This window comes from Pteronotus mesoamericanus, unplaced genomic scaffold, assembly GCF_021234165.1.
Source record: "Pteronotus mesoamericanus isolate MK-2021 breed Mesoamerican mustached bat unplaced genomic scaffold, CSHL_Meso_final scaffold_31, whole genome shotgun sequence".
Taxonomy (NCBI): Eukaryota; Metazoa; Chordata; class Mammalia; order Chiroptera; family Mormoopidae; genus Pteronotus; species Pteronotus mesoamericanus.
Genome location: NW_026555312.1, coordinates 26066160 through 26313732, shown reverse-complemented (window position 1 = coordinate 26313732; position 247573 = coordinate 26066160). Strand labels below are relative to the sequence as shown.

Sequence of the window (247573 nt, the reverse complement as noted above, 5' to 3'; positions counted from 1 at the left end):
ATGCTTATGATTTTATAATAAAAGATTTTGTAATAAAAAAAGGGGGGGGGCGTTATTTGTGCCAGAATCGATATAATTTACAACTGCCTCAGAGGTGACCCAGTGCCCGCAAGCCATCTCCACTCCCACTCCAGATCTACTTCTCTTCCATGGCTTTCTCACACCACTCAGCTGCTGTACACCAAAATTTGAGTGTCATCCTTGATGTCCCTTCTTCATCTCCTACAAGTATCAACACGGATAAATCTTATAAATACAATCTTTAGTGAAAAGGAAATTGAAGCACATACTCTTAAAACTTTCCACTTGCAGCAGCTCCTCCCTAGCCTCATAATATCAGTGTTTACCATGGATGATTCTAAACACAGTTGAAAATGGCTAAGAACTTTGAACAATTCCTACTGGAATGGCCAGACCTTCAACTTAATGGAGGACTGCTGAAAAGCTTAATACCCTCTCAGTCCATCCATGTTGTCGCCAACCAAAGACACAACTTGTTTTAACCAGCTAGCTGGATTTAGGGATCCATTTCTATCACGTGCAGGCTTCAAACCTTAAATTATATCCTGCATGATCATCCCCCTGCCCTTTAAAGAAACTGAACTACAGGAAATTAAGTAAATTTCCTACAGTCCTAGTCCTTGGCAGAGTTGTTAGTTGAAATAAAGTCTGTCATACATCCTTAACTCTACATGATGCTTCCCCTTAGTGTCATTCCTCAACCGAAATGCAGTTCTGCGTGTTCAGTCCATCATAAAATATAAAATAGGGTCTCCGAATTATTACCAAAGGAACCGTGTAATATAATTCTCCCTTTTTCACAATCTGCCCAATTTGAATATTTATATTCACCTTGCCATATAACTTATTCCATCTCCCACCCATCATACATTTTTAAAAAATCATAAATAAAGGAACTGGTTTCTGCTCTATTGTGATTAGTTCCACACATGACTTGTGTTCAGTAATGTTTCTAATGGCATTAACTTATTTAGGGAGCTCAGCACCTTTTCCCCACCCATGCCCCCCTCCCTTTTGGCAACCATCCACTTGTTCTCTATATATATGGGTCCGTTTCGTTTATTCGTCTTATTTTTAGAATCCATATGAGTGAAATCATACAGTATTTGTCTTTCTCTGTCTAGCTTATTTCACTTAGCTTAATCCCTTCTAGGTCCATCCATGTTGTCACAAATGACAAAATTTTTATTATTTTTATTACTGAGTAATATTCCATTGTATATATACATCTTCTTTATCCATTCATCTATCAATGGACATCTATGTTGTTTACATAGCTTGGCTATTGTAAATAACACTGCAGTAAACATAGGGCTGATTAGTGTTTCTGTTTACTTCAGATACCCAGAAGTGGTATTGTTGGGTCATATGGCAGCTCTATTTTTAATTTTTAAAGGAATCTCCATACCATTTTGCATAGTGTCTACACCAATTTACAATCCACCAACAGTGCATGAGGGTTCCATTTTGTCCACATCGTTGCCAGCACTTGCTGATTTTTTGATGATAGCCATTCTGACAGGTGTGATGTTGAGCATCTTTTCATGTCTGCTGGTCATCTATATGTCCTCTTCGAAGAAGTGTCTCTTACTCAGGACCTCTGCACATTTTTTTATTGAATTGGGGTTTGGGTGTTTTTTTTTTGGGGGGGGGTGTTAATTTGTATGAATTCCTTACATAGTTTAGATTTTAACCCCTTATTAGATATACATCATTTGTATCTTCTCCCATTCAATAAGTTGACTTTCCATTTTTTTGATGCCTTCATTATGCAAAAACCTTTTAGTGTGATATAAGCTCTTAATTAGGACCCCACTGAATTACAACCCTGAACCACAAACGTGTAAATAGGGTGTGACCAAGAGTGTGTGTGGAAATCAGTTCCATTTTCAATTTCTAGATTTTTAGGAGCACTTTAAAGCTTTGTTTGAAGAACAGTATCATCCATTCCATAAACTTTTCTCTAAGAAATTAGTGAAATTATGAAAAAATGCCTAGTTTTTTCTATCCTGTATGTTACATGCTTCTAAGACTTCAGATTAGAGCTGTAATAATATGAGCAAAAACATAATGTGCTTATTATATGCCAGGCACTGTTCAAAGTGCTTTACATAAATGAGCTCAATCTCTATACCAACCCTATGAACAAAGACTATTATTATTTCCTGCTTTTACACATTGAGGAAATTAAAGGAGAAAGAGGTAAATTGGTATGTTAGTACATGGCAGAGCTGCCCTAACTCCTTTAGTCTCTTCTCAATATGGTGACCAAAGCAGTCCTGTTAAAAGACCACCTTTGTCACTGCCTCAATTCAAGTCCCTTCAGTGGGGCTCCCTTATCTCCTGCAAAGCCCTATACACCCACCTCCTTGCCTTCTGCCTCTATTCCTCTGCCCTTTGCTCATGCTACTTCAGCCTCCTTGTTCTCACCTCCCAGCACTGAGCACTCACAGGTGCTACTTCCGTCTTCCAGGAACCCTCTCCCAGATGCCTACTCTCTAAGGGCCTTTAAGTCTCTATTCAAATGTCACCTCAACCAGGCCTTCCTAAATCATCTTATTTAAAATTGCAACTCATCTGCATTTCCCTCCACAGCTTGTTTCCCCATGCCACTTACCTAATATGCTGTATAACTTGCTAAATGTACAGTCATTTCTCCACTCTAGCATGTAAATTCCCTGAGAGGATATTTATGCAGCACTTAGAACAGTGTCTGGCACATAATGGGTGAGTAGCTAAAGAGATGAGTAGATGTAGAGTGGGAAGAGAGAGAGGCTAGTCTGCAGAGGAAAGAATGAAAACACAGGGAGTGTGGAGACAAGAGGGAGAGGTTGCCACAGCTACACCCTGCACCTTTCTGGGTTCTGGTTCTCTTCCTGCCTCAGGTTGTCAGACACCCATGTTCTTGTCATAGATCCACCTTCTCTGGATAGCCATAGTTATTTTCTGTTTTTTGCAGCTAAGTCTTTCTTAACTGAGATAGCAAGATAGTAGTACCCTGTTCCCTTTGCTAGAAATTCCTTTTTATTCTTGTCCAAAAATGCAAATCTTATCTTTTCCTAAAGTCATCAAGCGGCCCAGACCATCCCAGGCTACTAATGCATGCAGTAAGCAATTTACTGAAGCTTTTGTCCTCTGGGCAGGGATCAACCACGTTTTTCCTTTCAGTCCCCAGAGTCTGGGATAGTGCCTGGCATGGTGTGAGCACTCAGTAGATGGCTACTGAGTACACAAATGGGGGGGATAGAAGTGGCATATGGGGCATTCTAAGTATTGAGGACTGAATTTGTAATGAGAATACATAAGTATCACAGTAGATAATTCAGTACCTAGGATGGTTAAAACTATATGCAAACTATACATTCCTAAGAGGAAAAAGGAAACAAAAGCAACCTGCTTCTTTCCAGATGAATTACATATTTTAGTATGAACTATTAGCATGTGGGAAATGCAATGGCCTCCAAGTACACTACCAGGCAAGATCGCCAGAGGTCACAGAGCAGAAGGGCTCACAGACCATAATTAAAATGCTTGAATCACATCTTTAAGTAAATTTAAAACAATGGGAGAAGAGAGGGAAAGAGATCGGACAAATAGTCACCATAGAACAGGCTCTAAACCAGGTGGAAGAACCATGCTACCTAATCTTTCATCACACCAATATTCATGACCCCCTCTCCTGTCCACATTAGTCTTCTTCCTGATAGTCCTGAAGACCAAAGGTTTGAGCATAGAGAGCTGCAGGCAGAGGGAGCCCCCACCAGCATCCAAACTATGACACACATTTGCTCAGCAGAGGTAGGCACAAGCCTAGTCAATAGCTGCACTTTGCCTGCTGGCCTAAGGAAGAGCAAGGTGTTTTATTGCATAATCATGTACAGTCAAACCTTGATTCTCAAACATTTCCCATTCTGAACAATTCAGTTCTCCACCGAGTTATTCATGGAAAAAACGTCTTGGTTGTGGAACAAAACTTCGGTTCTCAACTTGACAACCCTTTTATGCTGATGCTGCAGTTCACGTGTTGGAAATATTTAGTGCTCAGATGTCTCATGTATGTTTGACCTATGAATACTGGGTATCTCAGACCTCCTCTTCCTTTCTGTAACACATGTTCTATTTACTATAAATACTTATCTTAATCCATGTTATGAATTCTGCCTGTGTTTCACAAACTCTGTTTACTAACTTATGAATTTTGCCTATGTTTAACAAACTGTTACTAACTTCTTATGCCTTTTATCTTAAAAGCTTTCCTCTGGTTTACAAATACAATAATCTTTTCTAATAGAATCAAATATTCTCAAAAGCAAATGTGCACTTCAACTCTATTTCTTTTCAATGCTACATAAAAACCCCTGATGCCTTTGTTGTAGCCCAAGTTAGATAGTGCAATCTGAGCCTCCTAATTAGATCATCAAACACTCTTATTCAGGAGCAAAACAGAATTCCTAGTAAAGGCATTAAAGTGAGGAGAAACAAATACATTTGGTGACTGGGCTTTGCACATTCTGGTGGCTTGAGGTAGAAGGTGATGTGTAAAAGAAAACAGGTTTCATTAGACCAACCATGAGCCGCACAGCTGAAGACGTGAGAGGGGAATGGCAACGGGGCTATCATAAGACAGTGTCAGAAGGAACCAAAATAAGTTTATAAATGAGTTGCATTAAAAACATGTGATGGGGAAATATTTGCAAATGATATCTGGTAAGATTTTCATATCTGAAAGAACTCCTGCAACTCAACAATAAAAGGCAAACGACTTAGTTAAAATATGGACAAAAGACTTAAACAGACATTTCTCCGAAGATGATATACAGATGGCCAATAAGCACATAAAAAGATGCTTAACATCATTAGTCATTAGGAAAATGCAAATCAAAAGCACAATGACATGTTACTTCATATCTATTAGGGTGGCTTAATAATAAGAAAAGAACAACGGTTGGTGAAGATGTGGAGACTGAAATCCTTGTGCCTTGCATGTGGAAATGTAGAATAGTGTAGCCACTGTAGAAAACAGTTTGCCAGTTCCTCAAAAAGTTAAAGATACGATTACCAGATGACCCCGCAATTCCACACCTAGCTATGTACCCAGAATTTAAAACAGTGGCACAGACAGAGATTTGTATGCCATTGTTCATTATTCACAATAGCCCAAAGGGGAAAACCCAAATGGCCATCAACAGATGAAAGGATCAACAGATATGCTATATACATGCAGCAGAATACTATTTAGCCATAAAAAGGAATAAATTCTCACACAGGCTGCAACATAAACGAACACTGAAGACATACTGAGTGAAATAAGCCACATACAAAAGGACATGACTGTATAGTTCCATTTACATGAAATGTTCAGAATAGGCAAATCCATAGAAATAGAAAGTAGACTAGAAGTTACCAGGGGCTAGGGGGAGAAGTGAATGGGGAGTTATTGCTTAACGGGTGATGGAAATACTGATGACAGTTATATATTGATCATTAATGCCACTGAATTGTACACTTAAAAATGGTTTACATGGCCAATGTTAAGTTCTATATACTTAACCACAATTTAAAGAGGAAAAATTGTCCCGTTTATGAAAACTAAGACTGAGAAAATACCACATATTGAAGGAGTCTAAAGAAACAAGACAACTAAATGCAACATAGTATCCTGGACTGGTCCTGGCACAGAGAAAGGGCATGGATGGAATTAACTGTTGAAATCCAAACACTGCAGTTTAGTTAATAGTATTGCAGCAATATTTATTTATTAGTTTTGATGAGTGTATTGTGGTTATGTAAGATGTTAACAGTAAAGGAGGCTGGGTGAGGGGTCTATGATCTTTTGCAACTTGTCTGTGAACCTCAAATTATTCCAAAATAAAGTTAAAAAAAAGGGGGGGGGGCCGGGCTTGAGTGGTGAACCTTAAAGCCTCTGCCAACCCTGGCAGCCTGATCCTGGTCCATAAAGTCACTTTTACTTATTCTTTAAAGCTCTGCATGGGTGCTGAGGTTTTTTACAAACCAAAAGCTACAAGTCACAGTATGTGAGGAAAGGGCAGGAGATTGAGTACTAAAAAGTCTTTTCTCTCCTCTTAATGTGTCCTGCGTCCCCTACTCTCTCCTCATCTTCCCTTTCTCTAATGTTTGGAATCAAGGCTGGTGAAGAAATGGAAAGGAGACTTGTTCTTTAGGCTTTAACATCATCATCGAGCCTAGAATCCCCTCCTATTTTTCGACCAATCTCACATACTTTTATTACTAGCACCTCGTTTCTAGCATGACCCCCCTCTTTGACACCATGGGTGTAATGGTGGCTGAGAGCACCAAGATTCTGGAAATCTGGACCCAAAGGATCTCCTAAATAAACTGAAATCAGATGGAAGGTACAACTACTTTGCAACACGAAAGAGGTTGAGGCTCCAAACTGCAATGAAATCCCATAAATGTTACCATCCTGAATTGCTACAAAAATCATGACACCAGATTCCAGTTTACATGGTATGTTAACATACCTAAAAACCCACAAGTTTTAGATACATATAGATATATCTATAGATATATATATAGATGTAGATATATCTACATATATCTCTCTACTCTTAAAGTCAGGCTCGCCTTTTATAACCGTACCAAACTCACTTACAGATCTCATCTTTTATTTCTTCTGCCACCTCTCCCCACTTTGAAATCTCAGACAACGTTGTCCAAATGACAAAAAATGCCCCTATTACTAAGATGATAATGGCAGTAATAGCTGGGTTTTATTGAATACTGACAGTATGCTAAGCACTGTTCCAAAGGTTTTAAATATATTGATCCATTTGATTTTCATAATAATCCTATGAAGCAGGGAAAGATTGCCATCTTCATACAGATAGGAAAACTGAGGCACACAGAAGTAGGGAGAAGAGCCAAGGTTTGAACCCAGGCTACCTAGTTTCAGGCTTCCAGCCCTCCTTAGGCAACTCTCTCTGTATCCCTTTTCCTGTATCGGAGATTAGACATAAGAATAGTATTACAAAGCAACTCCCCAGTTCTCAAAAGAAGTATTTCCTAAATAAAACACTTTCTAAATGAAAGAAGAAAAAACAAAGAATTCCACCCATAATATCCCCATATCTCAAACCTATTTTACAACAGTCAGCTTTTTTTTTTAAAGGTCAGCAATTGGCAAAATATGTAAGTGAAATTTTGAAGCATAAGGAGACTTCGTAAATCAAGAAACAAGCTAACTTAGGCTGGTAAGCTAAAATACGGAAGTACCTACATTCTATGGGAATAGGTATTTTAACAACACAGGTTCATAGATCAATGTCAACCTAAAGGGAGAGGATGCTGCGCTAACACTGACATTGACTAGTTTCATTAACTTGTCAAATTGAATTACAAATTTGTGGATAGTGCTGGGAAGTACAAATGGGAATAGGCTGATATGCTGGGATGTCAAGTTCTGAGGTCAGAAGGGATAGAGGGCTCAAAGTTACTTAGGTGTCTAGCGATGGAGGCTGGTCTGACATGCTGGTCTCCAAACTCCCTTTCCTACACTTACTGAAAACACTGGGGAACTAAACAGTCACCCTTTTAGTTATATCCTCCTAATCAATCATCTTCACTTTGGATGAGATGAGCTAAAATAAGGTAACTAGAATTATTCATAAGTAATCATGTCCAATGCTGTCATGTAAAAGCAAAGGCAACAGTAAGATATTTTGAAAGAACTTCAGGATTCCACATTTTTAAAGAACACAAACACAATATACAATCTAAGTATTTAAGGTCTTACCCTAGGCTTAAGGAAAATAAGGTGTAGAGACTAAAAATGACAGTTTCATCATTTCCATTAAATGCTACCATTGATAACAGCTGATGGTAATGTTATCATATGCATTATACTCAATCCTATTGTAATATGCATTTTCTAGACATTGAAATTAAATATATGGAAGCTTCATCAAGTAACTTATTTATAATAAGCTGATCTCACATTATTATTCTAGAGGGAATGGCATAAGGGGTATTATTTGTATCCATTTTCAATCTAAATACTCTATTCAGGGAATGTCCATTTCTGGGAACATGGAATAGACACAATTTCCCCTACCTTTCCTGAGGACCCTGCATATGATATATAGATCACATATAATATTCAGAAAGGTGGAGATAAGGCAAAGCAACTAAGGACCTCAGAACCAGAGGAACATCATTGTGGTGAATTCCCTAAATTGTTTCAGGGCTGAAGAAACTGGCAGCTCAGAAATGCCAATGATGCAAGGTGGGGGAGGGGGAAGCCCCATCAAAATCCAGTTCTTTCTAGCCAAAGTAGCACAAAACAGGTAGCCTTGCAGGCCATAAAATTTTTAGGCAACCACCACTCTACTCAGCTAAACACCACAGACAAAAAACTGTGGCCCCACCCCTACTGATGCCAGCAAAGGCCTAGTTGGAGCGTCATTCACCCTCAAGAGCCGGTAAGGTAGCCAGTCCTCCTGCTGGGTGGTGTCAGGAAGGACCAGGTAGGGAGCTTGCTTCCATCCCCACTGGCTGGTAACAAGCCCCCTCTCCACCAGTGTCAGTGGCAATCCTGCTGAGATGCAGGGCTTCCGCCTTCTCCCAGCAGTAATAAGCTTTCCTAAACCTACACAGGAATACTTACAGTGGCCTTAGTCATAATTTCTAAAAAACTGGAAACCACCAGATGCCCTTTAACATATAACTGTAGTATAACATCATAACTTAGAATATGCAATAACCTGAATCAATCTTCTAGTTATGCTGAGTGAAAAAAACCATCCCCCCAAAATGTATAATCTATTATAATTTCATCAGTATTAGAGATGAAGAACAGATAAACAATTGTGAAGAGTTAAGGAGGTAGGCGTAGCTATAAAAGTACAGGAGGGTAGCAGCTATAAAGAGCAACATGAGGGATCCTTGTGGTGATAGAAATGTTCTGCATCTTGATTGTATCATTTCTATATCCCAGATACAATTATTTTACTTAATTTACAAAATGTTACCATTGCAGTAAACTGCATGTGAACTTATAATTACCTAAAAATAAAGTTAAATTTAAAAAGAAATCCACTATTCCTTTTAAAAGAGTCCTTGCTAATGCAAAAAGACAAGGAAATAAACATATACAAGTTGGAAAGACTAAATTGTCTTTGTTCACAGACAACATGATTGAAAGAATTGGGAAAAAACAACAACAACCCTAGCACTACGGAATTACAGCAAGGTTGCAGGATATAAAGTTAATACACAAAAATAATTGCTTTCCTATACACCAATAATGAACATGTGGATTCTGAAATTAAAAACACAATACCATTTACATTAACAAACTTCAAAATAAAATACTTAAGGTATCTAACCAAATTTGTTAAGGTCTATATCAGGAAAACTACAAAACACTGATGAATGAAATCAAAGAACTAAATAGATACGTGTATTCCACATTCCTGGATAGGAAGACTCAACACTGTTTAGTTCTTATTAAAATACTTTTAAAAAAATATCAGTTCTTACCAAGTTGATCTATAGATTCAATGCAATCCCAATCAAAATCCCAAGTTATTTCATGTGTATCAACAATCTGATTGTAGTTTACATGAAGAGGCAAAAGACCCAGAATAAAAAACAACACTAAAGAACAAAGTTGGAGAACTGATGCTGCCTGACATCAAGACTTACAATAAAACTATAATAATCAAGATAGCGTAGTTTTGGCAAAATAGACAAATAGAACAATGGAGCAGAACAGAGACATAAAGAGACCACAAATATAGTTGACTGTTGACAAAGGCAACACAATGAAGCAATGAATGACAAATGATGCAAAAAACAAGCGAAAGAAAAACCCTATACACAAAACCTTTCACAAAAATTGACTCAAAATAAATTATAACTCTCAATGTAAAATGCAAAACTCCAAAAATTCCTATAAGGTAACACAGGAGAAAACCCAGATGACCTTGAGTGTGTGTTTTTTTTTTTTTTAGGTACACCAAAGATACGATCCATGAAAGAAGTAACTGATAAGCCCGAGTTCATTAAAGTTAAAAACTTCTGCTCTGCGAGATAGTACCATGAGAAGATAAGCCACAGATGAGGAGAAAATATTTGCAAGGCACATCTGATAGAGGATCATTACCCTCAATGTACAAATAACTTTTAAAACTCAGTGGAGAACAATCAGATTAAAAAATGGCCAAAGACCTCTAAACACCTCTAGCAAAGATGATACAAAGATGGCAAGTAGGCATATGAAAAGATGTGCCACATCATGTGTCATTGGGGAATTGCAAATTAAAACGAGATACTGCTACTACACACCGATTAGATTGGCCAATATCTAGAACACTGAAAACACCCAACACCAGTGAGAATGTGGAGCAACAGCCAGTTTTTGCTGATGGGAATGAAAAATGGTACCGCCACTTTGGAAGACAGTTTGGCAGTTTCTTACAAAAACTAAACATACTCTTACCGTACAGTCCAGCAACGACGTTCGTTACTATTTACCCAAATAAGTTGAAAACATGTCCACCCAAAAACCTGCACAGGAATGTAGCAACTGCCAGAGAACTTGGAAGCAAGATATCCTCCAGTAGGTGATATGGTAAACTGTGGTGCTTATATAGGACAGAATACTATTAAGCACTAAAAAGAAAAGAGCTGCCCTGGCTGGTGTAGCCTGTGGACTGAGCATCAGCCTGAGAAACCAAAGATTGCTGGTTCAGTTCCTGGTCAGGGCACAAGCCTTGGTTGCAGGCCAGGTTCCCTGTTTGGGGCATGAAAGGCAACTGATCCATGTTTTTCTCGCATCTACTATTTCTCTCCCTCCTTTGTCCCTCCCCATTCTCTAAAAAGAAATAAAATCTTCAAAAAAATTTAAAAAAAACAAAAAACAAATGAGCTATCAAACAATAAAAAGATACGGAGGAAACTTAAATGCAAGAGGCCCATCTAAAAATGCTACAATACGGTATGGTTCTAATTATACTACATTATGGAAAAGGCAAACTATGAAGACAAATAGATCAGTAATTGTCAGATATGGAAATGAATAGGCAAAAACAGTTGTTTTAGGGCAGTGAAAACACTCCGTAAATTTTAATAAATGTCATTATTTGTCCAAACCCATAGAAAGTACACCAAAAGTAGCCCCCTGCCCTTGTTGGTGTGGCCCAGTTGGCTGGAGCATGGTTCCTGCAACCAAGAGGTTGCAGGTCGATTCCCAGTTGGGGCACATGCGTAAGTTGCAGGTTTCACCCTCAGCCTGGGCCCATACAATCTCCGGTCTGATCGCGTAGGGGAGGCAACCAATCAATGCCTCGCTCTCACATCGCTATTTCCCTTTCTCCCTTTCTCCCTTTCAGAAGGCAGTAAAAGGGTGCCCTCAGGTGAGGACTGAAAAAAAAAAGTGATTCGCAAGTTAAACTTGATTATGATGTGTCGATGTAGGTTCACCCTTGGTAAAAAAATGTACCATTCTTGTGAGCGATGCTGATAGTGGCAGGGGCTACAGGGGCACCAGAAAAATCTGTTCAATCTTCTCAATTTTATAACCCCAGAACTACTCTTAAGAAAATAATCTTGAAAGCAAACAAACAAACAAAAAAACCCCCTATCTTCATCTTAGTTTACAGGCCTGAAATAAGTTAACAAAGAGGTACATTGAAATGTCAGACAGACAATTTGGTTCATTTCCTGAAGGACTTCCTCCTCTAAAAAGAGTGGCATTTCCAGAGTCCAAGTGTCAGATATCTGATTTTGCCAAGTCAGGAGGGATTCAACATTTGCCCAGCTAAGTAGAATCTATAAATCCTCTATTAATGCATGTTTTTGAAACATCCAATATCTATGAGGAAAGAAGGTAAATGATGATGAAAATATAATCAACATGCTGAAATTTAAAAGTACCTGTTAGTCACATGAATTTTTTATGGCTTGAAATGGGCAAAAAAAGAAATGTCACTTTTCCTGCCCTTAAACTCTCTTATTTACCTCTGGTAAAAATGTATTCAAGATTGTTGTGATTTTGTATTAAACTACATTATTTTGAGAGAGAACTTTATTTGCTTTATACAACAGTAAAAACTCTATTACACATTAACATAATATATATCATGATATATATTGCCTACTAAAAAGTTTTGCCACTGTTTAAAAAAAAAGAACAAAAAACTGAAAGTGACTTGGTGATTTTTTAAGTTGTACATTTTCTCCCAAAGAGGAAATTCCTAGCTTTTACTTGGAGGAAAAAATTAGATACATTTGAAAAGAATGATTCCATCTAAAAAGTTTTTCTCTTAGGAGAAATCTGAATTCACTGCATTTATTCATACTTTCTTCTTTTTTCTCTTCTTTTCCAATGTTTCTACCATTTTTCTCTTCTTGGTTGACACCAGGCCACTTCCTTTTGTTGGCTTCTTACTGACACCAGTTAAACCACATTTCTTCACGCTAGGTTTTGACTGCCTTTTTTCTTCCTGCACTGCATCACCAGATTCCCTTTTGCTGCTTTTTGACTTTTCTTCTTTATTTACTAAAACACAAGACAATGCATGTAAGATTGTTTCTCCCCACTGAAAAAGAATCGCAGGATGACAATAAAGTAAAGTTATCTGGGTCTCCTTCACTTCAACACTTCAAGAAGTAACCAATTATTCAATTTTTTTAAATGACCAATTTCATTTACCTAGAGAAGGCTCTGCAGCTGGAGGAAGGCTTTCTTTCGGGTCTGTCATGCTGTCTAGCCACACTCCAAGGCACGTCAGCCTGGCGTTAGTATTTACTTCACAAAGTAAAGATGGGGGAACTTTCTAAAACAAACAAGAAAAATTCATAACATAGGAGAATTTTAAATAATTATTCTTGTTTTTCTATAATCAATACCTTAAAGCACTGTACTTTCTTGAGAATAAAATATGCTATTTAGATCTATTATCTTGATTCATAGTCGATTTGGCTATGTCCTTCACAGAGCCAATTTCTGACTACTTAGAAATTTTAAATTTGCTAAGGAAAGGGACCATGTCTTGTTCATTTCTAGGTGTTAACAAAGAACCATGCACAAAGTGAGCACTTAACAAACCATATTCACAGAATAATAAATAAGAATGTCTAGGAGCAGGAGACCATCGAAAGGAATTTTCCAATTATCTGCTCCAAAACTACTACTGGTTCCATAACTAATCAGGAATTCCCAATTTTTTTCTCATAATGCCAGTATTTTATCTAACAAAATATTACAGAAAATATCAATATACAAAAAAGAAAAAAGGAGCACTTCTCTGAAAAATCTGGAGTTCTGGGATTCTAACAGCTCAGGCTCACCAATGCCAACCCAAGTCAGATCCGTGGAACCCTAACTTTAAAATCATGAATATCAATCACACCTGAAAGACATTTAAAAAGCTTGTTTCATGATCTCTGACTATTACTCTTAAGAAAAAATTCCATCTCAATTAACTCAAGGCAATACTAACAGTAGTAAGAACTGCATTACAGTGTATTTACACTGTGCGAAGACACTGACCTTGTCCTGTTTAAGCTTCCACATTTTGATGAAACCATCACTTGATGCTGTAACAATAACATGATGCTCTGGAATTTCAAAACTGAACATGTCTTTTACCCTAGAATAGAAATATTAACACCATAAATGATCTTTTCTTCAAATAGTACAGCACTGTTAATAAGCTTCTATGCACACAGGCTCTTGATTTTTCAGTAACTGTGCTTCACTTCCAATGAGTCAGTGAGTCATTTTTCAGGGCCTAAATTCTAAGATAAAACTGACTCTTAACTGTATCTTTTACAAGTTGAAAAGATAATGACAATATTATAATCAAGTTATCACAAAAGAAATAAAGATACTTAAAACAACGCCCCCCACCTGAAGAAAACACAAGTTCAGTATGGAGAGACTAATAAGACAAAGACATGAATCAAGACTTTCTCCTATACATCCATTCCTCTCATTCCAGTGCCACCAACCCTAGTCTAAGCTACTATCATTTTTGCTCTGAATTATGAAGTAGCCTAACTGGCCTCTCTGCTTCCATTTTTGCCCCCTAACAATTTTTTTAAACATTAGTCAAATCATGTTACTCCCAGGCTTAAAGTTCTACGAAGCAAGGGTTTGCACTGGAGTAACACGGGAATGGAGGAAGTGATTGGGAATATTAAAGAACCAAGGCTGACCGTAAGTTGACAATTGCTGAAGCTGAGTGGTGGATCTATAGGGTCTGCTTCCTTAAACTGGTCTACCTGCCCTTAATTTTTTCCATAATAAGAAATTAACACAACAGAATCTACAAGGGCACTTAACATCAAGTCAAAACTTTTCACCATGATCTACAAGGCCATGCACCATTTGGCTCCCTTTAATCTATTAACACAGGTCTTCTGTTCCTGAAATGCACCCAGCACTTTTCTCACTCAGAACCAGTGTGCCTGAAGTTCTCTTCTTTTTAAAAAATAGTTGCTTTATCTCTGAGATCCCACTTCCCCTTCCCTGATCACGTTAAACAGGCCTGTATAGCGACTGCAGTATTCCGAGTGTTTACAAAGAGAGATTTCTTAAAACCTATTATTTAGAAAATAAGAGCGAAGACTTACTTAAGAGGTAGAGCATGCAACTAAAACACACTCAAGTATAACTCTTTACATTTTCACCTTTTTCAAAATTATAGTGGAAAAAAGCAGGGACAGTGCCAGACAGAACTGGGTTTGAATCCCAGCTCCATTGGCTAACGGTGGGGTAATCTTGGCAAAGCCACTTAACTATTTATTCTGAGATTCAGGGTCTACTCCTAGAAATGGTGAGCCATATGAGGGAACAGAGACTGGCACAAAACAGAAGTCTGTAATGCCCTGTATTTCTTCTGAAGGAAAAACAAATAAGGTATAAAGGGGAAAAAAGCAGACAAGGGGAATAAAGTAAAAAGGCAAGAGTGGTCAGAGGCAAAGCTCAAGGCTGTTTAATTTTTTTTTTTCCTGTACAAATATGGTTCATTTCAGACCCCCAAGACTAATGAAATTATTGAAAATGTATTTTGTGCACATGACTCGTCCTGACTTGACCACTTTTGCATTTACTAAGGCCAAGACATTTTCACCATCCTCTTAAGACTCTAGATATCATATATATGCAGATGTCTACCTCTGCAATTGTTCATGAAAAACATACATCCTGCCGTATGAAACTATCCCATATAACATTTATTGAGACTGTACCCATACACACAATAAATTAGCAAAAAAAAAATACCTATTTTCATGAGCTTTAAATTCACAGAGACACATTAATGAATCAGTATCAAAAAACCTTATAACTTCTTCATCTCCAGCCACTGCAAGGACAGACTCCTAAGAGAGAAAGAATGAGTAATCCAGAATGTCAAACAATTCCTACCATCATACATACACTAAACTTGCATCACTGATGTCTGATCACTTACAGAAAGAAACGTAACAGAAGATACTCTCTTTTCATTTGTGATGGTGCCACTAACAGATGCTGTGTCAAGATGATAGACATCTATTTTATTTAGTAAGACAACTACATATTTCTCTCCTTTGGGGGACCATTCCACTATGTGAGCATCTGTGAGTTAAAAAACAAAAACTTTCATAAATTTAAAAAATCAGAATAGGAAATCTTTATAATGCACATTTTCACATCCATTATCCTACTGAATACTCAACAATGAACTTATGATACCTATTTTGCAAGTTCAATTTTAGACAATAAACTGGGTTCAAAGAATCATTAAAGGTTATAGAGCTTGTAAGTGGTACAGCCACAAAAATCCCAATCTAAAATAAAAGAATGTAACCCAAATCATTTGCTCTCAGAGATAACCACCATCATGCAGGCAAATAAATGTGTATATGCATGTACATGAGTGTGTATGAGTGTGTGTGTGTGTGAGTGTGTGTATGTGTGTGTATTCATATTCTATCAAGTGGTCATAAAATACATTCCAAACAAAAATACTCACTTTGTTTTATATTTTTTATGAATGCCGATCTTCCTTCCACAAGATTCCATGTTCTATAAAACAAGAAGCTCATTTATGTTATAGTCACTGACTTTTACTAGGCTTAAAGGCAAGCACAAAGAAGACTTACTCAGATGTCAACTTACTAAATACATGGCTATTCAGAAGAACTGCCATCTTTCCTATACAACAGCTGAAATATTTATTCTCAAGATTAACTTGTTAAAGGGGTATTCCCTCGTCCTTTTAATATATTTAATATATTTTCAAAAGGTTTCACCTTCTAAAACACTTCACAGATCACAATGATGGAAATCTAATGTGCATGTTTCCATATAGAGCTTGTCATTTTTTCCTTACCATTATAAAAAGGTTCACTAACTTTCAACCTTTCCTGGAATCACAGTATTTGTGGGGGTGGCAGGGGGGTGAGGTGGGGGGGTTCCTGTTGTACTTGAAGAATAGACCACAACTAAGGAAAAATGCTGTTGAGCATTAATGACGTACCTTAATGTCTTATCTGTACCCACAGACAGAGCCAACTTGCCAGATGGGTGAATAGAAAGAAAGGTCACGTGTCCTCTAAAAGGAAATCAACAGTTAGCCTCCAACTTGACTGGCACCTGGAGACTGCCAACAAGAAAGGGCAGGACTCACTTGTGAGCCTTAATTGACTTCAGGCACTCCCATTTCTTTGCATCCCAGACACAAATGAGTCCATCTTCTGCCCCACTAATTAAGTGCCTGTTGCCGTGGAATTTTAGGCAAGTTATTGTGCCTGTGGAAAAACAAAATAGGCTAAATTAATATTCAAAAGTACTATTCTGAATGCAAACACCATTTCTGATTTGAAGGCTATCCTGTGGTAAGTAAAACATTCAACGTAAGTATTACTGAATTAAACCTTATCACTTTAAGGGGAAAAAATTAACTTTTTAATATAGTAGTTTTAAGCTTATACAAATATTTTCAGCAGTTTCTCTAGTTTTACATATAGATTTGAACTGACCAGTTTACTTTCTTGCTCTACATTCCTGTTATCATAAACTTGTAATCATTTGTAATAAATATGTAATCATAAAAGAGCTGGTAAGACTAAGAAGTCAAAACTAAACAGCTAGCAGCTAACCCGGGGTAACAAGCAGAGAGGTACAACTATACGGCTTCTACTTTCCAAACAGTTAGTTACCCAATCATCCACATTCTAGAGCTGTTTTTTGGGGCTGTTTTTTTTTTTTTTTTTTGAATCCTCAAGGAAGATAAGTTTATTGATTTTAGAGAGAGGAAGAGAGAGGGAAACATCAATGATCAATGTGGGAGAAATATCGATCAGTTGCCTCTTGCACATGCCCTGAGTGGAGATCAAACCCACAACCTGGGTATGTGTCCTGACTGGGGATCTAACTCACAACCTTTTGGTGCATGGGACAATGTTCCAACCAACTTAGCCTCCAGACCAGGGCCCAGAGCTATTTTTAATTCAACTTCTACACAGTTCTCATTCACTGTCCTAAGAACTTAAAATGTTAAACTTCTTCACTATGCCCTCTCTTCTTCCCATAGTCGAAACATTAAAAGGTTGATGGGAGGTGAGTTGATGGAAAAACCCAACATTCCTCGAGCTCCCAAAAGCAGTTCATGCCATTACACATTTACCTTCAAGTAAAATTCTCTATGCTTTGAGGCTGTGTCATCCAGCTTATCTTCCCTGTAGCTCAGGGGTCAGAAAAACACTGCCTGCAGGCCAAATCTGGCTGGTGGATTCTTTTTGTAAATGCAGTTTTATTTGAACAGAGCCTTACTCATTCAATTACAAGATAACCATGGCTGCTTTGACACTACAATGGCAGAATGAATAAATCCTAGCAGAGACCATATGCCCATAAAGCCTAAATATGTATTTACAATACTATTTTGTCATTTATGGAATAAGGCTGTGAACCCCTGGGTCACTAGTGTTCATCTATACACCTCCTGGTCAATCCTTTACATTGCTCTTTACATTGAAAGAGCCAAAGAGCTTTTATGAGTAATTCTGTACCATGCTCCCCACCCCGCCCCTGCTTTCTATACTAAGACTATATGGGCTTATGTACCACTTTTCCTTCAAAGTGGGAGGCTTTAGCTATCTTTGCTCATGTTTTCCTGTTTCCCTACTGTCCCATTTCTTACTCTGGATGTTTTGCTTTCCCACTTCTTCCGCTCCTTCTGCCAATGACTCCATCAGCTCCCTGGAAAAGAGCTTATCTAGCCAACTGACAGAAAACGAGAATTTATGAGGAATAAAGGAAATCGAGGGCCCTACTTCATTCACTTCCCCCCATCCAAACTCTTACTGTAAGTCTTCTTCTTATTGTTGAACACCTGTAAAAATGGGTTTGTTTTGTTTATACCAGTTTTGTTTAAATTATTTCCTCCAAGCCTTAGAAAGAGAGAAGCCTTCCTCGTACAAACCAGGCTTAGAAGAGAGAGAGAAGAAATATATGTTATACCAACGCAAAGCCTAGCTTCTGTCAAAAAACAAGACACTTGTCAAAGTAGCTAAGGACCATCTAAGGACAGATACTGATCACTCCTAATTTACTGCTAGAAAACGATGCTTGGGATGAAACTTCTGAAATATATGAAGACAGGATAGGAAAAAAGGCTACCTGTCTTATGTGCCTTCAACTGCAGGAAGCCAACTTCCTTGGCTGAGTTTCCCTAAACTAAGTACATATCTAACTGATTATACTTATTTGAGTTCTTCCTTTCCAATTTTCCCTTTTCTTGAATACATGTTAAACCCCTCATTCTTCATCTCCTGGGAAACTCCAATGAAAATAGCATATACTATTCAATACTGAGGAAAAAAAACAAAACTACATGTTCAGTCTATTTCTTGATCCTGCCACTATATGGGGCAATATACCATCTGTGTGGAAAACCCAACCATGACTTGAGAATCACTATTTCTTGACTTCCTCAAGTCTAGTGACTTTCGCCTTCTCTGTATTTTGGTTCCTCACACCCACAGTGTGGATACTGTTACCACCCAGAGCTGTTCCACATCAGAACTTTTCAACTCTTAACAATCTACTCTCTGACCCCCAACCTCGTATCTTTCCAGATCTTTCATGCCTACCATCACTCACACTCCACCTGCAACACCTGCTTTCTTATTTCAGAGATCCACAGACCCTTAACAACCCATTTTCTCTAAGCTGAAAACCTAGTCACCAAAATCCCTAATTTCCCTGTAATTTAATCCTTCTGCACAAATCCAGTTTCCTTGCTCTGCAGAAATGTCTATAGTTTACTGCAAACCAATGTTACTAAATCCATAGCCTCCAAATTCAATTGGGTGGCTCTCATCAGTCCTTTTGCTTATTCTGAGTGAGCATCTCTTCCATATCCTAACTGCCAGCACCTTCCTCAAACCTGAATCAATTTCCCTCCCATTCAATCCCTAATCTTCTTCTCTTAAGGGTCACCAGGATCTGTCCCCATCTACTTCTCCTGCCACCCCAACCTTCATTTTAACCTTCCCGTAACACTGACCTGCTTACAGTTCCCTATGCATGCCACTGATTTAAAAACATGGGCTGTAAATCTAGGTTCAAGTTCTCGTTCTACTCTTGTGACCTTGGGCAAGTCATGTATCTCTGAACTAAAGCTTCTCTTCTATAAACTGAAAATACATGTACACCTTTTGGCACTGCTGGTACATGATACCCCTTCAGTAAAGTTAGCTGTTCATATGCTGTCTGCTCTCTCTGCAATACCCTCTCCCTCTTTGCAAACTTCACTTGGCTAACAGCTGGTATTTCTTTTTCTTTCTTTTTTTCCAACTTTAAAGATTTTATTTATTCGTTTTTAGAGAGAGAGGAAGGGAGGGAGAAAGAGAGGGAGAGAAACATCAATGTGTGGTTGTCTCTTGTGCATCTCCTTTGGGGGACCTGGCCCGCAACCCAGGCATGTGCCCTGAGGGAAACTGAACAGGCGACCCTTAGGTCTGTTGGTCGGCACCCAGTCCAATGAGCCACACCAGCCAGGGCTGGTATTTCTCTTCAAGGTAATTCGGATGTCATTTTAAGTAAGGTTTCACTGAAAATTCATTTCTTCCCCTTTCCCTCTAGATTGAGTTTAGTGCTTCCCTTGTCTTACAATACAGACTGTGAACACCTTAAGGACAAAGAACTACATTTTTTTCCTCACTTCTGTATTTCCTAGCATAGAACCTGCTTAATGAATTATGCAACTAAAGTCCAATTATAAAGTAGTAATATCTCATCATTATTATCTGAGAGGATATAATTTCTTACCATTGTGATGCACCAGAGCTCCATGGTCTACCTTCTTTTTCATATCATAAATATGAATTGTTTCATCTTTGCTCCCAGTGACTACAAAACGACCATTTACAGCCACCGCTGACAAGGAGGCCGTGTGGGCATGATGAGTGAAGTCAGCCACAGGAGTCCATTTCTCCTGAAGAGTAAATCACATAGTCAATGTCATAATCATGTCATAGTTCTCTAGGAACCGGTAAGTGGTTCCATGATCCATGGAACCTAATACTGGATCTACCAAATGGAGAAAACTATCCAGTGACAGAATAAAACAAAGAACCAGATAATTGAATAAGGAAGGTGAAGCAAGAAGATGGGACTGTGATGTTGAGTATCATGAGTCCAAATCAATCATTCAGATTTGACTACAGGGCCTTTTAGGTTCCCATCCAAATCGTTAACTCCTTATTACATTTACTTATATGTGACTTGCATACTGTTCACTTATTCAAATATCCAATTTTTATTTGAATTTATTCACTCAAAAACTAAGTGACTACTATGTGCCTAGCATCACTTTACAGTTGATATACAGCAGTGAACACAAGAAATGAAAGTCCTTTTTCTTATGGAACTGCCATTTCTGTGGGAGAGGCAAATGAATAGCGCAGCACATACAGATAACTATAATGACAAGTCCTATAAAAAACACACACAACAGGATTAATATTATGTTTCAATTAGTATCAACATAAGCCCTAGAGATGTGACTAATGATGAAGTTTCACGAACTCTACACTCACTGACAGGTAACTTTTGGATTGGATAAGTGTGATTGGTTGAGTGCAAAGAATGGATGCACACACACCTCTTAATTTGAAGGACATACATCAAAAAGTATTAGTAAAACAAACAAACCAAAGGGGGGGAAAACCCACCAAATTTCTCCGAACACCCTTATAAAAGTGTTATTGCAAATTAATTTTTAAATGACTACATCAAAAGACAGTCCTTCCATCAATAAAAACCCAGGGAACCTCTTTTGAGTAAAGACACAACATTCCTGAGTGGGCTACCTTGGCTATAAATTCAAAGAATAACCTTTGTGCATATTACAGAAGGAATGTTGGTTATCTGGGCTACTGCCTGTCTAGGTGTAGAAGCAGTACTGGGTAATGGTTAAGTTTCAAGTGTCAGAGATACCCAGGGATAAGTCCCAGGTCTGCCAAATTATTAGTTGTGTGGCCCTGAGCAGGTCACTTAACATATCTCAATGTCAGGTTCCTCATCTCTAACATGAGTATAACTGTATCTGCCTCAGAGGACTGCTGTGAGGCTACATGTGTCTGGAGCATGGTAAGCAACTTTATTACAAAGAGAACACAAGCAGTAGCATCACCTTTAAATACTCAAAACATGTCACCTTTCAACCAAAGGCAGAATAATAAGCAGAGAAAATAAACAGAAGCAATTAATCAAAACACACTACTAATTTTCTGGTTAATTCAAGACTGGCACCTTGACTTCTTCATTAAGAAATATTCAATGTGCCCTGGCTGGTGTGGCTCAGTGGATTCAGCACCAGCTATAAACCAAAGGGTCACTGGTTCGATTCCCAGTCAGGGTTGCAGGCCAGGCACGCAAAAGGTAACTACACATTGTTGTTTCTCTCCAATATCTTTCTCCCTCCCCCTCTCTCTAAAAATAAAACTAAATCTTAAAAAAAAAAACAACCAAATAACTGCTCTTAAAAACTCAATTAAAATAGGTTTCTAAAATATACCTAGGACTGCTTAGGTGAATAAAAAATAGTCCTAGCACCTGGCTGATGTCGCTCCGTGGTTTGAGGGCTCAACGGCAAACCAAAGGGGTCGCCGGCTGACGATTCCCAGGCAGAGCACAAGCCTGGGTCCCCGGCCAGGGCCCCAGCAGGAGGCGCGCGAGAGGCAACCACACATTGACGTTTCTTTTTCTCGCTCCCTTCCCCTCTCTCTAAAAATAAATACAATCTTTAAAAAATAAAATGTCCTGGACTACAAAATCTTATTTCTAGTCCTGGGTACCTGTTTGACTACTGGCAATTTACTTGTTCACTCATACATCTCATAAAATACTTATATTTTGTTATAATTTCTCTCCATACATTTGTCTTCCAGTCCTCGCTCCCTTATGCCGAGAAGGTATCTACTGCAGGATCCAGAGCCTTGGCTTCTTTGCACCTTCACTGGTAGTAACGGCCCCACAGTAAGGATCCAATGATGAGCTGATGTCATCCCAATCCACCTCTAATACTCTGTAAAGCTCCAGGCCAGGAATTGAGTGAAAGAGCGAACATCTAAACTGGTTGTCAACTTATGGGGCCGACCCTTAAATACATCTACGACTCATTGGCCCATCCGCAGAAGCGCCATCTTTCTTTGTGCACCGTGGTCAAAAATGTTTACCGCAACAGACAAGTGTTACCTCGTTTTATGAAATGCCTGCCCCATGTTTTAAAAAACTACCTATATGTAAGTCTCCTGAGTTTGATTTGTCAATTAATAGCTAAGAAATCAGATAGTGTATTCACCTCTGGTTTTGTCTTTACCCGGGCCCTGCAGAAGCCAAATCTGACCTTCCCCCGCCCGCAGCTCCGGTGGTCCCTTGGCCCGTCATCTCTTACCTCGTGGTCGCCGCTTGCCTTGCGCTCCGGGCGTACAGCGAACCCAAAAAGGACCTGCTCGTAGCAACCAGCGACCAGCTCCATTCAGTAGAACACGTGCCTCTTCAGAGAGCCGCGCTCACTGTAAGGGGCGGAGACTAAAACGGATACAAGAGTAAGGAGGTCCTTGTCTCTGTCGGCGCTCAAATAGACGTCAGGATTGCAGGACTGCCTAGGAGCCTGCAGCAGCAGAAACGGTTTCTACGCTTGAAAACCACGCAAAACTTCCAAGCGGAGAATAAGGAAGGACACCACATGAAGAGGTTCTCATTGCTGTGGAAAAAAAAATGGGGATAAACAGGCATATTCTAGGAAGCCTTGAGCTCGGGGCGTCTAAGAGGAGTGGGCTGGACTTCCTCGCGAAAGCCCCTCATTTTCATGACGTCTAAGGAAGGGGCAGGCTAGCTTCCGGTAGGGGCAGGCTAGCTTCCGGCAGGGGCGGGGCTCCTGGCCGCGTTGTGGTGGTAGTTTGTCTGAATGGTCCTGTGCTGTGGGCTGTAACGCCGGGTATAGCGGTTAGCTTTCCTTCATGTGCGGCAAGCGCTGGAATGAACCTGTTTTTCTCACAGTGTCTGGTAGCAGGGCCATGAGGGCGTGGGATTTGGGGTTCGCGGTTACCAGAGCTGGCCACCCTGAAAGTTCAGTCGTTTCCCGCCTTCCCAGGCCAGGTAATCCCTGAACACCTTTCCTGCCAGCTTGGTTCGTTTGTCTAACCCTGGGATTCAGTTGGCCAGCGTTGCTGCATATCGTGGGGTGGCAGGAGGACGCTTTGCCTGAGGGATCTAAAGACATACTGCGTGAGGAAGAAAGGTCCAGTTATCCTTGGTGAGCTTTCCAGAAGAAAATCTCATTTTCACCACCTGCCCAGCAAACATTAATAAAAGCAAAATGGCTTTAATTTACATTTGAGATTTTCATGAGGCTTGGCTATTCAAGGATGTGTCAAAATCACGTCTTCGCACAAACTCCAACAGAGTATTGCAATGTGCAATTCATCTCATAAATGCTACAGAAGGTCGATTTGACAAGCAGGAGGTAGAAGCATACGTCAGTGTCGATTCTTCAAACCCCGTTTAGTGGTAATTCTGTTGCACACCCTTTTGTTTCCAAGAACGTTTGTTCTCTGGTGTTCTGAATTGTCGGTACGTTATTTGTGTTTAACAAATACGTTTTGTTGTATTTGATGCGGGGTCTTACACAAATGATTTCACTTTGTTTGCTTTGGTGTCGTAGCACAAGGAAGACCTTGTATTCTGCGCGCTTAGGTGACTACACACGTAAACACTCCCCATGGACTGGAATGTTGTAGTTAATTCCCAGTCTCTGCAAAACCAGCGTAGTCATTCACTGTTTTATAATAACTCCTTTGCTTTGTGCTAGTTATCTTACTGTGTTACAAAAAGTCAAGTTATTTTACGATTTAAATTATTTCCTATTTACTGTTTCTTAGCTATTATCTCCAAAGAACCATTAAGGTCAGAGGAATGTGAATTGCTTGAGTGGGTGTCCCTTGGGCATGGGACAAAGAATGAGTAAGCAGGACATTTCTTTGAAGTCTCGTATATTATCTTTAGAAGCAAGGAAAATATGACCAGCAACACTGAAAGGAAAAAGAAATCAACAGAGACAAGAGGGAAGGGGGGTGGGCAGGGAAAGGGAAGGGAAGGGGAAAGTCAAGGAACATATAGTAAGGACTCATGGACAAAACCAAAGGGGAAGAGCTGAGGGAGGGAAGGTGGGAGGGGGCAAGGGAAAGAGGTGGGGGGAAGGCAGAGACAAATGTATTTAAAAAGTAAATAAATTAATTAAAAAAAAAAAGAAAAGAAAAGAAAAAAGAAAAAAAAAAAAAATAAAAAAAAAAGACCTTTTTGCATTTTACTCCGTGACTTGTTTAATGTGAAAGTAATATTCTCTCATCCAAAAAGGAAAAAGAAAAAAACCCAACTTCGAATAAAACTATTCCAAAATATTATGTTTTGTATAATCTGTTGTTTCTGGAATGCCCCTCGTGCCCTGCCTCATTACCCCAGGGAAACCTCAGCTGCTGTTTGCAAAGAGTTAGTACTCATTTAATATTTTTAAAATCAAAAATTTAACATATCACTATTAACAGAATAATTACTGTTTCAGCATCTGCTACCCTATTGTCACACTTTTACCTGCTTAAGTACTGGACATATTTTAGAGAAGAAACTTGGGGCTGGAAAAAGTCTTTTGCTCCAACCTTTTAGAATATAGTTAGTTCTAGAATGGAAACCATAGTGTAAGCAACATAAACATAATTCAAATTGGTTTACTTTTTTTATTTTTTATTTTTTTAACTGTCAGAAATTAGTGGAACCAATTACACAACTCAGATGACCTTAGCATTTACTTCAGGTGTTTCTACTCCTAGGAAGTTAATGAACCCCTAAAATTATATACACAATTGTGTATGTACATTTTTGGAGGAGAGTATTGATAAAATTGTTACATTTTCAAAAAGATTAGGGCCTTCTTAAGGTTAAAATACACTAGTAGGGCCTAAGGGTATAAATGCTGAAATAGGTCCAGAAAAGGAACTCTCAAAACCACACAAGTAACAGAACTAGTGCTGCTGCTGCTTTTTCTATTTCCTTGGACTTGAAAATTGCCTATAACAGAACAGTGGTTTTTCATTGTCTAAGGAAAAAAATAAACAAAATTATATACCTGTTCAACTGGATTCAAACTGAACATACTTCCTGCTCCCTTTTCCAAACAGGATATAAGAAGCTATTTAATCTCATTCTTGTAAAAACTGCAGTTGCTAAGAAACAACCACTGTTCAGAGTTTATTAACACTAAAACTACGGTTTTTAGTTTTGCTTTAGATTACTGATTGAAAGCTTATGTTTAAGTCATGCATTTATTCTTTCAGTAGATATTTATTGAATGACTTTGTTAAAGAAAAAAGCAGCCACTTTTGTGGTTTTTTTGTTTTTTGCAGGAGGACAGTGGTTAGTGGTGGTGGTCAAGTGGATATACTAGGCTAAAAGCAGGATGCACTGGAGAAAAGTTGGCGCTATTAGAAGTATCACGTGAGTCTAATATTCCTGCCCAATTATTCTCCTTTTCAGTGTAACAGGTAGCAAGTCTCTTAAATCTTAGGATTATAGAGGTTGCATGTGCTTATATTCCCAGAGGACTTTGGTCTTCTTTACACAGAGACCAGGGAAGCAGAGAGTGACCTACTTCCCCTGGTCGCTGGCCAGTGGTCTACCCTGATATAAATTTGCTTCACCTGCTTCATGGGACTAATCCAGGTGAAATAGGAGGTTTGCATTTGAAGCTTTTAGAAAGCAAAACAATATTTGTGAACTCTTTCTAGCCTCTCCCATCTATAAACCCTTGAATGTTTATCTTCATCTCTGGAGCCTTGTTCATGTCCTCTGTGCCTCAGCTCTTGCCATCTTCCCAGGTGACCCCCACCCCAAGGTGATTTTAACATGCTACATTGGCCCCTCTTCCTCAGCCTCCTTACCACCTTATTATCAATGATCAACTCCCACACTCCTTTCCTACTACAACTTCATCTCTTACCCATTCATAGCCTGAATTTTGATTCTTTTTACAAAAAAAAAGGTCCAAAAATAAGAAAAGGGAAAAAAACTCCAATATTAAAGTTTTTACAAAAAGAAAATCCTTAACCTATGTTTTGTTTTATGTCTAAGCTGTTATAGTAGTTAAGAATTCTGTTTAACTTCGTATAACTTAAAGCAATAGTGGCTTAAACAAGACTTTCATTTCTTAAAAGAAATCTGGACGTAGGCCAGTCTGGTGCTGGTACAGGGAGGTAGTCCATAGTTATTGGGACCCAGGCCCATTCTCTTATGTCCGATCCTGTATTTTTATGCATGATGTATTCCTTGATATTATCTCATAAGCCAAGATAGGTGCAGAGTTATTTTGGCTCAGCCATTATATCTATAATTTCTGCGCTAGGCTTGGGGAAAGGGTGGAGGACAGAAAGGCCTTCCAGCTAAGCAAACTCTCTGCACAGCTTTACTCAATCTCCTTATAATAGTTCTTACTGACATCTTATTAGCCAGATTTTGACCACCTGGCCACATCTCCTTGTGAGCGGGAAGCTAGGAAATGTAGGCTTTTAAGAGAGGCCTGTTACTGCCCCTGAATTAATTCAGGGCTCTGTTATTAAGGAAGAAAAGGAAACAATTTTGGGTGCCACCTAGCAACAATGTGTGTCAGAGCTGCTAGTCAATGACATCTCCCTTGAAGATATGGAGAAATCCACTAGAATATAAGCTCCACTATGTCACAAATGCCTGTCCCCCTGCCTTGTGTCTAACAGGAGCTCCGTAAATAATGGGTAAATGATTTAAACTCATCATGACCATTACTTTTCTTATTGCAGGTACATATAGAATACATCAAGCATTTGAATAGTGGAATAGTTCATTAATAGTGGAATAGCTGTTAACAAGCGTTAGGGAAATTGCCAAACCCTAACTGTTCCTTTTTACTCTAAAAAATTACCTTAAATTTTGATTCTTCATGTAGCCTTTCTACTTAAAATGAATGGGAGCTGGCTAGAAAGGCGGAATGAGGCTCCATTCCAAATCTATTGAATCAGAACCTACATTTTAAACATGCACAGGCAACGTAAATATGCACTGAAGTTTGGGAAGCTTATTGTGCTCTTTAGAAAAGAAATACTGAACCACAGATTTTTTTTTTCTTTTTTTTTTCCTGTACGCGAATTAAGGGGGCAGGGGACGTGTGTGTGTGTTTGATATATGAGTTCTTCCCACCAGCAGGTTGAGATGATTTCAACCTGTAGGAGATATTTAAAAAACAAAAAAGAGACCATGAGGTGGCCAGTTCTATTTACAAGTAACTGAACTGAGGAGGGAAGCATCAAATTTTGGTATTTGTCTTACATCAAAAGTGACTCTCTTCCATAGGTGGGTTGGAGACTTCCGTGTCCTTCTCAGTTGCCCACCACATACTCCCCTCCCTCCCCTTGGTTTCTGGCCAGCTTCCCTAGGCCTTACTCTTCAAAGCCAGGTGGTTTGTTGAATCCGGTGCTGAAGTTCCCCAGGTGACTCCCATGCACTCCTGCCCCCACCCAGGTCTTAACCCCATTAACCTGAAAGTCAAGCAGTTAATTGCCAAGCAGGAATTGCCACTCTCTGAGGCAGCTGTGAGAGTTATTTGTCAGGTTGAGAGGTTTTATTTAGCCCATGAGCTGGAATTTGACTCAGGAGTAAGAACTGTGGATTCCTCATCTTGTTTTATCAAGTTTCTGGATAAATGGCTGGACAGCAGAGTTTTGCAGGTTTTGACATAGCTCAACAAAATAATTATTACTGGTACTGGCAAAGGTGAGTTGTTTTTTCCTGCTCCAAATGAAAATGAAGGCCATTCGTGTTCTATTTCTTATATAATTTTTAGCAATTTACAAACTGTTGCTTTGAAAATTGGTGTTCTTAAACATTTAAAGCAGACATCATACTTACTTTTAACTTCTAGGGAAGGAGGAAGAGCCCTGTGGTTTTGAATGATTCTGCTGCCTTGGTTAATGATGTCATTCCTGTTGTCTCCCTTCCCTCTGCCTAGAGTGAAGCCGGAGTTTCAGCCTCGCCAGGGTTACCCCTTTAGCAGCTGGTATGAGCAACAGCACAGCTGTTGTCCTGTTTCTGGCTACAGCTGTGGTTGTGCAGTGACTGGAAACGAACCCAACCTTTCTGCGTGTGGGACCTCCGGACACCCAACTGAAACTTTAGTTATGCCTGAGGTATCACTCTCTAAAATGAGTCATGTATTGTTCATGTGTTAACATGAAAACATCTTTTTCCTACTTTCACACCTCCCCATCATTCAGATTCTCACAGTGATGGCTTTTGCTCCCTGTTTTAATACCAGAGAGTAGCAACTGATGATCTAAGATATTTTGACTTTCAAATGACCCTAAGTCCTCACTATTTTCTAAAAACAAAATAGGCTGATGAAGTCCTGTGCCTAACTTCTTGTTACTAAATTTTAGATTATCATCTTTCAGTAGATTTTACTCTTAAACAGTTAAAATAAGACAGGAGGGGGGGTTTTTTTGTATTGTTCTGATACAACAGTAAATATTAACACACTTTTAAAAAGATACTTTACTATTCTGATTACTAAAATAACCTATTTCTGAAACCACACAAAAATGTACTGGAGTGAAGGAAACCCTCCTCCTCCCTCTTTCCTCCCCTCTTAGAAGAAAACACTAAGCTCATCTTCTCCTCTGGATTTTTCCCTTGTACTCTTGCTAAATTATTGTGATTGGGCTTTGTTTATTTGGGGAGTTGGGAGCAGCCTGGGCAAGTATGGACTGTGTAGTATATACTTGTTTGCTTCTTGCTTCTGCGTATAGGTTGCATCAGGAGTGCTTTTTTTAAAAGCTGCCTGTTTGGCTATGCTGTGATTTAGCTCATCCCTATTGACTGTCATTTTAAATGTTCTCAGTGCCTTAACAAACTCCCTTTTACTTATCTTCAGGCATTTGAGTGTTTTTTTGGCTAAGAAAAATTTCTGAAAGTGGGAGATCTGGATTAAAGGATACAACATTTAAACTTTTGAAAAGCAACTTACCAAAAAGCCTGCCTGGGTTTACACTTTCCACTGCTCCTGTAGGTGTGCTTGCTTCTTTATTTTTTGTTGTTGCTGTTGTTGTTGTTGTTCAGTGTGATTAGCGAATTGGACAAGTGAGGAAGTCTATTACTGAGGGCAAAAACCTTCTGCCCTCAATACCTTTTGACTTAGTTGATACTTTTGTCTATCTTCTGTTGTATTGTGCCCCTTTTTCTTGATTGCGTAAGATATTTACATATGATGGAAATTAGCCTGTTGCAGTCAGTGTTACAGATTTTTGTCCGCAGTTTATTTCTTAATGTACACAGTGACATTCTTTGTGATGGCCATGGCTTTTACACCAGAGTTGAATTTAGCAGTTAAACACTGTTTTAAAACTTTCATTTGCTTGATTTCTGTTCTTTTTTCTTTTTCTTTTCTTTTTTTTTTTTTGCCCAACCTTTCTAATTTTTTAAGTCTGTTTCAGGTGTGCCTCTTAGAGAAAATGTATTGTTAGACTGCTCACCTTTTTTTCCTTTTAAACACAATTTGGGTTTTACCCTTTTAGCAGATGCTTGTTGCATCTTCTAAAAACAAAACAAAACAAAACAAAAAACCAAAACACTTTTTTCTACATTGTCAGGTTTTAGTACTTTTTTTTTCCCCTTTTACCCCTTTTTGGAGGGAGGGGAAGTAGTCTACCTGACTTCTAGGTAATTTAAAGTTACCTTTATATCTTTAAATAGAGAAGTATAGGTTTGAGTATATCAACAACTCCAGAAATGAAACCATTCCTTTTTCTCTCCATTCATGAAAAAATAAAAATTTAATACGCCTCTTTCTCTCTCTGCCACTCCTTCCCTCCTTTCTTCTCCCCATTTTTGTTGGCACATTTTGTTTTTTTAATATTTCACCCTCTAGTCAAATTATTACTATAACAAGCAGTTTTTCATTCAAGAATTTTAAATATATTCTTTTTGGTTACCATGCTTGGGCCACCTGCCTGCTCTCTTGGTAGGAGTTCCTGGTTATGAAGCTGATTGCAAAATTCAAGATGGTAAAGCTCTTCATTGAGTTTTTTCACTCGTACATCCTCACTTGAGCCCTTCCCTAATAAAACGTGCCCTTTGTGAGGTGTGATAGTTTTATTGCCCACTTCCCCCATTGAAGCACACCCGTGTCCCTAGCCCTTGTCTCCCCAAGTTAAGGAGTTAGCCTCTCCATTTTGACCTTATGTCTTGCTTAAGATTACAGGAAGTAGATATCTTCAAAATGATTCTCGGGTCTTTGGAGGTTCATCAGCACAACCTGCTCAAACTACCCCTAACAGACAGAAACCATTTATAGTTGTCCCTTTCTTTAAGGACAACCAGCAGCACACACTGCCCAGGTGAACCTCAGGCTAGAGAGAATGCTCTGCCTCCAGATAGGTTTTGCTCCACGCACCCTCGTAATTTAGGATCCACATTTACCAGATCACACATTGAAAAGGTGAAAATGTGAGATTACTTGAATATTATATTAAAAGAAAGGTCTCATTTAAGTACAAACTCTGGCTTCTTCGCCATTTCTATTTAGAAAAAAATACATCAGTGGTATGATTAAATTTCTGGTACCTATATAATTTATTTTCCAAAACAAGACCTATTTCAGAGTTAAAGGGGGACATACTTTCAGATAGATTGAAGAGCTAGTGGATCTTTGGCTTTCAATATAATCTCATTCTTATCAGCAAGGGAAGCTTAATTAAGGTCATTGGTGCTATGAGCTAACTCAGCCCTTCCTGGATTGGGTGGCTCTTTGAAACAGCTGTACGACCTTAACAAAGACAGGTCTCCAACAGGTGCTTATAAAGAGAAGAGTTAAAAACTTACCACCAGTAGAGCCAACAGAGTCTGGATTAACCAGCCAAAATTTATTTTGGCAGTGCTTCTAGACTTTAGTTCTCATTATGTCAGAGGATGGTTAATTGGTTTGCTTTTCTGTAGCCTCTACGTTTCCTTACACACCTCTTATTCTGGTCCTTAGCTGAGCCATAAAGTCGGGGATGTGATTAAAAGGCCATGAGGGGGATGTGCTTGTGGAGACTGCAGATTGTCATCTGGAAGGAAGGGCAGAGCTCCAAGTAGAGAGTTTGGCATCTAGTACATGGGCTATGGAGTCTGGATGCAGGGTCCCTAGGGTCTGGTTCCTATCCCAGGCTCTAGGATGCAAGTTAGTTCTCAGAAGCTTCAGAGAGCCCAAAAGTCTTTGTCAGGTTTGCTGCTCCTTTGTGAGTTTTCTTCTGTTGACTCAGTTCACTCATTTTATAATTGTAAAATTATATCATTTAAAGATTCTTCTAATCCAAGTTCAAAAATAAATTTGACCTAAAGGGAGTTTAGTGTTTTAGATATTATTTTTGAGAACTAGCTTTCTCTAAGAAAGCATGTGTGATAGTAAACCCTTAAAATTATTTTGTCTTAAATTATTGATTTTCTTTGTAGGAAACCACAGCTCTGGTGGAAAACCAAGATGAAGACCTACTAGAAGGTAACATAAACCTTGTGTTGCTAAAACACAAGTAGTTAAAAACAAAACTAACCCAATTTCCAGGTTCCTCGTTCACTCAACTGACTAGAAACTGAGAGATCCTACTGGAAAATACCAACATAGTTGTCTAAGTGTTTTTCTTTAGTAATTCATCTAGTTTTTGCAAATTGCTTCTTTGAGAACAAGTCTTTCTCAAGGACTGGGAAAAGGGGGCATTTCCAGAAAAATAAGACAATAAGTTGGTTTTTTTAAGATCTGTTTCCTCCGTAAGTTTAGACTTGGGGATTAATTATGCTTTAATTTTAATTTTTAAGGAAGAAAGCATGCGGCAATCACTGTGGCCTTGGCTTCCTAGCTTCCCTCAGGGTTATTGGTTCCTGAAGAACTCAACAGGTCCCCTCTGTAGTGTCAGGTGTTTCTTCATGTAGTTCTTGATTTGTTTTGAAAAGACCAAAATGTATCTGCCCAGAGAAGAGCCCTGTTTCTGAATGTGTCTTATTTGAGGAAGAGAAAAAAACATTTGGCTTCTTTTATTTTTTTTTAAGTTACGGGAAAGAGAAATGCAGAGAACTCTTTTGCCTGTTTCTTATCAACTGTCTGTCTTACCAATGCCCATCTGGCTTCTTCCCTTACCCCCACCCTAACCACATAAGACAAACCCACCCACTGCCTTTTTGATTTTATCAAAGGTGGGAACATCCATCTTTATAGTCTCAGTACCAGTACAAAGTCTGCATGTGGGTTGGTGTTCAATGTTTAAATAGAATTAAATTGATATTTAAAATAAATCTTTAAATGCTATGGGGCAGTTCTAGTTTTTAGTACTTTGAAATATGAATAGTGGGTGCCATTCCAGCTCTCAGGGGGATTTCAGTCTGGTTACCGTGTGAGGCTGTCCTAGCTTTTACCAGTTCTCTAGATGGTCTATAAAAATGACAGAGGGAGGCGTATCATAAGATTGTGCTGTCTGGATCCAGCCTGCCAGGGTGCAGATCTCTTTTATAAGCTCTGTATTCCAGGCAAATTAACCTGCAATGCACTGGCATCCTCACCTGACAAATGGGACTTAAAACCTACCTCATACAAACTGTGAGGACAATACTTTTAAAGTGCTTTTAATGGTTTTAACAGGTCTGGGACAGAATAACCTCTCAAATGTTAGCTATTCATTGACCTGGGCAACTCTGTCCAGTAGAAATGTAATGTGAAACACAAATCCACCCACATAGGTGGCTTTAAATTTTCTAGTAGCCAAATTTAAAAAAAGAGGGGGGGCAAAATTAATTTAAGTATTTTAAACTTAATCTTATATATTCAAAATATTATATCAACATGGAATCAATATAAAAATGTAATGAGATTACAAAATTTTTAATACCAATTTTTCAAAATGCAGTGTATATTTACATCACATCTCAACTAGACTTAGCCACACTTCGAGTGCTCAATAGCCACATGTGACTAGTGGCCACTGTATTGGACAGCATAGATCAAGAGAGCCCACAGCTTTAGGAAAGATGTAATTCATCTGTCTTTTATAGGCTACTATTATTCCAATGGCCAACCTCACTGGAAGGGCCTAGATCATTAATCTGTGATTCCTAGTTGACGTCCGTTTTCTAGGCCACAGGTTACAGGACAGAGATGTTCATAAGCATGTGGTCCTGACATCTCTCCCCCAGCCAGGGACATGCAGAGTCAGAAGCTTTTTAGCCAACTGCCCATGCCAATAACAGAAAGGACTCTGCAGCATGACTTTAGGAAAGAAAAATCCAGAAAGGTCAGGGAAAACTAGAATTATCTCATTTTATGATTCCTAGCTCTCAAAGGAAAGATAGTTCAAAAGGGATGAGAAGCTCTAAAGAACATAAATCAGACAACACAGTCACAAATGACTTGAAGAAAAAGAAGAAGTAGCTCATGAAGCTTATATGATAGGCGGGGGCTATTTCATGATCTTTGTTCTAAAATGATAAATACGGAAGGACATTGTATTAGTAAGTGGGCTGCTATAACAAAATACCACAGACTGGGGAGCTTGAACAACAGAAATTTATATCTTGTAGTTCTGGACAGTGAAAAGTCCAATATTAGGTGCTAGCTGACTCACTTTCTGGTGAGGGCTCTCTTCCTGGTTTATGGATGGCCACCTTCTTATTTCCTCAGGGAGTGAGGGAAGAGAGATCTCAAGCTTTGATGTCCTTTGTATAAAGGGCACTAATCCCATGGAGCTAGGGCCCTACCCTCATGATCTCATCTCACCCTAATTATCTCCCAAAAACCCCATCTCCAAATATCAAATCAAAAGTTAGGGTTTCAACATATGAATTTTGGGAGGGTGTGGGGAACACAAACTGTTTGTAACAGGCATATAAATAAATACATGAGCACGTGAGTATTAGGAAGCAAATTATGGCCCTAAATGAGCTAAGGCTTGCAAAACTTATGAAGGAAAACAGAAAGGATTTCTTCAGTTACATTCAATATAAGGAGAAAAAATAGAATACATTTAAAAAGTCAGTGATCTTAGAAACCTGTTAATTTGAATATCTAGGTCTGATGTTTTTGTGATAACGTAACACTACCTTCTCATCACAGGGTTCCAGATTTTAGAGACGGAAGGTCAGGTTCCTCTTTTTCTCTAAATTACCAGTAGTTGCTGTATATAAGTTATTCACATATCAATCTGTTAACTAAGCAGGTAAAGTAGCATGGTTATTTTTTCAAAGCCCTGTCAGGCACTTGGTCCTGGCTTACTGTTTGGCACTATATCCACCCAAGTGCTCATGCCAGAAACTCAGGAGTCATCTTTTACTCTCCCCCACCCCCCGCCACCTTTTTCCCTTACCCTAAATTGACTCCATCTCTAAATAGTGTCTGTTGATTCCATCCACTTTCTCCTCATTTGCCATCCAGATGCTCGTTGAGTCTGGTAGTACTACTTATTTTTTAGGTTCAATTTCTTTTTTCAAGTCTTTTTTTTTTTTTTAAAGATTTTATTTACTTTTAGAGAGAGGGGAAGGGAGGGAGAAAGAGAAGGAGAGAAACATCAACGCGTGGCTGGGGACCCAGCCTGCAACCCAGGCATGTGCCCCAGCTGAGAACTGAACTGGAGGCCCTGTGGCTCTCAGTCCCACACTCAATCCCCTGAGCCACACCAGCCGGGGCTCTGTTTTCAAGTCTTATTGAAAGGAAATACAATGTAAAAGTTTTAACATTAATTGTCTGCAACATTTCCTGCTAATGTTTTTTAAAAGCTGTAAGCCATTTCTAATATATACCCCGTCAAATTCTACTTTTTACATGCATTATTGGTTTCTACAGATCCCAATCTTCATTTGAATATCGAGGAATTAAACAAAGAGTTTATGGTGAAAAGTGAAGAACTCTACGACTCTCTCATGAATTGCCACTGGCAGCCCCTGGATACAGTTCACTCTAAAATCCCAGATGAGACTCCGCAGAAGCCAGATGTTCATTAAGCTACCCAATGATCATATTAATTGTATTCTGTTTTGTTTTTGTTTTTCAAAAATATTCTCCCAGGGATATACGGGGTTCTGTATGTAAACACAAATATCCAGAACTTAAATATGATTGAAATGATAGAACATATTGTAAATAAATGTTATCAGCACACCCATTTCCGAAAGTGTGTTATCTTAAATAAGTGCCAGAGGAGGTCATGGTAGAACAAGCTGCACTGTAAGACATTTGAAAGTAGATATAATATGAAATGGGTCTGACCTGACCTGACTGTGGCCTTGCCTATTCTGATGTGATTTGTGATTTGCTAATTTCCTCTAATGTTAAATGCTCATGGAGAGAAATCCTATCCATAGAGATGCAAGGTTTCTTGCCTGCATCTTGTATAGGAAATGTAGATTAGAACTTGATGTTTGATCTCCATTTCCTGACCCACAAGCTCTCTCATGGCAGAACTGGACAGTAGAAAACATTGGAGACTCGCTTACCTCATTTGAACAGAAAAATTCCTAAGCATGGAAAAAGTTTGCTATCTTCCTTTTAAGAATGGAATTGGGCCTCCATAAAAGCCAGCTCTGAAACTTCAATGCATGTTTTGACTGTGCCCCTTGTAAAAGTATGCTTTCTTTTTTATTCTGAAGATGAACATGGTCCTGTTTATTGCTTTGTCAGAGATGGATATTAATTAAGAGCCCTGGGACTCATCTGGGTGACTTGAAGACCTAAAGACTTGTTGCTTAAAGGGTAATCAGACCCTTTACTGCTCTGAGAGCGGTTAAAACACACTAATCCTTGTCCCAAATAGATTCAAAGAGCCAAATCCAACATGGAGAGTCAGGTGGCTGCAGCCCCTCTTGCAGGAGCTTCCTATGCCTCATAGCATAGGACAGGGTTTCTCAACCTTGGCACTACTGAAATTTTTTATCAGACACTTCTTTGTTGTGGGGGATGTCTGTGCATTGTCCTGACCTCTACCACTGCATGCCAGTAGCACTCCACACTCCAGTCGTGACAACCAGTAGGTCTCTAGACTATGCCAAATGTCCCCTGGTAACAAAATTGCCTCCAGCTGAGAATCACTGGTCTAGGGCAGAGGTTCTCATCAGAATTGCCTAGAAGGAGTGTTAAAACACATTTTCCTGGGTATTACCATCAGAATTTGACTCAATAGGTCTGGGTGCAACCTGAAGATTTTCAATTCTAAAAAGTTCCTAGGTAATGCTGATGCTACTGGTGCCGATATGACACTTTGAGAACCACTGTCATTGGGACATTGCCAACTGGTTCAGTTTAGCTCTACAGAGTAAGGAGGGTGAGGTTCTCCTTTCATGTTCTCCACCCCAACACAAGGTGTACAAGTCCCTACTTTCCTCTAGAGCCTTCGTCTGTTTAGTATGAAGTCTCCTCCTAAAGCTATGTGTTTTGGAGACCAGCACCATGTTTGACCCCAGGAAATGGCTCTTATATCATCTGAGCAATGTGTAGTGGTCCCATTTCTCTTGACAGTGATTTGTTTATATGCAGACATGACAAAATTCTGGCTAATGAGATGTGAGGAGCTTTCCTCACTTTTAAATGGAGAAACAAAAGATAGCTGCCTTCTCTTTGAACATAAGATTTAGGTGTGATTCCTGGCACTGTTGCAGCCATATTGTGACCATTAGGGGAACAACCTGAAGGCACTGTAGATCCACTGGGAATGACAGTGAAGGAAGATGCCAAGAACCGGATCCATGACATTTGGCATTCAAATAGCACTGAGCCTTTGAATTAGCCAACCCCGGAATCTCTACATCTGGATTCATCATGCAGTACAATAATATATTCCCTTACTCTTTTCCCACTCTAAATTTTTGTTATTGTAGAAAAACATCCTCACAGATACAGCTAGCATGTGCCAAAACTTGGTGTCCTGGAATCAAAAGGAGACCAGTTATTGTGTCTAGAGCTGTGCTATCTAATATGGCAGCCCCATGTGGCTATTGGTATTTAAATTTAATTAGTGAAAACTAAAACTTGAGTTCCTCTGCTTCAGTACCTACATTTCAAATGTTCAAGGGATACTGTATGAGGCAGTACAGATTACAAAACATTTTTATCACTGCACAAAGATTTATTGTGTAACACTGGTCTGGCAGATAAGGGGAAGAGGTCTGACACAAAATTACAGCAGTGTTTTCTCAACCATTTTTTATTACAGCCCCCTTCAGGAGCCCTTCTAGACATTTTTTCCCTAATCATTTGCCCCATGAAATTTTACTTTCATAGGTATTATAGGAGGTATCCAGCCATATAATATGAAAAATAGAGACATGTATTGAAGAAGATACAAGTTACAAGAAACATTGTACTTAGAACAGTGATGCCTCAGTTTCCTTCCAAGTAGGCACCTTGGGACGTCACACAGTTCTCCCAGTCACCATCAGCTGCCCCATGGTATTTTCCTGAATGTCACTGGTGGTCAGAAATCTCCATTTCAAAGGTGATTTTACTTTTGGGAAAAGCCAGAAGTCACAGGGTGCCAATTCTGGGCTGTAAGGGGACCTGGGTGATTTGATGTTTCACCAAAAAAGATCTCTGCACAAGGCATAATGCATGAGTGGGTGCATTATGGTGATGAAGCAGCCAATCACCAGTGGCCCACAGCTGCAGCCTCTGAATCATCTGAATAGTTTCTGCGGAGGAATGTTCAAGCTTAAGTCAAAATTTGATTCAGATTCATTGATCTACTTGCTCAGTCATTTTGAATGCCATGGCCACACAGTACACATGCTCACTCAATGGCACCTACCACTCCCACTAACTAGTACAGTGAAGTCATCATTGTTCACACATGTGCATTCAAGTCCACTCTCCTTGGCTGCCAGGTCACCCCAATGTTGCACAAACCTTTCTCGTTATATTAACAGCAGCTGGACTTTTTCTGGACAGACCTTTTATATACTTTATGTCTGTGCTTTATACAATGAAAAGAGTAAGTATTTTTTATTCCCCTCCTCCACTCAAGAACAAATTTTTACCTCTTTGGGGTGATCTTGTCCCCTATTTTGAGAATGCATGGGTTATCATGTTAGCCATGAGTAAAGTCAGGCAGAGATTTTAAGTCACCATAATGAATTTGAATTTTATTAAAATTGTATTGGAAAGCAACTAAAGGATTTTAAGGAGGAGACTCACGAGGTCTGTTTTATGTCTTAAGAATATCACTTGGGCCCTGACCAGTGTGGCTCAGTTTGTTGGGCATCATTCCACAGGGCTAAAGGCCACCAGTTCAATTCCTAGCCAGGGCACATGCCAGGGTTGCTGGTTTGGTCGTGGTTGGGAAACGTATGAGAGGCAACTAATTGATGTTTCTTGCTCACATCAATGTTTCTCTCCCTCTCTTTTTTCCTCCATTCCCCTCTCTCTAAAAATAAATAAAATCTTTTTAAAAAATAATATCACTTGGGCTTCTTTATTGGACCTAGATTGGAGGGAGATAGGAGCAGAGGTCGGGGTCACAGTCAGGAAACTTGCAGCTGCCCTGTAAGAGAGACTGGAGGTTTATCCTAGGGTGGTAGGTGTGTATTTGGAGAGAGATGGCAAAATCTGAGGTACTTTCTGAAGATGAAGTGGCAGCTCTTGTTGATAGTAGTGAGGGAGAAGGGACTAGTCAAGAGTCACTCCTCAGATTTTGGCTTGAGTGTTTACATGGAAAGTGGTTCCATTTATTAAAATGGAGAAAACTGGGAGAATAATAGAGTGAGAGAGGGTGGTCATTTTCAAAACTTCAGTTATGACTATTTCAGAATTGAGATACCTGTTAAACATTAGGTGGGAATTGCTTGAAACTTTTGAAATGACTCTATTGCACCAGTATCCTTTTTTTAATTGTTGATACTATAGAGATCTCTCCCATTTTCTCCGCTTTGTTCCCTTCCATCCTCAGCCTTCACCACATTGTTGCCACGGGCCAAACCAACTGAGCCACACTTGTCAGGGCCCAGGTGATATTCTAAAGACATAAAAAAGACCTCAGGAGGCCCCTTCTTAAAATCCTTTGGTTGCTTCCCAATATAATTTTAATAAAATCCAAATTCCTACGGTGACCTAAAGGTCCCTGCCCTCACCACATTTTTGTCTGTGTCCATGGGCTATGCATATAAGCATGTATGTTCCCTGGCTGATCTCTTCCAGTCCTCCCCATGCTGCTTCCCTCTGAGATCTGTCAGTCTGTTCCATGTATCCATGCCTCTGGCCATATTTTGTTTGTCAGCTTATTTTGTTAATTCATCCCCACATATAAGTGATTTCATTTGTTTTTCTCTGACTGGCTTATTTTGCTTACATAATAATCTCCAGGTCCAACCATGCTGTCACAAAGGGTAAGATCTCCTTTTGAATGGATGTGTAGTATTCCATCGTATAAATGCACCACCTTTGCTTGAAGCTTGCAGAAGTAAGGAATCTATTCCTTTCTGCCTTTTCAGCCAAATGTGGACCATTACTGAGATGCCGGTATTGGTGATTAAGGCCACTGAAGCCTGAAAGATGAGAGGCCATGTGAAGGAAAACTGAGGTGCACCTGCAAAGAGCCAGCACCATTTGACAGGCATGAGAGTGAGGCCCTATTGGAACTGTCCATGTCTATGACCCCATGAGTGATCCCAGAGGAGACCTGCAGAGAAGCCACCCAGTGGATCCCAGCTTGATTTGGCAGTAAAAGGAACAGGGTGCAGACACATACTAGCAGGGCAAAATTTTGACTTTAGTGAAGCAAATATTTAAGAAATGGCCATGAATACATGTGTTTTGCATATTTGTTGTAAAGAAACAATTTATATTTATGTCAATCTTGTGCATAAATAAAAAATATGATTTTAAAGTGTGTCTAAAATTTAGACTCTAAATGAGGCTAGAACAGAGATGGGTTGAATAATAACTACTTTTGGCTTTTTAGGCCATACTGTCTTAGTCCCACCTACTTATCTCTGTCATTGTTGTGCAAAAGCAGCCACAGACTATAAATAAATGAATGAGCTAGACTGTGTTCCAGTCAAACTTTACTTATAAGAATGGGGGCAGGCCAGATTTAGGTCATGGGTCATAGTTTGTCCACCCCTATTCTAGAAGAACTCCTTTTAAATGTTTTAAGTAAAACTTTTAAGTGGTACAAAAGCATTACCAAAGTTTAATTGGCAAGGTTAATATATTATTTCTCAATAATATATTAAAAAAATGGGTCTTATAATCAGTGGTATTTAGATTCAATAAACTACAGTGTATTGATATATACATGTTCAAAGAATATGGTATCACACAATCTGACCTGATGGGAACAAATAGCCAGAATTTAGCAGGTGAACATACTTTGAAGTTTTGGGAAGCACTGTAATTGAAACTCAGTTTCGTAGGGCAATATATAACATGACATGCAAAACTTTATGAAACTTGATTAACGAGATCTAGATTTTAGAATAAGATAATTCAGTGAAGGATAAAATGAAAGCATCAGCATAAATTCAGGTTTAAAAGGCTCCTGCTCTGTTGCTGGAATAGCCCACACAGCCTGTGACATCGTTCTGCTTATCATTATTAGTTCTGTGAATGGTAAAGAACCAGCTTAGGCATGAAGGTTGTCTTTACAATTTTTCATTACCTAGTGGGATGAGGTAACTTGGAAGATAGCAAATGCTGAACTGTGGGGCATAGGGAGCAAGAATGTCTGATGTCTCTGATTGTTGGAGAGTGATGATTCTTTCAGAGTTTTCTGGATTAGCCACGATGGGGAAGAACAGTCTAGTGTGAGCTGAGAATCTCCCTCTCGTGGCAGTGACCAGAGTGGCAAAGTGAGTATGAAAAGCTATGGTTATAGCCATTTGGAACATATTACAGCTGCAATAAGGATGAGGTGCTCCAAGTTTCTAAAAAACAAATTAAGAAATAAACACATATGCTTACATAATGTTAACCTTATTTATAAATAACATGGGTTGGTGTAGATAGGGAGAGACCTCTACTAAAGGTCTGGGTCATCGTCAGCGATATTATCAGTCACTGTTGTGGTCCTACAAAGCCCTTAGACTATTTCCTTCTCTTTAGAGTTAATGGTAAGTGACCCAGTTGATTGTTATAAACCCCCATTAGGCCCATTTGTGGGGCACTGGGCTTTGTAGTTCTGTTTGTGATTACCTTGTTCAGGGAGATGAGCATCCAATAGCTAACGAGGTAAGAAAGCAAAAGGCCTTATACTCGTCACTGATTGATGACCACAGTTTGGGAAAATGTCTTAATTTCTGGTACTGCTACATAGTGCTGTATTAAGAAAGAGAAAACCATTGGGCCAATGGAATGGAATCCCCAGGGTCTGACATGGTAGCTTTAGGATTGTGTGTGGACCAATAGTCAATAGATCCTTTCTTCAGATTGATTAACCCACAGGGACATGGGGGCTGAAGGATTAGGCTGTTCCTTGTGATGAAAGAGGGAGGAAATGATGAGGGTTGACCCCCGCCTCCTTGGACCTGTGGTAGTGTACACCGATTGTCATAGGATGCTTTGAGACTTGATGGTATGCCTCAGCTTCGCCTGAAAGAATTTCAATTGGGGATCCAGCAGCAGAGTCCAAAGGCCATCAGGAGTCCTATAGGTATTGTGATGTGACCTGTCTTGGAAACCAGGTGGGGGAAGTAGGGGAAGAAATGATGTGTGGCTGGCATCATTATTTCCTTTATCGCCTATACTTCCATTGAACAGGCTTTTGCCTCCAGAGTCTGGATGTTGTATAGTAGGCACTTGGTTTTGTCTGTCCAGCCTACATTTTCTAGACAATGCTTTTCTGAGTCTTATCTTGAGATTCTAGTGAGGCCTTTTCTATCCTTCCTGGCCCTTCCTTTCTGGTTACAGTTGATGACTGGTCTAGGAGTGGGCTCCAACCCAGCCTAAGCCATAGTATCTGCCTCAGCTGATTGGTAGGAATGATGTCATGATCGAAGTTGAACCTATCAATTCTCTTCTGGAGTTTCTGAAGAAACACAGTCTTCTGGCGGGGAAGCTGGGAGAGGACCTAGGAGCAGCCGTAGCAATGTTTCCTGCTGTGTGGTAAAGTAATTAATGAGAGCAGCAGATAGAAATGCTAGAGGGAGAAAGTCACATGGTGTTTTATTCTCTAGTGTTTCATTTTATGTACTCCTGTTCTTTTCAGGAATCATTGAGCTTCTGATACAATTCTCTTTTTGGTTCAATTTTCCTCATTGGAACTCAGAGTGTCCTAATTTAATCAAGTTCTTCATTTGGCCATCCCATGTGGACAAATTAGAAAGTGATGTTCTCCATTTTCATTCCTCTAGTGAACCCACTCCTAGGCTGCATGTTCTTCTACCTGTGCATTTTTCTCAGAGCTTGCTCATCCATTCCCATTCCATTCTACTCTGTGCATTCTGTGCAAGTAGCCCACATTTATTTTTTGAGCACGGGCCTTTCTTTTGAGCTCTGCATTGCGTATCTTACTGTTTACTTGAGTATTCATCTTGGCTATCAAATAAGCATTCCAAAATTACCATGTTTGTAATGAATCACTCTTAGTTTCTTATCTATGTCAATAAATGTCATATTTTATCAACCAATTGTAAGTGCTTGGATATCCCCCTACCCTTAATATGGAGGGCCTTGGATGTCAGAGAGGGGTGATGGATAACTTTATTGCTATTATTGGAGGGTAAGTTTTGCTTTTGACTCTGGGGATAGGTGGAGATGGGGGCTGTAGGGTGACAGAAGCTGATTCCCCTCCAGTGGCTGCCTCACAGGTGCCAGAGCAGAGCACCTTTACAGCAGAATTTTAAAAAATTGTGTGTGCTAAAATAGATATAACATAAAATTTATCATTTTAATACTTTTAAGATTACAGTGTGGTGACATTAAGGACATTCACATTGCTGTGCAATTATTACTACCATCCACCCACAGAACTCTTTTAATCTCACAAAACTTATACTTTTTGCCCATTAAACAATAACTCCCCATTTTCTTCTCCTAGCCTCTGGCAACCACTGTTCTACTTTCTGTCTCCATGGATTTGCCTATTCTGGGTATTTCATATCAATGGAATTATACAAATCACACTATAAGTGACCTTTGGTCTACCTCAAATTTCTCTACCTGTCTCCAAATACACAGCTACCACCCTAGGATAAACCTCCAGCTTCTCTTCCAGGGCAGCTGCAATTTTTCTTACTGCATTTCCCACCTCTGCTCCTATCTCACGTAAAGCTATGCTGACCAAATAGTTGTCTTAGAGCTGGTCAGAGGTCTGGGTAATCACTGAGTGACCAGTAACCCCTGTGATTACCCCTGGGTGGGACCTGAAGTTTTCAATTCCAAAAGGCTCCTAGGTAATGCTGCAGCTAGTGGTGGTCCTGACACCTCTCCTCTGACCAGGAAAATGCAGAGTTAAGAGCCTTTTAGAAAACAATGGCCCATAACAGTTCAGGAGAAAATACAAACATCTAATTTTATGACCAGAAGCTCTCAAAGGAAAGATGATTCAAAAGGATGGGAAGCTCTAAAGACTAAGAACCAGACAACACAGCCACAAATGACTCCAGTGAAGAAAAGTGGGAAGCAGCTCATGAACTTACATAATGCACAGGATCTATTTGATAATCTTGATTCTAAAATGGTAGCTATAGAAGGACACAAAAATAAAAACAAATATAATGAATAAAGTGCAGCATAGAGAATATAGTCAATAATATTGTGCTAACTATGTAATGTATCAGGTGGGTAGTGATGCATTTATTGGGGTGTTCACTTCATAAGTTTGGTAAATGTCTGATCACTATGTTGTAAGTGAAACTAAAACAATATTGTATGTCAACTGTAACTGAAGAAATAAGAGATAAAAATAAAAGAAACAAAATGAATAGTGTAAACCCATGTGAGTATTAGGACGAAAATTATGGTCCTGAAATAGCTTAGGCCTGCAGAAATTTGAAGGAAACAGAAAGGACTTCTTCAGTTATGTTCAGTACAAAGAAAGAAAGGAATAGATTAAGTTTTAAAAGCTAATTACCTCAGAAAATCCAAAACAGCCTTTAAAAAGAAGAACCAAATTGGAGGACTCAACATTTCATGATTTCAAACTTTACTACAAAGCAACAATAATAAAGACTGTTTGGTGCTAGGACAGGGATAGATCTGGATCAATAGAAAAAATTACCAGTCTATCAAATTACAATTTGTTGGAGAAAGAATAATCTTTTCAACAAATGATACTGGAACAATTGAATATCTACATGGAAAAGAATGAACTCAGACCCCTACCTCACATCACTGAAAACAATTAAGTCATGTTCTAATGAAATTTCATAACTTCAAAGTCAAATATAAAATCTTGAAAAAATTTAAAAGATTTTATTTATTTATTTTAGAGATAGGGGAAGGTAGGGAGTAAGAGGTGGAAAGAAACATTGATGTGTGAGCTAAGCATCCATCTATTGTCTCTTGCACGCACCCCAATCAGGAACCAGGCCCACAACCCAGTCACATGTCCTGATCAGTAATCAGAACCAACCACCTTTGGTTTTGCAGGATGACACTCAACCAACTGAGCCATGCCAGCCAGGTCCCTAAAACTTTATACAGAAAAAAAGAGAGACTAGGTTATCTATAAAGGAAAAAGATCTTGGTAACAGATTCCTCATTAGTGACACTTGATACAAAAAGTGGTCAAAGCAAAGTTCTAAGGGAAATTATTTTAAATTCAGAATTATCTTTCCAATTAATCTATCATTCAAGAGGGAAATCAAATACAAGAAAACAAATAGTTTATACCACTTTCAGAACATGTATTAAATAATTACTCAAAGATGTACTCCAACTCAATAAAATATTAATCTGAGAGATTAGTGGAATACAAGGAGAAAATAGCAAACAGAATTAAGTTAAACTCATAGTTAATTCTTAAGTATTTGTCAACTTCATTGCTTTAAGGCTCATGATAATGTGAAGAAAATTTCCCTTAAAAATAGAGGTAGAGGCCCTGGCCTGATAGCTCAGTTGGTTAGAGCATCATTTGGATATGCCAAGGTTGCAGGTTTGATCTCTGGTCAGGGCACATACAAAAATCAAACAATGAGTACATAAATAAGTGGAACAAAAAAATTTTTGTTTCCTCTGTCTCCTTCTCTGTTTCAAAATCATTAAATAAAAATAGAGGTAGAGATATTCTATTCTCCCTTCTGCCCTAATTTCTATCTAAGACAGAAAAGATCTCTCTTAGAAAAGATATATTTTTAGACACAATTTGCAGCACTTGAAAACTAAGAATGATATCAGAAGCTCCTTTGTAAGACAGAGAGCATATGGGATGGCATTGAGTAAACCGAAGTGCAAAACTTATGAAAAGGATGTGTTCTGGTTAGCGTAGAAAGGGTTTTGGGATTATATTAAGCGCAGAAGCAGAAGGAAGGCTTGGGAGAAAGAAGATGGAGCAAATTTCAGTAATTGGTTGGACAACTAAATTATGAAAAACCTGCTTAATCAGTCCTCTTTTTCATCCTCCACTTATGTTAAGAAACAGGAAGGAGAGACATTTGTCCCAGATTGGAGCAATGAGTGTAGAGTCAGAGCAAGGGTCAGCAATTCATGGTCCACAGGCTGAGTCAGCCTGTGACCTATTTTGTATTGCCTGCAAGCTAACTATGGTTTTTGCATTTTACTTTTTTTTACACTTTACATCTGTACTTTTACATTTAAAGCATTACACAAGAAAAACAAATAATATATAACAGAGACTCTACATGGCCTGCAAAACCTAAAATATTTACTATTGGGCCCTTTCTAGAAAAAGTTTGCCCTTGGGGTAAATAGCTGGGAATGAGAAGTTGTGCAATATCTGAGTGGCTGGCTGGTGACACTCAGGAGGAATGAGAGAAAAGACATAAGTGAAAGGGCACAATGGCCTCTAGCTGAAAGCATACTCTGCCCTTTCCCCAAAATCACATACTATGATGAATATAACTAGTGTCCACAGACAGGAGGACATGGAATCTTGAACATAAAGAAGCAGACATACCAACAAATATCAACAACAACTGAAGAAAACTAAATCATGAAAGAAATCCCAAATTCAATAAACAGAAGCACTAACACCTAAGAAAACAATGAATAAACAAAGGCAACTAAAATAGAATTATAGAGACATCCAATTTTTGGTACTTATACTTGCAAATTAGTACTTGGATCAGTTTAAAAAGTTCTGTTAAGAGTGCTGCTGTGATTTTTGCATGGAATTTATAAATTAATTTGGGATAATTGCCATCCTTAAAATATAGAGTCTTTTGATTCATTGAATTGGGATAGCATTCCATTTTAAAGTCTTTTATAAAATTTGTTAATTTATCTGTTAAGGTCTTATATATCATTTGTTAAATTTATCCTTAGTTATTTATGGTTTTTTAATAACTATACTTTGCTGGTATATATGAACACCATTTACTTCTATATAATGATCTTATATCTAGCAATCTGTTAACCTTGTTTACTGATTCAAGAAGCTTTCCTATATATTGTTAGCTTATTTTTTATCTAGACAAACACACTGTCTGAAAAAATGACAAATTAATTACTTTTTTGGTTCCCATACCTTTCTTCTTTTTCTTGCCTTATTTATCTGGCTACAATTTCCTCTAAAATAACAATGGTAGTGGATATCCTTGTTAAAGAAAATGCTTCTGAGATTCCACACTCCACTAATGTGTTTGCAGTAGGTTTTGGATAGGTAGTTATAAATTGAGCTTATTTGTGAATTTTCTCAGTTAGCCTATCTCTTTTGCTTCTTTGGAATGAAACCAGGTCCACAGATATTCTTGCTGCCAGTCCACGCACCTTGATCTCATTGGTATACAAAAGACGAGAACTGTTGGTTCTGAGAGTGTCCCTCACCTTGGATAAATATACTTTGCTGGCTCATTCTGAGGTTTGTAGAAATACACACATGGCCTGTCTGCCTCTTCCCACATGTACCACTGTTTGATTTTTGCTACTTTGGAAGCTCTTCCACATATTTTGTGGATTAGTGTCCATTCCTTTATTTAATTGCAGTTAGCGTTTATAGTTCCCATTCTCCTGGCCTTCAGATATTATCCTGGAAGGGGAATACCAACATTTTATCGACATATTCCAATAAAAATCATAGCAGGATCCTCGTACTTTGCAGGTGTAAAGACTAAAACTAGTCAAGAAAATTTTGACCATAATAAGAAAAATCATTGTGTTAGTATTAGAAAAATAGACTGATGGAAAATAATAGAGTTTAGAAACTTAGAATGAAAAGAAAATAGCACTAAAAATCAGCACTATGCAATAAATTAGATTGGAAGTATTGGCTACCCAAATAGGTAAAGATAATATTAGATTTATTACTTATACCTCACAAATAATGTCCAGATATATTAAAGTGGTAAGTGTGAAAATCAAAAACAGGAAAATTGTCTATAGAAAATATGGGAGACTATTTTTATGGTCTCAGGATAGGTAAGGATTTCTGAAAGAAAGGTTAAAATGTGCAGACCAGTTCAGTATTAGCTTGATTAGAGTAAAGGAAAGGGGTGGGGTAAGAGGCACAGGTGAAGAGGGAGGGACAGCCGTTGGGCAGATCATGCAGCAGCCTCCGGGCTTTAACCTGAGGGACTTTTTGGCAAAGCAGCAGTGCTGGAAGCTGGGAACTATTCTTATGAGATTAGTGTTTTCAAATATTACCCTAGCTGCAAAATGGATTTCAGGGGGACAGGAGGAGATATTAGGAGACCATGTAGGAAGAAATTGCAGGAGAGCAAATGATGAAGGTGGCTTGGATTAGAATGACTGTGAAGTAAATGATGAGCAGATGATGGTTTCAAGGAACAAGTAGGGTATATAATCAGCAAGGCCTTGTGATCGATCAATTTGTATGGCGAAGAGGAATCAGGGTCATCCTGGGGAGTGTTAATTTTAAGGTACTACTGAGACATCCAAGAGGAGATGTAACAAGCTGGATATATATGTTTGAAACTTTAAAAATGTGTTTTGGTTGAAGATTAAAAATTTGGGATTTTCTGTGTATAAATGGTAATTAAAGCCACGAGTGTAGAGAAGATCACTGAGTGTAAGGTACAGACGATGGCCCTGGGCTGGCCATATGTTTTTGTACAACCTACAAGCTAAGAATTATTTTTACATGTTTAAATAATTGGAGAAAATAGTTCAAAAGAAGAATAATATTTTTGACATATGAAGATTATGTGAAATTTAAATTTCACATCTGTAAGTAGAATTTTATTGAAACATGGCTACATCTATTTATTGACAACTTTCAAGCTATGATGGCAGAGTTTAGCAGTTGTGATGGAAACCCAGAGATTGTATGGTCTACAATGCCTAAATTATTTATTCTGTAACCATTTACAGAAACGTTGCTGACCTCTGACTTAGACAAAGAGAGTAGAATAAGAAGTGATGAAGACCTCAGGCCACCTTCCATTAAATGTCCACATCAGTGGTTTATTAGAAAATAATGAACTGACAAAAGAAACTAAGAAATTTTCAGAGAGTAGGACAAAAAGGGTGTGATTGCACTTGATTCAAGGGTGATCACTTGATTTATCATTGGTGCCCTTGGGATATCACTTTGAAAGAAAGAGTGAAGGAAGCAGTGGCAGAATCCAGATGGGGCAGGCTGAAGGGAGAGTGGTCTGAGAGCAGCTGGAGGCAGTGACTGCTGACAGCTCTTCCAGGAACTTTGGCTGGATAAGGGGAGAGGTCCCCACTATGCTTGGAAGAACATGCAGGCTAAAGCAAGTTCTTATTTTCCGTTTTATTTATTTTTATTTTTCTTAAGATGGGAGAACTTGAGTATATTTAAATGCAGAATGAAAGAAGCCATTAAAATGTGATAGGTTGAAGACTTAGAAGAGAAAAAATCATCATTAGTGCAAGTTTCCTGAGAAGTTTCCTCTTTGCCTGTCTCAAATGTCACCTCCAGTTTATTTTCTCTCAGCCTACAATTTTTTAACCATCTCCTACCTCACCCTTGTTTCTTGTAGTCCAATGTCCCATTTGTCCTTCAGATCTTTTGCCCTTGCCTTAAGAAGGCTTTTTTTGAGTCATTCTACCCCCCTACTCAATCTAAATTTGACACCAACTGCCTGAATGAATAAAATCCAGAGCACAGAGAGTGGAAAGCATCTTGGATGGAATGGTTTCTTCTCCACTGTTGCAGGAAAAAAAGAATGTGTGTAAACTCAGACAGGAAACTGAAGGAATTTCCAGTCCATTGCTTTTATTTACTCTGTTAATTTGGAGGCAAGACTATGTGTAGAAAGTGAGGTTGTCCAGGGAGCCTGGAGATTTGAAAAGAATGGAGAAAGTTTGAAATAGCCATTGCAGACAGTGGAAATGTGCTGACTATTAAAACATCACAGTAAGAGGCTGGATGGTTTTGAGGCCCCACCTGAGTTCACAGAAATAGTGTTTAAAAATACTGTGATAGGGTTCTGCCTGGTTTTGCAGTTTCTACAGTAACATTCAGCAGCCTAAGTGTAGGAATAAAGATGATGGATATCTGAATCCATTCCAGGTCTAGGGGTTTCTAAATAGGTGTAACCAAAAGGCAAAGGGTCCAAAAACTTAAAATGTTGACAAAAGAGAGGTTAAAATGAGGTAGCAATGTCGCAAGGGAAATGAAGGTAAGAAATGGTTGGAGAAGGGGAAATTGGAGAGAGTAAAAAGAATGTACAAAACAAGTGCAGTAGTAGTGGTTAATCAGACAAGCTGCAAAGAGATAAAGAGTGGTTAGATTGAGTTATTGTTCTTTTAAGGTACTGGGAGAATGGAAAGAATTGAGGGACAGTTCTAAAAGTTTCCTTTCACATGACAGCATCCTTACAATAGAAAAAAATGTCAGATTATCTTAGAAATGGAAAATTTTACTATGAGCTGGGCATGTTAGAAGGGCACAGACAAGCTGCCCTATGTGCCATTTTGGCATGTGAATTATTTTGAGCTGAAGGCAATTGTAGCAGTTCAGAATGAGTCACCCCAAGATGTTCCCCTGTGGTATGCAGATTGTTTTGAGCTAAAGGGAACTAAGACGCTGTGGGCGCAAGATAAATGTTTGACCCCTCACCCTCAACAACCTAGAAGAATTTGAATTAGGGGCCTTGCTCATAATAACAGATTATGAGAGATTACCTACCTATATGGCAGGGCAAACTACTGATTATTGAGGATGTGCTCTCTCTGCAATTACCTTCTGAAGCCCCAAGGTGTCTTACCTCATCCCTAGCTCAGAATGTCTTATATGAGTAATACTTCATTTTCCCTTTCTGTCTCTAAACCTCTCATGTATGTGGTGTCTCTGACTCTCTCATGTATGCAGACTCCCATACATATGTATGTAATTAAATTAAGTATTTTCTTTTGTTAACCTGTCTCGTATATGTTTGGATATTAAGGGTAGCCAGAAGAAATTTGATAGTAGAGAAAAGTTTTTTTCTCACCCACAAGACCCTGAAGGCTCAAGAGAAACTTCTACCTCTTCCTAAAAGAATTTACATAAAGTACCTTGCTAGTAGGTCATGGCCAACATTAAATTACTGAACATCTCTTTTTATCATCCTGTGAATGACCTTCCTCCCCTCAGAAGCCCTAGGGCACCTCATCTTTAGCTCAGAATGTTATATTGTCCCCATTTTTTCCTTTTTGTCTCTGAATCTTTGAAGTATGTGGGGTCTCTGACTCCTATACATATTTAATTAAATTTGGTCATTTTCTCTTGTTAATCTGTCTCATGCTGATTTCATTATTAGACCAGCTGGAAGAACCTAGAAGGGTAGAAGGAATTTTCTTCTTCCTCCACAGTGCCAAATGACCTGGTTTGTTTCTTCATGCCCACTGCTCATTGCCTGTGTGACAATGCCTGCAGCTGTAAAAGAAAAATCGTAATTGGCCCTATTGCATAGGCACTAAGTGCTGTGCCTGGAACATACTAAGAATTCAATAAATGTTCATTATTGGTATTTTTGCTGATGTTATTACCTAGATCAAAATCATTATCCCAGGTCCCTTCAATGTAGCAACAATCTTGGGCCTCACAAGACTCTTCTGTATATATCCAAAATCAGATTTTGAGCGATTCTAGTTTCTTTCTAAATAAGATCATGAACTCTGTGGAATCATACAGACCTCATAATTAAGAGACTGACATTTAGCTTTTTAATTGTAGTATAAATGCCTGACATTAAGCTTTTGATTGCCAGAGTATCCATTTCAGAAGACATTCATCTTTTTTTTTTAAATCCTTACCTGAGGGTATGTTTATTTATTTTAGAGAGAGGAAGGGAGATAGAGAAAGAAACATCAATGTGGGAGTGAAACATCAATTGGTTGCCTCCCATATGTACCCTGACCAGGGATGGAACCCACAACCTTTTGGCATATGGACAATGCCCCTTCCAACCAAGCCACCTTGCCAGGGCAGAAGACTATCATCATGAATGAACATATGGCCAACTGAATCACATAGCTACTAGCAAAACAACGAGATAAGGAATCAGGCCACCCCCATACATGAGGTTCCTATTTTCAGAAAGCCCTGTGTATTACATATTACATACAAAATACTCACTTCAACTTGGGATGATTGAGGTATACAATATACAGATGATATATTCTAGCACTGTACATCTGAAACCTATATAAATTTATTAACCAATGTCACCCCAATAAACTCAATAGAAATAAAATTAAAAGATACTTCAGGTGAAAAAACACAGACAGGCTGAAAGTAAAGGGATGGAAAAAGATTTTTCACACATACAAAAATGGGGTAGCAATACTTATACCAGAAAAAATAGACTTTAATACAAAGGTTATAACAAGAGACAACAAAGGACCCAGCAATTCCACTTCTGTCCTTAGATAATTCTGTTTACTTGCAGTCTATTCAGATATCTCCATTATGGAACAGTCTCTGGCTGAGGCAGTGTGGTGTGAATGGAGATGTGGGATCTCATACAAGAAATGTCCCTTGCTTAAAACTAACTTGAGTGTGACAATCAATGGAAAGGCAAAAATGCAGGATGTGTCAGAACATTCTGCCCTGAACAAAGACAGATGAATAAAGAAGGGAGAGCATTTTGGGAGTGTATGAGTGGAGTCTCCTGGAGATATGCCCAGGGACTATAAAAAGAAGTATATCTGTCTGAAGTTACTTATTAATTTTAGTATCACTAAAAGGGAAGCAATCAGACTTGGTATGTATCTTTTTCTTTTTTTTTAAGTTTGGTGGTATTCTATGATTTTGTCCCCCCTCTATTTTCTTTTTTAAGTTATGTGTCTCAGTTTGGTTTGTTTGTTTGCTTGTTTATTTTATTGTTCAAGTACAGTTATCTCTATTTTCCCACCACCACTTTCCCCTGCCCTACCCACCCCCACCTCCAAATACAAATCTGAATGCTTTCTAAAGGTGGGGCTCTTGGTGTACATGATATGCTCATACTACTTAAAGAGGACAGCTGCAGCTTTCTACACCAATAAAGGGTGACCCTGAAGGAAAGTTGTGAAGGGAAATCCTCCAATAGGCAGAACTTGGAGTACACTCTGAGTTCATCTTGTTTGGAGGGAGAGAAGTCAGAAGTATGGGTCTACATCCATTATGTGAACAGTTGTACAATAAGGCTTGATATTAGAGACTTGGAAGAAATAGGTTTGGAAGATTGGTGACAAGGAAGTCCTTGGAGGAGAGGTATGTGGAAGGATCTCTTAAGGTGGGTATAGACTCTGGAGATATTTGAGTTGTGTGTAAAAGCTTGCCAAACAGCATATACTACAAAGGATGCTCTTAATTACCAGGTAAAGCAAATGGCACATTTTGTGTATATCAGCCAGCTACTTTCCCTGATTACCCCAGTGGTTCCTTGATGGGCCCATGAACAAAATGGCTGTGGTTGCAGGGATGGAAGCTATGAATAGACTCAACAATATAGACTTTCTATTGCCAAAGCTGACCTGGCCAAAGTTACTGTTGAATGTCTAATCAGCTAAGAGCAGGGAATAACACAGAGCCCTGAAATGGTGCTATTCTCCAAGGGGACCAGCCAGCCAGCCAGTGTCAGACTGATTACATTGGAACTCTTTCATCATTGAAGGAGTAGAGATTTCCCCTCACTGGAAATAGATACATATTTTGAGTATGAAATATGGATCTGCCTTCTCTGCCCATAATGCTTGTGCTAGCATCACAATCTGTGGGCTCATAAGATGACTTATCTATCATCATGCAATTTTGTACAAAGATTGGTAACTCATTTTGATCTTTCAGATCAAAGAATTCATTTCATAGCAAAGGAAGTTCAGCAATTGGGTCATTGTTCATAGAATTAACTGGTCTTACCACATAGCTCATCCAGTAGAAGTAGCTGGCCTAATTGAAATTTGTCATGGCTTTCTGAACTCAGTTCCAGCTGCAACTGAGAGACAAAACGCTGAAAGAGTAGGGTTCTCTAGTACAGGATGCCATGTATACTTTGACTCAGAGGCCATTATGTGGTCCTGTCTTCTCCATAGCCAAATTATGTGGGTCTGGGAATCAATGACTGATTCCCACAGAATTTTTACTTTCTATTCTGAGAACTTTGAATTCTGCTGATTTGTACATTTTGATTTCCAAGGGAAAATGTTCCCTCCAGGGGATAAAACAATGGTTCCATTGAATTCAAAGATGAGATTTCCATATCACCATATATGTCTTCCTATGCCACTGAACTAACAGGGAGAAAAAAAATGTCACCCTAATTAAAAGTGTCACTGTTGTGACTAGAATGATCGCAGTTTTCAGGGGGAAATTTCATAGGATTACCCAGCTGGAGCAAAGTGGACTCTCTCTGGAACCTAGGAATTCTGGGAACTTTATAGTATTTCCATGCCCAATAGTAAAGGTTAATGGAAAACTGCAGCTACCAGAAAGAGGCAAAAGCTTTAAGGACTTGTATCATTCAAAAATGAAGGTTTGGATCACCCTACCAGGAAAGAATCTTGACCAGCTAAAGTTCTGGCTGAGAGCAAGGGAAAGAGGGAGTGGGAAGTAGAAGAAGAAAGACATAAATATAATGTACAACCTTATAAGCAATTATAAAACTGCGATCTGTATTTGAGAATGTAAAATGGTATAGCTACTGTGGAAAACAATATGGAGTTTCCCCCCAAAAATTAAAAACAGAATTACCACATAATTCAGCAATTCCATTTATATTTATATTTATATATACAAAAGAATTGAAAAGAGGATCTCAAAGAGATATTTTCACACTCATATTCATTGCAGAATTATGCATAATAGCCAAGAGGTATAAGCAACCCCAAGTAAGATAATACGTATGTGTATATAATGAAATATTATTCCATCTTTTAAAAGGAGATCTTGTTGCATGCTACAACATGGATAAAACTTAAGGACATTATGCTAAGTGAAATAAAGTAGCTGCAAAAGGACAATTTCAACTTTCCAAAGTAGAGATGATACAGATAACATGTGAGCGAACAGAATAAATAGTAAAATTAAATATTAATGTTAAAAACATACATGCAACTAAAACTCTAAAAAACTTTATTACACAAGTCTTCAAGGAAGAAAGCAAAATTATAATTGCACAGAAAATAACAATAATGAAAGTCTTATTTATCAGAAACTACGGATATAGCTAAAGCAGTAACCAGAAGAAATTATAGTTTTAAAAAAATAAATGAAAAGAGTAACCAATTCAAGAAATAAGAGAACATCCAAACAAATTTCCTACAGCAAAATACAAGATTAATAATAATAACTTTTAGTTAATTGAAAAAAAGAATAGTAGAACCTATAAGTAAATCTAAGAGAAAAAGAAAAAGAAGAAAAGCACAGACACACAAAACAAGAATTAAGTAGGAAATAACCATGGATACATAGGGAATCTGAAAGACTTTTAAAAAATAAATGCTCTTGTTAAATTTTTATCAAATGAATTTGAAAATTTGGATGGAATTGAAAAATTTTCAGGACAATATAATTTATCAAAACTAACTTCAGAAGGAACAAAAAATCTAAATAGACATTACTGTGGACAAAATAGAGGAAGAAAGTTACCCCCCTTCACTAACAAACAAGTACAAAATCACCAAACATATACCTATGACATTTCTTAATAAAGTTAGGAAAAAGATAAACCTTTAAGTTATAAATAATATTACTTTACATTATTCTGGAGGTAGTTGTTTACAAATTAAATAAGAAAGAAATTAACATTAGAATTAGAGATTTGGTCAATTTATTACTTATTTGCAGATTATGATTGAATAAATGGTAAATCCAAGAGGATCAACTAAAAACTGTTAAAAATGAGTGAGAAAATTTAGTAATGTGGCTGGATTAAAAAAATAATATACAACACTTAACAGTCTTCATAAGTTAAACAATATAACTGTAGATACTATCTTATTTACAATAACTGCTAAAACAGTAGAATATCTAGGATAAAAGTTTAAAAATCTTTTTCCTTTGGAAAATTTCAAACACATAAAATAATGAATCCTCATATATCCCTCAACCAGGGTCAACAATGATAAAAAGACAGCCAATCATGATTCACTTTCCCACTTACTCTAAGATTATCTTGAAGCAAATGTGTGATGTAATATTATTTAATTCTTAAATATTTCAGGAATTATCTTTAAAAGGTAAGAACATGGATTCTATGGTATATAAGATCTAACAAAGAAGTAGAAAGAGAATTCCTAGGATAAGAGCTTGATGACAGGCTTTAGGGGAGAAATATCTAGATTAGAATGGAAAAAGGAGCTGGGAAGAAGTTCAACATTGAAAAACAATGATAGTTATTTGACAGATTATTTTAAGCTGTAAACATAATAATTCTTTTTTAAAAATTGACTGATTCCTTTTTTTTCCCTTTAGATTTTATTTATTTATTTTTAGAAAGGGAAAGAAAAGGAGAGAAACATCAATGTGTGGTTACTCCTTGCACACCCCCTACTGGGGACCTGGCCCGCAACCTGCATGTGTCCTAGACTGGGAATTGAACTGGCAACCCTTTGGTTTGAAGGCCAGTGTTCAATCCAGTGAGCTATGCCAGCCAGGGCATACTATTTTAAAAATGCTTAAACTAATACATACACACATGAGGGGGAAACCAAAAAACCCTGGAATTTACTTATAAAAAATTGTGTATTTTTCTCTTCCATGTTTAAACTTCAATCATCTTCAAAGTATTCTCCATTTGATGCAATACACCTACAGAGACTTTTTTTTCTTCTGCTCAAAATAGCCTTTGAACTTGTTGATCTTGATGTCTTTTAGTATCTCTGCCATTTTTTGTTTCACCTCATCCACATCAACAGGTTTCTATGATCTTTTCATGTGGGGACACAAAAAAAGTAAGTCACTTGGGGCAAGACTGGGTGAATGGGGAGAGTGGGGTACAGGAGTCATGCTGTTTTGGGATGCTGTTTTTTGGCCAAAAACTGCTGAACAATCACTGCAAGTGTGGGTAGGTGCACTTGTAAGTCATCCATCATGAAACAGGCAAGTATGTTCAAAGAGTCTTCAAAATAAATTCTATGAATCCATACACAGCCTCTGACAACAATGCCAGCTAGTACACCAATACAGATGGGTCCATAGAACATTCACCTAGTGAGGGAAGCCTGTACTATAAGGGGCCCGCCCTCCAGAAGATAATTCCAGGTTTTTTGGGGGTGTGTGTGTGTGTGTGTGTGTGTGTGTGTGTATCTATATATATATTCTGAAAAAACCCCTAAGGCAATTGTTAACATCAGGGAAAATAATGTTTAAGAGAAGGTAAATGTAATTATAGTAGAACACTTGTCACCTGTAAATTTAGCTTCATAGTTACAATAATATAAATGTTGACTTTTGATTTAAAATCTTAATATTAAAAGATGAGTGAAGTGTGTGGTTAAAGGATGAAAACCTAGTTCTCAACAATTATAATGGGATGTTGATATTTAATGTTAAAATCTGACATGTCAAGAAATGGTTGTATGGATATTAACATTATTTACATAGAGATAACAAAAAGAAAAACAACTAAAAATATGATAGTAGTTGCCTTTGGTAATTGGGGCTGCATGTGGGGAAAGGCATGGCTCTCATTTCTTCATTATAATAAGCCTTTTAATAATATTACTAATATTTGACTTTGAAACCATAAGGATATATTGCCTTGATGTAAAAATAAATATTAATAATAAAAGAAATAAGAAAGGAAACCACACTCATCTGGAATCTTAAGTGTAATCCAGAAAAGTTTGTCGGTAATGTACATATCTTAGGACCAGTGGGGTAACTCAATAGCAATTTTATTTAAAAAGAACAAAATGGACAAGTTCACTTGTAAGGGCGACATAAGCTGAAATAAAATGGATTTTGAGTCGATTTGGTGGTGGACTTTTTTAAACATCTTTTTAGGACAGAAGTGTGTGCTTTGGTTCTCCACTATCTATAGGCATATTTGATTGTTTAGCTGATTTCAAATTGGACATTAGGTGAGAAGTAATATTTCCCCCATCCAGTGTGTTCAAATACTGCACTGTCCCATTTTCATGGGTAAGTCATGACCACACATGTCAATGACATATTTCCACTGAACACCTAAAACTAGAAGATCTCTCAAATAGGCCAGGCCAGCCCAGAGCCCAGATATTCCCCCATGAGTAATATACTGAGACTTTGAGGATATAAAAGTTTTTGGAATACAGTTCAGCAATTGCCCCATGGCTGATGTCAGATGGGTATGAGACTTACTGGTGTGACCACTTTATCAGGTACATAAATGTATAATTACTATGTTGTACACCTGAAACTAATGTAATATTATATGTCAACTGAAACTGAAAAATAAATTCTAAAAAATTGCCCCAGGACAATTTCAAGCTCACCTGTGGCCTTCTTATCGATGTGAATACAGTAGACATTTTGAGGCATGTAAATACCTTGGAAGAGTCATTCACACACATTAAAATTGTGATTAATGGTCATTACATACACCACAGGGAAGGCATCTTCTTCTCTAGACAAAGAAATTCTGATATAGTGGCTCTTCATCACACAGTAAGGGCAGGGGTATATTCCAAACATTGTGGGTAATGCACTTAGCAACATATGCACTGTCTTCTCATTTACGGCTGCTTTATAGGCTTGTATTCGGGGAAGAGTTTGATCTTCACCATCTATGTCCTCCCTTTGACCACTGTTTGTTTGCTGTACTAGCATGTTGTACAGTTATGCTGTGGCCATACTTTGAGCAGTAATGATACAAAGATAACATCTCCAAAACTTTTTGATTTTGACACCTTGGGGTGGAGGTGGAGTGAAGGAATCTTTTTTTCATTTTCGGGTTTAAAAAAAAAAATCAACTTCTGGAACATTTCATTTCTCCAGAAGTCTCTAAATTTGGCCACTCTATCAGTTGCACTCACTTTTCTAGTTCCAATTTGCCTTTCTCTCCTGTATCTTTTGTATTTTGATTGTAGGCCGTTCCTTGGTTGAACATCACTTTGTGATATTTCCATCATCTTCTCTGTGCATATTCTGATCTCTTTGGTCAGCACATCTTCATACAGGCTGAGTTACCAAGGCCACCCAGTATGACATACTTTCCTTTCTATCTCAGTCTGGCTCTAAATGGAGGAGATAGAGTAGAGGGTTAATTTTCATTTTCTGTTTCTATTGCTGAATCAGCCAATGTGTCATAATTGTGTTCAGTTACATACTTTTCTGTATCCTCCTCTCCTTCTTAGCTAACTTCTCCCTGAGTATGCCAATCTGGATGCAGTCTAGAAATTTTCTACCTACTTTATCACTTCCAACCATCTAAGTGAATGGATCCTTCCATCTTTCATGTTTCTATCCTTTCAAGTTAGAGTACACCATTAGGCAGGGCCTAGTCTTAAGAGTTTTATCTAAAACACTCAGCATAATACCAGACACATTTGGGCATTCAGTAGGTTCTTCTAATGAAAATCAAATGGGTTGACTCATTCTCCTCATTCATTTAGCTTTGAAGGGTTCCTGGCAACTTTGGAGGGCAAAATCTCCCCATAACCTGCTGTGGATTTCAGAGTATTGAGCACTAAGGTGTCTTTTTGTAGGGTTTTTGTCTTTTTTTTTAAATTTACGGAGCCTATTCTTAAAGAAAAAGGAATTCAGGGAGAAAGAGAGGAATAGAAAAATCGATGTGAGAGAGAAATGCCAATTAGTTGCCTTTTGCTGTGCCCATATGAGGGACCAGCCTGCAACCCAGACTTGTGCCCTGAAGGGAAATTGAAACAGGGACCTTTCCCTTTGCAGGATAAGAGCCAACTATTTGAGCCACACCTTTCAGGGTGAGGAGCACTAAGTTTTAACATTATAATTAATTCCTCATACATATTAATAATTTTGAATATCCACACATTTTCACATGATTGCATTCACAGGTAGATTTATATATCTTCATTTATTATACATTAGTGAATTCTGTAGATAACTGAAGCACATTTCCAACTCTCCTTTATTAAAACTTTTTTAAAAAAGTAGTATGTTCTTTGTCTTCTTCTTTTTTTTTAAATTTATTTACTTTTTAAATACAATTGTCTCTGCCTTCCCCCAACCACTTTCCCTTGCCCCCTCCCTCCTTCCCTCCCTCAGCTCTTCCCCTTTGGTTTTGTCCATGAGTCCTTGCTATATGTTCCTTGACTTTCCCCTTCCCTTCCCTTTCCCTGCCCCCCCCTTCCCTCTTGTCTCTGTTGATTTCTTTTCCTTTCAGTGTTGCTGGTCATATTTTCCTTGCATCTTTGTATTGTTGGTTAGGTTCCGCTTATAGGTGAGATCATATGGTATTTGTCTTTCGCCCCCTGGCTTATTTCGCTTAACATGATGCTCTCCAGTTCCATCCATGCTGTCGCGAAGTTTAGTAGTTCTTTTTTTCTTTCTGCTGCGTAGTATTCCATTGTGTATATGTACCATAACTTTTTGATCCAGTCATCTACTGATGGGCATATTCTTTGTCTTCTTTAATAAATTTAATATAATATATGCTTCCTGATGACCCCCCAGAATTACTTTAGAAATATTATTTTTATATTATTATAAGTTTTGCTCTCTACTTATCCTTTTAATTTGCAGCCATTTTTATCTCCTTTGCTTCCTGATCCTTCCATGATAGTAACTATGGAAATGACAACAACATCAAATACACTGAGATATTTCTAGGAGCCAGAAACTGTGTAAATGAGCCAGACACTGTACATGGGCAAACAAGGTCACAGTTAAGCTTGGATGACTTCAGGGCTTCAATACCAGTTGCTTTGGACTCTGACTTTTGTCCTTCAGCCCAGGGTTTAGCAAACAATGGCTCACAGGTTGCCCACCGATTTTGTACATAAAATTTTATTGAAACAGAGTCACAAATCACTTGTTTATAGATTATATGACTGATTTTTTAAAAAACCATTGTGAATATCTTGATTCTTTTTTAAAAATTATATTTTATTGATTATGCTATTATAGTTGCCCCAAATTTTCTCCCTTTACCCTCCTCAGACCAGCACTCCCATTCCCTCAGGCAATCCCCACACCATTGTTCATGTTCACGGGTCATAAGTATAAGTTAATCAGCTACTCATTTCCTGAAGTGTACTTTACATCCCCATGGCTATTCTGTAACTACATATTTGTGCTGCTTAATCCCCTCACCTCCTCCCCCATTCCCTTACACCTCCTCTCCCATCTGGCAATCATCAAAATGTTCTCCAAATCCATGATTCTGTATCTGTTCTTCTTGTTTGCTTAGTTTGGTTTTTAGATTCAATTGTTCATAGATATGTATTTATTACCATTTTATTGTTTATAGTTTTGACCTTTTTCTTAGATAAGTCACTTTAACATTTCATATAATAATGGTTTGGTGATGACGAACTCCTTTAGTTTTTTCTTATCTGGGAAGCTCTTTATCTGCCCTTCAATTCTAAATTATAGCTTTTCTTGATAGAGCAATCTTGGATGTAGGGTCCTGCTTTTCATTATTTTGAATATTGCTTGCAAATCCCTTCTAACCTGCAAAGTTGTTTTTGAGGAATCAGCTGAAAGTCTTATGGGACTTCCTTGTAGACAACTAACTGCTTTTCTTGACACTTTTAAGATTCTCTCTTTATGTTTAACCTTTGGCATTTTAATATCATGTGTCTTAGAGTGGGCCTCTTGCATTCATCTTGTTTGGAACTCTCTGTGCTTCCTGGACTTGCATGTCTATTTCCTTCACAAAATTAGAAAGGTTTCCTTTCATGAGTTCTTCAAATAGATTTCTAATTTCTTGCTTTCTCTTCTTCTGGCAACCCTATGATGTGAATGTTGTTGGAACACTTGAAGTTGTCCGAGAGGTTGCTTACACTATTCTCATCTTTTTGGGTTCTTTTTTCTTCTTGTTCTGATTGCTTGTTTTTTGCTTCCTTATATTCTAAAACATTGATTTAATTATCTTTTCATTCACTTTACTGTTATTTCCCTGCAAATTGTTCTTTATTTCAATTAGTGAATCCTTCATTTCTCACTGGATCTTTTTTACCCTGTTGAGGTCCTAAGTTCCTTGAACATCCTTATAACCAGTATTTTGAACTTTGCCTCTGATGGATTGTTTATCTCCCTTTTGTTTAGTCATTTTTTCTGGAGTTTAGATCTGCTCTTTCATTTGGGATATGTTTCTTTGTCTCCTTGTTTTGACAGCTTCCCTGTGTTTGTTTCTATGTACTAGGTAAGGCTTCTGTGACTCTGTGACTTGGTAGTATGACCTAGTGTAGTAGGTGTCCTGTAGGGTCCAGTGCCACAGCCTCCCAATCACCCAGGCTGGGTACTTGAGGTGCGCCCTTCATGTGTGCTGAATACAGCCTCCTCTTGTAGTTGAGCCTTGACTGCTGCTGACAGATCAATGGGAGGGATTTACCTAGGCCAGTCAGTGGCAAAGACTGGCTGTGATCACTGATCACCAGTGTCCACCCTCAATGGAGGATCAGGTGTGCAGGGACAGTGTGGTGGTGCTCCAACATGATCTATAGCTGTCCACTAGTTGCACACACTCTGGAGTTTTCTAGGTGGTGCCGGCCAAGGTCAGCCCCACCTATGTTTTGCCCAGGGCCACCCTGTCTGGACTATAAAGCAATCTGAAATGGCTACTACTTGTGCTGGGCTTGGCCTCAGACAAAGCCAAGGTTTGAGTCTAGGCTGACTGCTGCTAGTGCCAGTCCTGGGTTCACTTAGTAAGAGGTGTGATGTTTGGGGGCTCACTGACACCAACTATTGCTTGTTTGAAAGGATTTAAGAAGTTTAAAGCATGAGCCAAGACCAGCCATTCATATGGAAGAGCCACTGTTAATGGCTATAAATTGGGTGGGAGAGAGTCTCAAGGGATCCCCAGAGTGGGGAAGAAGTGTTAGCTAGTTTGATGCAGTGTCATATATGGCCCCTGCCTCCCAGTTCTGTGGCTCTGTCTGGGGAGGATTCAGGGAATGGTTAATGGCCTCTGTATGCCTTTCTGTCCCCCAGCTCTGACCTTAATGCCAGACATTTCAGTTCCTCCCTGTATGCCACTGGTGCCTTTCAAGCTGCCACCCTGGAGCTGGAGCTCAGAGGGAGTGAGTCTGAGTAAGTCTGTGGGTTCTTTAAGAGGAACTGCATGGGACTCCAGAAGTTTCTTCCACTGACTCAGTCCCTGCTGGTTTTTGTAGCCCAAAGTTATGGAGACTTATCTACCAGACACTGGATCCCTGGGCTAGGGGGCCCGGTATGGGGCTGGGACTCCTTGCTCACAAGATATCCCTCCCAAATTTTTATCCACAACACACGGATGTGGGACCAGCCTTTTCCGCATCTCCACTCCTCCCACCAGTCTGGATGTGATTTCTTTAATTCTGTAGTTGTCAGATTACCCTTTACCTTGATTCCTCATGATTCTGAGTGATGATTGTTCTATAATTTAGTTGTAATTCTGATATGGTTTTGTGAGGAGGCGAGCCATGTTTATCTACACCACCATCTTGACCAGAAGTTCTGCTCTTTTTCCTTATTGACTCTTAAAGCTTTTTTTTTTGTTTCAACCAGAGAATTCGGATCACTGACTACTTTAACACCCCCATTGATATTCTTTTTTATTGTTGGCAAAATTTTTTATTGTGTTTAAAAAATCCACGTAACAAAATTTACCATCTTAATCATTTTCAAGTGTATAGTTCAGTAATGTTAAGTATATTTACATTGTTGTGAAAAAGATATCCAGAACTTTTTTTTTTTTTTTTTTTTTTTTTTTTTTTTTTTTTTTTTTTTTTTTTTTTTTTTTTTTTTTTTTTTTCTTGTCTCTTTTTTTAATCTTACAAGTCTGAAACTCTGTACTCTTTATATAACAAATAACTTTTTTTCTCTCCTCCATCCCCTGGTAGCCACAATTCTACTTTATATCTCTATGAATTTGCCGACTTTTAATGTGTTATATACTGGAATTATATAGTATTTGTCTTTTTGTTACTGACTTATTTATCATAATGCCCTTGTTTCATCTATGTTGTAGGATGTGCCTGAATTTCCTCCCTTTTTAAGGCTGAATAATATTCCATTATGTGTGTGTGTGTGTGTGTGTGTGTGTGTGTATAATTTTGTTTTTTCAGTTATCTGCCAGTGGACATTTGGATTCCTTCTGTCTGTTTGGCTAGGCTATGATGAATAGTGCTGCTATTATCATGAGTGTGCACATATTTCTACTATAACTGCTTTTGCACTACAATGGCAGAGTTGATGAATTATGTCAGAAGATCCAGAAACTATATGTCCTTTAACTGTAAATGTTTATCTCACCTTTTAAGGAAAAATTTTTCAAACTCTACCCTAGCCCAATCAGACTGCCAAAGGTGCTGATCAGCCTCTCAGCTGTTTTTCCCAGGATGGAAATCTCTGGGTTTCTGTTTCTCTGTTATCTTGGCTTAGTAATTCCTCACAGTCTTGCTAGATCTTTGATGCTGTTAGGGAGGACATTTTTATATTTCATTCAGCTTTCCTAATTGTTTCAAGCATGAGTTGTTCTGAATTGTCAAAGGTAAAAATCAGGTCTAGTATCTTTTAATAAATTTATTTTATATTTAAATCAGACAGAATCAGTTTCTGTTGATTGCTGTTAAGAACCTTGCATAATAATTTTTTTTCTACTTGAAGATAAAGAAATGATTCCACTGAGAAAATACCCAGATATTTGGGATATTTTATGTTTCTGGGAAAATCAGTGAAAAGAAAGATCATGATTTTGGCTAAATTGTTAAGCACTGAGTATGAAGGATCAATTAGATTTGTCTGCACTCAAAGGAAAGAGAGAGAAGTATGCTGGGTACTTTGCTTCTGCTACTGCCTTATCCAGGGGTACAGGTTATTAGGAGCTTTGTTCCACTTTACATTGCTGCGCCATGAAAATGAGAGTTCCTTCAGGAATGATGACTTCAGTCATACTACTGGAAGATTAACTGACTGAGGTTTGAAGTGTATGTGTTTGTTTGGTTAGCTGGTTAGTTTTTTGGTAACTTTTCATGTTGATATATTATCATATTTATAGAAAAAATGAAATAATACTACAAGGAATTCCTTTACACCATTGACCCAGATCCACTAATTATTTGCAAAATCTCATTTGCTTCATCATTCTGTGTGAATACCTTTTTTGAACCATTTGAGAGTATGTTGCACACATCAGTAAACAGTTTGGTACTCTTAAGTACAAAGAAAATTTTTTATATAATCAGAAATTTAACATTGACATAGTATTGTTCTCTAATCCATAGTCTATAGACTACTTTTCCCTCTTGTTCCAGTAATGTCCTTTATAGTTTTTCTTTATACCTCCAGTTTAGAATATAATCTAGGGTCATGTATACATTGATTGTCATTTTTCATTGATCTCCTTTAATCTAAAACAATCCTGCAGTCTTTCTAGATTTTGGTATCTTTGAAGAATTCAGTCCAGTTATTTCGTTGATCAGTTTTGATTTGTCTGATGGTTTCCCATGACTACTAATTCAGTTTATGCAGTTTTGATAAGAACACTGTTAAAGTGATGTTATCTTCTCAGTGCTTCTCATCAGGAGGCACGTGGGTCAGTTTGTCCCAGTGATAGTGTTGTAACTTTGATCACTTGATTAGGAAATATCACTATTTTTTTTCACTGTAAAGTTACAACTTTATGTTTATAATTAATATGTCATTGATGAAAAAATATCTTGAAACCATGTAAATATCCTGTTCACCCACTAGTTTTAGCAACCATTAATGATTTCCTAACTCTGCAGAGAGGCTTTGCCTGCAGCATAGTCCGAAGGAGCCCCTCTGCCTCCACAGATGTTGACCTCTATCACCTAACCTTGTGTTATTTTCTTCACAGCATTAAATCACTACCTAAAGTTATCTTGTTTGTTGGTATATTTTTGTAATTTTTCTAATTCTTCAACTAGAATATAAAAGATCTACCAGCCCTAATACATAGCTATACACCCAGAATATGAACTTGGCACTGTTTATTTGTTAAATTTATAAATGAATGAATGAATAGAGTGTTTCTGCTCAAAAATCTGTTGAAAACACAACATGTTTTTACCCCATTTTATATTTGTGGAAGATTTTCAAATGGCACCTGCCCAGATTCCCACCATTTGTTAGAAAAGTTTCTTGAACCCGTATCCAGATAGGAAATTTCCGTGTATGGTAATGATCACAACATCAGTATTTTAGTAAATGTTTTACATTTTCAAATATTTCTCTACCAATCTATTGTGGATTTAAGTAATTCTGTTGCTTTTTGTAACTGTTATCCCAAAGGAGTATCAAGCTATTACTGTGGTTACTCTTTAAATTATTCTTCTTTCACTGGGTCATCTCTGATACTGTCGTACAATTGGAAAACCTATTCAAGCACTTCCATTTGAGTCATCTGTGAAAACCATCATGTGAATGCTAATCATGAAGTTACCATGCCTCACCTGCTCAGAGGTATGAGGAAGGGAACCAGCAAAGGTGTTGAGCACTATAGTTTAAATGTGTAGACATGGCAGTAATCAGTGTTTTTCCTCCTAGCTCTTCATGATCCATTAAATCTATTTAGTAAAGTTATGAGAAAATGAATCTTAATTAGAGTTTTTCCAACCAGTAATCTGTAAGGTGCAAGACACATTTTAACTGCCATACATCTGCTTTTCTTTCACAATTTCCTTAGGGATACAACTATGAATTTGTTCTTCTCTCACATCCCTTTCTTTAATCTCATTTCCATATACTGAAATTGAGAATGTACAGAATTTTCCTTTTCATAGCACAGTTTTCATCAGGAAGTGTCACTTGAGACCAGTCCCTTTCTATCACTCAGTCTGATGTGATTGCACATGTTATTGTGACTCTTCTTACCCATCTGGTCTGGCTGGTGCAAAGGTCAGAGACAGCTGACCCAACTCTCAACACACAGCCAGCACAGAACTAAAAACAAAACAAAACTGGTCTTGATTATTGAACTTTGGTTGTCTAAGGTATTAACATTAGGAGAAGCAGGGTAAAACGTCTTCATGAGCTCTCTGTACTGTTTTTGTAATATTTCTCTAAGTTGAAAGTTATTTCAAAATAAAGTTTCTTTACAAAGCCCTCCAGAACCTTATATTTTTGCCTTATGGACAGGTGATGACCTGAATTTCACTAATAATTCAATTTAACTGAAATAAATAACCTGAAGCTCATAAATAATTCACTTTAATCTTGCACTAACTTTTCCAGCTATTTCTCCTAATATCCTCAGTTCCTGATCACATAATGCCCAAGATTCATTTCTACAGTTTGACATTTGATGCTGACGATCAGTTTCTGAACTTTGTCTTTTTTTCTTAAGATCCCCTTAGTTTTACATTATTCAGTCCACCCATCTAATACTGCCCCAAGGATCCTTCCCAAGATGTAGGTCAGGTTTCCTAGGGTCACAATAGAACTAGGCAAAGTTTATATCCAGACAGTCACCATGGATGCCCACCACTTTCAAAGTTTGTTAGTGTTCCTCATGGAAAAATGAGCATGGTCACCTTCACCTTCTACTTCCTTTCTATCAGATATATCACTCTTAGCCCTTTTCCCATGGTCAGAACTTAGCCCTTGGAGAAGGTTAACCTCCAATGTCTTTCCCATTGTCTTCACCACTTAATCCTTAAATCATCCTGACCAGAAGAGGGTGTCATTACAATTGGGATGTTCCAGCTCAGGTATTAGTCTTCCAAACTCTCAACTGTTTACCTAGTGTGATCAAATGGATACCTGCTCCAGTTTCCCACTGGAAACTTGACATAGATTGCTATACTACATTCTTAATGTTTGAAAAGGTTAGTATTGAGTTTTTCCTGTCCCCTCTGAAGTAGCATGTGAAAAGGAAAAAATTAAAAACTCAAGTCACCCATAATTCCTTGAAGTACCAAAAAAATAAATAAATAAAAGAGATAGCAACAGGGATATATAAACATAATATTTATTTTCTCATATTCTGATTCTTAATTTGATAAAAGGTACTATCAGAAACCGACATTAAACTTCCAACATCATGCACTAGAGTCAAACATGCTTTTATATGTTGGGAACAACTCAATAGTAGCTGCTATCGCTGCTACCATTTGAAATAGTATTGCATGGGAGACCCAAGATAGCAGAAGAGTAAGTGAAGGCTGCACTAACCTCTTCCCAGGATCATTCTGGCTTTACAACTAAATAATAGGAAAATCGTCCTGAATAACCAACTGAACACAAGCTGGAAAAAAGCCTTATAACTAGGGACAGACAGAAGAAACAACATCACCACAAAGAGATTGGTAGGGAGTGTGGAGAAGGTGTGAGAGGGCTGATAGGGCTCCCATGGGCAGCAGCTGAAGTCCTAGAGGGATATTTCAGCAGCTGTGGGGTACCCCCAGAGAAGTGTGGGCCTATACTCCAAGATGGACTCCCCAGCCTACAGCACTAAAACCAGGAAAGGAACCCAAATAACATCCTATGAAGCTGTGAAAAGCAACAAGGTTTCTGTCTGCCACAGAGAGACAGCTAGTGAAGCAGAGAACCTCTTAAAAGATCAACACCCACTTTTCCATTTGCAGCCTCATCCCCTGTACTCTGGCAGAGGGAAGGCAAAATGGACTGGAGACACTTGAGATGAGTCTGCGGTTGGTGGCTCTGGGGAGAGAGCTGAAGGGTCAACTGTCAGGATCACTATGCTGAGTTATTCCCCATAATGCAGAGGCCACCATTCTCAGGCAGAGCTCTCCCCTCCAAGTAGAATCATCCTGAGGGGAAGCAAAAGCTCTGCCCATGGGAGCTTAAGCTTTGTTGCTGAAGAGAACAGCTGGAAGACATTCACATTTAACCTTACAGAAAACCTGTAGGTAGAGGTGGACCATACCGACCTATGCATCATGGGAATACCAGAAGGAGAAGAGAGTGAGCAAGGAATTTAGAACCTGTTTGAAGAAATAATGTCAGAAACTTTCCCAATCTGGTGAAGAAAAAAGACACACAAGTACAGAAAGGTTAGAGAGTCCCAGGCAAGTTGGACCCAAAGAGGCCTGCTCCAAGACACAATGTAATTAAAATTATAAGGCTTAAATACAAGGAGTAATCCTAAAAGCCACAAGAGAAAAGAAGGTAGTTACATACAAGGGAGCACCAATTAGACTGTCATTGATTTCACAACAGAAACATTTCAGGCCAGAAGGGAGTGGTGTAAAATATTCAAGGTGATGAAAAACGAGGACTTACAACCAAGGACAATTTACCCATCAAGACTATCATTTAAAATGAAGAGGAAATAGGGAGCTTCCCAGATAAGAAAAAGCTAAAGTAATTTGTTAACACTCAACCAGTACTGCAGAAAATGTTAAAGGGCTTGCTTTAAGAAGAAGAAGAAGAAAAAGAGAAAGAAAAAAAAGAGGAAAAGAGTCTAACAGTAAAAAGGCACTAAATCATCTATCAACAATCACTTAAAATGTAAATGGCTTAAATGCTCTGGCAAAAGACATAAGGTAGCTGAATGAATAAGAAAACAAGACCCATATATATGCTGCCCCCAAGAGACACACCTCAGATCAAAAGATGCGCACAGGCTAAAGGTAAAGGAATGGAAAAAGATATTTTGTGTAAATTGAAAGGAAAAAGAAACTGGTGTAGCAATACTTACATAGAAAAAAATAGACTTTAAAACAAAGTCTACTGTAAAAGACAAAGAAGGACACTACATGATAAAAGGAACGATCCAACAAGATGATATAATGCTAGTAAACATTTACACATCCATTATAGGAGCTCCTAAATATGTAAAGCAAATATTGATGGAAATAAAGGGAGAGATCCACAGAAATGCAGTCATAGTTGGTGATTTTAACCCCCACTGCTTTCAATGGATAGATCTTCCAGACAGAATATCAATAAGGAGACAGGCCTTAAATGACACAGTAAATCAAATATATTTAATTGATATCTTTGGAGCATTTCAGTCGAAAGCAGCAGAATATACATATTTTTCAAGTGCACATGGAAGATTTTCTAGGAGAGACTACATGTTAGGACACAAAACAAGTCTTAATAAATTCAAGAAGATTGAAATTATATCAAACATCTCTGACCACAATGCTATGAAACTAGAAATCAATCACAGAAAGAACACTGAAAAATACACAAAGATGTGGAAGCTAAATAACATGTTATTAAGCAATGAATGGGTCAACAATGAGGTCCAGGAAGTCAAAAATTCCTTGAAACAAATAAAAAGGAGAACACAACAATCCAAAATCTGTGGGGCACAGGGAAAACAATCTTAACTTTACACTTCAGGGAACTTGACAAGAACAACAAACAAAGCCCAAAGTGAGTAGAAAGAAGGAAATAATAAAGATCAGAGCAGAAATAAATGAAATAGAGTCTAAAAAATGATACAAAAGATCAATGAATCCAAGAGCCGATTCTGTGAAAAGATAAACAAGATCGACAAACCTTTAACCAGACTCACCAAAAACAAAACAAAACAAAACACAGGACCCAAACAAATAAAATCACAAAGAGGTGAAATAACAACCAACACCCAAGAAACAGGAAGAATTCTAAGAAAATAATATGAACAACTATATGCCAACCAACAGGACAAGCTGGGTGAAATTGGAAAAATACCTAGAAACATACAATCTTCCAAAACTAAATCAGGAAGAATCAGAGAATCTGAATGGACAGATTACGTCCAGTGAAATTGAGGCAGTAATCAAAAAACTCCCAACAAGCAAAAGCCCTGGATTGGATAACTTCACAGATGAATTTTACCAAACATTCTAGGAAGCACTAACACCTCCCCTTCTCAAATTATTTCATAAAATTCAAGAGGAGGGGAAGCTTCCAAGCTTCTTGTCATTTTACAAGGCCAGCATTATCCTAATTCCAAAACCAGATGGAGACACTACCAGAAAGAAAATTATATGTCAGTATCCCTGATGAACATAGATGTTAAAATACTCAACAAAATATTAGCAAACAGAATACAGCAATGCATCAAAAAGATCATACAAAATGATCAAGTGGGATTTATTTTGGGAATGCAAGGTTGGTACAATGTTCACAAATCAATAAATGTGATTCACCACATGAACAAAAGGAAGTATAAAAGCCACATGATCATATCAATAGATGCAGAAAAAGAATTTGATAAAATGCAGCACCTGTTAATGATAAAAAAAAAACCTCTTAGCAAAGGGGGAATAAAGGGAACATATCTCAGCATAATAAAAGACATCTATGACAAACCCACTGCCAGCATCTTACTCAACAGGCAAAAACAACAAGCATTCTCCTTAAGATCAGGAACAAGACAGGAATATTGTTTTCACCTCTGTTATTCAACTGGAAGTCCTATCCAGAGCAATTAGACAAGAAGAAGACGAAAGATATCCAAGTGGGAAAGGAAGAAGTTAAACTGTTTTTATTTGCGGATGACATGATACTGTACATACAGAACTCCAAAGATTCCACCAAGAAACTACTAGAACTGATAAATGACTTCAGCAAAGTAGCAGGGTACAAAATTAATATCAAGAAATCAATTGCATTTTTATATGCCAATAATGGACTCACAGAAAGGGAAATTAAGAAAACAATGCCTTTCACAATTGCTTCAACAAGAATACAATACCTAGGAATAAACCTAACCAAGGAAATAAAAAACCTGTACTTTGAAAATTATAAGACACTGAAGAAACAAATTGAAAGAGATACAAATCAATGGAAGCACATGCCATGTTCATGGATAGGAAGAATTAACATCAATTAAAATGTCCATACTACTCAAAGCAATGTATAGATTCATTGCAATTCCTATCAAGATATAAATGATATGATTCAAGACGGCTGAGGAGTGAATGGAAGTCACACTACCTCCTTCCAGGTCCAATCTGGAATTACAATTAAATTTTGGAGAAATCACACAGAACAAACAAATGAACAATGGTAAGAGAGAAGCCTTACCTTATAACCTCTGACAGACAGCAGAATGGGCTCCAGCACAGCCTGACTCGTAAGGAGTGCAAGGGATACTCAAGAAGGTGGGCTGGGCACCAACAGGCAGCAGCACCAGAGGGATAATTAAGGTGCTGGTTGGATCCCTCTGCGAAGAGTGGGGTCTAAACCCTAAGGTGGGATCCCCCGGATAGAGCACTAAAACCCAGAAAGTACACAGATAACAACCAGCAGCAAAAAGCAGCAGGGTTGACCTCTTCCAGAGACTGACAGCTGGAGATGCAAAGAGTCATTTAAAGGCCAAAGTACAAATTTTCATTTACAGCCATTTACCCAAGACTGTGGCAAAGTTGGGGACAGAGTGGGTTATAGATGCCTGAGGAGAGACTGGGGATGGAAGCTTGGGGAGAGAACTGAGAGTAGTTGCCAGGATCCCAGTGCTGAGTCACCCACCCTGTTCTGCAGCAGCCATTCTTCTCAGATAGACTGCTCCCTTCTGAGCAGTAGCAGCCTGAAGAGACGCAACCACCCTGCCCCCAGGAGGGACTCAGCACTGCCCTGTGGTGCTTAAGCCTGACTGCTTAGTGCAAAGTGACTAAATTAACAACTGTAAGAGACAGCCAAGGACAGCAGATCCCTGGAAGTCTTGGGTTACCTAAGGTCACACTGGGTCAACATCTAACATCACCAGAGGCAGATCCAGAAAGAAAAAACAGTGCACCTGCACAACAGCCTACAAGAGATGGTGGGCAGAGTGACCCTCTGTCAACCAGCTAGAGGGAAACTATGGTTATAAGGAAGCTCAATGAGCCCAGTGAGAATTACCATAAACTACAGGGAAACTACCAGGAACTCACTGTAAACTATATCAGCATAAAAAAGGACATAGAAACTATCAACAAGAACAAAGAGGAAATGAATACAATTTCTGAATTGAAGAACACAGTAAATGGAATCAAAAGCAGACTAGAAGAAGCAGAGGATCAAATCAGAGAGCTGGATGACAAGGTAGAAAAAAACTCCCAGAAAGAGCAAGAAAAGGACTAAAAAACAATGAAGATTGGTTAAGGAAACTGCAGGACAATATGAAGCATAACAATATCCATATAATAGGGATATCACAAGGTGCATTATAATTAAAATGGCAAAATTCAAAGACAAAGAGAGAATCATAAAGGCAGCAAGGGAGACACAGGAAGTAACATACAAGGGAGCTCCGATAAGGCTAGCAGCTGACTTCTCAACAGAAACACTGCAAGCCAGAAGGGAGTGGCAAGAAATATGCCAAGTCATGGAAAGCAAAGGCCTGCAACCAAGACTGCTCTACCCAGCAAGGCTCTTAATTAAAATGGAAGGTGAAATAAGGAGTTTCCCAGACAAGAAAAAAGCTGAAGGAATACACCTCCACCAAACCAGCATTGCAAGATATGCTAAAGGGACTACTTTAAGAAGATGAAAAAACAGAGTGAGAGAGAGAGGAGCACAGGTACAAAGAGGGCAAAATGGCAATGAATAAGTACCTATTTATAATAACCTTAACTGTAAAGGGATTAAATGCTCCAATCAAAAGACATGGGGTAGCTGAATGGATAAGAAAACATGACCCTCACATATGCTGCCTGTAAGAAACCCACTTCAGAACAAAAGACCTATGCAGACTGAAAGTGGAGTGTTGGAAAAAATGTTCCAAGCAAAGGGACAGGGAAAAAAAAACTAGGGTAGCAACACTTATATCAGACAAAACAGACTTCAAAACAAAGGCCATAAAAAGAGTCACAGAAGGGCACTTCATAATACTTAAGGGAAGACTTCATCAAGGAGGCATTAATGTTGTAAACATACATGCACCCAACATAGGAGCACCCAAATATACAAAAATTTTGGAGAACTTCAAGAAAGATATAGAAAGCAGCACAATTATAGTAGGGGATTTTAACATCTCACTGTCAACACTGGATAGACTTTCCAAATAAAATATCAACAAGGATATTGTGGAACTGAATTATGCATTACATCAAGTGGACTTAACAGATTTTATATATATTACCTTTCATCCCAAAGAAGCAAAATACACATTCTTTTCAAATGCACATGAATCATTTTCAAATGACTAGGATACAAAACAAGCCTCAACAAATTCAAAAAAGTTGTAATCTTATCAAGCATTTTCTTTCACCTTAAGGGTTTAAAACTAGAAACAAACCTCAAGGAAAAAACTCAAAAACATTCAAACGCATAGAGACTGAACAGCATGCTATTAAACAATTAATGGGTAAATAACAAGCTCAAAGAAGAAATCAAAATGTTTCTGGAAACAAATGAAAATGAACACACAACAGTCCAAAACCTATGGGACACAGCAAAGGCAGTCCTCAGAGGGAAGTTCAGGGCAATACAGGCTTACCTAAAAAAGATAGACACATTTCAAATAAACAACCTGATCCCACATCTTCAACAACTGGAGATACAACAACAAATAAATCCCAGAGCAAGTAGATGGAAGGAAATAGTCAAGATCAGAGCAGAATTAAATAACATAGAGACTAAAAAAAAAAAAAAAAAGAAAAAAATTCAAAGGATCAATAAATTTAGGATCTTGTTCTTTGAAAAGATAAAAAAAAATCAACAAGGCTTTAAGCAGACTCATCAAGAAAAAAGGGAGAGGACTCAAATAAATAAAATTGGAAACAAAAGAGGTGAAATTACAGCTGATAGTACAGAAATACAAAGGATTGTAAAAAATTACTATGAACAATTATATGCCAAGAAATTAAAACATGGGTGAAATGGACAAATTGCTAGAAAAATATAAACTTCCAAAACTGAATCAAGAATGAAGCAGAAAGCTTGAACAGACTGATTGTAACAACTGGTGAAATTAAAGCAGTAATGGAAAAATTTCTGGCACACAAAAACCCTAGACTGGATGGTATCCCAGGAGAATATTACAAAACATTTAAGGAAGAGCTAACCCCTGTCCTTCTCAGACTTTTCCAAAACACCCAAGAAGGGGAAGACTCCCAAACTCTTTTTATGAGGCCAGCATCATCCTAATGCCAAAACCAGATAAAGACACAACAAGGAAAGGAAGCTATAGGCCAATATTGCTGATGAACATAGATGCTAAAATCCTTTAAAAATATTGGCAAACTGCATCCAGCAATATATTAAAAAGATAATCTACCATGATCAAGTGAGATTCATCCCTGGGATGCAAAGGCAGTTCAATATTCACAAATCAATAAATGTAATACATCACATAAACAAGGAATGACAAAAATCACATGTTCATATCAATAGATGTGGAAAACACATTTGATAAGGTACAGCACCCATTTATGATAAAAACAATGAGCAAAGTGGGAATAGAGGGAACATATCTGAACATAATAAAGGCCATATACAAGAAATCTACAGCCAACATCATACTCAACAGGCAAAAACTAAAAGCTTTCCCACTAAGATGAGGAACAAGACAAGGATGTCCGCTTTCACCACTTCCATTCAACATCGTTTTGGAAGTCCTAACCACAGCAATTGAATGAGAAAAAGAAATAAAATGCATCCAAATTGGAAAAGAGGAAGTAAAATTTTCACTGTTTGCAGATGATATGATAGTGTACATAGAAAACCCTATAGATTCCACCAAAAACTGACTTGATGTAATAAATGAATTTGGCAAAACAGTGAGATGCAAAGTCAATATTCAGATATCAAAGGCATTTTTGTACACCACCAACAAAATATCAGCAACAGAGATCAGGAAAGAAATCCTTTTCTATAGCAAGAAGAAAAATAATGTACCTTGGAATAAACTTAACCAAGGAGGTAAAAGACCTGCACTCAGAAAACTACCCAACAATGAAGAAAGAAATTAAGGAAGACACAAATAAATAGAAGCATATACTGTGTTCATGGATTGGAAGAATTAACATCATCAAAATGTTCATACTACCCAAAACAATTTATAGATTCAATGCAATCCCTATTAAAATACCAATGACATATTTCACAGATATAGAACAATCATTTCAAAACTTTACATGGCACCATAAGTGACCCCGAATAGCTGTAGCAATTTTGAGAAAGAAGAACAAAGTTAGAGGGATCACAATACCTGATATCAAACTATACTACAAGGTCACTGTAATCAAAACCATCTGGTACTGGCATAAGAACAGATACATAGATCAATGGAGCAGAATAGAGAGCCCAGAAATAAACCCATGTCTCTATGGTCAATTACTATTCGACAAAGGGGACAAAAGCATACAATGGAGTAAAAATAGCCTCTTCAACAAATGGTGTTGGGAGATCTGGATGGCTACATACAAAAAAATGAAATTTGACTACCAGCTTACACCATACACAAAAATAAATTCAGGATGGATACAAGACTTAAGTTTAAGTTGCAACACCATAAAAGTCCTAGAGGAGAACATAGATAGGAAAATCTCAGATATGTATACAGCAATATTTCAACAATATGTCCCCTAGAGTAAGGGACACAAAGAAAAGAAGAAACAAATGGGACTTCATCAAAATAAGAAGCTTCTGCATGGCTAACAAAAACATCAGCAAAATGAAAAGGGAACCATATGGGAAAATATATTTGCCAATGACACCTTGGAAAAGGGATCTCCAAAATATATAAAGAATTCACACAACTCCATTCTATTAAGAAAAACAACCCATTTAAATAATGGGCAAAGAACCTGAACAGACACTACTCCATTGAGGATATACACAGGGCCCAGAGACACATGAAAGGTTGCTCAGCATCACTAGCCATCAGAGAGATGCAATTTAAAACCACAATGAGAATCTACCTCACACCATTCAGGATGGCCATCATTAAAAAATCAACAAACAGCAAGTGTGGGCGAGGTTGTGGAGAAAAAGGAACCCTAGTGCACTGTTCATGGGAATTCAGACTGGGGCAGCCACTGTGGAAAACAGTATGGAATGTCCTCAAATTATAAAAATGGAACTGCCTTTTGAACCAGCAATTCCACTGCTGAGACTATACCCTAAGAATCCCAAAACACCCATTCAAAACAACCTATGCACCCAATGTTCATAGCAGCACAATTTACAATAGCCAAGTGTTGGGAGCAACCTAAGGGCCCACAGTAAATGAATGGATAAAAAACTATGGTACATTTACACAATGGAACACTATGCAGCAGAAAGAAAGAAGGAGCTCCTATCCTTCATGACAGCATGGACGGAACTGGAGAGCATTATGCTAAGTGAATAAGCCAGGCAGTGAAAGACAAATACCACATGATCTCACCTATAAGTGGAACCTAATCCACAAAAGAAACAGGCAAGCAAAATATAACCAGCGGTATTGAAATAAAGAACAAACTGACAGTAACCAGAGGGGCAGGGGGACGAGGATAACAGTTGAAAGAAGGGGGAGGGTTGTCAAAGAACATGTAAAAAGGACCCATGGCCAAAGGCAAAAGGGGATAGGATTGAGGGTTGCAGGTGGGGGTGGGTGGGACAGGGGAAATTATTGGGGAAAAGATGGAGAAAACTGTGCTTGAACAACAATAAAAAAAAAGATTCCAATGATACATTTTACAGAACTAGAACAAATATTTCAAAAATTTAGATGGAAGCACAAAAGGCCCTGCATAGACACAGCTATCCTAAGAAAGAAGAACAAAGTTGGAGGCATCATGCTACCTAATATCAAACTATGCTATAAGGCCACAGTAATCAAAACATCATGGTACTGGCATAAAAACAGACATAGATCAATGGAACAGAATAGAAAGTTCAGAAGTAAACCCACACCTTTGTAGTCAATTAATACTCAACAGAGGGAGCCCACACATACAAGGGGCTAAAAATAGTTTATTCAATAGATGGTGGTGGAAAAATTGTACAAATACATGCAGAAAAATAAAACTAGGCCACTTTATTACACCACACACAAGAGTAAATTCAAAATGGATTAAAGACTTAAATTTTAGACCCCAAAACTTAAAAATCCTAGAAGAAAACATAGGCAGAAAAATCTTGGACATAGCTCACTAATATTTTATCAGATATAGCTCCACAGGCAAGGAAAACAAAAGGAAAAATAAGGAAATGGCAGTATATGAAACTAAAAAGTTTTTGTCCAGCAAAAGAAATAACAAAATAATAAGACACCCCACAGAATGGGAAAATATATTTGCCAATAGCTCTGATAAGGGGTTAATATCCAAAATTTATAAAGAATTATACAACTCAACACCAAAAAAAACAAAAAAAAACAAAAACAAAAAACAAACAACCCACATAAATAATGGGCAAAGGATCTGATAGACACTTCACCAAAGAGGACAAACAAATGACTGATAGACATATGAAAAGATGCTTAACATCACTAATCACCTGAGAAATGCAAATTAAAACCATAATATGATTACACCTCACACCTGTCAGAATGGCCATCATTCATATGTCAACAAACAACAAGTGCTGGTGAGTATGTGGAAAAAGGTGAACCTTTTTGCACTGTTGGTGGGAATACAGATTGGTGCAGGCACTGTGGAAAGTAGCATGGAGATAGCTCAAAAAAATTAAAAAGGGATCTGCCCTTCAGCACAGCAATCCCACTTATGGGAATATATCTAAAGGAACCCAAAACACTAATTCAAAAGAACATGAGCATTCCTATGTTCATTGCAGCATTATTTACAATTGCCAAGATATGGAAACAGCCCAAGTGCACATCAGCAGATAAGTGGATAAAACAGCTATGGAACATTTACACAACGGAATACTACTTGGACATAAAAAAGAAGAAAATTTTAACATTTGCAACTATATGAATGGACCTGGACGACATTATGCTAAGTGAAATAAGCCAGTCAGAGGAAGGCAAATACCATATGATTTCACATATGAGTGGAATCTAATGAACAAAGTGAACTAACATGCAAAATAGAGATAGACTCAGAAAGCAGGACTTAAGATTGGTGGGGGGGAGGGGCAGAGGAATTGAGCAAAAAGGACTCATGAACATGGACAACAGCGTGGTGATTGCAGGGGGCTAGAAGGGTACAAGGAGACTGAATGGTAATGGAAAAATATACAATAAAAATAAAATAGTATTGCAAATTTATGTCAATGTATGAAAGCAAGAAAATAAATAAGATAACAATATTGAGAACAAAAATGCAAAACTGTTCTTTATAGATAAGTACCAGAAATGGTGAGATGTAACACATTGAGAAACATTTAGAAATTGTGAGAAAGTTTAATGAAATCCACATACAGGATCAAAATAAATTTTTTTCATTATCTATACATAGCAAAATAGAAAAAAAAAACCCTCTAAACACCCCATTTCCAGTAAGTACAAAGAAATCTATAAAATAGATGACAATAAACATGACATGACATGTTTAAGACTTACATAAGAAAAACTGTATTAGTGAAGGACATAAAAGAGGACCTGGATAATAGATATATATTGACAGCTCATTATTGTTAAGGTTTAATTACCACAAAATTAATCAATATGAATTCTGTGCAAATCCCATCAACATCCCAGCATGATATTTCAAAGAATTGAATGAGCTATTTCTAACATTTATTTAAAATTAAATGAGCAAAATTAGCCAAGAAAATATTTTAAAAAACCAAAACAAAACAGTAAGAGATTCTTCATCTTGTCACATATCAGAGATCTATAGTAATTTTTAAAATATGGTTTTGGCACAGGAATAGATCAAAAGATCAATTGTACAGAATACTTCAGAAAAAGACTCATAAATATATGTGAATTTATAACATGATTGTGTTGGCATTTAAAATCAAGAAGGTATACCTGGTTGATGCGGCTCAGTGGACTGAGCGCTGGTCTGAGAACCAAAGGGTTGCCTGTTCAATTCCCAGTCAGGGCACATGGCTGGGTTGTGGGCTGCATCCCCAGTAGGGGGCGCATGGGAGGCAACCACACATTGATGTTTCTCTTTCTCCCTCCCTTCCCCTCTCTCTAAAAATATATAAATAAAACCTTTAAAAAAATTAAATCAGTAAGGTAAAGATGGTGTTGGGATAATTGTCTTTCCTTAACAGAGTTAAACATTTAGAGCTCTACCTGAAGTCATATGACAAAATAAGTTCTAGACGGTGTGAATGCTAAAAACTATGAAAACCAAAGAAGAAAATACAAGGGGAGACCCTGAAACAAAAATCTATTTATAAAAAATTGTGTATTTATTCTTATATGTTTAAACTTCAGTCACCTTCAAAGTACTCTTCATTTGATGCAATACACATATCAAGACTTTTTTCCACTGCTCAAAATAGTTTTTGAACTCATCAATTTTGATGTCTTTTAGTGCTCCTGCAGTTTTTTGTTTCACCTCTTCCACATCAGCAAAACATTTTCCTTTGAGGTTTTGTTTTTCATCTGTGGAAACAAACATAAAAATGTCCCTTGGGGTGATATTGCTTGAATAGGGAGGGTGGTGCATAGAGATCATGCTGTTTTTGATCAAAAATTTCTTAATACTCAGTGCAGTATGGGCAGGTACAAATTACCCGTCATGAAATGGGCAAATGCGTTTAAAGAATCTTCAAAAAAATTAACTGAAGCTGAAGGTAGCCTCTCCCAACAATGCCAGCTGGTACTCTGATACAAATGGGTTTCTAGAACACTCATCTAGTGGGGGAAGCCTGTACTATAAGGACCTCCTTCCCTCACCTCCAGGCACCACATTACGTTTAGTCATTATATCTCCAAAGGCTTCTGTGGACTCTTTCTCAGGCTTTCCTTGATTGTGATGACATTGACTATATTGAGAGTACTAGTTGGGTGTTTTGTAAAATGCCTCCAAATTGATTTTGTATGATATTTTCCTCATGATTAGCTTGGGTTTTGTGGTTGGAGAAGGAAGATCATAGAGGTTAAGTGCCATTTTCATCACATCATGTCAAGAGTACATACCAAACTGTCAATATGATTTACCACAGTTGATGATGACCTTGATTACCTGTCAATTACAATTGACATACAATATTATATTCATTTCAGGTGTACAACCCTGTGATGAGACATTGTATAATTTACTAAGAAATCACACTGATAAATCTAGTGCCCACCTGGTACCATATATGAGTATTACAGTATTATTGACTACAATATCTGTGCTGTACTTTACATCCCCGTGACCATTCTGTAACTGCCAATTTGTATTTCTTAATCCCTTCCTGTTTCCCCCATCCCCCAACCCACTCCCATTTGGACACTGTCAAAATGTTCTCTGTATCTATGAGCTTGTTTCTGTTATGTTTGTTCATTTATTCTGTTTTTTAGATTCTGCATATAAGTGAAATTATATGGCATTTGCCTTCCTCTGTCTAACTTACTTCACTCAGCACAATACTCTAGGTCCAGCCACGTTGTTTTTAATGGCAAGATTTCATTATTTTTTATGGTTGAGTCATATTCCATTGTGTATATGAACTACTTCTTCTTTATCCATTCACCTATTGATGAACACTTAAGTTGCTTCCATATTTTAGCTATTGTAAATAATGCCCCAATGAATATATGGATGTATATGTCTTTTTAATTTAGTGTTTTGAGTTTCTTCAGATAAATATTCAGAAGAGGGATTGCTGGGTTCTTTTGTTTTCTCTTGTTAAAGCCTTTGTTTTAAAGTGTATTTTGTCTAGTATAAGTATTGCTACCACAGGATTTTCTTTGTTTATTTCTGTTTTCATGAAATATCTTTTCCATCCCTTTACTTTCAGTCTGTGTGTATCTTTTGATCTGAAGTGAATCCCTCCTCCCTTTTTTTTAAGACTTTACATATTTACTTTTAGAGAAGGGAAAGGAGGGAGGAAGAGAGGGCGAGAAACACCAATGTATGGTTGCTTCTTGAGTGCCCCTTATTGGGGACTTGGTCCTCAACCCAGGTATGTGCCCTGGTTGGGAATTAAACCTGTGACTCTTTGGTTCACAGGCAGGTGCTAATCCACTGAGCCATACCAGGAAGGGCTGAAGTGAATCTCTTGACAGTCTATGTAAGGGTCTTGTTTTGTTATCCATTCAGTCACTGTATGTCTTTTGATTGGAGCATTTAACCTATTTTGTATTTAAAGTAATTTTTGATAAGTATGTATTTATTCCCCATTTATTATTCATATTTTTTGGTCTTTTTTATTTCTTCATCTTAAAGAAGATCCCATAACACTTCTTGTAATACAGGTTTGGTGATGATGAACTCTTTTAGCTTTCTGCTGTCTATGAAGCTCTTTATCTGTCCTTTGATTTTAAATGATAGACTTGCTGAATAGAGTAATCTTGATTGTAGGTCCTTGCTATTCATAACTGCATATTCTTGCCAATGCCTTCTGACCTGCAAAGTTGCTGTTTAGAAATCAGCTGACAGCCTTATAGGAGCTTCCATGTAGATAACTAACTGCTTTTGTCTTGTTGCTCTTAAGAGTCTCTCTTTGTCTTTAACTACTGGCATTTTAATTACAGTGTGTCTTGATGTGGGCCTCTTTGGGTTAATTTTGTTTGGGACTCTCTGAGCTTCCTGGACTTGTATGTCTATTTCCTTCACTTGGTTAGGGAAGTTTTGTGTCATTATTTTTTTCAAGCAGGTTTTCAATTCCTTGCTCTCTCTTCTCCCTCTGGCACCCCCATGATGCAAATGTTGGTAGGTTTTAAGTTGCACCAGAGGTTCCTTATACTATCCTCATTTTTTAAATTCTCTTTCTTTCTTTCTTTCTTTCTTTCTTTTTTTTTTTTTTTTTTTTTTTGCTATTCTGATTGGTTGTTTTCTGTTTCTATACCTTCCAAATCTTTGACTTGTTCCTCTGCTTCATCTACTCTATTGTTGATTTCCTATAATGTATTCATTTTTTTACTGTTTTTTTAAGAAGTTTTTTTTAACCTCAGTTTTTATGTTTTCTATCTCTTTGTTGAAGTTCTCACTAAATTCATCTCTTCTTTAAATTCAATGAGCATCCTTGAATTCTGCATCTGGTAGACTGTTTGTCTATATTCTGTTTAGTTCTTTTTTGGGGGAGTTGTTTTCTATCCTTAATTTGGAGCATGTTTATCTCTTCATGCTTCCCTGTGTTAGTTTCTATGATTTAGGTAGAACTCTCATGTCTCCAAAGCTTGGTAGAGTGGAATTACATAGTAGGTGTCCTGTAGGGTCCAGGGGCACAGTCTCTCCAGTGACCTGAACCAGGTGCTCTAGGTGCACCCCCTATATGGGCTATCTACACCCTCCTGTTGTAGTTGAGCCTTGATTGCTGTTGGGACCTCAGTGGGAGGGATATACCCCCAGTCCCATAAGCTGTGAGGACTGGCTGCAACTGCCATGGAGGATCAGCTGTGCAGGGGCTGACCTTACAGAGCAGGACTTACATCAACAGGGTTCTGAGGCTTTCTGAGTCTGCCCACTGAGTGTGTTGCTTGTGAAATTGGTTGGCTGGTGCTTTGATGTGGTTTAAAGTTTTCCAGTTGGTGCACTGACCCTGGGGCCTACTGGGAAATGCAGGCCAAGGTCAGCCACTGTGCCCTGCCAAGTGTGAACTACAAAGTGAACTCAAGATGACTGCTAGTTGTTCTGGGCTTGGAGGTTCCCAGGAGAAGCCAAGCTGTGAACCAATGTTACCTGCCGTTAATGCCAGGCCTGGGGCCACTTATCAAGAGGTATGGGGCACACTGAGGCCAGATACTCCTTGCTTGAGAGATTTTAGGAAAGTTCAAAGCATGAGCCAAAGGCCAGTTATATGGATACATCTTAGGTGGGCTCAAAAATTGGGTGGGGCAGGGTCTTAGAGAATTACCAGAGTGAGATGAACATTGTTAGCCAGGTTGTTGAAGACTCAGATATGGTGCCTACCTTCTAACTCTGTGGAGGGAGAGCTCAGAAAAGGAACAATGACTTCTGCCAGCACTTTTATCTGGGAGAAAGCTGCTGCCTCCAGCTCTCATCCTGATTTCAGACAATTTAGTTCCTCCCCATTTGTCTCTGGTGCCTTTCGAGCTGATGCACCAGTGCTGCATCTCAGAAAGAGTGAGGCTAAGTAAAGCTGTGTGTGGGCTCTTTAAGAGGAATGCCTGGGCCCTGGCTTGTGTGACTCAGTTGGTTGGAGCATTCTCCCATAATCAAAAGGTTGCAGGTTCAATTTGATTCCTGGTTAGGGCATATATGTACGCTGTGCCCTGGATGCGTACAATCCCTGCTCTGGGCCTGTATGTGGGCAACAAATCGATGTTTCTCACATTGATATTTCTCTCTCTCTCTCTCTCTAAAAAAAAGAAAGAAAGAAAGAAAAATGCCTGGGATTCCAGAAGCCCTCCATTTCACTCAGCCACAATCCCCACTGGTTTTCATAGCCGGAAGTTATTGCGACTTCTTCTGTCACTGGCATTCTGGGCTTCAGGACCTGATGTGCTGGATGCCTTCCTCCTCAGGTGAGATATCCATAGTTGAGATATCCCTCATGATTTTTATTTGCCACAGGTGGGTGTGGGACCAGCCCAATCCACTTCTCTACCCTTCCTACCAGTCTCGATGTGGCTTCTTCTTTAAATACCTAATACTGTAGTAGGACTTCCATTCAGCTAGATTTTAAATGATAGTTGTTCTGTAGTTTAGTTGTTTTTGATGTGGTTGTGGGAGGATTTGAGTACTGCATTTACCTACACTTCCATATTGACCAGAACCCTTAAAAGTTTATTTTTAAAGGGCCCAGAAAAGCAAGTTACAAAAAGATATCATTTCTATTATATATCTACATAATCAGCTTATTTTTAAAAAGCCAGTACCTTGTATGTAGTTCCACTGTGTACCCAAGAATCTATATAAAACTGATATACAAGGTCTGTCCAGAAGGTATCCAGCCATGTACTATAAAAAATAGAGACATTTATTGAAGAAGATACAAGAAACATTATACACAGGACAATGATGCCCCAGTCCTCTTCAAAGAAGGTACTTTGAGGCCTCACACAGTTCTCCCAATCACCACCAGCTGCCCCGTTGTATTTTCCTCAGTCTTGTCAATGGTCTGAAATCTCTTCCATTTCAAAGGTGATTTTAGTCTTGGGAAAACTCAGAAATCACAGGGCATCAAATCTGGGCTGTGCTGAGTCACCGAGGTGATGTGATGTTTCACAAAAGAACTCTGCATGAAATGTGATGCATGAGCAGGCACATCATCATGATGAAGGTGCCAGTCACCAGTTGCCCATAGCTGCAGTCTCTCAATCATCCAAATAGTTTCCATGGAGGAATATTCAAACTTAATGCAAAATTTGATGCAAATTTGTTGCTCTGCTTGCTCTGTCATTTTGAATGCAATGGCCACACAGTTCACATGCTCACTTAATGGCATCTACTGCCCCCACTGACTAGTAGAGTGAAGCTACTGTTTATGCATACACATTTGAGTCTATTCTCCTTGGCTGCCAGGTTACATTGATGTCACACGAACCACTCTCATTATATTAACAATGGCGGGACTTTTTCTGGGCAGACTTCATATACGTATAGCACTGTGCTGTAAAAGAGCCACTCACATGTGGCTATTTAAATTTAATTAATTAGAGCTACCATTAAATAAAATTAAAAATAAGTAACATTTTCTCATTCATACTACTCACATTACAAGTACCCAATAGCTAATGTGACTGGTTACCATTTTGGACAGAACAGATACAGAACATTTTCATCATTGCAGAAATTCTATTGGACAGCACTGCTGTAATTCTATTGGACAGCACGTGCCACTGCATTCAAAAGGACTTAGGAATATACACCAAATAAGTGGCTACCTCTAGAAAAAGTAGTTCATTTTTTTCTATAGTCTTCTGTATTGTTTCTACTTTTATGAATATATATTCTTTTTAAAGTATATTTTATTGATTTTGCTATTACAGTTGTCTCATGTTTTTCCCTTCTATCTCCCTACACCCTGCACACCCTCTCCCTCCAGCATTCGCACCCCCCGCCCTTAGTTCATGTCCATGGGTCGTACATATAAGTTCTTTGGCTTCTCCATTTCCCATAATATTCTCAACCTCCCCCTGTCTATTTTGTGCCTACCAAATATGCTTCTTATTCCCTGAACCCTTTTCCTCCATTCTTCCCCTTCTCCTCCCCAATGATAACCTTCCATGTGATCTCCATTTCTGCAATTCTGTTCCTGTTCTAGTTGTTTGCTTAGTTTTTATTTTTTAGGTTCAGTTGTTGACAGTTGTGAATTTGTTGTCATTTTACTGTTCATAGATTTGATCCTCTTTTTCTTAACTAAGTCCCTTTAACATTTCATTTAATAAAGGCTTGGTGATGATGAATTCCTTTAACTTGACCTTATTTGAGAAGCACTTTATCTGTCCTTCCATTCTAAATGATAGCTTTGCTGAATAGAGAAATCTTGGTTGTATGTCCTTGCCTTTCATGACTTTGAATACTTCTTTCCATCCCCTTTTGCCTGTAAGGTTTCTTTGGAGAAATCATCTAGTAGTCTTATGAGAACTCCTTTGCAGATAATGGCCTCCTTTTCTCTTGTTTCTTTTAAAATTCTCTCCTTGTCTTTAATCTTGGGTAACTTAATTATGATGTGCCTCAGTGTGTGCCTCCATGGGTCCAACTTCTTGGGACTTCTGAGCTTCCTGGATTTCCTGGAAGTTCATTTCCTTGGCCAGATTCAGAAAGTTGTCCTTCATTATTTTTTCAAATAAATTTTCAATTTCTTGCTCTTCCTCTTCTCTTTCTGGCACCCCTATGATTGGATGTTGGAACATCTAACATTATCCCGGAGATTCCTAAGCCTCTCCTCATTGTTTTGAATTCTTGTTTCTTCATTCTGTTCTGGTTGAATGTTTATCTCTTCCTTCTGCTCCAAATCATTGATTTGAGTCCCAGTTTCCTTCCCTTCAGTGTTGGTTCCCTGTATGTTTTCCTTTATTTCACTTTGTATAGCCTTCATTTCTTCCTTATTTTGAGACCATAATCATTTCTATGAGTATCCTGATTACCAGTGTTTTGAACTCTCCATCTGATAAGTTGGCTATCTCCTCATCGGTTGGTTCTTTTTCTGGAGTGTTGATCTGTTCTTTCATTTGAGCCATATTTATTTGTCTCAGCTCACCTGTTACATTTTAAGGGGTAGAGCCTTAGGTATTCGCTAGGGAGGGACAACCCACTTCACTGCATTGTGATGCTGTGTGGGGGGGAGGGGTCAGAGAGGGAACAATGCCACTTGCTAGCTTGCTGAGTTCTCACCTCACTTTCCTTCACTTCCCTCACATCCCACAAGCACATTGTGCCCTGTCAGGTGCTAATTCCTGGGTGGGTGGGTGGGTGGGCTTGCGTACATTCCAGGATCCTGTGGGCCTCTCCAAGAAACTCTTCTGTGAGGCTGGGAGTTTCCCCTGCTGCTGCAACCCCCACAGATTTTTATAGCCAGTGGTTTTGAGGCTTTATTTCCCCGTGCTGGAACCCTGGATTGTGCTGTCTCACTCCCCCTGTTGTTCCTCCTGGCTTAACCGCATGTGAATGTGGGACTGCCTGGTCTGCCAGCAGCCTTGTTGCAAGTCCTCTCAGCCCCGACTTCCTGTCTCTGCCCCTCCTACCAGTCTGGATGAATGTTTCTTCTTTAACTCATTGGTTGTCAGACTTCCATAAGGTTTGATTTTCCTGGTAGTTCTGGTTGTTTTTTGTTTTTAAATTGCTTGTTATCCTTCTTTTGGTTGTGTGAGGAAGTGATGCATATCTACCTAAGCCTCCATCTTGGCCAGAACTCCATATATTCTTTTTTTATCCTCATCTTTGGACATTTTTTCACTGCTTTTAAAGAGAGAGGAAGAAAAAAAGAGAGTGAGAAACACTGATGTGAAAGGGAAACATCGATTGGTGGCCTTCCATACCTGCCCCTGCCGAGGATTGCCTGGAGATTGAACCTGTAACCTAGCTATGTGCCCTGACCGGGAATCAAACCTACAATGTTTCAGTTTATGGGACAATGCTCCAACCTAGGACTACCAGCCAGGGATGAGTATATATGTTTATATTTTAAATATTTTTGTAGTTTGAAATGTTTTTCACTTTAGTTTTAATATTTGTTTTAAAAAATGATGTATAAGATGTCCTTTAAGTGAGTTATTTTCCTTAATATTTCTATCATTTTCCATTTGTCTGGTAGAGGTAATATTTGTTTAGCAAACTTTAGCACTAAAAGGCTTCTCAAAAACTTTGGCATTTGATAATCAAGTAATTATGATAATAGTAACATGAGTCTTTTTTCCTAAAGTGTATATTGATTTTTTTTTAAATGAATAAAGCAGGTATATATGGAAAGATAACTTATTCCTGCCTCAGACTTTAAAATAGTTGTACCCAATAAAAATGAAATTGATTTTCCATTATATTCTCTTCCTTAACATTCTTGTCCATATTTTAAAAAGATTTTATTTATTTTAGAGAGAGGGGAAGGGAAAAAGAAAGAGAGGGAGAAAAACATTGATGTAGGAGAGCAACATCAATCAGTTGCATCTTGTACATGCCCAGACTGGGGACTGAACATGCAACCCAGGCATGTGCCCTGACCAGGAATTGAACCACTGGCCTTTTGCTTTACAAAACAACACCCAAGCAACTGAGCCACACCAGTCAGGTCTTTCCTATCATTCTCAAAACTCTTCCCAACACTGCAAAAAGGGAACATTTAATTACTTTTCAGAGAATGGACATTTTTTCAGACAGGTATTTTTGTCTGTATAAGTATGCTTATTTATGCATTTTTAAATGCTAGGAGAATTACCTGGTTAAACATGTTCTGTGGTGGATATTAACCAACCATCAAATAAAAACACACAACAGCCTCAAAGTTGGAAAACAATATATTAATTTATTTCCAAGGAAACAACATGGAACATCATTGAAAACAAACATGGATTCAGTAGTTTTTGAGCATCTCCATGGGGAGGAGAAACCCAGTAGCCCAACACTATACTCTTCCAACATTAAAGTACTAAAGACACAGGAGAGATGACCAACAACAAACATGTAAACATCTATTCCAAAAGATTTCTCATTCTATGTGCGAAAGATCCAGTGTAAAACATTTCTTCTTTTCAGGTGATGTCATTTGGAGAAGTTGAAAAATGACTCTGCCATTAATTCTCGCTGTGTTTCCTCCCCTCAGCCTTTTACCTCCCAATACGGTTCCATTGTTTTAAGCTGCAGGAGCAAAGAAGGCTTTATTTCAAAGTCATTCCCTTTAAATATGATTAATTTTCAACAGGTGCAATTATAGAATAAAGAAAAAATTGTGTTAATTAAATGCATCATTAGTTGTAGTAACAGCTTTTCATCAGAATAAATATCAAGGAACTCAATAGATCAGAATAGAAAAGTAGACGTCATATTTTTCTGAGGTGACAGGACCTTTTCTCAATTTTAACACTAAGATCATTCTTAAAACCTACCTTCTCTCGTATAGTAAATGTGGCTATATTTTACCTTCTCTAATATTTCACCTCAGGAAATGGACTAAGACCAATAGTAGAATCTCAGTTGTCAGAAAGGAACTTGGTTATTAGTGTTTAGCAACAACTCCTCTAAGCCTCACTTACCTCATTTGCAAAATGGGGATAATAATGAGGACCTCATGAGAGGGTTGTGAGGTTTGAATAGTGGGCTAGCAAAATGCCTTGAACACAATAGGCTTTTTAGCTTCTGTCTCCTCCTTCCTTTCTTTTGAATGATCTCTGATTTAAACCTCAATTTGTAATTACTGATATCACAATCTACAATCATGCATATGAATACATTAAAGTACAATCATTATCTAAGGTTCTCTACAGCAGTCTTTCCAATGTTAACATTATTACCAAGATTTTTAGAGTGAAAAAGCTTCCATCTTAATTTTCCTGCTTTGTCTCAGCACATGTTTGGTACATAATAAACATTCAAGAAATATTTATTGACTGCATGCTGAACAAATTGGATGAGTGAATGGACAAGGGATAAATGGCACAGATGCTCACCCACAAATGAAAGCTCTTAAACTTCTTGGCGTTCTTTTCAGCACCAGGCATTGCAAAGCCACTTAGAGAATGATATGGATAAAATTTGGTCTCCATTTTGCAAGTAAGATAACTTTGGTGAGGGTGGAGGGTGGTGATGAAGAGTAAAGTGATTCATTTTGAGGTATGAGACTTGAGGCTAGATCCACACAATACCACCTCTCTTCTAGGAGTATCTTCATTCTGTGAGAACTTTTCGGTGTTCTCAATGAAAAAGGATGGAAGAGGGATCAGGGCATGTTCTGAAATAATCAGATATGTTCTGTTCCCCTGGGACCTTTTACGGAAGCTGCTGTCTTAAAACACATCCTGCCTCCTGTTATGACTTTATATTCTATACAGAACTTCAGACAAGTAAACTGAAAAATGCTAGTTTTAAAACTCAGGAACAGGATCTGGTTCTCAGCCCTAGTAGCTCAAATTTTAGAGGAGATAAATGAGTTACCCTGAAAGCTGCTTGTATGTCTATGTGCAGTTGAGCAAAGAGTTGTGTCCATTAATATGTGGCTATAGATCTGTTATAAAAGATTGCCTCTTCAGAGAAACCATTTTCCTAAGTCATATTACCTACAATCCTGCTTTTGATTAGAACATTTATATATAATGACTATCTGATGCAAAGATATGATGACACTTACATTGATCCTTGAGCAGAACAACAAACTGACATAGAGGTGAGCATCTAGAAACAGCCAGAGTGGCCAAAGTGCCAGGATAGCTCCATGCAGCCATTGTGTTAATGTATTTCACAGTGTCCAGTGGATATTGTAATATATAATAGTATGGCCAGATCCTGAAGCCATAACCTCAGTCCTGAAAATGTTAACCATGGCAAAGTCCTCTCACAAAGGCTCTTCCTCCCAATTGCCATTTCCCTTTGATTATAAGTTTCAGTAGATCAAAAATACCAGCTGGGTTGTATTGCGGTTTCACTCTGATTTAGGGTTCTTTCTCGAAGTCTCAGTTCTAGGCATTCCACAGTAAGGGGGTATGTAGTGAGCTCAAACTTGTTAGCAAAAAGGCTTGGTGAATTAATCAACCACTTTAAGTCTCCATTTCCATAGATACAAATGCCATGAACGTAGTGGCCTGCAAAGGAGAGAACAAGAAACAGTCAAAACATGCTTGCTTTCAAAAGTCAGCAGTAGTGAACTTGCAGTGATAGAGTTAGTGCCTGACTACTGAGTACCTAAAACTGGGCCAAGTGCTATGAGATTCTAATGAAACACAATTGTGTCAACCTGGTGTACAAAGAAGTTCAACTCTTTATAGGAGAACAGAAGGTACAAATACATATTTGAAGAAAATGAGAGTTAACACAAAGCAATAACATATGCGGCATCATGAGGCAATCCATGTATTATCAAATTAAGACTTAGGAATGAGAAGTTCCAGAAGTCTACAGATGTCTTTATGTGCTACACTGGTCAGGCCACTTCCTGGAGCTTGGCCTAGTCTCTCCAAGTGCCTAGATGAGTAATAAACCCAACCAATACATGTCAAGACTGTATTCCTTAATCCTCTCTAAGTCTTCCCCATCAAAATACACAGCAATTCTATTCTGTGGTGCTTTGAGCACTTCTCCCCTCTCTCATATCCCTCTCTCTCAGAAATTCTGTCAGCTCAACTTTCAAAACATTAATGGAATTTGACTACTTTTCACCACCTCTACTACTACCATCTTGTTCCAAGTCACCTCAATCTTCCTGTTTTGAGATGCTGCAATAATAACTGCTTTCCATGCCTCCACCTCTGTCTGTTAGTATATCCTCGGCGTATCAGCCACAATGATGGCTTTAAATGTAAGCAGACAATGTCTCCTCTGCTTAAATGGCTTCTCCTTTCATGGGTAATAAAAGCCAAAATCTTAGCAATGGCATAAGACAACTCAGAGTCTAGCCCCTTGTAACCTGGACTTACCTCCACCACTTGCTCAATCACCTATAACCCTTAATAACCCCTGCTTACTCCTTATGGACATACTGGACTCCTTACTGTTCCCAAGCACACCAGGCATGTTCTATTTGAGAATCCTGAAAAAAGTATGGCAGAGGAGAGAATGGGAGTCATGCTGACCTCCTCCTCCCAAGACCAAACTGGAGTTGCGACTAAATAGTGGAGTGATCACCTGGAAAACAATGGAACTATAGTGGGAGAGGAGCCTTGGCAGCATGGACAGACAGTGCATTCAACTCTCACACATCCCAACGGGTGAGAAGTGCGGCGGAGGCTCGAGAGGGTGGGCTGGGTGCCCATGGGCACTAGCACCAGAGGGACATTGAAATGGCCAGTTAGCTCCCCCCGAGAAGAACGGGGTCTGAATCATAAACAGGGACCTCTAAACTACAGCAGCTAAAACCAGGAAAATACAGACAAAACGCAACCCTGAAAAGCTTAGGGGCGCTCTCTGCCAGAGATAGGTGGCTGGGGATGCAAAGAGACATTTAAAGGGCCAATGCAAAAATTGCAGTGGCAGCCACCCTCCTTGATCTCGGGGTAGAGGCGGCAGCAGGGTGGGCTGGTGCCTGGGAAAAGATTGGTGAGGAAAACTTTGTGAAGAGAACTGAGACGGCAGCCGGTGGAGCCCTGGTGATAATGCACCTCCCACTCTGCAGCTACCACCTCGCTCAGGCATAAGAGAATCAATTAACCTGCCTTTTGTGCGGTCCACACACAGCTTATGCTCCTGTGAGCTGGGGGCCTAAGTGCAGACTGGCTGGGAGAGCCTTGAGGAGAGACTGCAGACGGACGCATTGGGGAAAGAATGGGAGGAGGAACCGGGGAGTGCCCATTCCCTCCCCATTCTGTAGTCTCCATTCTGTGCAGTCAGGGCGCTCCCCCAAAGAGGGAGAAATGGGGTGTGCAGGAGCCAGACTGCCCGCGATTGCAACGCCGTCTGCACAGGTGGTGGATCCTTGGCCGAAGGGGTCACAGAACTGCACAGAGACCCCTGGGGAGGGACTGGAGAGAGAGGTGTTGGGGAAAGAACGGGAGGAAGAACTGGGGAGTCCCAACTCCTCCTTTCCCTAGTCTCCATTGTGCGGGAAGAGGCCACACCCCCAAAGAGCCAAAAGCCGAAAAGCACACAATAGCCCAAAACCACCCAGTGCAGGCGCGCACACTTGCGCTGAGTGGCCGGTGAGGTTTGGCGGGTGTATGTGTGGACCCGGGGGTGCTGGCAAGGCCTCCCACAGGTTGGCACTGATGGGGCCTGTGAGGGATTGTGCAGATCGGCGAGGGCAGGCGTAAATCAACCTGCACAGCCCGCATGTGCAGAGCAGTCTACAGAAATAGTGGATCCCGGGCTGAAGGGGTCACAAAGCTGCCCAGAGTCCCTGGAGGAGAGACTGGAGACAGGATACCCGGAGAGTCCTGGAGCTGACTTCCTCCCATTTCCGTAGTCCCCATTTGGCGACAGCAGGCAACGCATCCAAAGAGCCAAAAGTGGGGAAAGCACACAATAGAAGACCCTAAACAGACCAGTGCCGGGGTCCCCGCCGGCCTGGGGGGCCAGATGAGTACATGAGGTCGTGAAGACGCCCCCTGGGCTGGGGCAAGCGCACGTGACCCCAGGCGGATGGGGGATCCTGCCAGCCGCGGAGCGCAATCAAGGAGCCAGCAGAAGAGTGCACAGTGACCCACAGAAACAGTGGATCCCTGGCCAAAGGGGTCACACAGCTGCCCCAAGCAGGAGTCAGACACAGAGAGTAGACCCCTGGAAGGCTCAAACAAATGCCTCAAGGCCATATAGGGTCAACAACTGACATCATCAGAGGTAGGCCCAGAAAGAAAAGTAAAGGAAATCAATCAATCAGTAAAAGACCTGCCTACTACCATAGAAGTTTAATCCACAAAGTCAGGAAATCTAGACAGCCCAATTGAAGCAGAAGCAAAAATAAATAAATGAATTACTTAACAGACTCTCACAAAATGGGAAGAAAAAAAGTTCCCCCCAAATGAGTGGAAAAGGGAACTCCCCACAGAGAGAGATAAATGAAATAGAGGCAAGGGAACTAGCAGATAGAATTCAAAACAATGGTTCTAAGGAAGCTCAATGAGCTCAGCCAGCTCAAAGATAACTATGAGAAACTGCAGAGAAACTAGCAGGATCTTACAGCAAACTATATCAGCCTGGAAAAGGACATAGAAACTATCAAGAAGATGCAAGAGGATATGAGGAATACCATTTCTGAATTGAAGAGCACAGTAGAAGGAATCCAAAGCAGGCTGGATGAAGCCGAGGATCAAATCAGTGAGATGGAGGATAAGGTAGAAAAAAGCTCCCAGAAAGAACAAGAAATGGAAAAAAGACTCAAAAAGAATGAAGAGGCATTTAGGGAAATGCAGGACAACCTGAAACATAATAATATCCGCATAATAGGAATACCAGAAGGAGAAGAGGAGCAAGGGATAGAGAACATCCTTGAAAAAGTAATGATGGAAAATTTCCCTAATTTGAGGAGAGAAAGGGTCTCATGGATCCAGGAGGCACAGAAGACCCCACTCAAGAGGGACTCAAGGAGGTCCACTCCAAGACACATCATCATTAAATTGGCAGCTATCAAAGACAAAGAGAGAATCCTCAAGGCAGCAAGGGAGAAGGAGAAAGTAACATACAAGAGGGCCCCGATATACCTAGGAGCTGACTTCTCAACAGAAACACTACAAGCCAGAAGGGAATGGCAACAAATATTCCAAGCCATGAAAAGCTACAACAAAGGCTGCTCTACCCAGCAAGGCTCTCAATTAAAATAGAAGGGGAAATACGGAGTTTCCCAGACAAAAGAAGGCTAAAAGAATACATTACTACCAAACCAGCACTCCAAGATATGCTAAGGACACTGGTTTAAGCAGATGAAGGAAAAGAATGAGAGAGAGAGGAACACAGGTACAAAGAGAAAAGATGAGTAAGTTTCTATCAGTAATATCTCTCAGTGTAAATGGACTAAATGCCCCAATCAAAAGACACAGCGTAGCTGAATGGATAAGAAAACATGACCCACACATATGCTGCCTACAAGAGACCCACCTCAGAGCAAAAGACCTACACAGATTGAAAGTAAATGGATGGAAAAAAATATTCCAAGCAAATGGGCAAGAGAAAAAGGCCGGGGTTGCCATACTTGTATCAGACAAAGTAGATTTCAAAACAAAGGCCATAAAATAAGACCCAGAGAGGCACTTTATAATACTTAAAGGAAGAATCTATAAAGAAGACATAAACATTGTAAACTTATATGCTCCCAATAGAGGAGCCCCCAAGTATATGAGGAAATTGTTGGATGACTTCAAAAAAGATATAGACAGCAACACACTGATAACAGGGGATTTCAACACCCCACTGTCAGAAATGGACAGATCTTCCAAACAAAATATTAATAAACATATTGTGCAGCTGAATGACACACTGAATCAAAGAGACTTAACTGACATATATAGAACCTTACATCCCAAAGAAGAAAAATACACATTCTTTTCAAATGCTCATGGAAGTTTTTCAAAGATAGACCACATGATAGGACACAAAGAAAACCTTAGCAAACTCAGGAAAATTGAAATAACACCAAACTTTTTCTCAGACCCCAAGGCCTTGAAACTCGAAATCAACCTCAAAGAGAAACTTCAAAAACTTGCAAACTCATGGAGACTGAATAGTACACTGTTAAACAATGAATGGGTCAATAATGAGATAAGAGAAAATATTAAAAATATTTCTGGAAACAAATGAAAATGAACAGACAAAAGTCCAAAACCTATGGGACACAGCAAAGGCGGTCCTGAGAGGGAACTTCATAGCAATACAGGCTTACCTAAAAAACAGAGAAACATTTCAAATAAAAGACCTAACACTACAACTTCGAGAACTGGAGAAACAACAACAAATAAATCCCAGAGCAAGTAGAAGGAAGGAAATAGTCAAGATTAGAGCAGAACTGAATGACATAGAGACGAAAAGAACAATTCAGAGGATCAACCAATCGAGAAGCTGGTTCTTTGAAAAGATAAATAAAATTGACAAGCCTTTCAGCAGCCTCATCAAGACAAAAAGGGAGAGGACCCAAATAAGTAATATCAGAAATGAAAGAGGAGAAATAACAACTGATACCAGAGAAATGCAAATGATCATCAGAAACTACTATCAATAATTATATGCCAATAAATTTGAAAATCTTGATGAAATGGACAAATTTTTAGAAAAGTATAATCTTCCAACACTGAAGGAGGAAGAAACAGAGAGCTTGAACAGACCGATAACAGCTGGGGAAATTGAAGCAGTAATCAAGAAACTCCCGGCACACAAAAGCGCTGGGTCAGACAGTTTCACAGGAGAATTTTACAAAACATTTAAGGAAGAGCTAACCCCTGTCCTTCTCAGACTATTCCAAAAAATGCAAGGGGAGGGAAGACTTCCAGAATCTTTTTATGAGGCCAGCATCACCCTAATCCTAAAACCAGATAAAGACCCTACAAAGAAAGAAAACTACAGACCAATTTCGCTGATGAACATAGATGCTAAAATCCTCAACAAAATATTGGCAAACTGCATCTAGCAATATATTTAAAAGATTATCCACCACGATCAAGTGGGATTCATCCCAGGGATGCAGAGATGGTTCAATATACACAAGTCAATAAACGTAATACATCACATAAATAAAAGAAAAGACAAAAACTACTTGATCACTCAATAGACGCAGGAAAAGCATTCGATAAGGTACAACACCCATTTATGATCAAAACACTCAGCTAAATGGGAATAAATGGGGCATTCCTCAATGTAATAAAGGCCATATATGAAAAACCTACAGCCAACATCATACTCAAAGGGCATAAACTAAAAGCTTTCCCACTAAGATCGGGAAGATGACAAGGATGTCCGCTCTCACTGCTTCTTTTCAACATCGTGAAAAAGAAATAAAAGGTATCCAGATAGGACAGGAGGAAGTAAAGCTATTACTGTTTGCAGATGGCATGATAGTGTACATAGAGAACCCTGTAGACTCTACCAAAAAACTCAACCTAATAAGTGAATTTGGCAAAACAGCAGGATACAAAGTCAACATTCAGGTATCAAAGGCATTTTTGTACACCAGCAATGAAATAGAAGAAGAAATCAGAAAAAAAATACCATTCGATATAGCAAGAAGAAAAATAAAGTACCTAGGAATAAATTTAACCAAAGAGGTAAAAGACCTGTATGCATAAAACTATACAACATTGAAGAAAGAAATTAAGGAAGACACAAATAAATGGAAGCATATATCATGCTCATGGATTGGAAGAATTAATATCATCAAAATGTCCATACTACCCAAAGCAATTTATAGATTCAATGCAATCCCTATTAAGATATCAGTGATGTATTTCACAGAAATAGAACTGACATTTCAAAAATTTATATGGAACCATAAATGACCCCAAATAGCCACAGCAATTTTGAGAAAGAAAAAGAAAGTAGGAGGGATCACAATACCGGACATCAAACTCTACTACAAAGCCACTATACTCAAAACAATCTGGTACTGGCACAAGAACAGACCCATAGACCAGTGGAACAGAATATAAAGCCCAGAAATAAGCCCAGGTCTGTATGGGCATCTAATATTTGACAAGGGGGACAGAAGCATAAAATGGAGCAATAATAGCCTCTACAACAAATGGTGTTGGGAGAGCTGGACGGCTACATGCAAAAAATTAAAACTGGACCATCTGCTGACACCATACACAAAAATAAACTCAAGATGGATAAAAGACTTACATATAAGTCCCAACACCATAAAAGTCCTAGAGGAGAGCATTGGCAGGAAACTCTCAGATATCCCACGCAGCAATTTTTTCACTGATATGTCTCCTAAAGCAAGGGACATAAAGGAAAGAATAAACAAGTGGGACCTCATCAAAATAAGAAGCTTCTGCACAGCAAAAGAAAACATCAGCAAAATGAACAGGGAATCAACCATATGGCAAAATATATTCTCTAATGATAGATCAGATAGAGGTTTGATCTCCAAAATATAGAAAGAACTCACTTGACTCCACTCCAAGATGACAAACGACCCAATCAAAAAATGGGCAAAGGACCTGGGCAGATGCTTTTCCAAGGAGGAGATACAGAGGGCCCAGATACATTTGAAAGGATGCTCGGCATCACTAGCCATCAGAGAAATGCAGATCAAAACCACCATGAGGTAGCACCTCACACCGGTCAGAATGGCCATCATAAACAGATCAACAAACAACAGGTGCTGGCGAGGCTGTGGAGAAAAGGGAACCCTAGTACACTGTTGGTGGGAATGCAGACTGGTGCAGCCACTGTGGAAAACATTTTGGAATTTCCTCAAAAAGCTGAACATGGAACTGCCTTTTGATATAGTGATTGCCCTGCTGGGACTATACCCTAAGAATCCCAAAACACCCATTCAAAACAACCTATACACCCAATGTTCATAGCAGCACAATTTACAATAGCCAAGTGTTGGAAGCAACCTAAATGCCCATCAGTAGATGACTGGATCCAAAGTTATGGTACATATACACAATGGAATACTATGCAGCAGAAAGATAAAAAGAACTACTAAACTTCACAACAGCATGGATGGAACTGGAGAGCATTATCATAAGTGAAATAAGCCAGGGGGCGAAAGACAAATACCATATGATCTCACCTATAAGCGGAACCTCACCAACAATACAAAGATGCAAGGAAAATAAGACCAGCAACACTGAAAGGAAAAGAAACCAACAGAGACAAGAGGGAAGGAGGGAGGGGTGCGGGCGGCGGGGGGCGGGTAAAGGAAGGGAAGGGGAAAGTCAAGGAACATATAGCAAGGACTCATGGACAGAACCAAAGGAGAAGAGTTGAGGGAGGGAGCGAGGGAGGGAGGGGGCAAGGGAAAGTGGTGGGGGGTAGGCAGAGACAAATGTATTTGAAAAAATAAATTAATTAATTGAAAAAAGGAGAAAAAAAACTGAACAATAAAAGAATAAACTCTGTGTTTAGAGTAAAAAAAAAAGAGAGAGAGAGAATCCCTGCACCACCCCCTCTCCCCAGACATCCATAAAGCTCCCTCTCGCACCAGCCCAGATCTCTGCTTCGAGGCTATCTTCTCAGTGAGGCTCTTTTTGACCTCCATTCCTCCTTCCCTGATTCATTTTTATTTTTGCACTTTATATATAATCAGTGCCATGAAAAAAAATACTATTTTGTTTATTGTTTTCCTTAACAGAAAACTTTTATTGTCTTTCTCTCTAGATGAGAATATAAGTTCTAGAAGTGCTGGAATTTGAGACCAGGTTGTTCACTTCTGTGTCCCATACATCTGGGATAGAACCTGGTAAATATTAGGTGTTAAAGTCATAATTTCTGAATAAAAGGATTGAGAAGAATGGGTAGAATTAGCAAGCATCAGGTGATTTCAATGCCTCTGAAAAAATTGTCAGGAGAGGAATTTTCTGCCAGAATAGGGAATTTTGGGGGGAATAGGTTAGACACAAGAATGGTAGGAAGTTGAAATTCTTTTTCAGAGGATTCTTGGCATAGAGGAGAACTACTATGGATGACAGACTTAAAACAGACTAAAGACTTGGGCCTTTTTTATCCCATAGTTATGAAGACTCAAAAGATTTTTGGAAAAAAAAAACCATAAAATTCTATAAAAGACTAAGAAAAGATTTTTGAATAGAAGAACGAAATGATGAAATTTATTTTAGCAAGGTTAATTTTGTAGACCTTTGCAGGGTACATTAGAAATCAATCAAGAGACTACAGTAATAACTTAATGTAAACCAGAAAGGTCATTCACAGTTAATGGTTGCCATGGGTGGGAAAGAAAGGATATTAGAGACAGAATACAGAAGGACTGACAGGTGTTGATGATTAATTCAGTGCAGCAGGGAGGAAGTACAATAGAGAGTGAAGTCACTGGGGAAAGAAGCCAGAGTAGTGAGAAGTTAAAGAATAACTGGGTGAGAAGTTTAAGAATAACTTGGTGGTGAGAGGAACTGAATGCAAAGGCAGCATACCCATGCTTAAGAAAATGCAAGTGAATGGGAGAGAGTATTTCAGTTTGTATCAGGCAGGGGGTGCACAGACAACTTGGTCTTCAGGATAGAGGCAATACTTGCAGAGAGAAAGAAAAGAATCAGAAGAGAGGACGACACAGAATGAAAGAGAGCAAGAGGATAATTTAAGGGGATCCACACATAACTGAGACCACAGATGCTGACCTCAGTTGTGAGGATGGGTGACTTTTCCTCTTGAATCAGGAAAGAACAATGAAAGAGTATGTCCAAAATACTCTAAGACGGAGTAAAAGGATGACCTGAAAAAGTAATTGATAAGGAGATTTTGATAAAATGTCTTAAAAGTTCTTCCCAGAGCTGAAATTTTCATTTTTTGATAGTGGGAAGGCTGTTTTAGCATAAGATTGAGAGCCTGAAGGTGAACAGGAAAGCTAAAATGGTACATGTGGGAAGGGAACCAGGAAAATAACGAGGTAAATAAAAGAATAAGTAGGCAGCCAGGAGCATATAGCTGAAGTTAAATGGCAGGTCCCCTAACCATTCTCTAGCAATGTTCTGTTCTGGGAAACACCAGTGGCAAAAAGCAGGTGATGGTAATGATTAAGGGTGGGAATCAGCCTTGCAGAGCCAAATGGCAAGGGAACCTAAAATGTTAGTGAAAACAGCATGGGTTGGCTGGCAGAGTACACAAACTGGACAAGGAGTCCTTGGAGAGAAACTAGTAAAAGGGAAAAGCTGGAAAAGTTGAACCTCTGGAAATCCTAATTTTAAAAAAGCAAACACATTTAAAACAACAAAAACAACATATTTTAGGTGTGGGGATATAGCAATGAACACTTTGGTTGAAAATGCTAGCCTTCTTGGAGCTTTTATTCTGTTCTGGGGAAAAAGTAAATACATATAGCATGTAAACTGGTGAAGGAAATTAGTACAGTCACAAAGAGATCATAATCAGAGATGAGAGCTCTAAGTTCAAGACCACAGAACTAGAATGGTGGCCTATGATTCTAAGTGCTAAGAGGGCTTATAAACTATGCACACACACAAATTTGGCACAAATCCTATTACTCGCTGCCAAGGGCAAAAGATCCATATTGTATTACTGACTTGTTGATTTCACATGCATTGTTCCACTTCTTTGGATTGTGCCTTTTTCTTTTTCCTTTATAAAGGTTGGTGGGCCAAATCATTTTTATGCTCTGAATATGGTAAGACTTTCAGGGGTTCATTGGCATAACAGGTACCAAAAGAAGAAAAAGGAGGCATTTGTCTGAGAGGGGCTTGGGCTACCCAAGCTTTCCAATGTAGGTTCCTGACTAGGGGCTACGCTCATGGCCCCGCCTGCCACATGATCCATAAAGGTTCCTACAAAAATGCGAGCCTGACTATACTATACCTTCTCTACTGGGATGGGGCCTGGATAAAGGTGATGACAAGGAGACTGAGGTAAGGCTCAGCTTGCAGGGTGGGCATGGCTACTGTGCAATGGGAATGGGAACTTCTGTGGTGGGGAGGGCTCGAGCTACAAAGGAATGTGACATGGGTCCCTGTTGTGGGTGTTGAAGTCCTCAAGTGTTGCAACTGGAGAGGTGAAGCAGGTCAGAAGATAACTGCAGTGGTCCTTCAGGGAGGATGATAGGGGTTATAGAAGGATTTGGAGTATAGAAGGATTTGGAGAAGGCAACATATCCCAAATAGTGGGAGTCTGACAGATGGTGATGGTCCATCTTCTAAGAGCAAAGCAACCTCCTCCTCATTCTCCTCCTTCCAGTAGACAGGCAAGCCATGATAAGAATGAAGGCAGATGGCGTGAACTGTCCCCGGGAGAAAATGTGGGCTAATTAAGGGAAAGATATGAATGTCCTAAGGAATGGATTGAAATTTCTGTACAGTGACATGAGGACATTGCCATCCACAGTGTGAGGGAACTCACAAGAATGAGGTTGAGTGCAATGGAGAAGCATAGAAAAGCAGTAATCTACAATTAGATGTAGATAAGATGGACAAGTGAAGCTATGATTGAATAGAAGAGTGGAAGAAGCAAAGCTTTGTTTCTGGAGGGAAAAAATGTTAAACTTTCATATTCTCTCATCCATTCATTCACTTAATCACTCACTCACTGAATAAATATTAATTGTGTGCTATTACGGACTGAATTGTGTCTCCTCCCACAAATTCATATGTTGAAGTCCTAACCCCCAGTACCTCAGGCTGTGACTATATTTCAAGAGGTAATTAAGTTATCCTTACTAGAAGAGGTTAGGACACAGACACACACAGAGGGAAGACCATGTGAGGACACAGGGAGAAGACAGCCATCTATCAGCCAAGGAGAAAGGCCTCTGAACAAACCAAACCTGATGACACCTTGATCTTGGACTTCCAGCTTCCAGGACAGTTAGGAAATAAATTTCTTTTGTGTAAGCCACCTGGTCTGTGGTTATGCATAAAATGAATTTGCTGTGTTAGCCTAGCAAAAAAATACACATGCCCACTATGTACCAGAAAGTAGTTTGAATGAAATGTATACAGGACTGATAAAAACCCTTTTTCATAAAATTCTATAGAAATGAAACTACTTAGGATTTCAAGTTCTTGTCCATTGGAAGAAAAATCTCTCATTAGTATCATCTGCCATCATGCGGGAGCTGCAGCAAGCACCTCCGAACTGGAAGCCTGCCTGTGCAGGGAGCAGAGGCTGACACGACAGGTGGGGATCCAGCCCGCTCCGTGGTGACAGCATGACATCACTATTCACCCTGACCACTTTCCCCCCTGACTCCTGCACTCAGAAAGAATGAAAAGAGAAATAAACAATAATAAGAGAGCATAATCCAACAAGAAGGAAGTACCATTATAGTATGAACCTACTTGGAGAAGGTCTGTGAAATGCCTAAATTTACTTTTCAAGGACTGTGTCTTAAAGCCTCTAGCTACTCTCCTAATAATCCACAGATAGGTCTACAGATACCAGCAGTTCTTTCACCAAGAGTCTCATATTCCACAACTGCCTTCATGCCAACACCAACAAGCAGTATGGCCTCAAAGTATGAAATGAATGCCTCACCATGACAACCTCCGTGTTTATCTTCCATGTCAATCCACTTGATGGCTCTGAGGTTACCAGTCCATGATGCATTTGGCATGGAGCCAGGGACACCTGCAATGTTGATTTAAAAAAGGAAAGCATAAATGAGAACTTAGAGAGAGAGAAGGGTGTCAATTTCATCAATTAATCACACAAGTCTTTTTTTTTTCAGTATGTTATCTTTCACATCAGATTTTTCATCATTGTTGCAAGACCCTAAAGGCTTATGACACAAATGGTTGGTGGTTATGAGCCTGGTCTTGCCATCAGTAAAAATAATATACTGATTTTTTCCATAGTGTATGACCAAGCCTGAAAAGTAGAACTTAAGATAATACCATAGTGTAAAACCAAAATGTAGAAAAGAAAGTTGGGAAGTTTTGGTGTCTCAGGCGCTTTAATTAAAATTACTTTCAATGCTAACATTAAATTTTTTGAGAACTTTCCAGATGGCTTATATCTTAAAGTGAAAGCCCAGGAAGTAGGCTACTCTGGGTTCTTAGTGCTGATAAGAGAGCAATTCCAGGGTTGCCCTTATACGAAGTTGCAATATTAGACATACAGAAGGTAGACATCTTGTTCACTACATGTAGAACTCATAAACAAATCCTTTAACACATTACAGTTTCTTTTTGTTTAAATATCCTTGAGCATTTGGTATGGACAAGCACTGTGCTGAGAAATGGGGACAGAGAGAAACCAGACATGATTCCTGATCACCCAATAAAGATGATGAATTGTCTATCTCAAACAATAGGTTTTGAGCTTTGAGTTTTCCCTATAAGATTGGTGTACAATGATCCACTCATCTTTTCTTTCAGTTGGTCTTCGACCAAATGCTGTTGCTGATCTGTTTTGAAACATAAAGAATTAGCCTTAAAAGGGGGGAAAAGAGTATTAGGTTTGTCATCTTGCTAAGTGAAGGTTTCTCTAACATGGCATTATTGATTGACACTTTGGGTTGAATAATCCTTTGTCGTAGGTCCTGTCCTGTATTGCATGATGTTTAGCAGCACCCCTGGCCTCTATCCACTAGATGCCAGTAATACATAACCTCCAATTGTGATAATCAAAAATGTCTTCAGACATTGCCAAATATCCCCTGGGGGAGGAAAACTGCCCTGTTTGAGAAACACTGTGCTAAGCTACCTCAAATAATCCTCTTCATCTCATTAAATTTTGGATAGTTCTCAGAAATTGAAGGGTCCATTTAATCACACAGATAGTTACACCCCAAGACTTTCATTACTGGAAAAGGAGTATATGAGAATCAATGTAAATGCAACTAGAGGAGGCATACTTTACTTCAAAAGAGCCACAGCAGTTTTCACCAGTGAGAAATTTTATCTGAACATAATTTTGATGTAATAGCACTACACAAGTGTTATCTGTATTCAAATTGCAATAGTCCTTTCTTATTAGACCTTAAATATTGATGAGACATACTGCAGGAGGCAGAATAATGGCCCCTCTCCCACAAACATACTCATATACTTAAAGAAGTCTGTATCCTCACCCCTGGAACTTGAGAATATGTTGTGTTTAGTGTGGCAAAGGGGAACTAAGGTTGCTACTCAGCTGACCCTAAACTGGGAAATAGGGAGAGTATCCTGATTTATCCAGATGGGTCCAATGTAGTCACAGGGTCTTTAACAATAAAAGTGGGAGGCAAAAGAATTGCCTGTATGGGTGTGATATGAGGACTCAACTTATCTTTGCCATTTAAAGATGAAGAAAGGGGCTAAGGAATGCAGGGGCGTCTCTAGAAGATGGAAAAAGGCAAGGAAACAAATCCTGCCTAGACCCCTCAGAAAGAAACAGCCCTGTCAACACCTTGATCTTAGCCTGCTGAGACCCATGTTGGACCTGTGACCTATAGAACTGTATACATTTATGTTCATTAAGCTGATAAATTTGTGGGAAATTGTTATGGTGGCAAATAGAAAACTAAACACATGCTAATGAGAAAAAGTGACCCAAAACAATGGATATTTTTTAATAAGGAAAAAAATTTGACACAACTAATATTTTTTAAAGAAGTTTAATTGGATAGGCATATAAACATATTTCCTCTTTAAAAACATAAACAAAAACATGTGCGTTTTCAGAAGAAAGAAAGGCTCTCTTCTTTTGTCCTGATGTCGCACGATAATTATATGATGATCTAAATCCAGAATTGTACCAAGGTTTCCCAACTAAAATTAAATTCTGCACAACCTTCCTGTAAAACAGCATTGAGTCTTTACATTTAAGGACTCTGTACAAATAGATTTTCTTCTTTTCTTGCTGCCAAACTTAAAAACTTTGCTTATACATGTTGAATATTTGAAAAAAAAAAAGCTACTTATTAAGCAATATTTCTTTCCACTGTTTCGATTTACATAATACTTAAAATAATTCATGTGTTTGCCTATCCCCAAAGTAACTTCTTTGTTTTGTTCTCAGCACCCATTTTTTAAAAATTTAGAATAAAGCTTCCCTTGGTTAAGTTGGGGTGGGGAGAGGGCAGTCTGAGAAACAAAGAGATAATTTAGTATATTTATTTGTGTCAGCAAGATTGGATTAATATTTTGATGAAATAACCACAGAAGAGAAGTGTGAATAAAACAGTGCCAAGAGGAAAAGTCCCTTATACACTTTTCAATGACTGCGTGTTTAAAAGGAGAGGGTATTTTTCTTCCTCTGTCTCTCATGTATAACACTTATTAACCTCCTGCTAATAAAGTTTCAAACCTCAATTTCTACACTTTCTGTTTGATGACAAATCTCAAATTTGTCTGTTTAAATATTATTCATGTTTGTGCATAAAAAAGTGACATTTTTTGAAGCAGTAGCCGGGAGAGGGTCAAACACAAAGTTGAATCCCAGTTTATCTCTTTTTGCAAAGAACGCTGAAACAGAAATGTCTCCAAATGGGGATAGAGCCATGCTTTCTGAGCGTGGTTCTTGGACAGGAAATATCATCTGGGAACCTGTTAGAAATGAAGAATCTCGGGCCCCACCCAGACCTCCTGCCCCAGAATCAGCATCTCACACAAGCTCCCCAGAGGATTTCTAGGCACTAGCAAGTCTCAAAAGTACTGGGCAATCATCAATGCTGTGAAGAGGACAGAGATCCTTTTTCTCCTCTCCTTGAAGTCCGTCTCTCAGACTCCATCAAGTTTCTGGGTTAGACTCACTCTCTTATTCTCCATTAAATTCTACTGTTTTGAAGAAATCTGCTGCTATATGCCTTTACATCCTTCGATTAATGAAACAAACGACCAACTGCAGGAATATACCGAATATATGCATTTTAATGTAGCTCTCAAATCAGCTCTTTGAAGACAATCGGCTCAGCTGTTGTAGGGAGAAGCCTTTTTGAGCAGAAGGCCAGTCCTCACAGGGCCCTTAATGTCACAGCATTTGGCCCTCAGGAAACACACAAAGGGCTGCCCCATCAACTCAGTCTTTAGTACTGATGGTGAGGACCACTCAGATCCTGTGTGGATCAGACAGGCCTAGTTGCTGCCTTGGTTTCCCAATAGGCCACCATAATTTATGGTGAAATAATGTTCTACTTCTCAGTATCAAAATGTATTTCTTCTACCCTTCTAGCAAGGGCCAACCTGTGTTAGCCTGCCCTCTGGCAAAAGCCTACATGGCCGTCAATCATCTTATCCCCCACATCTGTCCTGCCTGGTACAATGAGCTTAGTGGGGAGAAAAACTCTCAAGATTTCTGGTGACAGCTCATTTCAAACAATGTGTGGGCCTCACTTGGTTGTTATTTTGAAGAGATAAAGGCAAGCAAAAGATTGTATAGCCTAAATGTACAGTGCACCCACTGTTCAGTTAGTAATTTAATCTGGTTTGAATTAAAAGACACATGGAGACCCAAAGCTACTGATCCCACCACCTGTGCGAACATCCAATTTACCTCCTAGTCCATTCAAGCATCTACTAAACATGTTTCCTGTTCTTCTTCAAGAGATGTACCTTCAGCAAACTCCCTGATGGAATAGACACTGGGCGTGGAGTTGAGGAACTTAGTTCTCATCCCAGCTTTGTCAATAACCAGCTCTGTATCCTTGTACATCATTTAATGTCACTCAGACTCAGCTTTCTAATGAAGTAGGTAGATTACATCAGTGGTTTTTCAACCTTTCAGACTGAAAACCACTATCACACAACGTGCAAACAAAAGTTTTACAAAATAAACTGCAGGCTTATTACATACAATGCACTTGCTTATTTTACATTATTTTCTGGTCTAGCATCCTGTTAAAACTCTAAACAAAACCTACTAAGGTGATTTCTGGATCCACTAATGAGATACAACTACTATTTTAAAAATACTGGACTTTTTTAAATACAGAGGACTGTATTATTGTTGTAGCTGTTATGATTATAATTATTGACTGTCAAGATTCTAGGCAGGTGTTATGGGTTGTAGGGTAATAGCCTATCCTCAGTTCACAGGTATCATAAGAAAGATCTATTTTTCATTCTTTCTGGGATGCAGCAAAAAGGACACACCAACATTTTAAACTATAAAATCCAACTCTCCCATTTCCTCTTCATAGGCTTATTTAAACAAAAGATTTGAGATAAAGTCTACAGAGTAACCAGGAATGTTTTTCTTGGGACTCAGTCTTTATTAGTCAAATAACTGCACTTGAATGAATGAAGATGCTTCTTTGAAATACAAGCTTTATTTATACTGACTTGACTTTCTTACTGTTCTTACACAGTGTGGCCCTCATTTTGGGAGACCTATATCTGGTAACAAACTCCAGCACCTGCTGTTATTTAGGCTCAGATATGCATTTTTTGACTTATTAAATAAACACAGAATTTTGTTTTTAAATGTCAAAAGCCAATGCTGATGTCATTTTATTGAAAGAGATTTTCTTACAATTTAATGGTGGTGCTGTAAATTGGTACAACTCTGAAAAATCAATTTGAAAACAAAGTAAGAAAAACAACCATAATTGTCAATTCCCTTTGACCTTTTAAACCAATAGTTCCATAATAAGCTAAGGAAATAATTCCTTTTTGTCCTTTTTATTGCATTTATTGGGGTGATACTAGTTTACAAGGTTACACAGGTTGCATGTGTACAATTCTACAACACATCATCTGTATACTGTTAGTGGGAATGCAGATTGGCACAGCCATTGTGGAAAGCAACATGGAGTAACCTCAAAAAATAAAAAATGGAAGTGCTTATGACCCAGTGGTTCTAATTCTGGGAATTTATCTGAAGAAACCTGAAACACTAACTAGAAAGAATATATGACACAGCCCAACCCTGACAGCTGTCAGCCTGTGCTCTATCTATGAGTCTGTCTCTCTTTTGCTTGTTCAGTTTATTCATTAGATTCCATTCTATGGCCATTCCACCCTGAACGCACCCAATCTTGTCTGATCTCAGAAGTTAAGCGGGGTCAGGCCTGGTTAGTACTTGGATGGGAGATTCTACAGATGAATGAAATCATATGGTACTTGTTTTTCTCTGACTGGCTTATTTCACTTAACATAATGCTTTCCATGTATTTGCATGCTGTTACAAAGGGTAAGATTTCCTTTTTATTTAGAGTTGAGTAGTATTACATAGCACAGCTTTTTTATCCACTCATCTACTGATGGGCACTTGTGCTGCTTCCAAATCATGGTGACTGCAAATGACACTGCAATGAACATGCGGTGCATATATTCCATCCTCACGAATTTTTTGGAATATTTTGAGAAGAATTGGTGTTAGTTCTTCTTTGAATGTTTGATAAAATTCACCTGTGAAGCCATTGCTCCAGGATTTTATTTGAGGGGAGTTTTTTAATTACTGCTTCAATTTCAGTAGTTGTAATCTGTCTATTCAGATTCTCTGATTCTTCCTGATTCAGTTTTGGAAGATTGTATGTTTCTAGGTATTTATCCATTTTGTCTAGGTCCAATTTGTTGGCATATAGTTGTTCTTAATATTTTCTTACAAATCTTTGTATTTCTTTGGTGTCAGTTGTTATTTCTTTTTCATTCCTAATTTTATTTACTTAGGTCTTCTCTCTTACTTTTCTTGATGAGTGTGGTTAAAGGTCTGTCAGTCTTGTTTATCTTTTCAAAGAACCAGCTCTTGGTTTCATTTATCTTTTGTATTCTTTTTACACTCTGTATCATTTATTTCTGCTCTGATCTTTACTATTTCCTTCTTTCTCCTCCCTTTCAGCTTTGTTTGCTGTCCTCTTTCAAGTGCAAATTTCGATTGTTTATTTGAGATTTTTCTTGTTTCTTGAGATAGGCCTGTAATGCTATGAATTTCCCTTTAACCTTATTTTCACTGTGTCCCATAGATTTGGAGTTGTTGTGTTATCATTTTCATTTGTTTCAAGGTATCTTTTTATTTCTTCCTTGATCACATTGTTACCCATTCATTGTTTTGTACCATGATGTTTAGCTTCCATGTCTTTTTGTGTTTTTCAGTTTTTTTCTTTGATTGATAACTAGTTTTATGCCATCTGGTCAGAGAAGATGCTTGATATGATTTAAATCACCTTAAGTCTATTGAGACTTGTTTTGTGTTCTAACATGTGATCTACCCTAGAAAATATTCCATGTGCACTTGAAAAGAATGTATATTCTGCTGCTTTGGTGAGAAATGTTCTGAAGATATCTATTAATTCCCTCTGATCCAGTGTGTCATTTAAGGCCACCATTTCCTTATTGATTTTCTGTCCAAAGATCAATCCATTGATGTCAATGGGATGTTAAAATCCCCTATGACTCTTTTACTGTTAATCTCTCCTTTTATGTCCATCAACATCAGCTTTACATATTTAGGTGCATAAATGTTTACAAGTGTTATGTCCTTTTGTTGGATCGCTCCCTTAATCATTATGTAGTGTCCTTCTTTGTCTTTTACAATAGACTTTGTTTTAAAGTCTATTTTGTGAGATATAAGTACTGCTACCCCACCTTTCTTTTTCCTTTCCATTTGCATGAAATATCTCTTTCCATCCCTTTTAGTGTATTTTTTGTTCTGAGGTGAGTCTCTTGTAGACAGTATATATATTTTATTTCCTCTATCAGTTGCATCTCACACATCCCCAACTGGGAACCTGGCCCACAATCCAGGCATGTATCTTGAACAGGAATCAAGCCAGCAACCATTTGGTTCGCAGGCTGGTGCTTATTCCACTGAGCCACACCAGCCAGGGTTATATCCTGTTTTCTTATGCAATGAGCTATTCTGTGTCTTCTGCTTGGAGAATTTAAGCCATTTATATTTAAAGTAATTATTAAGATACATATTTATTGACATTCTATTCTTTTAACTATGTTCCTCTGTTACTTCTCTTCCTCCTCCCTCCCTGTTCCTCTTCCTTCTTTTTCCAAGCCCTTTAACATTTCTTGTAATACCGTTTTGGTGGTGATGAACTCCTTTAGCTTTTTCTTGTCTAGGGAGCTCTTTATTTCTTCAACTTTAAATTATAGCCTACTGGATAAAGTAGTCTTGGTTGTAGGTCCTTGTTTTTCATCACTTTGAATACTTCAAACCAATCCCTTCTGGCCTGAAATGTTTCTGCTGAGAAATCAGCTGGAAGTCTTATGAAAACTCCCTTGTAGATTACTAACTCTCTTTATCTTGTGGCTGTTAATATTCTCTTTATGTCTTTAATCTTTGCCATTTTCATTATGATGTATCTTGTTGTGGGATTCTTTGGCTCCATCTTGTTTGGGACTCTTAGGCTTCCTGGACTTGTGTGTCTTTTACTTCACCAGATTAGTAGGTTTTCTATCATTATTTCTTCAAATAGGTTCTTGATCCCTTGTTCCCTCTTTTCTCCTTCTTGTACCTCTTTGATGAAAATGTCTGTTATGTTTCATGTTGTCCCAAAGCCCCTTAAACTGCCCTCATTTTTTAAAATTCTTTTTTTTTTCAGCTCCAATTGGGTGTTTTTCCCCCATCTTGTCTTCCAAATCAGTGATCCTCTGCTTCATCCAATAGGTTGTATATTCCTTCCAGTGTATTCTTCATTTCAGATACTGTATTCTTTTCTGACTGGTCCTTTTTTATGGTTAATATGCCCTTTTCCATGCTGTTTAGAACCCTTATAACCACTACTTTGAACTCCATATCTGATAAATTGCTTGCTGCCATTTAATTTAGCTCTTTTTCTGGAGATTTCTCCTGTTCTTTCATTTGGGGTTCATCTTCTCATTTTGGCTGCCTCTTATGTTTGTTTCTATGTATTAGATAGATCCACTATGACTCCCAGTCTTTGTGGGATGGCCTTATGTAGTAGGTGTCCTGTGAGGTCCAGTGATGCAGTTTCCTTGATTACCTGAGCTGGGTGCTCCAATAATGTACTGTGTAGGGGTTATGTGGAATCTCTTATTGTATTTGTGTCCTGATTGCCCACTCATGCATGGGATCAAACTTCAGGCTTACTGACTGTGAGGCTCAACCCTAGCTATGGCATTCGAGCTGCTGTGCATGTGCTAAGCACAAGAAGCAGAATTTGCCTCAGCAGGGTTTGGTGTCTGCCAAGATCTCCCTTTGGATGTGCTGCTTGTGGAACTTGTTGGATTCTGCTCTGAAGTTTTAAAGCTTGCCACTGGATGTGTTGGTTCTGGGCCTCTAAGGAGTCACTCTGGGCAGACCAATATAAGACTATGCCTGTGACTGGCCCTTGGCAACCTGTTTGGAGCTACTAGCAATCCACAGTTTGTGGCTTCCTCTGCTGGGCCTTGGTGTGTGCAGGAAAGACAAAGCTGCACACCAAGGCTGGTTTTTACCAGCACCGGTCCTAAGGCATGTCAGCAAAAGTCCCAAGGTACCCTGAGATCAGCTTCTACCCACCTCCGCCTAAAGCCTGCCTGTTAGGCTCAGTTACTGAAAGAGCTGTGGGCCATACTCCTCATCCAGGCGTAAACTCCACAGAATGGGCTAGAGGAAGTCCAGAAAGTGGGGCAATTGCTTTTCCCCAGGTGGATCCTGCAGGGAGAGGAGTGCTCCACCCAAGAAATATAGTATCTGCATTATAGGAGATTGAGTTGGGCACAGACATCCTGGTACCTGTCCATTCAGCTCCCTCCACAGAGCCACAAACCCATCTCTCCTCACATTCCTCTAGTCTGCTCTGCCCTCCCTCAGCCTGAGCCCAAGGTAAGTGGCTGCAAATGAAATTCTGTGCATTGGCCCTTTAAGAGGGCACCTGTGTCTCTAGTCATCTTTCCTTGCCAGACAGAAACTTTGCTGCTTTTCACTGCCAGACAGTATGTGGGCACCTCTTCCTGGCTCCGATCTTCTGGGCTGGGAAGTTTAGCTTGGGATTTAGACCCCACACTCCTCAGGTGGATCCCCTCCAACTGAGATATTCCTTCAGAACTTGGTGCCACCCATGGGAGTGGGGCCAGCCCTTTTTGTGTCTCTGTCCTTCCTACCATTCTTGATGTGGCCTCTTCTGGAAATCCTTGGTTATAAGACTTATGTTCAGCTAGTCTTCAGTTGGTTATTCAGGATGATTGTTTTATAATTTAGTAATTCCAATTTTGTCCTGGGACGAGGCGAATGTAGCATCCACCCACTCCACTGCCATCATGGACGTTGAAAAACCTGTTGGAAGTTCTGACTGGAATCCTGCAGTGAGGTCCACAACGAAGATATAGTATACCTCAACAACTGCTCTATATTGATCCCTACCAAGATTCCAGCACTTCTGCTGGACTCACAGTGTATCTCTACCCACCAACAAAAACAGCTTTTGAATTAAACTGTTCTCAACTTATTAAAAGCAAAACATAACAGCTTCTAAATATAAGTCATCCATACCACCCTAAGTTTTTATCTTACATTGTTTAAAACGTTTACTTAAAATGGGCAGGAAGCAACCCTGCCCCACATTACATGAAGGAAAATCAGGAAAGAATTTTTTTTTAAAGATTTCACTTATTTATTTTTAGGGAGAGGGGAAAGGAGGTAAAGAGGGACAGAAACATGAATGCATGTTTGCCTCTTGTACGCCGCCTAATGGGGACCTGGCCCACAACCCAGGCATTGGCCATGGCTGGGAATCAAACCAGCAACCCTTTGGTTCACAGACCACACTCAATCTACTAAGCCACACCAGCCAGGGCAGGAAATAATTCTCAAAGTGTTAAAATCTGTATTTGAATTATTTTGATTATGACATTATTTATACATGCTAACGGGACAGGCTTTGAAGTCAAACAGAAGGGATTTCAAATAGCTATCTGCTATTTCTGGCTGTGACCTTCAATAGTTATGTAATTTCTTTGAAACATCATGTATTGACCTTCAAAACCTCACAGGATTTTGTTAGTGTTAAAAAGACACTGTATGTGTTGTACTTAGCATAGAGCCTAGCATACATAACTACTCAATAAATGGTTGAAAACCCTCCATTAAAATCATGGGGACGTGTTTCTGTAAAAGGCATTGCTTTTTTACTGTAAAGCAAGTTGCTCAACCTTGACATTACTGACAGTTGGGCTGGGTAATTTTTTGCAGATAATTTTTTGCTGTGTATATTGTGGTTGCTCTGTATACTGGAGATGTTTAGCAGCAGCATCCCTGGCCTTTACCCACCAGATGCCAGTATCAGTGCCTCCCATCCGCCTAGTTCATCCCCAGTTGTGACCATCGAAAATGTTTCCAGATATTGCCAAATGTCCCCAGGGAAGCAAAATCACCCCTGATTAAAACATGAAATCTTACATTATTAATAAAACTGTGTACAAATATTTGCATGTGAAGTAAAAAATGTTTTAAAGTCATAAAACTTTCTTTAATGTTATTATTGTATTGTTTAATATATAAATATATAATGTATATGTTTTACACATGTATATATATTTTTATTTAAAAAAATTTTAATCCTCACCTGAGGATATTTTTTACTGCTTTTAGAGAGAGAGGAGAGAGGAAGAGGGGTAGGGGAAGAGGGAGGGAGAAGGAGAGAGGGGTGGGAGAGAGAGCAAAAGAGATATCAACATGAGAGAGAAGCATTGATTGGTGCCTGCTGTGCATGCCTTGACTGGGGATCAAACCCATGACCTAGGTATGTGACCTGACCAGAGATCAAGCCCATAACCTTTGGTGTATGGGACAATGCTTTGACCAACTGAGCCACCTGGCCAGGGTGCTTTTATATGTTTAAAAGTTTTTTACATATACCTGAATCTTACTTGCTTCAGTGATTTGGTAATTGTGTTTGTGATAGCCTAAGAATAGTTTAACATACAACGTTCCCTGTTAATAAGCTTTCAAAAAAATGGAAATTCATAACTGAGAAATGCAGTGTTAAATAATATATAACCTCTTTTTCTCATTGTTAATTTTTAGAAATGAAAAGATACAGTATTGTTTTCACCTGCCAATGGTTCGTTAATCACTTTGATTGTTAAAACATGAAACATGAGATTGTATTTTATTTCACATGGGTATTTTCTAGAATTCTGCAGTCCCTGAGATAATAAATGTGTTAACATCCTTAAAATGACAGCTCTTCATTCACCTCTGATAATTACCCACAAATTGACTCTCCCTTGGTTGTAAAAGGAAAAGATGGAATGGAGAAAGGAAGGAAAATCCAGGGTGTTGAACTCAAAGGGATTTAGAAGTTTTGTTTTTGTTTTTGTTTTCTTTTTTTTTTATTCACTTCTTCTAGCATCATTTGTTGAAAAGCATATCTTTTTCCTCCCTTGAATCACCTTTGCTCCTTTGTTAAAGATTAGTGGACTATATTTGTGGGAGTTTATTTCTGGGCTATATCTGATTTTCATACTTTGCTATTTTAACTTCCCCAATACAAACCTGAGTGTCATTCTTTACTCCTCTTTGCTAAGCTCTTTACATGTAATACTACAATAATCCTGTTCTATTATTAGGCTCATATTAATAGTGAAAGCCTGAGCTGAGAGAAGACTATTTATATAAATAGACTGTAACATACTTATTCTTAACCCCTTTGGTGTATCACCACACACAGCTCATAAGTGGCACAGCAATTATACTTTAAGAAATTACCCTTCAACCATTACACTACTTTCTAAATATATTTTAAAGTCATTAATATCTCTTTATCCTCATTGCCACCATATTAATTCAAGGATCACCATCTTTCATTGAGTTTACTAACAGCACTTTCTTTTTCTTTTTTTTTTTTTTTTTTTTTTTTTTTTTTTTAGTGTATCAGCTTTAATTTAAATACAATTGGATTTCTATCTCCAGTGCGTCAGAACATTTGGATTTTCATAGTTTCACCTTAGAGTTTTTCTTGATTATATACTAATCCGTCTTTTTTTTTTCATTTATAACATCCTTTTTTAAAATCATTTTTTATTTTTCAATTATAGTGACATACAATATTATATTAGTTTCAGGTGTAAACCACAGTAATAAGATATTATATAACTTACTAAGTGATCATCTCGATAAATTTCACATCCATCTGACACCATACATTGTTATTAGAATATTATTGACTATATTTCTTATGCTGTATTTTACTTCACTTAACTACTCTCTTGCTACCAATTTGTACTTTTTAATCCCTTCAGCTTTTTTTTTTCTTTCTTTCTTTCTTTTTAAATACATTTGTTTCTGCCTCCCCCCCACCACTTTGCCTTGCCCCCTCCCTCCTTCCCTCCCTCAGCTCTTCCCCTTTGGTTTTGTCCATGAGTTCTTGCTATATGTTCCTTGACTTTCCCCTTGCCTTCCCTTTCCCTGCCCGCTCCTCCCTCCTTCCATCTTGTCTCTGTTGATTTCTTTTCCTTTCAGTGTTGCTGGTCATATTTTCCTTGCATCTTTGTATTGTTGGTTAGGTTCCGCTTATAGGTGAGATCATATGGTATTTGTCTTTCACCCCCTGGCTTATTTCACTTAGCATAATGCTCTCCAGTTCCATCCATGCTGTCGCGAAGTTTAGTAGTAGTTTTTTCTTTTCTGCTGCGTAGAATTCCATTGTGTATATGAACAATTACTTTTTGATCCAATCATCTACTAATGGACACTTAGGTTGCTTCTAACACTTGGCTATTGTAAATTGTGCTGCTATGAACATTGGGGTGCATAGGTTCTTTTGTATTGGCGTTTTGGTGTTCTTAGGGTATAGTCCCAGCAGGGGAATAACTGGATCAAAAGGCAGTTCCATTTTCAGCTTTTTGAGGAAACTCCACACCTCCTTCCACAGTGGCTGTACCAGTCTGCATTCCCACCAACAGTGTACTAGGATTCCCTTTTCTCCACAGCCTCGCCAGCACCTGTTGTTTGTTGATCTGTTTATGATGGCCATTCTGACCGGGGTGAGGTGCTACCTCATGGTGCTTTTGATCTGCATTTCTCTGATGGCTAGTGATGCTGAGCATCCTTTCAAATACCTCTGGGCCCTCTGTATCTCCTCCTTGGAAAAGCATCTGCCCAGGTCCTTTGCCCATTTTTTGATTGGATCGTTTGTCTTCTTGGAGTGGAGTCGAGTGAGTTCTTTATATATCTTGGAGATCAAAACTATCTGATGTATCATTAGTGAAAATATTTTCCAATAGGGTTGACTCCCTTTTCATTTTGCTGATGTTTCCTTTAGCCGTGCAGAAGCTTCTTATTTTGATGAGGTCCCTCTTGTTTATTCTTTCCTTTATGTCCCTTGCTTTAGGAGACATATCAGTGAAAAAATTGCTGCGTGGGATATCTGAGAGTTTCCTGCCAATGCTCTCCTCTAGGACTTTGATGGTGTTGTGACTTATATTTAAGTCTTTTATCCATCTTGAGTTTATTTTTGTGTATGGTGTCAGCTGATGATCCAATTTCAATTTTTTGCATGTTGCCGTCCAGCTCTCCCAACACCATTTGTTTTAGAGGCTATTATTGCTCCATTTTATGCTTCTTCCCCCTTTGTCAAATATTAGATGCCCATACAGACCTGGGCTTATTTCTGGGCCTTTTATTCTGTTCCACTGGTCTATGGATCTGTTCTTGTGCCAGTACCAGATTGTTTTGAGTATAGTGGCTTTGTAGTAGAGTTTGATGTCCGGTATTGTGATCCCTCCTACTTTGTGTTTCTTTCTCAAAATTGCTGCGGCTATTCGGGGTCGTTTATGGTTCCATATAAATTTTTGAAATGTCTGTTCTATTTCTGTGAAATACATCATTAGTATCTTAATAGGGATTGCGTTGAATCTATAAATTGGTTTGGGTAGTATGGACATTTTGATGATATTAATTCTTCCAATCCATTTATTAATTCCTTTTATTAATTCTTCCAATTCCATTTATTAATCCACAAATTAAGGAATTTGTGTCTTCCTTAATTTCTTTCTTCAATGTTATATAGTTTTCTGCATACAGGTCTTTACGTCTTTGGTTAAATTTATGCCTAGGTACTTTATTTTTCTTCTTGCTATATCGAATGGCATTTTTTTCTCTGATTTCTTCTTCTTCTATTGCATTGCCGGTGTACAAAAATGCCTTTGATCTAAATGTTGACTTTGCATCCTGCTGTTTTGCCAAATTCACTTATAAGGTTGAGGAGTTTTTTGGTAGAGTCTACAGGGTTCTCTATGTACACTATCATATTATCTGCAAACAATAATAGCTTTACTTCCTCCTTTCCTATTTGGATGCCTTTTGTTTCTTTCTCTTGTCTGACTGCTGTGGCTAGGACTTCCAATACGATGTTGAAAAGAAGTGGTGGGAGCGGACATCCTTGGCTTGTTCCCGATCTTAGTGGGAAAGCTTTCAGTTTTTGCCCGTTGAGTATGATATTGGCTGTAGGTTTTTCATATATGGCCTTTATTACATTGAGGAATGCCCCATTTATTCCCATTTTGCTGAGTGTTTTGATCATAAATGGGTGCTGTACCTTATCGAATGCTTTTTCTGCATCTATCGAGATGATCATGTGGTTTTTGTCTTTTCTTTTATTTATGTGATGTATCAGGTTTACTGATTTGCGTATATTGAACCATCCCTGCATCCCTGGGATGAATCCCACTTGATCGTGGTGGATAATCTTTTGAATGTATTGCTGGATGCGGTTTGCCAATATTTTGTTGAGGATTTTAGCATCTATGTTCATCAGTGATATTGGCCTGTAGTTTCCTTTCTTTGTAGGGTCTTTATCTGGTTTTGGGATCAGAGTGATGCTGGCCTCATAGAAAGAGTCTGGGAGTCTTCCCTCCTCTTGCATTTTTTGGAATAGTGTGAGAAGGACAGGGGTTAGCTCTTCCTTAAATGTTTTGTAAAATTCTCCTGTGAAACTGTCTGGCCCTGGGCTTTTCTGTGCTGGGAGTTTCTTGATTACTGCTTCAATTTCCCCAGCTGTTATCGGTCTGTTCAAGCTTTCTGTTTCTTCCTCCTTCAGTGCTGGAAGATTATACTTTTCTAAAAATTTGTCCATTTCATCAAGGTTTTCAAATTTCTTGGCATATAATTGTTGATAGTAGTTTCTGATGATCATTTGTATTTCTGTGGTATCAGTTGTTATTTCTCCTCTTTCATTTCTGATATTATTAATTTGGGTCCTCTCTTTTTCTTGATGAGTCTGCTTAAAGGCTTGTCCATTTTATTTATCTTTTCAAAGAACCAGCTTCTGTATCAGTTGATCCTTTGAATTGTTCTTTTCGTCTCTATGTCATTAGTTCTGCTATAATCTTGACTATTTCCTTCCTTCCATTTGCTCTGGGATTTATTTGTTGTTGTTTCTCCAGTTCTTGAAGTTGTAGTGTTAGGTCTTTTATTTGAAATGTTTCTATCTTTTTGGGGTAAGCCTGTATTGCTATGAAGTTCCCTCTCAGGACTGCCTTTGCTGTGTCCCATAGGTTTTGGACTGTAGTCTGTTCATTTTCATTTGTTTCCAGAATTTTTTTGATTTCTTTTCTTATCTCATTATTGACCCATTCATTGTTTAACAGTGTACTATTCAGTCTCCATGAGTTTGCAAGTTTTTGAAGTTTCTCTTTGAGGTTGATTTCGAGTTTCAAGGCCTTGGGGTCTGAGAAAAAGTTTGGTATTATTTCAATATTCCTGAATTTGCTGAGGCTTGCTTTGTGTCCTATCATGTGGTCTATCTTTGAAAAACTTCCATGAGCATTTGAAAAGAATGTGTATTTTTCTTCTTTGGGATGAAAGGTTCTATATATGTCAGTTAAGTCTCTTTGATTCAGTGTGTCATTCAGCACCACAATATGTTTATTAATGTTTTGTTTGGAAGATCTGTCCATTTTTGACAGTGGGGTGTTGAAATCCCCTACTACCAGTGTGTTGCTGTCTATATCTTTTTTGAAGTCATCCAACAATTTCCTTATAAACTTGGGGGCTCCTATATTGGGAGCATATAAGTTTACAATGTTGATGTCTTCTTGATAGATTCTTCCTTTAAGTATTATAAAGTGCCTCTCTGGATCTCTCTTTATGGCCTTTGTTTTGAAATCTACTTTGTCTGATACAAGTATGGCAACCCCGGCCTTTTTCTCTTGCCCATTTGCTTGGAATATTTTTTTCCATCCATTTACTTTCAATCTGTGTAGGTCTTTTGCTCTGAGGTGGGTCTCTTGTAGGCAGCATATGTGTGGGTCATGTTTTCTTATCCATTCAGCTACGCTGTGTCTTTTGATTGGGGCATTTAGTCCATTCACATTGAGAGATATTACTGATAGAAACTTACTCATCTTTTCTCTTTGTACCTGTGTTCCTCTCTCTCTCATTCTTTTCCTTCATCTGCTTAAACCAGTGTCCTTAGCATATCTTGGAGTGCTGGTTTGGTAGAGATGTATTCTTTTAGCCTCCTCTTGTCTGGAAAACTCTGTATTTCCCCTTCTATTTTAATGGAGAGCCTAGGTGGGTAGAGCAGCCTTGGCTGTAGGCCCTTGCTTTTCATGGCTTGGAATATTTGTTGCCATTCCCTTCTGGCTTGTAGTGTTTCTGTTGAGAAGTCAGCTCCTAGGCATATTGGGGCCCCCTTGTATGTTACTTTCTCCTTCTCCCTTGCTGCCTTGAGGATTCTCTCTTTGTCTTTGATAGCTGCCACTTTAATGATGATGTGTCTTGGAGTGGACCTCGTTGAGTCCCTTTTGAGTGGGTCCTCTGTGCCTCCTGGATCCATGAGAGCCTTTCTCTCCTCAAATAAGGGAAATTTTCCATCATTACTTTTTCGAGGAGGTTCTCTATCCCTTGCTCCTCTTCTTCTCCTTCTGGTATCCCTATTATACGGATATTATTGCGTTTCAGGTTGTCCTGCATTTCCCTAAAAGCCTCTTCATTCTTTTTGAGCCGTTTTTCCATTTCTTGTTCTTTCTGGGAGCTTCTTTCTACCTTGTCCTCCATCTCACTGATTCGATCCTCAGCTTCATCCAGCCTGCTTTGGATTCCTTCTACTGCGTTCTTCAATTCAGAAATGGTATTCTTCATATCCTCTTGTGTCTTCTTGATAGTTTCTATGTCCTTTTCCAGGCTGATATAGTTTGCTGTAAGATCCTGCTAGTTTCTCTGCAGTTTCTCATAGTTATCTTTGAGCTGGCTAAGCTCATTGAGCTTCCTTACAACCATTGTTTTGAATTCAGTATCTGATAGTTCCCTTGCCTCTATTTCATTTAGCTCTCTCTGTGGGGAGTCCCCTTTTCCACTCATTTGGGGGGAACTTCTTTTTCTTCCCATTTTTGTGAGAATCTGTTAAGTATTTTTGTCCTTTACTTTTCTTTCTGGGCCTGCCTCTTATGATGTCAGTTGTTGACCCTATAGGACCTTGGGATGTTTGTTTGAGCCTTCCAGGAGTCTAATGTCTGTGTCTGACTCCTGCTTGGAGCAGCTCTGTGACCCCTTCGGTCAGGGCTGGGCTATTTTTTGGGATCTCTCTGCACTCTCGTGCAGGCTCCTTGAGCGCGCTCCCAGCGTGGCAGGATCCCCCGCCTGCCTGAGCTCGCCTGTGCTTGCCCCAGACCAGGGGTCTTATGCGCGACCTCGTGTACTCATCTGGCCCCCTGGCCGGCGAGCTCCATGGCACTGGTCAGTTTAGGGTCTTCTATTGTGTATTTTCCCCGCTTTTGGCTCTCTGGGTGCGTTGCTTGCCCTCGCCAAATGGGGACTACGGAAATGGGAGGAAGTCAGCTCCAGGACTCTCCGGTTAATCGTGTCTCTGGTCTCGATTTTAGAAGTTTTAATATTTTAATCTTTTCCCCCTCATTGCCAACTTTTATAACTAAAGCCTAGGAAATTTAAGTGACTTGTTCAGGCATGTGGACATGCTAAATAACTTGTTGGTTTTATTTCAAGATAATTTGCTTACTTATTCAATGCTTTCTCTCTCTCTTTGCCCCAAATATTCTTTACTTTTATTTTTATTGAATCTATTGATGTGACATTGGTTAATAAAATTATATAGGTATCAGGTATACAGTTTTCTATCATCTGCATATTGTACCATGTGTACCTTACCCCAATTCTTTGATCACCATTTATCTTTCCCTTACCCTCTTATAATTCCCCCCACAACCCTTAATGGTTTCTTGCATGCCTTCTATGTTCTAAAAAGATGGGGAGAAAAGCAAAATGGCAGAGGGGTGAATGGAAGTCACATTGACCTCCTCCCAGAACCAATCTGGAATTACAACTAAATTGTGCAGAAATCACCTGGAAAAAACAATTGAACAGTAAAGAGAGAGGAGCCTTATAACCTTGGACAGACAGAAGGATCAGCTTTAGCACTGCTTAACGGGTAAGGAGTGTGGTCGACACTCAAGAAGGCCGGCTGAATGCCCACAGATGAAGCACCAGAGGGATATTTAAGCACCCAGTTGGATCCCCCCGAGGATAGTGGGTTTTAAACCATAAGCAGGGATCCCCAGCCTACAGCACCAGAGCCCCCAAAATACAGAGATAACAGCCAGATGAAAAAAGCAGCAGGGTTGCTCTCTGCCAGAGATGGGTGGCTGGAGATGCAAAGAACTGTTGAAAGGGCCAACACATAGATTTTTGTTTGCAGCCACTTACTCTGATTTCCAGCACAGGTGAGAGCAGAGTGGGCTAGAGAAGGCTGAGGAGAGGCTGGGGGTGGAGGCTTTGGGGAGAGAACTGAGGGAATAGCTGGCGGGATCCCGGTGCTGACTCATTCCCAATACGGCAGCAGCCATCTTTCTCAGGCAGACCATTTCCCTGAGCGACAACACTGTGAGAGGAAACAATAGCCCCACGCCCAGAAGGGACTATGCCCTGGCCCTGTAGTGACTAAGAATGACTGCTGAGTGCAGAGTGACTAGATTAACAACTGAAGGAGACAACCACAAACAGTAGATTCCTGAAGTCTTGAACAGACTGCCTAAGGTCAGATGGGGTCAACAGCTGACATCACCAGAGGAGATCCAGAAAGAAAAAAAACTGCAGTAAATAGTAGAGGCAACAGAGACAAAAATCCAATGTGGTATTCTCCATGATTTGTGATATTTCCCTTATCATATAGCTTTTTAATGTTCATTTTGGGTCCATCAAGTTTGTGCATATTAAGTCATTAGATTTTATACTAATAGTTTATTTCTCTCATTTCTAATAATAGTCTTAAATCCCTCTACAGCATTGTTAGTAATGGTTCATTTGCTGTTGGTACTGGGATTGCAGTGGGGAGTTATTCTTGTGGATATGGGTTTATTTCCTGGGCCTTGTGGTTTTGTTTTGGCATCACTTGCACAAAAAGATGTGGTGGGCGCACTGACCTTCAGTTAATGAGCTGGAGGTAAGGACACACCAAAGAAGGACCAAACAACAATCAAAGCCCAGTTTTGGTTCTACTTCCAGAGAACCAACATAAACAGCATAAAAGGCATCCAAAGAGCATCAAGTCAAGGAGATCAAGGAGACTGTACCACTAAATCTCACAGGTCTGCTACCACACAAGTTTGCACCACAAAGTCAGGAAGTCAAGGAAGATCAATTTAAGAAGCAGAAGCAAGAAAGAAGAGTCTCACAAATAATGGGAAGACAAAGAAACAACCCCCTATTGAAAGGAAAGGAGGAATCCACAGACAGAGAACTAAATGAAATACAGGCAAGTAAACTATCAGATATTGAGTTCAAAACGATGATTATAAGGAAGCTCAATGTGCTCAGTGAGCTCAGAGAGAATTACCAAAAACTACAGGGAAACTATGAGGAACTTACTGTAAACTATATCAGAGTGAAAAAGGACATAGAAACTACAACAAGAGGCAAGAGGAGAAGAAGAATACAATTTCTGAATTGAAGAACACAGTAGAAAGATTCAAAAGCAGGATAGATGAAGCAGAGGACCAAATCAGTGAGCTGTATGACAAGGTAGAAAAACCTCCCAGAAACAGCAAGAAAATGAAAAGAGACTCAAAAAGAATCAAGAGGTGTTGAGGAAAATGCAGGACAACCTGAAACCATATTATATCCATATAATAGTGTTACAAGAAGGATAAGAAGAGAAGCAAGGGATAGAAAACCTGTTTGAAAAAGTAATAATGGAAAACGTTCCCAATTTGAAGAGAGAAAAGTCACACAAGTCCAGGCATCACAGAGGGTCCCGTTAAATAGCAGTTGAAACAGGCCTACTCCAAGACACATCATAATTAAACTGGCAAATACAAACAGAGAATCCTGAAGGAAGCAAGAGAGGAACATGTAGTAACATAGCAGGGAACCTTTATAAGGCTAGCATCTGACTTCTCAACAGAAAAACTACAAGCTAGAAGGAAATGGCAAGAAATATTCCAAGTCATGAATAGCAAAGTCCTGCAACCAAGACTGCTCTACTCAGCAAGGCTCTCAATTAAAATGGAAGGCAAAAGAATGAGTTTCCCAGACAAAAGAAGGCTAAAAGAATACACCTCCACCAAACCAGCAATGCAAGATATACTATAGGGACTGCATATGCGTTAAAAAGATGATGAAAAAGAGTGAGAAAGGGAGGAACATAGGTATGAAGGGGAAAAATGAATAAGTACCAATCAATAATAACTTTAAATGTAAATGGACTAAATGCACCAATCAAAAGACATAGGGTAGCTGAATGGATGAGAAAACATGACCCACACGTATGCTGCCTACAAAAGAACCACCTCAGAATGAAGGACATACACAGACTGAAAGTGAAGGGATGGAAACAAATATTCCAGGCAAATGGACAGGGGAAAAATGCCAGAGTAGTAATACTTATATCAGACAAAATAGACTTCAAAACAAAGGCCATAAAAAGAGACACAGAAGGACACTTTATAATACTCAAAGGGAGAATCCATCAAGACATAAATATTGTAAACCTATATGCACCCAACATAGGAGCACCCAAATATATAATGAAAATCTTGGAGGACTTCAAGAAAGATAGAGACAGCAACACAATTATACTAGGGGATTTTAACACCCCACTGTCAAGAATAAATAGATCTTCTAAACAAAATATCACAAACAATATTGTGGAACTGAAAGATACATTAATCAAATGGACTTAATTGACATATATAGAACCTTTTAACCCAAAGAAGCAAAATACACAGTCTTTTCAAATGCACATGGAACATTTTCAAAGATAGACTATATGATAGGACACAAAACAAGCCTCAACAAATTCAAGAAAATTTATATCATAACAAGTATTTTCTCAGCCCACAAGGGCTGGAAACCAGAACCCAACTTCAAGGAGAAAGCTCAAAAACATTCAAACTCATAAAGACTGAATAGCATGTTATTAAATAATGAATGGGTCAGTAATGAGATCAAGGAAGAAATTAAAATGTTTCTGGAAACAAATGAAAATGAACACATAGCAGTCCAAAACCTATGGGACACAGCGAAGGCAGTCCTCAGAGGGAAGTTCATAGCAATACAGGCCTACCTAAAAAAGATAGAAACATTTCAAATAAACAACCAGACCCTACATCTTCAAGAACTGGAGAAACAACAACAAACAAAGCCCAGAACGAGTAGAAGGAAGGAAATAATTAAGATCAGAGCAGAATTGAATGACATACAGACTAAAAGAACAATTCAAAGGATCAATAAATCCAAGAGCTGTTCCTTTGAAAAGATAAACAAAATCGACATGCCTTTAAGCAGACTCATCAATAAAAAGAAAAAGGAGAGTTCCCAAATAAATATAATCAGAAACGAAAGAGGAGAAATTACAACTGATAGCACAGAACTACAAAGGATGGTAAGATATTAGTATGAACAATTATATGCCAAGAAATTTGAAAACCTGGGTGAAATGGACAAATTTCTAGAAAAATATAACCTTCCAACACTGAATGAGGAAGAAGCAGAAAGCCTGAACAGACTGATAACAGCAAAAGAAATCGAAGCAGTCATCAAAAAACTACTGGCACACAAAAGCCCTGTACCAAATGGTTTCTCAGAACAATTTTACAAAGCATTTACAGAAGAACTAATCCCTGTTCTTCTCAGACTATTCCAAAAAATCCAAGAAGAGGGGAGACTCCCAAACTCTTTTTATGAGGCCAGCATCATCGTAATCCCAAAACCAGATAAAGACCCTGCAAAGAAAGAAAATTACAGGCCAATATCACTGATGAATATAGATGCTAAAATCCTCAACAAAATATTGGTAAACTGCATCCAGCAATACATTAAAAAGATCATCCATGACGATCAAGTGGGATTCATCCCAGGGATGCAAGGATGGTTCAATATTCACAAATCAATAAACGTAATACATCACATAAACAAAAGGAAAGACAAAAATTACATGATTATATCAATAGATGAGGAAAAACCATTTGATAATTTATGGCACCCACGTATAATAAAAACACTCAGAAAAGTGGAAGTAGAGGGAGCATACCTGAACATAATAAAGGACTCATACAAAAAGCCTACAGCCAACATCATACTCAACAGGCAGAAACTAAAAGCTTTCCTGCTAAGCTTGAAAACCAAACAAGAATGTCAGCTTTCACCACTTCTATTCAAGATAGTACTGGAATTCCTAGCCACAGAGATCAGACAAGAAAAAGAAATAAAAGACATCCAAAACAGAAAGGAAGAAGTAAAACTGCCATTGATTGCAGATGACATGATAGTGTACATAGAAAACCCTATAGACTCCACTGAAAAACTACTCGACCTAATAAATGAATTTGGCAATAGAGCAGGACACAAAGTCAATATTCAGAAATATATGGCAGTTTTGTACACCAACAATGAAATATCAGAATCAGAAATCAGGAAAGGAATCTCATTTGCTATAACAACAAGGAAAATAAAGTACCTAGGAATAAATTTAGCCAAGGAGGTAAAAGACCTGTACAACTACACAACACTGAAGAAAGAAATTAAGGAAGACACAAATAAATGGAAGCATATACTGTGTTCATGGACTGGAAGAATTAACCTCATCAAAATGTCCATAATACACAAAGCAATTTACAGATTCAATGCAATCCTCATTAAAACACCAATGACATATTTCACAGATATGCAACAAGCATTTCACAACTTTATATGGAACCATAAATGACCCTGAATAGCTGCAACAATGTTGAGAAAGAAGAACAAAGTCGGGGAGATCACAAAACAGGACATCAAACTATCTTACATGGCCACTGTAATCAAAATAGTTTGGTACTGCCTAAGAACAGATACATAGATCAATGGAACAGAATAGAGAGCCCAGAAATAAACCCATGTCTCTATGGGTTTATTTACTGTTGGTCAATTTACTCTATGGTCAATTACTGTTCAACAAAGGGGGCAGAAGCATAAAATGGAGTAAAAATAGCTTCTTCAACAAATGGTGTCGGGAGATCTGGACAGCTACATGCAAAAAAATGAAATTTGACCACCAAGCTACACCATACAGAAAAATAAACTCAAAATGGATAAAAGACTTAAATGTAAGTCGCAACACCATAAAAATCCTAGAGAAGAACATAGACAGGAAACTCTCAGATATTCCACACAGGAATATTTTCACTGATATGTCCCCTAGGGCAAGGAACATAAAGGAAAGAGTAAACCAATGGGTCTACCTCACAATAAGAAGCTTGTGCATAGCTAAAGAAAGCCCAAGTAAAATGAAATGGAACCTACTGCATGGGAAAATATACTTGCCATTGATACCTTGGACAAGGTTTGATCTCCAAAATATAGAAAGAAGTCACATGACTCCACTCCAGGAAGACAAACAACCAATTAAAAAATGGGCAAAGTACCTGAACAGACACTTCTCCAAGGAGGACAAATACAGGGCCCAGAGACATATGAAAAGTTGCTCAGCATCATTAGCCATCAGAGAGAGGCAAATTAAAATCACAATGAGAAAGCACTTCACACTGAACAAAATAGCCATAATAAACAAATCAACAAACAAAGAAGTGCTGGCGAGGCTGTGGAGAAAAGAGAACCCTAGTGCACTGTTGGTGGGAATGCAGACTGGTGTAGCCACTGTGGAAAACAGTTTGGAATTTCCTCAAAAATCTAAAAATGGAACTGCTTTTGACCCAGTGATATCATTGCTGGGATTATACCCTAAGAATCCTGAAACATCAATTCAATAGAACCTATAACAGCACAATTTACAATAGCCAAATGCTGGAAGCAACATAAGTGCGCATCAATAAATGAGTGGATCGAAAAACTATGGTACATTTACACAATGGAATACTACCCAGCAGAAAGAAGGAAGGAACTCCTATCCTTCATGACAGCATGGATGGAACTGGAGAGTGTTATGCTAAGTGAAATAAACCAGGGGGTGAAAGACAAATATCATGTGATCTCACCTATAAGTGGAACCTAATAAACAAAAAAAACAGGCAGAAAAATATAACCAGCAACATTGAAAGGCAATACAAACTGAGAGGGGAGGAGGTAGTTGGGTATCGGGGAAAATAAGGGTAAGGGTCAAGTCAAGGAACATGTATAAAAGACCCATGGACAAAGCCAAAGTGGAGAAGGATTGAGGGTAGGAGGTGGCAGTGGGTGGCATAGAGGAAAGTGGTGGCAGGAAATGGAGACAAATGTGTTTGAACAATAAAAAGAAAAGAGGAAAAAAATTTAAAAAGTTATATAGGTTCCAGGTATACAATTTTACAATAAAAAAATAAAGAATAGTCATGGGGATATAAAATACAGCATAGGGAATATAGTCATTAATATTCTAATAACTATGTATAGCATCAGATGGGTAAGTGATTTGTTGGGATGATCACTTAGTTGCTTATAGATGTCTAATCACTGGGGTGTACATCTGAAACTAATATTATATGTCAACTGTAATTGAAAAATTTTTTAAATGATTTAAATTTAAAAGCCTAAAATAATAAAATTTAAATATACAACAAATAAGAAAATAAAAAATAAAATAGATGGTGGAGTAAAACCATGAGTGAGATGTTCTTAGAACTTTCAGCCTACTGTATTCAGTGGGTTTATATTTATTAATATCTTTACTCGCAGCCCAGACACCTCTACTTGAGTCTTTTCTGGACAGTCTTCTGGTGAAGGACTGGAAAGGTTAGTGGAACATTTGGAAAATTGGGCAGTGCTTGTCCCAGAACAGCTAAGATTTCATTACAAAACTGACCTTGATCCATTGGCTTTCTGCCTACATTTCTTTTTGGCTTTTTATCATCTTTAGCTCTCAAATGCCCTGTTGGGAAACGCTCGGCCTGGTTTCAGAAGCTGTAACCCTGCCAACAGGCTGGAGGACCCCAAGGCTGGATATTATCAGGAAGCCTTGGAGAAACAGGCTGCTGAGGAGACATGGCCTTTCCCCCGCTGGCAGGGGCATAACCCCTGCCTCTCTGTTTTGCCATGGGTGGTCAAATGGCCAATGACGGATAAGTTACCTTGCGCTGAGGTATACAACCTAAGACAGGTATTGGCCAATTTTGGCATCAGACCAGAAATTGGGGGACACGGAGAAGGGGCAAAAAGGTCCCTGTACCTCTCGGCTTGGCTTGGACATGGCCGGAGTCCTCATTGCAGCAGAGAAACAGTCTCCTTATCTCTTGGCGGTTCCCTCCCCCAGACCTGGCTCAAGCTTGAAACAATGCAGGAAAAACAGCCCTAAATCAGATCTGGCAGGTCCCAGGGTAATCAGGCCTAAAAGTAAATTCTTTAGAGTGTGCTCTGTTCCTCCCTCAGATCTCTGGTCAGCTCAGGCTGCTAAGGACATTCACATTATTTCCACCCCTTTCCTTGTCAAGATATTTGCTTTATTTACACCTTTCACCCTATATCTTCAGGTGGCCTTTAGGTCTATTTCCCCCTTATCTATAGTCTCTATTGTTGATTGTAGTCTCCTCTCAGACCCATGTAAATCAGTGATTTCCTGTCACTTGTTTTCCTAAAGGTATGTATTCTCTGAGAAACTTAACTTGTTAATGTAACAAGTGTACATATGCTTTCCTGTTACATACCCCACTGACAAGATTTTCAATAAAAGCCTTGGAACAAAGGGCAACACAACCTTCCCCATTAGGGGGATGAGCCACGGCCTTCTCTAGTAAGAGGGAAGTGCCCCCCGTCTGCTCTCCCAGCAAACAGAGAAGTGTTTGCGACGTTTTGTGTTTGTCCCCTTCATCCGTGACAACCCCAGGAGGGGCTCTGCGGGTTTCAGAGCCCTGCTCCCACCTCCGCTGGCCCCAGTCGGTTTCCCTCAGGTTTCAGGGAGCGCTGCGCTCTCTGCAGTGCTCTCCTACGGCAGCATGTCCCCTATAGCCGCTGCACAGTGCAACAATGCCCTTTAAATTATGGCAAATTTTTTGAAGTAATGAAGGTCTTCAGTTTCACTGCTTCCAGACTTGTAGTCTGACAACTTTCCCTTGTTTATTCCACTAAACCATGACATTCTTCAAAATTTTTCACCTTCATAATTAATCCAAATCTAGTTAATCCCTTCCAGCTATGACTTGAAATTTTGTGCTGTATAGGAGCCCCCAACTGATTTCCAAACTACAGGCAGTTTTTCAACTCTTCCCTGGCTTTTTTAAAAAAACAATTGTTCTAGCATGTGAGAGGAAAGCCCCAAATTTAAACCATCCAGTGGGCTGCATCAAAATTATGCTAACAAGGAATGAAAAGAATAAAAACAGTCAACCTCTATGAATTATTTCCCTTCTTGAAAGTGTGGCTTCCCATGACACAGTGCAAGTTCCTAAACTCCAGCTCTCTGAGAATAAAGTTGGATAAATAATTTGTCTTTCAGCATCTTCCCTCTGTACATTCTTTAAAAGAGTTCGACCTGTGTGAGGATATACTGTACTTTTTGTTTTTAATATGTCAAAGCAAAATAAGTTTCCTCTCATCTGGTTTGCTTGGCTTTAGTGCAAAATTACGCTAATTCAACGTGAAAAGAAAGATATTAAAATGAAGAGCAACTGGGTTATATTTATATATACTATTCTGTTATTATTTCTCATTCTTTCCTCCCACTAATTCTGTTTAAGGGGTCCTCTCTTTGGCATCACACATCTCAAGCAGCCAAAAATGGTAATTAGTTTCTCTCTGTAACTTTCCTTAAGTTACCCTGTTTACCTGAGAGTGTGAAGTTTTGAGAGTGAAGTATGAAGCAATTAGCAAATTCATTATGATCACGTTGCTTCATGAAAGTTTGAGATCGAGAACCCTTTCAAACGAAAGGAGTGGGCCTTTTATTTAAAGGTTAATGAAAGCACCTAGCAGCAAAAATGCACATGATAGTGTGTCTGCCCAAATCATTCACTGAGAGTGGCAGAGGATCCTCTGGGGGAGCTATGACAGGCAAGGCTGATTTCTGGCACAATTAGGAGGGAAGTCCTTTCACATCACTTTTATCAGGTGTTTCAGGAATGCCATAATGTCTAATATAAACAGAGGCATCCTCAGACATGTGGCCAAATAACTAGCACTCTGCAAATTGTTGAACAAAAGAAAGGAGGGGAGGAAAGAAGGAAGGAAGGAAGGAAGGGAGGGAGGGATGGAGGAAGGAATTTGAAATACTATTTTCAAACTTAAAAACATATCAAAACTTCCTGGAGAGTTTGTTAAAATAAAAATTAATAGGTCCTATACCCAAAGATGTTATTTTTTCTTTTCTTTTTTAAATTGAGATATAATTGACATTTAACATTAGTTTCAGGTGCAGAACATAATGATTTGATGTTCGTATATATTGTGAAATGATCATCACAGTGAGTCCAGCTATCATCCAACTGATTTTCTTTTTAGCTTCAGTGATTTCCGGATGATAGCTCAGTTCTTAAGGCCTTCCCTGGCTGCCAACAGTGCTGCTTTCCTTTGCAGGCACTGCCCTAGCTCCAGTGCTCCACATCTTTCACCAAGACGTTTTAACTGCCTACAAAGCAGCCTCTGCCTCCAGACTGCCCACTTCATTGGGAATACCACCAGATGGCTCTTTCTAAAATCAGTGTTAACCCCATTGCTCTTCTATGTGGGGGATGTGGGATTACTTTGAACCATCCATCTTGTACCTGCTTCTTGAAGCCATTTTAAGATGCTCACCAGCCACTCATCCTACGACATATGAACGCAAATGCAGACTTGCATCATCCTGGACCTCTCTTGCTGGTGCCATTCCACGTCTTACTCGAATTCAGACTCCTCACTCCCATTTTCATTTTACACTGCTGCCTTTGCACCCCTGGACCCAGCTTCACGTTTATGTCCTTCCAAAAAAGCTTAACTGCCATTTTTTTCTTTTGCTTAAGATTGCCACAAAACAGCCGTGGCTGGTGTGGCTCAGTGGATTGAGTGCCAGTCTGTAAACAAAAGGGTCATTGGTTTGATTCCCAGTCAGGGCACATGCCTGGGTTGCAGGCAAGGTCCCCGGTAGAGGGTGTGCAAGAGGCAACCACACATTGATGTTTCTCTCCCTCTTTTTCTCCCTCCCTTACCCTCTCCATAAAAATAAACAAATAAAATCTTAAAAAAAATTTTTTTTAAAAAGATTGTCACTAATCAGGCCGCAACCATCTTCTCAGAACCATATCCCTGAATGGGTCCATCGGTTTGCTGCTATAGATCACATTCTAACCTGGAAGATACCAAAAGGCTCACCAAGCACTTTGCAATCTTGTCCCCAGGCTACAAACAGCTCATAAACCTCATCTGATGGGTGTGTTTGGTTTGACCACCAAAGAAGGGCAAGTGGAACACAGCAGTAATCAGATTTCCCATGAAAGTCTGGATTGCTAGTGTCCCTTGACAACAATTCACTGGGGCTTGAGGGAGCCAGAGGCTTTGCTGCTGCCTTGGTTCCCACCGTGTTTCACTCACTCCTGCTGTCTGTCTGGCCCTGCTGACATGTAGTTTGCAACACTGTTTCCAGACCTCATCTTTCATCACTGTCCACACACACCCAGCCGTCCTGTCACCCTTTTGGGAATCCCTGAAAAGGTCTTTTTTCACCTAGTTCCCCATACCTTGGCTTATGCAAACGTCTAATATAAGAAAACAAGCTCCAAAATAAATCCGGAGAATATAATGTACAGCATGGTGAGTACAGTTAATAATACTGTATGGTATATTTGGAAGTTGCTAAGAATCAATCATAAAAAGTTCCCATCACAAGGAAAAGACATTGGTAACCATATGTGGTGATGGATGTTAACTAGACTTATTGTAGGGATCATTTTGCAATATATACAAATATCCAATAATTAAGTTGCATACTTGAAACTGGTATTATATATGTTAATTATACCTCAATTAAGAAAAAGAAAGAAGACCTCACTCCGCACCGCACTTCCTCTTTTTTCCCTTCACTCCCCCAGGACTCCACCCCCATGCTGGGGCAGGGCCGCCAGAACGCAAACCCCGAGGTAGGAGCTACCCGCAGTCTCCACGGCACGCTGACCGGCAGGAGGGGGAGGGGAACCGCTGGCGCCAGTGCCTCACAGACCAGCCAGTGTTCAGACCCCACCCATTCGGGTCCCTCCCTCCCTCAGGCCGCCCCTTCACCCAGCCTCCTCCGGGTTACCGGAAGTTTGCCGGGCCAGGTGCAGCTTGACAGACCGCACCGGGCCGAAAAGCTCCTGTGGTAAGGCTGCCTGGAAGGGATTGGAGGATCCCGAGGGGCGGAACATCCTTTCCTTCTCCGCCTCGGGCCCCCACCCTTTACCGTCAGCCTTGCCCAGTGCCCGGGTGACCCCCGCCACCTCAGGAGCCCGCTGCAGACACTATCATCCTGCTATTCTATGGAACCATGTTCATCAGGTGAAATTTTCCACGCCCTTAAGCATGCTGAGCAAACATTTAAATAAAAATAAAAAAAGGAAAACTACTTGAGACGTGAACAGTTACGTGATGTAATTCTAGTTGCTGGTGATAGCAGAATTTCAGCTCCTAGATTGGTGCTCTCCTCTCAGATTATTTTGCTGCCATGTTTACCAATGATGTGGAAGCAAGAAAAGGATGAAAACAGAAGGTGTAGAACCGAATTCACAATGGTCCCTGATTCAGTCTGCATATACGGGCTGTCCCGAATTAAAAGGAAATAATATTGAGTGCCTGTTACCTACAGTTTGCCTTTTTCAGCTTTCACAGGTTGCGGAATCTTGCTTTAAGTTTTGAATGAAACAGCTTCACCCACCAAACTGTCTTGGAATCTGTTCTTTTGCTGATGCCCAAGGTTGTATAGATTTGCATAAAGTAGCTCACGATTATACTGTGGAACACTTCAAGTAGTAATTCAAAACCAGGAATTTGTGTTGTTACCAGCCAGTGAAATTGCAAGGTTTGATAAGTGATGACATGAACATTTCTAATGAGAAGACAATAGTGAATGCACTTCTTACTTCAATCTGTCATGACTTGGAACAGAGATGGGAAGACCTTAGTTAACTTTTGGTTTATAGGCTACCTTTTCTTGAACCACAGGTCCTGGTAGACATGGAAAATAATGCACTTTTTTGGCATGGTACAGGATGTCAGAAACTCATTGTTGAAGCAATGAAGTATCATTTAGTACCAGAGAGATGACCCATGTTACAAAGTCCTTGGACAGAATCTAGGAAGTCAGTGGTACATTGTTTGCCATTGGAGAAATGGATTCAACAAAAGGAACAACAAACATTGAAAAGTATGGTCTCTGTACAAATGTGTGGACTCCTGTGGCAAATATGAATGGGGGGAGACTGCAATTCAGTGTTGCAGTGTTAGATGACACACTGTGTTGGTGGAAGAGATGGACTGAAGACTTTGAATGCTGTCCAATGCTGCTAACCCCCCAAAAATATTTGGAATGTGAAGCCTTCATATGTCCACACATAGGTACGGCCTGGGTATAGCAGTCTTAGAAGATCCCACGTATGCAGTCAGAGGGCATGATGGCTGGAGCTATCTGAATACAGTATAAAGATGCGACCCTCAGGCTTGCCAGTGGAATTTTGTTGCCACTATGTCCACCCCCAGGAGCACAGTAGGTGTAGCAGTACTAAATGGAAAGCTTTATATGATTGGTGGCCAAGTTCTTGGCTCCAGTGAGTAGAATGTTTTGATCCTCATACTAATAAATGGGCACTCTGTGCACAAAAAAAGGAGAGGTAGAGTAGGAGTAGCTACCTGGAAGGCACTGCTGTCTGCTATTGGAGGACACCATGTTCCCACCCCCAACTTGACTTCCAGACTCTCAGGCGGTATGGAGAGAGATGATCCCAGCACAGATATGTGGACTGCAGTGGTATCTGTGAGCATCAGCAGAGATGCAGTGGGGATCTGTTTACTCGGAGATATATTATATGCCTTTGGAAGGTATGATTGACACACTTAATACCGTGGACCCAGGCTGCTCCACTGTTCCTAGGAAGAGCTGGGGCTTGTGTTGTGACTGCAATTATAACTCAGTGCTGTAATTTCTAAGTGAAGAAATCCTCTTCTTTTATGAATTTAGTACATTTATCCTACTGTCAATGGATAAATTTTTAGTAAATTTGCAATGCCATATTCCTGGGCACAAAATGTCTCAAAGTGAAAATTTTAAAACAAGGGAGGATGAATGAGAATTATAAATTTTATTTCTTAGTAAATCAAAACCACAGCTGGTGTATTATGAACATATGTTCCTGATATAAAATATGAGAACAAATGCACTGCTCCTAAACAGAGCTCAATATTAATTGGGAATTTCATTTCTTAATAATCAAGCACATTTTACTCACATTATGCAGATTTCTTTTATTACAGTACAAGTAAACCATATAAAACTCATAACATTGCCCTTTGTAACTTTATTGTCCATGAGTTGCAGTAATTTTATTCATTTGTTTGCCTGTTTGTTTAACCACAACAACTCTTTTAATGACATGCTGAAGACTATGCTATATTTAGTTTTCTCAGAAATAGCTGTACTATGTGCTTTGGTTGTGGATTTTATTTCTAAAATTTGGTTAGTCCAGTGAATAAAGAAAAGCATTAAAGAGTTAAAACAATAATCACCAAACAAAAACTTGACATGATCATTGAAGTCTATTTAAATATTCATCCTATTGCATCTAGATTCACCAATAAGTACATAATGATGATAATCTCAAATTGGAAGTGAAACATGGTATTCTGCATTAAATTTAAGATATGAAAATTTATGTAAAGGAAATAATGTTATATATCCTATAATATTCTTTTGCCTAACAAGTGTTTAGTTGTACGAATTTGTTTTCTTTTATAAAAGATTTTTAATTTTGCCTTTTGACATGGACAAACAGGTTGGATCTTATGCTGTCAAATCTGTATTTGCCTCCCGTGACTTGCCTCTTATGTTTTACCACAGTTAGTAACCCCTTGTGCTTCTTTGTAATCAAACAGTTTGGTGGGAATGGGCTGACTGAATGTTTGAAAAATAAGTTTAAAGTGCTTATTATTCAAAGTTTTGTACATTTGTAAATTCTAATTACATGTGAATGTTATAAAAAGAAAAAACAAGATCAAACTTGTTAAGAATTAAAGTTACTAAAGTTTAAATCCTAAAATAACTTCTCATCTTTTTAAAAAAAGTTTTAAAATAGACTTCACAATATTTTTGTTTAGAGCTGTTATAGTTCTACAGGAAAATCAAGGGGGTACAGAGATTTCCCATACAGTCCCTGTCCCGCTGCCCCTTTCCTCCCCATCACCTGGCAAAGGATTAGAAAATGCTAATACCCAATGGTGGAGAGGGAAGAGGAAAACATGGTCTCAGACCTGACAGTTCAAGGACAAACAAGTATAAACTTCTTCTAGAAGAGCAATATGACACTCAGCATCAAAACCTTTATATATGCGTGTATTCTTTAACTCAACAGTTCAAGGTATTAGAATTTGTCCTAAGGTAGCTATTTGTAAGTTACTATTTAAGAGGCAGTGTAATAGAGCAGTTAAGAGGAGAGTCTCTGATACTCAATTGCCTGGTTCAAGTGCCTGGAATTACTAGCAATGAGACCACCGACAGATAATGCAACCTCTCCATTCTACAGTTTCCCTGTCTGTAAATGAGAGTAACAACAGTACCTCGTGGAGTTGTGAAATGCACAATGTACTTAAAACACTCTGAATGGTGCTCAGGTATGTAGCAAGTGCTATAAAAGTATCAGTTATCACTAATTACCAATTTTATTCATAAAACAATTAGCTATTATTACTGGTAAGATGTTGTAAATGCCCATTATAAATTATGGTACAGAATTCTTCATGACATGGAAAAACCATGACACACTGTTACATAAGTACAGCCAATTATAAAAATAGTAAAAGCATGTAAAAATATATGCTTTTTATGTGAAAACAGAGAGAGAAAGAAATATTCTAAAATATCTGAGTATTGAGTTTATTAATGATTTTTTTATTTTAGCCTTGGCCATTTTCTGTATTTTCCTCATTTTCTAAATGTTACTTCTGTGACCATTGGGCTAGATAGCTATTTTAGAAATGGCTTAATTACTGTTAAATTTCTTTTCTAATATAAGTGTGCATTCTCAAAATTAACTAGAAAAAAATTTTTTTTAAATCCCAGTAACTATCTTGCTTTATCAAAGGTCTTCTCTAAAAAAGAACATAATTTGATATGTTGCAAAAATAAAGGCTCCTGAATTCATCCCACTGCCACATGCACACCTTCATTCAATATGACTTCTCAGCTTTCCCATCAAGAGGTAAAGAAAGTTTCTCCACCCCTTGAATCTGGCTTTGGCCATGTGACTTTCTTTGGCCTATGGGACATAGGGTTTGCTCTCCATGGAATCTGCCAAGTGAAGCAGCCCTGGTGGGTTCACTAGAAAATGTGGGGAGGGGGTGGGGGGCACTTGAGGAAAAGCCTGGGCCTGGCAATTGATGCCATTGAGCCCACCCAGCCCTAGGGGAGCTGGAGGCCCTGGTCAGAACTCAGAGAATCAGAAAAAGCTTTCTTCAGGTCACCAAGTTTTGCAAGTTCTTTTCCTCCCAGCAAAACCTTAATTGATTTTTTTCTTATGCAAATGGCAGGGAATAAATGAAGGCCAAGTCAATTATATCATCAATTCCATTCTTCAGTTTTTATCTTCAGCTCAAGCCTTCATCTGTATCAGTGTTCCCCACTCTGGCTACACCCCAGAATCAGCTGTGGAACTTAAAAAAAATATTACCAATGACTGTAGCTCATCATCTTCCAGAGATTCTGAATTTAATGGGTCAGCGGTGAGGCCCAGGCAATGGTATTTTTAAAAATGCCCTACGTGGCCCTGGCTGGGTAGCTCAGTTAGTTCGAGTATCATCCTGATCTGCCCAGGTTGTGGGTTCCATCCCCCATCAGGACACATACCCGATTATCAACCAATGAATGCACAAATATGTGGCACAACAAAAATCAATCTCTCTCCCCAACCCCCTCAAATCACTTAAAAAAAAAAAAAAAAGCCCTGGATAATGGTCATGTGTAGCCAGGGTTAAGAATGCCTCTTCTTCACAGAATACTTCATTGAACATCTCTTCATAGGGATAATACTTTTTAGCTTCTAACACAAGTACTGTGCCTAAGGAAAGACAGATTTTACTTTTCACTAAATAAAGCAACATTATCTTTAAGCTTTGGAGATTTTAAAAGTACAAAAAGTAAAAGAAGAAACTAGTTGTTTATTTTCCAATTCCCTCACATTAGCTAGTATTAAGCATCTTATTAGCACATTTACCTTGTGAATCTCTACTTTTTTCCTCTTAAAAATATTATTCTGTAATTTGTGAAAACTTGAACAATGTTATTAGAATGGATTAAAATAACACATAAAAGTACAAAGAACAAAATGAAAGTTTAAAAAAGCCAAAACACTGCAAAATCTCATTAGTAACAATCATGAAGAAAACATTATTTCACAAAGCATCTTTTTATACAAAGAAATACTTCTGTTACCATTAGACCATTAACGTAGCTATTAACTCATTGACTAACCTATATTATATTACTTTTTAAATTTAATCTTTATTATATTTTTTTTCCATTACCACTTAGTCCCTTTATATCCCCCTCCGCCCAACAATTACCACACTGTTGTCCATGTCTGTGAGTCTTTTTTCCTTTTTGCTCAATCCCTCCACTCCCAACCTTCACCTCCCTGCCAACTAGCTGTTACCTGCTCTCCATCTATGAGTGTTTTGCTGGTTAGTTTAGTTTGTTCACTAGATTCCACATGAGTGAAATCATATGGTATTTGCCTTCCTCTGACTGGCTTACTTCACTTAGCATACTGTTCTTCAGGTCCATCCATACTAACTAACGTATATTAAATGTAAATTGCAATAACCTTTCACAAGTGGCTTTTACCATTGATATACTATTGATATCTATGGGTTGGGTTTCCTTAAATTAAGAGTTTGGACAATGCTTAAGAAGAAAAAGAAGTTTACCACTTTGGTGGGTTTATCAGTTCAAAAAACTACTTCCTTATGACTTGAGTTTTATTAGATCACAGACACTCGCGAGATTCTGTTATTTGCAGCACATGAACAGCAAGTAGTACGTTTTCTCTGTGATCTACTTGTTCAGATGTGTTTTTTCACAGTTTGAATTAGATATTTACATTTCAAGTGGCATTTCCTAGATCTGATGTGACTGTTTCAAATAAATGTCTTTGCAGTATTGATTTGCCTCCTCACTCAATTACACATGAAGGTCATGGCCAGGTCATTCCTTAATGGCACCCACAGAACATAGCGTGCCCTGTGCTGCTTCATCTCTTGCCCTTAATGAGTCCATTATATAAATTTTCATCTTGCCCTGCACACAGTGCCTTCTTCATCTTCAAAACAAGATGCCAGGCTACACCCAGTTGATTATAAATCAAGAATTCACTTGCAAGTTGTAAAACATTTTGCCCAATTTCATATAAAAACAACCAAATAAAAATCATGTTTGCTTAGGACTCATCTAATTTTAACCCCTATTTACAACCGAAAACAGGCCCAAAGGAGTTGAAGGTCAGTGGTAAATTCCATTTGTTGCTATATATACTGTGGTATATATATAGATTGCTAATTCTAGGAACAAAGTGATTATTTATAGCAAGCCCAATCTTTTATACAGAACAGCATACACAGTTCTTCTGCAGATATCATAAGCTCTAAGTAAACTTAAAAAGGAGAAGAAACATGGAGAAAGAGCCTTGTGCTGCGCCTGAAATGTGTGCATATCTCTCCCCTTCTGAACCCTGCCACCCCAACCCCATGGCGTTTACAGTATTTTTTAGAAATATAGGAAGCCACAGAGTAGTCTTAGCATTTCCTCCCGAAACATCTATCTAACCTGAACATTTAGATGAAAAACACTGGGCTATAATTAGGAGTTACCTAATGAAAACCATCAACAAAGCAAAAATGCAACCCACTGAATGGAAGAAGATAATTGCCAATAATATATCTGATAAGGGGTTAATATCTAAAACATATAAGGAACTCAGACAGCTTAACATACATACACACACAATCTGATTTAAAAACTGGGCAGAGGATCTGAATAGACACTTCTGTAAAGAGGACATACAGATGGCCAATATACATATGAAAAGATGCTCAATATTCTTAATCATCAGGGAAATGCAAATAAAAACCACAAAGAGGAATCACCTCACACATGTCAGAACGGCTACCATCAATAAATCAACAAACAACAAGTGCTGGTGAGGGTGTGAAGAAAAAGGGAAGCCTTAAGCACTACTGGTAGGAATGCAGACTGGGGCAGTCACGATGGAAAACATTATGGAGGTCCCTTAAAAAATTAAAATTACAATTACCATAGGACTGAGCAAATTCTACTTCTGATTATTTTTAAAAGAAAACAAAAACACCAATTTGAAAAGATAAATGCACCCTTATGTTCAAGGCAGCATTATTTATAATAGCCAAGATATGGAAACAACTTAAGTGTCCATCAACAGGCAATTGGATAAAGAAGAAGTGTTATATGTATACATAATGCAATATTACTTGGTCATAAAAAATGAAATACTTCCATTTGTGACAACATGGATGGCCCAGAGGGTATTGTGCTGAGTGAAATAAGTCAGATAGAGAAAGACAAGTACCATATGATTTCATTTATGTGTGAAATCTAAAAAACAAAATAAACAAAACAGAAACAAACTCATAGATACAAAGAAGGAATTGATGATTGCCAGATGGGAGAAGGGTTGGGTGAAAAAAGTGAAGGGGTTAGGAAGTACAAACTGGCAGTTACAGAATAGTCATAGGGATGTAATCAATAGGGAATATAATCAGAGATATTGTAATAATTATATGTGGTGTCAGGTGGGTACCAGACTTACCCGGGTGATCACTTCATTAGTTATATAAAATTCTAATTACCGTGCTGTGCACCTGAAACTAATATGGTATATGGTATTGTATGTCAACTATAATTGAAAAATACAATTTTTTTTAAGTTACATAACTACACGAAAAGAGGCAAAATTAATTTAGGGGGTGGGATGGCTGTCATTTTTGGAAGTAACTGGAAGGGAGCACAAGGGCTCCTGGAGTACTACTGGTAATAACATGGTTTCTTGTACTGGTTACTCAGGTAAGGATCGGTCTGGAAATTCAGTAATCTCTTCAATTCTGATACACTCAGTTCTCTGGATGTATTTTATGTTTCAACAAAAAGTTTAAGAAAGTTATAGAGTACACAGGACTGTGATATTTACATAAATTTATAAAATAACAGATGAGACATCAAAAGATGTTGGCCCCTTCATTCAGTTCCTTGTTCCGGCCCCCTTTACCTTCACTCAGGGTCATCTTACAGACTGCAGTGTCACTTTTGAGTATCCATTTTTCTGGCTTTGAGGGCTTGATTTTAAGCACTTGAATACTGGTGTTTTCATTTGTGCAATAGTTATTTCAATATTTCAGATTCTCTGCATTACGGGCATGTTTTGATCCCGAACAATGACTAATATATTCAATTTATAGAAAAAGATAAAGCCTTGAGCCATCTACAAATGTAGATAGATCCTCTTCTGATAAGAAATTATATTGGGGTGTTGTAGCATCTCACTATGATGTTCTCACATGATATGATTGATTGAAAGGGCTCACTCATTATGGGAAGTTTTGTGAGTCTGTCATGTGTTCTGGAATAAAAGCGGAACACAGTTTTAGTTATTCTTCCAATTAAGTTCATGGTGTTCTTCCTATTTATTCTGAATTATAGGTACTGTCAAATCCAAGTTAACAAAAGCATACTATATCAAGATTAATCATGATATGATTATATGCTATATTGACCTTTAGTTTATTACTCCAAATGAATATTGCTAAAGATGACCCTATCTTTTAAAAAATAATAAGGGGGCGAACTGATTTTTTATAGAAAATAATAAATAAATAATATGGGAGAAGAAAAGTGAACCGCCATGGCCTGGTAGCTCAGTTGGTTAGAGCATCGTCCTGATACACCAAAGTTGTGGGTTCGATCCTGGGTCAAGGCATACAAAAGAATGAACCAATGAATGCATAAATATGTAGAACAACAAATCAATATTTTTCTCTCTCTCCCTCCCTCTCTCTGTCTAAAAACATCAATAAAATAAAGAAAAGAAAAGTGAGCCAAAGGTAACCAATACTCCACAGATATGAAAGCTGCCAGATGATCCATTTGAAACCATTCTGTACTTCTTGGAAAACACAAGTGAATTCATTAAAAGGAAAGCAGAATAGGAAGCTCCTTTTCCAAGTCCCAAAGGCTACATATTCTATGAATTCATGTTATGACATTCTAGAAAAGACAAAACCAGAGGAATGAGAACAGGTCAGGGTTTGCCAAGGAGTTTGGACTGGGGGCAGAATGAGAGGATTTGGGGAGGAGATAGAATTGTTCTTGATTGTGGCGGTGGATGCATGACTATATGCAATTGTCAATACACATGGGTCTGGACACCAAAGAGAATAAATTCTATTCCAAATACATTTAAAAATAAAATGAAAATCTGCTTCAAATTTTTACAGTGTGTAACAGAATGGATCACCTTCATGATAAATGGATAAATTTTAACTCTATTTTGCTATACTCCTATAGAATTTTCATTTGAGAAATATTAATATTTGCTATCTTTTAAAATATGAATTCTGAACACTTTTTATAGAAGCCTGCCATTTAAACTAATTTTTCAGTGTTAGGCAACATACAGACCAAAATGCTCTTCTTGCCCTTTTGCTCCAATATCTAGGGTATTTCAGAGAGAAATTGTGAAAAGCACTAAACATAAAAAGACTATTGTATTATGACTTAGAAGTCTCATATTTGTGACCTAGTTCAGCTACTAAATCATGCAACTTGACTTGTTTTATTTAATCTAAAATGATGAGAATAGCCCTTCCAAGTCCAGTATGAAGTTGCCCATTCCACTTCACAAAATCATTTTGTTATTCTTGAAGGAGCCATTCTAAGTTTCTAATCCTTCCAGTAACTTCTACTTTAAAAAAAACCCCCACCAAAAACCATTACCGTATTCAGTGGGCACCTTCTGTGTGTCCAGAGTGGTACTACAGGCTTCAGAGTTAAGATTCTAGAGTTTTAAGTTACTAGTTATAGCATAATTATAGAGTTATTACTTCATTCATTTCCTACATGTGTCCCTATCACCACTCCCAGAGATTGTCAATCCTTGACTGAGAAACTAAGTTTGAAGAGTTGAAAGAACTTCCCATGATCACAAGCCAGAAGAAGCCATGATCTGGGCCCCCTACCGTCTGAGAAAGAGGGACCCACACTATTTTTGTTTTTTCAATGTATTATTTTTTTTATTGTTGTTCTAGTACAGTTGTCCCAGTTTTCCCCCATTTGCTCTCTCCTGCCCTGTCCACCTCTCCAACCCCCACTCCTACAGTAAATCACCACCCTGTTGTCCATGTCCATGGATCATTTATACTTGTTCTTTAACTAGGCCCTTCCCCTTCTTTTCTCCTTATTCCCCTCCCCCCTCCCTTCTGGACACCCACACTGTTCATTCTGTAACAGCTCTCCATTCCATGTGGACCCTGGGGAACTCTGAAGGTAAATGAGGCATGTCTATTTCATCTGGCACACCCCTCACTGTGCATGTCCCTACCAGGAGACAATGAACGGAAGCTGAAAATGAAGTTCCCCTTGCTGAGACACCTTGTTTCAACGTTGTTCAGGTGCCTCCTCATCCTAGTGGAAACAACACTGCATTTTTTTTTTTTAACTGGGGCAGAGAGAGGAGATTCAGGTTATTCAGAAAATGCAGGTATCCCCAAAAGTCAAGCTCTCAGTACTGATGGAAGATTGTTGTTGGCCACCGGTGTTTCCTGCTATTTAAGTACATGAGTTGGTGCACACAGGACGGTCTATCCCACTCACCAGTGTCACATGCTCAGTTTCTCTGCTCCTCTCATTTCCCCAAGCAGGATGAGCCCTAGTAGTATTTTAAGTTGAGGATAAAAGCAAGCTGATTTTCTCTGAGTTCTGGGAAAATCTTCCAGACCCTTTGTAGCAATCTCAGAAGCCTTTGCATCTTGGGAGATTGCATTTTCCCAACCCCTGTTGTCTCTTAATGAGGACAAGGGGGGGTAATAAAAACAACTAACAGTTATTGATATATACTAGGCATTTGATATATATTTATATACATAATTGGTTTACAATTGCAGGTACTATTACCATCTCCATTTTACAAATGCAGAAACTGAAATTCAGAGAGATTACGTAATTTGCTTCAAATCATATATACTAGGAAGCCGCAAAGCTGGGTTTGAAGCCAAGTGGTCTGACTCCAGTGGGCCCTCTTCCCTCCCTTGCAGTTGATATGCTACATGAGCCTTGGTCTATCTAGCTCAGCACTAATGGACACACTCAGAAAATACTCTCCAGAAACAAGGGTAAATGTGCTATATTAAAACAAGCAGGCAAATGGGGATAGTGTGTAAGTCCTCAGTACCCAATTTACTCATTTGGCCAGAATTTTAGAGCACAAAAATCACCTCCACACAGTGCTGAGGGTGACTGGCCTGAGTTCTAAGTCATGGCAGCAGAAGCCACGGGCATCCTGACATGGACATAGTAACTGTGACACAGAAAGAAATTCATTGTCCAGAGGCTACAGTTCTATTAATCCTACTGGTCACAGTGAAATATAAATAGGAAAGTCAGGCCATTAACATACCATATAGAGAACGGATGGATGACGATGGTAATAGAATTAACAATGGCTGAGCTGGGAGGTACACATTCATTGTTTTGTAATACTCAAAACGGTCTCATGAGGTTAATGTTGTCTCCACTTTATAGATGAGTAGACTAAAGCCCACCTAGAATTACTCAAGGTCGCACAGCAGGTAGATGAAACCTAAATCTGTCTGTCTCTAAAATTTTTGCTCCTTCCATTGCATGCTCCAGAGTTAAAGCCAAATAATGCAGGAACCTCTTGATCACCTCACCCAATTTCCTCACTTTCAAGAGGCAGGAACTGAGACCCAGAGAGGTTTAAGTGACATGCCCAAGGTGAAGCAACTAGTTAAAAATAGGGGCTGGAACCCAGAAAATCATTTTGTATTGTGCACATTTAGGACAGTGGCCCTTTTTCCAGGATCCAGTGGCTGGAGTTTGAAGCGCTTATAAAAAGGAAAAGAAAACATTCACACATGCCTCATAACACCTACTGCCTGTTTGCTCTGTATTCTACTGTGTGCCATGAAACATCTAAAATATCAAAGTCCATAAACTACAGTTCCAAACCTTGAGAGCCTTGTGGGATAATCTGAAATGCACACTCTTAGATCCTCCCAGAGATTTCTTCTGGCCCTTCTACAAATGTCTTTGAAAAGATATATTAGCAAGTCATAGTTGCTGCTATAACACATATTATTCCCCAGATATATGTTTTTTTTGGAGGGGGGGTGAAGTTGAATCAAAACTGTCTAATATACAATTCTTACTTTTTAATAAATTCTTAAAAACCTTCCAAACTTTCTCCTGTGTTCTAAAACCAAAATTAACTGGGGCTCAGCTTGGATATTTGTCCAGAGTCAGATGAGCTGTTAAGTGATGAGGCTTGGATGCCCACGTTCATATTCTCTCATATGCCCTGAAAGGTCAGAGAAACGTCATGCAAAGCTCCAGAGCTTGAAGCCCAGGCAATCTCAAATTAAATTACATATGTGAAAAATTAACAAGATAATTGAACCCAACAAGGAAGGCTCTATGAGAAGATGTAGTAATGGAAAATTCATTAAGATTTGGCTGAAGGCAAAATTTCTTCATCTCAAAGTCAGTTACAAAGTCAAACTCAGAGGGGACTCATAAAATAGTAAGACTGCCAATTGGTCCCTTTTATTTTAATAGAGAAAGCAGAATGTTCAGTAGCGAGAAGAGATTTTAATAAGTACCTCTAAACACTGAACATGGAACAGTGTATTGCACTAATCAACTTACTGCTCTTAATAGCACACTCCTCCCATTCTCCATACAGGAAGGAGGAAGGCCAAGAGAAGGGAAATCCTAACAAGCAGAGTTCTGACTCTTGCTTATAATGCCTAAAGAGCATGTGTCTGTAGATTCCGCTTTGGCCATTAAAAAAATAAAAATAAAAAAAAGCAACAAGAAATCTCACTCTGGTTGTTGTAACATATCCTAATGTTGAAGCTGGGTAAAGAGACTATCACTTTTCAGGGGGTCATTATCACATGATATACAGGAAAACTTAGTACGGAATATTGTACTTTTGCACTTCTTTTGAAAAGAGGAAGAAGCTACTGATTTCTGAAAATTGGAGTCAGCTCAATGATTTGTTATAAATTTTAAGTTTTCTTGCTTTGAGTTGTTTAGTATGTTGATGGTTGTTGAAACTGACTGATGGGCACAAGAGATTACTGAAGAGTCATTGAAATGAAATTTATGTTTTTGTTAAAAAGAAAAACTGCGTCTAGAAAAGATTTGTCTTGTGCAATTGGTAGAGAATGATAAGAAGCTGAATGAAAATTGGAGAAATGGTCTTGCCATTTCTGAAGTGGTAACTACATTAATCCTTTCTGCTAGAGTTAAATTCACATTAATTTAGCTTAGTGGATGTTTACCAATCATAATGGTATGTATACTTAATTAAATATTCATATATACTTTAATTCATTTTTAAACCTTGCATAATGTTGTTCTAGAGATTAGAAATTAAAAGCTAGTTAAGAACAGGGTTTCCTAATTATTTCCCTTAATAAAGCTGGGGACAAAAACACCAGGCACAGATTCCCCAAAGAAGATGATGATCCAAATACTAGAGCACAGCCAACAGCTAGAAGCACCATAAATGATCCCTCATCTGCCTATATCTTCAGTATAGTTTAATTATGCCTAAGCTTTCTCTATCAAGAGCCCAGCATTTTATGATTTAGACTCCTCAGTCTAGTACTCAAGAACCTGGACAAATTGCACATTATAAATCTTTCTCAAATTACTGGTCCAAAAAGAGCCTTAGCCCTTTACCAATAAGAAAAAACAAGTCCCACAGGCCCAGATCACTAACACTATATTTTGAAAATCCAAGATATAGTATTAGTGATCCAAATTTTCTGTGCACTTAATATTATTTGGCTACACAAAATGATATCATTTTTAAAACTGTTAAATAGGTAGAACCCATGAATATATTTGTTTTGTATAATTTTTCTTTCAACCATAATTTATTTCCATGTTGACAAAAATAAGTATCAGTGTGGGTGGTCAGATAGCCACCAAAAAATAGCTTTATTGTACACCTGTATGTTCTGATGACATTTATTAAGACCTAATACTATAGTCCATCCATGTTTATCATTCTAGGTAGTCGGTAAAATCAGTATGATTAAATGCATCCTTTGTGGTCTTACAAACTGGATTCTAAATTTGGGCTGATGTACAGAGAACATAATGCATGAGGTCAGATGCCCATAACAATTTTTTGGTTAATGATACCTAGTGACGTTGTAGCTGTCCTGGAGTCATAGCGCAAAGGTTGCAAAAATTAAGGAAAGCTTTGCCTGAAGTGGCAAACCGCTTTAATTTGGGTATGGATAAGGATGTCATTGAGGATCTCTTAGGTGTGGTTCCTGAAGAATTGACTAATGCAGTGATTTTCAACTGGTGCGCCGCAAGAATATTTAAAACATGCAATACCTAGCTATTTAGACAACAGCATCGGTCTCTTTTCCCTTAGATTGTCAAATTTAAAAATGACAATATCTATCCAGAATCAATCAAAATTATACCTACTTTCTTGTCAGATGGGGAAAAATATATATTCTGGTGTGCCGTGGAATTTCAGTAATTGGTTTATGTGTGCTATGAAATGAAAAAAGTTGAAAATTGCTGGACTCATGAGTAGTGTTGGAACCGAAACAGGAGGCAATAACAAAGGAAAGTGCAGAAGAAAAAAGAAAGAACCTCCAAGAAAATTCACAGTGAAGGGTTTATCAGAAGCTTTTGCAGGTCTTGGAAAGCTCCTTAAAAAATCTGGGGGAAGGAGGGTATAAGGAAACTAAATGGTAATGGAAAAGATATATAGTAAAGATTAAAATAAACAAAAAATAATAAACATATACTTTTATTTACTTCTCCAGAAAAATAAGTCTGAAAACACAGACCCTCCCACCCCCAACACTGAAAGGGTTTCATTAATCGAGAGGAATGCTGATTGTACATTATCTTCTTACAGGCAAGTCTGTGATGACAAAAAGAAACAAACTAAGCAAACCACCATGGACATATTTCTGAAAGAATAACTCTTCCTTAAGAAGAGCCTCAGGCAGGTCCTTCAGGAGGTCTTCTGAAGAAGGCATTGTCATCACAGGAGATGACAGCTCTGTGTGCTTTGTTGCTCTGAAACCTTCCAATGAGACAAGATGTGCAGGTGGAAGACAGTGATAGTGATGATACTGAGTCTGTGTGGGCTTAGGCTACTGCGTGTGTTTGTGTCTCAGTTTTTAACAAAAAAGTTAAAAAAAATTTTAAAATAGAATGGAGCTTATAGAGGATATAAAGAAAGAAAAAAAATTTGTACAGGCTGTACAATGTTTACATTTTAAATAAATGTTATTACAAAGAGTAAAAAGTTAAAAATAATTTTAAAGTTTATAAAGTAAAAAAGTTACAGTAAGCTAATGTTAATTTATTACTGAAGAAAAAATACTTTTATAAATTTAGTGTAGCTTAAGACTAGTGTTTATAAAGTCTACCACAGTGTACAGTAATGGCCTAGACTTTCACATCCACTCACCACTCCCTCACTGACTCACCCAGAGCAGCTTCCAGTCCTGCAAGCGCCATCCATGGTAAGTACCCTATAGAGGTCTACCATTTTTTATCCTCTGTACCATGTTCTTATCACATCTTTACTGTTCAGATATGTTTAAATATACAAATATTTACCATTGTGCTACAATTGCCTCTGGTATTCAGTACAATAACATGTAGTACAGGCTTCTAAGCTGCGAGAAATAGGCTATACCACAGAGCCTAGGTATGTGGTAGACTGTACTATCTAGGTTTATGTTACACTCTATGGTGTTTACAAAACTATGAAATCATCTGACACATTTTTCCAAAATGTATTCTAGTAAGTTAACGACTGTACTTTAAAAAAGACTGGGACTGGCCCTGGCCAGGTAGTCCAGGTGGTTAGTGCATCATACTGCTACATCAACGTTGTGGGTTCAATCCCCAGTCAGGGTACATACAAGAATCAACAACTGAATGCATGGATAAGTGGACCAACAAACTGATGTCTGTCTGTCTGTCTGTCTCTCTCTCTCTCTCTGTCTTTTTAAAACCAATAAAAAAAAAATTTTTTTAAAGACTAGGACTGATCCAGCCACACCCAGATTTAAGGGCCTAGTAACTTTTCTGCAGAGAACCCAAACAATACCTTCTAAATAGCTCAATGTTTATGTTTGTTGACAGCTACACCTGGAGAATGTTTCAAGTTTCTTTCTATTGCTGTATTATCTTAACCTTTTATTTCCTTATACTCATGTTTCTTTCTAAGCTGGTAGTAGCTGAGGAACAGTCTAGATCAAATTAAGACAGAAGAAGCCTACTCCACAAACTGGGAGTAGGCTCCGAACGGTACTAACGAGCAGGGCTGAAACGGTGCCAAATTGTGGGAGAAACACAAACCAGGTGCAAAGAAGGTGGCAATTGGAGGCATCCACATAAAATGCCAGGGCTTTCTCCTGCCATCAGATGTGACTGCATCGTGGGCCCAGGTTGGCTAACTGAGAACCAGATATTCTAAGGAAGGATGGCCCTATTAACATTTGAACTGGAACTCTAGAGCTTAGTAAAAATTCTACACAGCCTTTCTGGGATCTTTCTCCTTACTGATAGTATTTTTTGGTCTAGCTATTGCAGAATTATACTTCCAAGCAGTATCTTACTCATGGTTTCACTAATCTTTTCTATAAAAAAATTACTCCCATCCCCAACCCAGGTGCAGGACACTTACCCACCCCTATCTTCTCGTAGCTATTCGTTCACTCCCACAGATCCGACCCATAACCATCTGGCATCTCTATATCCTCACATCAGGCACAGTGGTAGGTGGCAGTGTAGACAGTGATGGGGAAGACAAAGATGAATGTCAGGTTTCTTACCCTTAAGAAACCCCAAAACTAAAGAGTTAGGGCATAAGAGAGTATTCAGTTAGCAGGTTATTATAATTCACTGCTGGCAGCAGTGGCATTAGAAATAAGAGAACCCAGAGGTGAAGTACCAACCATCTGAGAGGTGGGTTATCTGAGGTGGCTTCCAGAGCAGGTGACATCCTGGGTGGGTTATAAAGGATGGAAAGGAATTAGCGATGGCAGGGAGGGTATCGCAAAAACTACCCATAAAAAATTAAGTGAAAATTGCAGAAGTGTGTAGAGACAAGGAGTTGTTAGAATATAAAGTATGAGGCATCAAATAAAAAGAAATGAGGGCAGAGAGGTGGGTGGGAAGTGGGAGGGAAACGGGTTACTGAGGTCATGCCACATTAAGAGCTTCACCCTGACCCTCAAGATAGTGAGGAGCCACAGTGCAGCTTTAAACAATGGAACAACAGGAGTTCTACCAGCCTTTCTGGGGGTTCACCACTGTCAGACTCTGGGGAGCAAAGGTCCCTAGTATCTTCTTCCCACAAAACTCCTAGGAACCAAATTGAAAAATCCTTCAAAATAAGAAGAAAGTTAAGTTTTAAATTAGTTCCCTAAATATCTGCATATAATCTAGTTAAGTAAAAAACATATCTTGTGGTATTTTCTTTCTCACAGAAAATAGCATTTAAAATAAGAGCAATTTTTCTTTTTTCTTTATATTTTTGTGATGAACTTTTAAAAAGTATACATATTACTTTCCACACATTTTTAATTGGTTTTATTATCTATAAACTTACTACAATAAACTTAATATGTCCTCTGGAAGGACATATAAGAAAGCAATACTAGCCGCTGATGGAGTGCAAAATTTAAAAATTAAGCCATGTGAATATATTTCTTGTTTTCTAAAAAAGCTAACTTTAAAAATTGTTAAAAATATGGACAGATATTTGGGGGGAAAACATTTTCTGAGAAGTTGGAGTGGGGAAAATTGGTCTAATATTCTAAAATTATGCTGAAATTAGCCCAATATACGAAACAGTCACTAAATTTAATGGTCAACCATTCAAATCCTAAAACTTAAATCCCATGAATCATGTCTGTCCACTTACAGAGGTGCCCTCAGTCCACAGACTAGTGCTTGGTACCATGAAAGGTTAAATAAATATTTGTTAACTGTCAAAAATATGTCAAAATATTCTATTCTTTTCTGAAGACTTCTTTTCTGTACTGTGTGAAGACAAAATCCTCAACACACTCCATGAGCCAGACCAGAGCCTATTCCAGATGAGGCTCAGGAGGCTGGCACAGAAGCCTGTGTGGGGTGTGGTGACCAGTTCCAGCAAGGACAACCCTCCCATGACTCAAGCTAGCATGGCGGCCCACTAAGCCTCAGCTCACTCTCTTCCAAAAATCCCGTACACACACCCTGTTAACCTTACTTCCAGCTTAAAGTGGTGAGGTGGAGCTTCCTTCCACTGCCCTCATCATTCTTTCTCACCCTCATCCTTTCTCCTTTCTGTGATTCTGCAGGGACTTTCCTTCAACATACAGGAAAGAATAAATAATAATTCCTTCTTTTTCTGGTGCAAGAGAGTTCAAACTTCAGGCCACGCAAGTCCAGGATCAGATCCCGCTTTGCCTCAAACAAGCTCTGTGAAGATGAACACAGCATTTCAGTCTCTCTAAGCCTCTTCTACTTCATCCATATATGAGGATAACAATGATTAGCTCTTATAATTAAAAGAAATGATGTGGAACATCACATATGTGGCACAAACTGTACCAATAAAAACAATATTAGATGCCACATATATAATATTTACATGTGTTTTAAATAGTTATTTATAAATGATTATGAACACTGACTACACCATGGTAAATGTTGGTTCACTCCCTCTCCTACAAGTCTTCATGATCTGGCAATTAGAATATCTGCAAATAAATTGCTCAGAGGATAGCATATGTCTTTGTCCCCAGTTACCTTGCTGAATCTCTTTCTTTAAGTAGATTTCTGTGACCACCACTCTAGTTTAGCTCTTAAGAATGCTGCATTATTGGGCACTTTATAACCGCTGTGTGTTTTCAAATATGAGGGTAGTTTCAAACTGCACTCAAATGCCTCAACAATAACGATACAGCTTGTAAGAGCAGGGAGTTATTTCGAGCACAGCGGGCACAGGGCCACCCTGACATGTGGCTGACGCCCACAGCCATGCTGGCACAACAGTGGAAACTACTGTGTTGGGACAGCACCGGGAAAAGGTATGCAGGTTGCACAGGTAATCCCTGATAACATATGGAAAACAGAATTTTGAAAAGAAACCCAGTCCTGAATCAAAGAGTGAGTCTGCTGCTGGTTTTTGCCTTCAGTTGCCTGACACATATAGGACCCCTTTCCACATTACTAATAACAAGAGAAAAGACCTTATAGCATATAAATGCAAGAGGCTGCAAACTAGAATTTCTAAAAAAAATCGGTGACTTAAAAATTGGGCTCAACCCTAGACTATCTCTCTGTATGTTTCATCTCATTGTTACCCGTACTTGTAGGCAAAAACTATCAGGCTAGATTTATGTAACCAAGTCGGTTGAGACCTGGGTATTTGTTCAGGTCTTAGATTAGAGATATTTAAGCCATAGTGATAATTTGTGAACCATCCAAAGAGAATTCAGAGATTCTGAAACGAGCCCCATGAACTTTGAGCAATGACTTTGAGCATCAATGTAGCACTGTGTAACATCCCCTGAAAGAAATACTATATACTTCAACTCCTAAATTCTAGGATGCTTATGAAAATATCAGTCTCATTTTGCTACAGCTGAGATTATGGGAGACTTCGAAAAGCATTCATTCTAAAGACTGAGCTAAAGTGGACAACTATGTGATACACGATCAAAGGTAGCTTTGCCAGAGCTCTTGTAGCTCAAGAGATTACTTCGATTACTATATTACACATAGTTAGAAGACAACAGAGCAGGCACTAAACTGTCACTAAAAAGCAACCAGACTAATAGTTTCCTAAGCATTTAAAATTTTTTAAAAATAATCTCAAATGAGTCAGTTCTCTAGAGGAGCTGAATGGTGATAGCAAATTCAATCTATGAATAAGAAAAATATGGTAATGGAAATTGGTACCTACTTGGAATCCTATTAAGTGTCACCCAGAAATGTTCATCAGGACTATAGGTATCTTTTGACCAATGCAGTAGATCAATGGCCCTTTTGTCACTGAAGACAAAGTTGACAAACTCTCTGGTAAGGGCCACATAGGCGGTGCCAAAGTAGATGGTCAACTGATGTGGAGGTGAGGTTTTCAAAATATTAGTATTTTTCACGAAAGAGCCATCTTTGCCTATGTGCTCCCGGTGAACATATTTAGTCCGGCCGATTGCATGAGCTGGAGGCAGCACCCCGGGGGTAATGTTTTTCCCTTTAAATCCTTTCAGATACTGAACAATTTCCTTGTTGGTTTTCAGGGGGAAATCTTGTCCACAGGTGTTGATGGCATATTTCCATGGGATCTCGGAGGCTACCAGGTCTTTAAGGCAGTTCAGATCAGCCTGGAGCCTGGAAATGCCTGCATAGACCACAAACTCGATCTTTGAAGCAATAAAAGCATTTTGGAAGCAGCTCAGTAACTGCCACACGGATTTCTTAAACTCAGCTGTGGCTTTCTCATCCACATGAACACAGTAGACATTTTGGGGCATGTAGATAGCCCTGAAAAGCCTTTCAAAAGTATCAAAGTCTTTATGGATGACCAGGACATATGCCAAAGGGAATGCCACTTCTTCTTCCGAAAGGGGACTCGTGATGTAGTGATTCTGGATCAGATAGTCCTTGCAAGGAACGCTTCCCAAAGGTGATGTCAATGTCTTCTCCCAGAAAAATGTTGACTTATCTTCTAAGGCGTCCTTACAGGCATTTATTACAGAATATCTTTCACTGGAGCTATTCAACCTCCTTCTTGGCAGGATTAACTGGCTATTGTAAAGTATCACAAAAATAACTACACTGAACACAGCGAAAGCAAAAAGGTAATATTTCCAAACGTTCATTATTTTCACTACCTTCAGGAAAGAATGTCTCTCCAGGGATTGAGAAATGATCAGTCCCTGAAATCACAGGTGTAAAAAGGCTGAATAACTTCCTTTCCCAGTCTTGATTGTTGACAGCGTCTCAAACGGGCTTCCTTTTCCCGAGTCCTTTACTCCTCATTTATTCTCTATTTCAGTATCGAGTCCATCCTCTCGGGCGGTGGTGGGAGAGGACATCCTTCTCCAACACGCCCTGGTCTCAGGCCCTGGGCGCTGGGATGCGGGAGCGAGCAGACAGCAGAGCGCAGAGAGCAAAGAGTAGAGAGCAGAGACCAGAGAGCAGAGCGCGGAGAGCAGAGCGCGGAGAGCAGTGGCGGCTCAGCTAGCCAGCCTTCGGGAAGCCCTTCTCATTTGCATATAAAATGCAAGTGGTGGATCACAGCAAATTACCTTCTGGAAAGGAATGACCCGGTCCTTTTCACTGGGGTTGAGCTTCTCTTGCTTCACCCCACCCCTTTCCATCCAATCTATTCCGATCTTATCACCCTTCTCTTTTCACACTTTCCCCTTGCCGTTTTAGAGTAAGTGGTTCTCCTTTTTCGGGTCAGCCCTGTAAAGTGCTAGCACTCCTTGGAAACCACAGCACTTTGGACTAATGCTCCTCTGCTTTATATCTCTTTCATTTCAGTGTTATCTCTACCTCTGAGACCAGAAGGACACAGATAAGGAAAAAATGCACTTGCAACATGTCTAAGTATTTACAGCAGCAAGTTATCAGCTGTAAAAATATCTGGTGGAGAGGTAGGTGTTTGCTGGATTAAATGAGACAGATTCTGATGGTGTTACATAGTATATATACATCATATATACACATAAATTGTGTAGGCTATGGGAAGAGGGAGAAAAGGATTACACTGTTGCAGGCATGGGGTGAGGCCGAAGGAACCTAGGAGTGACTTGAAATATTAAAGTGTTGGTGTGAATGACATAAATGAAATAAACACACCTTAGTTTGCCCGCCAGAGAGAAAGGTGATAGTCATTGTTCCCAGAGAGTAAAAGTTGGTTCCCATTTCACAAAGAGCTTCAGGTAACTCGTGTTGTTGACATGGTATTATCTACAGTATGTTGAGTGACTAGCCACTGGGTTCCTTTATGAGCCTGACATCTTGAGATTTGAGGGCATTTCATAGAAATCAAAGGATTTTGCCTCCCACTCAATGCCTTCTCCCACTTCCTTACTCTGAAGAAAGAGCTAAGACTTCCGGGCTGCAGCAAAATTCCTGGAAATATCAATTGGTGAAATTCAGAGAAGCCAAGAAGAGAGAAGCCCAGCAGGTCTGGTCACATTACAGAGGGGTTCTCAAAGCTCACGTGTGTGCCAGGTGCCTCCAGCATTCAGCAAATGTGGAGCCAGCAGCTGCACACTGATGCTGGTTGTAAGGATGTTTCTGGGAGGGAAGTAATCAGTCCAACTAAGAGAATAGCCGTGGCAGTCACAGTGTGTGTGCTCGCATCCTATTCCTGCAGTCGCACAGCCACCCTACCTGTCTGGGCATGGTGGAGCAACTGAAGTGGCTGCCTCTGTTAAGAAAACAGCTGGTGTACAATGCAACAATCTCCCTACCCACTCCTATCCCACACTGGCCCTTAACTTCCTATAATACCCTGGACAAATGAATGGCCACAGTTGCATGGATGTGACAGATACTGATTTGGAGATAAACCCAGTGTTGTCAGGATCTTAAAAATCACCTAACCCAACTTTTATTTTTCAGATGAGGAAACTAAGGCCAATACAAATATTTTTCTTTCTTAAATTATTCAGCTGGATAGAAGCCAGCATCTTAATTCTGCAGATCCCTGGACCAGATGCTGGAGCCGTCTAATTGGCTTCAAATCCCAGCTGGTCACTGACCAGCTAGCTATGCGACCAGGGTCAAGTTACTTAGCTTTTTTAAGCACCATTTTCTTCGTCTGTGAGATGGAAAATAACAACAGTTGCTATTTCACATGGTTAGAGCTTTAAATGAGGAAACTCTTGTTCAGAGTTTATGTATATATTCACATATGTTCAATAAGCATTAGCAATTTTTGTTGCTGTCATTTTTCTTTTGAAAAGTATCTAATATTTCTCGCCCTGTTAATGAGAGGATTTTTTTTATGTGACTCAGTAATTTTTATTGTAACTAAGAGACAATACAACACAGAAACTTTACAGTAAGTCTGGGGGAAAGTGTCATTTACAATAAACGATGAAAATTTGTCTTTGGCAATGTGAGTACATATGAAGAATGCAAAATGCAAGTATGGATACCTGCAAAGCAACCCCATCAGGTCCCTGAAGTCTGGCTGGTTGTGCCTGCTTCCACATCGTTCCCCAATGTGAACACCACTGAACATCACTTTTCTTCTCCTTTGTGGTTCTCCCTTTCTATTCATGGTATTGGCAGTTTCATACAGATAATGCAGAAAAGAAAATTGGCCTTTGAAAAGATTATTACTCTAGTAAGTTAATTTGGCCATGTAGGCCTATTGGCCAGCAAAGTTCAGACAACCCTAAGCACTGATAGATAGTAAACCTCTTGGGCTTCTGATTGCTTTATCACTGTTGTTTTGCTGTAATACAAAAACAAAACTCAGAAGTGTTGCAGAATCAGGGTATTAAAAAATGTCCAAGTGCAGTATGCTCCCCAGGCACACACGGACACTTTACCCTCCACACGCTCACCATGGCAATTTTTAAGGAGTGAGTGTGAGTGACACGGTGTGAACTGGTTACGAAACTAGCTGTGAGCTTTGATGGCCCCAACATACACACCTAGGAAAAGCTAGATGTTTGAGAAGTGAAATGGTGCTAAGTTTCATATAAAAAGAGAGGGAGAGAAACTCAGGCCTCAGTGAAGAAAGGATGAAATACAATTTCTAGGTTTGATAGATTCATGATATCGAAGTCTTCAAGAATCGAATATGGAACATTAATTATTTGCAAAAGCAAGGAAGATTGTTCTCCACTTCCGCATATGAAATACAGTGGAAAACACTATTGTCTATATCCCAGATAAAAGTCTTGTTTTCAACATTAACAAAACAAACAGAAAGGGTACTTGTGAGCACATAGCAGTTAAGCCAGAAGCAATCTTTCACCTGGGCGTGACTTCAAGAGCACCACAGACAGCAGGATGCAGCACCATAGACACATTCATTTTGCCGTTAAAAGATGGATTGTTTTTAAAAATCACATTTTCCTTCCTTAATTTTTTGTCAGTGAAGCTAGCAGTTCTTTGCGGAACTGTGAAAAGATGGCACGGTCACACACATTTTTCATGATAAAGCAACTGTGCTGATAAGTCTGTGCTTAATTCAAGAATGACCAGCGGGAGAGAAAACAGGGAGTTCCCTGCCAGCAGGAGTGCTCTCTCAGAAGAAGAGGGGTTAACAGATGAATTCACAAAGGTGGGCAAGTCTATACAGAACACCGAATGCCATGTGTAAATCTTCCTGAAACTCTAGAAACAGGAACGCCGCACCGTGCACATTCTTTGATTTACATACTCCATTACAAAACAAAAACAAAAAAAAAACAAACCCACACCATTACAACTTTGTCACTGTGTTAACTGCAATATAAACCAAAGTCCTGAGTTTGGCAGGTGACTAAGAGAGGGTTATGCACTTAGGTTATATAACAAAAGTGTTAGTGTATATTATATGTAGTAGCATAAATTAAAAAAAAGTATTATTTAAATTAGATCACAGTGCTGCATTATGTGCATAACAGTGTTTGATATAGTATTGGAGGCTGGGATCTATGGCACTAAGGATTAACTGTCAATACTGGTAAGTCACAATCAAGAGGAGACACAATTTAAATGTGTCTTTTGCTGGCAAAAATCCTGAAGATGAAAGAAAAAATACTTCCCTACAGAAACATAAAAATAAATTGCAACATCTGGGCAGCTGAGCTCTACCAGAAAGAAAGGACTCCCAACCCGAATCAAGTGAATCCATTGCAGAACGAGGCTGCCTGTGCTCTCCCCAAGCCGAGGCGCACGGGGCACCACAGCTCACTCCCTCCTCCAGAGCAGGAGAGCATTTAAGCATAAACCTATTTGTGAAAGAATATTTTGTTCAAGTGTACCTCACTCAGGCTGGGAATTCCTTCCTAAATGTCCAGTGTTCTTTTCACTTCCAAACTAGCAAATGTATTCATTAGTCTGACAGGTCACCTGAGCATCCTTCAGGGGGTGTTGGTGGTTTTGTTTTCATTTCTCCTGCAAGAAAGGTGGCATCTGGTGTGTCACTGAAGTACCGCACATACTCACATGGGATGGGGGAGGAGGAACCAGGGAACAAAAGCAATATTTAAAGATACTTTGGAAAACAGCCATGAACACTTCAGAACCATGACATCTACAATTACTTGCCGTCGGCCCTTAGACACATTTAAGAGAAAGATACTGTAGTTCTTTTTTCTTAAATGACATACACATAGACAATTATTTTTATACTATTACAATTGTCTTTAATCTTTATTTAGTGCTACATGAAAAGGGTTTGTTTGCGCCTTAGATTTTTCCCAGCCTTATAAGTTCCTATTACTTCCCTCCTTCTCTCTAATTAGTATCTGTTCAAGAGTTCCTTGGTAAAGCTGTCTATCTAAACCAAAGATGAACCAAACCCTCATTTGAAGGGCGGTTGGAGACAGCCACAGCCAAGACAGTTGTGGCAGGTTTCAGTCCTGGTGGGGCTGAGTTTTTAAAAAGAGATGTGTCTAAGGTATTTCCTGAGAACTCATATTTCTTATAGATGCACTCGGCATGAGCCCAGCAGTTACCACCATGGGGCATTCTGGAAGAAACTGTTTCCCTGAATGGCGTTCCTGCCTGAGGGACAGTGTCAGGCTGTGGGCCTGTAGAATGAATAACACCCAGCTGGCTTTTGCGCCCAGTTCATTCACGGGACACACCAGGACTGCTGGGTGCCAAGTGCTACATCCCACACTGTGAATGTGGGCCCTCTACCTCTCATCGAAGGGCTCTCAGGAAAGGAATCAGTTATGCACAAGGGACCTACATGAGAGGGTTTTCCATATAGGACTGGATTCAATTCAATGTGACTTCTTTTTCCCTTTAAACTTGAAAGGATATTTTGATTACTGTTCTTACTAATGGAAAACACCTATTCTCTTAAGGTTCTTTCTCTTTTAACTTAAAAGGATATTTTGATTTCTGTTCTTACTAATGGAAAAGAAAACACTTATTCTCTTAAGGCTCTTTCCCTTTAAACTTGAAAGGATATTTTAATTTCTGTTCTTACTAATGGAAAAGAAAACACCTATTCTCTTAAGGCTCTTTCCCTTTAAACTTGAAAGGATATTTTGATTTCTGTTCTTACTAATGGAAAAGAAAACACCTATTCTCTTTAGACTTTCGAATGGTACTCCCACTCAAAAAGAATGATGTTTAAATTTCATTGTTCCTCACCACTATCCCCCTTCATACCACCCCCCGCCCCAGAGCGGGGAGCAAGGGAGATAGTAAGAATGTGGCTAGATAAACGGAAGAACTGATTAGTCCATTTTGATATCTTCACTTTCCTTCATTCTTACTAGAGCCACACGCTTTTTTGCAAACTACATCTGGACTTGTGGAGAGCAGGAGGTGGGGGGAATAGTGCAGGGAGGAAGTGAGGCAAAGAGCTTTCAATGAAAGCTAGATGTTTTTCCCTCCTTTTTGCCTTGAGCCTTGATCCTACAAGAGGGAGCTCTGGTGAAATGCCAATGCAAAGCAAACTCAACATATCTTTAATCATGATTTAGTCAAAGCAGATTGCTCGTGGGAGTGTAACACAACTTATAGTTCAAAACATTGGTATCAAAAAAAAAAAAATGTATAGTTTGTCCTGCCTTATTTACAATGGTTTAGGCAAACAGCCTGAGGTTAGAATGTGATGCCTCTCTTGCAGCTGGTATGGCAGGAGGTTTGTTTTGCATGGTGTTTGTGGTGATTGAACAGGCATTGTCTCCCAGCAAATAATTGGGTGGGCTCAGCTATTAACTTCCAGCCAGGACATTATTTCTGCTCCTTTCACTTTAGTTGCTTAACATATTAAAACTGTCATCAAGTGGACATTTTGTATCCTCCTCTGCCTCACTCTGACCCAGTATAACCTTTATTGTCACAAACAAGGATAAGGACAGCAACAACACGTAGTCAGCTCAGCTCAACATTAAAATGAAAGGCTAAACTGTCCAGGGGTTTTCTGGGACCCTGGTGGGATCTTTTTTCCCCTCACAGTCAATTAGTTCTCATGAACCTTACATGATCTGTGCATCCACCCCTGCTGGGCTATCATAGGCAAATACCAACGCTGGTATTGTGTGGGCAGGGTTGATATCCAGGCTTGATTTGTTCCCAAGTCCTTATAGTCCTTGACCTCAAGTTGCTTCTCTCAGCATAATTAACTACTGAATAAAGGCAATGCTTTCGACTGGTCTTCTCATTTCCACTCGACACCTTGACACCACCATTCTGCTCCCCATCTAAGGCTCTGGTTGCATCAGTCTGGCAACCTCATACACTTTGGCCACAAGCAAGACACAGAAATTAAATAAAACAAGACTTCCTAGCAACCAAAACAATGATCACATGTTGTAGGCTGGATTCACACATTCAAATGTGTATGGGCAGGTAAGATTTTTAAACAAAGTGAAGCTGGTTGGAGGGAAGAAAAAACAGAGCTAATGGGTTCACAAGTGGCCACTAACACTTGATCATGGTGTGATGGACTTGAAGGGAGGGTGGGGACCCTGGTGACGTGCTGCGCCCCACCTAAATCAAGCAGTTCTCTCAACATTAGTGACTAATCCATGCTGGATCATGGGGCCAGAGCTGCCAGCTCTTTGGATATTTTAAGTGAAGTGAAAAATCTGAATTTTATTTTCTAAAAGTATTCCAAATTCTTTAAATGTTATCAAGTAATCAACAAAATTTTAAAACACAAGTGCATACACAACACATACACCATTTTGCCCTCAGGATGCCAGCTTATCATCGTTGGTTTAAGCGCCAAAGGCTGAAATTCCTCTTGCAGTTTAGCCTATTAATTCTTAGTTTAGACACAACCTTAAAATTTCTCAGACCTAAATGAGTAAGAAGTCACGGATTACAAGAGGGATGTAGAACTGGCAGATTTGGGCACCTCATTGCCAGCAATAAGTGATGAACTGAGAATGAAGGAGACTCAAGAAAAATTCCAGTGCAAGATCATTCAATGACAGGATGACTGGGCTTTATTTGTACAGCTATATGACCATTTTATTACCGCTGATCAAGACCTCTAGCATTTGTAAGTATCAAATAAGTTAACACTTGTGCAAAGCTTAAAGATTCTGATGCTCAGTGAAAACACTGACCTTCTATGAAAGCAGAGTACTAACATTTAGTTAAACAGAAATATAAACATATTAATAGATATCTTCTGCTTCTGTACAAGACAGAGAGGTAGGTAGATACACTTCTGCACTTCATTTCCTCACACAACCAAAAGAAGGCTAACAACCAATTTAAAAGCAAAACAAAAACAAAAAACAAAAAACAAAACAACCCAGCCCTGGTTGGTGTGGCTTGGTGGATTGAGTGTCGGCCTGCAAACCAAAGCGTCACTGGTTTAATTCCCAGTCAGGGCACATGCCTGGGTTGCAGGCCAGGTTCCCAGTAAGGCGTGTCCAAGAGGTAACTACACATATTGGTGTTTCTCTCCCTCTCTGTATCCCTCCCTTCCCTTCTGTCTAAAAATAAAGATAAAAAACAAAAAACAACCAGAACTGCCAGAAAATAAAACTGTATGAGTTAAAGAAAAAACTTTCATCCAGACTGGTAGGAGGGATGGAGACAAGAAGCTGAGGTGGAGAGGACATGTGGCAAGGTGACAGCTGGCAGACCAAGCAGTCCCACATTCACTAGCGAATAAACCAGGAGGAACAACTCAGGAGTGAGACAGACCATGCAGCCCAGGGCCCCAGTTGCAAGAAAAGTTTCAAAACCTCTGGTTGCAAAAATCTGTGGGGGTTGCGGTGGTGGGAGGAACTGTGAATCTCACACAAGAGTCCATTGGAGGGGCCTATGGGGTCCTAGAACATACACAACACCACTCACCTAGGAAGCAGCACCAAAGTGTGCTATTCACTTGTGGGTAGCAGGGGAAGTAACTGAAAGCGGGGCAAGAGCCAAAAAAGCAGCACTGTTCCCTCTCTGACCCCTGCCCAACATACGGCATCACAATGCAGTGAAGTGGGTTGCCCCACCCTGGCAAATACTAAGGCTCTGCCCCTTACAATGTAACAGGTGCGCTGAGAAAAATAAAAATGGCCCAAACAAAAGAACAGATTAAAACTCCAGAAAAAGAACTAAGCCACAAGGAGATAGCCAACCTATCAGATGCAGAGGTCAAAACACTGGTAATCAGGATGCTCACAGAAATGATTGAGTATAGCCTCAAAATAAGGGAAGAAATGAAGACTATACAAAGTGAAATAAAGGAAAACATACAGGGAACGAACACATAAGGGAAGGAAACCTGGACTCAAATCAATGATATGGAACAAAAGGAAGAAATAAACATTCAACCAGAACAGAATGAAGAAACAAGAATTAAATAAAACGAGGAGAGGCTTAGGAACTTCTGGGGCAACTTTAAATGTTCCAACATCCAAATCATAGGGGTGCCAGAAGGAGAAGAGGAAGAGCAAGAAACTGAAAACTTATTTGAACAAATAATGAAGGAGAACTTCCCCAGTCTGGTGAAGGAAATTGACATATAAGTCCAGGAAGCTCAGAGAATCCCAAAGAGATTGGTCCCAAAGAGGAACACACCAAGATACATCATAATTAAATTACTCAAGATTAAAGATAAGGAGAGACTCTTAAAAGCAGCAAGAGAAAAGGAGAGGACTACCTACAAGAATTCCCATAACATTATCAACTGATTTCTCAAAAGAAGCCTTCAGGCAAGAAGGGGCTGGCAAGAAGTATTCAGTCATGAAAGGCAAGGACCTACATCTAAGATTACTCTATCCAGCAAAACTATTATTTAGAATAGAAGGGCAGATAAAGTGCTTCTCAGATAAGGTCAAGTTAAAAGAGTTCATTACCACTAAACCCATATTATATGAAATGTTAGAGGGACTTATATAAGAAAAAGAAGGTCAAAACTATGAACAGTAAAGTGACAACAAATTCACAATTATCAACAACTGAACCTAAAAACAAAAACAAATTAAGCAAACAACTAGAACAGGAACAGAATCACAGGAATGGAGATCACATGGAGGTTTATCAGCAGGGGGGCAGGGGGGAATGGGGGAAAAGGTACAGGGAATAAGAAGCATAGATGGTAGGTACAAAATAGACAGGGGGAGGTTAAGAATAGTATAGGAAATGGGGAAGCCAAAGAACTTACGTGTATGACCCAGGTGGGGCGGGGCAGGGGAATACTGGAGGGAAGAGGGTACAGGGAGGAGGGGGATTAAGGGGTGAAAAAAATGGGACAACTGTAATAGCATAATCAATAAAATATACTTAAAAAATGTGAATGCCAATGAAATAAACAAACTGGAGGTGTGAATTGTGTTTATCATTAAATTACAAAATCATTTATAAGTTTGTACATTACAAGAAAAATAAAAATCTTGGAAGAATTTCTAAACAACAGCAAACAAAATAGTTATCTTCTACATATATTCTGCATATTCTATTTTAAAAGGCACTTCTGAAATGCTTATTCAAAATAGTTTTTCTTCAACCATTATGTGCACAAAAGAGTAGACTTCATTTACATAGAAAATTCACAATTATGACAAAAATTTTTCCTAAAAAATGTTAGACAACTCTGTGTGCCACCTGGTTCCCTCAGGCATCAGCCCTTCTAGTGTTAAGGGCCAAGCAGTGAAAGTTTTAGGCTGGTGGACCATTTGGTTTCTGAGGCAACCACTCACGTACGCTCCTGCAGCGTAAAAGGAGCCATGATGATATATGAAACTGTTTATGGACATCAATGTCTTATCATTTTCATGCTGTGAAATAGTTTTCTTTTTATTTTTCCCAACCATTTAAAAATAAAAAATAAAAGAAAGAAAGAAAGAAGGAAAGAAACTGCCTAGAAATCACATAAATTTTCCCAAATTGAAAAAGAATACTGCACTTTAAACTCCCTCTAAAGTGCATGATATAGTGACCACATTTTTTACTCTGAACTGAGTCATGTGGCCCAATAAATACAATTATAGCCAAAGTAAAAAAATAAACAAAATAAAAACATGTAAAATCATTCTTAGCTTGTGGGCAGTATAAAAATAGGCCAGGCTGAGCCATGGGCTATGTGTTTTTTTGCTGATCTCAATTCTACATTATAATCATGTTCCAGGCCTATATTTTGTAATATCAGAGACTTTCCAATCACCTATCATTTGTATCTTTCCAAATGAAGAAATGAGAGGAAATAGTAAATATCCCTATATAACTGCCTGGTTTCTAGTGCAGAACACTAGACTGTAAGCCTGGGTTTCTTTTTCTATTCTTTTTTTTAAAAAAAGGTGTTATTTATTTATTTTTAGAGAGAGGGGAAGGGAGGGAGAAAGAGAGGGAGAGAAATCACTGTGCAAGACATAACATCAATCAGTTACATTTGGCATGCTCCCAACTGGGGACCGGACCGACAACCCAGGCATATGCCCTGACTGGGAATTGAACCAGCAGTCCTTTTTTTGCAGGCCAGTGCTCAATCAACTGAGCCACACCAGCCAAGGCTGGGTTTCTTTTCTTCTATAAAGTGCTGATGTTTAGAGCAGTGACCTCACAGTGCTCTTATAGGCTAGTACATAAAAAGAGTTTAGAACAATGCCTTGCACAAAGAAAAGTACTCAAGAAATCTTCGGGCATCTCTCTCTGTTGCCTAACTCAGCTTATCCTGGGACCCCAAACACCTGGTCCACGCTCTTAATTACATTTAGTGAAGAACAGCTGTGCTTGAGGTCCGCTTCTGCCTCCAGCGCCCCTGCTCCTGCGCCCGCCAGTAGGGAACTGCCCTTCATTCCCATCTGCAGACTCTGGAGCCTATTCTTTCAAACTGCACTGACTTGGTTCCCTGTTCAGAGAACCAGTCTGCCAGCGCACCCTGCAGAAAGCTGACAGTACACACAAGTTGTGGTGTGGTGGTGAAAAACAAGGCTTTTTTGCAAGATATAAAATCTGGCTCTGCTGTTCACTATGAGACCCTAAGAACATTTCTCAGGATCACTATGCCTCAGTTCCCCACTTTTAAAAAGGAGTGGCTTCATCAATATGATTTATAAATTTAAAAATACACACACACACACACACACACACACACACACACACACACACTCTCACAGAGTTGCTTCTAGCCTACCCAAGTGCAGGAAAGCAAGTCCAGCAAAGAAGGCTTCCAAACCTTCTCTCCTTCCTATTCCACATGCTACCACCCAGCTTATCTTATTCTTCCAGGGTTGCACTGTTTTTCTACTTCCCTCACAGCCCTCTGGGGCTAGCACATTTCTTTCCCTTCTGGGGTTAATGGTGCAGGTTTAACTCTAACTGTTCAAAACAAGAAAACCCCACAAACAAAAATTTTACCTTTGGCTATACCCTGTTAAATTTCCAGGAAAAGAACAGATGACTCTGTCTTTCTGTGCAGCTTTTCTGTTTCCAAATGTCTCCTCTGAGAAAAAAAGACCACAAGTTCATGGGAACACCTTCCATGTCCAAAGTCTCTACATATTCTTCTGGCATCCTTCTCATATCAAATAACTCCAAACTCCTCCACCCCCATATTTTTAAATATTTCATTAAAATTGCAAAGGGATGGTATGGTATTTCTACTAAGAGATAGTATTTTATAATTCAGCTGCTGCCAGAGATGTGCATCCTGAAGATACTCTTTACCTTCTGAACATTTTCAAATAAATGAAAAAAAGTCTTAAAATAGAGATAGGCAGTGGTTTCCTCAAACTTCTAATTTTAATAGCTCTATTTCAATCTGGACTCATTTTGAGTTTATTCAATCCACTGTCATACTAGTTTCTTTCCACAGAACCTGTCATTTACTTGAGTTTACACAGTTTCTTAGGGCAGAATGCCTGGATAAATCTCCCAAAACAGAAGTTTCTTCTGCTTTCCTACAAATGAAAGCTGGAACAAGATGCAGCCTATGCTTGTACTTAGTTGAACAAAATCTTTACATTTGATTTTCCCAGGGGTTAAAGTGGCTTTAGGCTCAAATTTGATGTTTCCTAATTCATCCTTTTAGATGACATCCTTAAACTCTTTCTTTTCTCTGCAAAAGTAATGGAAACATTGTTATACATAGAGTAGGCTTGGTCCTGGTCCACTTTGGTTAGGGCCCTGATCGCTGATTGTGTAATTTGGTTCATTACCCTTTAATGTGTCCTCAATGTGTTGTGACCTATATAACTGAGTGGTTTTGATGATAATTTTTCCAGTTTATTGACTGGTGCTGTGTTGTGGAACATAAATGTCTAGGGCACTAATTCTCAATCCTGAAGTGCCCGGGACATTGGATATGTGAGCAGCAATGGGTGGCAGCAGGACTCAAGAGTGACCAACTGTTCCAGTTACCCAAGACTGAAGGATTCCCCAGGCCATGGGATTTTCAGTGCTAAACTCTGGAAAGCCCTGGGCAAACCAGCATGAATCGGTCACCCTAGATACCTACCATCAATCAGTCCTACTGAAAGATATACCCACTAGCCTGTGAATTATAGTGCATGGAAACTACATGACGCTTCCCCTGAGCAAACCACTGAGGTGTGGGGACAAAAAGATTAACATTTGTGGGGTAGCTCTACAGTAAATGCACTTAAACCATTTTAACTACACAGATGTTCTGTAGTGAATAAGAGAAGGCCTTAGTAGCAACCTATCTAATGATGAGAAAACCTAAAAGAAAAATAACTGTGTTTTTACAATGTTAACTGTATCTGAAATCTACTCCCTTCACACTACTTGTGATCTGAGAGAGCTTCTTTCTTTAAAGTGGAGGCTAATAGAAAAATATGGAGTCTTGTGGATGGAAGTGCTTGTTTTAACATCTATAATAAATGGGCAAGCCAGAAAAATGTTAACTCATTTTACAGAACAGCATACTCAACCAGCTGTTTGATCTCTTTATCTCTCAATTTCCAAACTTATAAAACTTTAGGATTGGAATTAGATGCTCCCCAAGGCTACTTTCAGCTCTAAGTACTGTGATTACTATAGCTTCTGCACAGAATAAAGAAGAGGTGTTTTTTTACAGGAAAGCTGCCCTGGGGAATTACGTTTAGGTTGAAGTGCAGAGGAAAGTCCACAATGTGGCAGGATAATTGACCCAGAGATCAATCAAGAAGGCCTGGAGGTGAAGTGGAGGGCAGTTAGCTCAGAAAGGCCGAAGTCCTAGGAGAGCAGAAACGAGACAGCAGGTGTTCCACCTTTCCAGCAGGCCACCCAACACCGAGCCAGGATTTCAGGGGCTGGGGCGGGCAGTTTTCTCATGGGACACAGGACGGCATTTGGTGTCCTAGGCAGGACAGCCTTCATTCTGTGGAACCATAAGCAGCTCAAGAAGTAGCTCTGACTTGAACTAAGGAGAAAGTTATAGAGCTTCAATAAAAGAGGAATTATTCGAGGACTGAGGCTAAGGAAGGGGTGGCTAAAGAAGAAATAACTAGAAGAGGGGACTGATCAAAGCAGGAAGCTAATTGCATTAGGAACATCTGAGTATCTTCAGCTTGCTGTAAAGATGACAGTTTTGTCCATGGATATGTTCACAGTTAAGTTTTGATGTTTTAAATCTGGCTGAAGAAAAAGATTATGGGGAATGGTTATCATTTTTCCATTCTCTGAAAATGTGGCCCTAAAGTGGATATAGGGTAAATATATTTGGGGAAAACCATCTGCCACTCAGGGTTTTGTTCAAAAACATCTCAAAAAGAATACCACAAACTGTGTGAGTCAGAAGATGAGAAAAAGATTGGCTTGTAAGTGGTTCTGGCACTGAGGAACCACATTAAGACATGGTCAGTGAGGAAAGTAATTAATATTTTTTTTGAAGTTGTAATAACTTTCTTCTTTTTTTTTTTAAATTTATTTACTTTTTAAATACATTTGTCTCTGCCTCCCCCCAACCACTTTCCCTTGCCCCCTCCCTCCTTCCCTCCCTCAGCTCTTCCCCTTTGGTTTTGGAAAGTAATTAATATTACTCGCTACTTTAGAGTTAGCTTTCTAAGATTGCAAATGGTCCCCTCTGAGACTCAGAAAAAAAAATATCACCAAAAATCATAACAAGGTCATTTGCTTCACCAAATGATAGGTTAATTCCATCAAAGATGCAGCCTTTAAAAAGCCCAGACTGGTTTTTAAAACAAGGACCTGTGCTGTTGCACTGTTCTTTTCATTCTTTGGTGCAGATTAAAACACCAATTTGGGAAGCGCACAGAGGGTGGGCCTCAGTGTGAAGCACAGTCCAGCTTGAGCCAGTGCTGCGCCCAAAATAAGTTTGGCTTTCAGAAGTATTCCCTAGATGGGGCAGATGCTTTGGAAAAACAGAGGGAGAGAGAACAGAAGCAGAAAGGACTTCAGGAAATGTCCCGGAAACACTGAACATGGCTAGCGGATGCTCTCTGACACCAACACCTCAGGATTTGACAGGATAATCTAGACTCTTTCTCTCTCTCTCTGTCTCTGGTGATGGGGATGGCATGGAGAGGATGGTGATTTGCAGCTGACTAGGCAGCAGTGCTGAAGGGCATATTAAAAATTATTTCTACTTCTGGTCAAGATGGAGGCATAAGTAAACACAGTATGCCTCGTCACACAACCACATCAAAATTACAACTAAATTATGTAACAGCCATCACTCAGAACCATCAGAAATCAAGTTGAATGGAAGCCTGACCACTACAGAATTAAAGAAACCACATCCATCCAGACTGGTAGGAGGGATGGAGACGCAGAACAGGCTGGCCCCACATCCATGTGTGGTGAATAAAAATTCCAGAGGGATATCTTGAAAGTGGAGCGAGGAGTCCCAGCTCCATGCTAGGCCCCCTAGCCCAGGGTTCCAGTGCCAGGAAGATAAGTCCCCACAACTTCTGGCTACAAAAACCAGTGGGGATTGAGTTGGAAGAAACTTCTAGAGTCCCAAGCAGTTCCTCTTAAAGAACCTGCACATGGACTAAATCAGACTCACTCCCTCTGATGTCCAGCAATGGAGTAGTGAGTGGCTTGAAAGGCACCAGTGGCATATAGGGAGGAACTGAAGTGTCTGGCATCAAGGTGAGAGGTGGGGTGCCACTTTCTCCCAGACAGAAGGGTGGGTAGAGGCCATTGCCCCTTTTCTGAACCCTTCCCCCACAGAGCCACAGAGGGGGCTGGCAGTTCCATATCTGAGAATCAATCAACCTGGTTAACACTGTTTGCCCTGCCCTGGAGATCCCCTGAGGCTCTGCCCCACCCAACTTATGAGCCCGCCCAAGCTGTTAACCATGACATTTCCATGTGAATGGCTGGTCTTGGATCCTGCTTCACAACTTCCTAAATCCTATCAGACAAGAGACAGCCAGCCTCAGTGAGCCCCCAGCCCCCATACCTCTTGCTAGTGGTCCCAGGCCTGGCAATAGCAGCAGCCAGCCCAGATCAAACAGCTTAGCTTCGCCTGAGAATCTCCAAGTCCAGTACAAGTAGCAGCCATCTCAGATTGCTTTGTAGTCCAGGGTGGCCCTGGGAAACACACAGGTAGGGCTGACCTTGCCTGCGCCACCTCGGAAATCCCAGAGCCTGCGCACCCAGTGGACAGCTACAGACCACCTTGGAGCAACACCATGCTGTACCTGCACAGCTGATCCTCCATGGAGGGCAGATGTTGGTGGTCAGTGGTAACAGCCAGTCCTTGCTGCTGACTGGCCTGGGTAAATCCCTCCCATTAATCTACCAGCAGCAATCAAGGCTCAACTACAAGAGAAGGTGTACTCAGCCCAAACAAAGGGCACACCTTGAGTACTCAGCTTGGGTGATGGGAGGCTGTGGCACTGGACCATACAGGACACCTACTCTACTAGGCCATACTACCAAGACACGGAGTCAAAACAGCTCTACCTAATATATAGAAACAAACACAGGGATACAGTCAAAACAAGGAGACAAGGAAGCAGGGCCCAAATGGAAGAACAGATCAAAACTCCAGAAAAAGAACTAAACAAAAGGGAGATAAGCAATCTATCAAATACAGAGTTTAAAACACTGGTTATAAGAATGCTCAAGGAACTTAGTAAGAACCTCAACAGCATAAAAAAGATCCAGGTAGAAATGAAGGATACACTAGTTGAAATAAAGAACAACTTACAGGGAAACAACAGTAGAGTGGATGAAGCCGAGAATCAAATCAATGATACAGAACATAAGGAAGCAAAACACAAGCAATCAGAACAAGAAGAAAAAAGAATCCAAAAACACAGGGATAGCTCAAGCAGCCCCTGGGGCAACTTCAAGTGTTCCAACAAATTCCCATAATAAGGGTGCCAGAAGAGAAAGAGCAAGGAATTGCAAATCTATTTGCAAAAATAATGAAAGAAAACTTCCCTGATTTGTTGATGGAAATAGACATGCAAGTCCAAGAAACACAGAGAGTCCCAAACATGATGGATGCAAAGAGGTCCACTCCAAGACACATCACAACTAAAATGCTAAAGATTAAAGATAGAGAGTCTTAAAAGCAGCAAGAGAAAAGCAGATAATTACCTACAAAGGAGTTCCTGTAACACTGTCAGGTGATTTCTCAAAAGAAACTGCAGGCAAGAAGGAACTGGCAAGAAGTATCCAAAGTGATGAAAAGCAAGGACCTACAACCTAGATTATTCTATCCAGCAAAGCTATCATTTAGAATGGAAGGGCAGATATAGTGCTTCCCAGACAAGGTAAAACTAAAGGAGTTCATCATCATCAAGCCAGTGTTATATGAAATGTTAAAAGAACTATGTAGGAAAAACAAGATCAAAACTATGAACATTGAAAAGGCAACAAATGCACAATTATCAACAACTGAACCTAAAAGACAAACTAAGCATGCTCAGTAAACTGTAGTACCCTCATTTTTCCATACCTTCTGCTCATGAAAAACCTAAAGTTCTGGGAAAATAGGCTAAATACCAAGAGGACATGAGGAACAAAAGGGCATTCTTGAGTGGGTCCGATTATATAATCATTCCATAAACTTAGTAAGACTTACAATTAGCTAAGTTTCATCTTCTGAACACCTGTACAATAACTAAATGAAGAATTTGTAAAACTAGGTTCTATTTAATGTAAATGTATAACATTAGTGTTACTCCTCCTTCCCCTAGATGTTTCCTTGTCTTTTCAATTCAGGTGCAGCCTAGTGCTCTATAATAACAACGATAATTATAAAAGCAATTATATAAGCAAACAAGCAGAGCAGAAACAGGATCATATTTATGGAGAACATTGGAATAGTGGCCTGTTGCAAGGGGGACCAAAGGGAATGGAGGAAAAGTGAAGGGATTATGAAGTACAAATTGGTAGTTACAGAATAGGCAGGTGGATGTTAAGAGCAAGTATAAGAAATGGAGTTGCCAAAGAACTTATATGCATGACCCATGGACATGACAAAGGAGCAGAATAGCCTGAGAGAGTGGGCAGTGTTAGCTAGAGGGAGGCAAAGGGGGAAACGCTGGGACAACTGTAATAGCATAATCAATAAAAAATTTTTTTTAAATTATCTCCATCTGACTCAATTCAATAGTCAATAAATGTTTATTTTTATCTCACTGGTTGCTCACTAGTGGGGCTGCTAAAAAGAAAAGACCCCAAACAGATTATAGTCCAGTCAAGGTAATATATTTACACTCATAATTATAACACCAAGACTATAAAATGACATAGAAGAGTTACAACAAAGGTTTACAAGGGTGTACAATTGAGAAAAAAAATCAGGGAGAGCTTCCTAAATGATAAGCCACTGAATGCAGACCTATTAAGGTCATTATTGAAATGGGAGGGATAGAGGAGATTGGCTCCAGTAAAGAGAATGACATGCAGAAAAGTACCAAAAGCATGCCAGTTTTTTGGGAGTGTCCCTTTCAGGGAAAACAGCAGTAGGAATTGATTGTGGGGTGAAATCGGTGATATTGAGGTAAAATCAATAGGGATATACTGATATCCAACAAGCCGTGTTGAGATGTTTATCTGAATAATTTGAGAAGCGGTTGAAACTCACTGAAGCTTTTGGGACTGAGAAGTTATTCTTAGAGCTACACCTTAAAAGAAAAACATGTCAAGAGTGTGAGAATGGTCTGAAAAGGGAGACCTGGGTCAGAGAGAACACTTGAAGGGTCGAACAACATACTTGAGAAGCACCATGGGCAAGAGTTAGAGTGGTAGTGATGGGAACAGGGAGGGTGATACTCACTAGAAACCTATCACAGACAGAATGCGTAGAATGTGCTGATTAGATATGGGAGCCTGTACCAGGAGGGCTGGCTGACTTGCAGAATGGTGGTGCCAGTCACGGGGATTCTGCAGACATGTGGTAGTGAGGGCTAAGGAGGAGGAGCGGGGAGCATGTCAGCAGGTTCCAAAGGGAGCCACAGGGAGAGAAAGCCAAGTACGGGGAGAAATGGGGAGAGGGACTGGGAGCATGAGAACAAAATTAACCATTTAAATACAAGTTTCTCAAAGAGGGATTATAAAAGCTATGCCCTTTAGCACATTTGGCAACATAATAACCTTCTAAAAATGCTAGAAGTCTAGCCAGAAGTTCCATGAGAGAATTAAAATTCTGACAAATTGTTCAAAGGCTTCAGTCTTCAATGATTATCTCTTCATAGCACTTGGCCCCATCTGCCTTCCTAGTAAAAACAACTTTTAGAAAACAGTGATTCCTTACATTGCTTTGTAGATCAGGGACAGAATACAGGAACGGAAGAAAAACTATCTGAATTTGTGCACTGACTTTGCTAATTACTAACTATTCTAGAGATTCAACAGATATTTAGAGATTATGTTGCAAAGTCAATGTGTAAAGGAAAACAATATACAGTCAAAATTCCTCTGGAGGAATCCCTTGGGAATGTGTCACATTAAAATGACACAGAGTCCCCAGTTTCCAAGATGGCCAATTTCCTCTTTAATCTTGGTCCAGAGTGGTTTCTTATAATGAGCACCAGATGAAGCAGTTGGCTCAAGCTGAGAAGCTATGAGATGCATACTGAATCTTTATATTAGTGAGCCATGGGAGCCAAGACTCAGCATGAGAATGAGCAGAACCTATTTCACACTCACTCTAAACCCCAGACTCACTGGATGGAACAGAGGGCAGGGTGGGATGGCCGAAACCATTTAAACTTGCATACAGTGTGTGCGCGCGCAAATGTGTGTGTGTGCGTGCGTGCGTGTGAGAGAATATAGTTGAATTTGTGCAAGGTGAATACAACATGAGACTCCATTGTACTGAGCATTGCTCATGTGCCAGGAATTGTGCGGGTGCTGCCCTTGAAGCCCAATCTGGAAGGCTGCCAGGAACACAATCAGCATTGTAAGACCAAGAATAGTACAGTGTGACAGAGGAGGAGTGAGTTCCCAGGAGCAAGAATTAGGAAAGGCCTTTTAGGGAAGGTGACTCAAAGCTCAATGGTAAAAGAAAAGCACATCACTCAGATGAGGGAGGAGAGCAGCAGAGAATTCCAGAGCTTCCTGGCAGAAGGTCTAGCATGGGACAAGGCAGAAGATGGAAGTGGCACATTTGGGACCCACAAGTCATCTAGTAGGGCTGGAGTGCAGTATGAGATGGGGCACATAGTGAGAGAAGACACTGGAAGGCCAAGGGCCAGGTTGCAATGAGCACCTTATACCCAGTGAAGGGACTAGGATGTCACGCTGGAGGTGACAGGGATCAACAGAAAGTTTCTAAGAAAGAGAGAAATGTGACAACATGGTCAAGGTGCATTTTTTATGAAGTCATCCTGTGGAGAAAGGGTTTAAGCAGGCTGAGGGTGGAGTCAGGGAAAGTACTTAGAAATAAATTAGACCACTGTAGGAGAGAAATGGATGGCAGCACCAGAAATGAAGAGGAGGCTGATAGCAGATCCAGTTTATTGACTGTTGACTCTGTACCAGGCACCATGGCAAACACTTGCACACACTGTCTTGCTGTTTCTGCCATTAACCCTATGAACAGGGTACTGCCAGACCACATCATCTCTGTGCTCTTGCCCACCTCATGCCTCCAGCCTTCACCCTCGCTCACTCAGCCTCAGCCACAGCCACAAGGGCTGCTTTTCCACTGCCGAACATATGGAGCTCTTGCTCACCTCAGGACTTTTGCCAGCCCGCAACCTTCTGCCTGGAATCTCTTTCCCAAGTGCATGGCTAGCTCATCCCCATATAGAAGTGCAGTTCATATGCTACTTTCACCCAGAAGCCTTCCCTGGCCTGCCCCATTTAAAGTAAGTGCCTTCCTGTATCAGCCTCCATCTTCTTTATAGTACTTACCATAATTTCTAATTATCTTCCCTGTCTACTTTTTTTTTTGTTATCTGCTTCCCACTTCTAAATATACACTCCATGAGAGGAGGGCCTTATTTGTCTTATTCACGACAATATCCCAGTACCCAGTGCAGCCTAGTGCTCTATAACAACAACAATAATTATAAAAGCAAACACTTAAAACATGTGCCAGGCACTGGCCTAACTCATTTAAGCCTCACATATTTGATACAAATATTAATTTCTCTATTATATACATGGGAAACTGAGGCCTCCAAGTTTAGATTACTTATCCAAGGTCACACAGCTTGTCAATGGCCGAGCAGGATTTGAATTCAGGCAGACTGGCTCCGGGGTCCATGCTTTCAACATCTCTGCTACACTACTGCTCAAAGACTGAACTTCCCAAATGTCAGGTCACATGGTGGTGCTGGAGGAGCTAGGGTTCCAACCTGGTTTTCTCTGACTCTGGCACCCAAGCTCCAGGGAAAGGCGAATTGACAGGGATCAGGGTGATGAGAACTAGACAGAGAAAAGGCAGCTTGCCGGTCTGAGCTAACAGAGGATGGTGCTAAATTCAAGGGCACACAAGGGTGAGTGCAGGAGCTGAGTTCGGAGCACACTGAATTTGAGGTATGCTTCCTGCTTTTGCAGCAGGGCATATTACTCAAGCCCCCTGATTGTACCTTCACATTTGTAAAATATGGCTTTAAGTACTGTCCAGACAAAATTATTGGGAAGATTAAACTGAGGTCATTCAGAGCCATAGGCAGATGTTCAGTAAACTTTAGTACTCTCGTTTTTCCATACCTTCTGCTCATGAAAAACCTAAAGTTCTGGGAAAACAGGCCAAATACCAAGATGACATGAGGAACAAAAGGGCATTCTTGAGTGGGTCGGATTATATAATCATTCCATAAACTTAATAAGACTTACAATTAGCTAAGTTTCATCTTCTGAACACCTGTACTGCAATAATTAAATGAAGAATTTGTAAAACTAGGTTCAATTTAATGTAAATGTATAACATTAGTGTTACTCCTCCTTCCCCTAGATGTTTCCTTGTCTTCTCATTTCTTGCTAGGTTTATGTAATATCTGTCTTTGAACAAGTCACATGTTTTAATCTTAAATTTTCTCATCTGCAAAACAGGAACAATAGTTCTCTTACAGAGTTCTTATAAAAATTAAAGGAGCTAATGTACAAGATATCCTTTTGCATACTATTCAAATATAATAAAAGAATATTATTAAAAATGTGGTTTATGAGGGAAAAGTATGCTCAATGAATTCATGCCACTTCCACAAAAACAATGTAATTAGTATCCTCCAAGTTAAATAGCTCAAATGCTTACAGATTTTATTAAATCAGCAATTTTCAACCAATATGCCACAATACTTTTTAAAACATGCAATACCTGATTATTTGGTCAGGGTCACTGACCTCTTTTCCCTTAGACTGTCAAATAAAGAAAGTGATAATAGCCAACACAATAGCCATCAGAGTGAATGAATCAAAATGACATCTATTTTTTGTCAGATCAGGAAAAAAAATAATAATATATTTTTTGGTGTGTCGCAGAATTTCAGTAATTACTCTGTGTGTGTCATGAGATGAAAAAGGTTGATCACTGCATTAAATCTTGCCCTTCTGATATGTGCAGGTGGTCAAAACAACCCTGCCCATAGGACAAGGAACCATCCTGCAGTGGCCTGCGCTTCCATCTGCTGAGCATTATGGTAAGTGACTGTCCTCCACTGGAGCCTGCCCCTAACCTCTAGCTCTGGCATGAGAGAGCAGTCCAAGAAAGGCTGGCCAGCATTCCTCATCTCTCTGATTTATTCAGGGATAGGGATTTGGACCAAGCAGAACCAATCTGAGGATTCCCCTGAGCTGTTGCTGGAACTATCAAGCAAAAGACTTTCTTTCCCCCTAGAAGTGCCAGCTGTCAGAACCAAAGACCTAGAGCTACTTCTGGCCATCTCTGACACCATGTGGGGAGGACCTGCCACAGTGAGACCTACAGGGACAGGAGCAGAGAAAGAGGGTGACTAACTTGTCCCGGTTTGCCTGGGACATTCCTGGTTTTAGCACTGAAAGATCTATTGCCAGGACCCACTCTTAGACCTGAGCAAACAGAGAGATGATCCAGCAAGAAAGAGGTCTGAATATATTGTTTGAACTTTCGATCCAGCTTTATTTGGAGCCCCTATCCTTGAACATCTTAATTCTGTGACTCATTAAACTCCGGTGCTTGTTTAAGCAACGTTGAGTTGCATTTCTGTCATTTGCAACTCAGAAAGTCATACCACATTCCTAAAGAATGTGCACATATAAATAAAACTCAAAGTTTAAAAAGCAAAGTAAATCAAAGTAGGAAACACTATTTTTAGAATTGAAAAATGAGGAAATGTGATCATGTGGCTACTTCTAAGGTTGAGATAATTTATTTGACAAAGGAGCTCTGAAAAAAACGTACACAAAGTGGAAACAGGAAGAGAAGCAAGTGAAAACATTCTTATGGAAGAAAAACACCATGGCATGAGAAAGGTCAGAGTAATGCATGAGCAAAAATTCACAAGAACAAACTTATGCAGTGAGAGGAAAAAAGTAGCTGAAGCCAAATCCTGTAGCAGTTCTGTCTTTTTAGTAAAAATGAACCAGTCCTAAAGTGGACAGGAGATCAATTTAGCCATAGGAATGGGCCAAAAAGTTGGACTACTACCAGCTTCTGCAGATGCTGAACAGTTTGACAAGACTTGAGTCAAAAATCTAAATGTGTCCTGGCTGGTGTGGCTCAGTGAACTGAGTGCCGGCCTACGCACAAAAGAGTCGTCGGTTCAATTCCCAGTCAGGGTGTATGCCTGGGTTTCAGGCCAGGTCCCCAGTAGGGGGCATGCAAGAGGCAACCACACATTGATGTTTTCCCCTCTCTTCTTTTCTCTCTCTAAAAAAAATAAGTAAATAAAATCTTTAAAAAAAAAAATCTAAATGGCCTCTGACACCCTTCCCTGGGGCAGGTAGGCAAAAGAACATGCTAGAGGAATAATCAGAAAAGGTAGAGAAAAGGGGTTTATCTTAAGGTGACATAGTAGCAATGATTACAAAGATCTGAGTAGTTAGAAAGTATAAGCGTGCACCAAAATTTGGGGTGAGGTACTGCTAGCAGAGCCGGAGGTTTTATAGTGTGAGTCAAAGAAAAGTGTGCTCCTAGGCATTCCTTTTGAGAACACGACCAGAGGGAGAGGTCTAGGCCATCTGTCTGACCATGAGCCATGGAGAAGGGAATGACAGCCCCTCTGTCTGGCCTCCCCTAAGGAAGGATGTGAGACTTTGGCTCTCAAGGGACTCTCTCTGGCCCCACCGTTTCTATGTCTAACGGACTATGGAAAAAGCCTATGGGTTAAAAACCAAGAGGGAAGTCATTTTCTCAATAGGAAGACAACATAAAAAAGAGCAGCATGAAGATATGTAATTTAGTGCTACCTTTATAATCACCTTTTTACTGAGTCCCGCCAATTTTAAACTCATTTCACTTTGTTTCCTGATATCTCGTTGTAGAGTAGTAATCATCTTCTTAGGAATACTACCCTTGCGGGTGTTTGGGGGAATCTGACGTGCCTGTACAGGGTCTTTCTAACATCAACACTTTAATTTAGGATATTTAGGAGAAAGAGAGAAGGAAACGTTGGGGAAGGGAGGAACAGCACTGTCTGACTAGCACATTTGCAAAAAGGATGCTTATGCTGCATGTACTGAAGAACATGACATTGAAAATAGGAGAGCTGATATGGCTAAAGCTTGTCTAATAATAAGGAAGTAGATTCACACAGCAAATTTTAAATCACCAGGAATGTGCAAGCATAAAAAAGGACAGGAGTTACCGGAGCATGTGACCGAATTTTACACTGCCTTTCAAGAACGGAGAGCAGCACAGGGGCTAGTGTCCGATAATTTTTTTTCCTTAGTCACTTGTAATTTGGGAAGGCTCCACCTACAAGCAGGATATTCTTTTGCTGTGTCCCTGAACCAGGATGCCATCCAGACTCTAAGAAAGGAAGGAGGCAAAGCCCTAGGAAATGTCACATTATCCTGAAAAGCTTGCCTTGCAGGATCAGACCTGACAGCCCACTGACCGGGCTGTGCTCACCTGCCTCCTGGAAGAGATGCTCTTTTGGCAGAGTTCTCACCCCCCAATTTCCTGCAAGGGAAATGGAATGTATTTGCTAGAACTAATGGGCAACTTGGAGTCCAGACTCCTCACCTTCTTAAAAATTCCCGAGAGTCGTGCGCTGAGCAGTGTGTCTTCTGCCAAAAAAAAAAAAAAAAAAGGCCAGCAGCATGTGTAGGAACAAAAAGGGTCTGCTTACCTGTGCCCTAATTTTGTAGCTGGGAGATTTGAAGTTCCAAGAGGTTATGTGCTTTATATGGAGTCATCATGGCAGAAACCAGCATGCTACACCAAAGATTTATAGCAAAAACAGTTTTCTCTCCTGCACCTTTCTAGCTATCATTCTTAGTCTCCCACCTTGTCTATTTGATAAGGGCTGGGACAGGAAAAAGCTGGGGGTTTCTTTTTTTCCTTGATTTTCCTACACTGATTTGACATTGATAAGACTGACCACCCTCCTGTCAGATTAACCACAGATGCTTAATACTAATCAAAGCCCATGTTTTTCTTTTCTTAAAAGGCAACAATTCATGCTTTTGCTAAGTTACGGAATGCCTTCATCTCAGTATGTTATCTAAGGAACCACATAGTTAGAGCCAAACCTTTGTAAATCTTAAGGGAAAAGTGAAAATGGAAAGGAAATATTTAACCATGAAAATCAGCTTCAAAGTACCTAATAGCCTCAAATCATGCGTCAGTAAAGGAAACAAAACAGACAAAAGGTGAAGGGACGGTGCCTGCAGGGAGAGGGAGGTCAGGAAAAAGGGAATGCACAGGACAAGAGCAAGCCCTGTTCCCAGGCCAGTCACCCTGGGTTTCAGAGCCCAAACACAGTATTTTCCAGAGAATGCTGGTGTGTTTATCACCCAGCAGGCCCTGCCCTGCAGCCTGAGAGCACCTACCAGTGTTTCCAACTTGGCAGCTCCCCAGCAACAAGAACAATGATTGCTTTTCTCTTGCTACAATAATGCTGTCGAGTTCATCAGAGATCCATTTTGTATTTTTCATTGAGTCCAAAGCATGTTGTTTCCTTCAGAAGAAATCCTACCGTGTTTTATACAGTTTTTAAAATAGTTGATCTGCTCCATTAGTAAAGGTAAAAAGAGTTTGATGAAAAGAGCTTCTCCTAGAATATCATTAGTTATCTGAAGAAAAAAATCCCACACATATATATACATATGCGTGTGTGTGTATGTATGTATATATAGGACATGCATGGGCCCACATATTTCTCAGTTTACTGAGTCTTAGTGGGACAGCTGTAGTGTCGTGGTAAAGCCTTGTACATTGCCATTCATTCATTCATTCATTTAATACATATTTATTGAGCATTTACTACATGTGCTAAGCATTGAGGATAGAGCAGTTAACAAGATAGAAAAATGGCCTGACTTCATGGAGCTAATGCAGAAGAGGCCAAGAACAAACCTATGCAAACAAGTTAATATGATAATTCCAGATGGTGATAAACTCTTTGAGGGAAAAACAGGGTGAATTGATCAGCTCAGAAGATATCTGGCTGATAAGACAGAGCCTGTGTCACTAGAGGGGTAGGCAGGGGAATGGCCCAGGCAAAGGCCCTGAGGTAAGAACAAGTTTGACAAATTTGGGAGAAAGAAAGAACTCCAGTGAGGATTGAGAACAATAATATCTATTGTGGTAAAGAATCAGTAAGATGATAAATGCAAAAGAACATGATGAACTACAAAGCAAACCACTGAAAAGTATTATTTGGCCGCACTAGAATATTGTATTATCACATTACAAACGTCCTGCCTTGACCAGTGTGGCTCAGTTCATTGGGCATCATTCCACAAAGCGAAAGGTCCTCAGTTCGATTCCAGGTCAGGGCACATGCCTGGGTTGCAGGTTTGGTCCCAGGTCGGGGCATGTGTGTCTCAGGGCATGAGAGGCAGCTGATCGATATTTCTCTCTCACACCACTGTTTCCCTTTCTCCCTCCCTCCCCTTTTCTCTAAAAATAAATAAATAAAATATTTTAAAACAAACAAAAAATATCATCCTGCATTTAGAAAGGATTAGGATGAGGACTGTATGTTTTAGTTTTCATCTTCTACTCAAGTAAAAAGAAGCAGGATCTTGAAAACCCCTTTCAAGTGTGGCACATTGCTATCATGTGAAATAGGGACTCCCACATACCTGGAATCCTATTGAGCGTCACCCAGAAATGTTCATCAGGACTGAAAGTGTCTTTGGACCACTGGAGCAAATCAACAGCCCGCGGGTCATGGAGAACAAAGTCGGAAAATTCTCTTGAGAGAGCAACATAGGCAGAGCCAAAGTAAATGGTGAGATTACGGGGAGGAGGCGGTTTCAGAGCTGCGGTTCTCACCACGTAGGAGAGCTCTTTGCCCAGGTGCTCCCGGTGAACATATTTAGTCCGGCCGATTGCATGAGCTGGAGGCAGCACCCCGGGGGTAATGTTTTTCCCTTTAAATCCTTTCAGATACTGAACTATTTCCTTGTTGGTTTTCAGGGGGAAATCTTGCCCACACGTGTTGATGGCGTACTTCCATGGGATCTCCGAGGCCACAAGATCTTTGATGCAGTTCAGGTCAGCCTGGAGCCTGGAAATCCCACCATACACAACTGGCTCCATCTTGGAAGCCAGAAAGGCATTTGGGAAGCAGCTCAGTAATTGCTCCACTGCATCTTTAAATTCAACTGTCGCCTTTTCATCCACATGAACACAGTAGACATTCTGAGGCATGTAAATAGCTCTGAAGAGCCTGGCAAAGGTATTGAAATTATGATGGATGACCATTATAAATGCCAAAGGAAATTCAGCCTCTTCTTTGGATAAAGGGGCAGTGATATAGTGGCTCTGGGTCAGATATTCTTTGCAAGAAGACTTCTCATATATCATTAGTTTGTTTCTCCACAGGAAAGGGGTTTTGCCTTTGAAAAAGGATGTGCAAACTTGAGTCAGCAGCAGAGTGTCCGAATTATTCAGCCTCTGGAAGCTCTGCTCTCCCCCAAAACTGAACACATAGAGCACGATAAAAATTATTACACAAGAGACAGAAAGTATAAAGAGGTAACGCATCAAAGAAGACATGCCTCAAAGACGAGAGAGATTTCAAAGATGGTGAAAATCTGTAAGTCCTTTCCCAAACTTACTTTTTTCTCTGAGTTCTTATTTTGGTACATACTCCAGCAATTTCTACCCTGAAGGAGACGCTGTGAATTTATTCAGTTTCATGCCGGGAGTCCAGCTGCTGGCTCAGTCCCCATGCTGATATTAGCAACTGATCCCTCCTCATTCTCTCTGCCTCTCAAACCGCCTTTGTCTAAATCCCAATAGCAGGTTGCTAAGCCCAGCCTTGTTCCCTCCCTCTGCCTCCGGGCTTGCATCTGCGAGCTGTTTCACTAAAACTCTGGTAACTGCATTCTCCTGCGATTCAGTTCCTCAGATCTCTTTTATTTCCCATCACTACTGCCACCACTCCCACCCCCACCCCTTGTTATTGCCATTCAGGGAATCAGCACAGTGAAAGCCAAAGTCGAAATGATGTGTTCTGGCAGGCACGCATTTCCTGCTAGTCATCCAACGGGCTGCACTCAACTCCTGTCATTCAGCGGCAGTGATCCACACTCCCAGGACAATCCATGGGATAGAACGTAGTCCCCACTCTCAAAAATGCTGCTTTACTGAAAAAAATGACTGAGGTGCCAAGTAAAATAAACCTCATCAGTCCTGGCTTTTTTTGTAAAGCTTTCCTGCCCCGCCCTACTGTATTCTAAAACAAGAGATTGCAGGAGGTCCAGTCCTAGGGGATCAAAATGGCAGGAATCCTGGTCTGTGACTTTGAGATTAGGTGATAGCCCCTCTCCTCCCACTTCCAGCATCCACTGTGGGGACTGTCATAGAAGGATGGGGTCAAAGGAACAAGTTTCAAGCTATATCCCCTGGATTAGATGAAGTCTTAAAGCTTCACTGCAAAGAACTTGAATCCGGGCCAAGTCTTATTCAGATTATGGGACCTAGGGAATATTCAGATTTTAACCACCCAAAGTACAACATCCAAAATTAGGGAAGTGCTTTATACCTACCCAGTTAAGTTTATTGACCACCTCGGAAATGAATGTTGTTTTCCCTATTTATAAATGTGCTTTGGCTAAGGAGTACCAAGCTCGTCTACTCAAAAGTTTCTCTTCATCAACCTTTCACTTTTCCATCAGATATTTTTAAATTTAGATTAGTATATTTTATTTAAAATTACTCTGAAATACCAGTTCAAAGGCTGAATGCCTTCCTATTTCTCCTGTTGTTAGGCTGTCCCCCAGTACATGGGCCTACGCCGCCACCTATGCTGGAACAAAGAAGGTATACTTCACTGGCTAAATGCCTAACCACCAGATTCTCCATATCAGAAGCAACTGAGGCGCAGCTGCCGGCATCCTGCTGGAAACCGGTTGAATTCTCACTGCCCCCGCCCCTCTCCCTCGAGCTTTCTACAGTCAGTCCTCCCTGGTCAGATACCCGGGACACCTGGAGCTGATGAGCAGGGTGACTCACCCTCCCCCCGGGGTCTGCTATACACCTGAAAAGCCCTTCTACCCTTTCCCTTGGGGCTGCTGTCCATTTGGACCCAGCCTGCCTGATCTCAGAGTCCGCCCTCGCATAAAAGCCCTTAATTGGACTTTTCTGGCTCAGGGTCCTTTCTTAGCCACCTCGGCTACCTAATACTCACCATTTCTCTGAACTTGATAACTTCTTCCACCCTACAGTCTTCACAGTGGAGACTGAGCCCCACCCCACTCCATTAAAAAATAAAGTCCTTTAAAGCACTTTCTCTCCTTCCTTTTGAGAAGTCTCTACCTTGCTATTAAAGGAATAGACCCAGACAGATATGCTGATTCCTTGCTTTCAGCATGGGTAGGAAGAGCAACGCTGTTCCCCAGGATGCACAGCACTCCACTCCCCCTGAATGGCACACGGCTTCTTGAGCACACTGTCGTTTTTCATTCTTCTCACTTTCATTGTTCCCATTGTTCATTCTTCCCGCTTGGACATTATTTTCCTCTCTGCCTGACTAACTTCTCTTCATGATTTAAGACCCATCAGAAATAAATTCTACATAGAATTGCCCTTTGGATTTGTAGGTAAAGTGGAAAAACTTAACAAGCCATCATGTGGGTGAAGCAGCTCAATCTCATTCTTAGTGTTTCTCTGGAGTAAAGCAAAGAAAATAACCAAAAGTTCATAATAACAGAAAACTTGATCCCAGCCTTCTCTTTTTCTAAATAATACCTTTAAATATTATGTTTTTGGTATTCCATTTCAAAACAACAGAGTAATTTCAGTATCTAGTTTGGCAAAGCCTGTTGACTTAGAATGGATGTTAAAAGTTTGCCCAAGGATTGGCCAAGTGATCAGTATACAGATATTGTTTACATTATTATTTCCAACTGTCCAATAACACAGGGGTTCAATATACAAGGCTTAGGGGACATGTATTAATAGTGTTTCCATATTAAGAAATATAGACACTAGCCAAATTAAGAACTTTCATGATACATCTGTACTCAATCCATTGTTTCAAGCTGCATTGCTTGTGTGCTGAAAATATAGCTGGTTCTTCTCTCTCCCCTTTTGGCCATCCTTGGGCAAACTTTCCCACCCTCAAGTTTTATCTTTAAGAAATCCTTACAAGAGGACTTTAAAAAAGAAAAAACCCTCTTGTTGCAATAGTGTAAGGCTGTACCTGTTACCTACCGTTCCTTCCCCATAGGCATCCAGCCTGCATACACAGAACAGCCACCGTGCATTTTTGTTTTTGTTTTTGTTTTTTGCTGCTGAGACTGAACAGCTCAGCCTTCTCAACCTGCCTTTGACTGCAGGCAAGGACAAGGTTGACTCTCGTAGCCCTAGCAACCACACCTATTGCTCTCTTTGTAAGCAATCCTTCCCAAACAAGGCAATTATCCTGGCTAGACATATTTATCCTCCCCTAGGGCTACCTTAAAAGCTTGCTCTTCATCCCATTTAGAAGTCTTTATTTTTTGTACATTTTAAAGAAATTTTTCCAGTTGTGATACTGTCTAGAACACAGCTCCAAAATGAATAGAGTATCTTTGAAATGATGGGAGACTCGGGGTTTCAGTGAAATAAGGAAATAATAAAAGGGGAGAAAGAAAGTCCTACAACACTTTTGCCCCTCCAGACTTTGTGCGTGAAGGGGCACGGGGAACATTTACTGAGGCTGCAAGACCTGAAGAAGAAGGAGGTGAGTGGAGGTGCACCACAAGGGTTTGCTGCTTGCTAAGCTAAGTCAGAACTCTGAGGGACATGGCAGGCGATCGTAAAAGACCTTGCCTGGTGTGCTGGAAAACTTGGACTTCATTCTGCTGCCAAAAAAGCACCACCAAAGACTTTAGGTGGAGGGGTGCTCCCAGGCAACGTGTGGAGGAAGGACAGGAACAAAATAAATCATAGTGCGAAAGTACACATCAGCCCACATGTGCATACTGCACACGTTAAAGATAATAAAAATATTAGATGTGAATAAAGCCTCTTAACCTATGAGGTAAAGGTGCTAACTACTCCTTAATTAACAATATGTCCTAGAAACAATTCCCAGGCTCTAAGGAGCCTTTAAGCATGTACATATTCACAGAACATCAGATCTTGCATATTGTTTGAGATTTTTCTTAAATAAAGAAATGAAGACAGTGGCAGGACTCTAAGTCCAGGGTCATTAAGGAATTCATGATTGGGAATTAGAGGAAAGTCTAGACTTATTTTTCTCAACCTTGTAATGTAGAAGTATATACATTACCTTATTTTACTAATTTTTCTTACCCATTTATATGTGTAGAATGAATGACTGAAGTGCACATCCCCCATGGTTCCTGGTGCCCATGGGTAAATGAGCTCTTAATTAGAACTGACAACAGAGCAACTGGTATCTTTTATTTTGACAAACAAAAACTCTGACCAGACTAACCAGATAGAGTAAATGATTAAAAAAAAACAACAACTTTTAACCAAATTTCTGGGGGAAACCATGAAAAGTGTGTTTCTTCTTGTGTGTCAAGGAAGGTCTGTCCACTAAGTGGCACAACATTACTCAGAGGTGTGGTGCAAATCACTCTTCTACCCTGCACTGAGTATGTGATCTTAGGTCCCTACTTAGGACATTCCCTATGGTCCCTTTTAGCTTAAATGAGTTATAATACAGGATGTGTGAGGTGAATCTGCCAAGCACAGTGACCAAATTCCAGGGTGACTATGACCCCTGTCTTGTAGGAGATTATATCTTCTCTAGGATTCAAAACACATACAACTAAAAATATAACCAACAAAACAGGAAAGACTATGGTTAATCTCCATACAAGAGGTTTTCTACTAAATGTCATGTAAGTTTAGAGGATGAAAGCTGGAACAGTTAGAAAGGGCTTCCAATGGTTAGATTTGAAACTCAGGGCATGGAGGAGGCATTCCAGTTGGAGAAATCAGAGAGAGCAAGAACCCAACCAGTGTAGAGAACTTTCCCAGAAAGAATTGTGAATCTAGAACTTCTCTGGCAAGGCAGCAGAGATAAACATTCAAATCAGTAAACCATTATCTCAGAGTACCCGTCAGGGGACTAGGTGAACTCCTGGAGTGTGGAGACTTTTGCCTCCTATTCCTCTGATAGCCCAGCAACTGGACAAGGGCCTGGCATGCACTGCATTCAGTGCTTGTTGAATGGGTCCAAAATCATCTGGGCATCTGAAAAATGCAATTTTCAACTATGAATCAAATGAGTGTTGAACCCAGTGTTTACACAATGTTTTAATTTGTACATTAGAATAGCATGGACTAGGACAGCCCTCCATGATTTTTTTCTTTAAGCTGATTTCTAGTTATCTGGAGGTATGGTTTGACTGTACAAGCGGGTGCTTTTTCCTCTCTTCTTTCAGCATAGGCCTACAGAGACCTAACTATAAATGCACATAGGCACTGAACTCTATTCACAACATCTCATGCATCTCACCTTTGTTTAATTGCATGTACTAATTCAAACTTCATTATACTTTCAAAATTGTTCTGGGACTTGTTTTTCCATTCTCAATTAACTGCTATTCTTCAGCTGGGAATGAAATTGAATGAGGGGACAGAAGCTTGATCAGAAACACTAGCTGTATAATGTTAAATAATAGTGAAAAGGGCACTTAAAGAACTGGCACTGATAAAGTTTGTTGAAATAGTATTGAGAGGCTAGGTTATATCTGCAGAAATGTTAGGTAAATGAGGTGAGATTTTATCATTTCTTGGGCTCACTGATAGCTATTCCTTGAAAGGTTGTTTCTGTGTGGTTTGCTTTGTTATTATAGCATGTCAAATGACTCGGGGAATCATTCTTAATTGTAAAATATCAAGATTAATTTTCTTCCTTGAACTAAGAGTAACTTAAAAGAAGAAAGAGAATGGTGACGATCCAATTCACTTTGGATAGCCAAGTGAGTGATTCTGTTTTGGGTGACCAGATGATTTGTAAATGGAGACTTTTTTTTTTTTAATGATGATGATAATGATGCTAAAGAGAAGAAGAAAAGAGACACTTCCAAGCACATTTTTAACTAAAATGACAGTTCTCCCATAACCGAGAGTCCTCCAGTGCGGTTCACTGGGGAAAATCCACCTTCTCCTGGGACCCAACCATTTTATTTTCTTCACCATTCATCTAATTAGCAGTAGAAGAAGTTGTTGTCTCAGTCACGAAACCAAAAGCATTATTCCAAACTCTCATCTTAGAGGAGAAGAAATTTAATGTACATAATTTTAAAGGCTGAGGTGGCAGGTCCACAAGGTAGTCATGCTTGCTCATATCGTGGTAGTGTGAGTTAATGATATCTGCATCTGATTGTGATGCAGCAAAGCTATCATGAAAACACTTCCTGAATACTAAAAGATGCTAAGCAAATACTTGCAAAAGACAGTATAGATTCAAATAGGCAAATTCAAAACAGGTACTGATATGCAGAAATCGTCTGGTAGCATAAGTACAGCAATTAAAAATATGAAAAGTCTGAAATTTAGGGGCTTAGAAAATGAAAAGTAAATTACCCAAAATAAGTCACAGCCAATTAACATTTCAAGATGAAATTTACCACTAAATTTATATGTGGAAGCTAATTACTTAACCCTAGGAGAGGAACTGACTCAATTGTTCTACCAAAACATTTGTTTTCAAAAGCATTCAGCTAAACTGGGGGTGTCTATGGCTTGGGGATAAGGATAATTTAGATCCAAAGCTTGCAAACTTCTTTTTAACATCCCATCACCAGAAGGGGTTGTTTAAAATACGGGTTACAGGGCCCTGACCCCAAGAAGTCAGTAAGTTTCAGGTGGAACTTAATAATTTGCTTTCCTAACAAGGTATCAGGACCAATGATCGAGAACTAATGGATCAAAGACCAAAATTCTTTCTTTTTTTCCTCAGTGGCCACACCTGATCTATTTTGCAATGACGAGCCAATTTACTCTAAAACAAAACAAAACAACCAAAGTTTTAGGATAAACAATATTGTACAATTTGGAAATGGTTAATAAACATGAACTCAAATGGCAGACACGCTGATCCCTTGTAAAATTTACTATGGAAAGCAATCGGGACTCCTAGAAAGAATGAAAGAAAATGAATATACTGAAAGGGGCTAGTGCTTTTATTTAAATGAGAGAAACCCTAGGTGCAAGTTGTCCTGCCCCAAATGCAGTCTCTGATTTACTATACACAGCAAGCATACCTGTGCATAATCCGAGTCTTTCACAAAATGTGGAATTGTATTATTTACTGACAAACACTGATGTGTTGAGTATCTAGTGTGCCATACGCTGAATGAGGGGTAGGTGTAGAAGAATCAAAAAAATAAGAAAATGAGAAAAAGGTAGAAAATATCAGATATTGGTGCAGATGTGGAACAACCTGAATGCTCATGTACTGCTTGTGGAAGTGTGAACTGGTACAACGGTAAAGCACTGGCAATCTCTATGAAGGCTGAGCATAGGCGTATCCTGTGACCCAGGAATTCCATTCCCAGGTGTTTATTCAACAGAATTGCATATGTGTTCATAAAAGGACATATAGCTCAATGTTCACCACAGCCATACTCAGAACAGACTCAAGCACTTATCAACAGTTATAGGTCAGGGTGTCTCGACCTTGGCACTACTGGCACTTGGGGCAAAATAGGCTTGCTGTAAGTGCTTTTTTTGTGCATTTTAGGAGGTTTAGTGGAAGCCCTGGTTTCTACCACTAAATGCCAGTAGCACCTCTTGCCAGCCCAACCCAAGCAAAATGACAAGCAAAAATGTCTGCAGATATCGCCAATGTTCCCTGGGGGGCAAGATCATCCCTCCCCACCTCACACACCTTCTTCTAACAGCAATGATAATGAATAAATGTCAATGCCTGCTACAACAAAAAGTAAATCTCACAAGCATAACATGGAGACATGGAGCAAAAAGTGCCAGACAGAAAAAGAGTACAGGCTATATATTTCCATGTATATAAAGGACAACAGATCAAAGTAATCTATGCTGTTAGACATCAGTGTTGTGCCTGGGATACTGGTCATGTTTTATGTCTTGATGTGAGTTACACGGGTGTGTTCGTTTATGACGTGTCAAGCTGAATACTAATGATAGATATGTGCACTTTTCTGTTATACAGTATTTCACCAAAAATAAATGAATGAATGAATGAATGAATGAGTCATGGGCCTCCTAGGAAAATTCCAGGGGAGCCTTCATGGTAAGTGGGAATCACAAGTTATTCTTGAATAACTGATATTTATGGGTATTGCTTATGACCAGAAACTCTGCTGTACCATATACCAGAACCCACATCACTTTTTTTCTAAGATTGATTTATTTATTTTTAGAGAGAGGGGAAGGGAGGGAGAGAGGAAGAGAAACACCAATGTGAGGGAGGAACATTTAGTGGTTGTCTCTCATATGCACCCTAACCAGGGACCGAACCACAACCCAGGCATGTGCCCTGACCAAGAATTGAACTGGCAACCTTTTGCTTTGCAGGACGACACCCAACTAACTGAGCCACACTGGCCAAGGCAGCCTATATCACTTCTTTAAGCAAACTGACTGCTAAGAGTGTTTCTACTCTGGTTCCTGACTCTTGCCACCCTTATCCATGACCCAACAACCACCTCTTCCTACCAGTGAGCAATGTCCAGAAGAAAAGGAGTGAAAAGAAAACAGAACAGGGCATTAAAATGTAATTCAAAAACGCTTTGTGCTCTTCAACACAGAACTAAGTGCCAGCCCTTAAGGGATGCGTCATCTAGATCAGATAAGGAGGGAGGATGCATCTGCCCTGAAAATAGAATGTATGTTGTAACAGGGTACCAAGAAGTATGAACGACAAAGCTAATAGCTGGCATTAGGGACTATCACCCCCACTTGCCCAGTGAGGAAAAAAACTCAGGAGCTCACTGTTCTCCCAGGTAACCTCCCAGCCCAGAGTCACTTGGCTGGGAGGGGCTGGCACAGGACTTTAATGTGAGCAGCTTTACTCCAGAGTTCTTGCTACCTGTCCCCTTTCAGGCAGGCCCAGAAAGGTCTTGGCCTCAGCTCCCAGGTGTGCTCCATGGAGAAATCATGAGGAATTAGGAGAGCCTCCATCACTTTCAACAAGATGCATGCATTCTTTTTTCCAACACTCCTTTTCTTTCTCTCACATTTAATCAATCAGCATGTGTTGAGAAGACACCTAAGCCTGAAACACTGGAACATTTCTTTTCCTTTTCTCCCAACATCTTCTCTTTAGTGTTCAGAAAAACCTCTGGACAAATCTTTTGCTTCCGGCTCATGTTATGATTGGCTTCCAAATTCCATCCCTCCAGCCCCCTCTTCAGGTGATCACATTTCTGCATGATCTGACCAGTCACAAGCAGCAGCCAAGATCCAGGGGCTATCTGGCCCATGCAGAACTGGGTTCCAGAAGGCCTGGCCTTGGAACTAATTAACCAGGCATGGTAATAATCTGCAGAACAGAGCTCCTGGGAATCATGCTCATCTCCTTCTGCCTTCAGAGAACAATGCAGCAAATCCAAAGTGCCTCCTCTGTTCTGACTTGGGACTCCAGTGCTCAGATCCTGATCTCCTGCTTCCTAGACTCCCAGCCTTTTGTAATTCTCAGAACACCCGCTCTCTGGATCACTTTTGCTAAGTTTGTTTTTAAGCTTTCCTTTCTTATGAAGACTAGGTCTGAAACTACCCAGGTGGCTGTATTGACAGGAGTCTGATACACTATTACAAGAATTCCATCAGAATCAGTTACCAGTTTTATGGTAACATCCCACCAAAAAAGTTGAATAATTAAGCTCATTGCTTCCACTTGGCCTTTTAGAGCCCTCCTCCACCCCCTCCCCCTGCAGGAGAGCTGACCTATATAGAATGTGTCAATGGGCTCTGGCTCTGGTGGGTTTTCCAGTGACAGGGAGAGGGATCAAAGCGTTACTCCCCAGTTCCTATCTTGCCACTTAGAGCAGGACAGCTGTCTCCTTTGAATGCAGTTATTTTCAAGGGGCCTGTCCACGGTACTTTTTCTAAGCCTTTCTTGGTTAGTCTGCTTTGAGCATGCTATCTGTTTTCTTGCTAGGGCCTTGACTGATATAATAATAAAAGATAACATTGAGCTAATACTTATCAGTTGCCAGGTATTTGGTCAACATTTCATGCAGATTACCATTTAATGCTCACAAAAACCCTGTAAAAGTAATAAGCACATTATTATCCCCATTTTACAGATAAGCAATGGAGACATTACCCAAGGTCATGCACTCAGGCAGCATTAAAGTAGGACTTTGAATTTACTATTTACATGCTTAACTGCCTCCTAATACAAGTAGACTTATAAAGATACCAAAATCTGTTCAGAGCTCCTTATTTCTTCCCAGGGACCAAGGTTATAGCTGGTGAGAGGAGATCTCCATGTCCTGGGGCCAGGACTTCAGCTAAGCACCATGGGAGGACTGGCTGGTTATAGAGTGGGACTGAGAAAGTATAAGGGACTGTACTGAGGTTAATGGGAGCCAGGTTCCTCACTGCTAGAGAAGGAAGTGGAGAGAATAAACCCTGTGTTGTTGGATTGGAATTCAAGACACTGTGAAATTATGGTTTTTAATATATATTTTTAAAAATTAAAATATAGATAAGTATGCATGAGTGAATGTGTGAGATGAGACCATGTAGAAATTGGAGTACATGTTTGAGGATGCACGTGTGAGTGTGTGTCATCGTGTATATCACACATTATGTGTACAGTACATATTTTTTCTAGCTCTGACCCCTGAAAGGTCAAAGAAATAATAATGCCTTTGAATGTCCAGATCTTGGTTTCTAAATATTATTCCTTACTAAATGCAACAAGAATTTCTTAAAGAAAATGGCTGACCCCAAGACCTGGGCAGGTTAAATATAATGCAAAATCAACGGAACATCTCATGCCAGAAAGCAAGGAAGTACTAAAAAAATATGGTAACATACTGAAAAGACAAAGAAATCAGCTTGAAAGGGCCCCCGCTGGCTAAGTCTGGAACATTTGAGCAGCAAAATAAGTACAAATAGTAATGGGTTGTAATCCAGTGAGTAAAATGGGAATCCACATCTAGGGGAATAAATGTAAACAAACAAACGAAAAAACCAAGTGAGCACATGGGGAGAAGAGAAGGCTCTACCTTACAGGCGAATGTCAACTAATGAACACAGAAGGATGGAATTAGGAAAATAATCACAATTTGGCAACCACACAGTAATTATTGGGTCAGGCAAGAAACATCAGTGGACTGCAGACCTGGAGAGTGAACATTTGAAGAACAGGATATCTAACTAATTTCAAACTGTTTCCCCATAAAATACTTAGTAATTGCTTAGTAGTAAATACAAAATACAAATCTGTCAGGTATGATCTTAACCAAGCAACAAAATTTAATATTGCTCCTATCAGAACAAATTGACATGGCATGCTTCTACAGCATTATTTCTCTGGTATCTTTGCCCGAAAGGTTTAACTTGAATCTGATTATGAGGAAACATCAGACTTCTATTCTTCAAAAATGATGAGACCTTGAAAGACACAAACAGACTAAACAATTGTTCTAAATTAGAGGAGACTAAAATATATGACATCTAAGTGTAGCTTGAGATCCTTAATAAGATCCTAATTTTATGAAAGACATTATTAGTAAGTACAACCAGTGGTACTGGAATAGGGTGTGTGGATTGAAGAGAAATGCTGTACCACTTGATGATTATACTATGGTTATGTAAGAAAGTATCTCTGTTGCTGGTGTTAGAAATAAATAGTAAGGAGCTACTGGCAAATGGTTTAGGAAAAATATATAAATGAGAGAGAGAGAGGAATAAGATAAGGCAAATGTGGTAAAATGTTAAAGTGTTACAGTTGGGAAATGTGGGTGAAGGGTATCAGAGAGCTCTTTATACTCTTCTTGTAAGTATAGTAATTTTGAAAGTAGTTTAAAAACAAAAGTTGAAAACTCATTGAGATCTTTAAACATTTTCTAAATATTCCGAGAGTAGTATTTTTATTAAATACATTGCTTCAGCCACAAGAACCTCTGAAAGGCAACATGCCTGATCATAAACTAGGGGTCAGGCAAATGTAGATTAAGTCATTCTACTTTCTGGAGCCCCCATTTACTTATCTAGGAATTGGAGATGATAATATCTACCTCCCTCAAGGATTCTGTGAGGTTCGAATAACTTAAATGATGCGTGATGTTATGCCTTTCTGTTCCCTCCTTGAGAAAACACTTGAGCAAGGAAAGCGATAGGATTTCTTTAACAGTGCCAGGATTGGAGTCTTCTAGAACGTGGAAACAGTCCCGTTCTATAGAATCAACATAGGCCATTCATTAAAATATGATTCTACCTAAAGATAGATTCTGCATTGGTTACTGGATTCAGCTGTTCTCTACCTTTTCTGGCCGAATGGAAACTTTGCCCCTCTAAGATTTCAAAATCTAGTTTTAATTTGCAATGGTATATTAAGGAAGTACTTTTTCAACAGCTTTCATCATGGCACATATTGAAAACAATCATTTATCTGGTACCTTAAAAAAATGGACAGCCCTGGTCGTTGTGGATTGAGTGCCCATCTGTGAGCCAAAAGGTCACCATTCCGTTGCCCAGTCAGAGCATGTGCCCGGGTTGGGGGCCAGTTGGGGGCATGCAAGAAGCCACTGATTGATGTATCTCTTGCACAATGATGTTTCTCTCCCTCTCTTTCTCTCTCCCTTTCCCTCTCTCTAAAAATAAATAAATAAGTTCTTCGAAAAAAAAAAGAAAATACCTATTTTTTAAAAATGGACAAAGTTCTTTCAGTCAGAGTTGTCTGTGCAAGGGGCTCTAACACCCTGGGCCTTCTGTGCCACTCATGCTGCTGGGGTCTACAGGTAGCCAGTCTACACACGCTGCCAGCACAGCAAACAGCGCACACAGCCAGCAGGGCAGCAATGAGTACACAGTGTAACAAAGAAAGAGGCTGCCATTACAGGATACAGATGGGTAATAAGCTAAAGCGCTCCACACACTTTGGCAAAAGACAAAGCTGTTTCTAGTTGCACTGAGAATGAGAATGTGCTGAGCCCTATGACCTTCTAAACATGCTCAGGTTTGTATTCTCAGGCCCCACATCTTATGAATAGTGACTTACCATTTCAATTAACTTCATTTTTGATCCTGCTTTGTTCTTTTTTGTTGTTAAGATTTCATTTATTTATTTATTTTTAGAGAGAGAGGAAGAGGGGAGGGAGAGGGTGAGAAACATCAATGTTACAAAGAAACAATCATTGGTTCTCTCATGCACGCACCCTAGCCAGGGACTGGCCGGCCACCCAGGCATGTGCCCTGACCAGAATTCAATTAGCAGTCTTTTGCTTTGTAGGATGATGCTCAACTAACTGAGCCAGACCAGTTGGGGCCTGCCTTGTCCTTGATTTCATTTCCACTCCTATCCTAACCTTCCCTTTTATGGCTTCGAATCTGGAAAGCAAGAAGAGCCTTAAACCCTGAAGCTTACCTACCTTTTGCCTGGTTCATGAGACTGAGGATGCTGGAGTATCAGAGCAGAACTGAGGCCTGCAAAGTCTAAAAGCAGCTGCACATGCTTCAGCATTTGAATGGAAAATTGTACAAGGGTGGCTGATTTAACTTCCATAAAAAATGTTATGATTTTTCACTAAAGCTGGACAGAGGTTAATTAGAATAGCAAAGATGATAGAAATATATCTGCTTCATTTCTACTAAGGAGAAAACGACATATTTATGAACCTTCTGAAGTAAAAACAAATGATTGTGAAACCCTGCCAGATACTGTCTAAATCTGTCAAGCTCCATAACACAGGAAATAGTATTTGAAGCAACAAACTGATATGGATTTAAACAAGCCCTTCCTAAGTTTCTAGGTGGTCACGTGTATCGAGCACAGACCGATGAATGCACACACCCAAATGGCAACCACAGCCAAGGAGAAAATCTCATGAAATGGAAGAAACAAAAAGTAAAAGCCACAAAAATACTAACTAGGATTCCAACACAAACACTTTATCTCACTGCTAAAGAGCTGGGAGAATAAGAGCTGTGGACAAAAAAAAGCGGGGCAGGGGCTGGGGGGGCGCCGGGCGGAACTCTGTAATAAATTTCACCAAAAGTAACATCTCAGGGAAATGTGATCACAAATTCCTAAAGGGGCAGGTCTTGGTGGGTAGTCACTCCCCAGGCACATAACTTTCTTAGTAAAAGCTTATCTGTGCTTTAAGCAAGTCCTGTGCATTGTTTCTGTGCATCTAGGTTAATACACCTTTAAAAAACATACCTCTTTATTAAACCCCTTGACCATCCTGAGAGACCATAAAATCTTACTGATTATCCTGTAATCCAGTTCTGTCTTGCTTTCTCCCACCTTCATGTAATCTTCTTTCCATTCCTGCCTTAATTCCAGATGCATAAAAGAAACTGCAAATCTTGTCATTCTCCAGAGCATTTGAGATCTTGCTTCTCAGCAATTGTCATCAGTTTGCTCAAATAAACTCATAAAAAATCCTCTACAGGTTTAGACGTTGACAGGATATAGGCTAAATATATTCAATGTGGTTTTATTAGAAAAGAGGGAATTGCAGGCATTTGAGTCTTAAAAGGAGGATGACTTACAGTTTGAATAAAACAACAGAAAAGGGTCAAAATATAGTAAACATATTAGGACAATATCTCAATGAAATGGGTTGCTTTATTTTTAAAAGGATTTTGTCTATTCATTTCTAGACAGAGGGGAAGGGAGGGAGAGAAACATCAACGTGTGAGAGAAACATACATCGGTTCCCTCTCCCACACCCCCAAGGCCCACAACCCAGGCATGTGCCCTGACTGGGGATCAAACCAGCGATCTTTTGGTTGGCAGTCCAGCGCTCAACCTACTGAGCCACAGCAGCCAGGGCAGGTAGCTTTATTTATTTTTTTGAATGAGGCTTACCTAATTGCTTAGAGTATTTGGAAGGCAGAAACTTAAATTAACGTTTTGGCTATGCAGTGTGTCCTTAATTCAATGCTGGATGATTTCATCTCTTAATCTTCTGAAAGGCACTTAGTCTTCTAAGAAGATATCCCAAAAACCAACAAGCACACAAAAAGATGTTCAGCATCGCTGCTCATTAGGGAAATGCAAATCAAAATCACAGTGAGATATTATTTCACACACATTAGAGTGGCTTAAGTAAAAAGACAGGCAATAACAAGTGTTGGTGAGGATGAGGAATAACTAGAGTGCTCATAGAACGCTGGTGGAAATGTAAAACAGTGCATTCACTTTGGAAACCAGCTTGGCAGTTCCTTAAAATGTTAAACATAGAGAAACCATATGAACCAACAATTTCCCTCTTGGCATCTATACCAGAAGAAATGAAAATGTGTTTTTACAAAGATTTGTTCAGGAATGTTCACTGCAGCATTATTCATAATGGCCAAAAAACAGAAACAACCCAAGTATCTATCAACAAATGAATAGATAAAGAAAACATTTATCCATATAATAGAATGAAGGGGCCAAACTTTAAAACTAGGTCAAGTCTGGGCCGAAACAAGAAACTAGAACAAACAATACCCCAAGATGAAGGGAAGAATTAGAGCCCCCCTTAGTAACAAGATAGGACAACGGCTGAGCCTTGACTCAGATAAACAGCCCGTAAAAGCAGGGTCAAAGCTGAGGATAAGGGAGGAACTAATACCAAGAAAAACATATCAGGGTGCAGCCCCCATGCAGCTGGGCCAGAGTCGACAAGAATGAGGAGGAGGCATAGGGCAACGGTTGAGCCTTGCCTCAGATAAACATCCTGACCAGAGAAAGAGAGAGTAGGGGGCCCAGTAACAGCCTTGAACCCAATCAGCAAAAAAAAAAAAAAAAAAAGAAAGAAAGAAAGAAAGAAGCTGCCTATTGCTAACTGCCACTTCTCGCCCTTGTATCTTGCTTGCTTGCTCTGCTTATAAAAACCCGTGTACCCTTACAGCGGCGCGCCTTTTTCCTTTCGAGGGAAAGGTGGCCCCTGCGCAGGTAAAACTTGGCCAAATAATAAAGAGTGTGTGATCAAACTCTAATTCCTGAGCTCATACTTGCGGGGATCGTAACATAGAACAGTAGTTGTCTATGTAGAAGAGTGATGTACTGATTCATGCTACGAGGCTGATGAACCTCAACAATACTACACTAATTAGGAGGAACCAGACATGAAAAAACATATATGATTCAATTTATATGAAATGTCCGGACAGGGCAAATCCATACAGAAAAGCAAAGGCTGGGTGTGGAAATGGCAAGTTGCTGTAAATGAACATGAGGTTTCTTTCAGAGGTGATAGAAATATTCTAAATTTGATTGGGATCTTAGTTGCATGACTGTAAATATAATACAAATCATTGAGTTGTACACTTGAAATGGGAAAATTTGGTGGATTTTAGAATGTGTGAATGATATACCCGCATTTTATACCTTGTTTTTTTTTTTGTTTGTTTTGTAAATAATAAAGTTATTAGTTTAGGGGGAAAAAAGGCAATTCATTTAGTGCTGGACGCTGTTAAGGATTCATGGTGATGACTGATGGCTCACACGCCTGCCGGGAAGGCTCTGTGGTGCCTAAAGTAGGGGCTCAAGAAGCAGTTGGTAACTGTCGGTCTGTTGTAGGCTGTCAGTGACTTGGACAGTAGAAAACTTCAGAATTTCTGTGAAAGCAACACCCTATTTATTTTACACTAGCAACATAAGGTGAATCAAATTCAATCTGAAGCCAAGCACAGGGCTGGCTGAGGCCTGAGAAATTATAAAGCTCCTGGGACCATCCAGGCCTCTGTATTCTGTCAGTTCCCACAGAAGCCCAAACCGCAGACCATAACAAGGCGATAAGGTAAAAACAGAGCCCTTGGGGCATGGAGAACAGAAGTCAACTCTGCCTGGGTTGCAGGGGTTGGGGGCGGACCCAACAACGTGGTGAGGGTGTTCTCAAAGATAACTGGGGTTTCTCAGGCAAAGAAGGGCCTATGGGGAAAACTAGCACAAAAGCCAAGAGGTCTGTTTGGAGCTTAGCAATTACACAGGGAATTCAAGTTGTAGCCAAATAAACCACTTTAACTACATTTTCCGGATATCATCAATCAAAGCCTCTCATGGCTAAATTGATTCTGGCAAATTTCATTAACTGTTGACTTTACTTTTTTAGACCTGAACTAAAACATATCATTTCAATAAAAAGGTTATACTGACCTTATAGCAATCAGATAACTAATAACTCCCACAGGCCAACACCGAAATTGTTTTTTAGTGCATTCAGCACAGGCGGCAAAGGAGGTCTGCCCTTTAGAAAAGTAGGTAGAGGGGCCCTGTAGACAGTGTAAAAGCTGAACCAGAATTCAAACTTCCTGCAAAGCTGCAGGAGAATTTTCTTCATTTGTACAAAAGATTGTGTTAGATAAGCAGAGTAATACTCTTTTTCTCTCATTCATTTGCTCCTCATTCAACATTATATTAGAACCCCACGGAATGATGAGGCTAAGCAAATGTCTAGTTCACATGCTCATCTTTGGAGGGTGCATATGGTGGGGGAGGGGCAGAGATGCAGAGTAGAGGGGGACCGAGATTCACTCAAACAGATAAGATGCAATGGAGGATATACTATTACCCAAGCAGGAGTAAAGTGTGGACGGGAGTGGCTGCTTCTCTGGGAAAGAAAAGGGGCAGGGAAGGCTTCTTTGAGGAAGTGACATTTCCAGTGGATCTTGAGAAATGACTAGAATGAGCAGCAAAAGTAATGAGCATCCCACAACAAGGGGACAACATGAGCAAGGATGGGAGACCATTTGTTTTCAGACCAGTCTACAGTGACAGAATGAGGCTTTCAACTAGTCCCAAGGTGCTGCTTTCTAATAAGAGGAAAGAGAAACCAACTGCCTAAAACTCTACATGTGCCACATTGTTAAGAAAAGCTACAGCTCAGGGATATCCTCTGTGGGCCATGTACCTTATTTCTAGCAAACAAATCATCTTTGCAACTTCAAAGCCAAATGTTCACTGTTTTATTTTGTTGTTTTGGTTTAACACACAAGTTTTAAAATATAACATTAGCCCTGGCTGGTGCGGCTCAGTGGATTGAGCGCCAGCCTGCAAGCCAAAGGGTCGCTGGTTCGATTCCCAGTGCATGCCTGGGTTGCAGGCCGGGTTCCCAGCAAGGGGCGCAGAAAATGCAACCAAGCATTGATGTTTCTCTCCCTCTCTTCCCCTCTCTAAAAATAAATAAATAAAATCTTAAAAAAAAAAAAAACTTCAGAAAAGGAATAGAAATTATAAAAAATAAAATATAACATTAAAACCTCAAAACTCATCTAAGAAGTTAGTCCATTCCTCCTCTGAACATTTAAGGAGTTCCTGAAATGCACCTGGTACAATTTGTATATTCTAATCCTTCTAACAATCAGAGGTAGTTTATCATCAAGATATAGATGAAGAATCAGGCTCAGAGAAATTCAGCAGTTCACCCAAAGTTACACAGACTATGTATAGCAGAGCCAGGACCATCTGGTTTTAAATCCTATCAGCAACTGGGAGCAGCCATCTGACTCTACAGTGTAAACACATACTTGTTCAACATACTCTACAGTCTGCAGAAGTCTGAAGTACATTCTAATTGATGACTACTGACTTCAATTCAGTTGGGCCTAACCCTCGTTTCTACATCCTACGACGACTCTGCAACTGCCAAATCCCTTCTCCTGATCCCTCTACCTCCTCCGCCCAGCCCCCAACCCCCACATCCAGCAATCACCAGTTTGCTCTATGTATCCATGAGGTTGTTTCTGTTTTGCCTGTTCATTTGTTTTGTTTTTTAGATTCGACATATAAATGAAATCGCATGGTATTTGTCTTTAACTGTCTGACTTATTTCACTCAGCACAGTACCCTCTAGGTCTATCCATGTTGTTGCAAATGGTAAGGTTTCATTCTTTTTATGGCCAAGTAATACTCCATTATATTATATAATGTATGTACTACTTCTTCTTTAGCCAATAAACTATTGATGGATACTTGGCTTGCTTCCATATCTGGGCTACTGTAAATAACACTGCAATGAACATAGGAATGCAAATATATTTTCAAATTAGAGTTTTGAAATTTTTCAAGTAAATACCCAGAGGTCAAATTACTGGGTCATAAGGTATCTCTATTTTTAATTTTTTGAGGAACTTGTTTTTCACAGTAGCTGCACCATTTTGCAGTCCCACCCACAGTGCCTGAGGGTTCCCTTTTCTCTATATCCTTGCCAACAAGATATGTTATTCCTGAATAGCATTAATAATACTTTCATTATATTAATTAAATGATTAATTATATCTTAATTTATTTGGCTTCATATTAATATTAAAACAGGGTCACGGCTCTGATTATTCCTCAGAAATCCCGGAAGATGGTGTAATTAACAAAGCAAATATGTCCATGTGCATCATCATTATTACGCAAACCATTTTTGATGATAATATATGTAGATATGTAAGGAGCATATAAATGAACTAAACTGCATTTTAGGACAATTTCTGATTTGCAGAAATTATAATATTTTTTAAAACTAAAAAAAAATTAAAGTCTCCAATGGTCTTCTTTTCTGCTGAGTCGTCTTATTACTAAGAAATTAAGCTCATTATTCCATAGAAGATACTGAATGTCTAGGTGCCCTGAGTCCTATCAGGGTGTAACTTCCAAGACAACACAGGTATGAATTATCTTCTTGAGAGGAAAAAAAAAAAAAACAGGAAAAAATAGTCTAACATAGCTGAGGAAGGAAAAAGAAGAAAGTACGGATAGCATATGAGCCTCAGAATGCACAAAGAACAAATCCAGTGACCAGTGAAAGACGGCAATCAAAAGGATAGCAAAGATGAGCTCTTCTATTCATTAACCACTCCCACCACCATTTTTTCTGGAAGCTATAAAACTAATGCCACTGTTGCCTTGATAATGTACCAGTATAAAAGGTGATTTTTGTCATGCCATTTATCACCTTCTTAAGAGACTATATTTCCTTGGTAAGAACTCATAGGTGTCCCAACTCACCAATTGCTCTTCCTATGAGTTGACAAAAATCAGTATTTCTAGCAGATATAAAAATGGAAATTGTTTAAGCTAATAGTAAACCTTCCCTCAAATTTTTTCTCCCTTGCAAGTCTATTCTGTGATCTTGGAAGCCTTGCGAGCAGGTGTTTGAGGGATATAATTTCCCCCTGGACATATTAAGAACCCAGCCAAATCACTGGGGCCCCGAGTATGAGTTCTCAGGACCATATTGATTCAGATCTGCTTTTTCCTTCCTCCTGCAGTTACTTCTCTCAAGATTTCAGCACTTGGTATCTCAGTTTGTATTTTTACATATATAGGGACTAAAGCCTGTCTCAAATAACAACAAAAGGTCAGGCCAGTATGGACTCTATAGCAAATGGAAATGCAACAAGGATCAGGGGCACAAGAATACCAACAGGGCTTGTCCAGAGGTTGGCTGCTAGGGGAGAAAAATGAGAAGCAGGCACAGTATGGTTCCAGACCCATGATCTCCAATTCTCTTCCTTTCTCTAATCCTTTCCCTTCAGGCACCTTCGGATTCCTCTTTCCTCCCATCTGCAACCAAACCTGCTCTCAGGAAAGAAGGCTCTTTTCACAACTATTCACATTTTAATATGAATTTGAAATCAACTCCCACGGAATCATATTAAAAATATTCCTTTGTAGCAAGTGAGGCAGAAATCATTGGTCATTTTTAATTTTTATTTATTTTCTAATAATTGATTTTTAGAGAGAGAAGAATGAGGGAGAGGGAGGAGAGAGAGAGAGAGAGAGAGAGAAACACTGATTTGTTGTTCAACTTATTTATGCACTCATTGGTTGATCTTGTATGTGCCCTGACCAAGGATCGAACTTGCAGCCTTGGTGTATTGGGATAATGCTCCAACCAACTGAGCTACCTGGCCAGGGCCATTGGTCAGTTTTTAATATTTATTTATTTATTTATTTTTAACATATATTGAGAGAGAGAGAGAGAGAAACATCAATTTGGTGTTCCACTTAATTTATGCATTCATTGGTTTCTTCTTGTCTGTGCCCTGACTGGGGGTCAAACCCACAACCTTGGCATATTGGGACAACACTCCAGCCAACAGATCCACCTGGACAAGGCCAGTGGTCAGTTTTTAAATCTTTAAATCTAAGAAACACAGAAAAATGAAACAAAACCACTGAATGTCCCTATCACAGGCAGAACCCAGAAAAGCGCTTGATCGATAACTCAGAAGGAAAGTAGCAGTTGCACCTCAGGCCTGCAGATCAATCTTCTCTCTAACTGGCCATTATCCAGGGCTGAGTCAGAGGATAAACTGAAAGTTTACCATCTTGTTTTGGGCTGGATTAGGGAAAAGAAGTTGGAAGAGTTAGGAGGGCAATGGGGAAAAGATGGGTGCGGGGACGAAAGGAGGACAGCTAGTGAAGTTCACTGGGGGACCTCTTTAAAGCCATGTGTGAAGCCCCTTTCTGTAATATGTTTGTCCTCACAGGAGCTTTTGCTGGAGAAGATAAGGAAATCTTATCTTCTGAAAGGCTTCTTGAGGACCTGCCACTTCTTAAGGGATTTATTGTGTATAGGTGGCAATATTTTGTTTTGCACTTTATTTATTTTAGATTTTATTTATTTATTCTTAGAGACATGGGTAGTGAGGGAGAAAGAGAGGGAGAGAAACATCAACATCTGAGAGAAATATTGATTAGTTGCCTCTCATACACGCCCCTACAGGAGACCAGGACTGCAACCCAGGCCTGTGCCCTGACCAGGAATTGAACCAGCGACCTTTCACTTTGCAGGATGATGCCCAACCAACTATGCTACACTGGTCCGGGCTGTTTTGTGCATTAAATCACATGACCCTGCCACCCTGGCCACAGCTACAGGAACAACTTGGAACCTAAATGAAAGACAATCATCTACAGAGAGATCAGCAGCAGCTTATGAATTGTGTGAAATGACAGGGAAACTCATTGCACAGTGACTACATTACCCAAAATAAGACTCTCTGAAGGAGATACACAGCGGAATTGCTGTGAGCAGAGCAACACAAAATCTGGTAACACAAGGGGGAAATGTAGAAAGTAGAAGCCACAGAAACATGGGCCAATAAGCAAGTGGAAGCCCTGAAGCTGGGGTAGAAATTTCAGAGAAGGAAAAATCAGTAGAGATGAAAGATGCTGGGCCACAAGCCTGGCTGGCTTCTCAGGATGCTGGGACAGTCCTTCTGCTGTCCGACCTTTCTACCTAGAGCAGGAAAAACTCATGGCCCACCTTCCCTGTCCGTTACAGTAGTCACCAGTCACGTGTATAAATGTGATTTTATATTGTGCTAAATAAAACACATTACTTAAATCAATGTAGCCTATTCCCTTTTGTTTCTTTTAACGTGGCTACTAGAAAATCTAAAAGTACATTATGTGGCTCACAATGTATTTCTGTTAGGTGGTGTTGTTCTAAGTCCTCATGGGGCCATTTCATTTATGAGATGCTTTTTCTTTTTTTCCTGGCCTATTGCTTCTTTGAGAACCCTAATTAACAACAACCTTTAAAATGGCCAAAACGAACAATTCCAACCTCAGCTAGAAGGGCCCTCAAAAGAGAAATGACCCAGATTTCCACAGAGCAGAATAACAGTTAAATAAGACAGCCACCTATATTCTGGCCACCCCAGGGCCTGCAAGAGCCAGCTGCACCAGTGATGGGCCACAGCCTCCAACGAGTATCCTTCACACATGTTTTGAAATGGAGCAGTGCATTTGTCTTCCATTGCTCTGCTGACCTGTAACTGCTAAGGAGAGGCATAAAAATCCAGTTCCAATAGATAAATAATGTTAATAAGTCAGTCTGTTCAGTAAACTGATTTCATTTAGGATCATGGACACTCAGAGACAAAAAGACTCAGAGCCCATTTTGTTCAGCACTGGAAAAGTGAGTTTCTTTCACAGCGTTTCTCCAGTGTCTGCTTCTGCATGCTCCTTGGGCTTGTTCACCACTAGGCAAGCTATTCCTTCTAAACCCAGGGAGAGAGGTTATTTCATCTCCTACCACTGACCCTAGATTATTCCTTCAAAACTACAGAGTTGGTTCAATTGCTCTCTCACGAGCAAATCTTTGTGTGAAATGAGTGATACTGCTTCAGATCTTTTTTGGATTAAATATCCTTTTTGTTTGTCATTGATAGTTTTTTAAAAAAGTAAGTTTTGGCCTTTTATCTTTCTTGGCTGCTCTCTTTGGAACCTGCTTTATCAATGTCTCCCCTTAAAGTATGGTACCCCGACCTGTACCTATCACACTTGGTCCAAGCAACACATAAGAGAGTAGTGGGGCTTTTACTTCCCTTATTCTGGACACTACTAGTCCACATGAATAGCTGTATGATTAAACCTCCCCAACTTCACTTTCCTGAGCCCTGCTTTCTTTCATTGCTCTAACATTATCCCTTCCAGCTCTGGGAAAACCACAGATTTAAAAGGTTTTTAAACTCAAAACATTAACTCAAAAAGATATTTGCATCCCATGTTCATGGCCCCATTATTTATAATAACGAATACATGGAGACTACCTATGTGTCCATTGCTAGATGAATAGATTAAAAAATGTGGTGTATATATACACTGGAATATTATTTAGCCATAAAAAAGAAATCTTGCCATTTGCAACAACATGGATGGACCCTGAGAGTATTATGTGACATGACATAAGTCAGAGAAAGACAAATACCATCTGATCTCACTTATATAAGGGGAAAAAAGAAGCAAAACTGAACTCATAGACACAGAGAACATATTAGTGGTTGCCAGAGTTGGGGTGAAGAGGGGAAGGTGTTATACAGCAAGGGGGGGATGTGAGAAATGGGTGAAGATGGTCAAAAGATAAAAACTTCCAGTTTTAAAATAAATAAGTCCTGAAGATGTAAGGTACAGTCATGGTGCCTATAGTTAATAATACTATTTTGTATATCTAAAAGTTGTTAAGAGAATGGTTCTTAAATGTATTGATTTTAAAGAGATAGGAATAGAGAGAAAGAGAAAAATTCATTTGTCATTCTATTTATTCATGCAATCATTGGTTGATTCTTTTATGTGCCCTGACCAGGGACTGAACCCATAACCTTGGCATATGGGGGCTGACACTCCAACCAACTGAGCTACCTGGCCAGGGCAGTTCTTTTTTTTTTTTTTTTTTTTTTTTTTTTTTTAAAGATTTTACTTATTTTAGAGAGAGGGAAAGGGAGGGACAAAGAGGGAAAGAAACACTGATGTGAGAGAGAAGCATCGATCAGTTGCCTCTGTTGCTTGTCCTGCCCAGGGATGGAATCAGCAAACCAGGCATGTGCTTGACCAGGAATCAAACCAGCAACCTTTTGCTTTGCACGATAATGCCCACCAACTGAGCCACACTGGTCAGGGCAGACAAGGCAGTTCTTAAAATTTCTAACCACAAGACAAAAAAAATTCTAACACTGTGTGGTGATGCATGCTAACTAGACTTAACTGTGGTGATCATTCTGTAATGTGTACAAATATCAAATCGTTGTGTTGTATACCTGAAACTAATATAATGTTATGTCAAATAAAGAAAAAGGAGAAGAAAGAAAGGGAGAGAGAGAAAAAGAGAGAGAAAGATGGAGGGAGGGAGGGAGGGAAGGAAGGAAGGAAGGAAGGAAGGAAGGAAGGAAGGAAGGAAGGAAGGAAGGAAGGAAGGAAGGAAGGAAGGAAGGAGAAAGTTTTGTTTTCCAATGGTTAGGGGGGAAAGCATTGTGAGGCTGAAGCTTTGTATACTAATATCTAAAACTAACAGCTATAATGAATGGTTCATAGCCCTGGCTGTTTCTGAGAGTCTCCTGGAGACTGAACAAACACAGAAGGCTAATTCACCTAGGAAGTCAGGCCCCCTGGGAAATGGGGCCTGGCCTCATATATTTTTAAAAGCTCCAGGTGATTGTAGCATGCATCCAGGATCAAACCATTAATTTCAAGAAACCGTAAAACTGATCCTCATATTGATTTGTTATTTTTCCCTTGATTTGTGACTGAATTTTTATTTTGAATGGAACTAGCCAAACTGAATTGTTCACTGCTAATAACTTGAAATCATTCAAATCATTGGAACTTGTGCCAAAGGGAAAAAAGAGTTAATTTAGTAACAGCTGAGACCTAATTGAAAATCAAGTTAAAAAGAACATGAGGTTTAGGAAACCTAGTTTATAATTGGCATGTTCATTTACTAGCTGGGTAATCTGAGCCCATCATGTAACCACACTGAAGTTTCTTTTTCTATAGAATGAGGGTACTGGTCTAGAAATTTTTAAGGTGCTCTAAATTCTGTTTTAATTTCAGAAAAGAACTTGCAAATGAAAAATTTAAAGTTGTACCCTGCTCTATTTTGAAAGGATCTGAATTTAGCCATAGAAGCTTTAATGGGGGCAAAAAATATAATTAAAATGTTAAAATTGCTGTTCAAACTTAGTTTATAATATCTATTCCTGGTTATAAATGCCATCATGCCTAAAGGAGAGCTGGGTTTAGTCTCATTTGCATAGCCAGTGTTCCCTCAGTCCCCTGCCCTGTCTCAAGGCTGCAGCACATATTTGAAGTGGGTATCTGCGTATAGAAAGGCAGCCTGGAATATCAGCAAAATGAAGCCAGACAGTAGAGCTCTTCCAATGCCCTGCTAATCACTATGCCTTATTTCCTCATCTGTAGAATGGGCATGAGTTATCTCAACATGCTCTGTGAGCAGAGCTTCTATCAAATTTTTTTTAACTCTAAGGATCTTTGAAATATTAAATTTTTCCATATTGTAAGTATTTTATTCAATATTGAACATACAACATATATTCATAAAAACAAAAGTTAAGAGACATACTTACCAGGAATCCTATTGAGTGTCACCCAGAAATGTTCATCAGGACTGTAGGTGTCCTTGGACCAGGACAGTAAGTCAATTGCGTGCTGGTCTTGGAGGACAAAGTTAGCAAATTCCCTTGTGAGGGCCACATAGGCAGTGCCAAAGTAAATGGTCATGTTGTGAGGAGGTGAATTTTTCAATTTTGTTGTTTTATGCACATAGGAATTTTTTGTGTGTAATATTTCTTGATGGACATATTTAGTCCGTCCAATAGCATGATCAGGAGGCAGCACCCCGGGGGTAATGTTTTTCCCTTTAAATCCTTTCAGATACTGAACTATTTCCTTGTTGGTTTTCAGGGGGAAATCTTGCCCACACGTGTTGATGGCGTACTTCCATGGGATCTCCGAGGCCACAAGATCTTTGATGCAGTTCAGGTCAGCCTGGAGCCTGGAAATCCCACCATACACAACTGGCTCCATCTTGGAAGCCAGAAAGGCATTTGGGAAGCAGCTCAGTAATTGCTTCACTGCATCTTTAAATTCAACTGTCGCCTTTTCATCCACATGAACGCAGTAGACATTCTGAGGCATGTAAATAGCTCTGAAAAGTCTCTCAAAAGTGCCGAAGTCTTTGTGGATAGTCACTGTGTAAGCCAAAGGGAACCCAGCCTCTTCTTCAGAGAGTGTTTCTGTTATATAGTGACTTTGAATCATGTATTCAAAACAGGAAGATTCACTGAGGGTAGTTTTCAGTGCATTCTCTGTTGAGTAAAAAACTTTCCCCTTAAAAATCTGATGACAAGTTTCTGCTAAGAGCGAAGCATTGGAAATAGATGCCCTCAGAAAATGTTTCTTCTCCCATAATTTGTTATTGTAAACAAATACGAAAATCAGAGCAGTGATAAGAGACACGCTGAAAAGATAATGCTTCCAGGAGCCCATTATCCAAAACCAGGAAATGAGTAAAATATCTCTTGAGATCTGATCAGAGTGGAGATACATTTAACTTACATTTTCCCCAGAATCCATAATCATCCTTTTGGTGCATGCAAAAGGCTGCTTCATGTCCTTCCAGTCGACCATTTTTGTCCTTTTTCTTTCTTGTTTCCCTCCTCATTTACTGCTGTGTTGCATTTCCAACTTTCTTTGACACGTTTCTGAAGTAATTCCTTTGGAGTTGCTTTGCTCAGTCTCCCACTAATCTGCAACCTGTTACTACACAAAAATAATTTGCCTCAGGGAGGCTGTGATTACAATGTGTCCACCTACCCCCACAGTAAAATCATTAATGGGTGAGGTGACCATTCTGCAAGTCATGACTGCAAGACTTCAAACCTAGCCTCTTCTCTTGGCCAAAGGTTGTCAACTCTATCAGCTCCTCAACTTCCTGTTAATCATTGTGCTCAGATGACTGAGTTTGTTTGCTTAAACAGCACTGCCAAGTTAAAAGCGTCAGTTCTTAGCATGTGAACATCGCCTGGAGAGATATTCTGTCAATAAATATTTAGTACTTAAAAAGAAAAAGCTTAACCCTGTCTTTTTCCACACAACCCCCCACCCTGCCCCCATCTCTATGTTGGCTGGGTATACTATAAAGTAAAGCATATGAATGGTTGTTGAGCCAAATTCTTTCCAGGGCTTAATTTTCTCTGCTGTTAGATAAGGTCTTTTACAATACACATTAGCAAGCTTACTTCACCACCTAACTTACTCTGCAAAGTAACTGGGTCACTCTGATGAATAAAGACAGTTTTTTTGAAAAAGCAAAAAAAATTAAGAGCCTGTCATCATCCAAAAATTGTGTAGAGGATAAAGATGAATGTCAAGTTTATTTCAGCTTAGCCCAAATAGGATACAAGGGAAGCAGCCTCATTCCTGCAGAGGTAGGAGAGAGGAGTCATCTTAGTTAGCCACTGTCTAGAATTTAAGGAGAGAAGATCCTTAGATTCAGACTTATAAACCCTTTCAAAGGAGTTTTCTTAACTAAAAAAGAAAAAAGAAAAAAATGAGAATACACAATTTTACCACCTTCATAGGTCAGTTATGAGAATACAAATGTGATCTCATGTATAAAGAGTTCATAGCCATGCCCAGCAATAAATGGGGAAGACAGAGAAAACAAGAGTCTCTTCCCCATATCTGAATGTCAAAAAAATGAAACAATTACACTTCTTTGAAATCTTCTCTTTAAAAAAAAAAAAGATTTTATTTATTTATTTTCAGAGAAAGGGGAGGGAGAAAGAGGGAGAGAAACTTTGATGTGTGAGAGAAACATCAAGTGGTTGCTTCTCGCACTACCCCAGCTGGGGACCTGTCCCACAACCCAGGCATGTGTCCTGACCAGGAATCAAATCACTGACCTTTCTTTCGGTTCACAAGCTGGCGCTCAATCCACTGAACCACACCAGCCAGGGCTGAAATCTTCTTACTCACCGCTTCTTCCTCTATGCCAGTGAGATGATACATCTAGAACAGCACTAATCAGTTTGTTTACTTGGTAGTTAATTGCAAAGGGGTGTGAAAGTGTCCTGTGCATGCCTGAGGAATGGGCTGGTTAGCTCTGAACTCACTGTCCTTTACCTGTTTCTTGCTCCCACAATTGACTGTACATACTAGACAATTAAATATTTATCAGTCAAGTGTTCGAGTTTTCATTTCTCTGTTTCCCTGTTCACATTTAGTGTGAGTTTCCAAGGATTAACAGTTTGTAATCTATTTTTATATCTGTGAATATGGGTGTATTCAACTACCTATTTTTCCCAATACATCTTTTTTTAATTTAAAGATTTTATTTATTTATTCTTAGACAGAGGAGAAGGGAAGAAGAAAGAGAGGGAGAGAAACTCAATTTGTGGTTGCCTCTCGATCGCCCTCCACAGGACCTGACCTGCAACCCAGGCGGGTGCCCTGACTGGCAATCAAACTGGCGGCCCTTTGGTTTGCAAGCCAGCACTCAATCCACTGAGCCATGCCAGCCAGGGCTATTTTTCCCAATACATTTTAATTATAAAGAGAACATAATATTATGGAGAATTTGTAAACACAATGTTTTCATGTCTGTACTCTCATTTACCTCCTGTCCAGATAGATACATACACATTTTGTTTTACTGAAAAGACGGGACATGTAAGTTTACAAAACTTGTTTTGTAAGTCATATCCTAGCATAACTTTTTCATAGTGTTACTCAGTCTTCACTGAGCATTGTTTTCACAATCATTACTTTAGAGCATAAGACTAAAGTTATTATTTGTTGTTTTTCTCCAACCTAGTGTAAGATAATGTGTTGATGAGATTTTTGCCAACTCTGTTTTATAATTGTCAGTGTTAGAGAAGACAAGAGTCTCAAAGTCTGGGCAGTTCTAAATGATCTTTCTTGCTAAATGTTAAAACATAGCACAGTGTTTTTGCTGATGTAGCAGTAAACAGGATGCGCTGACAGGGATTCAACCTGATGAGTACAGCCAACTGCAAAGAAGATGTCAACATGTAATTGACTAAAGAGTGTGTATCAGCAATGGGAAGCCTCCCTTTATAAAGACAGAGCTTTGGAGATGAATACCCTGTCTCCTCTACTTGCAGCAAGTAAGTAAAACTACCTTGCCACAACCACCTCATTTTTGAACAGAGCACCTCAGCTCTTGAATCCTGTGAGTTCAGTAACATCAGAAGCAGAGGAAATGATGATAAGAAAGGATCGGGAGCGGGGGGGCGGCGGGGGGCGGGGGGGAAGAAAGGACCCAGGGAAATCATTCCAAAGTAGGTGACTCAGTCTTTACTTGTTTTAGGAAATAGATCCACATCATGATTCAGGTGCATAGGCATCTATGTGACCCAAATGTAATTCAGTCAACCCAAATACTTACTTACCTAGCTATCTTTCATGTATCTACCTAGAATTCTTTTGAACAAATCATTTCTACAATACTATAGTCATATGAGAACAATCTTTTCAGAAATGGTGACTATTAAAACATTAATTTGAAAAGATATAAGCATCTCTACGCTCATTGCAGCATATTTTTAATGAAAAATGGCTTTTATTTATTTATTTTAATTTATTTTTTTGTTCAAATACATCTGTCTCTGCCTTCCCACCACCACTTTTCCCTGCCCCCCTCCCCCATCTCCCTCCCTCAGTCCTTCCCCACTTTGGCTTTGTTCATGAGTCCTTGATATATGTTCCTTGACTTGACCCTTCCCTTCCCTTTCACCGCCCACCCCTCCCTCCTTCCATCTTGACTCTGTTGGTTTCTTTTTTCTTCCAGTGTTGCTGGTCATATTTTCCTTGCATCTTTGTTTTGTTGGTTAGGTTCCACTTACAGGTGAGATCATATGGTATTTGTCTTTCTCCCCCTGGCTTATTTCGCTTAGCATAATGCTCTCTAGTTCCATCCATGCTGTCTTGAAGTGTAGTAGTTCTTTTTTCTTTCTGCTGCGTAGTATTCCATTGTGTAAATGTACCATAGTTTTTTGATCCAATCATCTACTGATGGGCATTTATATTGCTTCCAGCACTTGGCTATTGTAAATTGTGCTTCATTGCAGCATTTTTTACCATAGCCAAAATATGGAAGCCACCTAAGTGTCCACCAATAGGCAACTAGTTAAAGAATATGTGGAGTATATATGTAATGCAATATTACGTGGCCACAAAAAAGAATGAAATCTTACCATTTTCAACAACACGAATGGACCTTGAGGGTATCATGCTAAGTGAAATAAATCAGATAAAGACAAATACCATATGATTTAAATATTTGTGGACTCTAAAATAAATAAATAAATAAATAAATAAATAAAAACTGAAACAGGCAAGCTCACTGATATAAAGAACAAACTGATGGTTGCCAGGTAGGAGGAGGGTTTGGGAAAAGGTTGAAAAAGGTTGAAGGGATTAAGACGTACAAATTGGCAGTAATAAAATAGTCAAGAGGACATAAAGAACAGCATAGAGAATACAGTCAATAATATTGTATTAACTATATATGGTGCCTAGTAGATACTGGAATTATCAGGGCAATCACTCCGTAAGTTATATAATTGTCTAACCACTATGCTGTACACCTAAAACAAATATATTTTTTGACTTCCCAATTTTCCTTTTTATTTATCTGTTTGTTTGTTTGTTTTATTTTCCCCAGATCAATACACAGCTTTTATTCCATCTTTAAAATTACACAAATAAATGTAAGGAATATCCCAAGTAAATGTGAGGAATCATTCGGCACTGTGCTGTTTCTATAGCTGGACAACTTAGATTTTATTCACCAGCCTGCTGAACTGTTCCTTATTCAGAAACATAGATACCATCCAAAAATTTTCTGATATCCTTATTTCTAACTGTTGTCTCTTGCTGAATCAAAGCAGCTGAATTTAATACAAGGTCAATGTCATTTCCTTCCAGAATCAACTCATCTTTCAGGGCCTGAGATACTGAACAAGCAACGCCTGACCTCATCTGAACCCTGCGGATGTATTTTTCACCCAAGAAATTTCTGATTTCAACAAGAGAACCATTCTCCTGAATAACGACATTGATGGGGAAGTGGGCGTACACAGACCTCATCTTGTAACAGAAGCCCAGCGTAACACCCTTGATCATGTTCTGTACATGAATGCAGATGGTGCGGACAGTGGCCGGTTCCTTTCTATTTCCCCACCATTTGTCAACCCGGAGCCTCTTCTTTTTCTTTCCAAGAAGACTGAGTTCTACGTCGATGTGGTTGAAATCCTTCCGCAGGGTGCCTCTGGGGCCCTTCACAATAACTGTGCGCCCCTTCAGAGTGATGTCGACATTTTTGGGGATGTCTACAGTCTGATTGCTGAGAATGGTCTTCATCCTCGCAGTAGAAGTGGCAAAGAGCCTGTTTTCTTTTTTTTTTATTGTTCAAATACATTTGTCTCCACTTTCCCGCCACCACGTTCCCCTGTGCCAACCATGCCCATCTCCCACCCTCAATCCTTCACCACCTTGGCTTTGTCCATGGGTCCTTTATACATGTTCCTTGACTTGCCTCTTCCCCTTCTTTTCCCTGTTACCCCCCACCTGCCTCCCCTCTTGTTACCGTCAGTTTGTTTTGTCTTTTAGTATTGCTGGTTATATCTTTCTTGCTTGTTTGTTTTGTTAATTAGGTTCCATTTATAGGTGATATCTTACGGAATTTGTCTTTTACCTTCTGGCTTATTTTGCTTAGCATAATCAAATCCATCCATGCTGTTGCGAAGGGTAGGGGTTCCTTCTTTCTGCTGTGTAGTATTCCGTTGTATAAATGTACCATAGTTTTTTGATCTACTCATTTATTGATGGGCACTTAGGTTGCTTCCAGCACTTGGCTATTGTAAATTGTGTTGCTATTAACATTGGGGTCCATAGGTTCTACTGAATTGGTGTTTTGGGATTCTTAGGGTATAATCCCACCAGTGATATTGCTGGGTCAAAAGGCAGTTCCATTTTTAGATTTTTGAGGAAATTCCAAACTGTTTTCCACAGTGGCTGCACCAGTCTGCATTTCAGCAGTGTACTAGGGTTCCCTTTTCCCCACAACCTCACTAGCACTTGTTTGTTGATTTGTTTATGATGGCCATTCTGACCAGTGTGAAGTGATATCTCATTGTGGTTTTAATTTGTATCTCTATGATGGCTTGTGATGCAGAGGACCCTGTGTACATCCTTGTTGGAGAAATGTTCAGTCCTTTGCTGATTTTTTAATTGGATTGTTTGTCTTCCTGGAGTGGAGTCTTGTGAGTTCTTTCTATATTTTGGAGCTCAAACCCTTGTCTGAGTAATCATTGGAAAATATATTTTCCCAAACGGTTGGTTCCCTTTTCCATTTTGCTAATGTTTTCTTTAGCTATGCAGAAGCTTCTTATTTTGTCGAAGTCCCATTTGTTTATTCTTTCCTTTATGTCCCTTGCTGTAGGGGACATATCAGTGAAAATATTGCTGCGTGGAATATCTGAGATTTTCCTGCCTATGTTCTCCTCTAGGACTTTTATGGTGTCACAACTTATATTTAAGCCTTTTATCCATCTCGATTTTATTTTTGTGTATGGTGTAAGTTGGTGGTCGAATTTCATTTTTTTGCATGTAGCTGTACAGATCTCCCAACACCATTTGTTGAAGAGGCTATTTTTACTCCATTTTATGCTTCTATCCCCTTTGTCAAATAGTAATTGATCATAGAGACATGAGTTTATTTCTGGGCTCTTTATTCTGGTCCATTCATCTATGTGTCTATTCATATGCCAGTACTGGATTGTTTTGATTACAGTGGCCTGGTAATATAGTTTGATGTCCTGTATTGTGATCCCCCCTACTTTGTCCTTTCTCAAAATTGCTGCAGCTATTTGGGGTTGTTTATGGTTCCATACAAAGTTTTGAAATGTTTGTTCTATATCTGTGAAATATGTCATTAGTATTTTAATAGGGATTGTGTTGAATCTATACATTGCTTTAGGTAGTATGGACATTTTGATGATGTTAAGTCTTCCAATCCATGAAGACAGTATATGCTTCCATTTTTGGTGTCTTCCTTAATTTTTGTCTTCAGTGTTGTGTAGCTTTCTGAATGCAGGTCTTTCACCTTCTTGGTAAGGTTTATTCCTAGATACATTATTTCTCTTGTTGCTATAGCAAGTGGGATTTTTTTCCTGATTTCTGTTTCTGATATTTCATTGTTGGTGTACAAAAATGCTTTAGATTTCTAAATATTGGCTTTGTACCCCCTTGTTTTACCAAATTCACTTATTAAGTCGAGAAGTTTTTTGGTGGAGTCTATGGGGTTTTCCATGTACACTATCAAGTCCTCTGCAAACAGTGATAGTTCTACTTCCTCCTTTCCAGTTTGGATGCCTTTTACTTATTTTTCTTATCTAATTGGTGTGGCTAGGACTTCCAACACTATGTCTAATAGAAGTGGTGAAAACACACAGCCCTGTCATGTTCCTGACCTTAGTAGGAAAGCTTTTAGTTTTTGCCTGTTGAGTGTGATGTTGGCTGTAGGTTTTTCATATATGGCCTGTATTATCTTCAGGTATGCTCCCTCTACTCCTACTTTGCTGAGTGTTTTTATCATAAATGGGTGCTGTACCTTACCAAATGTTTTTCTGCATCTATGATACGATCATGTGATTTTGTCTTTCCTTTTGTTTATGTGATGTATTATGTTTATTGATTTGTGAATATTGTACCATCCTTACATCCCTGGGATTAATCCCACTTGATAATGGGGGAAGATCTTTTTAATGTATTGCTGGATGCAGTCTGCCAATATTCTTTTGAGGATTTTAGTGTCTACGTTCATTAGCGATATTGGCCTCTAGTTTTTTCTTTGTGGAATCTTTACCTGGTTTTGGGATTAAGATGATGCTGGCCTCATAAAAAGAGTTTGGGAGACTCCCCTCTTGGATTTTATGGAATAGTTGGAGAAAGACAGGGGTTTGCTCTCCCTTAAATGTTTTGTAAAATTCTCCTGTGAAACCGTCGGGTCCAGGGCTTTTGTGTGCTGGGAGTTTTTTGATTACTGCTTCAATTTCACCAGCTGTTATCAGTCTGTTCAGGCTTTCTGCTTCTTCCTCATTCAGTGTTGGAAGGTTATACTTTTCTAGAAATTTGTCCATTTCATCAAGGTTTTCAAATTTCTTGGCATATAATTGTTCATACTAATTTCTTACCACCCTTTGTATTTCTGTGGTATTAGTTGCAATTGTCCCTCTTTCATTTCTGATATTATTTATTTGGGTTCTCTCCCTTTTTTCCTTGCCAAGTGTGCTTAAAGGCATGTCAATTTTGTTTATCTTTTCCAAGAACATCATCTGAATTGTTCTTTTAGTCTCTATGTCATTCAGTTTGCTCTGATCTTGATTATTTTCTTCCTTTTACTTACTCTGGGCTTTGTTTGTTGTCATTCCTCCAGTTCTTGAAGCTGTTCAGTTAGGTTGTTTATTTCAAATGTTTCTATCTTTATTAGGTAAGCCTGTGTTGCTATGAACTTCCCTCTCAAGACAGCCTTCACTGTGTCCCATAGGTTCTGTACTCTTGTGTGTTCATCATCTTCATTTGCTTCCAGAAACTTCTTAATTTCTTCTTTGATCTCATTATTGACCCATTCATTGTTTAATAGCATGCTATTCAGTCTCAAAGAGTTTGAATGTTTTTGAGTTTTTTCCTTGAGGTTGGTTTCTAGTTTCAAGCCCTTGTGGTCTGAGAAAATGCTTGTTATGATATCAATTTTCTTGAATTTGTTGAGGCTTTCTTTGTGTCCTCTCATGTGGTCTATCTTTAAAAATGTTCCATATGCCTTTAAAGAATGTGTATTTTGCTTCTTTGGGATGAAAGGTTCTATATATGTCAGTTAAATCCATTTGATCTAATGTGTTGTTCAGTTCCACAATATCCTCGATGTTTTGTTTGAAAGATCTATCCATTGTTCACAGTGGGGTGTTAAAATCCCCAACTATAATTGTGTTGCTATCTCTATCTTTCTTGAAGTCCTCCATTTTCCTTATATATTTGGATGCTCCTGTGTTGGGTGCATATAGGTTTATAATGTTTATGTCCTCTTGATGGATTCCTCCTTTCAGTATTATGAAGTTCCTTCTGTGTCTCTTCCATTTACATTTAAAGTTATTATTGATAGGTACTTATTCATTTTTCCCATTTGCACCTGTGTTCCTCTCCCTCTCTCACTCTTTTTCTTCATCTTCTTAAAGCATATCTTGCAGTGCTGGTTTGGTGGAAATGTATTCTTTTTCCCTTCTTTTGTCTGGGAAACTGCTTATTTCACCTTCCATTTTACCTGAGACCTTTGCTGGGTAGAACAGTCTTGATTACAGGCCTTTAGTTTTCATGACTTGGAATATTTCTTGCCATTTCCTTCTGGCTTGTACTGTTTCTGTTGAGAAGTCAGTGGCTTGCTGTATTGGGGCTCCCTTATATGTTACTACCTTTTTCTCCCTTGCTGCCTTTAGGATTCTCTGTTTGCCTTTGATATTTGCCATTTTAATGATGATGTGTCTTGGAGTGGGCCTCATTGGGCTCCTCTGGAATGGGACCCTCTGTGTTTCCTGGACTTTTGTGACTTTTTCTCTCCTCAAATTGGGGAACTATTCCATCATTACTTTTTCAAACAAGTTCTCTATTCCTTCCTCCACTTCTCCTTCTGGTATCCATATTATATGGATATTCTTACATTTCAGGTTGTCCTGCATTTCCCTCAACGCCTCTTCATTCTTTTTGAGTCCTTTTTCATTTTATTGCTCTTTCTGGGAGCGTATTTCTACCTTATCCTCCAGCTCGCTGATTCATTCCTCTGCTTCATCTAGCCTGCTTTTGATTCCTTCTACTGTGTTCTTCAATTCAGAAATTGTATTCTTCATTTCCTCTTGCCTCTTATTGATAGTTTCTATGTCCTTTTTCATGCTGGTATAGTTTGCAGTAAGTTCCTCGTAGTTTCCCTGTAGTTTTTTGTACTTCTCTCTTAGCTCACTGAGCTCATTGAGATTCCTTAGAACTGTTGTTTTGATCTCAATACCTGATAGTTACTTGCCTCTATTTCATTTAGCTCTCTTTCTAGGGTTTCCTCCTTTCCCTTCGATGGGGGAGTGTTTCTTTGTCTTCCCATTATTTGTGAGACTTCTTTTTTTTACTTCTGCACCTTAAGTTGATCTGTCTTGACTTCCTGACTATGTGGTGTGAACTTCTATGGTAGGAGACTGTTATTTTGTCTTTCTGGATCTGTCTTGGATGATGTCAGATGTTGACCCCATTTGACCTTAGGCAGTCTGTTTGAGACTTCCGGGGATCTACTGTCTGTGGCTATCTGGTTCAGTTGATCGTTTAATTACTCTGTACTCAGCAGTCAGGCTTAGGCAACACAGGGCCAGGACTTACTTAGTGTCCTTACTGTGGGCGGGGCTACTGTTTCCTTTCACACTGCTGCCACTCAGGGGAGTGGTCTGCCTGAACAAGATGGTTGCTACCATAAGGGGGATGAGTCAGCACCGGCACCCTGCCAGCTATTCCCTCAGTTCTCTCCCCAAAGCCTCCTTCCCCAATCTCTCCTCAGGTGTCTCTAGCCCACTCTGCCCCGACCTTTGCTGGAACCCAGGGTAAGTGGCTGCAAGTAAAATTTATTTGTTGGCCCTTTAAACAGCTCTTTGTGTCTCTAGTCACCCATCTGTGGCAGAGAGCAACCCTGCCACTTTTCACAGCTTGCTGTTATCTGTGTAGTTTTGGGGCTCCTGTGCTGTAGGCTGGGGATCCCTGCTTATGATTTAGACCTCACTCTTCTAAGGGTGATCCAACTGGGGTGCTTAAATATGCCTCTGGCACTGCCCCCCTGGAGCCAGCCTTCTGGAGTCTCCACTGCACTCCTTACCAGCCAGGTTGTGCTGAAGCTGATTCTTCTGTGTGTCTGAGGTTATAAGGCTTCTCTCTCGCTATTTTTCCGTTGTTTGTCCCAGGTGACTTCTCCACAATTTAGTTGTAATTCCAGATTGGTCCTGGGAGGAGATCAGTATGACTTCTATTCACTCCTACACCATCTTGTCCCTGTTCATGAATATAATATTGAATGTCAAATGGTAATTGACTTTTTTTAATTTAAAAAAGAATAATGACTAAAATTTCTTTAATTTTTATTTGCAATATCCCATGTTAAGTGAAATTTAGTTGGAATGATTAAATAAAGGTGTCAATACTTAATTATGTTGTCTAAGTAGTCAAATGATTTGTATAGCTTTTTCTCCTAAAATATCTAGATAATTTACATCAGCTCTTGCTTTCTTTTGGCTATTATCTCATTCTTTGCATAGTTCTATCCCTCCACACATTTCATGCATAAAGACATCTTTAATAATTTGCCTGCTTTTCTCTGAATTCACAGGTCTCTGAATTTAGTTACAAAATAAAGAATATTTGTAACATAGTACTTTGCTACAGTGGAATTAACTGTACCTTACCTGAAATGCTACAATGGACCCTTGATTTTGAGCTCTAGAAACATTCACAATTATTTTAAATTGTATCTTTCACATTGCTAGACAGTTACAAAAGAATTAGTATCAATATTTTTTTCCCATCAACCTCTGCTATCTGCCACTTGCTCTTGTGGCTGTCACACAGAAAACATGGGAAACTAGCTTTCATGACCCTTTTGGATTTCCTGAGACTTTTCTTCAATATACCTCTAATCATTCTTCTAAGTTTTGGGCTCTATGCTCTTGCATTTTTCCAAAATAATAGAAGGGGATGGTAATGAGGGACCAAAAAACCCAGCATCATTCTTCATCCTAACTTGAACATTAAATCAAAATGAATATCTTAAGTACTAAGTTTGTTACTGGACGGCAAGTTGGGGTCCTGCTACCCACCACCACCCTCTAGGCAAAATTCCAGAGGCAAAGTTTTGGTAATAGAGAAAAGAAGTCTTTGTTCAAAAGCTTTACAATTTTAGAATAACAACTTTCCACAAGAACTAGTCATTTAGGCCTATCAATTAAGGCTAAACTCTTAACACTGGGGTTCTCTTATCATTCTTCTTGTTAGTTTTTTAGTTATCTTATTTCTATGGGATTAGTGTACAAACTAAAAACAACATAAGATATAAAAGCTACATAACTTTGGAAGAATTGCAGGCTTCTGCCTTAAAGCTCATCCCCACTAGAACACCCAAAGAATAAACATGCCACCCTCTGCCAGGCCAGCCCAGTCCTAGGCTGTGCCTGGAGTTCCTTTCACCCAAAATATAATCCACTGGGAAATTCAGGCAGCTGCAGCAAGATCATCTCAGTATCCTAGAGGAAAAAGAGAGCCTGAGAGCCAGAGAGAGCCAGCCAGGAGCCAGAGAGCCAGCCCTCTTTTTTTCCCATGTGTTCTGGAGGCATTCACTTTCTCAGCCAATCCCATCCTAGACTGCTTACCATTGCCTTGGCAAACTCCTTCTATTGCCCCTCTCTACTTCTCCCCAGTGATATGATCAGATCTTTCTGTATCAATTCTTCCCTTTAACATTTTCTAGATGTTTGTTACAAAGGGAAAGGTCTCATTCTTCTGTAGCTACTTCCTGCTGGCTATGGAAGTAGTTCTACCTACCCCTGGTCGAGAGATCCCTAACAAAAAGAGGGTCTGGAGTGGAGAGAGGCCTTCACACAAGAGAGAAGAATCTTGTAAAGTCCAGGTCAGTTGGCTGTCCCGGGGAAGTGGCATATGAATGTCCAAAAGATGGCATTAATAGACAGGTTAGCATTTTTGTTGTACTCTAGAGGTGACAAATTTGGCAAGAGTTAGAAGGCACAATTAGAACCATAACCACTAAATGACAAATGTAGGGACCAATTCTACAATGTCTTTGATTAAGAAAAAAATGGCTTTCTTGGTAGAAGGTGTGCAAAGCCAGTCATACCTGTTTGAAGCCCGCTTGCCTGCTATACTTAACTCAGGGTAAGGGGAAATATTCTAAGATTCTTCCCTTTTAAAATCTCTGGGCCCTTTCTGTCCAAGTTCTTAGGGCAGATAAGGAAACCAGTTTTAAAGTGAAGCCCACATACCACCTTATACTTCACCAACCCAACCATTTAGTCCAGTAAAACCGTTGATCCTCAGGAGGCAGGGATGCAGATGGGCCTCTCAAGTGAGGCCTGTATTGTGTAAACAGCCACCCAGGTAATGAGGTCATAGGAATCTTCCTTATGAAAACAGAAGTGAGAAGAGAGGTTAATTCACACAACAAATCACAAACTAGTCTCTGAGTCTGAGAGACTGTCTTGAGAAGACATTCAGTTGCAAGACTTTTGCTGGAATGACATGAAACAATGACAATGTTGACAAATTTTCTTGCCCGTAAATTGAACATCTCTGACGATGTCACAAATGAAATTTAACTTCCAAGTAACAACAGAACTTTAAAGGCAGTCTGCTGCATTGGATCAATATCCACCAATGAGCATTGTAATTCTCCTTAAATCATGATTTTTCTTCTTAAAATCACCCTTATTGTCGTCAAAGGGACTGCATTAAATCTAGTTTTAATTTTTGCCTGTTCATTTGCAGAAACACAACAAGAGCAATAACAGGTCATGTAGGATCTTCAAGTCTGCTTTGCTGGAACTCACACAAGGAACGTTTAGACTGAACCTTAGTCAGCCCTTTACTCCTGCCATTGGCTTTCATGCAGTATTTACCTTCCTCAAGTCCTTGAGGTTCCTGCCATGTCTTAATGTTCTTCCTGGCCACCTTTCAGGAAAGCAGCCTTTGTTCCTTCCTGGGAAAGACTGAGATGAACCAAACAACCAAGCAAGGTATCAGGCCTTTTTTCCTGTGGGCTTTTATTAGCTTTGAGAGATAATCTCACTTCCTCAGTGCTTTCTGGTCACAATCAAATCCAGTCATGCCTGCTTCAGGCATGACATTCCAGTCAAAGTTTTGATTAATAAAACCACTGATGGCAACTGGTCTTACTGGTTTTATGCAAAGAAACCTTATGTCATCATTCACTCTTTCAGAATGCCAAATTCTGGAGGGATCAGTTAGGGAGAAAAATACCAAGCATGGAGGAAGATCCTTGTCTTTCTAATATCCTCTAAAATTTGTACTTCCATGCCTTATACTTTCCTATTGTTTCCTTTCCCACCTGGTAAGAAGTTTTAACTCTTCCTGGGAAATCTCAATTTTTTTCCAAAATTGAAGGAAAGCAAAGCCCAAAGTAAAGTCCAAGCTGTAAACAAAGAAGGGGAACTGGAACTAGCCTTCCAATCTTGTCTCATTTCCTACTGGTCTTACTAACTGGTCACACAAGTGACCTCTCCTATGTCCCAAATGGCCCAAAGCCTCACCGGTAGAGGCACTCTCTCACCTACCAGTGCGTCCACTGGTCCCTTGGCAAAGATATGACCCCTCACCACCTGGCGTCTTGCCCCAAGCCAGATTCCACTGGCACCAAATGACCCTTCTTAGGCCCCAAATGGCCAAGACATTCCCTCCAACAAGTTTTACAGGTGACCTCTCTTAGGTCTCACTGGCCAAAAAGCAGAGACAGAGGATTCCTGATGCATCCAAAACAGCAAAGTTCAAACCATATTCTGATAAGGTCATAAAACAAGCAAATAAAGAACAACCACCTCCCAAGAGCTGAGGTTTCCTTTCCTCCAGGTTTAAAACTTTCACAGCCTTTTATAGATCTTTACTCATTCAGATTGAACCATAATCCATTTCAACCCTTGTTCTTTTCTATACTGGGAAGGACCATACTCAAAATCAGTATCTGGCAACTAAAAGTCCCTAGGTGTACAAGCACAAGAATAAAGTAAAAGAAACATTGTCAGCTGCATTTGCACATGAAAAGATACCTGACAATTGAGGCTTTATGTGCTAATGATAAAGGAGGAGTCCGAGCCTAAGGACCTCAGATGTTTCAAGTCTAACCTCTCCCTGCTCAGAAAGTCTTCAAGTTAGAGTTTTGGCTGGATTTTAGAGGGTGGGTGCCATGGGAAGAAGATAGGCCAGGGGTCCAATCCCAGTGCCAGTGTAGCTTTTTTACCTTTCTAGGTTTCTGCTCTTTCCTTCCTCAGAAAAGTCTGTAAATGAAAAGGGGGCCACACACTAAACCTGACAAGCTCAAGGGAGGTCTACATGGTAGCCTTACAAACTCACCTAAAGTAACCACATAGGATAGTCTTATGGCAGGACAGTAAAAGGCTAGGAAAGTTCTTGGCAAATAGAATGGGGAAACTGAGACAATTAAGCTGAACAAACTGGCTGAGAAATTTACAGCCAGATGAAGGAAGTTGCCTCCCTAGAGATAACATCTGGGCCTCATTTATATTTCAGCTCCAGGCCTCAAAAAACAGCAAAACCAGGTGAGCAATGCCAAGACCAGCTGCAATGACTGATGACACCCTTGCCCTTGCACTGACCAGTCAGTAGAGACAATGACCCTGAAAGAGCACATCTGGAAAACTGATGAATATTTTGCTAAAACCCTCCCCTGAGGCTTCCCCTAAAATTCCCTCCTGTAAGAAACAGATAAAAGCCTCAAGACAAAGGCCCCAACTTGTGCTCTCCCTCTGAGGAGCGCACCCGCACCTTTTCCTCCCCACTCTTCTTCCCCCATAGGCACGCATCTCTTACACTCTTAGGGACCCCATGAGACTTGCAACCAGGGGAGCAATGAACAGTGGAAGCTTGTCCCAGGCCCACCCTTGATCCTGTCTCCAAGGCCTTGTTTTCTCTGACTTCCCAGTGAGTTAAAGCAGCCCAGCCTTGATTCATTTCCTTCCTATGACATTTCTAGAGAACCAAGGCATCCCAGCCTGGGCTTTCCTATTGCTTCCTATATGCTAAGTCCTTTCTTGTGTCACTGTCCCCAGCTTTAATCAATGTACTCCCAACATCACCTCGACTTGTACTGTGAATATTTTCCTGCATGGAATCAAGAACCCACACACTATGGGGTGGCCCTAGGCAGACCCGCTCAGGGCCAGATCCCCATCCGGTAACAGCCTGAAATCAAAACTTTCTAACTAAAAGTGGTTCATAACAGGTAGTCATGTCCTAGGCCAGCATTCTTCCCTAACAAAAGTCAGACTTTACCTTAACTGAGCCTGTGTGTTGTGTTTTTGCATCTAAGATAACATACCTGATAACATACTTCTGAAATGTCAGGGTACTCCCCTTCTCCAGACCCCTCAAGGCAAAATCTCCCACCAGAGCCGGAGAGTAGGAGCCCCTCATTGTCATTTTGTTCTCCACATCATCCCCTTGTGCTGTAAGTGTTAATTGTTAACTACCCTGTACCCACCTGTGTAAAAGAAGTGTCACTCCATTTTACTTTTTTTATTTTTTGGAGATCCACTTTACTTTTTATCTAATCCCAGAGATTTCCCCATTCTGCTTCCCCCTGCCTCCCTAATCTATCACCAATGAATTTTATGTAACCCCTATGTCTTCCCCTTTGATTCTGATGTATAAAACAAGTGGTACAACCGCCATTTTCCAGAGCATTTTCTCAATCCATTGAGATTTTGCTTCCCGGCAATTGTTATCAGTTTGGCTCAAATAAATTCAGAGAAATTCTCTACAGGTTTGAACACTTCTTACATTAACAAGTTCAGACTTGACTGTCAAGTTATAGGAGCTTAAGTTCACTGCTGCAGTGAGTGTCTGCCCTGACAGGGAAACCTGGAGCTTCTGATTGCTGAGAATAACGTGCTCAAAGAATGTAGCCTTCAGCTGTACTATGCTGTTCAATCAGAACAGAGTACAAAGAAACAGGGCCCCAGGCCTTGGAATTGCCTGGTCCCCGTTTCTTCCCAAAGCCTACAGCCTACAAGAAGCTCACTGGTGCTTCCTCTCTGCTTGGTCAAGCCATCATTGGATGGGGAAACACCTTTACCAGACACATAATCAAAGGCCAAAATTGAAAATATAAGGATAATAGAAAAGTAGCTTTGTATTTGGCAAAACCTGAATTTACTTAGTAAATCTGTCTTTAATTGCAGAAGAAGGATTTTACTGGAATTGCAAAACAACTTCATATTTTATTTTAAAGATAACCCAGGACTTCATTTTCAGCTTTATCTATTATCAAAGGAAATTCATACCTTACAGGATTGTGGGGAGTGACTAATTAAATAAAGTATGTTTTAAACACCAGACAGGGCCAAGTAGTTCTTTAAATTCTGGAAACATTTCCTCTTGCCTGAAAGGAATGGAGGCACATATTGCAAACCAGTAAGTTAGAAATGAACATAGTCCTTCAATAAAGAGTTAAAAGTTGGAACTAAGATTTACATGATTTCTAATGATTTAACAAGAGAAATGAAAAGTCATGGTTCCAGTAGGTACATCACAAAATGGAACACTACACTAACATGCACTATTTTTTCTAAAAACCTTGGAAATAAAAACTCATGTACCACAGTCAAATGATCCATTCAACAAACCTTTTTCTGTGTGTGTACTTACTGTTTGCCAGGCAGGATTCTGGAAATATAATGTAGCTCAAATAACTACAAGTCTACAGGATGTTAAACTGCTGTGGGGGATTAAATGGAGATAATGTTTTGGGGAAAACCCTCTCCCTCTGATCTCCCTCCAGTAATTTTCCAGTAAGCTGGCTCCTCCCTACCTTCTCAAGAGGTTCCCAGGAGGGTAAAGTTGCCAGGAAGCCTGTCCTACAGTGAGTACTTCCTGCTCTTTAAGGTAAAGGCAGGTTGATCAAGTTAACTGTGGTGTTTAGAAGTAGAATAACAAAAGCTGGAATGTGGAAATACAAAGTTCTGTGGCCTTTAGTTCCACCCCCAAAGGCCTGCCCTTTAGAGTCTTGAGAACCTTATCTTGATGTCTCAAGTTACTGAGGCCTAGGTGCCCCCACTACCAGCTTATCCCTCCCTACAGAAACCTGGAGGGCTTTGAATCTAATATTTCCAAATCCTGAAATGTTCTAAAAACTGGCACAAGGAAATAACTGCCATTGATGTAACTGCTCACTAAGGCACGCTAATATGGGGCTCATGATCATTATTCTCTGCTATTTCCCTAACAATACCCTCCGGTTTACACACTCAAGAGGCTGCTCTTCCCAAAGAAGGAAAGTATGAATTCCTTTCACAGACCCTTTCTGCTTCAGGTTCACCCTTAAATTTAGTCCAGGTGGGAAATCCAGAGCTCCAGAACCAGGGTGACATTGAACAGGTTTAGATATGCCTACAAAGGAAGAGAAATTCCACATGGAAATGCCAGGGGCTGGGAGTTAGAAGACTAGATCCTAGTCTCCATAATGCAGGCTCTATGTCTTGAGCAAGTCACTTTTCTCTAAACTTCAGGTTCCTTCTAGGCCAGGCAAACAGGAGGCCTCTGTGTTCTTCACATACTCTTCCAAGAATGAACTATGACTCATGTTCCAGGGAACAGGCTAAGTGCTAGTATGTATTTGTGGGGCTTCAGAGCTAGTCATCCCAAGAGATCAGCCATAATTTCTTTTTGACTCACCTATATGGCAGGGCAAAGTTCTATTTATTAAACATCTGCTTTTCTTATCATCTGCAAGGACTTGTGAAGCCTCCAGGCCACCTCTACTCATTCCTAGCTCAGGAGGTCTCATGTACCCATGTCCCCTTTCTGTCTCTGATCCTCTCCTGCATGTGGGGTCTCTGACTCTCATATATGCAGAGTTTCCATACATATATATGTATTAAGTTTGGTTATTTTATTTTGCTAATCTGTCTCATGTCTATTTGATTATTAGAGCAGCCAGAGAACCTTGATGGTAAAGGGAAGTTTCTTCCTCCCTGATTTATCCAGGTTTCACTTTCCCATAAATGGTTTGAAGCAGCTTATGAAATTTGATGAAGTTAAAACGTTTTTTGTAGGATTAGAGCTAAGAGAAGCCAAAAGAGCAGTAAATCAACAATTCTTAAAAATACTAATTGCTGGAGCGACTAAAAGAAGCCCAACTGTTTTAGCAGATGTAGGTGTTAGAATGTCCAAGCCAGTAGAAAAATTTTATGAGCTTATTAGAGTTTATTTGAGCCAAATAGAAGATAGGCCTGAAAGGAAGATCTCAACAAATTGAGAAAAATGGTTCACAGATTGACAGTTTGCAGTTTCTTTTATGCATTTGAAATTAAGGGAAGATTAAATAAAAGTGGGAAAAAGCAAGGTGGGAATTGGATTATAGGATAGTTAATAGGATTATGTGCTCTCTTGAGGGTTTTTAGCTTCATGGGTCTGAAACAGAGGTTTATGTTTCAAAGATGTGTTAACCTAGATGCACAAGAACAATGGACAAGTTGCTTACTAAAAAAGTCATATGTCTGGGGCATGACTACCCACCATAACCTGCCCAGTTAGGAATTTACTTCCCTTTATAGGACTTGTCAGTTTTATTACAGAAACTTTTTTTTCCATGAGAATTTTCTTTTGAGTGTTGCGATTATGAGAAGTTACTATCTTTTATATACTTTTCCCTGTTTTCTATATCTTCTAAAATGCCCATGAACTATTTTTCTAATTGGGAACGACAAATTTTAATGACCTTGACTGGTTGTCTTTTCCCTCACTCTCTGTTCTGCGGCTTGTATTAAGCCTAGATCTACACTTCAGTTTCCTCATTAGCATTCAGCCTCCTCAGTTTCTTCATGGCCTGGTGTGTTGCAACTGTTTGGGGCTGGGCAGGTTCATGGGATTCATGCATATGAAAGAATATCATAGAGCTGTTGGGATGTCTGACATGCCTTTATTCAAGGGTGGATGATCCACACACGCTGCAAGCTGAGTGTCACACTGCATGCCACCTGTCCCCTCTGCGTGGTACCTAGTGTGGGCCCTTGCATTCTCCCTCTGTGTCTATGTCTGCACCCAATCCCAGTGAGAAGCCCCTACCTCCGTCAGTACTAGCACAAACAAAGCCGGCCTCATGCCAAAAAGTTAAGTAACGTAGCATGACTGCACATGCGAGTCAACTTCATGTTATGGGAACCATTTATCGGACCCAGACTCAAGGCTGTGAGACTCAGTCTCAAGGCTGTGAGAACATCACTTTATCAGACCCCTTCAAGGTTGTAAGAAACTGCTTCCCTTAGTTACCCAGACACCTGCGTGAGGAAGCCAGACTGCCTCCACTTACCCTACACATGGCAGTCTGTATGATTCACAAAAGTATAAAAACATAGATGTCCACTGATAAGAATTTTGCCAGAAGGGTAAATAAAATGCTTTATATGATTTTACTTCTTTTACCAACAAAGGAATAAAATCATCCCATATCTATATTTGTATACATCAGTGATTTACAAACTCTCCCAGAGTTTGAAGATTAGAGGTAGGGAGAAGGAGCAGCTGTTCTGGAGACTGAGGATTGGGTCCTCCCATTTAGAAAAGCCAGTCAAGCCAAATCATCTCAGCAAGAGCTAATTTTCCATTCCCTGGCAATTACCAAATTATTTCATTGTACCCCTTAATGGAAAGTGCCCATTCGAACTACCTCAGTCCATCCATGCTCCTTATGGGCAGGTTCTATTCTTTTCTCTAAATACCCTAATCTTTTCTTCTACTGACGCACTGTATAATTAACAATAGAACATTTAAGTTTCATATTCCCCACAGAGAAAACCAGCAACCCCTCAAAGACAAAGAAAAATGATTAATAGACATTTAAAAATATTCATCTTCATTGAATTTCAATTAAAAGCAATAATGCAATTCTTTTTCTCTTCAAGTAGCTTTTGAAAAGGAAACAATCCCTGGCCCTATTGTTCATTTGGTTAGAACATCATCCCTATATGCCAAAGCTGCAGGTTCAACCCCTGGTCAGGGCACATACAAAAATCGACCAATGAATGCAACAAATAAGTGGAACAACAAATTGATGTTTCTCTCTCCATTTCTCTTCCTCTCACCCCCACCCCCACCCCTGCCAAAAAAGAAATATAGTAAACCCTCACTTAATGTCATGATCAAGTTCTTGAAACTTTGGAGAAACAACCTATAATGAAACCAATTTCACCATAAGCTCGTTGATATAAATAAGTTCCTATATATAAGAAAAAGATGTAGAACAAAATGACATTATTTGAAGACTTGCTGTATATCAAATTATCTTCTGTTAGTAGAGGTGTGATGAAATGTGCGCTCTTGTACACTGATGATGATGACTAAAAATTAGAACACATTTTGGAAAGTCTGTGAGCTAAGAATGGCTTTGTATTTTCAAATGGCTGAAAGAAAATTCAAAGAAGAAAAATATTTTGTGACATGTAAAAATTACATGAAATTCCAATTTTAGTGTCCATAAATATAGTTTTACTGGAATGCAGACACACTCATTTATTTACAAGTTACCTATGGCTAATTTCATGTAGCAATGGCAGAGCTGACTAGTTGCAACAGAAACCATATGGCCACCAAAGCCTAAGCTATTTACTGTCTGACCCTTGAGAGAAAAGCTTTGCTGTAATTACTGGTGCCTCTGCTAACAGTTATGTTTTTGCTACATCAAGATGATTCATCTGGACTTGGCACAATTTTACAACTTTTTCCTTTATTTTCTAGATTTCCTTGTAAATCTAGGTGGAGAAGGATAGCGTGAGAAACATCAACATGAGAGAGAAACATCAATCAGTTGCATCTCATATGCACCCTGACCAGGGACTGACCCAAAACCCAGGCATGTGCTTTGACCAGGAATTGAGCCTGCGACCTTTCACTTTGCAGGACAATGCCCAAGCAGCTGAGCCACACCAGTCATGGCATGATATTCTATGTAATAGCATGACATGGGCTTTAAAGAGAGACTTGGGTGGATTTGGTTCCTGGTTTTGCTGGTTCTTAGCTGTGTAACATTGGCCAGGTTTTTTATTTTTCTGTTTCAGTTTCATTGTCTGTAAATTAAAGATAATAGCAATATAAATGCTAGCTATTACTGTTATCTGCAAATGGTCACTTTTAGAATTTACCTGCACGCTGATGAATGGGAAGTTCAGCAGGGCATTTTGCCTGACTTCACTGTGCAAGATGTGATGCTGCCACACAGTGGCTACATACAGCATGGCTTGACATGTCTTTCCCTTACTTGGTTGAAAATCTTGTAGATAAGAGGTAGAGAGAATGAATATTCCTAGCATTACAGCATTTTATTTCACACTAGGCTTGGGACAACTTGAAGGGTAGAACATGTCATGCAGAGTGCTCAACATGGCATTTGAAGGGCACTGGAAAGGTTGACTCTCTCAAGGTCTCAACCCCACCAACCAGCCAAGGTTTCTACAATGACATTATAGAGGTCTCATAAGGAGGCAAATTGAGTTATTCAAGAAAAATGACAGTGTCTAACCATTAGCAACCAATGACATTCAGTAGTGGTTCTGAAAAAATGGGGCAAGAACAGGTTAGATTAGATGGAAGAAAAGCAAGCCAGGCCTGGAGCATAGTGTGCTATTGCAGCCGAGCAGATGAGGGCCAGTTCACATGGCACATTGGTGCATGACCCAGCAGTTAATGTTGGAAGGAATAGATCTTTATTTATAATATTCCAACTTTGTGGAGCTCAGTGTGCTTATGCTTAGAGACTTCCTTTCCCACAAGACTCAGCACTTCCCTTATTCCCGAAAAGGCTATAAGCCAAAACCTTCCAAAGTTTCCCATATTCTTATCCTAAACTGGCTGCACAAATAGTTCTCCAGTCTCTCTGGAAGGTACCAAAGTCGTCTTCCTCACACAGCAGCTCTCCCCTTCAGGTTCTGGGGTACACTGTCATCAACCTCCATGTAATAGACCAAGAGAGCATGTGCCCTGGTGCACTGGATCATAGTGAAGTCCAGGAAAGGCTCAAGTCCCAAGTCCAGATAAAATCTGGGCTTGCACGGCAGCAAGTCAGCATCTTACAAAGAACAGTCCTTGATGGCTTTGGAGTCCACCAGAATGGGCATGATCAAAGCAGCCTGCCTGCGTTCTTACTAGCTCATAGTAGACCAACTCATACAGCCCTAATGGCTGCTATCTCACTACCAGCAGCATGACTCTTTCTCCACCTTTTCAAATTGCATGGCCTAATCCCTCATGGCTCTCTGCCCTTCATTTAAATCCTGACCCAGAGCCTTCTACATGACCCCATTTTTGACTCCTCTCAAAATGGGCTGCATTCTGGCAGTCCTCTGTACAATTTACATTCATTTGGCTGCCATCCCCAGTCAGGGCAAGTGTGACTCCATGATCCAGGGGGAACCTGCCTCCCCCTGGCTATAGCATGAGTCAAGGTCACACCCATCTCCTTGGCCACAAGTGGCAGCACAGTAATTAGCATAACTATGAAACTAGCCAAGTTGCCATAGATATGCCAAGTACCTCTCAAACACCATCCTCCACAACCCCCATCCCTCAAACAATGGTTTGTGGAGAATATCCTCAGACCCCTGCTCTATACCCCATTACACTATTGGGGATCCTTTGGAATGTGCGGGCATGGAGGGCAGCGAGTAAGATGCACCCAGGGTCATGTACCATTACTTACATTGTTCATTTTCAGAAATAGAGATGTCTTAAAACTCAAAATTTTCCCAATGTTCTAGAGCACTCACATCAAAATTAGTTTCATTTTAATGCTTTTCATGTACTCTGAGTATCAAATTTTAAATTCGCTCTATTTTTTTTTCTCTAGAAAAGTTAGATGGCTGTATAAGAATAACAGTCCACTGGTAGAACTAGAAAGAAGGTGAAAGACCATTTTTGTCCCATGCTGTCATTTTACAGAAGAAAGCAAAACAGAAAGTGATTTGCCTAAAGTCACACAGATATTGAGCGCCAGACCTGGTCACTGCTTGTCCATTGCAATAAGCTAATTATAAAAAAGCTTTCTACCTTTGTCTGATACAGAAGACTTCAGAAAAAACATTTTTGCAAGACCTTCTCTAGGCTTAACTCACTATTCAACTGAAGGACAAAATAAAAAAAGGGTGAGATTATTATAACTTTATGAGATTTGTTCTTACCTAAAGATAATATTTGTGCTTTGAAAAAAGGCTGGTGAAATATTTGCACTTTGAAGCACAGCATGATAACACTTATTCAGGCTAGTCTTATCAAAATTATGTAAATATAGTCAAAATAAAACAAACATAATTTTGGAACCTTTGTGACCAAAGTCAATGGGCATATTCATATCCCTGTTAAAGACACTTAATCTAATTACTTTTACATTTATAAATGTTCTTTAAATTCTTAGTTATTTTCTATAAATAGATTATTTTTCATAAAACAAGAGTTAACCCAATACATCAGCTTAATGTCTCTAGCATGAGGTCCCACTGGAGACTCCTCTCCCCCTTCCCTCCCATCACCCTCGCCCCTGACCTTCCATGTTTGACATATTGCACTTCTGTAAAATTAGTTGACTTGGAAAGGTAGCTTTTACTTAGGTGCACATACTGCCACAGGAAAATCTGACACAGAATCCTTTTCTAGTCCATACTACTACATCTAAAACCCGGTAGAATTCAAATTCAACCCCTAATCACTGGCATGAAAGACTTGATAAAGTTGTTGTTTTTTTTTATTGTAGTAAAACGCACGTAACATAAAATTTACCATTTTAACTATCTTTAAATGTATAACTGTACAGTGCTAAAGTGCTTACTAACTGTTATTGTTGTACAACAGAGCTCTGCAACTTTATCACCTAGCATAACTAAAGGTTTATACCCATTGAACAACACCCACATCCCCACTGCCATCTACCTCCATTCCTGGTAACCACATTCTACTTTCTCTTCCTTTTAAAAAATATTTTATTTATTTATTTTCACACAGAGGGAAAGGGAAGGAGAAAGAGAGGAAGAGAAACATCCACGTGTGAGAGAAACATCAACAGGTTGTCTCTTGCATGCCCCCAACCAGGGACCTGGCCCGCAACCGAGGTATATGTCTTGACAGGGAATCGAACTTGCGACCTTTCACTTTGCAGGATGATGCCCAACCCACTGAACCATGCCAGTCAGGGCCACTGTTTCTTTCTATAAGTTGACTATAGTAGATGCCTCATATAAGTGAAGTCTTTTTGTGACTAACTTATTTCATTTATAATAATGTTTGCTGAAGCATTTTTGACACACATTGATCTCTCCAACAAATGTTAGCTGAAGGCCTTGTATTGGCTAACATTCCTAAGGAATTTATTTGTAAAAAAAGAAAAATAGCAGTTTGAATTTGCAGAGTGTTTTCACATCTGTTACAATATGTCATCACCACTGAAGGTAAGGTTTCTCAACCTTGGCACTGTGGACATTCGGACCAGATAATTCTTGGTTTGGGAGCTGTCTTGGGCACTGCAGGACAATTAGCCACATCCCTGGCCTCTACTCACTAGATGCCAGTAGCACTTCCTCAGTTATGACAACAACAAATGTCTACCGAAGTTGCTAAAGGTCTCCTGTGGGGCAACCTTGGACCAATAAGCTAACTTCTAAAAGCAGTAACAGAAGGCTGACTCTTTGCACCTTCTAAGATTTTGTACAATGGCTAGTAAATAGGTATGAAGCCACCTGGCACACAGCCAGCAATTAAGTAAGAATTGTTATTATTTAATAATATACAAAAGATATAAAATTGATTCGCTAGATAATGATTATGACTCAGTAATGTGACATTGGACAATAGAGGTTCACTGGATGGGAATTGTACAAAACATTTTTGTTTTAAATCTGGCTCCAGGGAAAAAGATGGCGGAGTAGTGAAAGGGAGTCACGCTGACCTCCTCCCAAAACCAAACTGGAATTGCAACTAAATAATGGAGTAATCACCTGGAAAGCAGTGGAGCGATAGTGGGAGAGGAGCCTTGGTGCCGCGGACAGTGGATTCTACTCTCACACATCCCAACGGGTGAGAATTGCGGTGGAGGCTCGAGAGGGTGGGCTGGGTGCGCACGGGCACTGGCACCAGAGGGACATTGAAACGGCCAGTTAGCATCCCCCCGAGAAGAACGGGGTCTGAATCATAAACAGGAACCCCTAAACTACAGCAGCTAAAGCCGAGAAAATACAGACAAAATGCAACCCCAAAAAGCTTAGGGGTGCTCTCTGCCAGAGACAGGTGGCTGGGGATGCAAAAAGACATTTAAAGGGCAAATGCAAAAGTTGCAGCGGCAGCCACCCTCCTTGATCGCTGGGTAGAGGCGGCAGCAGAGTGGGCTGGTGCCTGGGAAAAGACTGGTGAGGAAAACTGTGAAGAGAACTGACACGGCGGCCGGTGGAGCCCGGGTGATAACGCACTTCCCACTCTGCAGCTACCATCTCGCTCAGGCATAAGGGAATCAATTAACCTGCCTTTTGTGCGCTCCCCACACAGCTTGTAGGCGTGTGAGCTACGGGGCTGAGTGCAGACTGGCTGGGAGAGCCTTGAGGAGAGACTGGAGACGGAGGCGTTGGGGAAAGAACGGGAGGAGGAACCGGGGAGTCCCGACTCCTTCTCCTTGCCGTAGTCTCCATTGCGTGGGAAGAGGCCACACCCCCAAAGAGCCAAAAGCTGAAAAGCAAACATAGACACCCCCAAAACACCCAGAGCAGGCGCGCACACTTGCGCCGAGTGACCGGCGAGGGTTGGCGAGCGTGTGTGTGACCCACGCGGGCTGGCGAACGCTTGCACCTGCCGGCAAGGCCTCACACAGACTGGCACCCATACGGCCTGCGAGGGAGTGCACAGAGGGGCAAGGGCAGGCGTAAATTGACCTACCGGCCGCGATTGTGGAGCAGCCCACAAAATAAGTAGAGCTGCCCAGAGTCCCTGTAGGAGAGACCAGAAACAGGATTAACCGGAGAGTCCTAGAGCTGATTTCCTCCCATTTCCGTAGTCCCCATTTGGCGAGGGCAAGCAACGCACCCAAAGAGCCAAAAGCGGGGAAAACACACAATAGAAGACCCTAAACTGACCAGTGCTGCGAAGCTCGCGTGTCAGGGAGGCTAGATGAGTACGGGAGGTCGCGAATAAGCCCCCTGGTCAGGGGCAAGCACATGCGAGCCCAGGCAGGTAGGGGACCCTGCCGCGCTGGGAACGCGCTCAAGGAGCCCGCGTGAGAGCGCAGAGAGATCCCAAAAAATAGCTCAGCCCTGACCGAAGGGGTCACAGAGCTGCTCCAAGCAGGAGTCAGACACAGGCATTAGACTCCTGAAAGACTCAAACAAACAACCCAAGGTCCTATAGGGTCAACAACTGACATTATCAGAGGCAAGCCCAGAAAGAAAAGTAAAGGACAAAAATACTTAACAGACTCTCACAAGAATGGGAAGAAAAAGAAGTTCCCCTCAAATGAGTGGAAAAGGGGACTCCCCACAGAGAGAGCTAAATGAAATAGAGGCAAGGGAACTATCAGATACTAAATTCAAAACAGTGGTTCTAAGGAAGCTCAATGAGCTCAGCCAGCTCAAAGAGAACTATGAGAAACTGCAGAGAAACTATCAGGATCTTACAGCAAACTACATCAGCCTGGAAAAGGACATAGAAACTATCAAGAAGACACAAGAGGATATGAAGAATACCATTTCTGAATTGAAGAACACAGTAGAAGGAATCCAAAGCAGGCTGGATGAAGCTGAGGATCGAATCAGTGAGATGGAGGACAAGGTAGAAAAAAGCTCCCAGAAAGAACAAGAAATGGAAAAAAGACTCAAAAAGAATGAAGAAGCATTTAGGGAAATGCAGGACAACCTGAAATGCAATAATATCCGTATAATAGGGATACCAGAAGGAGAAGAAGAGGAGCAAGGAATAGAGAACCTGCTCGAAAAAGTAATGATGGAAAATTTCCCTAATTTGAGGAGAGATAGGCTCTCATGGATCCAGGAGGCACAGAGGACCCCACTCAAGAGGGACCCAAGGAGGTCCACTCCAAGACACATCATCATTAAAATGGCAAATGTCAAAGACAAAGAGAGAATCCTCAAGGCAGCAAGGGAGAAGGAGAAAGTAACATACAAGGGGGCCCCGATACGCCTAGGAGCTGACTTCTCAACAGAAACACTACAAGCCAGAAGGGAATGGCAACAAATATTCCAAGCCATGAAAAGCAAGGGCCTACAGCCAAGGCTGCTCTACCCAGCTAGGCTCTCTATTAAAATAGATGGAGAAATACGGAGTTTCCCAGACAAAAGAAAGCTAAAAGAATACATCACTACCAAACCAGCACTCCAAGATATGCTAAGGGGACTGGTTTAAGCAGATGAAGGAAAAGAATGAGACAGAGAGGAACACAAGTACAAAGAGAAAAGATGAGTAAGTTTCTATCAGTAATGTCTCTCAATGTGAATGGACTAAATGCCCCAATCAAAAGACACAGGGTAGCTGAATGGATAAGAACACATGACCCACACATATGCTGCCTGCAAGAGACCCACCTCAGAGCAAAAAACCTACACAGATTGAAAGTAAAGGGATGGAAAACAATATTCCAAGCAAATGGACATGAGAAAAAGGCTGGCATTGCCATACTTGTATCAGACAAAGTAGATTTCAAAGCAAAGGCCATAAAGAGAGACCCAGAGGGGCACTTTATAATACTTAAAGGAAGAATCTATCAAGAAGACATCAACGTTGTAAACTTATATGCTCCCAATATAGGAGCCCCCAAGTTTATAAGGAAATTGTTGGACGACTTCAAAAAAGATATAGACAGCAACACACTGATAGTAGGGGATTTCAACACCCCACTGTCAAAAATGGACAGATCTTCCAAACAAAACATGAATAAACATATCGTGGCACTGAATGACACACTGAATCAAAGAGACTTAACTGACATATATAGAACCTTACATCCCAAAGAAGAAAAATACACATTCTTTTCAAATGCTCATGGCAGTTTTTCAAAGATAGACCACATGATAGGACACAAAGCAAGCCTCAGCAAATTCAGGAAAATTGAAATAATACCAAACTTTTTGTCAGACCACAAGGCCTTGAAACTTGAAATCAACCTCAAAGAGAAACTTCAAAAACTTGCAAACTCATGGAGACTGAACAGTAGACTATTAAACAATGAATGGGTCAATAATGAGATAAGAGAAGAAATCAAAAAATTTCTGGAAACAAATGAAAATGAACAGACAACTGTCCAAAACCTATAGGACAGAGCAAAGGCGGTCCTGAGAGGGAACTTCATAGCAATACAGGCTTACCTAAAAAAGATAGAAACATTTCAAATAAAAGACCTAACACAACTTCAAGAACTGGAGAAACAACAACAAATAAATCCAAGAGCAAGTAGAAGGAAGGAAATAGTCAAGATTAGAGCAGAACTGAATGACATAGAGACGAAAAGAACAATTCAGAGGATCAACCAATCCAGAAGCTGGTTCTTTGAGAAGATAAATAAAATTGACAAGCCATTAAGCAGACTCATCAAGACAAAAAGGGAGAAGACCCAAATTAATAATATCAGAAATGAAAGAGGAGAAATAACAACTGATACCACAGAAATACAAATGATCATCAGAAACTATTATGAACAATTATATGCCAAGAAATTTGATAATCTTAATGAAATGGACACATTTTTAGAAAAGTATAATCTTCTAACACTGAAGGAGGAAGAAACAGAAAGCTTGAACAGACTGATAACAGCTGGGGAAATGGAAGCAGTAATCAAGAAACTCCCAGCACACAAAAGCCCAGGGCCAGACGGTTTCCCAGGAGAATTTTACAAAACATTTAAGGAAGAGCTAACCCCTGTCCTTCTCAGACTATTCCAAAAAATCCAAGAGGAGGGAAGACTCCCAGACTCCTTCTATGAGGCCAGCATCACCCTGATCCCAAAACCAGATAAAGACCCTACAAAGAAAGAAAACTACAGGCCAATTTCGCTGATGAACATAGATGCTAAAATCCTCAACAAAATATTGGCAAACCGCATCCAGCAATACATTCAAAAGATTATCCATCACGATCAAGTGGGATTCATCCCAGGGATGCAGGGATGGTTCAATATACGCAAATCAGTAAACGTGATACACCACATCAATCAAAGAAAAGACAAAAACCACATGATCATCTCGATAGATGCAGAAAAAGCATTTGACAAGGTACAGCACCCATTTATGATCAAAACACTCAGCAAAATGGGAATAAATGGGGCATTCCTCAACGTAATAAAGGCCATATATGAAAAACCTAAAGCTAATATCATACTCAACGGGCAAAAACTGAAAGCTTTCCCACTAAGATCGGGAACACGCCAAGGATGTCCGCTCTCACCACTTCTTTTCAACATCGTATTGGAAGTCCTAGCCACAGCGGTCAGACAAGAGAAAGAGATAAAAGGCATCCAAATAGGAAAGGAGGAAGTAAAGCTATTATTGTTTGCAGATGACATGATAGTGTACATAGAGAACCCTGTAGACTCTACCAAAAAACTCCTCAACCTAATAAATGAATTTGGCAAAACAGCAGGATACAAAGTCAACATTCAGAAATCAAAGGCGTTTTTGTACACCAGCAATGCAATAGAAGAAGAAGAAATCAGAAAAAATATACCATTCGACATAGCACAAAAAAAGAAAAAAGATAAAAAAGATAAATATACCATTCGACATAGCAAGAAAAAGCTGGTTTGGTAGAGATGTATTCTTTTAGCTTTCTTTTGTCTGGGAAACTCCGTATTTCTCCATCTATTTTATCTTTTTTACCTTTTAACTAAATTTAACCAAAGACACAAAAGACCTGTATGCAGAAATCTATACAACATTGAAAAAAGAAATTAAGGAAGACACAAATAAATGGAAGCATATGCCGTGCTCATGGATTGGAAGAATTAATATCCTCAAAATGTCCATACTACCCAAAGCAATTTATAGATTCAACGCAATCCCTATTAAGATACCAATGACGTATTTCACAGAAATAGAACTGACATTTCAAAAATTTATATGGAACCATAAACGACCCCGAATAGCCACAGCAATTTTGAGAAAGAAACACAAAGTAGGAGGGATCACAATACCGGACATCAAACTCTACTACAAAGCCACCATACTCAAAACAATCTGGTACTGGCACAAGAACAGACCCATAGACCAATGGAACAGAATAGAAAGCCCAGAAATAAGCCCAGGTCTCTATGGACAACTAATATTTGACAAAGGGGGCAGAAGCATAAAATGGAGCAATAACAGCCTCTTCAACAAATGGTGTTGGGAGAGTTGGACGGCTACATGCAAAAAATTGAAATTGGATCATCAGCTGACACCATACACAAAAATAAACTCAAGATGGATAAAAGACTTAAATATAAGTCCCAACACCATCAAAGTCCTCAAGGAGAACATTGGCAGGAAACTCTCAGCTATCCCACGCAGCAAGTTTTTCACTGATATGTCTCCTAAAGCAAGGGACATAAAGGAAAGAATAAACAAGTGGGACCTCATCAAAATAAGAAGCTTCTGCACGGCTAAAGAAAACATCAGCAAAATGAAAAGGGAGCCAACCGTATGGGAAAATATATTTGCTAATGATACATCAGATAGAGGTTTGATCTCCAAGATATATAAAGAACTCACTCGACTCTACTCCAAGAAGACAAATGATCCAATCAAAAAATGGGCAAAGGACCTGGGCAGATGCTTTTCTAAGGAGGAGATACAGAGGGCCCAGAGGCATTTGAAAGGATGCTCTGCATCACTAGCCATCAGAGAAATGCAGATCAAAACCACCATGAGGTACCACCTCACCCCGGTCAGAATGGCCATCATAAACAGATCCACAAACAACAGGCGCTGGCGAGGCTGTGGAGAAAAGGGAACCCTAGTCCACTGTTGGTGGGAATGCAGACTGGTGCAGCCACTATGGAAAGCAGTGTGGAATTTCCTCAGAAAGCTGAAAATGGAACTGCCTTTTGATCCAGCGATTCCACTGCTGGGACTATACCCTGAGAACACCAAAACGCCAATACAAAGGAACCTATGCACCCCAATGTTCATAGCAGCACAATTTACAATAGCCAAGTCTTGGAAGCAACCTAAATGCCCATTAGTAGATGATTGGATCAAAAAGTAATGGTACATATACACAATGGAGTACTACGCAGCAGAAAGAAAAAAAGAAGTACTAAACTTTGCGACAGGATGGATGGAACTGGAGAGCATCATGATAAGCGAAATAAGCCAGGGGGCAAAAGACAAATACCATATGATCTCACCTATAAGCGGAACCTAACCAACAATGCAAAGATGCAAGGAAAATATGAACAGCAACACTGAAAGGAAAAGAAATCAACAGAGACAAGAGAGAAGGGGGGGCAGGGAAAGGGAAGGGAAGGGGAAAGTCAAGGAACATATAGCAAGGACTCATGGACAAAACCAAAGGGGAAGAGCTGAGGGAGGGGAGGTGGGAGGGGGCAAGGGAAAGAGGTGTGGGGGAGGCAGAGACAAATGTATTTAAAAAGTAAATTAAAAAAAAAAATCCGGCTCCATCTCTAACTTCCTGTGTGATGTTGGCAAAAACACTGAGTCATTCTCTTTGGATCTCAAGTTTCACCAATGGTTAAGGAAAATTAAATAAACTTGCCCTGTGTACTTTATAAGACTATAATGAGATTAAAATTATATAATAAAAGGAGGGTACTTTGAAAATATAAACTCATTTTAAATGCAAGTCATTGTTTAAATTGTTAAATTGCATTGTTTAAATACAAGTTATGATATAAATTTTGTAGTATTTGTAATGAGATATAACTTATATACCATACAATTCGTCCATTTAACATTTGTACTTCAGTGGTTGTGACTATATTCACAAGGTTATGCACTGCAACCATCAGCAACTATCCAATTTCACAATATTTTTATTATGCCCCAAAGATACCATATACCCATTAGCAGTCATTGCCCTAACCCTCCTCCCTCCCCAGACCCTGGAAACCACTAATCTAGTTTCTGATTCTATAAATTTGCTTATTATATAAATTTCTGTAAATTATAATGCATATAATTTTATAATCATTTATGCAAAATATTTAGCTCTATTTATTGAATGCTATATCCATACAAGGGATTGAGCTTGGCATGTGCTGAATGCTTCTTGGGATACAAGAATGAGAGAGAGACTTGTTTCTTACCACACACAGACACCCCCTCACACATACACAGGAAAAGAGACTGCAAAGCACATGCTAGAATGTTACCGGTGGTTCTCTCTTTGTTGTAGGATGATGGGTTACGTTTGCTACTTTCACTTCATTCTAGAGTACTCATTGCTTTTATCTGTGGGGGAAATTTTGTTTTAGTTTTATTTTTAAGATCTAAATACTAGAATGCAGAAACCTCAAAGTGGAAGCCACCTGGGCTTCAGGAGTATGGCAGTGCCCTGAGTGTGGGCATGTTGAGAGAGAACAGGGTTTCAAAATTACAGAAGAACTGGAATTCTTAAGAGAAATACACAGAGACTTCTGGGTTTCATATATTAATGAAAAGAAAAAGAAATTATATCTGGTATTTTTATTGTTATTTTTTACCGTTGTTCGAGTACAGTTGTCTCCAATTTCCTGCCACCTTATTAAGTTATTTCCTATATTCTGGATAATTTTATTCAGTTCAATGAAGTTAAGAGGTTAGTTAGGAAGAAATTAAGCACTATCTTTCTTTCCATATATCCTTTCCAGAGACAGGAAAGATTGGTGGGGAGAAGAAGCCATCATTTGTTCTTAATTCCTCTCTCTGCCCTCTCCTTGACTTTGACCTTTTGGCTACTGAGTGAGGAAGCACATAAGCCACCACCACATTAAATATCCTTCTGGGGCCAGATGCTTATGAAGGGGAACTGTAGATTAATCAATTTAAAAAGTTATCATGATTGGTGCTTTGCTTTATTTTATTTTACTGCCTTATAGTTCAAGTTTAAATGTATACTAGTTATTGATCAACTTTTATTATGGATTTACTCTGCAAAAAAGGTGATTTGAAAATTGCTAATACTTTACCCCTAAAATACTATGATTCTAACTAGCTCATTAAAAGTTCTGATGTGCCATGCAGTAAAAAACAACCTGGTTGGCTTTATTTAATCCACTATTGTCCAAACTCATATTTTTAGCATTTTATTTTTGTTTTATTTTGACTCAATACACATAACATGTATGTGTACAATTCAGTGGCATTAAGCACACTCATAATGTTATGCAAGCATCATAACTATTTTCAGAACTTTGTCATCATCCCAAACAGAAATTCTGTGCCATTAAACAATAATATCTCTGCATTCTCCACCACCATCTCCCATGTCCTGATAACCTCTATTAGACTTTCTATCTCGATGGATTCGCCCATTCGAGGGACCTCATATAAATACAATCATGTATTTATCATTTTGTGTCCGTCTTATTTCACTTAGCATAATCTTTTCAAAGTTCATCCCTGTTGTAACACATGTCAGAATTTGATTCCATTTTATGGCTGAATACTACTCCATTGTATGTATATCATACATTTTGTCTATTCATTCATCTGTTAATGAATATGTGGGTTGTTTCAATGTTTTGGCTTTTGTAAATATGGTGGTTAAAATCATTTGGGGTACAAGTTTGAGACCCTACTTGCAATTGTTTTGGGTACATACCTAGAATTGGATTTGCTAGGTCATATGGTAATTCTATATTTAACTTTTTGAGGAACTGTCAAACTGTTTTCAACAGCAACTGTATCATTTTAAATTCCCACGACTAATGCACCAGTTTCTCCACTTTCTCACCAACACTTGTTATTTTGGTTTTTTTATAATAGCCATTCTAATGGGTACACGCCTACTAATTTTTGCACAGAACTCTTTCCTTGTACAAGTCCTATCAGTAACCCAAGGAACTAGCTAGTGTTCCATGAAAGGAACTTAGGCAGTGCTGGGTAGTCCATTCAGTGGGTGTGATATATTACATTCCTGCAGAGGAAGTGACTGTAGTTGGAAAATATCAGACACACTTGTTTTTTAAAGAAGTCTTCATAGGGGTTTTCTCCCTCAGTTCTGTCAGGGCAGCTGCAACCATGAACATATTCAAAATCATGCTTCCTGTTTTTTTATATTATATGTTGTTTTAAAAAAATATGTTCTAAAAGTTCTTGAAAATGAAATGGCACACAGTAAGCAGTAGTTAGGGGTGGGGTGAGGAAGAGGTTTCCAAGGTTCCTGGGAAGGGGGTTCCAACATCATCCTCCATCCTTGTGTGTGACAAAGACTGCCCCAGCTTTTCTGGTTTCAGGATCATGTTTACAAACTGCCAGATGAACTGAGTAATCAGTTAATTTAAGTTTGAAAAGATGATGAGACTTTTTTCTTATATAGCAATATTGGTGCTGATATGCTGTATGGACTCACTTTTCAGAGAATAACAAAGAAACCGGACCTCAAAATAGAGCCTCGTGTCCTAAAAACTGTCACTTAGAGAAAAAAACTTAGGTCCTCAAGTTTAAGAGACACTTAGTTTTACTTCCTGTTTTTAAGACTGAGATATGGTGGCTGTTCAGGGGGACTTGGGAGGACTTCCAACTCCATGCCTTTCTGCATACAGCTTTGATAAATGACTGAAACATTCTCTAAAAAAAAATAAAATAAATTTAAAAAATATGTTCTAGGCTAGTCTCTCCTCATGATATAGTCCTGTCAGCACAAAAGGCAGAGGTCTCACAGGTGCCAAAGCATGGGTGTGTCACATGTTCCCACATGTACGTGTGTGTCCATGCACACTCGCTGGCCTCCTTCTTCACTCAGAGAAATGAAAAGCATATTTTTTTTAAAAGTCAGGCATTTTAGGAAAACAAAGGATTCCCACCTTGATTCTGAGGAAAGTTTAATCTTTAAAATTTATGCATTTTGAATTTGTTATAATGAGCAATTGCCTTTGAAATATTAAGATTTTAAAAAGAGATAAAAATGGGAGTTTTTCCCATGGAGGCAGTGCGGCAGGGAGGCTGTGATGGCAGATGAGATCACCAAGGCTCAGGCCACCCAGCCTGGGGTGAAACAATCTTCAGAATAACATTCACAAGTAAATCCCAGTCAAAATCATTTTTGAGGATGACCAATGTCTTGCTATCCATGACATTTCCCCTTAAGCACCAACATATTTTCTGGTGATACTCAAGAAGTATATATCCCAGATTTTTGTAGCAGGAGATGACAACGAATGTCTTCTTGGGCATTTAATGATTACTGGCAAGAACGGTATTGCTGATCTGGGCCTGAAAGGGTTAGGGAATGGTAGTGAATGATGGCTCAGATGGGGGACAGTCTATCATGTCCATATTCATGTTCTTGCTAGTCAGCAGATGAATTGTCCTCCTGATTAAGCATGTCTTAGGGATAATTTTTGTACTCTAGATAATGGTCAGTTCTGCAAGTTTTAATATGTTAAATAGTATATTTTTGCCTCTGTATAGAGAGATTAAAGAAATAATTTCTAAAACCTACACATAATAAAAGACATTGTTGCATGTTCTGAATTCTGTATTTGATTTATTATTTTAAAAAGATATGTTGGAAGCAAATGGACAGGAAAGAAAAGCTGGGGAAGCAATACTTATATTAGACAAACTAGACTTCAAAACAAAAACCATAAAAAGAGACACTGAAGGACACTTCATAATACTCAAGAGAAGAATGCATTAAGAAGACATACACGTTGTAAATATATATACACCCAACATAGGAGAACCCAAATATGTAAGTAAAATCTTGGAGGACTTCACGAAATATATAGACAGGGATTTATAGACAAGATGGAGGCATAGGTAGATACACTTTGCCTCCTTGCACAACCAAAAAAGGGAAGACAATATATTTAAAGACAAAACACAGATCTCGAGGGGGGAAGATGGAGGAAGAGTGAATGGGAGTCAAGCTGACCTCCTCCCAAGACCAAACTGGAATTGTGACTAAATAGTGGAGAAATCACCTGGAAAACAATGGAACAATAGTGGGAGAGGAGCCTTGGAGCCGTGGACAGACAGTGGAATCAACTTTCACATGTCCTAACAGGTGAGAAGTGCAGTGGAGGCTCAAGAGGGTGGGCTGAGCACCCACGGGAACCAGCACCAGAAGGACATTGAAACAGCCAGTTGGATCCCCCTGAGAAGAACAGGGTCTGACCCATAAACAGGGACCCCTAGACTACAGCAGCTGAAACCAGGAAAACGCACAGAAAAAACAAAACCAAACCCCGAAAAGCTTAGGGGGACTCTCTGCCAGAGACAGGCAGCTGGGGAGGCAAAGAGACATTTAAAGGGCCAACGCAAAAATTGCAGTGGCAGCCACCCTCCTTGATCTCTGGGTAGAGGCGGCAGCAGAGTGGGCTGGTGCCGGGGAAAAGACTGGTGAGGAAAACTTTGTGAAGAGAATTGACACGGCGGCCGGAGGAGCCCGGGTGATAATGCACCTCCCACTCAGCAGCTACCATTTCGCTCAGGCATAAGGGAATCAATTAACCTGCCTTTTGTGCGCTCCGCACACAGCCTGTGCGCATGTGAGCTGGGGGGCTAAGTGCAGACAAGCTGGAAAAAATAGATCCCCGGCCAAAGGGGTCACACAGCTGCATTGAGAGCCTTGAAGAGAGACTGGAGACAGACACGTTGAGGAAAGAACGGGAGGAGGAACTGGGGAGTCCCGACTCCCTCCCCATTCCGTTGTCTCCATTTTGCATAGGCAGGGCGTGCCACCAAAGAGGCTGAAACAGGCACACGGGAGCCAGATAGCCTGTGAATACAATGAGGTCTGCAGAAATAGTGGATCCCTGGTCGAAGGGGTCACAGAGCTGCTCAAAGCAAGAGTCAGACACAGACAGTAGACTCCTGGAAGGCTCAAACAAACAAACCAAGGTCATATAGGGTCAACAACTGACATCATCAGAGGCAGGCCCAGAAAGAAAAGTCAAGAATAAATAAATAAATAAATAAATAAATAAATAAATAAATAAATAAATAAAAAGACCCGCCTACTACCATAGAAGTTTAATCCACAAAGTCAGGAAATCCAGACAGATCAATTGAAGCAGAAGCAAAAATAAATAAATAAATAAATAAATAAATTACTTAACACACTCTCACAAAAATGGGAAGAAAAAGAAGTTTCCCCCAAATGAGAGGAAAAGGGGACTCCCACAGAGAGAGCTAAATGAAATAGAGGCAAGGGAACTATCAGATACTAAATTCAAAACAGTGGTTCTAAGGAAGCTCAATGAGCTCAGCCAGCTCAAAGAGAACTATGAGAAACTGCAGAGAAACTATCAGGATCTTACAGCAAACTACATCAGCCTGGAAAAGGACATAGAAACTATCAAGAAGACACAAGAGGATATGAAGAATACCATTTCTGAATTGAAGAACACAGTAGAAGGAATCCAAAGCAGGCTGGATGAAGCTGAGGATCGAATCAGTGAGATGGAGGACAAGGTAGAAAAAAGCTCCCAGAAAGAACAAGAAATGGAAAAAAGACTCAAAAAGAATGAAGAGGCATTTAGGGAAATGCAGGGCAATCTGAAACACAATAATATCCGTATAATAGGGATACCAGAAGGAGAAGAAGAGGAGCAAGGGATAGAGAACCTGCTCGAAAAAGTAATGATGGAAAATTTCTCCAATTTGAGGAGAGAAAAGGTCTCATGGATCCAGGAGGCACAGAGGTCCCCACTCAAGAGGGACCCAAGGAGGTCCACTCCAAGACACATCATCATTAAAATGGCAAATGTTAAAGACAAAGAGAGAATCCTCAAGGCAGCAAGGGAGAAGGAGAAAGTAACATACAAGGGGGTCCCGATATGCGTAGGAGCTGACTTCTCAACAGAAACACTACAAGCCAGAAGGGAATGGCCACAAATATTCCAAGTCATGAAAAGCAAGGGTCTACAACCAAGGCTGCTGTACCCAGCAAGGCTCTCAATTAAAATAGAAGGGGAAATAAGGAGTTTTCCAGACAAGAGAAGGCTAAAAGAATACATCTCTACCAAACCAGCATTACAAAATATGCTAAAGGGACTGGTTTAAGAAGATGAAGAAAAGAGTGAGAAAGAGAAAAACACAGGTACAAAGAGGAAAAATGAATAGGTTTCTATCAGTAATAACTCTCAATGTAAATGGACTAAATGCCCCAATCAAAAGACACAGGATAGCTGAATGGATAAGAAAACATGACCCACACATATGCTGCCTACAAGAGACCCACTTTAGAACAAAGGACATACACAGATTGAAAGTATACAGATGGAAAAAAATATTCCAAGCAAATGGGCAAGAGAAAAAGGCAGGGGTTGTAATACTTAGACAAAATAGATTTCAAAACAAAGGCCATAAAAGGAGACCCAGAGGGGCACTTTATAATACTTAAAGGAAGACTCTATCAAGAAGACATAAACATTGTCAACTTATATGCTCCCAACATAGGGGCACCTA

The 247573-nt window shown here is 39.5% G+C and overlaps 4 protein-coding genes and 1 pseudogene across 12 annotated transcripts; 2 read left to right on the top strand and 3 right to left on the bottom strand.

Annotated features, from left to right (window-relative positions):
- Positions 1–11151: 11151 nt before the first annotated feature.
- On the bottom strand, positions 11152–23089 carry PAK1IP1 (PAK1 interacting protein 1). The gene is made up of 10 exons (XM_054591953.1): positions 22959–23089; positions 20330–20495; positions 16683–16803; positions 16533–16607; positions 16026–16078; positions 15483–15628; positions 15293–15390; positions 13556–13655; positions 12716–12839; positions 11152–12562 (listed from the first exon to the last, which is right to left on the bottom strand). Exons 1-10 carry the CDS (start codon positions 23040–23042, stop codon positions 12357–12359), a joined length of 1173 nt encoding a protein of 390 aa, XP_054447928.1. The 5' UTR covers positions 23043–23089; the 3' UTR covers positions 11152–12356.
- A 2879-nt stretch (positions 23090–25968) lies between these two features.
- Positions 25969–35780, top strand: CUNH6orf52 (chromosome unknown C6orf52 homolog). The gene is made up of 4 exons (XM_054592110.1): positions 25969–26056; positions 28596–28773; positions 32075–32120; positions 35445–35780. Exons 1-4 carry the CDS (start codon positions 26019–26021, stop codon positions 35600–35602), a joined length of 420 nt encoding a protein of 139 aa, XP_054448085.1. The 5' UTR covers positions 25969–26018; the 3' UTR covers positions 35603–35780.
- A 53339-nt stretch (positions 35781–89119) lies between these two features.
- GCNT2 (glucosaminyl (N-acetyl) transferase 2 (I blood group)) lies at positions 89120–209003 on the bottom strand. 9 transcript variants are annotated; one of them, XR_008530734.1, is made up of 5 exons: positions 207695–209003; positions 103365–103457; positions 98034–98126; positions 90236–91363; positions 89120–89426 (listed from the first exon to the last, which is right to left on the bottom strand). XR_008530734.1 is itself a non-coding variant. In XM_054591945.1 (4 exons), exons 1-4 carry the CDS (start codon positions 208674–208676, stop codon positions 91173–91175), a joined length of 1359 nt encoding a protein of 452 aa, XP_054447920.1. In that variant the 5' UTR covers positions 208677–209003; the 3' UTR covers positions 89120–91172. The 9 variants fall into 9 exon arrangements, 7 of the variants coding, with proteins under 7 accessions (XP_054447920.1, XP_054447923.1, XP_054447922.1 ...); XR_008530735.1 differs by having other exon boundaries at positions 90913–91363; XM_054591945.1 differs by having other exon boundaries at positions 89120–91363.
- LOC129085536 (kelch-like protein 5) lies at positions 133532–135163 on the top strand (annotated as a pseudogene).
- A 3960-nt stretch (positions 209004–212963) lies between the features above and the next one.
- On the bottom strand, positions 212964–213540 carry LOC129085687 (60S ribosomal protein L9-like). The gene has a single exon (XM_054592109.1). It carries the CDS (start codon positions 213513–213515, stop codon positions 212964–212966), a length of 552 nt encoding a protein of 183 aa, XP_054448084.1. The 5' UTR covers positions 213516–213540.
- Between the last annotated feature and the right edge of the window lie 34033 nt (positions 213541–247573).

Bases quoted from the DNA above. Each gene is read 5' to 3' on its own strand.
- PAK1IP1 (XM_054591953.1), bottom strand. From the start codon at position 23,042: ATGGAGCTGGTCGCTGGTTGCTACGAGCAGGTCCTTTTTGGGTTCGCT. The intron at 15,391-15,482 runs GTAAGTGATCAG...TTTCTCTCTTAG, and splicing joins CTTCTGTTACGTTTCTTTCT to GAGTCTGTCCTTGCAGTGGC. The intron at 13,656-15,292 runs GTATTTTTTTTT...TTTCTATTCTAG, and splicing joins TTTAAAGCTCATGAAAATAG to GGTAAAAGACATGTTCAGTT.
- CUNH6orf52 (XM_054592110.1), top strand. From the start codon at position 26,019: ATGCACTGGAGAAAAGTTGGCGCTATTAGAAGTATCAC. The intron at 26,057-28,595 runs GTGAGTCTAATA...CCCTCTGCCTAG, and splicing joins GGCGCTATTAGAAGTATCAC to AGTGAAGCCGGAGTTTCAGC. The intron at 28,774-32,074 runs GTATCACTCTCT...TTTTCTTTGTAG, and splicing joins AAACTTTAGTTATGCCTGAG to GAAACCACAGCTCTGGTGGA.
- GCNT2 (XM_054591945.1), bottom strand. From the start codon at position 208,676: ATGTATCTCCACTCTGATCAGATCTCAAGAGATATTTTACTCATTTCC. The intron at 98,127-103,364 runs GTGAGGCATTCA...CCCTTGCTTTAG, and splicing joins TAAACACGGAGGTTGTCATG to GAGACATATCAGTGAAAAAA. The intron at 91,364-98,033 runs GTAAGTCTTTTA...TCTCCTTTGCAG, and splicing joins TATGGTGTTGGGACTTATAT to GCCACTACGTTCATGGCATT.
- LOC129085687 (XM_054592109.1), bottom strand. From the start codon at position 213,515: ATGAAGACCATTCTCAGCAATCAGACTGTAGACATCCCCAAAAATGTC.